The sequence below is a fragment of the Diuraphis noxia genome, unplaced genomic scaffold (assembly GCF_037042655.1).
Source record: "Diuraphis noxia isolate RWA-SAM2 unplaced genomic scaffold, SU_Dnox_SAM2 contig0009, whole genome shotgun sequence".
Lineage (NCBI taxonomy): Eukaryota > Metazoa > Arthropoda > Insecta > Hemiptera > Aphididae > Diuraphis > Diuraphis noxia.
The window spans coordinates 1,185,218-1,416,634 of record NW_028301719.1 but is presented as its reverse complement, the minus strand read 5'-3'; the positions used below and the strand labels follow the sequence as shown (position 1 = coordinate 1,416,634).

The 231,417-nt window shown below is 29.4% G+C and overlaps 8 protein-coding genes, 3 long non-coding RNA genes, 6 other non-coding genes and 2 pseudogenes across 27 annotated transcripts; 6 read left to right on the top strand and 13 right to left on the bottom strand.

Moving 5' to 3' along the window:
* Nucleotides 1-564: 564 nt before the first annotated feature.
* Nucleotides 565-9,259, bottom strand: LOC149054220 (MAPK regulated corepressor interacting protein 2-like). 2 transcript variants are annotated; one of them, XM_089230549.1, is made up of 5 exons: nt 9,113-9,259; nt 7,635-7,795; nt 6,339-6,389; nt 3,671-3,721; nt 565-1,505 (listed from the first exon to the last, which is right to left on the bottom strand). In XM_089230549.1, the coding sequence occupies exons 2-5, from the start codon at nt 7,774-7,776 to the stop codon at nt 1,435-1,437; spliced, it is 315 nt and encodes a 104-aa protein (XP_089086675.1). In that variant the 5' UTR covers nt 7,777-7,795; nt 9,113-9,259; the 3' UTR covers nt 565-1,434. The 2 variants fall into 2 exon arrangements, with proteins under 2 accessions (XP_089086675.1, XP_089086674.1); XM_089230548.1 differs by having other exon boundaries at nt 8,823-9,195.
* Nucleotides 9,260-14,166: 4,907 nt separating this feature from the next.
* On the bottom strand, nt 14,167-59,812 carry LOC149054212 (uncharacterized). Of its 6 annotated transcripts, none has more exons than XM_089230586.1 (15): nt 59,444-59,812; nt 42,791-42,932; nt 34,059-34,161; nt 27,517-27,693; nt 27,283-27,419; nt 27,105-27,217; nt 26,900-27,040; nt 22,386-22,679; nt 22,116-22,294; nt 21,771-22,034; nt 21,455-21,655; nt 20,780-20,987; nt 20,278-20,701; nt 19,801-19,967; nt 14,167-17,741 (listed from the first exon to the last, which is right to left on the bottom strand). In XM_089230586.1, exons 1-14 carry the CDS (start codon nt 59,684-59,686, stop codon nt 19,855-19,857), a joined length of 2,739 nt encoding a protein of 912 aa, XP_089086712.1. In that variant the 5' UTR covers nt 59,687-59,812; the 3' UTR covers nt 14,167-17,741; nt 19,801-19,854. The 6 variants fall into 6 exon arrangements, with proteins under 6 accessions (XP_089086712.1, XP_089086713.1, XP_089086711.1 ...); XM_089230587.1 differs by lacking the exon at nt 14,167-17,741 and adding an exon at nt 18,504-18,793 and having other exon boundaries at nt 22,116-22,288; XM_089230585.1 differs by lacking the exon at nt 14,167-17,741 and adding an exon at nt 18,504-18,793 and having other exon boundaries at nt 59,444-59,809.
* On the bottom strand, nt 23,795-23,871 carry LOC149054219 (small nucleolar RNA Z195/SNORD33/SNORD32 family). Its single transcript, XR_016192340.1, has one exon. It is a non-coding gene; the product is annotated as a small nucleolar RNA Z195/SNORD33/SNORD32 family (small nucleolar RNA).
* LOC149054218 (small nucleolar RNA Z195/SNORD33/SNORD32 family) lies at nt 24,081-24,157 on the bottom strand. Its single transcript, XR_016192337.1, has one exon. It is a non-coding gene; the product is annotated as a small nucleolar RNA Z195/SNORD33/SNORD32 family (small nucleolar RNA).
* Nucleotides 24,522-24,598, bottom strand: LOC149054217 (small nucleolar RNA Z195/SNORD33/SNORD32 family). The gene has a single exon (XR_016192336.1). It is a non-coding gene; the product is annotated as a small nucleolar RNA Z195/SNORD33/SNORD32 family (small nucleolar RNA).
* LOC149054216 (small nucleolar RNA Z195/SNORD33/SNORD32 family) lies at nt 24,676-24,752 on the bottom strand. Its single transcript, XR_016192339.1, has one exon. It is a non-coding gene; the product is annotated as a small nucleolar RNA Z195/SNORD33/SNORD32 family (small nucleolar RNA).
* LOC149054215 (small nucleolar RNA Z195/SNORD33/SNORD32 family) lies at nt 25,987-26,064 on the bottom strand. The gene has a single exon (XR_016192341.1). It is a non-coding gene; the product is annotated as a small nucleolar RNA Z195/SNORD33/SNORD32 family (small nucleolar RNA).
* LOC149054214 (small nucleolar RNA Z195/SNORD33/SNORD32 family) lies at nt 26,292-26,369 on the bottom strand. The gene has a single exon (XR_016192335.1). It is a non-coding gene; the product is annotated as a small nucleolar RNA Z195/SNORD33/SNORD32 family (small nucleolar RNA).
* Nucleotides 37,861-40,773, top strand: LOC149054213 (52 kDa repressor of the inhibitor of the protein kinase-like; annotated as a pseudogene).
* A 12,951-nt stretch (nt 59,813-72,763) lies between the features above and the next one.
* On the bottom strand, nt 72,764-75,580 carry LOC149054211 (eukaryotic translation initiation factor eIF1). 2 transcript variants are annotated; one of them, XM_089230584.1, is made up of 4 exons: nt 75,394-75,580; nt 75,057-75,336; nt 73,609-73,766; nt 72,764-73,044 (listed from the first exon to the last, which is right to left on the bottom strand). In XM_089230584.1, the coding sequence occupies exons 2-4, from the start codon at nt 75,082-75,084 to the stop codon at nt 72,898-72,900; spliced, it is 333 nt and encodes a 110-aa protein (XP_089086710.1). In that variant the 5' UTR covers nt 75,085-75,336; nt 75,394-75,580; the 3' UTR covers nt 72,764-72,897. The 2 variants fall into 2 exon arrangements, with proteins under 2 accessions (XP_089086710.1, XP_089086709.1); XM_089230583.1 differs by lacking the exons at nt 75,057-75,336; nt 75,394-75,580 and adding an exon at nt 74,113-74,147 and having other exon boundaries at nt 73,609-73,792.
* Nucleotides 75,581-82,044: 6,464 nt separating this feature from the next.
* Nucleotides 82,045-145,874, bottom strand: LOC107162612 (DNA-binding protein D-ETS-3-like). Of its 2 annotated transcripts, none has more exons than XM_089230562.1 (10): nt 145,732-145,874; nt 135,831-135,991; nt 135,378-135,598; nt 132,729-132,800; nt 130,147-130,224; nt 106,410-106,460; nt 97,601-97,648; nt 96,352-96,541; nt 94,540-94,763; nt 82,045-84,229 (listed from the first exon to the last, which is right to left on the bottom strand). In XM_089230562.1, exons 2-10 carry the CDS (start codon nt 135,980-135,982, stop codon nt 84,039-84,041), a joined length of 1,227 nt encoding a protein of 408 aa, XP_089086688.1. In that variant the 5' UTR covers nt 135,983-135,991; nt 145,732-145,874; the 3' UTR covers nt 82,045-84,038. The 2 variants fall into 2 exon arrangements, with proteins under 2 accessions (XP_089086688.1, XP_089086687.1); XM_089230561.1 differs by lacking the exon at nt 145,732-145,874 and adding an exon at nt 140,469-141,233.
* Nucleotides 103,582-104,198, top strand: LOC149054210 (uncharacterized; annotated as a pseudogene).
* A 785-nt stretch (nt 145,875-146,659) lies between the features above and the next one.
* LOC149054209 (uncharacterized) lies at nt 146,660-165,217 on the top strand. The gene is made up of 5 exons (XR_016192304.1): nt 146,660-146,892; nt 162,175-162,287; nt 162,365-162,422; nt 164,575-164,696; nt 164,867-165,217. It is a non-coding gene; the product is annotated as an uncharacterized LOC149054209 (long non-coding RNA).
* A 211-nt stretch (nt 165,218-165,428) lies between these two features.
* On the top strand, nt 165,429-182,598 carry LOC149054208 (protein SCAI-like). The gene is made up of 15 exons (XM_089230543.1): nt 165,429-166,428; nt 169,839-169,934; nt 171,079-171,165; nt 172,151-172,249; nt 173,117-173,213; nt 173,442-173,599; nt 174,727-174,820; nt 174,942-175,055; nt 175,232-175,379; nt 175,443-175,529; nt 176,230-176,320; nt 176,404-176,558; nt 177,622-177,798; nt 177,895-177,995; nt 180,949-182,598. The coding sequence occupies exons 1-15, from the start codon at nt 166,322-166,324 to the stop codon at nt 181,081-181,083; spliced, it is 1,746 nt and encodes a 581-aa protein (XP_089086669.1). The 5' UTR covers nt 165,429-166,321; the 3' UTR covers nt 181,084-182,598.
* A 985-nt stretch (nt 182,599-183,583) lies between these two features.
* Nucleotides 183,584-196,521, top strand: LOC107162626 (uncharacterized). 3 transcript variants are annotated; one of them, XM_015509612.2, is made up of 4 exons: nt 183,584-183,815; nt 184,933-185,254; nt 188,016-189,777; nt 191,894-196,521. In XM_015509612.2, exons 1-4 carry the CDS (start codon nt 183,803-183,805, stop codon nt 193,931-193,933), a joined length of 4,137 nt encoding a protein of 1,378 aa, XP_015365098.2. In that variant the 5' UTR covers nt 183,584-183,802; the 3' UTR covers nt 193,934-196,521. The 3 variants fall into 3 exon arrangements, with proteins under 3 accessions (XP_015365098.2, XP_089086616.1, XP_015365099.2); XM_089230490.1 differs by lacking the exon at nt 184,933-185,254; XM_015509613.2 differs by lacking the exons at nt 183,584-183,815; nt 184,933-185,254 and adding an exon at nt 187,129-187,270.
* On the bottom strand, nt 187,182-207,260 carry LOC149054207 (uncharacterized). Its single transcript, XR_016192302.1, has 3 exons — nt 207,124-207,260; nt 204,092-204,191; nt 187,182-187,310 (listed from the first exon to the last, which is right to left on the bottom strand). It is a non-coding gene; the product is annotated as an uncharacterized LOC149054207 (long non-coding RNA).
* Nucleotides 196,179-199,255, bottom strand: LOC107162628 (negative elongation factor E). Its single transcript, XM_015509614.2, has 6 exons — nt 198,960-199,255; nt 198,562-198,888; nt 198,291-198,493; nt 198,174-198,228; nt 197,986-198,088; nt 196,179-196,396 (listed from the first exon to the last, which is right to left on the bottom strand). Exons 1-6 carry the CDS (start codon nt 199,038-199,040, stop codon nt 196,326-196,328), a joined length of 840 nt encoding a protein of 279 aa, XP_015365100.1. The 5' UTR covers nt 199,041-199,255; the 3' UTR covers nt 196,179-196,325.
* Nucleotides 207,261-213,333: 6,073 nt separating the features above from the next.
* LOC149054205 (adenosine receptor A2b-like) lies at nt 213,334-226,324 on the bottom strand. Its single transcript, XM_089230558.1, has 3 exons — nt 225,952-226,324; nt 216,030-216,244; nt 213,334-214,288 (listed from the first exon to the last, which is right to left on the bottom strand). Exons 1-3 carry the CDS (start codon nt 226,322-226,324, stop codon nt 213,599-213,601), a joined length of 1,278 nt encoding a protein of 425 aa, XP_089086684.1. The 3' UTR covers nt 213,334-213,598.
* LOC149054206 (uncharacterized) lies at nt 214,163-225,957 on the top strand. Its single transcript, XR_016192311.1, has 3 exons — nt 214,163-214,298; nt 225,254-225,609; nt 225,677-225,957. It is a non-coding gene; the product is annotated as an uncharacterized LOC149054206 (long non-coding RNA).
* Nucleotides 226,325-231,417: the final 5,093 nt, after the last annotated feature.

Below are 231,417 nucleotides of genomic sequence, written 5' to 3'. Positions count from 1 at the left end.
TTTAAAGCAAATAAAGTATAAATAAATAACATTTAAGCTAAAATAATAAAAATATTTAAGGCATTACCAGAGTTGAAGGAAGCGTGAGTAGATATTTATAAGCTAGTGTTAGTTGTTGATATGCATAAACCAAGTCTTGAAAACATAGATAAAAACTGAGAAAACTATTCTATAAATAAGGAATTTGTTGTTTATCGTACACTCTTTCGGCCACTAATCGTACGAATGTACTAATAAAGTAATAAGTACCAAAATAAAATAATACTTTCATATTTAATTTTTCTTATTATATAAAAATATAATTTATTTTTGTAATTATATAGTAAATAAAATGGCCCTTATAAGAACCGGTCCATCGGGAAAATTCCCGATTTGCCCATCCGCCCCTGGTACTTATATCTCTTAACAAGATAACAATATTACATGAATGTAAAAATTGCGTAAATTGTTTTGAAAACCAAGTGAGGAAAAAAACTATTTTTCATCAATAATTCTAAAAATAATGCATATAATACTAAGTTTCAAAAATAAAACAAAATATTATGCAATAAGAAAAACACCAGATTAAATTTCAGTACAAAATAATATATTTTTTTAAATAGAAAAAAAGTGAGAACATTAAACACAATTCAATTTTTTAGAAGAATTTTGGTATACATTAACTATGTTAATGCTAAATTGTGTATAAAATATATAACTAATTATTTATATTGTTACAAGTACATAATATACTGATTTACTTAATGAATTATTACAATTTACTATGTTGAATTATTTACATTGGTTTGGTTAAATACTCAATAATAATGTAAATCATTATATTTTATAATTTATAAATAATAATCAATAATATAGCAATAATAAAGTTTTGTTAAATAGAACATTGAACATTTCTTAGTTTTACAATAATAATAATGAATAGATTAATAATAATCATTAAATTATTAGTATTTTATTGAAAAATATATAATAATTTAAAATAAAATACATTTAAGATTAAAAACATAATGTCATAACTATAATAAAAACAAAATATATAATAACGAATATACACGCTACTCTAAAGTATCCAATTACTTGGAATGTCAAATTTATTGAAAAAAAAATATATATATATATTTTAATCACTACTCTCTAAATCTATATATATAATTATATATTTTGGTTTTTAAAGAGTAAATTAAATTAAATAATACTTGTTAATTTTTTTTTTTTTGCCAATCAAGATAAAATTTTTAATTATAAAAATATTATGGCATGTCATTCTTTGTTAGAACATACCTACATGAGGCTGATAATTAATAACTGATAGCAGATTATAATGTATAACTTAATTGTCAGTATCAAGATATTAGGCATAGGCCATTTTATTTATTAAATAATTGGGAAAAAAATTAACTGAAAAATACAATACAGTATATTAGTATAATAACATTAGGAACGTTGTTGATATCTTTGGATGGTTTGTTTTCCCCACCAAGCTTCTAGGTCAAAAGGTTTAAATCCTGAAATAAATAAAACATAAACATATACTTAGTATACAAAATATTTTAGTAATTATCTTAAATTATTGTCATTAATTAATTAATATGTATTGAGCATAGTACTAATAATATAAACATTAAATTTATATTTTAACACATAAACCAAAAAATTAAATCATTACAGTTTACTACTATTAGATGTACATAAAACTAGCTCTAAAAATGTATATTATGCAATTTTCATTTTCAAAAATTAGTAATTTATGAAAATATTATTACCTATTCATATTTAATACTAAAATTGCATTTTTTAATGATTATCTCTTATATTTGAATTATTAATAAACATGTGTTGAAAGTGTGTAACTTAACTATGGTCATGTATATGAACATATGAGATAGATATTGAGAATGAATTAGAAAAATTTGATAAATAGTACCGTGTAAAAATTCATAAAATAATGCTTTAGTTTGTATTACATCAAATAAAATCAATATATTTCATAAAAATTTTATAAATTATTATCATAAGCATGCCATTAATTTGTTTAACACTTATAAGACAGAGACATGCGGATAATAATGTCCTCTTAATAATTTCAATAGAACCATTATGAATTAATATAGAAATCAAAAAGACCTCAGTTTGTAAAAACGTAAATACAAATTCAACTATTGCAATTATTATAGATATGCACTACTTTTATTTATACTATAAGCAACAACAATAAAAAAATGGTTTTGTTATTTTAGGAATTATGCCAATTTTATTTAAGAAAGGCTGTTATAAAATTTATAAATTTAAATTTGAAAGTGTCACTGTGCCAATACCAGAGCAGGCATTATTTCTCTGGCACATGTATGCTACTACAAAAGGTTAACAAATTATTAAAAATTTTGCCATACCACAATTTTTATTTATCATTTGAATGATTCAAATATCTTTCCAATCTAAATTAGATGTAGGCAGTTGTTACTAATAATACCTAAATAATAACATAAAACCTAACATGTATATTTCACTATTCTTATCAGTTAAATTTTTATTCATGAGCTAAAAAGTTCACTGTACTAATACACACTTACGAATATTTTACATTCCAATATTTCTTTCCTGTCTTGCATTCATGCAATATAGAAAATTCAAAAAAAATCTATATAATGATATTCTCTTTATTTAATGGAAAGAATATTATACGGAGTATATAAAAATTCTGTTTTTATAGGCTACTTAAGGTGTGTCCTGTAGTAATACAAACAATTGTTTTAAAATGATAACCCCTCATTATTACTTTGAATTATATAGTGAATATATGTATATATATTTTTAATTAATTGTTTAATATTAAGGATGGGTTTACAATAATATAAAATATATGTGATATCATATCATTTTTATTAATTAAAAATATTAATAGATTAATATAAATTACTAAAAATTGTAATTACCATACCAACTATACCAACTATACCATCTAAATCCATCACATTATAAACTTATAATACTCCTTAGAATACAAAGTTAAATAACTCGACAATTACTTGATCAAATTTTAATTTTTATACGTAAGAAAAATTATCAGCTAAATAATTTACTGTATAAAATAAGGACTGTCATTTGAAAAATAGATATTTAAATCTTCCTCAATAGTACAAAAAAATTCAAGTATTTGAAAAGGTCTAAAAATTTTCAGTTTTGAATGCTTTTTAATTTTTAGTTTGTAGTTTTTTTCTTTTCAACACGTCATACTAAAATAGCCATTAGATACTAAAAAAAAAAATTGTATATCATAATGAATTGTAATATCTTGAAATCGACTTCTTAATCAATTAACATTAGAGGTGAAATGACAAAATGTCTCATTGTAATACTGTAGTATAGTTGTGTAAGTGGAAGCCAGAAAGGTAGCCTACTTAAGTATTGGACTTACTACTAGGAGTATAAATATTATATAAAGCCTGATTGGGATTAATTAATACATAGGGTAATCAAATTTTTTAGTCACAAAAATTAAACAAATTCTACTGCCATATAACAAATATGTCAATATAAAAACTTTGATTTAATAAGTTATAAAAACAATAATTCTAAAAAATATCCATTATGTTATCAATAACTATAAACTTAATTTTATAAACAATATAAAAAAAACCAAATATAATTTAATAAAATTAAAGCATAATACCTTTTAATGTATCACTATTTCCTTCTTCATAGAACTGTATATGAAAACGACCTAAAATAATAAATTAAAATAAATGGCATATTTATTAATATAAATTGTCATTAACTAATAGTAAATAAAATAAATAAATGAAAATTTAATATAGAAGAAAATTAATATATACAGGGTGATTCTTTTATCAAACAATACTCATTATTTCAAAAACTATTGAATTTTTTCAAATTTTTTTTTTTTTAATTTTGGAACCATCTTGTTCTAGAACTATATATTTTTTAAATATTTTCACCCTTATATTTATCAGGTTAACCATTATCAACTTTTGATTTTCAAATGACAACCTATAATTAAAATTTGATAAACTAAAGAGGCTATTTTTTCAATGAATTTTCACGTTTAAAATTTCATTTTTCGTCAATTCGTTTACAAGATATAGTCTCCTAAAGTTGGGTGGTGTTTGTGTGTTATAGGTGTATGTTAGGTGGTATTTACACACAAACACCATATAAGTGTTGTTTGATAAAAGAATCACCCTGTATATATACACAGTAATCCTCTGATTATCCGAATGCCAATCATCCGGATGTCCAATTAACCAGACGAGAAAAAAAACGGCACGTGCCATTATTCATACACGTGAAAATGTGTACAGAATTGCACTTTGGAAAGGTAGGTTATGGAATAAGTTACTGAAGAAAGTTGAAGATACCCAAAATGTGGAATTAAATGTTGAAATAACTGAAATACAAGAGTGTATAAGACAAGTTCACATATTTGGGGATTGTGATGAAGACAATATAAATGAGAGATTGCTTATAGATACAAATAATCCTAGAAATCAGATACTTTCAGACGATGAAATTGTTCATAACGTATTTGAAGATGATACTGAAGAAGAGGAAAATGAAACTGACGATTTTATTGAAGGTGAAAATGGGAAATCTCATTCTGAAGCTTTTGATGCATTGGATTTGGTGTTTAAATGGTTTGAGAGGCAAGAAAAATCAAACACCGCTCAATTGTTGTATTTAAGAAGATTGAGAAAATGGAGGGGAATGAAAGAAATTGTTACATGATAAGCCGTAAGGGTAACCAAAAATAGATAAAATATATATCACTAATATGTAAGAAAATAAAGAGCCTTGGGGGGGGGGGGTCTATCCCCCATATCCCCCCCGCGAGAACGACCATGCACCCTTGGCATTAATTAGTCCGGATAATCAGTTCTATTTTATATACAGGGTGATTTTTTTATCATGAACCACTCATTATTTCAAAAAATATCAATGTTTTTGAAAATATTTTTTTACAAAGTTTCGTGTTGTTAAAAAAACAACATTTTTATTAAAAAATTATGTTTTTAAATATTTTTTATCCTTATAATTTTTTAAGTTTTTTACTTTTTTGAATGACAACCTAGAGTTTTAATTTCATATTCCAAAGCAGAATATTTTTCTAAGTATTTTGATACGTAAAAATCGAATTTTGGACGAGTAGTTTATGAGTTATAAGTATTTAAATTTTAGATTGGCGGAGTGGAGTGGTACGGGGTTAACCCGCAAAATGTTTGTCCACTACTCCGCTTGTCTAAACTTAAAATACTTATAACTCATAAACTACTCGTCCAAAATTCAATTTTTAAAATACTTAGAAAAATATTCTGCTTTGGAATATGAAATTAAAACTCTAAGTTATCATTCAAAAAAGTAAAAAAATTAAAAAAATATAAGGATAAAAAATATTAAAGACATAATTTTTTAATAAAAACGTTGTTTTTATAACAACATGAAACTTTGTAAAAAAATATTTTCAAAACCATTGATATTTTTGAAATAATGAGTGGTTCATGATAAAAAAAATCACCCTGTATATTAAAAAAATATTTAACTCTACCTTCAACACAAGCTATGCTTACGGAAGGTAGATAATTTTTATTCAATTTTATGTATTTTATTGTTATGCAAGTATTTTGAGAAAAAAAAATATTATTATTATTAAGAGTAAACAATTACTATAATTATTTATTTATCATTTTTGAGTATAAAATAATGTATAATTATAATTTATATCAAATTATAATGTATAAAAGAATTTCCATCTATTTAATGTATAATTGTACATAATATGTATTCATGATTTCATCAAATCTTTTACCAACAGGCAACAGAACATGAGAAAATATGTGTCCTACTCCTAGCTACACAGCAGTTGCTATTGAAGGTAAATACAGATTGAGCAGAGAACTTTTTTAGTAACAGCAGTAAATTGTAATAGGTTTTAAGGTGTAACTAATCACGTAGTACATTCTTACACGGTTGCACCAGCTGATGATATGTATTATTGTTCAACCATACTATGAGTGTATAACAATTTATAAATTAGCATAACCATGATTTGGAGAAAGCATTCCTTACTGGGCACTGGGTATTGTCTTATTATCTTAGTTATACAGTAAATTATATTTTATTAATTTTAAATAAATTAGTTGTGTTTGATTTATCATAGCATAAGCCATAAATGAAAAAATAAAAAATAAACTCATTACTAAGACACAATTTACTTGTTAATACAACTACAGTACAATTATACTTATCCTTAATAGGGATAAATAATGTATTAAATAACCTTATAATTAACTAATTCTTATCATTTATAAGAATAAGGAACTTACCATTAGGTCCTTGGCATCCATTTTGATATTCTTGAAAAATAACATTCCATGCTAAAACATTAGAAATAACAAATTATAAACTATCAAATTAGTAACTCTTCCTTGGCTTATTATAATATATAGCCATACAGAATTATTTTTATTTTTTTTTTTTTTTAGTTTAGAATTAATGTTTTGTATTTTTATGTTATACAATTTACATGAAATTATTAATTATAAAATATTTAGTGATTAAAATATAATTTAAAAGCTTGTAGGATTATTCTGTTTATGCTATATAAATTAAGCGTTTTAATAGGTAATTCTTAAAAATATATTTAAATAATATCTTAATTAACAAATTTACATTAATTTAAATATTATATTAAAAATGATTAGTATAAAAGATGATTTGGTTTTATTTTATACAGTATGTTATTGTATTTATCAAATGTTGCATCTTTAAGGACAAAAAAATCATATTTTACTAATACCTACATTTTTAAAAATCTACGCAACACCAAAAATTTAACATAGATGTTCTAGTAATATACAAGGGCGGACTGGATATTTTTAGCCGGGGTGCAAAATTAATTAAGGTCCCATACATTTTTTTCAAATCTACTAAGATTTATTATGAGTGATACATACAATGTTATATTATAAATATAATAATAACAGTATTGTCAATTTCTATTATAATTTATCTTTCTATTCTACATTACAATAAAAGTTAAATTAAAAAGGGCCTGACAGTGGTAATCGTGAGCCCGGATCATAAATAAGAATGGGTGCCCGGGGTGCTACTTAGTGTATAGCACCCTAGACCAGTCCGCCCCTGGTAATATAATATTTATTTGAAAATGAATAATACGACAGAAGGAATAATAGTATAACATAGATCAACGATAAAAAATATCAATAATTGTGTTGTTTAGTTGAGTAAATAGCCAATAAGTTATTACAAGTTTAATAGTAATAGCTTAAGAGGAATGGAAGCAGTGATTTTCTGCCTTTGGCTAACACGCATATTAAAAATCTGTGGAAGCTGATCTCAATATTAGACTTAACAACAAATTCAAATATGTTTTTATAATTCTTATTATTTCATTAGATCAATTGGTAAAATGGAATACAGACATTTTTAAATTCCTATGGTGCATGTCTGACGTCTGTTAGGCAAAGAAAAAAATTATCAATTCTGATTGCCTTAATATAATATTCAAGGCTAGATGAAAAAAAAAAATTTTATCATAAAGAAGTTTCAATTACTGAAAGGTTAAGTAGATATTATTTCAAACAAAATATAATACTTACAACCACCAACAAAATGAATAAGTTCATCATGTTGTGATAAATTGTTTCGATCATTTGTCGCAGGTGAATTATGTTGTGTTGATATTGGTAGGGGTTGTGCATCTCGAGTTCTCGCAGACGGTCCAGTTAAACGACGCCCCATGATAGATGTATTATTTACACTGTAATGTATTGAATTTAATCAAATAAATAATGCTGTTTTATTCAAAAATAATAATAAATTACAAGCACGTAATTTAGGGATGGTCGGTGGAAGCGATCACCCCCACCCAACACTGTATTATAGTACCTAATAATTAATAAAAAAATAAAATTCTCAGTTGATGATATAATCAAATGCTTTGCTTCTATGAAAAAAGGAATACTAATATAATATTATAATTTTTACTGTGTAATAATACATTTAATATTAACTAATATGTTATTATTTTTTATAATTCTTATTCTTAGTAAGCAAGATAAATTGTATGAAATCATTGTATTTATACCTGAAACTTGTGAGTATCACAATAATATTATATACCTATATATATAATTATATATTTTGAAACTTTGTTTAACAATAAAAATAAACCACCAACATTATAATAAATGATTATAAAGTATACAACATTGCAAATTTTTTAAGCCTACAGCATTCTGAAAAAGGTTAATCCCCCCCCCCCAAAAAAAAAAATAAAATAAAAAAATAAAAATAAGCAACTATTTACGTGCCTGAGAAATTATAAAGTAAACATTGACAATCCAAGAAAAAAAAAACAAGGGATCTTAGTTGAGCTTATTTATTATGTAGTTGTCTAAGAGAAAAATGCAGTGTAACTGTAGAGAGATGATGACCCCAGTGGGTGAGGAGCAAAGGAGACAACCAAATTGAGAAAAATAATAATCATTTTTAATAAGTGTTGGACTCAAATACGTCGTAGGTTCGTAAGTACGCCACGACCAACGAGAATTATATTTACTTAATGCCACGCGTACAGTTGACGAGTCTATGGAAGCCGAGTGGATTATTCACCTAAAAACGAAATTCGTCGTTTGGAACACGATCCATTCCAAGATGTTTCGTGTCGTATGCGACCGGTTACTTTCAGTCTATATAGTCAATGCAGTTGCATCGGTATTATTTATTACACCTTAATCGTCGTTAAACGATTAAAGGTAAATACCTTTTCCGGAAAGAAAACTTACCCAGTAATCTGTGTCATTGGCTTTTGAACGGCTTTTGTAAGTCTTGTGCGGGCTATATGAGAGTATGACTTACGATGATACAACAATGATAATATTATTAAGCGATGTAGTACAAAACAATATATAATATTATTGTGAAATAAATTTAACGAAAAACAAAAGAAAAGTTTACAAAACTGCAGTTTGCGAGAAAGACGCACTACGATAATGGTTGGGCACTATCACCGAGACACCGACCAAGGAATAATAATAAATAATAATTGGGAAACAAATGAAACAATGCAACTTACGCAGTCACGCCGTAGTACACTAGACATTAATTTAGTTGTTGTAAGTGAGTTGTGTCTAGTACTCTAGTACGCTAGTACCACGGAATGACGGAATAGCTGATTGCTAAACGCATTGTGATTTGTGGCGACACGGACAAAGTGATAATGAATTGTTGTTAAAATAACACCACTAGACCGCGGTATATAAGAGCGTTGTGGACCGCAACCTAACCGTTTTATTTATTTTTGAGATATCATGGAACAGAAATAAAATATATTAACGAGTATTTTAATAATTTATTATTGCTCGTAACGGTCGGCGGTCGTACCCACACGACGTGTACCCACGATTTAAGAATTAAGATATATTATCTTAAATTGTGCTCGTACCATAGATATTAAAAAATATGGATAGGCCCGGCATCATGGCTAATTAATAAACAGGGCGCGTGTTCTGCTGAATATTCTAGAATCACTATCTATGGGGCGATTGTAAACTCCACCGATTTACAGGTAGTCGATTTTAGGGTTGGATTTATAGCATGTAAATTCCACCGATGTCCGATACGTATTTTTGACCTGAAAGCGCGTAAATTCCATACATCAACTTTTCATGTTTCAAATTTTTTTGCAATAGAATTAATGTCTGTAAAGCCCGAAAACTCAAAATTAACACAATTCACAGATTATATTTTAGACACCCCCATTACAGAAGAAGCAATTTCCACCAAATATTTGGGCTCAATGTAGCGCTGAATTGAATTTAACTCCAACACACAACCAAATATACATCACTTTACAAAAGCTCTATTAGATATTCAATCATTCACTTACATTAAATTAAACAGTATTAAGAGGACGTTACACCCGCGTGTGCTGTTTCCGTCTTACAAGTGCGTAACATTGCGAAAAATTGTTTCGCGCGGGAAAGAACCGAGAAAACTACAGTCACAACTAATAAACGAAATTTTCACCACATAAAAAGGAGAATTCAGTCTGTGCAATATCGTTATTATTTTTTCGATATCACTTCTTATACAAAAAAAATTCTTATTGTTTCATTATACATTAATTTTGTGTTTTTTAATCATGAATAATTTTGTTTGTAGTTCTGATATCGAAAAAATAAAAACGTTATTGCACAGACGAAATTCTCCTTTTTATGTGGTGAAAATTTCGTTTCTTAGTTGTAACTGTAGCTTTCTCGGTTCTTTCGTATTGCGAATTTGCGTGCGTGTTTGGGTAAGGATGTTCCTTAGCCACCGCTGTGTAAAAATGGATTTGCCTAATAAATAACCCCGGAAAAAATATCCCCGGAAAAAATAACCCCGAAAAAAAAAACCCCGAAAAAATAACCACGCGAAAAAATAACCACGGAAAAAATAAACCTATAATAAAAATGATTTGTAAGTAATAAAGTATAAATTTGTAAAACAATGTCAATAATATATAAATAAAAAATTCTCATTATAAACGTGGAATACAATACAATTTGTCAATTTGTCAATTTATATAATATAATAATTTGGTTGTAAAGTATAAATTTGTAAAATAATGTCAATAATATATAAATAAAAAATTCTCATTATAAACGTGGAATACAATACAATTTGTCAATTTATATAATATAATAATTTGGTTTTAAATTACCGAATTATCACATTACATTAAATTTAAGATAAAGTTAGTACTGTTAGTAGTACCTTCCTTATCCGTTATAATATGTCACTGTACCTAGCTATTGTAGGTATATCTGATCGATATGACAGACAGACCGTGCTTTTAATCGTTTTTATCGTAGGTATACAATAATTTTTCATTAAATCCAAAATTAATATTATTTGTGGGAACATAACAATTGTACGTAGGTAATAGGTATGTTATACATTTAGATTTGAGATTAATTTGAAAACTTATATTAACTTATATTATGGGGTTATTTTTTCCGTGGTTATTTTTTCGCGTGGTTATTTTTTCGGGGGTTTTTTTTTCGGGGTCTAAATTTCCGGGGTTATTTTTTCCGTGGTTATTTTTTCGCGGTACCGTAAAAATGTATTAGCCTCTCCAAAAACAAAATCTTGGCCACGCCACTGAGCTCAATGGTAATTAGTCTAGGACTAAATAGGAATAATGCTCAAAAAATGTTATTATCAAAATTTTTTAATTTTTTTTTATGCTGGAAATTTATGTCTCGCTTTTAAAAAAATACCCTCAAATACGTACCTGATTCGCTTTCCGTGTAGCGTCCTTTCAGAGACATAATATATTATAAATATTTAATCGTGCATTCGTAGAAGGAAACTCTCTGGTAGTCTGGTTCAAAACTGTCGAACAATTTCTCATCAAAATGTCATAACAATATTATTATTTCCACCCGACTACCCGATATTGATACAATAGTTGCCTATTCTACTCCTTAAGATCAACATGAATCGTTATACTAATAAACTGTCATGTATATTATCTTATAGATCATAAAAATATTATGCAGTGTATGATCTAGGACATAACCTATCATGGACCTTTTAACTATTACAGTACAGAGGTTCTCAAAGTGTGGGGCGAACTCTTTATGAGTAGGAAGTAGGACTGAAAAAAATATTTGTGCAATTCGCATAATAATAATCACTAGGGCAGAGGACTTGTATCATGTAGCATTTGCATATTTTTTATTGGACAGTCACAAAAATAGCAGAGTGCGAAACAAATACGTTTCATGCTTCCACTAAGCTAGTTTTGAAATTTTAATGTGCATATAAATGCATATTTTAGGTTTTTTTGGTTTGTAGTAGGGCATATTTTACACTTTTATACGCTATTTTATATTTTTTGAGACATATTCTACTTGAATCGATTTTTTCCACAGTGACATTTTGATTTCAAACAATACAGTCAAAATGTTTGGATGAAAATGTATTTATTTTTAAATTTTATCGTTTAATAGGTATGGTTTTGGACTGTGCTCGGGCACACATTTTTTGTAGAAGCGATAACGATTTTAAATTTTTAACGTACAGTATACCTGCTACGACATCACCACCGTCCACCACAGATGCGTGTGTACACCATGTGGGCTTTTATTCGATTAGGATAGAAAAAAAAAAATGATAGGTAAGTGCATATTTTAATTGCATATTATGGGGTTTTATTAGTGCATAAGTGCTTGCATCTAATAGAGCTTTTTTTAGAGCTACAAGTCCTCTGCCCTAATAATCACCATTAAAGTCTTTGTTACGAGGGGGTTCACAAAACTTGGGGGGGGGGGGCTGCTGGCCTGAAAAGTTTGAGAACCTCTGCTATACCTATAGTAAGTAGTGCGGTAGTAGTATAATTTATTTATACATATTTTTATTCGTTTAAAATTGCATTGGTTATATGTACATTTTTAAAAAACAATTAACGTGATAATATATTATTGATAACAATAATAACATTAACTATTGCATGAAACTTTTTAGTAGGTAGGTACTTCGTTGATGGTCGGGTCTAAACAAAATTCTCTGAAAGTGTTTCCCATATAATTTTTTGTCAAATATTTTAACATGGTATTAATTATAATCTGTTAATAAAGACTTTTTTTTATCTTTAATACTTAAAAAAAAACTACAGATTATTCTGTATGCATTGTGCAGCAGTGCTGTTCTTGGGAATTACGTAATCATACCCGTACTGACGAAAAATAAATAAATAGGTACTCGTAAAATACCGCGAACAGCTCTAAAATGTGAAAATAAAAATTCAGGTTAATGCGGTCTCATAAAAAAAATAATAGTTTTGTATTAACTAAATAATTTAATAATAATCTCTGAAATCCCTCATAATAAAACATGTTTATAGAAAAAACTTATGATTTAACCTATTAACTATGGTAATAATATCTACAGATGTCTGTAAATTACTGTAACCCAAAAATAGTTAATATATTTTGTGCCTAAACATTATCGCGTAAACTTAAATAAAATATTAAAATACACTTTTACAAGAAGGTACTAGGTATCTTAGTATCTACGCATATTTGTTTTTGAATTACAACAAAATAAGATAATGTTTTCAGTGTTTTCACAAGAAATCGTTGCGAATGAATATCCAATGCTTTTTTTTTTAATTTTATGATATAGACAGAGATTGTATTTCATGTTCCACAATTATTCGTTCCAATAAACATTTGTCCCAAAAACTTTAGTCATATAAACATGTTTATATCTTTGACTTTAATTCACATCAATTACAATACACATTTTCAAATTAGAATAAATTCTAATAGTTCTATTTGGTTTTAGTCGTTTTATACAACTAGACCAGACTTATTGTAATGTTACCCTTCATAGCTGTACGTTCTATAAAATTGTTCACCTGAATAATAAATTGGCCTATGATCTTGCTACACAAACGACAAATCTATTTACATAACAACTCTGACAAATTATGTAGATAAAATGTAGATAAAAACAACATAATAACTACTCATTTTTATTTCTAAACAATGTGGACAAATTAAAATAGTACATCGATCCATCAATTTGAAAACAGTGTTGTTCAGTGTAGTATTTCATGAACACACGATTCAAAAATTAAAGTTATATAGAATTGAACATTCAGCTGGGTTCAAAATTTAAGATTAATCTGATTATGAATCAATACTCATCAATCAATACACTTATGACTAATGAGTAATTTGTTCTGAATTTTTATGTTTATATTTGTATTTAATTTTTTAACTGCCATAAAATTAATTTATTAGAATATTAATTTACATGTGAGATAAAATTTCATTTATAACCTAAATTAGGTATGGATCCATAATTGTGAAATTTATAAAAAGTTTACACAGGTATGTGTTAAACATTGTACCTACAATGCAGTGTAATTTCTACTTTTAAGAAATACTATAAAAAAATTTAATTTTTACTGCAGAAAAAAAAACAGTAAAAAACATCTAATTGTATAATTATTACAATTTAATGGTAAATACTAAATAGGTTCATAACTTTAGGCAAATTAGGATAGACTTTCAGGTGGTATTTACAAAAAATAGGAAATGATATTTTGGATAAAAAAAAAAATATTAAAACACATAATTGTACAGTTATCATATAATTGTTATACATATCTATGATAAAATACAATAAAACAAGGTTTGCTATTTGTTTTTTTATATATATATAATGTATGTATTTATAAGATTAATAATCAAATATCACAAAAATTCCAAATCAAACAAGACTCCATGAACATTAAACACATAAATTTGTACGTCATCCATTAGAATGAACTGCATGCCATTTAAAGAGGAGAAAACACAACTAAATAAATAAAGCTTCAATTATTAGTATATATATTTTTTTACATTTTTTTTTTTTCTTACTAGTTGGTCATGAAATCCAGTTTGAAAGAACATATTATTATTTACACCTTAACAATTACATAACCACTTTTATTCTTTTTTAAATATTCAAATTATTATAATTATCAGTATAATAATAGTTTTTACGAATTTTTAAAAAATATAAATATAAATAAGTTAAAATAGTTTTCGATTAAAACAGAAATAAATGGATCAGTCAACTGGTTTCAAACGTTAATGCGATTTGAAATTATAATTATTATAATAAATGTGTATCATCGTGTTACCGTTTGAATTCACATGTAACAATTTATTAATAATATATATAATATGATCAATAAACACTCAGTTTTTATAAGATAATTATTATTATATAATATTGTAACAAAAACAGTGGAATTAGGCACAACAGTACAGGTTGATGGAAATCTGGCAGAAGGGGAGTTAGTTATAATAACATTATGAGTAATATATACCTAACAATATGGAATACTAGGGGTTGGCTGTTAACTCTATATAATATTAAAACCTGAAGACCTACATAAATACTAAATAGGTAATGTCAATTATAATGATAATATAGTATGCTAAAACAAAAATGATATTCAATTAGAAAACAATTTTATGAAAGATACTAGGTTTATGATGTAGTATGCACCATAGGCTTAAATATTATTAATGAAGTAGTCTACCTTGGGAATTAATATTTTTGATTACCATAATATAATGATAACAAGAGTATACTTTTAAAAATATTTTATATTTATAAATAAATTGAATATATATTAGTAAATTTCACTTAAATTACAAAACAAAACATTTACAACAAATAATGGAACTAAATAATTTCAAAACAAGTCATCAAGGCAAGTAAAAGAAATACTAATTTAATACTATTGAGCTTCGATATTCAATTATTTTTGCAAATTATTCAATGACTATAAAAGAATATACATTTGATACCTAAAGAAAATAAAAATTCAACAAAACAAAAAACTATGATTTCACCGATGTAAAGTTTCTATCAATTAAAATTAAAAAAAAATATTATAAAGAAATTAAATCATATTTTTTTTTTTTATTTTATTTAAGTTTCCTTTGACTAGGAAGGAATATACATTAATACATATTTTGATATACAAATTGTGTCAGGGTACGGTCAACAAACATGAAAGCCATTAAGTTATAAATAATTTCTAATTTTCCAATCAAGCAAAACCTTCTGCCATAAATTTCAAAGTTTTTGAAGTAATATTATTTAAATTATGTGCGCTTGTATTAACATTTATTATTATTATTATTAATGGTAATGATAAAATTTCAAATGAATCATTGCAGTCATATTATGACCAATAAAAAAAAATTACCAAGGCAGTTATTTATACTTAATAAATTAAGATATCATTTTTAAAAGGTATAATACAATTATAGTAATGCAATAATTTAAACAAAATATGATATAATATAATATTATACATTTTGTATAAATTATATGTTACTAGGTATAGGTTAATTATAGGTTTGCAACAATATTCAATAATATCTTACATAATTGTTTTATTTAAGTAAATAAAAATAAGATAGTTAATGATTGGAAAATCAGTTAATAAATTAAACCATAAGCTAACTCACATTGTACAAACATGTATGTATAAATATATATTTATCAATATTAGCCTTCCATGACTAGTACTAAGGGAAATTATTTCCTAATTCCACTTAAATATTTATATATGTTAATTATTTAGCTATTTAGGTATTTAAAAAAAAAAATAACAAATATATACATAATTAATAAAAAAATATACATTTTGTCAAATGAAAAAATGTCATCCCAGTATCCTTCCAACTAATTACATATTAAAATGTTCTTGAAATGTAAAATTTTAATAATATTCAATATCGAGACATTCAAAATGAAGATTAAAAATAACACAATATAACCCAAAATAATTAAACAACTAAAAACAAAAAAGATAAAACAAACAAACAATACTTAATGGGGCTTCCATTATGAGCTCTTTTTTCTTATTTTGTTATTTTATATAATTTATTTAAGCCATATACCTACTCTATTTTAAAAACAATTAACAACAAACATAACACATATATGGCCATTACAATACACTGGCGAAATGTATCAACCACTATGTAACAATAAACAAAATAATAATAATAATAAAATAATAATAATAATAATAATAATAATAATAATGATAAAATAAAATATGTTATAAAATTGTTGGTTTTAGTTTTTTTTATCGAACAATGAAATTGAATTAGAATCTCCAGTGGCAATTAATTTAGAACATATTACATATAATGTTTAAATGTTAGCAAATTTAAATGACATACATTATGGTAACTAAAAGGCAAATTATACAACACAGGTTTTTGATTTGAAGAGATTTTCAGACCAATATATAGTTTTGAAATTAGTTGAAAACAAACTCAATGAATATCCCAAAAATATATGAAATAAATAAAGTAGGTATGGGGTTTGTTTAACATTTAACTTCAAAACAGATACTGGAGACGGAAATTTATTTGAAATTCATTAAAGATAGATGTTAGATTTAACTTTTACGTTAAATTTTTGTATAAATTGAGCAAAACCAACCAAGTAAAAATTAATATTAAGCTAATTTTGAATTATTACACATTTAAACATTAAGATACATTTTTTTGAGGCTATTTAACTCTGGATTAATTTTTAAACCTTTTGTTTTTAAGTAAGCAAAATATTGTGATAAGTTAAAATGATTTAAGTATAGTATAGAATAATAAGACAGAAAAACCCAAACAAATGACTCTCATCAAATAATTTACATTTAACTACATCATATTATATAAGTTAACTATATGCTATACATTTGAATTCAATTTATTAAATTGTATTGTTGGCCATTTGCTATCATGGCCTCAGTAAAAATTAAAAAAAAAATCTAGTCTACTAACTATAACTTAGTTTTTAATATTATTTTTTTTTCCATTTTAATTTGAAAACATTTTCAGAAGACATTTAAGCGTTATAAAATTATAAATTAAATTTTTCTTCCAAAAAAACTTGATATCTTCTTATTTATCATAAATATTGTAACATTGTTCTACTAGATTATATAACTAGACCTCTTTCATTTCTATTTCATATTTTTTTATATATCAATAAAAATAAAACTAAAAAACAAAAAGTTAAATAAGAATATAAAAAAAAAACAAAAAAATTTTTAAAAAAATTGGTCGATTAACGGATGCGGGTGACAAATGTATCGTATTGTTTCATGGGATAATTTAACACTTTTTCATCTAAAATAATTCAATCAATAAAAATTAATAAAATTTGGTATGAAATACAAATAATATTGCATACATTAAAATGTTTATAAAATTACTTGCATCGTAATGTAAAAATAAAAGACAAAACAAAACAACATTGCTTATAAATATAAATAATATAAATATACATGTTTATAAGCATTCTGTAATTTAAAGTCATCTGATCTAAACAATAAATGAAGTATATAACAACACTGTGATAAGCAAATATAAAGAAAAATCAAATCTCTTTGTAATAACATCAAGCTTTTAAATTTTGTTCAAATCCAATCAGTCAATACTCACAACATTTTCTATTATACATATAAAAAAATGTATAAGTACTTATAATAACATTTATTTAACAATGTCAAAAAATAAATATCAATGCAACTGAAAACTTGAGGTTAAGAATATTACAAGCTTACTAAAATGTAATAACATAATTGGAAATTATTGATAAATTAAGTTGAAACATAATAGTTACTTGTTAATATTCAAAGTAATTCATAATTATACTATGTCAATGCAAATTATGATTATAAATAATTCAAATTGATATATATATATATATATATATATATATATATATATATATATATATATATATATATATATATATATATATATATAAATACTTATATAAATATATGACATACAAATATAAACTAATGCTTGTTAATGTATAATTTTTATCACAGTTATGTTATTTAAATCTTTTAATATATACATAAACATAAGTATATATATAAATATAATATATCTATATAGGAGTTTAGTTTCAAAGTTGTTTTGTTTTATGCATTTTTTTCATAAAAGGAAACAATCATAAGATATTGAACTTATGTAAAAAAAAACTAACAATAAACATAATAATTTGGACAAATTGATTAGAATATAATGACAGTAGGACGGGGATATATTTATGTATCACTGTTGTTTTAAGCCTATCAATTCAGCATAAAACAATGTTACAATTTTTGTATCGATACTGTCCGGATCCTTCCACTTATCTGCCATACTTGAAGTGAATTGTTTTTATACTGAAAAATTTTTTTTTTTATTCTTTATTATTATATAAACAATCTGTACCTCATGGGTACAATAAGAGTATTAGCTGAGATAATAATATAATACATGAAAAGGCTTGATAAAAGCAGACACCCAGTGATGACAATTAAATATTGAGATTATACATTAATTTATATAATATGTATTTGAATTTATTTATTTGTTTTTTTTTTATATATATAAAATATTAAGTTAACATATCTCTACACCAGTTGCGTTTTAAATGCCTTGGAGAATTTCCCGGAATAGTATTTGCTGATAGAGCTTTAATCAAAGGATTGGGATGAGATGCAAGCCGATTATGGAATCTTTTATACTAAGTGACTGCTTCTTCTTTTACAGATTTGATTTTCAGGTCCGCGTGAAGGGTATGATTAGAAACATAAGTGGGGGAGTTTGTTAATTTTCTTAGTGCAATATTTTGAAAAGCCTGAATACGATTTGTATTTGATTTTTTTGCATTTCCCCAGAGTTGGAGACCATAGTCTAAATGGGTTTGATGAGGGATTTATACATTAGAAGTTTTATATTAAGGTTGGTGTTTTGTTATTGACTAGTAAAGATTTAAGCATACGAAGTCAGAGGTTTAGTTGAAGTCTTTGTTGAAATTTTAACCGTGTATGCTGGGCCCATACTGAAAAATGAACCATAAATGACCTCATGATTTTAAGCTAAATTTATTTTAATAAATTTACATACTATATAAAATTGGGTGTTTCAAAAATATAAAATAAAAATGTATTTAATTGAAATTGGAATAAACATATTTACATAACAATAAATTGATTTTATTTATGAATGTTTATCCTACATAATTTTTACAAAAGATGCAAGTGCTAAGAATTTGCCAATGTTTTGGATGATTGATTTAAAAAAAGAAACCTTCAACTGATAGAACAAAAGACTTTAATGTTAAAATGATGAAAAAATAATTTTCTTTAAGCTTAATTGAGATGGTAAAAATTATTTTAATACTTACAGAACGTTATTCATAAGTTGAGTCACAACTGATACTTAGGCCTTATCTAAATTTTTACTTAGGAGACTTAGTACGATTGAACTTTGATGATCCTTTCCTGGGTATTGTTCCTCGTTCACTATTAGATGTTTTGTGTCCTTTTCCAGACCGATTTGTTAGAAGACCCTCTGAAATGAGCACAATAAAATAACAATTACCTAATAAGACACACGTTGATTAATTATTACAGGAATTATAATGATTTAAATTTAAATATTAATTACTTATTAGTTAGGTTACAACTTAACTGTCTTGAAAACAGTTTCAAAAAGACCTTAGTAAATTGATGAATTCAATATGATAGATATTAAGCATTAAAAGAATAATTAGGATTAGTATACACATGATAGATGATTATAAATATAATAAGATTATATCACATTAGATTCAAATAACTTTATTTGAATAAAAATTATATTAAAAATGAGGTAACTATACCTGCTGTAAGGTTTGATTGTTTAGATTGGGGTATCATAGTAGATATAGTTTCATCTTTTTTTTCTTCTTCTACAATAGGAGTTTGCCCAAATGTGATAATTGTGGAAATGTGGCTCTCATTCCTTTCTTTGTGATGCTGTGCTACTTGTGCATAACTTAGTTTATGACCAATATTTGGAGAACCATTCCCATTAAGAACAGGATTATTGTTAGCCATATCTGCCGAAAATGTAGCAGGTGGTTGTGGTATGACACAAGCGCACTGTGATGGCAAAGGAGCCTTATGATTTGGTACAGTTGGCTTAATATTAAGAGATGTACCATTTGCTTTAGGCGTAGTAGGTGGCATGTCAGATTTTGCTGGCATTACAGTCTTATCTGTAGGATTTATTATAGAATTCGAAGTCGTAACAATATCCTGAACCTTACAACAAAACAATATAAAATCAATAATTTTAGTATATTTTAAAAACATTAATGCAGGATATGGATTAATAAATACCTTTGAGTGCAAATTAACAGAGCTCAAAGACATATTTGATACGTCATCAACAATTGCAGTCACAGGTACAGGCCCAACAGGAGGCACTGTTTGTAAACTATTTGGTAGGCTCTCTGAATTCACAGTTAGGTCCATATCATCATCAGTCTTAGATACAGAGGGTTCAGACAGAACTGTTGAAATACTCGAAGTTGAAATTACAGTAATCCTATGAATTAAAATAAGTCAATATATAAGTTAATGTAAAACCATAGGTATATATTATAAAAAAACATAAAAATCAAAATTCCACATAACAAAAAAAAATTGATTTAATAACCTAATGTGAGATCATATATAGTTTCCCTTAAACCTTAATAATATATTTGATTATTTTTGAAAATTGTCGCGTGTTGTAAATGGAAAACTATTGATATAAATTATTAATAAAGTTACTTAACTTTAAAAGGTTTCAAATCCTTAATACAACATAAAATAACATAAATTAATATTTGAAATGGTTCAGAAACAAAATTATGTTTTATCCTCGATTAAGTTTTGTTTAAATCAACTTAAAGTTTTTAGAGCTTTTAAAACAAAATAGTTATTTATTTTGAAAAAAATATACTAAAATAAATTAATTATAATACTTTGGTAACAATCTTTATATCTCTAACAATAATTTCTAATACTTACCTAGGATCAATGTTAACACGAGGTGACAACTGGTCATGGGGCAATGAAGTTGGCGACTGGTGTGATATAGATACAACTTGAGGTGGTAACGGAGGGAACGCATCAGCAGCCAAATCAAAACTTCCAGTTGGTGGCTGAGGTATAGTACCTGTGGTTACTACTTCTGGTCCTACTTCATCATCTTTCTTCCTTCGCCTATATCTATATAAAATAAAAAAATGAAGTAACTATTTAATATCAATTGATAAATATAACTCAAAATATTAGAATTTTCTATTTTTATGAATAAAATATCAATGTTAAAAATATAAATTACCTTGGTGGCAATGATGTAGGATCTTTAGGGATGTTGATTGTACCATTAGACTGTCTATCAATTACAGCTGAATCTTGATTGTCAACATAGTTTCTGGTTGCATTGGAAATATGCAAAGATCCACTACTACTAGATGACTTAGTCAGACTTCCATTTGATGTGTAACTACCAGGACGAGATGGTAAACCACTATCCGAAGCTGAACTTCGGTAATATTCACTACCACCAACAGAATTATGACGCATTTTTCCATTGGATCGACCACTATTTGAAATATGTTTGAATTTATATAAAAACATAATAATTTTATTGTTATTGTAGTAGAATAACTATGATACTACTTACGGTGCACGCGAAACATTATATCTTGAATTTTGAGGTTTAGTAAAAGCTCCTTGGGGTGCCAAGCCATTCACAGAAAATATGCCACTAAGATCAGTTGTGTAATAGGCCCCTGTTGCAGGATGAGCCCAATGTTGAATCATATTTGTAGGATAATATGGAGACTGTTGCTGCTGCTGTAACTTATTAAAACCATAAAACATAATTATTATTCAAACTAAATAACTAATCAAAAACATCCGTTTTTCAAGAATAATAATTTGATACACTTACATATACTTGCAGATTGGCAGCAGCATAATTGACTGGAGCATATTGAGCTGGTCCTCCATTTGTATAAAACAACCTGGCAGCTTGAGGATGCTGTGGGGGTGGTGCAGGAGGTCCAGATTGTGTGACACCTGGACCTTGATCTATATATGGATTGATAGGTTGAGCTTGCATTGGCGGAGTTCTAAAACCATTTACTGTTTTGATACCTGGAATTCCAGCAACAGCACCCGGTGATATTGGTGCAGCCATGCGATTCATTGGCTTTGCTTTAATACGAGCCATTATAGGTCGACCCTAAAGTAATTAAATTTAGAAATGAATCATTTATATTCAAAAACATAATTAAATTAAATATATTGACAGTTAATATAAACATACAGTTTATAAATACAGCTTAAATCTAGTTATCAAAAATTTTTAAATAAAAATTTCTGGTAGAAGTCATCATTAAATATCAAAACTTTATAAAGAATAAAATACTAAAATCATATACTACAATTCTATCCCGACAGTTTGAAATAAAATAAAAATGAAAATAACTACAAAATAATACTTCAGTTGGTAGTGCATGTAATAAATAATCACTAAAATTCATAATGTGTGAAAAATTATCATCATAAGCAATTTTTTTTTTCATTTTCAGAATATCAAAACCATCCTCACAATTTATTAGAACATATTTAATACTTCAGTTGGTAGTGCATGTAATAAACAATCACTGAACTTCATAATGTGTGAAAAATTATCATCATAAGCATTAAATTATTGTTCTCAAATAGAATCAATCTCAAAACTATCTTAACAATTCGCACGGATACGAAAAAAAATTCACAATAATACTTCAATTGGTAGAGCATGTAATAAATAATCACTAAAATTCATAATGTGTGAACTATTATCATCATAAGCAATTTTTTTTTTCATTTTCAAAACATCAAGACCATCCTCACAATTTATTAGAACATATTTAATACTTCAGTTGGTAGTGCATGTAATAAACAATCACTGAACTTCATAATGTGTGAAAAATTATCATCATAAGCATTAAATTATTGTTCTCAAATAGAATCAATCTCAAAACTATCTTAACAATTCGCACGGATACGAAAAAAAATTCACAATAATACTTCAATTGGTAGTGCATGTAATAAATAATCACTAAAATTCATAATGTGTGAACTATTATCATCATAAGCAATTTTTTTTTTCATTTTCAAAACATCAAGACCATCCTCACAATTTATTAGAACATATTTAATACTTCAGTTGGTAGTGCATGTAATAAACAATCACTGAACTTCATAATGTGTGAAAAATTATCATCATAAGCATTAAATTATTGTTCTCAAATAGAATCAATCTCAAAACTATCTTAACAATTTGCACGGATACAAAAAAAAATTCACAATAATACTTCAGTTGGTAGTGCATGTAATAAATAATCACTAAAATTCATAAAGTGTGAAAAATTATCATCATAAGCATTAAATAATTGTTCTCAAATAGAATCAATCTCAAAACTATCTTAACAGATCTCACGGATACAAAAAAAATTCACAATAATACTTCAGTTGGTAATGCATGTAATAAATAATCAGTAAAATTCATAATGTGTGAAATATTGTCATCATAAGCAATTTTTTTTTTCATTTTCAGAGCATCAAAACCATCCTCACAATTTATTTAAACATATTTAATACTTCAGTTGGTAGTGCATGTAATAAACAATCACTGAACTTCATAATGAGTGAAAAATTATCATCATAAGCATTAAATAATTGTTCTCAAATAGAATCAATCTCAAAACTATCTTAACAATTCGCACGGATACAAAAAAAAAATTCACAATAATACTTCAGTTGGTAATGCATGTAATAAATAATCACTAAAATTCATAATGTGTGAAATATTATCATCATAAGCAATTTTTTTTTTCATTTTCAGAACATCAAAACCATCCTCACAATTTATTTGAACATATTTAATACTTCAGTTGGTAGTGCATGTAATAAACAATCACTGAACTTCATAATGTGTGAAAAATTATCATCATAAGCATTAAATAATTGTTCTCAAATAGAATCAATCTCAAAACTATCTTAACAATTCGAACGGATACAAAAAAAAATTCACAATAATACTTCAGTTGGTAGTGCATGTAATAAACAATCACTGAACTTCATAATGAATGAAAAATTATCATCATAAGCATTAAATAATTGTTCTCAAATAGAATCAATCTCAAAACTATCTTAACAATTCGCACGGATACAAAAAAAAAATTCACGATAATACTTCAGTTGGTAGTGCATGTAATAAATAATCACTAAAATTCATAAAGTGTGAAAAATTATCATCATAAGCATTAAATAATTGTTCTCAAATAGAATCAATCTCAAAACTATCTTAACAATTCGCACGGATACAAAAAAAAAATTCACAATAATACTTCAGTTGGTAATGCATGTAATAAATAATCACTAAAATTCATAATGTGTGAAATATTGTCATCATAAGCAATTTTTTTTTTTCATTTTCAGAGCATCAAAACCATCCTCACAATTTATTTAAACATATTTAATACTTCAGTTGGTAGTGCATGTAATAAACAATCACTGAACTTCATAATGTGTGAAAAATTATCATCATAAGCATTAAATTATTGTTCTCAAATAGAATCAATCTCAAAACTATCTTAACAATTCGAACGGATACAAAAAAAAATTCACAATAATACTTCAGTTGGTAGTGCATGTAATAAACAATCACTGAACTTCATAATGTGTGAACTATTATCATCATAAGCAATTTTTTTTTTCATTTTCAAAACATCAAGACCATCCTCACAATTTATTAGAACATATTTAATACTTCAGTTGGTAGTGCATGTAATAAACAATCACTGAACTTCATAATGTGTGAAAAATTATCATCATAAGCATTAAATTATTGTTCTCAAATAGAATCAATCTCAAAACTATCTTAACAATTCGCACGGATACGAAAAAAAATTCACAATAATACTTCAGTTGGTAATGCATGTAATAAATAATCACTAAAATTCATAATGTGTGAAATATTGTCATCATAAGCAATTTTTTTTTTCATTTTCAGAGCATCAAAACCATCCTCACAATTTATTTGAACATATTTAATACTTCAGTTGGTAGTGCATGTAATAAACAATCACTGAACTTCATAATGTGTGAAAAATTATCATCATAAGCATTAAATAATTGTTCTCAAATAGAATCAATCTCAAAACTATCTTAACAATTCGAACGGATACAAAAAAAAATTCACAATAATACTTCAGTTGGTAGTGCATGTAAGAAACAATCACTAAAATGCATAATGTGTGAAATATTATTATCATAAGCAATACATTTTTTTTCCTAACAAGATATTTTTAAAAACAAAAAATTGAAATATAACTTTAAACAAAAATGGTGATACGTGTCACGTAAGATCAGATAATTGATTAATTTATTTTTTTCTTAAGCCAATTATAATCCCTCCATTTATGTAGAGTATAAAATGAAAACGGTATGTTTTAAAAATTCTATTTAATTAGTTTTAACTTATTTACATTTGTAAGGATAATGCTTCAGTTGGTAGTGCATGTAATAAGCAATCACTTAAATTCATGTAAGTGTGATAAATCATCATCATAAGCAATAATTGAATATATATATATATTGTACACTTCTCAACATTTTGATCATTTACAAAAACGCAAATAGTAAATAATTAAATAACACGTAATAATTAATATTTTAGATGATGCGCATCTATTGAATAAAATGTAACTTTTACAGAATGTTCATTTTATGTAAAATATTAACTGGTTTAGAAAATGTATCAGAAATACAATTGTATTGATTATAATTATTACTATTTAAGTATAATGCTTCAGTTGGTAGTGCATGTAATAAACAATCACTTAAATTCATAAAATAGTGAACAATTATCATCATAAGCATCAAATTATGTTTTTGAAAAAATTCAGTCCAAATATATAATTTTTGAAAATATTTTCGATTGCAATTTTTTCTAAAATAGAATCAATATCAAAATACAAGAATTAAAAAATACAAAATTGTTTTGCTACAATAAAAATTCAAAATTTTATAATACATTTTATTCAATATAAACAACAGTAATGTATATAATCATTTATGAATATAAAAATAAATGTCATAAATTACTATCATGAGTAATCAAATTATGAATCATTTATATTGATGTTGAATGTTAAAATAGCATTGAAAACATATGAGAATATTTTTTTTGTTGGTTATAATACAATGCATACAATAATTTTCAATAATTTACATACTATAATTCATTGGTTATTTTATTATTAAATAATTCGATAAAAAATATTCTTATTAACATAATATTTTGAAAGAATCTTCAATGCATGTAATGTATTATATCAATGGCAATAGCAAATATTAACATACTAAAAATAATAAAATAATCCTTATTTTTACATATTATTATTTACGAACCTGAAATTCTTTAACCTCTTCACGAAGATACAAAAATGCTCTTTGTGCATCTTCATCATTTTCAAAAGTAATGTACCATGAATTATTATGAGCAAACTCACATGATATCATTTTAGGACATGATTCTCCAGCAAATAATCCCTGTGATCAAAAATAATTAATATAAGATTGAGAAAAATAACAGATAAACATTCTAACTACAAACCTTAATGTCTTCAATTGGAGTAGTTTGAGGAATTTCTCGCAAGATAACAATACAACGTTTGTGATTTGGGCGGACTTTTAAACCTTCATCATCAACTTGCACATTTGGTGACTCTAATTGAGCATTAATATAAATTATTAATATAAAATTAAAAATACCTACTAAAAACAAAATTTACCTCTCAATACTTCAGTGATCAATTTAATGTCTTTAGTCAATTTTTTTACTTGATTAAAATTGGCAACAGTCCATATTGGAACATATTGGTCATTGTCCATTTGTGACAATAAGTATGCATCATTTGCCAAATTCTCTCTATTTAATACATTTTAAGTGATATTGATAATCTTAATTGTTTTAAAAAGTAAAAATAATAATATGGATTAACAAAAATTGTAGATTATAATTTTACCTTGAAAAATAATATTCTAACTGGTTTGATAAAAGTTGTTTGAGTTGTTCTACTGACTGCGATGGCATATTTTCAGTAGAAGTCTCAGCGTTCACCATTGTGCTATTTTTTCCAGTTAAAATTACTGTACCACTTCTACTATCCGATGCCGACACTTCATAACTTCCATTTATGGAACTAAAATTTAAAACAAATAATTTTATGTGTTATCAATATTATAATAATTCTCACATTATACTAATAATGCTACCAATACAAGTTACAACCAATCAGAATGTAAGAATGGCATCTTATATCGGTTAGTATATCAATTACAACTACCACTCTTATGTGGAATTACGTGGATATGCAATACACATAATTTATTGTGTAATTTTAATAATTTTTGATGATGACATCTTTATAAATTTCACAAATTATTAGTTTATTATTTTTTTATTAAGTTAAATAAGTAGAGGTTGGTATCCAAATCAATTATTTGAGTTTTGGGCATCCAGCATAAACACAATGGAATACAAATTTCAAACAATACAAACATTTATATTTTTACAACTATTATTATTCAGGTTAATATTGGGTTTATATATTTGTCAACTGGTCTATGTAAAATTTAAGCAGAGGCCCATATATCTATTTAATTCATAAGATTTGTATTATTATTACTATTCAACTATGTGACAAAACTATGATAATAAAATAATTATGTCTTTTTAGATTGTTACTTATACCTAGTTGAATAATCCAAATATAATTTATTCTACTTAAAAATCAATACATGTTGAATGCCAGTCAACAATTATTATTAAATTAACAACAAAATTAAATAAGCCACAGAAAACAAACACATAGCCACATAGGTATAAAAAGAAACCATTTTTAAGTAAAAAACTATGAGGGTTTTAAGTGTGCTAGAATCTTATAGAGTTTTAAAATTAGCTCATTTTTCTCCCATGGAATAAAAACATATAATGCTTTAATATATAGGAATTAGAAGTTGTGGTTGTGAATGGGTATTAGAATGCACAAGTACATGAGTAAAATATTTATTAAAGTCCATGTATTTAATACCTGTGCAAGTTTGTCTATTTATCATTACTCGTGTATATTGTATTTTAATTCAGAATTCACATATACATTTAACATAAATATTTTTAATAATATAATGTCATGTATATTCTATTTTTTATTTATAAATAATTATTAATTGGTTATTATTTTATTTATGAATAATACAAATTGTATAGCTATTAATTATCTAACTATCTTTTATTATTTAAGCATTTAGAGATACTATTCACATACATAAAAATACATAACAAAAATTACATGCACACATTTATTTACTTATTATAATTTACTAATATTATTAAAAAATGTGATCATAACATAAACTAGGAAGTAGTGAACACAATAAATGTATTTTGCCATGTTGAGTTCAAAAAGTGGAGCTATCGTAAGACACAATTATGAAGTAGTGAAATACGAGTATTATATTATATTATATTATATTATATATGAGTATTCAAGCTTATGGATATTTATATACACAGGTGTCCATGGTGTTCATAACACTGTGTAATCATAAATACTGATAAGATTTTCTAAATTATACAAAATAAATATTGAATTCTAAATAAGACTTTAAAATTTGAAATTCATAAATTGGGAAATAACTAAAATCATAGTTTGATAATGAATTATAAATAGAAAAAAATATTTAGTAACAATAATTAATAAAAATAATTTGTCACTTACACAAAGTATAAATAAATGTAATACAGATATTAATATAAATATTTTGTATAAGATTATCTAATACTTAAGCAACATTTCGACACCATAATGAAAAATTGTGATAAATCATTAGGTTCTAATAATGTACATTTAATTTATTAACAATGTCTATCCATATGAATATTTTTAAAAATGAACCAAAAATAAAGAATTAACAAAATAAATTCACACAAAAAATAAAAATTATAAAGATTTTTGATCTGTTACTTTCAAGTTAACCAGAATAGAGTAATATTGGATAAATTTAATAATTTTAAAGTATAACAAAAAATTATTGTGCATGAATAGAATGTTTGACCAGCATGTGTTGTCTCCATCTTACCACAGACACAACATATTATGTGGTTAAAATATCCTTTTAATATGCAGGAATGTTTAACATACAAAATAAATATTCAATTCAGAATAAGACTTTATACTTTGAGATTCATAATTCCTAACTATTATAATTTGCAGTTTTGATAGTAAATTATTAATACCAAAAATATCTATAACTAGTATTTAATAAAAGCAATGTCACTTACATAAGGTATAAACTTAAAAAAATATATTTATATAAGCACTTTGTACTTTGTAAGTATTTAATACTTTAGCAACACTTCGACACCATAATGAAAAATTATTATAAATCATTAGGTTCTAATAATGTGCATTTAATTCAAAATTAATTCTATCAATAGAAATATTTTTAGAAATTAACAACACAAATAAGCAGATAAAATAATTTTAACCCTATACAGGGTTTTTAGTAGAGCTGGGCCAATAACTTTCCAATATCCGATATAATAAGTATGAAACTTTGAAATATAAACCGATATACCATATTTCGGTAAAGATAATTAATACATTTTTATGATGATTAATATTCTACTTTAAAAAAATAAACAATGAAATTTCTTCTAAAGAATTAATAATAATAATAATATAATATAAATGTATTTATATTTTATAATAACAAAAAAGTCAAAAAAAAATCTCCATTTAACTTGGGTAAGTATACTTCTGTTTTACCAGATATCATTTTTTGTCTTTTAACATTTTATGTAGTTAAGCAAACCGAAAATTATGGTGAAATCAAAAATAAACAGTCTGACTTAGTTTTAAAGTTAGAGGTATTTGAAGTCTGAGACCCACCCAAGGAGGTTAGGTACATAAGAAGTTGAGGGATACTTTTAATTTTAATTGTCTGAACGAGCGAGTGACCACACCAGGCACCTATGAAAATACTATGAATTGCAAACAGCTAAAACTTTATAACAAGTTTGATGCTAAATTCTAACTTATCTAATGTTTTTAGCATACTTGACTACATATAATTAAACAAAAAAATTACCAAAAAATAGTGTCCACTAAAAAGAATTGTCATTTGGCTCTTTAATTTTTTAAGCTTAAAACTAAAAAATAATATTTAAAAAATGTATAGTAAAATTTATGATTTTATATTTATCTTATAATTAATCACAATTGATAATATTATTAATTAATGTTTATAACTTTATAACTATTGATACTATAATAATGAATAATTGTTGGGTTATTATCATTAAATAATACAATTATAACTATGATAAAATAAAACATAATTGTTTTACAAACACACAATTGTGGATACAACATAAAGCTGAACTTAAAAAAAGCGGGTAAGTCGTGGATGTCGCTCTGCTGTACTGTAGGTTACTGTAATGGATGGGATTAAATTTGAATGCAATGGTATCATTGTATACGAAAAACGATTCTGAATGGAGATGATTTGTCAGTCTAGGATATATTATATTTAAATATTGTCACATATTCTATTTTGAAACAAATATTTTATTTTTCAATTAAGACGCATTTTGCATATGGCATGGTTAATGAATTAGTGTAGTTATCATAATTCATAAAACCTTATATTATCATAGATATACGAATACCTAGTTTGAGGATAAATCGTTATCATTACGCGATTTCATAAAAATTTAAAACTCAAACGCTCAAAACATTTTTCCCATAATGACGCTTCAAATTTTCTCTATAGCTATTTGAAGCAAAACTTATGGAAAACTTGGTGTTAAATTTTATAACCTTAGATATAAATACAAACAATATTATGAATTTTGAACTACAAAATAATTTGCAAATATTCAAGGTTTTGACGAATTTTTGTCAATATTTGAAATTCAAATGGTAATAAAAATTTAATTTGAATTTCTGGTGGCCATTTTTTTTGTGATAAAGATTGATAAATTTGTAAGGAATCTTGTATTAAATTTTCAAAGCTTAGATTTAAAAAGAAAATTTTTTATGAATTTCTAGCTTATAATAATTTGCGAATTTTCGTAATTTTTATGTATTTAGTCAAAATTTGAACTGTAAATGCTTATAAAAAAATTTGTGACTATATATTTCTTTTATTTTTCAAATGCTATTGTAAAAATATTTTAGAAGCCTTGTATAAAATTTTCAAATCTTAGGTCTAAAAGGAAAAGTTTTTATAAATTTCTAGGATAAAATTATTTACGGAATTTTTGCGATTTTTACGTATGTTGTCAAAATTAAAATTTGAATACATGTAAAAAAAAAATTGTGGCTATACATTTATTTTATTTTTCAATTTCTATTGTAAAAATATATTATGAGCCTTGTATTAAATTCTCAAATCTTAGAATTAAAAAGAAAAACTTTTATGAATTTCGATCTAAGATAATTAAAAAATTGCCGTAATTTTTACGTATTAAGTCAATATTTGAACTTCAAATACTAATAAAAAAAAATTGTGCCTATGTATTCTTATAATTTTTTAATCTCTTTAAGAATAACTTATGACGAACTTTGTATTAAATTTTCAAGTATTTTGATAGGGCCAAAAAAATTTTATCGACACTTCAAAAAAAAAATTTCAGAAAAATTGAAAACTTCAGTTGTGTATAAATACCTCAAAAAAGTCAAAATATTTTGAAACGCAACATTTTTTATGATTTTTCAACTTCAAAATTACTTGCAAATGTTCGCGTTTTCGACAGATTTCGTAAAATTTTGAACTGTAAACGCTTATTAAAAAAAATTGTGACTCACGATTTTTAATTTTTTTTAGCTACAATAAGAACAACTCATAAGGAACCTTGTATTAAATTTTCAAGTTTTTTTGGTCGTCCAACATTTTTTTACCGACGCTTCAAAAAAAAATTCTCAAAAAAATCGAAAATTTCAGTGGTCTATAAATAACTCAAAAAAAGTCGAAATTTTTTGAAAATTAAACTGTATATAGATATCACTAACATTAACATTTGGTGAAAATTTCAAGTATTTACAGTGATTAGTTTTTGAATTACAACCATATAAAAATATTGATTTGGTCGAAAACTGGTTTTGCGTAAAAATTCCCATTTTTCTGTCATTTTTTTTTTGTTTTTCTCGATTTTTTTGAAAACTGTTGGAAAATGTTTACTTTTGATCTCTATAATGCACCAAGGATCTTCACTTTTACATCAGAAACCACCCCCAAAGTTTGAAATCGAAGCATTATTTCGACTAGTTATGCTGTACACAGACACAAAAACAAAAAAAACAAAAAAAAACACACATCATTGTAAAATCAATACATTCATCACTTTGTTCAGAATCTAAAATGTGATTGCGTTGTAGTGTTAACCAAATGATTTTAATAAATATTTAAAAGGAGCATCATCTTAACATATAAATTAAATCAATATATAACTTGCATTGTATCGGTTTGAAAATAAAATGTTGGTACCAATGTCTAATATCAGTTATCTGTAACGACACTAGTCCAAGTTTATACTGGTATTTCAGATAATTCAAATATAAAGCCTTAAAATTAAGTGAAATATTTTGTTCAATATTGAAAAATAAACCCTAATTTTGATCTAAAAAATAAATTCTTAAATAAATTGCTGTTTTTGTTTTGGAAATATTGTTATATACCAAACTCTATAAATAATTAAGAATTACAATTATAGGTGCTACAGCATCAATCTTATACCTTTATGAAAATTAGTTGATATCCTCAATTTACTTACCTATGAGTAGGTATTGTAACAAAATTCATTCAATGTTGATAATAGGGCAGTGAATTTAAAGAGCTAATAAAACATGAAATATGTAATTACTTTTGTAAAAAAAATACCAAAATATGGGAAACTAAGCAAAATTTCAAAAAATAGGAAACTTGATAAAATATGTGTCTCGGAAAATTATGCTTAAAGGTTACCTAATAAATAGAATGTGTAAAATCTTAAAATGTAATATAAACAAAGGTAAGCTATGATAAAAATATATAAATTAATAAATATACATAAGTTTTATGTACAAAAACCAATAGTTTTTCAGAAGAATTTTAATCCAAATACAATTTATTGAAATTGGTGTATCTGAGGGTATCAATGTTAGGCTGTCATTTCCCAAAAATATGCTATACAAATAAAAACAAATTCAGAATTTGGAATGGTTATATCAGTGATAATGTGTTGAATAAAATGTATATTATTCTCATTATTTATTCAAAATGAAATGCATTGATATACAAAATTTTTAAAACTATAGCTTAACAAGCTTAAGCTGATATAAAAAAAACTGTCACTTACACAATGTATAAATTTAAAATAAATATATTTACACAAGTATTTGTACAAGATTATTAAATACTTTAGCAACATTTCGACACCACAACGAATTAATAAATCATTAGGTTCTAATAATGTGCATTTCAATTATTACTTATATTATAAGCTGAAATATTTTATATTTACCTGTAAGAAGTGTTTGTGGCAGTAGAAACAGTCAGTGGTTCGGAGGGACTATAATGTGTCCCAATTGAAATTTTTCCTACGTCCCCATTCATGTACATATATCCTGAAAAAATGGTTTATTAACTAAATATCAAAATGTATAACATATAAAACAAATAAAAGTATATTTTTTACTTAAATTAAAATTTATTGATGTAAATAATAGTCCAATGGCCTATGTCATCGAGGGTTAGTTTTTGTTAAAAGAAAAAAAATTTAAATTAAGTAGTTCCGTGTAAAATTAAAAACAAAATTAATAAGCCAATACTTAAATTTCATACTTTGGCCACATAAAAAGCTAATTGAATACATCAACAAAATTAATATTTACAATAAATTTTATAATTATATTATTAATTTATGTACTTTTAACTCTAAAAATACCTAAATGATTTGAAACCAAAACTATTCTATTGAATTCTTCAATATCAAAATCACAAAAATACTTGTGCATCTATTCTAAAAAATAGTCATTGCTACCTACATCTAAGTTTGAACCTTAAATTAAGAAACAGAATTGTATTTCAAATTGTGGTATCATTAAAATTATATTTAGACTACACAGGAATATCCGAGGGAATATCAGATCATAAAAAAGCATCCTACAATGTCTGAGCTCTGGTTATCAACTAATAACGAAATAGGTATAATACTATATTTGGTATGTATCTTAATTTTGAATCATGTAAGTAATCCCTTGTTAGGTATTTATAACCGAATTTAAAAATCATATTGTTGCATAAAAGGGTACACAAAGGTAACATTAAATAGGTTTATTATATCAGAGGAGTTTGTGTATGTGAGGAAAATATGTTTGATGAATATACGTTTTTTCTAAATTAAACTTTTTACTTAAACACTTTATAGAAATAAAAAAAGTTTAAGAGGATGACACACCCACGTGTGTTGTCTCTGTCTTATACATGTACGATATACCAATTTTCTGTTCGTTAATTTCAATAAATTGCTGTTAGTATTTAATATTGGAGTGAATTGACCTATTATGAAATTTATAGGTAGTAACATTATCAATTCTATGTTCTCTTAATCTGTTTTTTACGATATTTTAATTATTAATTAACTTATGAGTAGATAAAGTATTACAGAAATTTGATATGTCGTACTTGTGTAAGACGGAGAAAAGGGTGCGACGTCCTCTTAATGATTCATGAAGGTGTAAATTTAATAAAAGTTAACAATAGTATTCTAATATTACTACAAATTATGTCATAAACTTTCAATTTAGTTGTAAATAATGCATTCTACCAATATATTTATAAACTGCAATCAAGTACTGATGTTAGAGCGATGATTACACCATTTTAAATTTTAATAATTAATAATAGATTTTCAAGTATACCTATATTTAAGTTAAAATTATAGGGTAAAATGTGCAACATCAGCATTTTCAAATAAGGCCATTTGGAACCGTGTTTAAAATATAATATTTTGATAAGTTGTCTTACAGTATAACTATTGGTGTTACGCATATTTTTATAACAGATTGGAGCCTTTTTATCACAACTCATTTACAATAGATTGTACAAATGTATACTAAAATTAATTTAATTTTATATATTTAAATAATCGATTACCTACTTAATATAGTATTGTCACAGTCGAGACATCTGATATAACAAGGAATAAAATTTAAATCCTTCCCCCCCCCCAAAAAAAAAAATTAACAACTATAGTTAGCAGACAGTTTCAGGCACAATATCAATATCTCAAATAACCCATTACTTCAGGAGTTTCACAACTTCTTGTCTAAACAAATTGTAAGACAAGAAACTTTTAAAAGTCAGTCATTGAAAAGTGTAACGAAACAAAAATACCCAAGACTTTGTAGGGCGTGGGCCAAGTGAAAAACAAAATAATTTGAATGATAACTAGGACAGTCAGAGATTTCATGAGGATAACTATAGTTGGTTTGTTGGTCGAACACCAAGAGAAAGAGAACAATTTACCAACTGATCTTGAAAATATAATCTTTTAGCAGACACAGAACAGACGAACTTACAAGAAATTAAAATAATAATTACTTAATAACATCAGATTGTCTACAATATATAAAAACGTCAGCAGTATGCAAGTATGGTGACAACAACAATAATAATAATTATGGTACTTCTACTACTACTAATAATAATAATAGTATGTACAATCTACCTACATGAAAATGGTAGACTACTTACACGATATTACACACTATTTAGTATGGAGGTAGCACAGTAAAGTTGTATAATTATATCATAATGATATTTATAAGCAAAGGTTTGTAATAATATTTGAGTGTAAAATACAGAAACCCGTGTGGTGTAAAGGGCGACCGACTGGAACCGACGGACGAGAGCAAAAATCGCAATCGAAAAAAAAAAACCTTCGGTGTGGTGCACACACACATATATATTTGTAGGTTATCACAGCCAGCCGAGTACGACTTCTCGACGGGTTAACCTATACACACGCCAGCAGTTACGCAGAGTACGCCTATCACACCGAACCTATCGAATGCCAATGGCGACCGATTTGATTATAAATACACATTACACACACTCACACTCATGACGATGGTGATATCGTACCGCGATTGTTGAGAAATTTAGAAAAATTACCGTTTGGACTCCCGTACGACGGTTCTCCCTTCTCCACCCCCCCCCCAACGACGAGAAGTGTCGCGCCACGAGAACGTACCTAAGCGCGCGCGACCGGGCACGACGCACGAGACGGACACGACCCCGAGAATACGATATTTAACCCCTTGAGGGGCTATGGTATTATTGTTGTTATTATTTTTACGGGTGCCATTACGACTACGGTATAGGACACTGCGGTCGCGGTCACCGGGCGCTTACCTGCTGTTTCGGCCGCTTCCTTGCGCAGGAACATTTAGAGCAGCAGAAGAAGAAAATAACAAACCGAAACTGTCGACGGACAGATGTTGACGAGACGATCGACAGAAACTCCCGAACACGAGAATTTTAACGCGAGATCGGCGCGCGCGTAGCGTTTGCGTGTCGGCCACGACAGCGAGGTGTATTATTTCTCAGCTGCGGATCGCGGTGCACACCATGTCTTTCAACCTTAGAGTGCAACTTTACTGCTGTGCGGTTCGGCGAAAATTTTGATTTTCAACTTGTCTTCCACACCGCCGTAGAAGCTTTACCATGTGCACGCACGCCAAATTCCACCGAGTAGCCTTATATGACTAGACAGTAGACGACGGCGGCGGTGGCACGAACGTACGTACACACACACACGCACACGCACTCACTTACGCGCGCGCGCTCACTCTCACACACGCACACGACCACTATCACGGGAGTCCAAACGTCCAAAAGTAGCTTTATATAATATATGTGTGTGTCGCTTGTTAAACCGCGCCGGACGGGAGGCGGATTCGATCGGTTCTCTCTCTCCGCCGTTTGCAAGTCGGCGATCCGAAAGACCGCTCGTGATGGGTACTAGTACTTACAGATCACCGTACGCCCGTGAAATGTGTGGCGTCCGTCGTCGTGGTCCGGTTAGATGTCCCGTTCACGACTCAGCTGCCGCCGGGAGTTGACGGTCGAAAATTCGCGTGCGGGGGGGAAAACGGGCGAACGAAGGACGCACACCGCCGCCGAACGGTGAAAAACCAGGACGGGACCGCGACGAGTTAAACAACAACAACAACAATCGGACGGCGAGTGTGGCAACGCAACGTATTTTAGTGGGATATCATTCGTGCGCGTTTGCGATAGAAAATTTATAGCCTTGCAAAATGGACGACAACACGAACACATGCCACAGAGTTCACGGCAGCCATGGAAGACAAAAATTGCGACGGTGGCGACATCTGTACGTCGCCCGTACTGTTCGGCGACGAGCCGTACGAGTAGACAAGTTGTGTAGTAGTAGTAGTAGTTGTATACGCGGCGGTGGCTGCTATCACCTATCGGCTATCACGACTCGGTATCAGACAATAATGATAGTATCCCTAAAGAAAAAAAAAATTATCACCATCCACTCTAGTACTCTACCGCAGTACCGCCGGAACGCAGTCGCAGCGAACGACGGAATGACGGAGCCGGAAGTGTCGGCATTGGAATGCAATATTTCACTGCAACTACAGTCAAGTCTGTAGCTAGGCCACGAGCAAGTCATGCGTTTTCTGAGGGCATAGGGCGGCATACAATTTTAAAGAAATCAAAGATGGAAAAACTAAAAAAATATCGGTGATAGAGAGTAGCATCAAAATGTTTGCTATTGGGCGAAAAACATCAAACGACGAGCCTGACTGCAGTAGATTACAGCAGTAGTCAATGGCATATTGGCATGAGAAAAAACATCACGGTGCGATAGCAAAGGTCCAGATTTAGTGGATTCTGCGCACACTGCACACATAATTTTCTTACCGGTATAATGTATTATCATACCGTCGCTTCTACATTATTATGTTAGATACGCTACGTCACGTGCCTACCCGAAATATCTGACCGTCAATAATTCCCGATCAGACCTTGGTGTGTCTGTATGATGCCATAGTGCAGAAGATGTGTGTGTGCCGCACGCGGAAAGGCGTTATTACTAGGGCTGAGGACTTGACACTTGTAGCTCTATAAAAACTCTAAATATACAAGCACTTATGTGTTATGTGCACTTTTATACGACGTTAGATCGTTATCGCTTCTACGAAAAATGTGTGGCCGTGGACAATCAAAAACCATATTATACGACAAAAATTAAAAATAAATACATTTTTATCCAAACATTTTGACTGTATTGTTTGAAATGAAAATGTTACAGTGGAAAAATCGATCTAAATTAAATATGTCCAAGACCGTCATTATGGGGGGGCGACCCCCCCCCCCCCCCCCCACTCACGAAATATTTCAAATTGGAAAAATGTTCGCATTGAGTAATTTTTATTACTCTATGCATTTTAGCAGCGAATATAATTAATTAACTATAAATTGCATTAAAGAATAATTATATATTTTCGATAAAGCAGTAATTTAAAATAAGAATTTATCATTTCATTTTATTTCAACGTCGTAATAAAGATAAGGTTAGCCGGTTAGGTACTAGATACAATAGAAAGTGATTGTCATAGATAATATTAACTTATATATGAAAGTCGGTCGCAGAAAACCCAAATTATTTAAGATTAAGAAATAAAAATTTAACAATATTGTGTATATTGTAGAACATTCATTTTACTGTTGTAGTGCTGTTCGTGCCCACGTAAACTTAATAAAATAAGTAAAAGAAGCCAAATTCAAAATTATTTTACAAAGCGTCAAAAGGTATGTTAAAAATTTACTATTTTGTTTGATTATTGTTATATAAAATGGTTATAATAGTATAATACAAATATATTATGTTTATTATGTGTATTAATAATTATTAATTACCATACTATAGACCAATTAAAAAGTACTACTTTATTTATTTTAGACTGATGATGTCCCCTCTGTCTAAACACAAGAAGATATTAAAAATAGAAATAACGTTAGTGTTAACTCTCCAGAAGAATATTTCCGTATAGCTATTGCTATTCCTTTTTATTCAACAACTAAAAGATAGATTTTCAAAACACAAAACAGTTTTGTCTTCTTTATATTTATTAATACCGAAAATGTGTCATAAAGCTGCATTATCAACTACAGATTTTAATTTATATTCTGACTATATAAATATTGATTTATTACCCACATAAATTCAACTATGGAATTGGAAATGAATCTCATATTCTCAAAACGATCGTCCTAGTACAGCCATTGAAACATTATACAATTGTAATTCTGATTTATTTCCGTGTACCCATATACTTTTTATTAAAAGTTTTAGCTACATTACCAGTTTCAACTGCAACACCCGAGAGAACGTTCTCAACGCTGAAACGGATGAAAATATTTTTGCGAAACGCTATTGGATAAAACCGTTTGAATGGCCTAGCATTATTAAGTGTTCATAAAAACATTAAAGTGGATTCCGAAGGCGTCCTAAAAAATTTGCAATTCAAAAAGATATAGAGCTGTTTTACTGATATAAAATAGTCAACATATTGCATGCTTATAGACTATAAATTAATCATTATTATATATATTTAATATTGAAAAAAATATCTTATGTTTTATATTTTTTTATTTGTACTTTTAAATAATGTAAATAATTCTATATGTATATAAATAATTAACTACATTATGTAAATTGAATATTATAATGACGACTTATGTTTTTAATAATGATAATAATCTTCTTTTTAATATTTTTAACGTAAAAATTAAGTGTTTAGTATCTACAATCTACATATTTAAAAAAAAATTGGATCCCCCTGGAATTTTTTTCCAGTTACGGCCTTGAATATATCGCAAAAGTATAAAAGTGTGAAACATGCCTTAAAAACCAAAAACACGCAAAATATGCATTTATATGCATAATAACATTTCAAAACTAGCTTTGTGAAAGTATGAAATGTATTTGTATCGTACTCTGCTATTTTTGTGAATGTAAAACAAATATGCAAATGTTTAAAGTCCTCTGCCATAGTTATTACTTATAATAAATTAGACACAGTGGTCACCGTATTGATTTCATATTTTCGTTTCGATCTATATCACGACCCAAAAGCAAACACCCGCGTAACGCGTAGTAGGACATGGTCGTCGATTCAAAAGTCCGGATTTGTGTGTAAAAGAATTAGATTTAAAGTACATTTTCATTTATGCGTCGAATAAACATATACCTACCTTGGATGATATAGGTATGCTTTTACGTTTTGTAAGAATTTATGTTCAAATATAATATGTCCCTATCCAAAATACAATGTTTTTTTGACAAACTTTAGATAAATTGAACGAAGATTTTTTTTTAATTTGCTTTTTATTAAAAAAATATAGCAAATACGAAGATTTAAAGAGATGAATATAATAAAAAAATACATTTATGTTCGTTTAGGCGCTCTTTTTTTATTCAAAACATTATTCAGTTAAAGTGTTGAATATTGATATTTTTCTATTCTAAATATACATGTAAAAAATCATAGGTGTGCACTTTGCACAGACTTATCGTTGGAAGGGTGTGCAAAATACAAAAATATTAGGGCCTTCCCTCAATAAAAAAAAGAAAGTAGTTAATACTACTGTAATATTTATATTACCTACCATTCAAATTTAAAATTTATTACCTACGTATAGTAACGTTTTATAAAAATATTTATTTAACAATCTCCTTTTCAATAGGACAAAGGTTGAGAGGTTGTGACTTGTCGATAGTATTACTTCTATAATTTCTACTATTTTTTTGAAAATAAAAATAAATATTTAATTGTACTGAGTTCTGAAAAAGCCCCTTCAAGGTCTCAAAGGGATATAACAAAAATGGGCTCATTCTCGAAGTAGCAGAGTATGCAAATGTATACCGAATGCTCTTGCTCATAAATCATGATTTACAATTTATTGTAAACCCCGTTTTGTTTAAAAAGGAGACGGGTTAGGTTGGTTAGATATATAAATCCTAGGGAGATAATATTATTATTACTAATGCTTTCTGCAAGTCTTTACTCCCTCTAATCTCTGTGATCGAGTTTTGGGTCCTCCTTTGCGCTCTGACGAAATATAAATTACGATAATAATGTTAGGTATTACTTTGGTTAATACTAAAATACATATAGTACCTATACACAGATATATATATAGTTTATGAAACGAGTAATATTATGTCATCGAATTTTTCTTCGATCGATATCGCTGTCAAGTCACCACTCACTACCTAATTTTCACTAACGTATGTGTACATTACTTGTTTTTTCAACATTAATAAAAGTATCTCATGAACTTGGTAACTTTGAACTTAGCCCTATATTCCTACCTATATAAAAATATAATAATATATTATGATCCTTTAGTTCTAATGTACACCTTATGTTGTATTGTTATTTGTTATGCACCCGAATAAAAAACAACCAATTGTAACCAATTTCCATATTATAATGTGTGTAAATGAGTTCACTTTATTAACATTTAGCCAGCGTTACTTTTTATAAGATTTCTTTATAGTATAAAACAATTAAACTGCTGTAATATTACTCGAATAACCATTTAGGTTCGTAATCGTGTACTAACCAATTACTATTTTTTTTTATATATCAAAAAACACTGCAGTTATAGTCACTGCTTATCGTATCATAGTTTTTGTTTCCTACCAGAACGTGGCGTCGCAATACATAGTCTCCCACGCATACGTAATTTGCTATATCACATATTTTAGGGTGAAAGTTTTCATCGAGATTATTTTTTCTAAAACATTGTGTTTGACCGGAATTTTTTGAATCAAATAATTTACGCGTTCGATAATGTCGATACTATTTTTCAGCTCGATATTACGTTCACTTCGAAAGTATATTATAGCGGCGGTGTGCAGCAATGAATCATTGTCAAACTTTTACATTTTCACAAACCACAAATGAAATATTTAAAATGTTAAATGCCACAAGAATCAAATATATTTTTATTTTTTTATACGGTTAGGTTAAATAATATAATTAATTATTATTCCCAAACAAAAGTACAATATTCAATATTATTATATTAACATAATACACATATAATATAGGTACATATTATAATTATAACACATAAATCCGGGAACAATACAGGATACGTGTAAGGATAAAATAATTATCGTTGTTTTTTAAAAGTTATATTTACCTTTATTCTTATTTCCGTTTTCCACATTTTTTTTATTTGGTTCGTCATCAGACTTTGATAGGTTTGCAGTCAATGACTTATACTTGAATTCGTGTGCTTCAGGATTTAATGTTCCGCTAGAATTACTAGGAGTAGATAACACCTAAAATAGTAACATTTTATTTTATTGAATTCTGTATTCTATATTTTAATATTATGTATTCAAGAGTTTAATTACTAATTAGTAATAACAGTGTAATATGTATTAGAATTTAGAAGTTTTTCGTAATTACTATATATACGAATGCAGAGTGTGTATACCTCTAATCTCGAGCATATTCATATACATCGAATATATATAATAATATATATTAGTATATTACACATTTATATTTCATACAGTTGATGATGAATACTAATCAATAATCATGTAAGCAAATATCAATATTCAATGGTTAGACATTATATAACATATATATTATAATTATTTAATTTGAATACGTAGCTATAATATGAATGTATAATAATATACCTACTATCCCTAGGTTAAAGCCTGTGTAAGTATATCGTGTATTCGTATTAAAAATAAAAATAACAAAAAGCTGGTAAGTCGTGGATGTCGCTCTGCTGTACAGTAGGTTACAAAAGTGGGTTACTGTAGTAATGGATGGAATTAAATTTGAATCCAATGATATTATATCATTGTATTATACAAAAAACGATTCTCAGCGCAGACTGTTCATATTTCTAGGATATATTAAAGATTATTAAAAATTTTCAAATCTTAGATTTAAAAATAAAATTTTTTATGAATTTTTGTCTAAGATAATTTGAACATTGCTGTAGTTTTTGCGTATTTAGTCAACATTTGAACTTTGAATGCTTATAAAAAAAAATCGTGCCTATGCGTTTTTATATTTTTCAACTCCTATTGTAACAATATGTTAGGTGTCTTCATAAATAAATTTTCAAGCTTTTCTACCCAACAAATACATTTTTATCGATATTTATAGAAAAAATAACTAAAAAAGTTGAAAAATTAAAATGTTAGTAAACAGCTCAAAACAAATCAAAATATTTTGAAAATTTTATCAAAATATAGAAAATGCCTATATAAACATTCAGCGAAAATTTCAAGTATTTGTGGTCATTTTTTTCAGAGTACACTAAAATAAGAAAATCGCTAAATGAGAAAACTAGTGAAAATCCAATGTTGTAAAAATTTTAATTTCAAAGGCTCATCAAAATTTAATTTAAATTTCTGATGGACATTTTTTTTGTGACATAGATTGATAATATTATAAGGAGTCTCGTGTTCCATTTTCATATCTTAGATTTAAAAAGAAAATTTTTTTTGAAATTCTAGCTCAAAATAATTTGCGAATTTTTGTGATTTTTACGTATTTTGTCAAAATTCAAACTTTGAATGCTTGTAAAAAAAAATTGTGACTACCTATATGTATTTCTAAAAATTCCCGTTTTTTCCTTAATTTTTAGTTTGTTTATCCTAATTATTAAGAATAATATTGGGAATGTTTTACTTTCGATCCACAAAGTACCAACTAGATTCACTTTCTGATCGAACGAGGTACTGAAGTCGAAAATCGAAGCACTTTTACTGTCCCAAAACATGATGACAGACACACAAAAAAAATACACATCATTGTAAAATCGGGTATAAGATTAATTATAACTTATAAATACCTACCAAAGTACAACAATAATAAATTAATCATTTACTTTAAGATATAATATATATATCTTTTAAGAGTATCTGTTTTATTATTATATATTTTATCAGAATTTCCAAAAATGATAATTACAATTTTCATAACCATATTATGTTACGTATTTTGATAAATCTATTAATAAATTGCATATATAATAATATAATTTAGAGGCGTTTGCCGTTAATAATTAATAATTATTGGTTTCGTGAAATTGTTAATGGCTATTGACAGACGATAGTCATGGTCTCATGGACTATTTATCTATATGACAAAAAACTAAAATATAAATGCATTAATATATTGATAAGTATACAATGTATGGCTGTATGCTTATATTATAATTTTACCACAAAGGAGGGTCAATTCCCTTAAATAACTTTAGGGAACTATACAGACCATCTGCAAATGCGCAATTCAACCAGTATATTATAATAAAAGTTATAACGTTACTATAACGAGTAATTATTTAGATTATTAATCAATTTCATTTAACTACAATTACTCGACGTACTATTAATTATTACAGTCATAAGTCATAACACTCATAACCTACTTTAGACAATAAACCACTCTAAGAATAAACTTACTATTTGTGTAAGTATATTATATTATATTAATGATTTTGGACAGAAAATGTTTGTAAGTTAATAATTATTAAAAAAACAACTGAACTAACATGACGTATATTATAATGATATGATATTTTAGAATCTAGCGTGACAGCAGAGGCTAAAACATCGGTGCATAATATACCTACCGCATGAAATAAGTTACGATAATTTGACATGATGATATTCCGTTGTTTTGAAATGTTTCAAAACCACCATGTATATTATCAAGGAGTTTATTCAAAATTAAAAGTTTCAATAGCACATGTTCGACATTAGATAAATAAAATCAAACGTATACTATTTTAATAAATAAATAATTATTTGCTATGATTGATACAATATACCTACATGACAAACGTACTCACAACCCATCGATTATAAAAGTTGCGCACTACAAACTTTAGTGAAACTGCAGCGCAATGTAATGACGTAAAGTGCAAATACTATGATGTGGTTAAATGGAAAATATCATTATTTTTCAATTTTATTAATCCAAAAAAAAAATTCGAGTCTAGACTCGACTATTTAATAGTAGACTATTTAATAGTATGAAAGTACAAAATTTTATTCAGTATCATAATAATATCGTATAACATATGACGTGCATTGTACATATTTTGTACAATATTGTCCAACTGCTCCATGTTGGCACAATTCAACAATTATGAGCGAAACAAACCAGTTTTCTGGGCATATATGTTGTATTGAATAATGACGGATTTCCTCAATAGTCTTTTGTATATTGTGTACAAAAGTATGTCGGTTTAGATTTTTATTTCAGTGCGTACCAGCTATCATTTGATTTGTATAGTAATATACACATATACCTACCTAAAGTTCGTGAATCGGAATAGCTTATAATGATGAAATGAAAAATACTCATCATAATTCATATTATTTATTGTTAAATTATCTCAAGGTTTTATACGTATGACGCTATGCCGCTATGGTATTCCACGCATATTCATATTATTGTATTTTTATTTTTACTATACGCTTTCGTGTATCATAATAATACAGTGTCATATGTTTACATAATAAACATGTGTTTAATGTATTTTTTTATGTATTATATTTATGTATACTCACAAGTCACAGCTCCGATCACTACTGAAGTTTGCTGAATTTTGATATTATAATAGACCGTAATATGTTTAATTACCCGCTTGGAATATTCCGTTTATTTCTACACGACTATAAACAACAAATGCAAATTTACTATAGTACGTACTACGTATCTATCATGGCAACTGTTGCATGTATAGGTACATGTTAATATTCGTCCGACTAGGTTTAGTGTGTCGCCAAGAACATATTACGGTTAAACCAACAAATAGAGAGAAAAACCTGTTTGAACAGTTGTTAAAATACCTTGAAATCATTTGAACAATAGACTTTTGAATTTTTGACACAAACATGTTCATTTTTACATTTACTTAATTGCACACTAAATCAAGATTTTATTTAGAAATCAATTTCAGATAAATGACTTCAGGAATTATCATCCCCTAGCATATATTTTGTCAATACGTTTAGTATGACTGTTAAAAATTGACAGAGTTTAACTATAGTGCCATCTATAATAATTGAGAATATTTTATTTCATTGACTCGGTATAACACAATATGTAAACATGAGTGAACTAAAAAAGCAAATAATCTTTGACAAATTTAATCGAAATTGAAAATATTTTCAGTAAATATTAGTGAATTGTTATGATAAATTATCAGAAGTAAATTTTTTTACATAGAATCGTAGAATACCTACCAAAGAAGTCTGCTGTATAGTAAGTTTGACTTTAGAGTGTACCACATTACCTCGTAATTTATTGTGTAAGTCGCTGTAATGGATGTGTTGAATATTAATTCAATGATAAATCATAAGCATGACTTCAAAAAACGACTTAACGGAGATCTATTTTCGCCTATACATATAACTATTAATTAAAGATATTTTAGTAAATAGTACACGTCATATATTCTTATAGCTTTAAGTAATTTATTTTTCTATTATCTATAGTAATACGGTAAAATTCAACTGTATATAGTGTATACAATTTAACCTTTAGGAACGATTTAAATATTAATTGAGCAGAGCAGCCGTCTATATTTATATATATATATTATACAAAATATATAAGTTGTCTTTGTTAAATTGAGAATCTATCAAGATGTGACTTTATGCATCAAAATATTAAATTATAATTTTATGAAGCAGACAGCTTTATATTATAAAACATATTATATTAAATACCCATCTATTAAATAATAATTACATTCCTATTTCCTATATATCATATTATTATGTTTGTGACGACTAACGATAAACTTTTTATGTTATATAAATATTACCTATATTATTTACTCTTGACTACAAAAGGTGGCAAAACTTCATAATATTATAACTATTTTTATAGAAAATACATTTTCGACATGTATATATTATAGTATATGTTATATAATAATTATATACACATAGAAAACATCTACCAAATTAAAAACATTTAAAACTATTGACAGCTGCTCTAACTTCTATAAGGTCCAATATACAGCTGATAATACAAAACTACAACTTCTAATTTCTGTTATGTTATATTTATATATAACACATTTAAATACCAATATATTCACGAGTGTTCTATATAGTATAATATTATACAAATACATATTATATAAGTACCTAGTGTCGGTGTGAATGTGTGATATTAATATTGGGGCTGAACAAAAATAAATTTGAATAAAAACACCACATACCTATACAGTTCAGCGTAGAATATTAAAATAGCTAGGTCATTATCATACCTATAATACCGATTGAATCGTTGTACAAATCAGTACATATTACTTAATTATAATAATTGTTTATTAACGCAATAACGTCGTACACACAAAGAGGTGTATCTATTATATGGTTCAAATTTTTCCACGGTCTTTAAAAAAAAAGTCATTTTATGAGATGTTTATTTATAAAAAGTAAAAAAAAATATGATTTTGTAGTTCTATTCACACAAAATGTTATTATTTCATAATAATTTTTAATATGCAAATTAACAATATACGAATCTATTTTAGTATTATATAGGCCCTACGAGTTTCCACTTAGTGAGGCTCAATAATAATCATTCTGATATCAAACAAATAAATAATATATCACATAATAATATAATTTATAAACAGAAACACTAGATCAGGAACAATATAATATAGATCTAAACGCAATGATCTCGACATCGCTGGTTAATCGGTGGATCTATACACTCTGATCGTGAACGCAATATTCATATTACTGCTGAAGTGCTGAATAATTAATGTAACAGACAAATTCACGAGTTGGCAAAAATAAAATAAAAATTCGTTTTATTCATAATTATTTAGGCATAACATTTTGAAATATACACGGTTATAGGATACAAAGGTTTTATATTATTATCTATCATAGGTAATTTAGGTAAACATAATTATAACGTCGAATTTTTTCAGGGTATAATATTTTCTAGTTATATTATATTATTATTATTATTATTATTTATTTGTTAAAATTCAATAAAAAAAAAACTTCATAACTCAGGAGAGGCATAGCTTATGCTTATACTGCTTATAGCCTTTTGGCATTGAATTAGGTAAGCTTGAATTTCACCTATATTATGTCATATAAAAATATATATATATATCTATAATATATATATAATATACTGAATATAGTTATGACAATTTGTTTTCTCTAGGAAATAATAAATATCTAATAAAACTCCGGTTATTTTTACATAAGTTTGGGTCTGTTTAACTGACTCCATCTTGAATTGAATATATAATTTAAAAAGGTCGTAAAGTGCTATAAAACAATCACAATACGTCAATATGTTTATCATGCGTCCGAGTATAGTAGTATAATACGTATTCGAACAAATTATTGTGAGTTGTGACGTATACAAAAAATGAATAGTAAAAAAGAGCTATAACATATTATGTATAATAATATAATATACATACGCGAGCGATGAAGTCGATGCACTTTCACTAAAATGGAGTGTCATCAGAGGCTTATACAATTATAACTGCTTTGGAGAAATACAGTGATAAACATAAAGTAAGTCATATTATACTCACACGACACACATACAAAAATATGTCGTGCACTATATTGTCGGTTTGTTCACATCTCTTGCACTATTACTCCCCCCTGGAAAAATTATACGAACTTGTAATTTAATAAATATTAGCATGATGTTGACATCATAAAATAAAAAGTTTGAGAATTTTGTTGGTTTACGTTTTACCCCCTCCCGAAAAGTTACCAATGGGCGCCCATCATGGGTACTATATATTTACTATTGAATAGGTAGCGATATTACAGGTATTCTAATCGTTACCACAACTACACTCGGCTACTGGGGAGATCATACATTATATATATATATATATATATTAGGTAACCCCCCTCCCCCCGTTCCCCTTTGATCTATTAGAAATATATCCCGAGGCACCTGTTGATATTTTTCTGACTGATTTACACCGCGTGTGTGCACCATATATATGTATATATTGTTGTGTACGTTCTTTTTGACGACGGACGATGTTTTCACGAACTCAAAGTTTATTACATTTTACTCGTTTAAAACGATTTCGAAGGTCAAGGACCGCCACGGCGGACATCCTCTTCACTCCCTCTTTTGTCCATAAAATAAGTGCGCTTTTACGCGCACTATTATACGCTATATACACATTATTACTTTTCCCCCTTCGAATTAATTATTGTTGTTAAACTTATCGTCAGACCGCGCCACTGTCTAAAGTCCGTTTTTACAATCACACACATATACATCTCAGAAATATATTTAATTAGGTATTCATGTTTTTAATTTTCAAGTAATTTATTAGTTGCATGTGATGCGACTCAGTCGATAGTCTCCTCGACGACTGCACGGAAAAAACCGACAAATTTTGCGCATCATCGCAATCCATATAATATATTGTGTATATATATACAGAGCGCACAAATAAATGTTTTATTTTTTTTGTACAAGCAGTGTTAGTAGTTTATTTTAAACATTTTTAGTCGCCTAACGATCGAACATGCTTATCTCCTATATTTGACAAAATAGGTTAGAAAAAAACTTACGATTTTCCCGAACGTTACTTAAACTATATGATTTATCATCGTCGGTATCGCGCGTATCATGACGTATATATAGGGATCATCGCTAAACAGTGTAACTACCTACAATAATATTATATTGAATTATTGCAGAACTGTATTGCATATAAAGCCTGGTTCACGCTGTACATTGTGTCGTGTAAAATAATTTTCTCTGATTTGTTGAATTATTTTGGTGGTTCCACTAAGCTGCATCACACCATACCATTATGGTATATCGACATTTTATCACACGATATTACCACAGCAACAAAACGATACCACACAGTTGAGTACGTCCATAACCTTTGACCGTGCGGTTAAATTTATGTCATGATTTAAGTTTATTTATAATAAATTAATAGATTAATATTATATCATCTTATAGCAGTGGCGTATCCATGGGGGGTAATATTATGATATATTATGATATATGTTATATTTTTACAATAAAATAAATATCCGATACCACGAAGTAAAGTGTGGTAAGTTTAAATTTGCTGAACCCCCCCCCCCCCCATAAAAAGTTCCTGGCTACGCCACTGTCTTATAGATTACCACGATGAATTATATGCGGAAAAGTGACAACTATAAACAAAATGATAAAATGTTATCATCAGGTACAAAATATTCATAATATCGGTATTGCGTTTTGGTAATTTGGTATAAACATTTTAAAATAAGACACGGCACGAAAGTCCATGTCGTCTCCATGACCATAAAAACGCACAACCGCTATATTATGCAGTGTGAACTCTACTTAGAGAATGTCAACGCACCGTTTGTGTGTGTCTCTCTTCGACCAATGCGCATTATATTATGATGGAAACACAATCGGTCAACCTTTAATCACAGACTATTAAAATAGATTAATCCGTTCTTTTGAAGAATTATGAATCTATTATCGAGCTTAAAATTAAGAACAATATCTGTGTTGATTTTTTTTTCCGTTATTTTAAATTTCCTATCAAATTTATGAACGTTTATAAATGGCAATTTATTGTTATGTAATCATCGAAACTTCGTGTAAAATTCATTTCGCTATAATATAATCACAATATAGTTACATAGATTATGTTCTTAACTTAAAAACGTATAACAGGTCAATTTAAAGCTACAATACAAGGTTGGTTGTGTTGTAGGTATGAAAAATTATTATGTTGCATTTCCTACAAATCTATTTAAAGCTCATTCAATATTATTATAACAAGTTCTTTATTCATATGAATCTTTTTTTTTTCCGTTATGAATCACCACATCGGAGCCGTACTGTTTTCACATTGCTTAGCCCCGATTTTCACATTGCTTAGCTCATTTTCACATTGCTTAGCCCCTTTTCACATTGCTTAATAGCCCCTATATTCATATGCATCTAGGTAATAATGATATACCATCATAAAACAAATTTCTGTTATTAGTTACCATTTATTTAATTAAAACTTTCATTAATGATGATCATAATTGTAAAGTATTTTAAAATTGTATATATATTGTTATACCGTATACTTCATGTTGTTTTTTAATTATCTCATAGGTAGATAAAGTTAATTGTGGTTGTGTTGATGGATATTTAACTGTTATCATAATGGTTATAATATTAATTATTGGATATTATAGTGTTGTATGACTGTTATTGTTGTATAATGTATATAGTAATGACTCAAGTTACAATTATTTTTCTGAGATAATATGAAATGAAAACATCTTTTTTAAGAATATGAAAGGTAAATTTTCCAAAAGTTGTTAATTTACCGGTAATAGTCAGATATCCACGGCGTTTCTCATGTTTTATAACACTACTAATATAAGTGTGATAATTCGCAATTTTTTCTCGAAACTAAAAAAAAATTAAAAATTAAAAATTAAAAAATTAACGAAAATTAAATTAAATATATTTTTTAAATTGTGTACCAACACATTAAAATAAATCAAAATTCAAAATATGAAATAATTTTAGTTCTTATCCTTGTGAGTCTTATTATAAAACCAGAATTTTGATATCTCCATTATTTCGGTAGACATCGCAATGGGTAAATACTTGCGTGATACCTACCTTTTATATAAATACCAAATTACTAAAATATATGATAACTTATGTGTAATTTATCATTACACCAAAGTCCAATAATAAGTTTAAGTTTTAACCGTCATTAATCCAAATATATTCAATAAATTGCTAAATTTGTTACTTTCCAATATTATAACTATAAATAATTTAAGAAATTATATATTTACCTAAAATCTGCATAAATTATGTACAATGTTCACATATATATTTTTACTATAGTATGATTTATTATTGTTTACAACATTTCTAGAAAATTACAGATAAATTCTCAAAAATAGCTCTGCTTGACTACTGACATTATAAAAAGTAAAATATAAACAAATATTACTGTTATCTATACAATCATGAAAATTGAATAGCAAAGTTTATCATGTCTCATCGCCCTTACAAAAAAAAAAAAAAAAACACTTATCAACTCAAATATGTGTACATCTAGTATCGATGCCATATAATTATCATAAATTTAATAATAATACATCTGCAATACTGCGATACATGGGCATCTAATAATATTTATGCGACAATAACTATACACTTAGTAAATTGACATCATCTTATTGTTTTTAAGTTATTGAACCAAAGTCTAAAACGATAAACCGATAACGATTAGGCCGTTTAGGGACGTTAATCTATGTGTGTCAAAAGCAGCATACTCTGCAATAAAATAGTCAATAAGGCATATAATATATAAATAATAATAAGAAACATAATAAATCGAACTTTGTTTATTGGTTCATAATAAAAGCAAATAGTGCATTGAAACGAAGACGTAAAATTTTTTAACAATTAAATTTTCAAATCTGTTGCATAAATGAATAATAATCTAAATTATTTAAGTCTGAGTTATTTATAGGTTCACAGAACACACATATTACATACCTAGCTGCTACATTATTTATACATGGGTATAATATAATATAGGTACCAAGTGTGTGTATATACTATATATATGTGTAATAATATTTATGTTAAGACAATTTAAACGTGTAGGTATTTGCTATAAACATTTATATTTCATTATTCAATTATACTTATTACAAAAAGCAAAAAACCAGTTTTATATCAGGGGTAGAGTATAATACTTTTTACGTTCTACTGAACCAGACTCATTGGACCGACCCATAAAATCATGTCTTAACACTCCGCTGCCAACATTAGATACCATATTTTATTTATTTATAATTTATAATTATATTGTATTAATCATTGATTATTTCGATTAAAAAAAATTGTTTTATTATTCTTTTTATCGTCAATATATTGGCTATTATACTAAGACATATCACATGTTATAGTATATTATATACATAATTTATGCGGATCGTACATGAGGTATATAAAATAACAAGTAATAAAAAACAGCTATTTCAATGGCGTGCCGACGCAACGTTTAATTCATATACCTTTGTTCTATTATAGGACATGGGTATTATATTTAGTAGTTATAAAATGTATATTCGAATTCGAATATTTCTATTGTAAATTATTCGAATATTAGTATTCGATGCTACAATACCTAATTTTTTTTATCCGTTTTTCCATGGCAAGCTTTTTATACTATTTATTATCAATAACTAATTCATATCTACACAACTAAAGATAATTTATGTCAATGATTAATCGACCTAAATAGGCTAAATACGAAAATAGTTTTTATCTTGCAGGTACATGATCGTATAGTTGCCATTTATTTATTTATTATTTTTTTGTTGTAACTTATACATTATTATTAATAATTTAATTATGATATTCAAGTATTTTGCACAATTTTTATTTTTGTATTTTAATAAATTGCTCCATCAAATAGTAAATATCGCTGATGTCTTCGAATCCACTTCTCGCAGGCCTTTATGCGTCATATAATATTATTAACGTTTTGTGTTGCGCGAAAAGTTAAACAAATAATTTTCGTTACGTATTGTATTGTAGCATCGAATACTGATATTCGAATTATTTACGATAGACCTATTCGAATTCGAATATTTGAATAATTCCCATCACTAATATTTAAAGTTAACTTACCAAACATTATTATTGGAATGATATATACGTATCACACAATCTATTGAACGCAAAAATGCACAAAAAATGTAGGTATATGATGAGAGCTATTATGTTGACTTTAATAGTTATATATTATAGAGAAAAAAGTTACATGTAATAGCTACACTTTCCAGGAATGCATAATAAATTTACAAGTAAAATTTTGAAAACTAAATTAATAATATGATAAATTTTTCGCCAAATAAATTTGCAACAGTGTTATCTGTTATTAATATAAATGTATCATATTTATAGCTAGGTATATGTAATATGTAGTTATAAAAATATGCAAACAATAATGAAAGCGTTTCCAAGTTTTTTGAACATCTTGTATAATGCATATATTCGTTTCCATCAAATTAAATGGTTTGATTGCAATAGTTGATCCAACAGTGATTCAAGAGGAAGGGATGAACAATTTTTTTTAAATATTGAAGCTACAAATATATAAAGTACAATGATGGACTGCCCACCATCAAAAAATAAAAGGTTAAATACTCAATAATACGATATCTTATAATATTTTATTTATTGCTAATATTACCTAATACAAAAATATTAACACAATACTAATACAAATAAACCAGGAATAAACCAGTCTTATAGATATATGCTAATTGTGCATTTGTAATTTGTATAGGTACTGACGTACCCATCAATTGATATTAGGATCAAAATTTCTGAAAACATACTTGAATTTGCAACAAGCTTATTATTTTGAAAACTACTTTTCTCATTAACTATTAATGTTAAGTCTCAAATTTCAACATTTTACTATTATACGATTTTGTTCATTAAAAATTATAAAATACTGTATAATATGTAATATATTATCACTTACCTACTACATTCACACGATACACATCGATTACTTAGAAAATTACTTGTATTTAAATCCTTAAAAATAGTTCCAACTCCTAAAAATTTAATATTATACATACGTAGTATAGCGCCTATTAGATTTAAAAAATATGTTGTCTAAAATTACAAAAAACCGTTTATTTTTCTTCTAAACTCGGCCCCAGGGGAGCGGGGTGAATGGATGACTGTCTCTTCTCATCATCCCACTTTGTATTCGCCACCAGCTTGATTATACACAAATGAATAATTATAAAAATGATATAGGTAGGTACCTACCAAACAACAAATAATTACAACACTAATGGCCAATAGACACTCTAAATATATTTTAAAATGTTTTATATAGACTGCAGTTTAGTAATATTATATCGATCTCTAAAACGCGGTCGGAAGCATGCAATGATTGATATAATATTGTATTATGAATACGCAATTTGGTAAATCGCGGTCAATTTCGTTGCTTTTCATCCGCGACTACCATTATTTATAAGTGATTAATTTTACTTTTCTTTGTGCGCGCGACAAACATGAACATAAAATCTCAAGACCCTACTGCGCATTCTAAGGCGTAGCCGCGCACGTAAACATAATATGTTTACTTCGCATTTGTACGTTTTACTTGTACAAATTAATATGTTTAAGTGTATCGATGTCATCTCTGTACAGTTACAGAAATATGATTTGCAGCTACAATAGTATGTACACGTCGCAAGTATAACGAATGAATATATAATTATATTATATTATTATACGATGACATGACTGAAAGGTTATATATGACGGGATTATGACTGCAGTGTAATATGTATAAAGTGCAGGTAGTACATAATAAAAGACTCGTATCAACGAGAAAAAGCAAAAATTTACAACCGTCAGTAATATTTTTTTTTAAACTAGTTATATTATTAATGACGTATTTAATAGTGTATGTCAGCTGCTGTATAATATATTACTTATTATATACATTTCGTTCGGTGCAACAATAACGTCACAACGCCTATAATATGAATCAGTCCGAGACGTGTAACCGTAGATAGGTGGGTAACATCCGTGTGGAAATGCAATTTTTCGCGACAAACTATATTATAAAATATTATATGAGGTTAATGACTAATGAGTGGCGTTTATCATAAACATTATGTATAGATACGACGGACTAAGCGGTGCATTGACTATATAATGTTTGAATATATACATACACATTTTATATATAGGTAAAACGAACCGTGACAATGCGGGTACATGTATATGTACCGAGAACTATATATAAAGAAAGAAGCTATGTGTTATATAGCGTGATCATACTCGTTCGCGCATAGTACACAATTTTTTACCTGGAAACTGACAACTCGTTGGCGTATACTTAGGAAAACGTGAAAACCCAGCTGATAGAAATTTTGACCCGAAAAATGACGTTTTGTTTGTGTACAACTATTAAATTAGACTTGATTGTAACTTGCAGTGCAAATTTCGAAAAGATACACGTGATCTCAGAAGTTTTTGGTCACAAACGTTTCATTTATGCAACAAATTAAATTAAATTAACAAAAAAATAAAAATATTAATCACGCCTGTAACGTATAAAGTGAGAAATACAATCTTAAACATTGTTTTTGTTAGTTCTATTGGGTTTTAGTATAGACTTTTGCTATAGTTTATGGGCTATAACACGATTCCGCAAATTTAATATATATATATGATTCCGCATAATTTTAAATGCAACGTTGCCATGCAAATGTTTGATCGCTATATAGGTTTGTGGTTATAAAGATTCATTAAATAAAAATAAAAATATTAGGTAATAATTAATTGTACAAAATAGTATATAGGTACCATATAGGAAAAAATTTAATTTATAAAAAATAACAAGAGAAAACAATTATATGGCAATGTTGCGTTTGAAATTATGCGGAATCGTTTATATCTCGTATATATATGTGAAATTTGCGGAATTGTGTATGTATATGTATATCAACGACTATTAAAATCTACACGATTCCGCAAGTTCTCCACCGAGTTTATGTATACGAAAACGAGAGTCTAACGTTTTGGGTCATTTATGACAGGTATTAAAAATTCGCGTGCACAATTGAGTCGTACATTTGTACGCAAGCGAGTCGCAAAAAATGTTAAATGTACGCAAACGGGTATCGCCCCTATGTAATAATATGATAAAATTTATGGACGCGCAGACAACTCGCAATTTAACCTATTCTGTGATTTAACTGCACGTCTGCACTCCTATCTCAGACTTGTTGAACGATTCCGAAAAAAGTTTCGGGTTTCCACAGAAAAATGAAAATATTATTATACCGATAGTGATTGTGCAGTAGGTATTATGAAATTTTCTGATAAAATATCATGTTTTTTTACATATTCTCGAACCGCTAAAAATTGTTTACTGCTGTAGATACATGCATCGGTGTGTCTGTATATTATACGACCAATAATTTCCTATCTACCTATAAAACGTATATTATACTATTAAATATTTTATTTAATGCATATTTTTATTTTCATTTCAAAAAATTTCAAAACTTAAAAAAACTTATTACCATGAACTAATATATTATTACATCATTAATATCATAAATTTAAATGATGTAAAGATTAAATTATAATCGTAAATATATTTGTAATAGCACCTGGTGTGCTGAAACATTTTTAAAGAATAGATAAAAAAAAAAATGTATTTTCACACTTTACGGTTTACATCGCCAATAAATATAATATACACACACACACACAAACATATTATATCTATAGGTAAAACATAATAATATAGATAGGTACATAATATAATAATATGTATAATATAGGTATGTATGTTATAGAAATACAGTCAAACATCGAGAAAATTGATTTTCCGCGAGAGTTGCCGAGAGCAACGGCCACTATGTATATATATATATGATACGTAAAAGCGGGGTGGGAATTGTTGGCGAGTGGTTGTGTGTGGCGGCGGTTCCTTCCGATCTGGGTGCGTCCGTTCTCATCCCGGCGAGACCTAGTCGGCGCGGCTATATATTACCTACCATATGTTAGCGACGAATACGCCAAATAATTACGACGACGACGTTGATTTACCGTCAACGCGGTATAATGTATACCGTTTACCAGTTTACAGTGTCTGATTAGCATAACAAAAATAGCAAATACATAATTATTATCATTTCAATTAGACATAATATTATTATTATTTTGAACGCACACGTCGCCGGTTCAGGTGCGCTGCAGCGATCGATGACGATCTATGTATAACATTTTGCACGTGCGCGTCTGACGATCGCCGAGAGCCGTTTGAAACGTTTGAATGCGATCTCCACGCGATGATCGAATTCGGGGGGGGGGGGGAGAGGAGAACTTATCTACCTCTTCTTTCATGCGTTTAAAAATATTTCATCGTTCCCCTCCCGCATAGGCCATATAATTATTATTGTATTATATTTGTATACCTAATTTCCCTATAATCGATAACACGCATAAAATAATATGTCATTTAAATCTTCGCGTACGCCCATTATTTTTTCATGCGTATTTTTGCTGCATTCCATTTTCAAATTTTATAAAATTTTTATTTCCCTGCAATACAATAATAAGCGCGTGCGAATATTCCATCGCGCGATAATACAACACACTGCGCTATATTATAATACTTATCGCATAAATATTGTTATTGGTTTATATGTCGCAAACTATACATATAGGATCCTATTGGACGGTGGCGTTTATTATTATCCACCGTCATCATCATCATTATCATAATATGTCTCCTCGAACCCGCAGCTCTCTCGATGACCGTTTGCGCGCGCGCTCGGAGAAAGGCGCGCGCCATATACAATACAGGTTCCTGTTTCCGCGAACACGCGCGCGGCGTGTACACGTGAGCGGCGGAGTTTCCTCTCACTTTACAGTATACTTGGCCCGCTCGCTCGCTCGCTCTCTCTCTCTCTGTCTCTCACTCTGATGCAGTCACTCTCGCTATAAATTCGCGTTCCGGGTTCACTGTGCGCGGAGTTCCGATGTCGTCGGCGGCACGCACGCGACATCACTGGGTATATACGCGTACACGTCGTAGATAATGATAATAATAATGATATTATATAACACGATTATAATATATATGGGTACTATTATTATAGGTATAGGTAGTGGGTATAATATATGTGATAACAATATAAAACGTAGGTTTAGATCTATACATCTTATACGCGTGCCGTCCGCTTACCTTGTGTTGTACGGCAAATCGCTGCGGATGACCGTAAGCTGCAGTACCGCCGCCACCGAACGCCACGGGCGGCGGTGGCTGGCGACGGTCGGACGGCGCGCCGGTCTTGTCATCGCCGCTGCCGTCCTCTTCGTCGTAACGATTCCGGTGCTGTCGGTGATTGTTGTTGGGATAGTGCGAGTCCTGTTGTCCCCGCTGTAGCTGTTGCTGCTGCTTGCTGAGGCCTTTGGTCCGGAACGTCATGGCCACCGGCACAGTGCGATCCGCTGAACCGTCCGCGGACGAGTACCGCGGCACCCGTCGCTCAACCGCGGGCCGGGAATCCGACGAGCGAGCCGTTTTTTGACGGGGCGCGCGATGCAGACGCGCACGCACCCACGCACGCGCGCCGAGCCGCTCTCTCGCTACTAGACGACTATTATATATAATATTATTATGTACGTGTATTATGTATGTGTGTACCGTGTGGATGTGCGGGTGAGTGTGTCCGGATGTGCGGGTGTGCGGATGTTCACGGAGCGCACGACGAGACACGCGCACTGCGCGGATTAGTTCCCGGGGAACGGAAGTGCGAAAAACAAAATTATATAGGTACGGATACGCGGCAATGGATAAACTACGATATTATATTGTGTCGGGCCGTTATACACGATATGACGCTGAATGTTTACGGCCGGGCGCCTTGATGACGGTTTGTCCGTCACGATGTGGCAAACCACTATAAATCTGCTGCGAGGCACACGGCGCACGGAGATATTATAACGCCGGACCTGTTGAGTGTGAGAACGGTACAGCTTTGACTCGCCGCCACCGCCGCCGCCGCCGCCGCCGTCAACCGACACGCTCCCCGTGACCGATCCCTTCCACGTCCGTCGCTGCACGCCGCCGCCGCCGCCACCGCCGCCCGCTATCGCCTTTGCCTTTGCCTTTGCCTATGTCGTGCTAAACGATTGTGAAGATTGCGTCGCCGTCGCATAAACTGACCGACATAACACATCACCAAAAACCATAATAACACTAGCAACAACAGTATCAGAACCGGCAAAAATGACGACGCCGTTGTCGACGACCACGAATACATAACGCGGCGTCGCCGATCCGTCAATGGATATCAAACATGCGCCTGCGGAGTCGGACCGTCTGTTTGCACAGCCGTATGGATTTTACGATATAGTGCAGTGCTTTGGGGACGTCTGCCAACCCCATCTCGTGACTACGGTCTGCCCCGCCGACCTCGCCGTATACAGTGTACGTAATATATTGTAAATTGAGGTTGGAGGTAGAAAACGATCGGTCCAGATTTACTGCATAAAATCCCACAGGCAGCCGCTGCAGTGTTGCTTTCGGTTCGATGAAAACCGTGCAGCTCTTCGCAGTGTGTATTATATAGTTATATATGGCAGTTTTTATATTGTATATTATATACTACTGCGCAGTACGATATATTAATCATTTATAATATGATACTATGATTTATATTATTTGATTTTTTTTGGTTTTTTTGTTTTTGGTACGTCGTATTATATATAGGTATAATATTAACGAATTTATTTTATACTTTAGATATAATGGCGTTTTTTCACAACTCAGATTTAATCGCCCTTTTTTTTCAAGTCCATTGATTTCATCCCTGCACACCGGGTGGGACAGTCACCGCAGTCACGCTACACCTCACTAAAAAAAATATAGACGGGTGGTCACGACAAAATGATTTGTATATCAAATTAAAGTGCCGTTTGGTGAGTAGGTATTGGGTATATATAGATATATAGGCGTAATTTCGCTAAAATTCAAGGGTGCAAAACTAATCAGGAAAGTTACAAACTTTCTACAAAATGTCAAAATCCCTCGTTTCACTTGCAAATTTATTTACAACTTATTACTCAATTTCAATTCCTCGATCAAAATTGTACGCACAATTTAATATTATCATTAATATGAAGCAAGTAAATTGTATTATACAAATTAAAATAATTGGTCAATACTGTAATTTATTACATTGATATAATAAATATTAATACATATTAATTAACAAAATTAAATTAAACTTAAGCGTCTACCATGTATACAATTTGCTGCTGCGTCGAACACGTCGATTACAATTTCGGAATCTATAACTCGATTCTTTTCAATTTGTAATATAGCTAAATCAGACAGTCTTTCTTGTTTCTTGTTCCATAGTTGATCTGAGGTAAGTTTTAAGCCTTCTTAAGCAGGAAAAACTTCGTTCACATGACGCAGTATTTGTAGGTATTGTCATAAATAGTTTTAAAATTTCAGATAATAAAGGAAACCCATCTTTAATTTCACCTTGTTTCATATAATCTAATTTGTTTTGAAATAAACTATTATTTGAGTTGATTTGTTTAGATTTGAACATTCTATTAAAGATTTTTAGTTCTATACTTGAAGTTCATGATTATCACACTTATAGGTCTTACAAACAATGTCCAATAACTTTTCAACCTAACATTATAAATAAAGAAAATTTAGGAGGTGCAAAACTATCATTTTGCACCCCCTCAAAAATTCCCGGGGATGCAAGTGCACCCCTTTGCACCCCCGGGATTACGCCTATGTATAGATGGTTGATTTTACCCTACCTGTTGTTTTCGAAATATTCAATATAGCCAATTTGTAAATTTGATTTTCAGAAATATTGATATGGTAAAAACACTTAAGTCAAAAGGCTTTTTACAATTTTTTTAAATATCAATATTTTTGTTAAGTAAATTACGATCTTGTTTATGTTAGAAACCTTGTAATTTCAAATAATATTAAAGTTTTTTAAAAATATTGTATAAGAACATTTTTAAATAAGTGCATGTTAAAATCTAATTATTTTTTTTTTATTGCATTTATTTTAATAATATGTGGATGTATAAACTATAAATTACTATAATTTTATTTACCTAACGAAAATATTGATATTTAAAAAAATTTTAAAAAATCAGCCATTTTACTTAAATAAGTGTGTTTACCATATACATTTTTCTAAAAATTAGATTTACAAATTGGTTATATTGAATATTTCGAAAAAAAATTTTATCAATTTTAAGTTTTTATCTTCAGTATTAAAAAATGAAAAATAAAAAATGTATTCTAAAACTGTATCGCAAGTGTCTATGAATTATATTTAAAAGAAATTTTTTAAAAATATTGATTGGAACAAAAGTTATTTCATTTGTCAGAATGTCAGATCTCTGTGGGACACCCTGTATTGTCGGCATTAAACGTTTTCTTATATCAGTTATAACCCTTCTATAAGTGCCTACACAGTTCACATATTATTATACTTTATTAGGTACTTCTCTTGTAAATGTAATAGTATGTAATTAGCGCGAGGGTGTCAGTTTTTTTTGTTTCATACTCACTACAAGTCTACAAAAGTACAAACTATACGTATGTTTTATAAAAGAACATAAGACCACAAGTAGATTAATTAATGTACAAATACGAATTCTGCACACTGTTAACTATCAAAAAAAAAATATATATATATGATATAATGTGATCAAACAAAATATGCTGCTGCCGGATTAGTTTACAAATCTACTTTAACCCCCTCCCCCCCTCAAAAAAAAAAAGAAAAAGAAAAGAAAAAAACTGTGATAATAATGGTACTTTTGTATTCAGTACCTACTTGATTAATGAAAAATATATGTTTAGAAAAGTCAAAATGTATCAATGTTATTGCCTATATTATGCTTTTTGGTAATTACTGCTGATAAATTGTTATGTATGTGGTATAGTTTTGTTAATTTATGTTACTGTTGACAAGCCACATGTTATGATGTGGGTCGTTATGTTGAATAAAATGTAATATATTTAAACATCTAGGAGAAAAAATGAATCAATAATTTTCGAATAATAATAAACTAATATGTGATGAAATATGAGTATTTATAGGCTGTATGAAATTTTTAATTTCATAACCATAAAAGAACACCTATTGAAATAAAACGGTTTAATATTATTTTATTAAGGGTTAAATAATAATTATGAATTATATGATAAACTGGAGAGTCGCTCTGCTATATGACTATAGGTGATGCCGAGTAAGTATGATTAATATAATTTACATAGATATAGTATAATACGTAATTTTTAAGTAAATTACTGTATTGACTATTGGAGATATTTTAAATTTGAATTCAATGGTACGAAAAAAAAATTCTGAGTGACCTTGTCTGTCAGCTTATAATTTGTGTATTAAGTTTATTATTAACATTATGTGTAGATCTATATTCAAAACCAATTTCACTATTATTAGAATACCTAACAATAATAATAACTATACAATAAATAATAATACAGTATGCCAGTATAGATTAAATTAATTGTTTATAACTACAAATCGTATACATTGTATATACTATATCTCTATATCTATAAAATATAAATACATATCATATTATTTCCTATAAAACATTAGATACCAGTTGCGAATAAACGGGCTACGGGGTGGGGAGGTAGACATAATGATATATGTAAACATTGTAAACCTACATTTAAAAAAAATTAAATCAAAACTTACTTTTCATATAACATTAAAAATGAATGTAATCAAATATATATATATACTTAACCCATTAACATCTCATCAAAAAAGAACCAGCACCCATATGTGATACTTGCAACGTAACTCTATCAATTGAACATATCGTAATCACTTGCTCCAAATACACTGAAGCACGCAAGATACTCCAAAATCCTGCATCATTCTATCAAGCCTTCAAAGATGAAAACACAGCTGCAATCAATACATTTTTCCATAATATAAACACTAAATACCCATTGTAAATAATAACTATAATAATGTAGTAAAATGTGTTCCAACATTTAATGTACAATATAATATATTTTCCTTTCTTTTTCTTGTATAAATTTTGATTAATGTAGGCTAAAAACCTGTGTTGTTAAAGCCTTAATAAACTCAACAAATATATATATATATAAACCTTTTTGTTATTATTTTTTATATTATTAGAGAATATTAGAGCGCGAGAATATTATGGTTATGGATAATTTTAAATTGTTCTAATTAGGTACCTATTTAAAAGTTAAAAGTCTGTGTTTTAAAATAAAACACCACTTAATTGTTGAGGTACTATATTATAGGTATTACTAATTACTGTATACAAATATACAATGCAAGTAATATGGACATTATAATCTATATTTCATTATTTAAATAATTTACATTCTGTTCCTAAGTGAACAAGTTAATTATTCGTTCTAGTCAGTATTTCTCTATATGCGTCATAAAATACTTTCAACATATATGTATATAATTATATATTTTATTAAAATATCCTAATTCCCAATTAAATGTTTAAATTACACCTTTTTTTTACTTATCTAGAGTTAACTATTTTAATATTTGAAATATTATATTTCTAATTATTAACAATAATAGGTTAGGTTCCATCGTTGTAAGGGTATGCTAAGTTTATTTGAAAACAAAAATGACAAATTTAAAAAAAATTAACTATAAGTTTTTAAATTCAAAGATATCATTTTTGCAGCCAATATTTATAAATAAAAAAAACTAGACATCTAAGCTATCGTAGTCAACATTTTTTATTTTCTTGCCTAATTTGTATCATCGTTTATTATAATATTATATCGTTGAAATACTGCATTGTGGCATACAAATAATTGATTTTTAACCTAATAAGTAGAGCGAGGATTTGTATGCATTTGCATATTTATTCTGGTTGATCGCATAATATGCTAAGTAAGCACAAAATTTGTTCCATGACATAACGATTTAAAAAATGAAACTTTGTTAGTGCATATTTTTGCAATATTTCGTCATTTTTCTATTTTAAGGGTTTATTTTACAATTTTAATTGCATATTTCATCTTTTCGTGCATATTTCGATGTTTTTTTGTTTTTTTTGGAAATTTTCTAAATTTATACTATTTTCAATTATACTCGTAATATAAGAAAAAAAAATTATATTTTTATAGTTTCGATTGTTTCGATTAATATCAAAATATAGGTAAATATCTACATTTAGTTTAGGACACATTTTTGATATAAATTGATTCTTAATAAAATAGTGAAAGTGGAAAAAATAAAGAAAAATGTTTTTAGTATTGCTCCATAATTTTTTTTATAATATATTGTATTAATTAAATGTTCCAAAAATGAATTTTTTTATGCATATTTTTCATTTCCCATGGATATTTTAACATTTTAATGCATATAAATCCGCTCTCTACTAATAAGTTATATATGACAGTGCCACTGCAGTGGTAAAGAATTTTGCAGTACAATAGATACTAACTATATATATATTTTATAGCAAGGATTGGTCATTGGTTGGAGAGTCATATCCATCACTTTTTTGTAATGTAAAATACATAATTTATTATCTATATCTAAATATAACGTGGTCTGAGAATTGTCAAAAATTTTATATACCCTATCCCAGTGGCGTAGGTACTCAAGATTTTTCAATAATATTTTATGGTTATTAAACAATGGTAAATCAAAATTTTATATCCATTAAGTATATAAATTTGAACAAAAAAAATATCAAATCATTAACATTGTACGATTAACCAAACGAAATATACCATTTTGAATATAAATTTATTATAAATACTAAAATAATACCATTTGCAGTAATTTAAACTTGTAACAGTTAAACAGATTAAGAAACTTTTTAATAAACAAATATTCAACGACCACATTAATTATTTATTTTATAAAGTTTATTCATTTTTTAAGTATACCCTTATTAGTCTATTATCATTATTCATCATTATTATTATTTTAAGTTTTTTTTTTTTGTTCGATTAAAAATTGTAAACGAAAAGGTCCATTTTATAAATCAATAAATCAAAGCTTTATTATTTTTGACCTACATGACTCCTAATCAAGGTGATCGCGACCCCCAGATTGAGAACGTTCTGCTATAGCTATATAATTTATAAAACGTGATAATAACCTGTACAAATACATTTTGATAATGCGCAAGTTATTTTTTTAAAACCACTCAAAAATATCATGGTTTGTACATTACTTTTTTTGTACAGAATATATATTTTATACCGTAACACGACTAATGGGGGACTGGAGTCCGCTTAGCCATCCCCTCCCTCCTCCGGAGTAAACCACTGACCTCACCATCCATTTAAAGGCGCGACTGTTATGTTCTAAATGAGCTAAATTGAACATTAGACGTATATAAAACGGTTTCGTTGTCGCGTGTGAAACGACTTTGCTCTTATTATTTAATAATTATATTATTAGATTTTTAGATGTGCACCTAATATTGTGAAGCGAATAAAAATAATTGCATAATAATATTTAGCAATGAATAGCCTACGAGTGTTCAAAATGTAAAACGTGAACGGGCATAATACGCCCCTAATATATTATATTTTATCTGTCGTTTAGTTTTAAAAAAAACGACACATTATAGCATGTCATTATAATATAATATGTAATAATAAAAACAAAAAAAAAAATTACGCGAGCGGTGCGCGTCCCGTATATACGACACGATGACGACAGATGATAACGCCATGGCGGACGGCGGAACGATATTATTAGCGAAACATAAAATGTTAAAAATTATAAGCTATTTGTTTATTTATATTTAAACACAAACACATAATTATAATACCATAATATTATATATTATATAAATCATAAAAATATGTAAGAAACCATATTATAATATAATATGTAATTTAAAAATAATTATAACGTTTTTTCGATAATTTTACTGTCGTAATATTTCGTAATATTCGTAATTATTAAATGTACGTATTTTAATAAAACATCTTGTGTTACCGACTATGCATAAATCATAAAAATTTAAATTTTTGCGCCCAACGGATAGGCCAATACGACGTGACGGTTGTGTTGTTTATTAATTTTTTTGTAGGTACCTATCGTGCTGGACGGTAATAATTATTATGTTTTGCTACCCGGCGAGCGATGTCAATGCATGACGGCATGGCAGAGGCCATGGGTGGGATGAGGATGACGAATGGAGCGAGTGCACGAAAATAATATAATACTGAAACGAGTTGAGCGAGTCGTCCACGATCGTCCGCGTGTAATTCAATACGGACTGTCGGTAAGTGTCGACGGACGTTGGGAACGCTGGTACGCACTATGACGTAATGATTACCGAATGTATAACAATAATAATAATAATAATAATAGTGATAATATGGATGTGTATTTAAGTCACAGCTGCAGGCAGCAGGTACACATAATAGTAATAATAATATATTGCCGTCACAGTGGATGTTTGCGTTTGTATAGGTTTTTTTTTTCTACCGCAGACTTGTACACTGTAGTATACGCATGATGATTGGTCTGTAAGACAAACATGTCCATCCAGTTTTTTAATGATAAAGCTGCAGTTGTTCAGTCTTTATTTTCGGAAATATTTAGATTGTTTTTGTCCCGTTGAAATATTCAAACAGGAATGTGGCGCGTGTCGTAGACTCGAACAAGCGGCACACACTTCTGTTAACCCCGTGTTTTACTTGAAATTATTCGGCGTATATATATTTTTTTTTTTGAGAATTTTTGAGAAATCGAATTCGAAATTCAAACCAGTAAGTTAGTTTCTGAATCCCAATGCTGCATACATTATGTACTTATAGGATGGTAGGTTTGGAAAATATGTGGGTCATGATGATCTGAAAATTATAACTGCATTAATACATCAACATTTTATAATTTTTAAAAATCATTCAAGTAGGTATAATAAAATAGGTACCTACTATGCCATACTATATGTCTAGATACAATACAATATTATAGTTATATATGTATTGATGAATGATATTCATGTAAGTTCATTATTATTATGGTCTACCCAGTGGCGCCCAGACAGATTAGCAAGGAATGCAACTGTATGTGTTCTCGTGGGGTGGGGGGGGGGGGTGTGCTATTGCAAGTTTCACAGGGAAATTAAAAAATGTATAACCTAAACTATAGTCTATACTAATTGATTTCTTTGAATTACAGTAAATATAATAAGTGAAAATATTTGTTATAAATAAAAAATTGCGTGGATGGGTGGCTAATTCTTTTTAACTGCATGTGCTCTTAAAATACCTCTGTGCGCCACTGGGTCTACCTATGGAATATTATCCGTGTGGTAGGTAAGTACCTACCTAATATGTGCATTAAAATTATCATTCTACGAATTTTGATTTAGATTTACATCCACATTTTCAAAAAAATATGTACAGAATAGTTTTAAGTAAAAAGGGGATTCTCGAAGCAATAGATACTTTCAGTGACGTATATGGGCTGCAACCCCTCCCGAAATTACAGTCTTAACTGTTAACTATATTGTTAGTCTCTATAGGTGCTATAGATAATTATTCTTAGTCGTTATATTATATTAGGTTATATAGCCCACCCCAAAAATTATTTCTATATACGCTACTGGATACTTTATACTAATATAATGGATATACCTATTTTATTATCGATTTTCAGCTTACTATAAATAGGCACCAAATTATATATAATATCTACCCTACCACCTGAACCACCCAACTATATTTATCGAGTCACACAAATCGAAAAATCTCTGCCTTGGTTGTACAGTTGTACATACTATACAGCACATGTCCACCCGTTTAACTATATATCATTAATAATTATTCATTGATATACCTATGCACATATTGAATGTATATATGTATGCATGTACGTGACACGCGCGTTACTCTTTTTACCTACCTTCGGGATGTCCAACGGCGCCCGCAGGGAGGGACCAAAGGTGTCATTGTCCCTGCTGGAAATTTTTAATACTATAATTAATTTAATGCCACGCATATTAATTACGACACAATTCTATTCAGATCCATTTATGAAGTTCTATGCAGGTAATACTATCTTAGAATGAAGACACTAAAAATATATTAAAATTTAAAATAACCTTTTTGATTTTACTTCTGATCTTGTGCTGGGTGGAATTTTATCCTACGGAGGTGCTTGAGGATGTCCAGCAAAGGTTATCGCTAATACTTATGATACTTCCTTAAGGCTCGCCGGAAGGCTAACTGTTGCTGGTCGATATTAGATGAAAATTATCGAACAATCGAACTTCTAAAACAAGTACTATTACTACTATTGCATTAAAGTAAATCAATAACTCGGCTAGCTAGTAGACCACTACAAATTTTAACACTATTAGAACACTAAAACCATACTTAACGTTTATACATTTTTCCCTAGTTGCGACTTGCGAGTAATAAACTCCATACAAAAACACATCGAAATATTAAGTTCAGACTATGTATATAGGATTTTAGTTTGAAAGTTGAAGGTGTGCTTGTAAGTTGTATTTGATTGATTTTAACTATAAGAAACTTAAATATCTGAAGAACGGTTTGAATAATAGGGTTTGTGGTGTAAATAGGTAACCATCCATATTTTATTTGAGTAACAGAAATTCAAAATAACAAAGAATTTCACTTTTTGTTTAAATTTTTAGTTTTGTCAAAATTTTGTTGAAATTCAAATATCGATATAACAAATTATTGGGCATATGTGCTTATGATATTTTTATTTTTATCTTGCTATTTCGAAATATTGGATGATTCGTTCATTTGGAATAACCCCGTGTAACAATATACTTTCGAATACTGTCATAATTTAAGTTTTTGATTAGGAGATAGGAAGTTTAGACAACCTACATTATTATTACTGAAAAAAAAAACACTCAATAATTATAGTAAATACCTACTATTAGATAGCTATTTTGAATACATTTATGCTTAGTAGTATACTTTCAGTTTCAAAATTATTGTATGATTATTGATTAATAGGCAGTGCAGCTTCAGGGCAAATTAAAATATGCCACTCTTCAGAAAATTATAATTATATATTTTTTATTCTGTTGATCCTCAACAATTTGCCACCACCCACCTTAAACGCGGCTCTGTTAATAGGAATAAATGAACAATTAAGATAGTTATTTTATGTGTTATCTATTAATGAACAATATCAAATATGAACTAAAATAAATTGTTACCATAATAATATGTTACTATGGTGTAGATATAGTATATTATTCAATCGCATTCATCATAGTACATCGTTCATAGAATTTTATGTCATCATGTGAATTATTTCTATTTGTTCATTGTTGATTAAAGAACAAAATTATTATTAATTAATCATTAAACAAGACCAGGTTAAATTTTGCTATCTTGGCCACAACTAGATATTCTGATAGATAGAAAAATATAATTAAGTATATCCAATTCAGTGATCATTATAAAAATTATAGAAATTTACCTAAACCATTCACTTTTTAGATAAGTTTTCATATTTTTCTATAATTAGTTTATGAACCTATTTATAATAAAATATAATAATCATTTTAAATATATTCAAGCTTAAATGATGTGGGAATAAGTATAATTATGGACTTAATGGTATTATAATGTAGATTTTATAGTTTATTAATTTTGTTATAAGGTATTTTGACTATTTTCTGACATTAAAAACTTAGTTGAAATAGTAAATCAATATAAAATGGTAATCACATGTTTTTACATTTAAGCATTGAGATAATTAAGAATTAAATATGTCAAGGAATGTTATGTTTAGCAAATAATGATTTAAATGTAAATGTATTAGAAAAAGTTGTTATAGATTTTTTTTGCCTTATTGGCAGTGCTTAGTTTGAGGGGGGAAAGGAGACAAGGAGTGCCTTTTCTTTTTTTTTTTTTGAATGTAGTACAGAGATCGCAATATTTACTAATAGTAATGCATTGTTAGTTTTTCTGATGCAAAATATAATTGTCACATTTTTACTTTGTACAAAAAAAAAAAAAAAAATGATGCTTAAGATATCTTATCTCTACAAAATCTTGTAATAATATATTGTAACATTATTAATATTTATGGATCTTATTTATTAAGTATTGATCAATTTTATGTTTTTAAAAATAATTGATGAATAAGTGTTATTTATTTTCTTTATATCCGTATCTATATCATTTATATTTGTTTCACAAATGTAATGTTTTGATGTGAATTCTAATGAGGTGGGGGGTGAAGTCCTTATGGTAATGTTAAGGTTAATTTTGTGTGAAATTATCTGTCATCCAAATCAAGCACTGCTTGTAGGGAAATAATCATGTTAATAACAAATGTAGTTTTGTCCAAGTCTTTCAAGATCATAAGATATCTGGATATATAACACATTTACATTTTTTTGTATTTTTAACAAGTATTAGATAATATAAATTACTGCACACATGAAATAATTAAGGAAAAATTCAAAACTATATTTAAAAATGTATTCTTTCATTTTGATATAAATTCATTACTTTAATAATTTAAGTGAGCAACATTTTCTACAATTCAGTTTTTTTTTAAATGTATATCATTAAATTTATGTATAAATGGAGGTATAATTAGATTTCACATATGTTATGTTTCATACAAATATATATATAGGACAATTTTAGTGAATAATATTCAGTTAATCCTTATTGGATAAAAAGTTGTTTCTGGGAAAAAATGAGGACTAAAATATTAAGTAATGAAAGCAAAACTGATGAAAGTTCAACTTAACAGTGTTATATTTATTTATGATTAAGGCTCAGAAGTTAATGCATATTGCATTTTTTTTTGGAACTTTTTAGACAATGCTCTTCTGGCCACAAATCTATTTCATTAGCATGTGAATCTGAACAACTAATTTTTATTTAACGTTTTATGGTGTTTATTTTTAAGTAATTTTTCTACATTTTAATTCATTTCTATTGATTTCACACTAGTTCAGCGCTTATTGTTTCTTGTCTTCCATTATGCCGATAACTTAAAACTTGGATAGTAAAATAGAGTAAAATATTAAAAAAAATAATATTTTTATTAATTTAAAACTAATATTTGTAATTTTTAAGGACATTTTTCTATGTTTTTAAGGTCATCAATTTCCTAGTCCTATTAATGATTGTTAAACTAGGACTTACTGCATTTGTTTGCAATGAGTACATATATCATTATATTTTTAATAAATTTTATTTAAGATGTGTTAAACAATCACAGTTTATAAATGCAAGAAAATATGTATACATTTATAAAAGAATTAATATTTTAAATTACCATTGGTATATATAATGATGTTTATATCACCCGCATTACATTAAATATGTGAAATTCAAGTATAATACAGAATTAATATTTATCATTTAACTATGGATATAATAAAAAAATTGTTCTCTAAATATGTCAGTAGCATTGATATACATAACACTAATGCTAATTCAAATCTGCATAGTTGAAAATTAAAAGATTTGAAAAATCACTAGGATTTAATATTACATTTATTAAAACATGTTATGAAATTGAGAATTATGAATTTTGAATTAATTAATATTTGTTTGACTGAGATGTTCCTGCATTAACAATTCAAAGTATTTTGTAGCATGTTTAAATTGTTTTAGAAACCATGGACTTTGAGTTGATCAGACTTGGCAAGACCACATTTAGTTAACCATTGGCAAATGTTTTCTCGTTGGTCCCCTTGTAATTGTAGCACCTCGCCGTACTCGGGATGTTCAACTACTGTACCGTTACAAGCAAACTCCTGAAATATTAGAATTATTTCATAATTTAAATTATATTTACATTTTTTTATTTTACATAAGCAATATATACAAATAAGCACAATAAGTTTATATAAGATTAATGTGTAACATTAAAATTATGATTAGAGTAGCCATCCATAAGTGATTTTTAGCTAGTGACTAAACTAATATATTAATAGGAAAATAACTACAATACATAAGTTTATATAATATGAACAATTTGTAAAATTACTTTGATTTTAAAGTTATTTTTTGTAGCATTGTGCATTAAACAATGTTTGGTAAAAATGTTGATTAAACGTAATAAAAATTATTTTATTTTTAAGGTTAGTTAAAATTATTTTTAGAAGAACAAACTTTTTTAAACTGTACTGATGGTTTAACATCAAGTTAAAAAACAGAAATAATCAATAGAATATTATATTTAGGTATCTATAAAAATAGTACCTATGTCTGTATTTCTTAACTTTTAGAAGTGTTACAGAAAACAAATTACGTTTAGAACAATGAAATAAATGCTAAGATTGGATAAAAAATATTTGATATGACTTATTAGTTATTACCTTTTTGCAGGCACGTACAATCTTCTTTAAGTCATATTCCGACGACAGACCTTGAACCGTTGTTAATGTTTTACGACCATTACGCTGTTGAATTCTTATGTGAACAAGCCCGTCTTGAACGTCATCGTCTGCACCCTTGATTGCATCAGCAAACGGGTCTAAAATATCAAATATCTTCAATAAGCTATTTAAACATTCAATAGTCAACTATCAACAAACCAATACAAAAAAAATCAAAATGAGATAATTTAATATTTTATTTTCATATTAAGATGAAATTACGAAAGTATAAACTAATACACACAGTAGTTATCTTAAGTTAAAATTTATCATTTAAAAAAATATAAATGATAATTATATTAATTTTTGGTACCTACTTAAATTTATAAAAAACAATAGACAATGAAGCTTAAAGCTTATATTAAATATTTGTAAATAAGAAACCATGGTTTTACATTTTCAAGTTTTTTTTTTTTTGGTGAAAAATATTATGACTTGACTTACTATGTTACTAGCCTTAGCATGTTTTAAATTTCATCATATGTTGTAACCTAACCTAATATTGCATGTACAATAATTATAGTTTATAATGGTAGTTATAATACCTAATATTATAAACAGATAGATTATGTAGTTTAAAAAAGTATTTAAATTATGAGTATCATATTAAGATGTACCTATGGTTAAACTAAATATAACGTTTTATGCATGTAATTGCAATCTACTATTGCATGAATACTAATTTTGATTTATGTACCTTAGGTATACAGATTTAATTGGGCTTAATTAATTTAAAACATGTATTTTTTTTTAAGTAATAAAATATATTAAAAAGGAAGTGTTTGTATTTTTTAAATAGTCGGTTAGTGTTTAGTGTTAAATTAAAAATTATATAATATGGTCTATAACTTTTAAAATAAAATAAAAATTTTTTATTTTTTTTATTTTACAATTTGAAATACACAATCTGTACAACATACCACAATAAGTATATATGATATTAACGCTGTCTAGAGTCTAGAACTTGGTTGTTTTATTTATTTTTTATTTAAATGAAGTATAAAAAAAAGTTTCATCAGAATGTAATTTTGATAGCTGTACTTGTATGTACATCAAAGTTTTCTTAGTCGTATTGCCAAAAAAATTAATGACGTCAACTGACACCCATAACGAGGATGCAACTGAACTTAATTCATTTATTCTTTTCGAAGGCCATGTAAGTCGTAAGATACTACCGGCCTTCACATACAGTGACGAGTGTCACCAAGAAACTGAAACGACGCCCGTGGCCCGTTTGTGTTTAACGGTAGATTGAAATTTGGAATATTTCGGAAAAAAAACTGAATTTCTGCATCGGAATCGAATGACTTGGTCTATTGTGGCACCACTTAAAAGATTTCGAGACACGATAGCGAGGTCACAATATTCTATTTTTTTTCGGTACTTACCGAATACGTTGAGATTCTGGATTGACATGCGTATGTTCGTATCTCCTGTGTTAACGACTGGTCTCTTAGAATTCCACTCAACTACACGACGAGATGTCCGCTTGCGATCTTGTGACGGATGCGGGTTTAAAGGCGAAAATCGGCAAACAAGGTAGGATTCGGAAATGGTATGCAGTTGAACAAAAGCGTTCAGACGACAAGGTCCGACGATATTGCGACGTCAACAAAAGAGAGCAGAGACTGGCGATTGGGCGAACTCGCGAACTTGAATAGTAAAAAACTGAAACAACGAACGCGGAATTAATAATAATTATAGCACAAGGACGTCACGACTCACAAGAATAAGATGATTGTGAATTACGGTGAAATTCCGCGGAGTTGGGGATACGGTATTTATCGTTGGTAGTACAGTGTGTACAAGAAGTGTACAAAAAAAATGACAAATAACAATAGTGGCGATCGACGATAGAAATAATTATTGGAAGGGTAAAAACGTCGTGGCCCGTTGGCTATTGCCTATTATAGACTATAGGTCTATAGAGTCTATTATAGACAGTCAGTGATGATCGGTCGCGAAGTCGTTTTTTCACGTTTTCTTACCCCTGAACAGGCTTACCACTACGCCGCCGGCTCATCGAGAAGTCCAAGGATGTTGCAAAGACGATATCGGTATGGCGCGGCGACATGACAACGTCGCAATCGCCAACTATGACGAACGCGCGCTCTCAGCATTTGTTTAAATCATATGTTATTTTTAAAATACGGATTATATAGTATTAGTATTTAAAGTCTTGGTTTGAACATTAAATCGTATTAAAAATGCTCGTTGTTAAGTTATTGTCCGGCAATAATATTATAATATTCGATGATCGATATTTCAGTTGTTTCCGAACAGTGTAATCAAATATTGAAATATATCATTATTACCATAGGCGTGCGCAGACTTTATTCACAGGTTATGCAATAAGACAAATAGGGGCCCTCAAAAAAAAAATCACCTAACCTATACTGTAACTAAGATACTCAACATAATTTTATTGGATTTAAAGAAAGAATAAATAATTTATTCTAAAAAACAAAACAACGATTCTGAGCCGTTAAACATTTTCTTTTACCACATATAGAACTTAATTTACAATCTAAGTTTTTTCAAATATAGGTACTACTTATACCTTCTTTGCTCTCTCAGAATTTAAAACCACACATAGTTTTACAGTAGAATATTAAACAATGCATAGTAGAAATAAGTAGTTTGAAATTTGAATTATATTTATTAAAAGAAAATCTATTATTTCTTAAATTTAACTATATATCCAGTGGCGTAGCCAGGGGGGGGTTTTGGGTGTTTAAACCCCCCCCATTGACTTTCAACATCTAATAAATTATTATATATTTCATTAATTCTAGTACCTACTATCTATGAAAATATATGACATAAAACGTTTCTGAATATTCAGAGAACTCGTCCAGAAACGACAGAAACCTGATTGATATTTGATAATAATAATAATATTATATTTTTAATATTATCTGCACGAGTTTTCAAAAACACTGTGGTTATGACCACGATTAAAGATATTATTTATGGTTATTATCTTTTTCCACATTAAAAAGATTGAAAACATATTTACGAAACACCACATGTGAAAATAGGTTGAATGGTTTAGCAATGATGAATATACATAATGATATAATAATAGACCCTGATGATGTTCTAAATAAATTAGCGACTAAAACAAGAAGAATACGGTTGATGTAAATATTGTAATGTGATTAAAATTTTGTTTGACATTAATAAATAAATGCTTTAATTGAAATTTGAAGTACAATACAATTTGAAATAATTTGTTTTATATATACCTAAACCGTAAACCCCCCCATTGAAAAATCCTGGCTACGCCACTGTATATATCATATGGAAAGTCTTTAAATAATTTTAACATATATTTATAAAGTTGTTACGTCTATAGTTTGGATTAATTTGCTGGTCACGAGAAAATTTAAAACTAAAAAACATTTTTTTAAATACTTTATAAGATATTATCAAAAATGCTTTGTTATGATAAACATGGGCCCTTCAAATGAAACTCGCAGACTATACAGTGGCATACCCTGCATACCCCGTGCGCACGCCTATGATTATTACGCTGACGATGAAGGACAACAGTTTCGTTTCCTTTAACAGTTTGACGATAAAAGAAATTAAATTTACAATAATATATTAATCAGATGAAGCTCTTTTAACGGGTTTTTTAAATCTCAACAACTGTTTTTACAATTAATATTTTATACAACCGTGTACGGTGTACCACAATAATCCTTATCGGTACGACGTTACGAGTTTACGACGTCACTAGATGGCGAACCGTGTATCCTTGTTCAAACGTATTTGGTGTAAAAATAACAAGTCTAAATAAAGCACCGGTGATCATGGTAAATCGCGGGTTTTGAAGAGTGAAGAACTGAAGACTAAAGCTGAAAGGTAGGTTTGTTCATGAGATTAATAAATAATAACTAATACCACAATACAAAATAGTTATTAAAATTTATAATATCAAAAAGTCATTATGATCAGACTGGCAAATCTGATGACAGCGAAATTACTAATTACGAGTGATAAATTGTAAAAAAATTTTAAAACATACTATTTTTAGAAAATTGTTATACCTATCTAAGGGTGGTCCTAACATATCAATTTAGGTCATACCCATGACAAATAAGATTATTTGTCATGGTCATACCTATATTTTAGTCAGCGGATTAGCCAGGATTTTTTTCGGGGGGGGGGGGGGGGGGCTGATCAATTTTTTACACAGTGGTGCATATAAATACGGCCGAAGCTATAGAAAACTAACAAAATAAAGATGACAATTTAAAAATTAGTAAAATACAATTTAAGACTTTTTGAGTGAATATTGTAGACCATTGAAATAATTTTTAAATTTTATTAACATTTCGGGGGGGGGGGAGCTGAAGCCCCCTCAGCCATCCCCCAGGCTACGCCACTGATTTTAGTTTAAATGAAAAATCATTTATACATTTTATGCATTGTAACAATACAATCTAGCTAGGTACTGTTAATAATATAGTATTACAGACACCACTATCAAGAAAAAGGTTAATAGGTACATTTCAATTAATTTTCAATAAAACTCGAAAGTTTACAAAATTAGTTTAATTCATGTTTCAAAAATAGTTTTGAAACTATTTGCTGTGTAGGTATTTGAAATTAATTATGGTTCGTAGTTAATTATGTCTTTTTCAAAACATTGCCCATTACCCCGTTAGTGTAAATTTTAACCTGCAGGAACTTTAAAATTGATATTTGATGTGTTATTATGTTACAAAAATATAGTTATTAACTATTTTTACTTAATATAATTCTAAAAAAAGGTTAAATTAGACATCGTCTAAATTTGAACCTCAAATGTCAATAAAAAATATTGTTTATGTATTTCTTTTTTTTTAGAATTTTTGGTATTAATATGAACTACCTATCTTTTCACATAACTTAATTTCCAATGAAATTAATTTTAAAATTGATGAATAAACTTTCATTATTTTACACCCCTAAATAGGTGTACCTATTAAATGGCATTATTTAATTTTGGAAAATGTCAATATTTGCTGTTCAATCAAATTATAAAAGTTTAAATGATACAATGTTATAAAATTAACAGTCTATAATTTTAAAAAGTATTAGATGTTTAGTATTTATTAATTAAATCTATACCTTAAAACATTATTGGAGTCTTTGTGATTTGTATCAATTTTTATAATATTTTATCAAATAGTTTATATAGGTACCTACCAAATGTTATTTTGAAACTTAATTTTATAGTTATTTATTGTTAAACATACATATATTGTACTAGCAATTATTATTTTTATCAAAGTATTGTAGTATTTAGTTACCTATATACAACTACAACTACGGCATGAAATAAATAAATAAATTAAACATTTAACAATTTAAGGTCTCTCTAATTGATTATTTTAGTTTTTAAAAAAATATAACAAATTAGATATTAAAATTTTTCTTACATAATTATATATTTTAGTATCTATACAAATTACATAATGTAGGTAATTAATTTTGACTAATGCAAATCACTCTATAATAAGAATGTACAATGATAAAATAAATTAGAGAAAACGGGAATTTTTACGACATTTCATTCCATTCTATTTACTATAATATTATTTAAATAATAAATAATAATAATAACGTAATAATTCGGAGAGTCCACTCGTATCGCTGTGTTGACGGGGAAAGTAGTAGGTACCACTTGACACAATATATCTATGGACGAGGAAATCCGATGCCGGCAAGTAGCCGTCTCCGGCATCTACCACAAACGGCGGTGCCGGTGCTCGTTATATTAAGCATAATCGATACCTACGCAGTTATTTCACGGTGTGTTGTGCGTGTGGGTGGTGATGCGACGTGGGTGGATTAGTAGGCCGGTGAGTATAAATTCAGGAGTAAGAGAGAGCGCAACGGTCGGACTGCCGCCAACGGGAGGGAGGATATAGAAAAAGCTTGCAGACGGCGGCGGGGTAGTGATGCTTTTGGCACGGGTAGGTGTGGTCCCACCGTTGTCTCCATCTTGTGCCAGGAAAGTTCCGGAAACGTCGGTTGGTTGCGCAGGTGGTCGATACCAACTTCCGGTTGGCCCTACCACCATTTCCATAACAAAAGCTTCCCGCTCCACCTCTTCCCAACCGCACACAACACACGTGCATTGCTACCGTCTTCTTACTCTACTACTGCACGTTCTATTACTTCTCTCTCTCCCCCCTCGTATATATATATATATATATATATATACATCTATATAGAATTTATACACACGCGATGGATATAACAGTATAGCTGTTAATCTTACACTCGTGAATTTTACGCCGAATCCCGCCTCACCTGGGACAACAAAGAGGGACAACCGTTGTATTCTTAATTCTTCAGTAGGTTCTTCAAAAACGCTTTAACGAAACTATATAATATAAGTTTTGTCAAACATAAATCGCAAGTGGTAAAATATATACCAAAACATTGAACAAAATTATAAAAATCAATCCATACGAACTTTTTTTATTGAGTTTTTAATAAATATTTTTGATTTCTATAAATAATATTATAACTTGTTTTTTAAGTTTAAAATTGAAAATATAGAATCACTTAATACGTATATATTTTGTATGTACTTATATAGAATTTAGGTTTATAAAATATATTCTTTTAGTTTATAGTTTACAATAAATTTCAATTAATTAAAAATAATTAACAATTTTTATCAAATTTGACGTGTTATTGTTAGGGGGCCCCCATCATCCCTCCTCCTATTTATTTTTTATGAATCAGCAATCAGATACAAATAAGTAATGTAACGTTTAATCGTATATTTTTAAGTTTAAACGTATATTCTGAATGAAGTACACGGCAGTACCTAACTTATGGTGGACCCCCATCCCCATAAAAAAATCTTATAATATGTATAATATGTATAACATATGTCATACATAAATTGGGTGCGATCGGCGCTACTGGTGGGAAAAAGAATCTAGTAAATGAGTTCGAAGGGCCGCATTCAAAGTTCTCAGTAGTTTTCAAAAGCGCCGAGAAAAAGAACCGACATATTTACGTAAGATCCGTGGTAAAATCGGTTTTTGATTAAATCGATATTGATTTTAGGCGTGACTCTAAAAAAACGTATGTACGTGAAATTTTCACTGAATTTTTATACTAGCATTTTTTATACACTATAAATTTTCAAAATATTTTGTCTCATGTTGAGGTATTTATAGGTATATGCAACTTTTGATTTTTATTAGCTTATTTTTAAATTCATAACGATAACATTTTTTCTTTGCTCTTTCAAAATACATGAAATGTAATACAAATTTCTTCACAAGTTGTAGGTGGAAATTAAAAAAAGTTGAAATTTAACCTACGATAATTGATTGGCGTATAATATAACAAGACCTAAAAACCCTTGGAGTTAAGATTGGAGAGAAACAGCTCAAGATAGAAATAGGTGGCGAAGGGTAGTATAATAGTGGCAAAAACTCTTAGTGAGTAGAAATTTCATAGGAAGAAGAAGAAGAATTTTTTATGGGCGTAGTAAAATACATATTATAGGCAGACGCGGGCGTCCGCTCGTCTTCAACCAGAATTGATTTCGTATACAATGATTCGTATCCATTACAGTGAATTCTTTAATTCATCAATACATTATTAAAATAAATGGTTTTTTGTATACTTTTGCAAAATATTTTTTTTTTTTTTTGAGGTGGGGAGTGATAAGATTTTGGTGTGACTGATTTCCCCAAGTCCACTATTTTCACATATGTAGGTCATATAGGTACCTATAAGTATTGTAAAATTATAATTTCATCAATGTCGATAAGAAATGCACATTATTAGTGAAATTATTTCCTGTCGTACACTTATGATTAATACAATGCCAAGTTTTGTAGGACTTTTTTTTATTGCTTCCGAGTGTAAAAATATCAAGTACTCTAGCTCATGCATATTCATTGTTACTCGGTTCTAAACTACCCATTTTAATGTTCATGCTCAACAAACGGAGAAAATCTGAACAATATATACGTCGTATTGTGGTGGCTCATGTCTTCAGTTTTTCCTTCGTTTCCGGCTTCCCACCTCTTCCGTTATTGTTCCACGTGGCGTTTGAAATTATTTTTGAGAACAACCCTCTGACGTTTGTATACAATAACACATACTATATAATATGCATACAGCACATATACGTCATATATTTATGCCCAATTTTAGCACGCTTCACACTGACTGCAGTCAGATGACTATAGGCTCTTCCAAATACATTTATTATTATTGCTCATTGTATTCAACATTTTAAATTGACTAATGAATTCAAATCTTTTATATTTTCATTAAAAATAATAATTTGCTATGATTATTAAAACATAAGTAAATAAAAAAGTAAGAAATAATTAACATTACAAATTAAAAACACAGTATAATAATGGTTTTATTTTGTTCTCCAATATGAAATTGTATATTTACAATGTTTAACAAAATCATTGTATTATTTTATTCCACTATTATAATTAATGTAATGATCATATTATGTATATAATAGCATATAAGACTAGTTTTGATGCCTTCTATTATTAGTGTAAGGCCTGTACACAGATTAATATTACATTCATAAAAATTAAATTTCTAACTAAATATTCTTAAATCTATAAACAAAAATGTATAATAATGTATATTGCACTTTACTTTTACTTTAGCACAAAGCTAAGTAATTTTAGATCCTTAATATAAAATATGTTATAATCTTATAATACATTGAAATTTAAGACTTTTTTTTATAAATAATCTAGCTATGATAGATTGTCATAACTCATACATAAGTATCTAACAAAACAAATGTTGCACTATACTTGTACAACCATTATGGATTAATATATATTATTTTTAATTAATAATAATAAACAATGTTGTTAATACTTTAAATTATACAAATTAAGGTTTGTTTATGAAGAAACGAGATCTGAATTGCCAGTTTTAATCACAAAATGACTAGAATAATTGTTATAAAGTGTCAAATAATATTGATATTCCAATTAGTGTTTTGTTAAATAGGTAATATCAATTGATAGTATATTAACATTTTGTACTTGTAAATGCTATTGGAATAATAATTTTGGTTTTAATTGATTTACGGCACATATCTTTTATACATATTGATATCGTTTGTTATCAAATAATATACCCGGGTGTTCACTTTATACAAGCATTTAAATTTGTTTTTATAAAATAAAATAGTAATATTTTTGTTTAAATTTTGTTTGTACTAGAAGTCTTTAAATATTTAATTTATAATTATTATTTCAGTACAATATATACTTTATTTTTCAATAAAAGTACGTTCATTACTGGTCGACTTCTCATATCGGAGAGTTATATATATAACATTTTATAATTAATATTGCTCAAGGCTGGAATAAAGATATTATATAAGTTTGTACTTGTTATAGAATTATCACGGGTTGTATAATACGTCACGTACAGTATAAAATTATTAATAAACTATACTCATTTTCTCAGTCAATTTTTGGTTAGGTTAGTAAAATTATAGTTACAGATATAAGTGTCTAATAAAAAAGGTTAAAAAATTATAAAGTTACAACAGTAATAAATAGTATAAATAGTTAACAATTAAGACTTTTGCTTAAAAAGTAAAAACTGAGTGTTAAGCTCACAGAATCAGCTATGAAATGTATTGTTTTTAAAATCCCAAAAACTGACCGTTAAAACTTAAAGTAGACTACAGCGTGGCCTATCATTGTATGTATGTACGTAGTTTTACATAGAAATAGAAATTAAAGTTACGGTGGTGATCGGTAATGGATATATTCAATATCAAAATTTTTAGTTAATATTTTTGTGTTGGTGTATGGTGATGACACGAGTTGATTGTCACGAGCTCATATAGCCTGTGTGTATGTGAATGTGTTGTGGGTATGTGTATATGTGTGACGGTGATTTGCGTTAGTTTTTTTTATGAAAACGTCTTTAATAGATACACTAAAACTAATCAACACTTAGTGGTTGCACAGACGAAAAGTATTTTTACAATTAAAATCTGTTCGCGTACAATGCAACTAACATGCGTTTTCGTTGGCCCTTTTCTTTATCCCAGGCGAATACAAACTGAGTGTCGGTTATATATAATAATTATATATTTATATCGTATCATTATTATTATTATTACAATCGTTATACCTACATGTAATACGATGTAATATGGTTTGAAAGTGGATTTACATTTACGCCCGTTTATTATAATGAATGAAAAACAATGTTGTGATAAATTAAGCACGTAAATGGTGACTTGGGGTTGTTCATTCGATGGGCTTGTATGGATGTGGTGGCGGCCGGACAGCGGTAGTGCTGGGCAGCGATCTGGCGGCCCAGTGCACTTCCGATGGTCATGGTGACGCGTAATGCGAGTAGTTGGCCAGATGTGGCGAGACTCCCGTATGGTGGCTGACTCCGGTGCTTGCACCTGGGTGGTGGTGATGGTGGCCCATCGAATGTGACGCGGATGCAGCGGCAATATTCGAATAAAGGTTGGCACCCGGGTTGGTCCAGTACGAAGACGCTGATGGAAATATGCTACCTGTAAATGCAAACAAATACCGCGGTGTTAAAAGACTTTAAACAATAGGTACTTTAATAGTTTAATGTGATATATGTATTATGTAGATACTATATTATGTATACAGCGGGTTCACGCTAAGAGGTACCACCAAATATTTTAGTTAGATTACCTTGTATTGAAATGGGGTTTTCGTTGAATGTCAGATAGTACTTAAATATAATATATTTTTAGATAAATTTAAAAATTTAAATACTTTCGATACGTGCATGTGCAATATAACTTACTTTTTTTTACATAATCGGATGGAGTATTTTTTTCTAAACTATTTATTTGAAAAAAGTTTTTTTCTAACTACAAAATTGGCATATGAAATTTAATATTTACGAGTAATTTGTTTTTGACGAAATTTAAGCTAAATTTAACTTACTGTTACTTATTAGTATCTAACATTGTTAAATACCTGTTGATACAAACATAAGATATAAATAAACACATTGTTATCGTAATGTACTCTAATATTTTTCATTCGTTCTTCTGAAATAAGATAGCTAATTGAATAATTTAGATTTCGTCAAAAACAAATTACTCATAAATATTAAATTTTGATATGTCTAATTTGTAATTAGAAAAAAACATTTTGTACATAAATTGTTCAGAAAAAATACTGTATCCGAATATGTAAAAAAGTTGGTGTTACAATATAAAAAAAGTACCTAAGTTGTATCGTGCATAATACGCGGATCTAAAAAAGTTAAAAATTTGAAATTTCTCTAAGAATATGTATTTAAGTACCTACTGTTTATCATTCAATGAAAACCCCATTTCAATACAAGATAATCGAACCGAAATATTTAATGGTACCTCTTAACGTGAACACACTGTATATTAAAATATTAACGTCCTACATAAAGAGACTATGAGTGAATCATCCCTTGGGTGGAGGTCCCACTTATAGTGCTATTCCACCAATATAAATTAATATAACATTTTTAATTCCACCTTTGCCGTTAGTTCAATTATAAACATATAAACATATACATACAAATAAATTACACATATAATGTCTTATATTATAGTTATATTTTATCTATAGGTATCTCGTAATAGTTTAAGATATCTATTTTCAATTTATTTATTTTTTTGGTATTTTTAGTAATAATTGTATACTATTGCTATATGTTCTGACATGTTAAATTGATTGTTATAATTGTAGGCAATGTAAATACCGAATTTTACCACGCAAATAATTTTTTTATTTGAATATTTTCTAGCCATTATTTGGATTGTGAGTGTTCGGATTGTATTTAGTAACTCAAAAAGCCACAATAGAAACCCAAGTATAAATAAATAAACTAGGTACTTAAAATATACTTTAGAATATTCTAATAACAAAAAACAATTATTTATTAAAATTCTTATAATTTTTTTATAAATAATAATATAGGTACATAAAACTAGTAAAACCTAACGCGTTAATAGTATATTAGGTATGGTTTTTTTTTGTTAAGTTAGCTTTTACGCATTCGACCATTAAACATAATTCCCGTAAGTAAAGTGTTTTATTTTAACTTTGACCTTTAATTAGCCACCGTGCTCAATGCCTAATATCTACTTTGCCGTTTTGACGTTACATATAATAATATATGCAAATTAAGTGTATTTTCGAACATAATCGTTATTCACCAAATTTAGCGGAATAGTTTAAAATAAATATTTTAAACAATATAATCAACTATGCTGAGATCTCATTATATCCACATATAGTATAGTTATAAATTTATAATACTATAGGTTAGGTTACTATAATATGTTACTATACATTAAAATTTTGAATTTTTAAGGAAAATGTTTAGAAAGTCATATTCTACATCTTACACACTTTTTAAACACATTTTCTAATTATTATAAAAAACCAATATATATATACATGTATATGTATATACTATTTACTCAACTATATTTATTGGTGTTGTTTTGAGTTATTTTGTTAAATGTGTAGATTACTTATTTAGTATATGTCGAGTTATTTCAAATAAATTCCTGAGCTGATGGTTACGTTACCAAAAACACATTTATCGAATAATAAATACGTTAAATTAATCGCTTCCTTTTTATTATCGTAATTGTATTTGCCTGGAAAAAGAATAGGAATCAATGTTGCAAAATATTAAGCACCGGAAAAACATATAAACCAAAACAGAAAACTTCGTTATTGCAGAAAATGTATTTTCCCATTGCCGACGGCAAGCGGTTTTAACCGAGGGGTTTCATTCCCAATATTTCACGGGTTATTGCAATGAACAAAACCCCTGTTTGGTGTTCGACCGAAACGAACATATTGACAAATGAAATTACAAACTAATGGATTTCTTGAAATTGATTTTGTTGTTCCTCATTTCGTCATAATTATATTTCAGCCAAACTACCAGTTCAACTAGACATTTTACTACAAATCTAGTTTTGTAATAAATAATAATGAAAAATATTTATTCATATATTATACTATTATATTAATTATGAAGTCATCTTGAAATTAAATAAAATATAAAAAAATCTTAAAAAAAGGTTTTGATATGTATTAATATCCTAAGTCGGAGCACAAAAATAAATTTTAAAAAGGAACAGCACTCGTATTTATTGTTGAATGATCTAATTAATTCATACATATTATTATTTATGAAGTATTTATTTAGTTTTTAATCGGCTGTTTATACAGAAAGTTATTCGACATGCATTGATAAAATATATTTAAACCACAATGTTCCACGTTTTATGCTGTGACTTTTAGAATTATCACATTTTTTCTTTACAAGCATAGAACATTTTTTTTTTTACATTAAAATCTAAATACATTTATACTATATGTTGAAAATACTTCAGGTTTTCATTTAATTATATTAACAATATTATACAGCTTATTCACTATTTATGACTCGTTATAAATTTATTTCGTCAAAAATAGTCATAATTTTTTTGATGTCTTGAATTTTTTTTTTTTTTTTTGTTAAGACATATCATTACATAAATAGTCATTGTGATACCAAACGATTTTACATATTTTTAACGTCCCGCATGACTTAATTAACTACAGAACTTGGCATACTTTGATACATATTTTTTATGGTACACGAGGTGAGCTGGCATCTAAAATATAGGTTATATATATACACATTACACGTACATTGTAAGTTTTTGGTATACGCGTGTGTGTGTATACTTATATACAGCAATATCGTAAAAAAATTGTTACCATGTGAATAAGAGTAAAAAACATATCGAATATATGTACATCCGTTGCACGTGTGGGTATAACGTGTGCAAGTTCGACGACTCGAAAGTTTTTTATGCGTCGCGCCCAGCACTTAATTGGGCGGCAACGTTCGTACAATATTATTATAATATGAGTATATACCTACGTCGTGATGTGGATCGTGTTTATGGTCGGGTGGCTGAAAGTTTCTAAGAGCCGCGTGACGACGCGACGACCCATATTTTTCAGCGTCGACCACGCGTCTCCGCGATTGGGTGTGTGCCGCTTCGGATCGATTATTATTTGTGGGTGATGTGTAAAGATTGTAGCGTAGACGGATGCTGTAGGTAGGTGGGTGGGTGAGTGGGTGGTTGTTGGTGAAACTGTCGCGTACACCGCGGAGACCCATCACCGAACAAGCGAGAGAATGAGCGCGCGCGCGTGTAAAGACGACGACGACGACGGTGACGGTCGCTATATTTTGTTTGGGTAACCCGCGTTCGTTGTCCGGGCATTGAGGAGTTTGCTTACAGCCGCCGCCGGGGCGTTTAATAAACGCTTTGCTCCCGGGGAACCCCTGTGTATATAGCCTCATCGGCGACGGCTGGCGGAGTGCTCGCTATCGGTTCGGCAGCGCCAAGCAATTTCCGGGAGTGACGAAAGCTCATCCGCGAACGCTTTTGTTGCTCTCCACCTCTCTATAGGTACATATACACGCACATATAAATATATTATATACATGAATCATCGTTCGCCGCGTTTCTCTCGTTTTACACGACCATGACGTTTAATATATATATATATATATATATATATATATATGCGTGGCCGAGACAACATGTTTTGCCGCAAGCATTGCGTTCGCATTCAATGAAAATTTTTTTCCTACCATCCACCCGTCGATGGAACATGTGTGATTCGATATTATATTGCGTTGTCTGCTGCAGTGGCAGCCAGAAAATTGTTTTGTATGAAATAACTATTTAAAATAAATATAAAATACCCAAAAATCGTTCCCGTGTTAATGTGAAGTGTTAATCCTCTACCCCTCCCCCACCCCATCAAATACAACTCACAAATGTACATAAAATATTGGTAAAAAAATAAACGAATCTATTATTATGCCGACCCACCTTCATAACGGTTGCTTCATAAAACAGCTATTCTCCCTCCACTGCAGGTTGTATTAAACACGTTGTGTTATGACTAGGGCTAAGATTTATATGCAATAAAAATTTGTAAAATATGCAAAAACAAATTTTGATTATTATTTATTATAATTCATAATTTATTATTATTACATTAAATATTAGTTTTATTAGACGTAACTTGGCACTTTCACTTTGGATTTTCGGCATACTGGACACTGTTATTAAAACCATTCAAATTATTAAGTATAAACGTACGCACATTTACGCAACACACGACGTACTAATACAATTTTTCTGAGCTACCTCACTGTATAACAATGTGTAAGTAATTCTACCGGTCGTCCGACCAACAATAAGGTAACAAACGGATATTATCTGACCTAAGGTAAATAGGTAGTATTTATGCTATATATTTACAAAAATTCAACGGATAAATCAAAAACTGTCGGTTTCGTGAAGTACCATTTAAAATTAACAATAACTTATAAAAATTAAAAAATGTTAGTTAAAAAAAATCGAATTTAAAAAAAAATGATGAATATGCAATTATATGCATTATATCCAAAATATGCAAAAAAAAATTGGTCCGATTTAAACGAGAATAAGCCAAATCGTGGACAAATCTGACAACCAATCAATTTGGACTAAAGGGAAAAAACATGCAAATGCATATAAATCCTAGCCCTAGTTATGACCGTAAATTTAAGTTTTGTAGACGCTTATGTCTTATGTGTATCGAGTATCGGTTTCGTGTGTTTGATAAATTTAAGTAAATAACTATAGGTACGAGTATATAGTAGTGTAGTACTATGAAAGTGAATATAACAAATTAAAAATCACCAAACGCTGATGTGTAAACGGTATGCAGTTTTGTAGTACATTCAATTAAACATTTTCCAATCATCATATTATACTGAATTACTAACTACATAGTTTTGAACCTTAAGTATTTTCTTATTTTAATATGCTAAATATAAGTGTTTATTTATTTATCATTTGAAAGCGACTAAATATATTAATTCGAGCAAATTCGTATCGTATATATTTTTGAGACGAATTGCCATCGTGTTCGTTTGCTGTAGCTATACTATATAGCTACATATAGCCGCAGCTGACTGACGTCATCGTATTCCTATTTCCTATACTTATCATCGCGTGAAACCGATGGCGGGCATTTTACATGATAAAATGATAATCCTTTTTCGATGACAGAAAATGTTTTAATATTTCATTGTTATTATGTTGTACGTCGTAATATTATCTACGATAGGACGCGACGTGACGTTTACCGGACGATTAATGCCGACGACGTCGGTGACGATGCGCGCGATCGAGTATAACAATATATCATAGATTTAGTATATTATTATATAGTAACGGTGTGCAACAGAGCGAAAAATCACTGGATACAATGTCTTCGGGAGCGGAGGGTGTCGTCAGTCGCTGTCGCTCGCGTAAAAGTATATAGCGCGTCGTATACAGCGCGCGCGCACACACACACATTGAAGGGTCCGCAGCGCTGCACAGCAGTCATTAAACGCGGCAAGGACCGAACGACTGCGGCGGCAGGGTCATTAAGGGCCCATTGTGGACGGCTAATGAGACAGACGATTCGTTTCGGCGTGTATAAATATCGTCGCTCGGTTTGCACTAAATCTCCGGCTCTCTTAATGTACGCGCGTGGGGTCCACCGTCTGCGACTTTATATATATTATATAATATTATACCATAATATACTACTATATGTGTACACACCAACACTATACTGTACTACACATTATATTATGATGCACGCGAACTCACTGAAATGTTCCCGAAGTGGGTCTAATGAATTCCACGACCGCGTCGGCTATGTAACATTATATACGCATCATCCTTATAATATATAAATCACGTTTAGACGATGATATTTTACCATTGTATATTATTATGACGCGCGCGTCGTATATCGGTGGTTACGTTTCTATGTATTATACTATAAATAGGAGGGGATGGGTTCTCGAACCCTCGAAACACTGGACTTTGAGAAATACGATCACTCGATAGTTCGTTAGAAATTAATACTCGAAATCGAATAATTCGATCATTAAATATATAGTTACATGCAGTGATGTTGCAAAATAATTGTTTTGAGACAAAAAAAATTCAAGTTTCTAAATTACGTTTTTAAGTAGGTATGACTTTTGCTATTAATCATAAGTCATAACCTATATTGATTGATTAGTGATAATATGAAAGGTTATTTAGTCGTAGTGAATTGCTTATTTTATAGTTAGTTTAAAACTAGTTTTAGATTTTTAGTATTTAGTATTTTAGTATTTTAGTATTTTTAATATTTGGTCGAATTTTTTTTAACCATCTCTTTTTTTGTATCAGAGAATCGAAGCTCTTTAGAAACAGAAGAGAGGGATTAAACATAAACAATAAATTTATAAATTTATAATATTAAACAATTAGCAACATCAAAAATATAAACTAAATTATACCATATTAGTTATGTATGAATAATAATGAGTAAAACAGATTGTATTAAATGGTTTGACGGATTAAAATTCAAAAAAATGTTTACTATAGGTCGTTCCATCACGGGTGTAATTTTAACAGGATAGGTACCTATATTATAACATAGTAGTAGGGTAGCGAGTCTTATATAATATGTAAATTGGGCTGAAATAAGAATAATTTACTCGATTCGATTAAGTTAATCCTCAGAATCGGCAGTCAAGACATGTAAACCAATATACTATGTTCGTTTGAATATATAAAACCAAAGTTTACCTCATTTGCATACCGTTAAATTAAAGGTCTTCCAGCTAACGTTTTCTCCGACAGTTAGTGGAAATTAATTTCGAAAGGGGCGAATAGTATATTATAGAAATCAATGTAAGGGGTCGAAACTTTGTTTTGTTCTTTTTTTTTTTTACAATGCCATGACGATACGTGTGATTACGATTTTTGATTTTCAATGTAGGTACGTGAGTTAAGAGATATGTAATATTGTGTTGTAAAAAATGTCTATATTTAGGTATATATACGATAAATACAAAGTAAAAATCACGTATAGTCATATATTATAACATACACATTACGCGCATCAACGCGTTTTCCACAACATATTTTAGGGTAGGTTTACCGAGTTTTGCATCATAAGCACCATTATTATTATTGTTGTTGTAGTTTTTTGTCGTACATTTTTGATGATTTAACCTATCTCAACGAATCGTTTCCAGAATCACGTCGAGTTCAAAGTACACATACGACTGTGCTTTTAGCGGAAATCGCACACACGCAAACGCTTGGTATATACGTGAATATATACTATAGAGGTGATGAAGGTGTAAAATTTATTGTAAAAAACTCGCCGTTTTTTCTTTTTTCTTCGGGATTTTTCCCACCTTTTTATAAGTAGGTGTACAAACACACACATACAAATACAAATGGGTCAATATAACCCGTCTGTAGTAGGATTTATATATACATATTTATTTATATATGTGTGTGTGTATTGTGTACATGCGCACCCTATATCGACTATGCCATTGCCACCTCTGAGCTCGATGTAAATTTCCACGGTCACGCCGCTGGTAAAAGGCATGCGGTTGACAAGTTTTGTTTGCTTTTTGCGCGCTCAATGTATATATATATATATTATAATATTATTGTGTATAGTGTCACCGGTTCCTGGTCGTGCGACTTTCACGCTTTAAAAGCACAATCGTCGTCGTCGTTTACATACGAATGATTTTCGCACGGGTTGTTTGCCTATATATATAGTTTACCCAGTACACTTTTCCCCCAACCAAACACACACAGAAACACATACACTGTTTGCATGCACGAACGACGCGACGAAGACGTTATATTATTATATTATAGTTCCCCTTCAACGCCGCCGGACTGGCTGTATTGTTATTATTATTATTATTACTATTATTAGGTATTATTTATTACTAATAGTAGTATTAGCATAATAGTAACAGTACGTATACACCTCTAGCGAGGGATATAATATTATATTGTAAAATGTCTTGTCGTCATTCCTAATCAAAAATAATAGATTATTGTAATCTCGTTAGTTTTGTTTCGCTTTTTCTGAGATCACAGTAACTGCAGGTATATTATTGTATTAACCATTCATCGCCGTTTTTCGCGTTTAATATACATCGCATAATATATATATATATGTACTATGCGTCGGCTGCATTCGATTCATCCGAGTTGGGCCTTGAATTAATTTTAGTCCTGTATATTAGTTGAGTGCCAAATTTTAGTTGGGATAGTCCTGGATTTTTGAAGCCTAAATAAAACAATCTGGGACCCAACTAGTATATATGTATATTGTATAGTGTATATACTATTATACTATATTACTATCAGTAATTATTCCTAATGTTTGGTCCAAATTTGATATCTACACAAAATTTATTAATGTACCTATAATAATTTGAAAAATATTTTTATAACGGTTTGATTAGAAATACGTATTATGAAAATAACTATAGGGTTATATTACGATCATAATCCAAATAATCAAGATTATGTCATATTTCTAACAACATTTTTGAAACATGAATTTCTGATCACCTAGGTCATTTCTAGGTCAAAATAGGGGAGTTTACCAATTGCGCTTAAAATTACCTTTTCATATACCAATTGCGCTCTAAACATTTAAGGGTCGATATACCAATTGCGCTCTAAAAATTTTAGGGTCGATAGACCAATTGCGCTCTAAAAATGTTAGGGTCGATAGACCAATTGCGCTCTATACATTTTTTACATGTATTATACAGTTTTACAAGGTTTATGCAGTTTAGTCAATGAAATCTAAAATAAAATAATATTAATAATAATCAGAGAATAGGTGGTTAAATCATAAAGTAATAAGATTTTGAGTTTATATGATGTTTACACGATATTTGTATTTTGCATGCTTTAATAATAATAATATTTTTTTTTAATTATAATTTGAACATGGCATTACAATTTAGAATAATATAATTTGGTTAGTTTACAGAATAATATATTTGTTCAATAATACATTTTTTCACTACGAGGAAAGGAGAATATAATCATCATAAGTATAAAAGAACAATTGCCTACATTAAGATATTAAAATAATTCATTTAGTCACCACGAGGTATAATAATAATATGCTAATTTAAAAAAATATATAATACAATTTTCGTACATCACTCAAATGCATACTTCCGTGATCAAAATATGTGCGTGATAATAATAATGTTTCATAAAATTCCCGATACTGGTATAAAATATATTAAAACCAGTCACTTTAGCTAGTAATCAATTGATCAATAAATATCAGGCAAATTTTAATACAAGCGCAATTGGTATATTGACCGTAAAATATAAGAAGCGCAATTGGTACACTGACCCAAAAATATATGCAGCGCAATTGGTACACTGACCCAAAAATATATGCAGCGCAATTGGTATATTGACCCTTAAATACAAATTTTGTTTTAGGCGCAATTGGTCCATAGCCCAAAATAGTACGAACATGTTCATTAGTTAATGAAATATTTTATTATATTCTGTCGTAGGTAATAGGTATTAAACGAATACCTCTATATAGTGAGGTTAACATAGAAATAAATTACTAAAATAACTGTTAAATAAGTAATAAATAAAAATAATTGAAGTTATTAAAATTAACTTAATCCGTTTTTAACCGTTGATATTATTATTATTATACGAATTATTTTAATTTCAAACATCCCTTTTAGTTTTATTTGTTGCAGTTAAAAAAAACAAAGTTAATGACTTTTTGTATTTAGATTAATATATTTTTGTTTTCTATGATTATAAAATATTATTTCTTTCTGACACGTAAAAGTTGGTTAGTATGGGAAATGAACGATAACTATTTTTATTCTGTTTATTTTATTGTAATAAAATATGAAGTTTACCTGCTGTAGATGTTATTCCAGGTGCATGAGGTGACATGAAGTTTAATTTCGGTGAATGATGGTGATGATGGTGGTAGGTTGTCATAAACAAATCTGATTGATATTTGTACGCAGACGGATCTGCAGCAGCTGGTTGAGTAGCTGCTGCCAACCCTTGAAAGTCGAACTTGTACGCATACCTTTTTCCGTGAACTTTCGTCATTATATTTTTGTCGTAATAATATCTGAAAATCAATAAAAATATTTAAAACATACTTTTAATGGCAACGTAGAAAATAAATAATATTATATCCAAAAATAAAGTATACTTTCTAGTTCAAATAATATATATGTAACGGTAAATCGACTAAATCTATGTAAATATTTAATATTTTAAATTAGTAACTACTAATAAAAAAATGGAAATCTATGTCTAAGTAATTAAATGTTTAAATTACATTTAAATATGTTTACGCATTTAAATGTTGTAGCTTACAATTTGTTTTTTAAATAATTTAATTTAAAATTCAATTCTGTATTATTATTATCATTTCAAAGTTCTATATGTAGGTCGATTAAATATCAGGTGTAGGTGGGAGTATAGTTCGTTAGGACTTAGGCTAATGGGAATGATTCGAGTCGTAATATAAGTACGTAGTTGACGGTGAAAAGGTTTCCAAACCCACGATTATCAATTTATATCCGGACCCCTTTTGAATCTCGTAGATTTAATTTAATTTCTAAACCAAAAACATCGAATGACTTTTACTACTGTGCGATTTACAATTATTTTACATCATTATTGGACCGCATATAGTGACGAGAAAAAATAATAAATCAAATCACTAAAAATAAATTAAAATTATTATTTGGTATTTGGTATTTGAATATTTGGCTTTCGTCACACAAGAAAATCGCTCAAAATAAAACCTTTATTGGTTTGAAACAAAATAAATGCTGCCATTCTACATTCTTCGGAAACGCGCTTGGAATCGTTTTTTTTTTCATCAAAACACGTATTAAAACGGTGAAGAAATCAAAAACGAAATGTCTGGATTAAGTGAGAATTCAGAGGCTTCAGCGCGCTTACAGAATTAATAAACGTTTTCTGTTGTATCGCATTTTCTCCGTGGAAGAAGGGCGTGGGTGATTAACGCACAATCAGTGGCAATCACCGACCAACAACCCCTCGCGTACAATTAGAGCGCCCAAAGCCAGTTTCACACCCCTTCGCTTCCATAGCACTGCTGCCGCCCTAACCATGTAATTAGGATATATTACACGTTAGTCCTTTGGTACCCATTGGATGAGCGAGTACGTGTCTGTCGGAGCAAAGGGCATTCTATAAATCCAATTACTGAGGTATGTTCGAGGTGAAATGTTATGAAAAGAACAAAAATCACTATGCATAAAGGTTAAATCGGCTGAATATAGTTATTTTGTTTAAAAGTGATCAAAATATTCCGACAAGCGTGGCAGTTAGATCCATATATAACACAAAACATAAGAATAGATAAACTGCATTATTAAACCTTCCCTAATAACGCACACATAATTTCATAAATCAACATATTTTTTTTACAATAGATTAAAAATATTGTTGTTTTTTGAATAGTGGTGACAGGAGGATTTATATTATAGTTCTTTTGTTTCCCTTTCACCATATACTCAGCATTTTGGAATACTAGTCCCTGCAAATACTTAAATTACTTGTATTGGTAAAAATAAATATTACGTTCAGTTTACTGGCTATTTTAATTTAACAACTTAAAATATTAATGTGTATATAGTGATAAATATATTATAAAACTCATGAAATACAAATTAATTCACCTTAATGCTCTGCTTAATTTATCGTAGTTCATGTTTGGCTTGGATTTCCTTTCACCCCATCTACGTGCTACTTCGTCAGGGTCGGTTAACTTAAATTCACCGTTCGTACCTTCCCACGTAATACATGCTGCATTACTGCTGTCAGACAACAATTCCAACAGAAATTGCCACAATTGTATTTGACCAGAACCTAAATAAATATATAAAAACATATACTGTTAAAATGATTTTAATGATTACGCTGTGTTTGGTTATTTATATCTGTATTATTTGATTTAATAAAACCAATAGTTATTAATTATTATAAATTTTGAACTAAATTATACAGTTTTTAAGCTTATTTTTACTAATAAGTAATAACTGATATCAGAAACTTAATATTTAGGTACTGTTAACTAAAATTTCTTTCTTAATAAAAAAATAAACTCCGTAATAATCATAATAACGTTTAGAGAATTGTGAAGGTTAAATTTAAATATATTTATTTGGAATACAATTTTATATTTAGTGTTAGTGTAGATAATACGTTAAATACCTACTGAAAATATAAAAAAATTAATAGACACGTATTGTCTTAATTATTATGGATATAGAATGACATAAAATAAAGGGGCAAATGAAACGCGTGTGTCTGGTTGTCAGATAGTACATAAAAATATAAGGGGCATCATAGACCGTGACGAATGGGCTGTAGCCAAGAGTGTGGCAAAAGTCGATTGAATACACGCGACCCAAACATAATTCAAACCAAAGCCGGGAAAATGTCAAGTATTGCGTGGGAATATTTTTTACACAATTAGACAGCTTTAGCAATAAACATGAATCACATTAGTTATTAACATATTTAAATATTTAAAAAAGTATCCAAACATTGGATATTTTAGTTTCTATTTTATAAGATTGGAAATATTATTTTTAATTAAAGGACAGTAACAGATTTGTAATGTTACAAGTCTTAACCATGAAAGTTATATTATAGTAGTGATTCTCTTAATAATATGTATTCCAAAAAAAAAACATTACTTTTTTAAACATTTTAAAAACAGCTTGTACTAAGTATTTTTAAATACTTAACAAAAACATATATTTGATATTTATTTGAAAATGAGATAAAAATTTAAAAACTTAAGTAATAATGAAATCAAATTTCAAGTAAAGTTAAATATACAAACAACAAGGATGGTTTTCACGTCCTACAAGAAAATTATAAGACTTATAAATCATAATATGATAATCTATTTTTACTTACCCGAGCTAGCCAATCGACTGCTGGTTGCTCCAAACATTTGATATGGATCTGAAATAATATGAAATATTCTCAGTTAATTATTAGTAATATTTTTTTAAACATATATTGTTCATTGAAAACGTATCATTATACATCTATTAACATTTGTAAACATGTTAATCAAATAATTAATAATAGATACACGATGGTTTAATATAAAAAATAATAGATGATGTCTTCTTAATTTATACTTTTTCTATTAAATTCAGTTTAAATAATAATTTTCAGTGAATTGATTTGTACAAAGGGGCTAAAAAAATATCCCGAGGGAACAATAAAATAGGGAGTATGTCGAATTGAATTGTTTGTGTACAGGGCGCGCAAACAAAACCACTACCAAAATGTCACTCTAGGCCCTAGGGTCTATAATGGGAGACAAGCTATTTAATGATTTTTCGTAAATAATGGACATGAAATGTACATTGTACACTTTATTCATATAATATGTCCACAGTAGTTAAATCACCTGAATCGTAATACTTTAAGTTGCAAATGCATATTAAGATTTAAGACTATTAATAATCCATAACACATAGAAACTAAACTCAATCTAAATACATATTAATATGTTATATATTTATATACGTATATGTTATATTTGAAATACCGAATATTAGTACATATGTGGTATGTATAAAAAGTGGGGAAGTCGGTCTGATGTGTAATAGGTTTCGAGCGTACCTCGTCAATCGTCACTGTAATAGATGTGTTCAATTTGAATTCAATAATAAAACAGTGCACACGAAAAATGATTCTGAACAACGTTGTATCAACCTTAAATCAGACACCTATTATTATAATTTTTAAATATTACTATTGTTGGTATAGTATACCAGTATGCGGTACCTAAGTTGATATATTTTTCCCCAAAATAAAACAGCTTATTATAGGTAATATTACTATTACGAACTTATTTTCATAAAATAATAATTTTTTTTTATAGTAGAATAAATTCCAATTATATTTTAAATGAAATAGCTACATGGGTATTTAAGAAAAATAATAACATATAAATCAGGTTGCATGTATACACGAATCGTATACAATAAAAGTTAAAGATAAAAAATTTAAATTAATGAATATAAGAAGAACAATCATTTACTGAAGTGTAAAATAAATCTACATTATTGTGTATTTACATTGAAGTTTGGCACTTTAACATAAATATTATTTAGAAAAAGTGGTACTTTTTTAATTTTTAATCAAATATAGATAAATTGTTTTAGTTAATCATTTCTAAATAAAGGTTATATATTTTAATGAACTGTATTGTTTTAAGGAAATAATTAACTCTTAATAATACTATGAAATTTAAATAAAATAATTATAACGTAAGTAATAAGAGATTTATAATTTCAAAAATTAATTAAACTTTTTTCTATTAAGAAAGAAAAAATTTAACTTTGTCTTTAATCATGCGATTCTTAGCAAAATAATAACTTCGTAAAAGTTATATTATTTTATGATATATATTTTGGCTCTCACTTCGCTGGGTTAATTATAAACTGCTGCTTCTGTAAAATGTTGACGTAGTGGCCGGAATTGTGTTTTTTCCCCGGGGTTTGTCTAATAACTTTGTCACGGAGGGAAGTGTAAAAAAAAAGGGTCAGTGAGTAAATAACTGTGACTTGTTATTCTTTCAGGTTGACTTGATAAGCGACGTTTAGGTTGCATTTTAAACGTGATACTTTTCGGCAGGGTCTGACATCTGAGTGCTTACAAAAACGCTTTAGCAGTTCCATTATCGGCACGTGGACTCGTGTACGGCCGTCTGAACTGATTGACAGCTTAAAGGGATCGCGGGGGATAAGGTACGTATAGCATAGGGGAAAAAGGACGATCGTTCTTCTCTTTCGGTCCATAACTTGTACGTCAAGTACCACCTCTCTATAACCGCAGCCAAAGTTCATTATTCTGCCCAACCCTTTTAAACATATTTTTTCCCTCTAACGGTTAAGAAATATTTTTTTTGAATGTTCGACCCTCACTGCATCTAGTTTAGTAGCGTCTCTACTGTATAAGCCGATTTCTGAAGTGGGAGGGGGTGAACTCATATCATATATGATGATTGTAATATAGTATACATAATTATTTTCTAATACGGGACGACAAAATATTCCGTCTTTATTCATCAATAATAATTAGTGGAATAGTTGAATCGTGAGAAGACTCAAACTTTGGTCGATATTATGACTTTAGTGTCTATATCAAGACAAATTTCAAATTAAAAAAAAAAAACCATAATTAAAATCATATTTTAAAACGTGAAAAAACAAGGCATATATACCCTGAAAAAAAAAAGATGGAATTCGTGTATTCCGCCGAGTTATGAACAGTGGTGGGATTAAAAAACGTCGCTCAGACTTTGGAAGTTATGGTCAATTGAAGTTTATATATCCTTTATCGCGGTAATCACATTTAGTCTGTGGTTGGGCGGGTTGCACATGCACATACATTTTATAACTATAGGACAACAGACATGAAGCCGAGTTCACAGCTGCGTCGTCTGCTGTGTGGTGCATCTTTTATCATTTACTGGTTGGTCATTGTAACTGTGGTATCATTAACTAACCACGGTATATACTGGGAAATTTGCTGAGTAAGGTCGATTTAAATTTTTTTGGACACGAAATGGCACATTACGACACAATGTTATCTGTGGACTCGGTTCCATACCGATACCACAAACATATTAACTACTATATTTGTTGCTATTTTTTACGTACCTACAAAAACCTACAAAAACCTACTAAAAAACCGTACGTTTTTTGCATAATATGTAGAGTTATATATAAGATCAAAACCACGCGGTACAGTCAGATCTTTCCATCAGTTGAATATGACTATCTATATTAATCGTTCTCTACGTCTATGCCGGATTCGGTTGCAAGACCCAAATGGCAATAACAACACGTGTGGCACGCGAGCCAAAAGTGGCACGTGAAAAAAAATAAAATTGTGAATACTTATTACGCTATTCAAAAAAGTCAAAGAAACAAATTATATGTATGCATTAAAAAAATTATCATATGTTCCTATAATGTAAAATTGGTTATGATGTTATTAATAAATTATCACTATATTTTTTATGTTCTATTTGTTAGTGTTTACAAACTTTGCAGGGCACGTGGAAAATTGTCAAACCCTTGATTGGAATATTTGGCTCTTAATCCAAAAAAGGTTCGGCACCCCTGTACGGCTATAAGTTCGAAATAAAGTTCTGAGTAACAGTACGAGTATATAGAAAAATAATATAATACCCAATGCTGCGTGTGCTGCAAGAGGGCTAGAAAACGAAACGAACAATATTAAAAAATCGTAATTTATTCCGTTTAGAGCTGTTGCGGGTGTGGAAATCGCGACAAAATCTGACCCCGACGACAAGTAGGTATAAAAGCGTCGCTTGTCGGCTGCATGTCTTTAAATCGGTGTAAAAAATCTGGAAGTCACCGCTGTCACGGTATATAAAAAACGATACAGAAACTTAATAAACCACGCGTATATATATATATCATATTATCAAAACAACGATATCATAATAATACGATCGGCGGCGAGGGCGACACGGTCGGTTGGACATGGCTGTCGTCGTCGTCGTCGTAATCCCACGGGATGGATTTCGGGTTCGAGTTAAACGCCGCGCCGCCTGTTGTGTGCGCGAGTATACCGGCCACTCTTGTTCACGGTCACTTGTTGGGGCGTTTGGCAGCCGCAGTTGTCAGCGGCGGCGGCGGTACACTAGCGAAATCCGCCCACCCAATATATATTATTATTATTATTAACTGCAGTACGAGAAAAAGCTGCCGCTTCGCCGTGTCTGCAGCGTTTGCGATTACGCACGGCCGGAGGAGTTTAATTTTAATTATAACCGCCGCCGCCCTCCATTATTGTTATAATCCCATGCACACTCCACTTGTTCGATTTATATCATAACAATAATATCGCCAACGACACTTTTAGTCGACTAGCACACTATAGTCGTCGCGCCAGCACGACTATGTATTGTTGTGCGCGCTGCACTAATGGAACCGAATAACGCGCGTAACACATTTCCAACGAGATTCCGACGATAACCGTTTTGTACAAAATATTATAACCAGCAGAGTGCTTTTTATTTTTCAATGTTTTTTTTAAACTTACAATTGTTCGTTACTATAATATTGTATAGATATACTTCTTTTATGAGCTTTTCAAGTCGAATACCTATATGTATATAATAATAATAACATGTAATGAACTGACCTGTGTAGGTCGTGTAACTATCATAATATACATTTTCCGAACAACATCAAGGTTGGTGGAGGAGGAATGGGGGGGGGGGGGGTGTTTCAAAATTGTACGATTAGGTTTTACGTTTTCGTATTTAAATGTGTTCAATGTTTTATCCGGTACATAATATTACATTTTCTTTATTATTTATAAATATATCTCACTCGCAGTACCTACTATATTCCTATATATTCACGTCCGCAGATATTAATAATAATAGAACGGTCACCGCAGAACGAACCTAATTTGGAGAGTTATTTTTGTAGTTTTTTATCTGGACTTAAATGGAATTTCGGATTTTAATAGATTTAAAACTTAAAATTTGAATGCTACGTTTATTTCCTATGTACTTAGTTTTTCCCAAAGTATATAGAAAGTATTGAATAACATCGTTCCTACCTACCTACTGATTTAAAGTTTTAATCTAGTAATTTTGTTTCTATGATTAATTTTATGTTATTTTTCCAAACTAACTTATTATACTTAAATATAGTTTAAGCATTAAGTGTTTAAATATTATGACATACTGTGTAGACTATAGACCATTCATATTATCGTACTTGTTATTATTTTTACATTTTAAATATAATTTTTTTCTCGAATCTTTGAACGATTATATTTGATGAAGTTAAACTGTTAAACTACACAGATTTTATCATTCTTTGTGTCGTATAATTATTTACCCAACATAAACGAAATATGCGCTGTTTGCACTGTCTGATTTGTTGGATATGAATGTGAAAATAAAATGTCATATTAAAATTGTCTTAAAAAAATGTATGAGCGTATTTTATCTTCATGTTTTGGTTGAATTTTCATAATATTATATGAAACGCACCAGTCTACCCCAGCCATTTACCAGCTTTTACAGTTGGACGCTTTTACAAAGGTGACGGGACAGCCTAGGGCGGTGTTAGTAATGCGGTCGGTGGTATATAACAAACAAGCCTTTGATGTGTCTAATCAAAACTCATTGAACCGTTGTGCCTGTGGCCTTTGACGGTGGTCGAATAACAAGAGATTATAATAGAATTAGATGTCCACGTTCGGTTTGTTTTATAACACACAAAAAACCACCCCGAGGTATTTATAGTTAATAGAGCTTCCATTTTATTTTTCGTCTGACAAGAGATGAAGATAATTATTATGTGATTCACTATGTCTGCGTAGAGACTTTTATTGATATGATGTCTATATGTATGCATAAAATATTTCATTATCAAACAGTATAATATTATTATTTACTAGGAATCATAGTATTTATAATAATTGATGGTCTACGGATATCTTGCAGTTTAGACATTTTCTTTTAGATTCTGAGCGGAGCGATAAATGTATTGATTTTACCATGATGTGTGTTTTTATTTTTTATTTTTTGTGTCTGTCATCACGTTTTGGGGCAGTAAAAATGCTTCGATTTTTACTTCAGTACCTCGTTCGATCAGAAAGTGAATCTAGTTGGTACTTTGGGGGGTCAAAAGTGAAAAATTCTTAATGCTTTTCTAAATAATCGAGAAAAACAAACTAAACATTTTGGTTTTTGATGTAACTTTAAAACGAATGACCATAGATACATGAAATTTTCACCAAATGTTTATATAAGTCGAATAGGGACAAATGGACGTAGCCGTTTGGACGTGGCTGTTTGGACGTGGAGACAATTGGACGTAAAAAAAAAATACCCTGACGCTGAAATTCACGGTTGTTTGTATCATTTGACAAAAAACTTTCATAAAAAAATGAACGAAATGGGTTTTGCTTCAAGATATAAGAATGATGCTGATTTTTCAATATTTATAAAAATGGTCGTAGCTCTTTCATTTGTCCCAATCGAAAACCTAGATGCTGCTATACAACAATTAGGAGATGACTTACCAGAATGCTTACAACCTTTACTTGATTGGTTTGAGGACAATTATGTTGCAAGGGTTAATAGAAACGGAAGAGGTCGTCGGACAGCATTATTCCCACCACACATTTGGAATTTACACCAACGAGTTTTGAATGGTCAAGATAGGACCAACAACCATGCCGAAGAAGCTAATAGACGACTAAATGTCGAAATGGGAGTTCAACATCCTAGTTTGTGGTCTTTCATCGACTGTTTACGAAAAGTACAAGTTGGGCGAGATGTATTTTATAACCAACTTGAAGCTGGTGAGAGTCCCCCCAAAAAACTAAAAAAATTTATTGACGCAGATAGACGTATTTTAAAAATTGTTCAAAGTTATAACAATAGAACTAAAATATCATTTTACGCGGAATCGCACAAAATATTTCATTACATTAAAATAAGATGATGACCACTTTTTAATATAACAACAGAATAAGATAGGTAGATAATATAATTAATATAAAAAACTATGTTTGACATTCAATAAATTTTTAGATATTATGAATTATTTGTATATTTAAATATTTTATATTCATTTTTGACGTATAAATATAAATAGCTTATTAATTTAATTAATTTAATAATGCAAATATGGTTTATATATATATTTTTTTTTGACGTCCAATTGTCCCCACGTCCAAACAGCCACGTCCAAATGGCCACGTCCAAATGGCTACGTCCATTTGTCCTAGATCGTATATAAGTATATTCTATCCACCACCATGCAATTTTCAAAAAATTTCGACTTAAGTTGAACTATTCATAGGCATTTGAAATTTTCGATCATTATTAGTTTTTTTAAAATTAATATCGATAAAAATGTATTTGTTAGGCAGAAAAGCTTGAAAATGTAATACAAGGCTCTTAACATATTGTTACAATAGCAGTTGAAAAATAAAAGAAATATATGTATAGTCACAATTTTTTTTTATTAGCATTCAAAATTTGAATTTTGACAACATACGTAAAAATCACGAAAATTCGTAAATTATTTTACGCTAGAAATTCATAAAAAATTTTCCTTTTATATCTAAGATTTGAAATTTTTTAATAATCTATAATATATCCTAGACAGATAAACCGTCTTCGCTCAGAATCGTTTTTCGTATACAATGATATAATATCATTGGATTCAGATTTAATTCCATCCTTACAGTAACCCGCTTGTAACCTACTGTACATAGCAGAGCGAAATCCACGACTTACCTGCCTCTTTTTTTCTGCATGTTTATATTTATTCAAATTTATCATTTATTGTAATGAATTAATATTATATTCAATATGTATCATAATAATCGCAAATATAAAATAATCAACTATTATAGCAAATTATTTTAATTACTAGGCAGCCATTAATAACTTACCCATGATTTATTAAATTGTATTATATATAAAATGTTTAATTTTTTAGAAATTTAGTAAGCTTAAAATTAAATTTCATCTTTCAACTTACACACGTGGTATTTTAAATTATACTTTAAATTTATAATGATTTGGTGTGGTTGCAATCAAAAATGATATGCCTATTATAAAGTATAAATATTAAAGTATATTAAACTTTTTTCAATTTTTCGTTGTATAGTTTTTTTTTTTTTTTAAACATACAAATGCTGTTTAAGTTCTTCGTGATAATCCTATTCAAAGAGGGAGAGGAAAACAGAGTAACAACAAAAAATCAATGGATAACATCTACTTTACATGCAAGAAGAATTGCTCATCCATGCGGATGTTATTTGATTGTCTGTCCGAAACGGCTCAGACGATAACATTTTGATAGTGTTCGCACGTGATCAAGCGCATTTGTTATACTAGACCTTTTCACCCCTAAAATTGTTGACTTGATTGGGACGTAAAAAAGCAGAGAATATAAGTTAGTCGACGATCAAAAGGTAAGGTCTCTTTTATGATTTTATTGATTTTACTGGACAACGTGACAATCATGCCATGTGTTTATTTAGGATAACCTTTTCCCCTTTTTAATGTTTTTAACAAAATGTTCTTTTCAAATATTCTACCATATTCATGTTATCATTTATATCGTTTAAAGAGACGTTCTTGAATTTGACTCTTATTTTGCACGATGATATTGATATTATTTAAATTATTAATAAATAATAATATATATATATATCTATTTCACACAATTGATTTATACCATTTTGTAATTGAATGAAATTAATTTTGCAAAATACTCGATTTTTGTGAAAAGTAATAAAATAAAAAAATAACTTCTTAATAAGTAACGTAATTTATTTATAAGTATAATTTAAACTAATTATATTGAACTCCGAGAAGAACCTACGCCTGTTTTAGGAATAATAAAAAAAACTTTTAATTTTAGTAATTTTTCTAGTATTTTTGATTAGTATTTGTTACCTTGGAATTATTTAAGCATATTTGAATACCTAATCAAATACTTTTGTTTTACATGTGAAACAACAAAAATACTTAGTTACAAAAATTTTAATAAATTGTATGCTAGAAAAATAGTGAATGGATTGTTTACTTTATTATTAATGTATAAGTAATTCAGTCGTAAAGTTATTTTTATCTGAAATCTGTATATAGCATTAAATTATTTTATAAAAAATAATTCTAAATACACACCTTGTGTTTGCCCTGATGAATGTGTACTCCATGATCCTTTATAATGAGTATCTAAAAAAAATTCAATTACATAAGTGTTAGAACAATAGATTATAATCAAATATTACAAATAATATAGTTATAATAATATATATAAAGTTAATTTATACTATTAATAATTTTAATAGTTTAAATTATTGTATTAAGAACTTTATATATATTTTAAATTCAAATTCAAAACTGATAAATACAATCTACAATCAAACACTGCATACTGACGGGGTTGGTAAATTGAGTCCCAAATGACCCTAACTCGGTAAATTGAGTCCCGGGGAAAAATAGGTAGTAGGTAAGTTGAATCCCAGAAAAAATAAAGTTGTAGGTAATTTGAGTCCCACGGAAAAACGATTTATATGCATTTAAAATTTAAAAATATGCACTATACAATTTTTATTTTTGATTTGTAGACATTCATTGACTGCATGTACCTATATGATTTTGAATATAGCAACATGCATTTTAATTGAATTTTTATTAATTATATAATTATTTTTTATGCAATAAAAATGCATGTTGCTATTTTCAAAATCATATACATGCAGTCAATGAATGTCCACAAATCACAAATAAAAATGTTATAGTGCACATTTTTAAATTTTAAATGCATATAGGTAAATCTTTTTTCCCTTGGGACTCAAATTACTTACTGCCTTATTTTTTCCGGGACTCAACTTACCTACTACCTATTTTTCCCCGGGACTCAATTTACCGCTTTCAAAATGTACCAAACTTATCTCGGACTCAATTTACCTAGCCCCAATACTGAATAGACATTAATCGTTTAGTATGAGGCAGTGACAATATTAAATATGCTTATTGTTACGTAGTTACTACATACATTTTTACAATTTCTGTAAATATTACTTTTTATCATTTTTTTAAAGGAAATAAGTAACTAAGTTTTTTATACATTATCTTTTTTATTTTTGTACTTATTATGTTTAATACCATTCGCATACTGTCTATGATATATTCATATGTACATAGAAAATAGCAATAATGTTAAGTTTTCATAAGTATAGGTACTATTTAAATTACTTAAAATACGGCGCGTTTGTTATTTTGTCTTTTATTATTGTAGTTTTGAAGTCGAATTTGCATAATTGATTAGTGAAAGTAATTATAATATTAACTAAAAATAAGTATTGTTTTTGCTAGTAAAATTCATATTAATTTTTAAATTATTAAAAATAGGCAGTTCCCCGACCTTTACCTCTTAAATTAGAATTTCAAAATAGAATTTAAGATTTAAATTATGAGTAGTCATGGCCCTAAAGTTATTGTGTTAGTGAACGATAACACCTATTATATTGGTAAGGATAATTTTAGAAAAGTCATAGTTACCACTTTTAAAATAATAATAAATAATATTTTAATTTTGGTCGGCGAAAGAGATATGCAATTTCGCTACATCCAAGTGTAGAAGATAATTCTTATGTGTTAAGATTAGACTACAATATTATAATGCTTTGTACTAATATAGGTACTCATAATATTTATTCTATAGATACGTCTATATATAGTTTCGCCTTGAACTACTTCAAAAAATTTAGTTATTTTGAAACTTATTTGATCAGTAATCAGTATAGCCAGTATAGGTATCATAATAATATATTATAAACTGTTAAGTTATTTAAAATTTCAGATAAATCTTAATACTATAGCCATAAGGTAGATTTATATACCTACATTATAAATAAATTCTGCCAATCTTAATTACTATGTTGCATTTTTTTTTTTTTTTAACATATTATTCTTATTTAATTCTATGATATTGAAAACAATTTACAAAGTGATATATTTATTAATGATTGGAAATATTAAAATTTTGTTCACGGTTTGTCTAAGGTTCTATGCTGACCTATGAGAGATAGATGAATTGTATGAATATGTATACATTTTCAAATTATTGGTCTGTGTGTGTGTTAACTTTCAGGAGCAGTAAAAATCTCAATCTTAAACTTTGGTAATGATTTTTGGTAGAAAATTTAATTTAGTTAGAATATAGTGTCAAAAAAAGTAAATTACAAATAATTCGGAAAAACTAAGAAAAGAAAAAATTATAGAAAAACGGAAATATTTACGCAACATATTTTTTCGACCAAATCGTTTTTTTTTTTTTTTGTGAAATGATAAAGTGTAGTTACTTGAAATTTATTCTAAATATTAATATTAATAATATGTTGGATAACTCTAATCTATATATTTATATGAATTTGAGTATATTTACAGACATTTGTCATTTTGACGTTTTCTTCTTTTTTAACTATAATATTTACTCAATATTTTTTACAGTAAAAAATTTTGAACCATATTATAAGGTTATATTAAGTTGTTCTCGTACAAATTTAAACTACAAAAAATATATGTAGGCACAGTAGGCACACAATGTTTTTAAATAGATTTTTAAACATGAAAATTCATTACGACATTGATTATTTAAAAACGGTTTTTTTTTCAATTTATAAAATACTATTCATATAGAGAAGGAGTGGAAAGTTTTGTTTCCTGTACTATTATTCGTTATTTGCAATTAAATTTTCAAAATTTTCAAAACATTCAAATTATTTTTAATAGCTACCTATTAAGAATTTAATGCGATGAACCTATTCACACTGTTATATTTATGTGGTAGGTACGTCGATATATATTTATTAGCTGATATTAAATACATAATAGTTAATACATATGATGTTATTAGTTATAACTAGGGAACGGATTTAATTGTAAATATATATTTTTATTAGAATGAGATATTTTAAATCTGATAAAAAATGTATACGATTTAGATCATTCTAATTAAAATAACCCCAAATTTATTTTAAATATTTTTACATATTTTGGTATAAATACATATTTTTACATATTTGGTAAACAAGTACATATTTTAGTGATTTTTAATTTTCGACGACTTTAAACATTATCTGCTTCGTCTAAATTAACAAGATTCGAGAAATCGAGAAATCGAGAATTCACAGATTTTTTAGAGAAATATACCGGACAACAAATTCCAGATGAAAGTGCCATCCGAAAGAATTATTGTTAGTATAATTTACGAGGAAACATTAAAATCAATTAGACAGTTTATTCGAACGGTCGTTTAGTTAATATAAGAGTATTCTCCGACCAAACAGTCGCAATTTTTCATTTGCAAACCTTCAACAATATGTTTTTCGCATTGTTATATTCCAGAATAATACTAGTTTTATATACCTACATCGTTTGTATTACTTTCATTTATAAAATATTTTTTTTTGTAATTTTCAATATCTACTACCTAATACGTTTTTTTGATATACTTTTTTAAATTTTTTAATATTTTTTTTATATATTTCGATAAAAATAATTACATATTTATATACATATTCTGATTTTTTTTATTACAATCAAGTTCGCTCCCTAGTTATAACAAATATTTTAATTTAATATAAAGGTAGGTTAGATTAGAGTAGAATTTGACCTACCGTATAACTTTTCAATAGAAAAATAAATTACCATTATTATAATATATTAGTGAATGATTATATCTTAAAATTAGAAGCGTACAAGATTTATCCTATTAGAATCGTTTTCCATATTTAACGATTTTATCACTGAATTAAAATTTTTACGTCCAAAACGATAACCCCGACCAAATAAAAGACGACGCACACTCGAAACTTACTATATACAGCATGTAGAAAGACTTGCTAGAGGTTTTCATTTATTATTTTCATGTTTATGTCATAATTTCTTACTGACTTTACATTATTAAAATATACTATAGATTAAGTAGATACTATATAGAGCGTTTAGACGGTTTGTAATCATTTATTTATATTGGCCACAGACTTATATCATAAAGAAATAAAGCTATTATAAGAAAGTTAATATTGAGAAATGAAACATATAGGCAGTCATATGGTATAGATAGTATGTGGTTGTGAGTTGAAGAGTTCAAAATATTTATTAGTATACCTATCATAGTATAATAATATGAACTAAAAAACATGCAATAAATGTAAATACCATGTATTTTGATGCAACATACAATACTAAATAACTGCATTAAGTAGGTTTCTAATAATAATAATAAGATTTTCAGTTTAAATATTATCGATTTGAAACGAATAAAGCTCGTACCTAGCTATAGGTATCACTGCATGTATATAGTTATTGATTTGAAATAAATTAAAGTAGTATAAAACATACAGTATGTGCTATATCCTGTCAGTAAAAATAAGAAATGCAAACACGTACCGGCAAAAATCATTGATAAGTTGGGGAACGTCCCATTTCTGCTGAGGTAATCCGACGTTTTGATGTCCAACATAATAATTATTCACGCGATAGATCGTTCACCCGATCGTTACGATTATTTCCGACACTGCCATACGTACAAATAGCGTATGCAAAAGGTCGATTTCGATTAAACCAAAACGGTGGACTTTTATATATGATCGAATCGTACACGTGTTCCACAATATATATACGGCGTTTGTGTGCATATGACTGTGTCAGTGTGTGTTTGTCTTAAGTGTGAAAAAGCTCGGCGGTGTGGTGATGTATACAATTCGGGAGAGAATGATATCAGACCAGACGCGACAGTACAACTGACCCGCTGGCGGAATCGAGGTACGCCAGAGCGCCGCGCGTAAAGGAGCCGCTCGCGCGACGACGGTGGACGCGCGTGGGGCGCGGCGTCGGAAAAATCGATGACGACCAATCGGGTACCGGCGCCCACGACAAATCACTCCCCTCGAGTACTTCCGGATTGGTCGGATAGGATATTGCGACGTGGAAACCGGCCGGTATATATATATATATTTAGGGGCAACTGATGTCGGCTCGAGAGTGGGGAGGGTAGCGAAGAAAACATACGTGCCGTGTTTGCTGCCGTTCCCGTCTATCCATCCAACATTTCACTATATATGCACTCCCCCGCTCTGAATTTTTTTCACCCCGTCATCATCCGTGTCGGCTAATAACTAAGTACGTTCAGGCATTCTTTCCTTCCTTCCTTCCTTCCTTCCTGCCTTCCTTCCTTCCTTCCTTCCTTCCTTCCGACGTTTATTCTTATCGTATTTTCCATTACCGTTTCCTTCTATACTTTAATTAGAAGCACATAGTATTTTTTCTCCATTGTTATTAGCGAGGATTTTTTTCTAGTCACGCCTAACAGGTTTCATTAGTATAAATATTTTTTCGGGCCGTTATTTTATTATTATTAACACGATATGTGCACATAGCGCGTTAAATTACAATCCATTATTTCCGATTTGTTATAACTAAAGGTTAGGTTACACATCACATTTCATAATATACAATGTTAGCACGTCATCGATGTTTTACGATGATTTTGATTACAAAACATTCGTTTTAACGTATAATAACACTCACTTAGGATAGTTTTAAATTTTAGTACATTTTGAAAATTATGACCATCAGAAATAGTATCGTTTCTTTTATTTATTTTTTATAATACTAAACCAGTCGTGGGTTGCAGTTAAAAATAAATCCAAAAAGTTTGGTGACGACTGACGGTGCAATGCAATACAGCAATAAGGTATTTAATTACACTAAGTTTAATAATATTTGTATAATATTATGTGAAATGAGTTGGTTTTGACTATTATAACACGGAAATCGTAAACAGTGCGGTTTGTCAAATCTTAGGACCATACATACAAAGATAATTTTTATATGATATTTGAACATTCTTTATATCATACTTGGCGCACAATTAGGTATAAACCTTTTCGTCTATTTCTATCTCACTTTCTCATATATTATACTGTTTATCATCTTGTTGGATATCACTGCATCGTTTCCACATAATATTATCATTTCAACAAACTGTTTTGGTTTTTGTAGTATAATAGGTACGCGTTTATTATTCATATACTATAATTTTTGTCTTATACCCCCCCCCCCCACCCCACACACACCGTGTTCAATGATAGAATAATATGACTTTGTTTTATACTCCACGGTTCGATAATTTGCATCACCGTTGCAACTAAGCGACCCTTGCGTACACTCATTATATGTATACATAATAAAGCACGGGCCACGGTCGCGGTCAGTTGAAGACTGCATATGATTTAAATAATTAAAAATTGTACCTACCGACAGCTTTTTATATTTAGTAACCAAATTTATTCATAAGTATGAGGTTTACCAAATAATGTTTTTTTTTTTTTTTTTGACAAAATTGATCGCCATTATATTTTCCTTTAAGGTACGCGTTCGTTGTAAACAAATCTTAAAATATCATGAATAAGACATTACTATTTCTAACCAAGCAAATATCGATCTACACATAGGTAATAAATGTAATATTAGGTACTGGCTGCATCTATCAAAATATTGAAACTAAAAACTGTATCGATTATTGATTGGTCACGACTAATGGAGAATTAGATAACACCTGTAATAGTTCTTGATTTATTGTCACCATAATTTACCCGGTTTCTCGCTAATGTAGCTGCGAACATGTCTTCATATTATAATATTTTTATTCCTGTATATAAGTGTAAATAAAAAACAAATATATTTTGTTCTTACTTTCTATGCAAAGTTAATGTAAACATAAATTGCATTTAAATTCAAATAACTCCACTGAATATGGACTTGGTAAATGTGATTCATTAGGTATAAGCATAATAAATATAATCGACTTAAGAATTTTCAGGAAAAATAACGGTTTTTATTGTGTAAAAAAAGTGTCAGTGTACAAGATATACTTCTTTAACTAAAAATCTATTCTTTTCAAATATATTTTAAAATTACAAATCAATATTCAAATAAATTCGGTATTATAAAAGAGAAAATGAGATAGATTATTATACTCGATAAATCATTCTTTATATTTAATGGTTTCAGAGCAATAATATAAAGGTCTCTCTCCTTTTTTAATAAAATAATAATATGTTAGTGGCTCGGTGAGGCGCAGACGTACGCTCAAACTGCGAAAACGCGCTGAGTGACGTACCAGCCGCAGTTGCTAGCTCCCGGATGGGTGACCACCCGAGATTTTTAGCAATATATCCTTACCAAACATACACAAGCACAAGTTTTATAATTCTATAAGCTTAAAAACCTACAAAAAATATACTAAAAGTTTAATAAATATTTAAGTCCCTATAGATTTAAATACAATTAAATATTTTATCATTATTATTGTATTATTAAAAAAATAAAAAATAAAAAATTGTTTAAAAAGCATATAGATTTTTGTAATAAATATGAATATATTTTTCATTTTATAACACTATGAATATCTGAATAAAAACATGCTGTTGTATAACATAATACCATATAACGTATAAAAAATTTGACAAATAATACAATTTGTCACGGGCTAGTAAACGCGTTTATCAAAAAAGAATATGTGGGCATTGCGCGAAATAAATATTTTGATGTGAAAAAAGTCTACTGATGCAAAAATTATGTTGTTCACTGGCGGCGACCCCTGGCAATAGCGACTGTCATGATGTAGGAAGGGAGGAAAAAATTATAGTGCCTTTTATTTTCGTGTATTGGGGTTCGCGATTACATTCCAAGCCATTTGATCCTTTAAAGAGCACTATATGCTCCTTCAGACATCACAACGCTAATTTTATATTCGTCTTTTGGTCCGGAATAAAAACTATTCTTAAAAGCTTCCGATTCCAAAAAGGTATATTTCTCCGTTTTCTTTTACGCGTGTGATTTAGATAAAATCCTGTAGAGAATAGAAATTGCAGCCTGAAATCGTAAGACTTGTAAATATAGGTAGGTAGTTACTACTATTCAGTCAGGTGAAACTAAAGTTAATTTTACCGTACATTTTTATTAGGGAACCAAATGGAATAATTCTTTATTATAACCACCCGAAATCGTTACCGCGTTATATTATAGTTTACGGTATTTACATATTTAACATTACACTTAATCAGTGAGATATCGGTAAAACGGGTGTAATGCGTTTCATTTGAAAAAAATATAAAATGTTCACTCATATGTTTATTTTTTCACGTTTTACATACAGAGTGATTCACTAAGCATGTTAACACCCCTTTTTCTTTATTAATGCAGATGTTCAAAATCTGATTTTAAGAATCTTTAAACATACCTACTCGAAGACCATATTTTCAAATTGTTGAGATTTCTTTGTACTGCTTAAGGTGTGTTCTGTGACGACACAGATTTTTGTTTTCAAATGAGAACCGCAATGTTTTACTTTCAATTATCAAGCGGATAATTTTTTTGAGAATTTCGACGTATTGAAATCAAAATTCTAATGAGCATAGTTTTGTTCTTAGGATAAAAGGTCTATATAGGCTTAGGTTTATACCATAGGTCTATGGTGGATTTAGAAATATTAGTCATTATTTCATTAATATTAATTTATCAACACGAATAATTCGTAAAAACGACTTAATATAGTTATCATATATACAAGTTCAAATAGTAGGTACGTGTAGGTATTTTATACTTTTGTAAAACGATTTTTAAGGACTATTATCATCAGTACAAAAATTTAAAAACTATGAAACTACTCATTCGAATTTTTTATTAGGTATATCAACATTAAAAAAAAAAAAAAAAAAAAACAATGATTTTCTAAATAATTTACAGTAAAAAGGGGGGTTCTTATTTGAAAAACAGAAGCTTGTATCGCCACAGGACACTCCTTATTTAAGTAGAATAAAATATCACAAGTACTTGAAAACTATGGTCTTTGAGTATATTTGAAAATTTCAAAAATTAAAATATGAACAATTTCATTAGTAAAGGAAAACAATGGGGGGTGAGCATGCTTGGCCAATCACCTTGTATATAGTTGGTTTATTTAAAAAATTACTTAAACATCACGCGTTGTTGTGTACTTACAACATATATCGCGCGGTCTCACGGTAGTTTTCATCGGGGTATAATATACAATCGTTTGTGTGTTAATAGTGTTCATCGGGTGTGCAATTTCGGTGCATTGAAAAAATAAAACATTTTCTTATGTTTTATATATTCTACTATGTTATATTGTACATTATTATTATCATTGCGTCCAATTATCTGCGCATTGTTGGTGCAGGCGATCCGCGAGAGTCAACTGCACCGGGGCAGCGCGCCGTCAAGGTTCACCGGCGTGCGAGGGGGAGCGCGCGAATACGGTGGAAACACGGGAAAAAAATCCACCACCCCGGCGCGGCGGGTAGTCGTGCCGCCACGGCGTCGTCGAGGAGGGGGAACGGCGGCGCGCGCGTACCGACACCGTGTGAAAATCGGTGAAACGGATACACTCGGTCGGTTAAGTGGCCAAGCACGTGATCCAGTAAATATATCGTTTATTATATTATACATATACACATAATATTATTATTGTTGTTGTTATTATTATTATTGTATATTATATTTACACACACGCGCGCCCGCTCGTGTATTGTCGATTTGCACAATATGTTTTCACCCGTCCACCACCCGCACCCCTTAGAGTAGGGCGCGTGCTTCTCTCGTAAAAACCGATTTTGTCACTATAATAGTATGGTCATGCGACGCGCGCGGGTGGTCGCCCATAAAATACGACGCGCTGCTCCGCTGCACCGCCTGCAAACGTCAAACATATTGCGCCCTATGCCCCGGTCAATGTGAACATCTTCTTCATGATATATATTTATAATAATAATTGTGTTCGCACGGAGGGTGTCGATTTTTTGTGCGAGCCCAGTGGCCAACGCGTCGAAACTGTGTGGCTTGGGGAGGGGGGGGATTGAGATCGGCAAAATAACTTTGAACCTTATCGAAAACTTACCTACATCTACCTACCCTAATTACACAATAACTGTAGAAGTTAAACGCTGCGGAACACACATCGTTAATATGCCCACACCGTTGTCGATTCGTACACGTATGATGCTAGCAGGACGTGTGTCGGTTGTACTCAGGGGTGTTGACCAGTTGCCCCCCCCCACGGCTGTTATCGGGATTTTTAAAATATACCAGTTGCCCTCGACCAAATGTACCAGTTGCCCTCAACAAAATGTACCTGCAGTTGCCCTCACATGTTAATATATACACGATTACAATATATATCCTGTAAAATAGGGAAGGTTATAAATATACAAATAATAAATATAATTATTTATAAAAATAATGTAAAATAATATAAAACGAAAGAAATAAAAAATGCATAATAAATAATATAGTTATAATGATAAGTGGCATATTAAATTTGATAATTTGTATCAGTGACGTAATCATGGAGGTTAGGTTAGGTTAGGTTAGGGGGATATGGGGATTTAAATAACCATAATTGAATTCCGACAGTCACTTGTAGGCTTTGAAAGATTTTAAAATTAGAATTCATGGACATCGTCGTAGTTGAGATGTATTTGTATTTTACTAGTTTAAAACTATATGATATCTCAACAACAACAACAACAATAATAATAATAATAATAATAATAAAAATACATGACAAGAAAATTATAAGGCTCATATAGTTAAAACATAACTTATTTAACACCATTATTTTACCATTTACCTCATTTAATTTATAAAAACAAATGTAGGTAATACAGTAACTATGGTATATGGAATTTAATGTTCGAGGGGTGTGTTCCCTAGGATGATAATATACGTAAACTTCTATCCCACCCAAGAACCAATTCCAAATTACGCCACTGCTTGGTTGTGATGAATTAATCATAAATAAAATAATATTAAATTAAGAAGCTCATTAACATTCGAATGGGCCACTTTCATCATATTTTTGGTGTAAATCCATAATAGTCTTTTAAACGGCAAAATCAGCGTGGAATTTTGAATAATAACCTACCGTTTTTTCATAGTCTGTTTCTCTGTTTCAAACATCAGTTATCCCGTGCATCGAAAGACAAATTATTTCTTTGATATATATATATATAGGTACAGGGTGTCCCGTGAGGATTTACCCATTGCGATATCTCCCGAAATAATGGTGATATCGAAATTCTGGTTTTGTAATAAGACTCACGGAGATAAGAACTACAATTATACCTATCATATTTTAATTTATTTTAACGTTTTGGTAAAAAAGTTAAAAAATATATTTTTTAATTTAATTATTTTAAAAAAAATTAAAGATAGCCATTTTGTTGAGTTTATTTTTCTAAAAATATTGACGTTTCAAAATTTTAATTCATTAATTTTCTGATTTTTAATATTTTTTTTAGTTTCGAGGAAAATTACGTATTATTTAACACCGTAATGTTATCAAACATATGACCCGCCGCGCCGCGCGCATTCTCATATGGCCGGCCGAATATTTTCCGTGTTCCTAATGGTTATACATTTATAATCATATTTTATTTCTTCAAAACTAGAAAAAATATTAAAAATCAGGAAATTAATGAAAATAAAATTTTGAAACGTCAATATTTTTAGAAAAATAAACTCTACAAAATGGTTATCTTTAATTTTTTTTTGGAAATATTTAAATAAAAAAATATATTTCTTAAATTTTTTACAAAAACATTAAAATAAATTTAAAAATGAAGTAAATGTAGTTCATATCCCTATGAATCTTATTATAAAACCAGAATTTTGATATCTCCATTATTTCGTAAGATATCGCAATGGGTAAATCCTCGCGGGACACTATGAATATACAGGTAGGAACATGTAAAAGTACGCGGAGTAACCAAACTTGATCGATATCTTATGAGTTATATACTGTTTCGCGTGGACGGCAAGCCGAGCAAAACAATAATAAAAAATAATTATTTCAGGTCCCCCGCAGGTAATTTGGAATAGTTCCAACGCCCGGACACAATCGATGCGTTGCCATGACGATCGAGGGTCGCCGAGGAGTTGCGATCGACCGTTTCTCTCTTAATAATATACAGCGGTCGACTAATTTTTATTTGAAATTTTAGAATAGGTTTTTCATAATATAAAGTCCCGGCTTGGGAACTATCAAACAAGCAAACTCATTATATATCATCTGAAAATTCTTATCGAATTACCTCAGCACTAACTGGACTAATCTGGCCTAACATCTATCCTAAACCCGTCGATGTGTGCTTGATCTTGGAAATCATAATCAAAATGTAACCAAAATGTTTCAAAAAAAAAAAAAAAAATCAACTCGCCTCGTATAATTTTAAATACATATCATCTGCGTAATATCATTCACTCTTATTGTGTACCATATTGGATGTAATATTTTGCATTAAAATGCATGTTTAAAATTATTAATGTTTTTATATTTGCAGAGATCGATAGCCGAAAACTTTTGCGTTGTGCAAAAAAATAATTCATAAAAACCAATTGGGTGTACAAGTTTACTGCCTCCTAGTGAGAAAATTAGTGTTGGTTATATATGACGTTCATATAACATAGAAAACAACGGTGGTGAATAGCGATCACAAAAGAACCTTTAGAAGTGGACCAAATAGTGCTGTAATTAAGTGTAATTACTTTCAAAATACGTTTAGAGTGCCTTGGTCGGGGAAGGCTTTAAAAATGGTCAGAAATAGTGTGTGGTAGTCGCTTGAAAGAAAAAACTCAACGTATACAAGCCAGCCCATTGTTTTCCACTGTGTAGTACTTAGCTCACATATTATACCCATTCAAACAATAAATACTTCACACTATTGTATCAACCCTTTGTCGTCGCCAGTTGCACACAATTTTTTTCGGCGTTAACGCATTTATATAATCCAATCCAATACATAATATTTTAAGTACGAAGCGATACCTTGTATTATAATTGCATATATACAATATAACTTAAAAATATATGGATCCACGCGGTGTATACATCGCATATTTTATCAGGCAAAATGTTTTATTTTTTTTTTAACGATGATTCGTAATGTTGATTCATATTGATCGTCTCAAAGTTCTGAATGTTAAATCTATAATGTAATATATTAAGTTGGATATTATAATATTTATATTATGTTTATTGTTTATTGAGTTTGCTAGTAAAAACTGAAGTGAATCTTCTGATCTCTAAATGACTAAATATATACTCTATTATTATTTACTATATCGTTAAAATCGATAGTCAAATTTGATGGTAACGTTTCCTAGTGTTAACTAGCTATATTTACTGTGTGTATAATATTATCAGGGGCCAAAGGCGGTTCTGACTGTAGAATAATGGCACAGAGAAATGGGCATTCAAGGCTCCACCACGATTTTTTGAAAAAAATAATCAACGGGCCCATATTTCAAATATTCGTCAATATGATTCTGATTCATCGATAGGAGTAAAATCGAGCTGTCTATGAAGACTAAAAGTAAAACCAAACACCCATTAAATAGGCCCCGCAATAACATTTTGGACAAATCCTTGACCTTGATATTTAAATTATAATACATAACAGTTGTAAATGGTAATTAATTTGGAAGTATTTAGTTTGATTAAATTTATATAAATAATAAACAATAATATTATAAATACAATCATTAAATATATTAAATAGTATATGTATATTTAATAAATATGGGCATTGCATAATATGCATTTAGTAAGATACAAATAATATATAATAATGTAATGGTAATGATAGTAACGATATTATAGTAAAAATATATTAGAATTCAATTGATTCTAATCTTAGTTTAGTTTGTTACAAATTAAAAATTTTAAATATCAATGTTTAGGCTACTACTCGTGAATATTATAACTTTAATGGGAGTTGTTTTAAACGGTGTGCGCGTGTAATGTGTATTACATTTTTGATACTTATGCGCTATTAAAATGAATGATTATTTATTTAACGTTCCCTCCCTTATCATACATACAAAATATGATAATAATTGTTTTTATAATTATTTTTTTATAAATAATAATAAATACGAGTAGGTATACCTTGAATACTTTTTTTCTTAATTTACTCAATATTTTATTATACAATCTATATTATTATTATTGAGTATTTACCACATAGTTTCAACTTTGCGAGTGCTGTATGTACGATAGTGCAGGGTAGTTGAAAAGAAAGTCTATTGAAGGCACTCCAACCCATAACACTGTTTTAAATAATGTATATCTATTTAAAGTATTTATATTTTATATTACTAATATAAGTTTACCTTTTTTGATAAATTAGAATAATATTTATTAGATAATGTGCACCTAGCTATTTATGTTTTGCAGTCATTTGTAGGTAGGCTGTATACAATATACAGATATGAGATTCATGTATCATATAATATAATATTATAGTTTTTTGTCGGATTATCTGTGAGTCATGTCTCAATTATTGTCAGCAAAGATACAGTATAGGGCCACAACTGGGGTGCACCAAAAAAACGTGTATTGATACGGTTGTCGTCCACGTGCAGTGTCGAGAACAGGAAACGATAAGGTAACATGGAGAACGCATATCGCGAACACGGGCAACACGCTTGTAACCACACGCTTATTTTTTATCTGATTTTGTAACATTCAACATGCCACTCAGAGGAGCATTATTAATTTTTTAAAGGGTCGCCGCCGCATGAAATAATATCTGTACTAATATAATGATACCTAGGCCGTGGTTTTTTTTTCGCCGAAAAGTTTAAGCTTATTGCCACCGTTACAAAATATTTTGAAAAATAATGGGTTTTTTTTTACCATTCAAATGAAAAAAAAAATGCAAAAACAATCGATTTAATAAAAAAAAAATTAAATGTTATGGTGTTTTTAACAAAATCGGTTTCACTCATTAAATCGAATTGAACACCTACTATAGTTTTTAAAATCATTATAGGTTCTTTTTGTGCGATTAAAAATCATTTTTCACATCCATAATTATGTTCTTACTGCAAATAAATAATTTATACTACTAAATTATATACAGGTAATAGGTACATATAATAATCACCCATCAGGAACATCATTTATAAAGTTTTGATTATTATAAATTACAAACTTATACATTTTTATATGCATAGAAATATGTAGACACCTATATAGACACCCATTTGCTTTCATTGAGTTTAATGTTGGTAAAATTAAATACGAAGGCGACTATAAAAATACATAGGTATACTATTTATCATTTCACACTTGTTTCAGAAATTCCAAATGGTAAAGACGGTAATTTTTAAGTAAGTTAATAGATTTCCACTCAATGGTAAGTAACATAGTGCCTAAGTAAAGAAACGTGAATTTACTTTTTATGTTGGATCTTACATTTTTTTTTAAGACAAATCAATAATATCTTCTAATCATTATTTTATCTGTTCGTGTTCATGAAATCATTCATAACATAATAAATGATAATAATAATAATAATATATGATATTGATATACATAATATAGGCACTTAGGATAAAAGCTACCTACAATAATTGTATAACTTAGTGATTTAAATTATTATTAAATTACAGTTTTTATGTCAATATTCGATAGATAACTATCTTAATTAATTTTATCAATTAACTACTATTAACTAATAATTTACAGATATGTTCATTACGAAAATAAACAATTTATAGTCTTTTTCAAGCCTTTTAGCAGACACATACCAAATTATGTTTTGTCGATATTTGTATATTATAATTTTATATATATATTTATTTGAACCATGCTTTGGCTTTAAATTGAATTTACGCTTAGAGTAGTTATCAATGTGCAATACCTATAAAATAATATTAATAATAGCACAGTGTTATACGAAAGGGTTGGAGGAAAGTGCGATTGTAAAATTACTGTAATGTTACTATTATGATGGGTATGGTCGAATTGCACTTGGGTTTAAAAAAGGTAATGGTCGAACTGCACTCGGGTAAAAAACAGGTAGTGGTCGAACTGCACTTGGGCTCAAAAGTATTTCAATAAAACTATCATGCATTTGAAGGGGTTAAACATTTAGTTAACACTCATTTTCCTATAATTATTATATTATATTACATTTTAAGCTCAAATATGAGCTTTCCACGCGAAGTTCAATAAATCATTTTCATCACCACATCGTCCAAATATACTTATTTGTTTTAACACAATTAAAAATCGACTCCTACATTTAATGCAGAATACTGACAAAAGACCATCAACAACTCGGTACCAGAAAAAAAAATATATTGAATTATTGACTTATATACTCAAAAGCGTATTACCAGGCTAGAATTTTTGAATACAGTTAGTCATTACTACAAAAAATGATCGAAATGACAAAAAATATATATATAATAATGACAATAATTAAATTTGACAATTAAAAAAAAAATGTTTGATAATAATAATAATAATATGTATAGTATAATATAATAATTATAATGTAAATATAAATAATTAACATAATGTGATGTTTAAAACAATCATTTTTAACCACCAACGATTAAAATCATTGTCAGTCCTAAGCCTGTAAGTGGGAAGAAAAATGAGTGTTAGCCCTAACCGCTTCAAATGCATGATCATTTTATTGAAATACTTTTTGAGCCAAAGTGCAGTTCGACCACTATCTGGTTTTTACCCGAGTGCAGTTCGACCATTACCTTTTTTAAACCCAAGTGCCAAATTCCCGTTTTTCCTTAATTTTTCATTTGTTTTTCACGGCGCTTTTGAAAACTACTGGGAAATTTTTAGTTTTGACCCCCCAAAGTACCATATAGGTTCACTTTCCTATCAGAAAAGATACTGTTGAAGAAAATCTAAAAATTTTTACTATCCTAAAACGTGGTGACAGACACAAAAAAATAAAAAAACACACATCATTGTAAAATCAATATGTACATTCATCGCTAATCTAAAAAAAGTATTTGAATACATATTCATATTATTACATTTATTCGAATACTTCACAATTTTACAAAATTGAACTGCAGTCTGTAAGCATAAAATGTTATTTTCTATTGGGAATAATAAAAATCTAGCCCGTCTGACTCTAGCAGCACTCGGCGGTTTTATTCTTGTAAATTTAATCAATTATTGATTAAAAAAAAAAAAATAATCATAATATTTTAAATAATAATCGTCAAATTACAACGAGTAAGGACTATAATTAATTGTGTGAATACAGTCTAGGGGGGGGGGGGGTTGATCCTCTTGACCCCCCCCCCCCCGTAAATATGCCACTGGTTTGTAGGTAATAAGTGAAATTCGACTATCGCGCTTATGATTAATATTTTTTATGATTTAAAGGATGTAAATGATTAGTCAAAAACTTGAGTCAAACTACCTAGTCATCCGAAAATTCTGGGATCCAATTATAGTGAACTGGTTTTAAAAAACCATTTCAACCAAAGCCTAATCCAAATATTACATAGCCGCTGCTTTGAATTAAAAGTATTAAAGTAGATATATCCAATCTTAATTATTATTATATGTTTGAAAAACTTAAACATAAGACTATTAATTTATTAGGTGTTTATAACGTTATATACGAGTTACATAAAGAATCACTTAAAATTTAATGAATCAATATTATTGTGAGATAATAATTGTCACTTAAATACAATTTAGAGGTTCATGATAGGTTAATTACATTTTAGTGAATCATTGGCTATTTTTATGCGACGTTGAATATGAATTCGTTCTAATAATGTTCAGTTTAAATAACTTCAAAAAAAGATTATTATAAAATATAATAGACAATCCAAGCTCTGATCAGAATTATATTTTAAAATACAATAATTATTATTACGATATATTTGCACTATGTAGCCCTGTTGATATATATTTAATGATAAAAAAAAATAATATTTTATTGTAGTTTACCAACAGTGATATTAATTTTCAGACAGAGTACTGCGCTCTATGAGACCAACGATATAATATCCTTTCCGTCTGTTACACCCCTTCAGAGTTCAGAATCATATCGATCCAAATGAAATTCAATATTCTAGCGCGCTCTGTTATCCTATATACTTTAAGTTTAGTCTTTCAAAAATAATTAAAATAAGAATACTAAAGAAGTGAAAAACAAAATTGAAGTTTGAAATGGATGCAATCTACTACAAGTCAGTATTCTAATACCTAATTATTAATCGGTAACTACCATACGACATTCGGTCAAACAATGATAAACAATAATTAACAATGAAACCTATAATATTATATTATTATTAATATTATGAGTATTAAACAAAAAAATGGGAAAGTGGATATCACTCTGCTGTACCATAGTGGGTTACTGTAATAGATTGAATTAAATTTGAATCGAATGATATTACATCATTGTATACGAACAACGATTTTGAATTAAAATATTTGATTTTCCGATGGACATTTTTTTTTCTGATAAAGGTAGACAAACTTTTAAGGAATCTTGAATTAAATTATCAAATCTTAGAATTAAAAATAAACATTTTTATGAATTTTTATCTAAGATAATTTGAACATTGCTGTCATTTTTGCGTATTAAGTCAAAATTTGAACTTTGAATGCTTATAAAAAAAATCGTGCCTATGTATTTTTAATATTTTTCAACTGCTATTAAAACTATGTGTTGGAAGCCTTATGTTAAATGTTGAAGAGTTTTTACTCAGCCAATACAATTTTATTGACATTAATAGAAAAAAAACTAAAAAAGGTTGAAAAATTAAAATGTCAGTTAATAGTTCAAAACTAATCAAAATATTTTGAAAATTTTACAAAATATAGAAAATGCCTATAAAAACATTCAGTGAAATTTTCAAGTATCTGCGGTTATTTGTTTTAGAGTTACACCAAAATAAGTAAATTGCTAGATGAGAAATCTAGTGAAAATCCAAAGTTGTAACAATTTAAATTTCAAACGCTCATAAAAATGTAATTTGAATTTCTGGTGGACATTTTTTTTGTGATAAAGATAAACAAATTTGTAAGAAATCTTGTATTAAATTTTCAAATGTTATATTCTATAAATAATTCAACTTAAGTCGAAATTTTTTGAAAATTGCATGGTGGATAGAATATCATATACTATTCATATATAAACATTCGGTGAAAATTGCATGTATATATGGTTATTTGTTTTAAAGTTACATCAAAAACCAAAATTTTGTCGAAAACTGATTATGTGTAAAATTTTCAGTTTTTCCTTTAATTTTTAGTTTGTTTATCCCAATTATTTAGAAAAATATTGAGAATTTTTTACTTTTGACCCCCCCCCCCCCCCCCCCAAAGTACTAACTAGATTCACTTTCTGATCTTACGAAGTACTGAAGTCGAAAATCGAAGCACTTTTACTACCCCAAAACGTGATGTTAGACACAAAATAAAAAAAACACACACACCATGGTAAAATCAATACATTCCCTGCTCCGCAGGGATCTTAATTGTGATTTTACATTACTTCATGTTTTTAAATATTTGTGTTATCTATTATTAATTAAGAATATGTTACTACAATCTATTTTCCACACATATACGCAATATTTAGCTTGATATTTGCGTTCAGTATAGAAATATAATGTAGTAAAAATAAATAGCCAGAAAACTAAAAATAAATATCAGAAGTAACATGAACATAGCAGTGTTGTTAGCTTTAATATTAGAGTGAATTTATCCAAAATCAAACTTAAAGTTAAGAATTTGTCATGTGTATGGGTCAGAGAGTAAATACAAATTAATGCCTAGTAGGTACGCCTACATCATCTTAATATTATCTACTGGTTTAAAAAAAAAGTATTGCTTTGAATTAAAATTTGAAAATAGTTCAATATTAATATATTATGTTCATTCAGATTTCTAACCGTCTTTATTTTCATAGAAATTCATGTATATAATAAATCGATAAAGTTAGTATATATATCTATGGTTATTGATTAATTATAGAATGAAACTATGAACCTAAACATTTTATTCAATTTCTATTTCTTTAATTTAATTAATACAACGCCGTGTTAGAATACATTCATTAGGTTAATAATCAGTCACCTTAAAGTGATGATTCGATACACTATGAGCCATGAGCCATGCCATAATGGGATTAAACAATGAACATAATATATAAATTGAAATTAGACTTATTAGGCCGTCAGATGTATATAGGCAGGTGATGGCCACAAAGCGGTGTACCTACAATATAATAATGAATTGATGTTAGGGGTGATTAGTACCCATAACGAACACTTTGGTTTATTATTAAATTCGACCATGTTACTTAGATTTAGGGGAAGCAATAGCTATAACGATTAATGAGTAACGACGCATAAATATCATTAAACTAATTTATAAAATCTATGCCAGGTGAAAACAATTTTAAATTAGGTAAAACACAAACACATGTTTCATAGCCAAGTCAAACATTTAGGTATTTATTTTTGACTGGGTATCTATACTTACCTAGAAGTAAATATCAATACACTGGTATATTTTTGATTAACTTAATTAATTATAGTTCTATACTAGTAGAATATAATACGTCCTATATCCTATACTCTATACTCAGTTTGCTCTATAATATTTGTTATTTTAATTGATAGTAAACAGTATTTATCAAAGTCGAATTTGTCAAAATTCATATTACAATAGGAGAATAAAATAATATGTCTTTCATAATTAATCACAATCTTACACTTTTCCGATACCTAAGTTGCATACATTATTAAATATTAAATAATAACGTTCAACATATTATTATACATTTAATATAAGTAGACAGGTAAATGTACCTATATTAAATCTATATACTTACTTTATTAGGACTCCAATTATTTGTGTGTTATAGTGCAAATTACCGAACATATTGATATTTTTTTTTTGTTAAAAACTTTTAAGATCGGTGCCTCTATTTACCAAAAAAGATAAAAATATAATATAATGGGAGTAAAAAGCGAATTTTAGTTGATAAAAATAAGTATAAAGTTTGTCATATTAATAATAATATTATTATAGTCACGGAGGTACATCGCCGTTGGTCGTCATAAAAATGAAAAATTATTGCAATGTCATGTGAGATGTTCCATATAAAAACGCTATTGTGTACATTAGTATTTTTTTATTATTATTATGCGCGTATTTTTTCTGGCCCGTTTGGTTTTAATCATAAACAAACAATGGTCGAGTTGTGGGACAGAGTGAAAGGGTCGCTCGTTAAAGGCGGTCGTCCACTGGTGAAATGGACCGAAAGGGCCTTTAATTGACAAAGGCCGCGACGCGTGTGGACTGAGGCTATTATTTCGGGCCGTGCGTACGGCAGGAAACCGTACGCCGCCGACTTTCCATTCCGAAACGGAAACCCATAGAGATTAGTCATGTTCGAAAACTCGTCGTCGTGGTGGTCGGCGAGTGGGTGCAGTATTTGGTATGGGGTGCCGAAGGAGTCGGGGCAGATAGTGGGCAAGAGTGAGCGTATCAAAGAGTCTATATAACATTGCTGAGTGTGGGTATGGTGGGTGGTGGCACTGGTGGCAGAGAAACGACATGTGATATGGTATCGACGACAGACAAAAGTAACCATACCATACGTACGCACTTCGATTTAATTCACTGGTAACAATTATAATTATTATTGTCATAAATTCTCTTTATTATGTAAAATAACGTTCTACTATTGAGGGGTGATATGTATATAAATATATATGTATACCTATATTGTGATTGGTGACAATGGAGCACTGCACGTGTTTCAAATAATAACTTTCCAAAGTGCTAGTCTCAATAGTTGTTTTAAATATATATTTCAAACTCCATTACTATTGTAATTACATAATATTTTTTTAAATATAGTTTACTATGTAATTAGAATAGTTATTAGTTGTTCTGTATAGTGTATGTGTATGTATAATATATATACAATTTCGTTTTTTTACATATATTTTTTCAATTCAATTGGTAAAAGCAAAAAAATTGTATTGGTTGAAGGGATTTTGTCGTTTCAATTGGTATAATTTATTAATATTACGTTTAAAATATTATACATGGATTGGGTGAAGAAATTGATTGATTATGAACATACGAGCGATGCATATTGAACGTGTAATATGAGTAAATAAACATTAAATATAACTATAAAAGTGCGAGTTCAATTCCCTGTCATACCCCATAGCTGTATCTGCCGATGCACTATTGGAAAAATAAATAAAACTACCATTATTTACTGGTTGGTGGGTTTTCTCGGGTTTGATTACATATCTTGAGTCAAATGTTTTATGGTGCCGAGGTTAACGTGCGCGTGGTGAAGGGTGAAGGGTGGTTACGAATGAAAGCTTCGAGACAAAGCGCTCTGGGTAAACAAAAAAAAATAAAAATGTATATAATATTTTATTTATTGCTAATAGGGATGGACTGCAGTCGTTTGGCGAGGGGGCTGGGGCCATTAATCATAACCGAGTTAACTGTGGCCCCCTCCCACCATAATATACAGACTCGCCTATGTGAAATTTTATATTGCATTGTTCGACTCGATGACTGTCACGAAGAGACACCTCGGCTTGTATCTACGGTTTATTGCAAAAAAGGGATGTCAGTCACGCTATAAATATACGTTCCACAGTCAACTGCCGCCAGCCCAACACCCGCGTGAGTATAGGTACCGAAGTAAACACGATATTCAATGTTTATTTTTTTTACCACTATTATATTATGCATACAGATACCTGCCTATATATTTCGATTACATTAATGTATATTCGGCCTGCTGTGGCTGTCGATGGAATAATAGGGGCAATTTTTTTCTTGCGTGTTACGATAAACCTACAATTTTAAGTAGGTATATACAAATGAGTAGGTAAATGCCACTCATAAATCATACATTAAACCAATCTAAAAAACCTGAGTGAATGATGGGTGAGGTGGATTCTACAGCAACCTATTTTCATAAAAATGTCATACATGCAAGTATATAGATTAATATATTTATCCCTTATTTATACACAGTTTGCATTACACTAATTATACACGCGTATTAAACAATTAAATATATTATAATAATAATTATGTTTGTGAACACATATTTTAATCTTTAAATGTTACTCTAATCAGCGACAGCAGTAAAAAAGGGTTCAATCTTCAAGTTTTGAGGCTAGTTTTTACTTAAAAAATGGGATCTAATGAGTACTACTTATGTAGTCCCAGTTTTTAAAAATAGTTGGAATGAAGAAAAATCAAGAAAAATCTAAGGAAATTATCGGAAATATTTATGCAACCATTGCCGTTTTTGACAAAATAGATTTTTTTTTATCTATATCATAATTCAGAAATGAATGACCGCAGAAACTTTAAATTCTTACTAAAATATAAAATATTTCCACTACTATTTTTTATGCGCGTTTACGAATGAATTTTTTGATTCTAAGTCGAAAAATTTTAAAATATAATTGGTAATAGTCAATAAGTTCTTTATAACTCATAAGTTATTGGTACAGCAATTTACAATTTTTGATATAGGCATAAAAATACGCACATTTTTTTATATCGACATTTCACGTTTGATAATTCAAACTTTGACAAAATCGTTTATTTAAACGAAAAATAATGGTTATGTTCCTAATAATTTCAGTTATTCTGTTGTAATTTAAAAAATATTAACTGTAGAGACTATATAATATTTAGACTTAATTATTATGTTGTATTTTTACTATAAATCTATAATCACATTTCACACCTTTGAATAATATGCAAATATTATATTATATTCATTGATAATATAATTGTTAATAATATTGTTTATAATAGTTCATTATTAAGGGAATATAAAAATAATAAATATCTGAGGTAGATAAATGTTTTAAATATTTTTCTATTTTAAAATGTGCCCAAATAAGTAGTCATTTCAGTAAATGTCTAATCACTGGTGAAATTAACGTTGATGCAAATAAATGAATAACATACCTGATTTCGATGACGATCTAAATGAATCTGATATGGAAGATGGCAAATATGACGATGATTTTCCAACAGAAGATAAACCTGTTGAAATTATTGAAAGAAATATTTAATTAAATATGTTTTTACTAAACAAATTAACTAGTGTACTGTATGCAATAACTAATAAGAGTGCTTATAAAATATAATATAATATAGGTATAAACATAGATTTTACGTCTAGACTGTAAAGGAGGTATGTATTTACTCGGGAAAAAAACGTTTTAAAGTTTTAATGAGAAATGACTTTTTAATGATAAATTATTTGTTTCAATTATTTAAATTAATACCTAGCAATTCTATAATATTATAGAATAGTATAATATTGTTATATAATTTTATACTGGTTTGTATTATGAAAAATTCGATATGTTTAAATTTAATGTAACTATTATTTGGTAGTTTTACAAGCGTTTATTTAAATTATAAATTAATAGCTGAGTGCAGATAGAATAGCTGCAATGTGATTATCAACAAGTTTTTTTTCTGATATTAAAAATACATAGCTTATTACTGGCCACGCAAATCAAATCGGTAATCATCCAAAAATATTTCAAACCAATGACTATTTTTTTTTTATGGTTTTTACATAAATTTTTTTAAACGTGTTTTAGTTTGTGAAGATTTTAGAGCTGATATATAATTTATTAAGAAGTACAAAATTTGTTACGTAAAAGCCATATATTATTAAATTAATTATTATTTAACTTTATTCGTTGTAATAATAAAATAGTAAAATATAGATAATATATAATTTTTGTCAACAATTATTGCTGTTAGTCATCCGTATTTTTTAAACTCTATAGGTATTTGTTGAATATTCATTTTTGGTAATAGCTTATTATTTACTTATTAATGTTTTCACAATATCATACGTTTTACCGCAAATAAAAGTGATATGTGAATTTCAAGATACTATTATATAGTAGCGAGCTATGGTTAAACTTTTGACTATGATGTTTATAGAAGTTTGAACAGTATTTTTGTTAAAAACGTGTGAAATCATCGAAAAAAATGTTACAAAGAACCTAACTACGTTTCTCGGCTTTGTACTCTAATTCAATGCCAAACGGGAAAAAAAATCTATTAGATGTGAAGAAAAACTCCCGAATAGGAATGATTGGCGAGGCGGTATAGGATGGCGGCCATTTGACTGACGACAGTATCCATGGTAACAGCATGTGACCCTCATACCGATGGGTTGACAGTTTTTCCCCCTTCCGTAAAACTGTAAAAGCGAACGGAGATAAACACACTATTGTCAATGTGGAGGGGGGCGCGTGGCTCCCCTTTTCACTCGCATCACAGCTATACATTTATAGTTTATACTAATTCAATATCATACCCATGAACAAAACATATTATATTATATACACGGGTGAAATATATTTTTCGTCTACGCCCACAGATTTATACGGATTATTATTTTTAATGTAATTTTTTCCTATAGAACGTACCTATACAAGATTATTCGATAATGACGAGGCTGTTTTCTGTTTATAACATATATATATATATGTTATATGTATAGGTAAATAATATATTATAAATAAAATATGTTTCACATCGTATTTATTTCAAATTATTTTTTATATATTAGTGATTTTAGTATATTTATATAAAATGTTTTTTAAGATTATATTTAAATAAATTCTTTTTTAATTTATCACTTGAAAAAAAATGTAGGTACATTGTTCAGTCACCTATATAACAATTTCGTTAATTTTCGTTCTTTAAGATAATTTAATATTGCTATTGAGATAGATTATGCGTATATATAATAGATTTATAAAAGAATTGAAATCTAAGTCCTATTATTTAAACTGTGAAAAAAATTATGATAAACATGTACTTTGTACAAATGAATAAATTTAGGTAGCAAGGTAGGTGGTATGCGGATTCTGAACTACGGAGTTTTCAATGTAAAACACAATCCGTGGGCTCTGATAATAAATTTATACGCGCAAAATGCAACCCACAACGAGAATCCTTTGCGTCTACATACCATAACACTAAATAGTTAATTGGTGTACACTACCGCAGAATGCAGATTGCATACTAATTATGAAACTAATTAAAATTAAATTAATATAACATATCAACGAAATTAATCTATACAACAAACACATTATTATGTGTAATTTGCAAACAGTATTACAGACTACAGTCAGGAAATGATATAATGTAGTCACAAGATATGCCATAGCTTTAATATATAACATCGTTATAGCTATTATTGGTGATGGATAATAAGTTGCATGTAACTATTCTATATTATATGTTATTACTTATTAGTTATTTTATACGTTCATTATGTATATTGATAAGAAATTTCGATAGTAGATAATAGAGTTAAATAAAATTGTATTCTAATCAAATCATAATTTAGTTTATAGTAGAGTTAAGTGTGTAAATATGGTATATTTTAATTAAAGTGAATTTTAGTACAAGAATTATATTCTATATTTGCGTTCATAAAATAACTATAATTTTCAAGAGTAGATATTTGTAAAATTACTGTAAGATGTAATAAATGACATATATTTTACCATTTGATGTAGACGAAGGTAAATGCATCAATCCTGAGCTTTTATCATATCTGCTATTTGATGAATCAATGTCTAGAAAAACAAAAAATTATAGTTTAAAATACATTTTTTTAAATAAATTTATAAATGTGTAGAAAGAAACATATTATAAATAAAATGACAGCGTAGTATTATGTAGATTATATATAATTATATACCAATAACATAAATACTTTACTATGATTAAAAAGTAATTATTCATCGCTGAGTATTAAATCAAAATAAACTAACTACTGTATATTGTTAAAAACATTAATAATATTGATGTCGAGGGAAATTAATACCCTAAAGTCCGAACCAAATAAAACACAATAACTAATAAATCAAACATGGATATTAACTGGAAAATGAAATAATATGTTATCTGTGCATTAGTTAATAATTTTAGAAAGAAAACATATTTTTCACTAATTATTCAAAAGTATAACATTTTACGATAAAACATGAGCGTCTGGAAAATGGTTTTAAATAGATATTTTAATTTTATTTTGTTAAATAACATTTCTTTTGTGTCAAATAAAATGCACCAGGAAAGCTAACCGGAACACCGGAAAAGGATACTATCGTTGCGGCTCGTCGCCTGGAATCGGTATAAATGTTTCGGAGGTTTTCTTTTTATCATGTCTATGTTTTTTTTTCTATATTTGTTTATAATGATAATTTTCTCTCTTTTTATGTAGGGTATACATTATTTTCCGTTTACATCAACAAAATAATTATCTAAAAAGGTGTTGAAAAAAAAACGACAAAAGCGTTAAAAAAAATAATAGAAGAAAAATAAAACATTTGAAAGAAAAAGGATTCCAATCCAATAATCGTAAATTCTTGCATTTATAACAAGAAATACGATTTGCTTCAAGACATTCTTATATTCTATTTAGTAATTGCTAAATAAATTCCAAAATTCTTTGATCAGAATATAATACTCAAAATAATTGATTTATTTTATATATAATGCATAAATGTTGTTTACAATTATAATTAATCAGCATTAAATAATATTAAAAACTCAATATTCAATACAACCTATTTAAAATGTTCACCAAACTTAGTTCATATTCTACTTCAACATTCGTAGGTATTGTCTTAAAAATGCATTCAAATTATTCAATGTATCATCTACGTGACTATTATAGCTCCATCAAAGTTTGATATAATTTATATTCTGAGCGAAGTTCTCCTTATACATACGGCTATTTTTATTTTGTTTACATAGTTAATAAATTATAGACTCGAAAAGTTGTATTGATTATCTCAATAACTTATAGGAATGTCAGAAGTTGACCATCGAATGCCGATTTCGAAATTTTATAGAAATGTGTTTTTGAGGTTCTATCAATTTGTCGATGGACATATATTCACTAATTGATAATTGATTTACCTAATTTACGAGATTCTGATACATTTTGGCAAAGGTGGGCATTATAACTTATCAAAAAGATAAAGATAAGTTAAAAATTTATTTAAACAATTTTTTTTTTTAGATATTTGTACTTAACTGGTTAGTTATTTTAGTTTTAAACTTTTAAGTTTATCTTTTAAAACTGTTATAGATGTAACTTAACTTTTTATAGTTAATTATCATTATCTTAGAGTTAAGTTAATTTTCTAATTTGCTTCTCGTATAATACGAGACAAACAGATATTATTGATTTGTTAATTTATTACTTTTTATTAATTACTTTCTCTTATAACTAAAATAATAATTTATCAATTTAGATTTATTATGTAATTATAAAAATTAATGTATTATTTTTTTTTTATATAAATTAAAAAAATAGAAAAAAACATTTAAGTATGTAATAAAAATAAATAATCTTTATAATAGAATTTTAAATAGTTTAGAAAATTATCTATTTACCTATTATTATATTTATGATTTCTAAAAATGTAAAAAAAAAATGATGAAGTACCTATGTAAAATAGATACTATATTATACCATGTATTTTCAAGGAAGGAAATGATAATCATAAAAGGATTATGTGCATGGTCTGATATGGTCGTCGGAAGTGGACTGCAATAATAAAAACCGATGTCCCTGGCATATCATTAAAAAGCATTTTCTTTTTTTTCTTTTTATTCGTTTTCACTTTTTATATTTTTGCTAAAAAGCCACAACGGATGTACTCAATTTTCATTCACTCTCCTCCCACACCCAGGCATCCCTTTACCATCTCTTTCCTATTCGTTTCCGAACGCCCGGTGAGAAAATATATTTAGGTATATAGTATATATTATATAATGTATTGTGTGTTTGAGCTCAGTGCAATTGTTCCAAAATACGCCATTTTTTCTCAAAGGGCCAAAAGCGCAAAACCACTGAAGGATGACGACCGAAAGTTGTTTCCATGGAAACTGTTTTCTTCTTTTTTAACTTTATTTTCTATGAAAACGACAATACTTTAGAATACGGTATACTGTTTGGAGATTTTCAAAGATATATATATATATTATTAAGTACCTACCTATAATAATTGTGTTATTTTTTAAGAAATTAATTTATATTGTTCATACAATATGATAGAATTTTTGTGTATTATTATATTTACATTTTGCATGTAAACTGATTTCTAGAGTATTTAAAATGAACTGTTGTAAAGCAAACTTACAATTGTTTCGTTTGTCAGTATTATTTTGCTCATCCTGAAATAAATCGAGTGAATTGGTAGTTGGATGAGTAGACACTGGCGTCCTAGATGACGGTGCTGCTGGACAAAAAGGAGATGTACCTAGGTCACACGATGATAAATAACTTCCACGATCCTGTAACGCGGCTTTTGCCTTTTCTACTGACTGTTTGAGTTGCTCAAACGTGGAATTACACGCAAACCTAACAATAAATTTAATTAATAATTAATAATGAATTATTATTACTGATATTATATTACTATTATTTATATAATTGAAACTTCAAGTATCTCAAAATACAAAATAATTTCTAAAATAAAGTTAATGTATTTACTAAGTTATTACGTTTCCTACCTTTAAAAACATTTGTTCATAATAATAGACGTTGCTATTACTTATTAATCGATATAAATAAATTAAAAGGTTTTGTTTACCTGTACGCACAACTAGCCACTCCTACCGATGGCCATTGCGGAGTAGCAGAAGGAAGACAGTCATTTTCTGTTTTTATACTTGGCGGTGATGACATTGCCACCCTTTTTAGGTCTAACGCACTTTGGTACGAACATGTGCTTTCGTACATCATTGAGTATAACTGAAACAAACATAGAACTGTAAGTATTAATATTATATCATAGTGTTGATTTAATTTTAACTAAACAATTCTATATTTATTTATATTGACTAGACCGCTTTAATAACCAAAATACTTGTCTAATAAGTCGATTAGACAGCGTTAAAAGCATTGTAGAGTTATTTATAGAAGAGATAATCAGTAGTAAAATGAGTAAGTTATCAAGTTAAACAAAAAAGTATCTAGTATCAGTGGTATCTAATATTGAAAATAAATAAGTCAAAAGATTTATGTTATATTTATTTGTTCAATACCTACATATTATGGTATTAATGTTTTCGTAAAATCTACTTTATTACATTTGATTATTTTAAATCTTAAATTTTTAATTAATAGGTAAGTATACCAGTTTTAACGTGAAATTTAGTAAGTTAGTTTTCTGATTAATTTTAAATCATATTCATTGTTATTAGTGTTTTTAGTAATACATTGTTATGATATGTATGTTTACTGTTTAGGCAGTTCGTATTACCTAATTTGATAATGAGACCATTATCAAATAAGTCATTCACTTTAGCTCAGCGATCATTTTAGTACAGACTATATAAACCTTTATCCAGATTTATCTATATATACATGTGAAAACTCTAAAGTAAATAGTATAAAATATTCTTTACACTTTGAAATTACAAAACATATAAAATATAAGACACTAAAAAATATGTATAAAGAACTGTAAAATGTAATGTACTAAGGTCAAAGATGATGATGAATAATTTAAATCTTAAATGCAGGTGGAAATATTTGGACCCACAATATAGTCATTCTATGTGGGACTTAAGTGTTAAAAATGAGTATTTTTTAAAACAAAAATAAGTAGTATAATAGCTTTTTAAACATTGATAAAGAATCTTAAATAGTTTTTAATTAGTATTTACGATGACTGTAGTAATAAACATGGCAAGCCATAAATAATAATGTCATTCGCTCTACTCCCCCTTTTTCACTAACTGCCTTATTTGTAATTACAACTGTTTTAATACTATTTATGATACAACTAAAGAATCAAAACACGTACGCTTTTTATACATGATAAAAAGGGTCAGTATATGCATATGTTTAGAGGGTTGTTTTGTCCTTACATGCCGTTATAATTTATTGGCTTGAGTTTTTGGAATAACTTTCCACACCATAACTTATTTTCCTGTGCGGTATATTTTAGTGTACCGTTTTTTGTTTTTTTTTCGGAATTGCTGGGTAAAAAACCATCCATATATATATATATATATATATATATATATTATTCAACTATAAATAATAAACGTGTGATTGCAGTTAAAGTAGCGCTAAATATTTTTTAACCCTATTTCCGACCTTTCGTCGCCACCGACAGAATTTAACCTGTTTCAACCACAACAACTTGGAGACACCCATTAGGAAAACCAAAAAATATTTATTTTTTTTGTTCTATTGTTGAATCAACATTTTTATAGGTAGTTACGTATAGGCGTAGTTGCCCAAAACTAAAATATCTGCAAGTTAAAATTATGAATGTATAGTTATACAAGACATATTTTATTTAGTTAAATTTATTAATAAAAAATGTAATTTGATTTAAAATAAAATATAATATTTAATCAGATGAAGATTCTTGTGACGTATTAGATATGTCTTAAATAAATATTTATTATTCTAATTTCAACAAAATATTTATTAATACAATAAATAATGTATTTATTTTTACGTTCAGTAAAATTAATAACTTCACACTTTGAATTATTTTTTTACTGTTGTAACTATAACCTAACTTAATGTTTTGAACCATTATAATATAAAATAATTATTTTGTTATCCGTTAATGAATGCGTCCCCTAAACCCCCCATTAAAATTGACGCCTAGTGTGTAGTAATGGTACACCCTCCGCACGTGCAGTGTTTTGTGAGTGGTGATATATAAGATGTGCTTTTAAACAAACCTAAAATATACAATAAGAGCTTATAATAATATAAATCATTTATTGTATTATTAATGTTAAAATGTCTGATACAATCAAAAGAAACCCGAAGAATAATTTCTAAAATTATTATAATTATATAATATATTATATAGTCTATAAGTATAGTCACACTCATTATTTCGAAAAGTTTTTAATATTATTTTATTTTTTGAAGTATGGCATTACAATACAATACAATATTTCACAAAAAGTTCTGATAAAATAGAGCATACCTATTTATTAATTTAAATTTAAAAATATGAAGCAAACATTTGTTTGCAAGTATTTTACGCTACTTATTGGACTCTGATACTAAATATGACTGCTGCAATACAAGTACATTGATATTTTGTTCAATGTATTATATGTAGAATCATTAGAATCTAAGTTCCTTTCTAATCTCACGATAAATGCAATCGATATTAAGTTCAATTATTAAACAGAGAATAAGAGATTTATAAAATTGAATGTGCCTATATACCTATACGGCTATACATACCTAATTTATTTTGGGAAATAAGTATGAGTAGTGTCGAGTGGCCCATGTGTGAATCCCGCCCCGTAAAGTGTATTGTTCCATAACATGACACATATAAACTTAAAATACTTGCAAGTAATAATTAATTAATTAATGGTTGGAAATTTTATTTTTATTTATTGGTAAATACAACGAAAAGTTATTCTATTTCGGAATATGAAATTAAATTATTAAAATAAAAATTTCATAATTATTTAAAGATAAAATAATCATAAATTATTTAAAATATATTATAAATTCTTTTTTAAAAAAGCTGGAATTTCCCGGAATAATCTGTGTAGACACTTAAATTATTCACATCAACTTATTCACCAAATAAGCATCTTGAATGCTCTTTTATAAGCAAATACTTTTCAGTAAGTGTTTCATAGAGTTGTTTAAATTTTCATTTGCATATAAAACGCGCGAGTAGATATAGGGTCTGAAGGTCATATGCCTATACACTTATATATATATATATTACATTAAATATTAGCATTTAGCACTTATCTACCAATATTATAAAATATACAATATGCAAATTATAAATTATAATTTATAATTATATAATTATATGGTTAATATAGTCTAATACATAATATATTAAACTATTAGAAGTTTTATTTATACTAAATTATATAATATCAAAAACACCTTTGGATCGATCTCATTTTGTATTAGAAGTACTTAAAAAGTAGAAACATAACATTATATGCAAATTTTTATACTATAAAACTATATATATGCATAACTTATTTTTTCTTTATAAATTGATTGTAAAGTCATTTGCAAATTATTTAGAAGGAATTTTCCATTTAAATTTCAGAAATTTACTAAAATACGCTAAACTATAACATACAGGTATCTACTTAAATATCATTTATAAATTATATTATGTGGTTTTGATTGATTGTAATTATTTATGATATTCATAGTAGGTACTTATACATAATATAATATTCCTAATATTCCTATATTCAACAATCTATAATATGTTTTTCACTTGTTTAGAAATATAAATTAATATTATATAAGCTCACGTTCAAACATTCTTGTATATAGTTATAAAAAATATACCACTGTGCTGTAATAATTATACTATAACGCTCATCAGAGCGTATAAGTATCAAATTTCTCACGTGAAATTGTGTGTTAGAAATGTTAATTTTCGTATCTATATTTTTCAATACATTTTTCGTTCAACGTGAATTTGTTTTTTTGTATTATTTCATGAATAAAACGTGTACATTAAAAAAAAAATCATATTATGTAGCACTGTATAATATACGAAAAAACAATATTTATTTGATAAATAATAAATAATCGATTTTACTGCCTGACGAAATCTATTTTTATATTATTATTGGAAACGATAATTGCTACTCAATATGTTCACATTGTTTTCTTCTCTCCCCTCAAAATTTTTTGTAATTCATTTTTATTATCACTAATTTATATCATTTTATCGGTCACTCATTCCGATTTATATATAGTGTAGTTGAAGTAGTTTTTGCCTTACAAATGTAGTATGCCGTAAAGTGCTGACCATTTTGAGTGGTATTCTAGTTACGAACAAAATTGTATGTCAAAGGTCTAAAACTGGTAGTTGCAGATCGTGAAGGAGTGATACGATTTTCCCCATAAAAATTTAACGAAAATTGTTTGTCCCTGTTTAAGTAAAATAAAATATGGCATATAGGTAACTACCATGCACGATACATAGGAGGTGTTACCTACAGGTATAACTATTAGTAAAAATATATTATTCGATTTACATCGTCAATTCACACTCTTTTATTTATACTTAATAAATACTATATAAATAGGTGTTTATAAAATAGTTAACCTGCAATACATTTTTTTTTTAAACTATAAATCTATAACCTATATGACTACAGAAAAGTTGTAGACGTAATATAATAATAATATCATACTAAAATACATTTCATGATCGTATTATAGGTACAATATTAGAGTTGTTTACCTGTGAAAAATCGTCCGAGAAACTGTGATTTTCCGTTCAAAGGTCAGTAATCGTCATGCAATCTGAGCGCGACCGTCAGTAAATGGATATAAAAACGACACGAGCAAAAAATCGCAAATTCGACATAATCGCCGAAAGTATCGTTAACGACCACGGTAGACTGTCGTACGCGATCCAAGGGAATCGGTTTAAACGATCGCGGTTGGTTACACGTGATAACGACAACAATAATTTTATATATTGTATGCGTATAGATGACACGATACTGTATAATAAAGTTATTGTTGTTGTTACGATGATGGCCACCGGACCATCGTTTTTCGCACCGGACACGCCGTTCGGAAGTCTATTTTCCGGCAGTTCCCGTCTCGTCGAAACCGCAAAAGCACTCGTTAGCTGCAGCGCTGCAACAGTCAGATATCGAGCGTCGATCGTATAAACGAATACTATCGTAGCGTAGCTGTATTTATTGACACAATAATAACGACCGCGGATTATACGGCGAACTCGTCGCAGGTGTATCTCGTGATGAACCGCGCGGATATCGCTGCGGTACCCTATAAGTAGTAACAGTCACACTAGCGGACGACAATCGCCCATATAATACTAAAACGTACAATAAAATATATTACCGCGGTTATGTAGGTATATACATAATATACCTATAAAATCTGTCGCGTGCCGTGTACGACGACGACGTATTAAGCGCGCGCGGTCACTGTAATACGAACACCCACACTGGCGGCGGTGGTCTGCGTACGCGGTATCGCACGAACTCGCGGGCCCGTACGACTATATAATGATCCGATAATTAAATTTAACTGGCGTCCCGGTTGCGCGCTCGGGGGGTGGTGAACGCCATCCGACAGCGATACGCCCGGCGGTTCCGATTGGTCGGAAACGGATGCGCGCACGCGCGTCGCGTCCTACGACGAGTTTTCCGCCGACCCCCACAGCCGCCGCCGCCGCCGGATGACATTGTCCTTCTTTTTCTGCCGCAGCTAGGGATTCTCCAGGCGGCGGCGGTGGTGACGCGCGCTACCCCCCTTTCGTTTGTCATGGAGTTTCCCACACCCCTCCCAAATCTATCTACCCAGCTCGACCCATCGTCACGTCTATCCTACGCCCCCTTTCCGCCCGTCCCTCACGCCACACACCGCCGAAATAGGATCATCCGTACAAATGGCGCTCGATAAAGGGCCACCGTTATGATATTATTATTATTAAATGTATATTTTATATTATTATTATCTATATATACACCCGCAACATCTCCAATAAGAGAAAATATCGTTTCGACGACTCGATATTCGTATATTATACTTGTACTTATACGTTTACGGAAAATGGTATTATTATATAATATTCATGCATATATCATTACATACGAGTATGAGGTATAGCTTATTAGTATTTATTATTATGTTATTGTCATTCATTAATGACGATATTGGTATATAACAGTCTCGCCATAAAATAATAGAATCTTTTAAAGTATTATACACTGTGGGTATAGTATTCGTGGATAGTTATTAAATCTATGTAAAAAAAGTGATAAATCTTTTATGTATATAGTTTTTAATATACATTACTAGGAAACATACTAAGTATGTGAGAAAACTTAGGACTCAATGGACTCATCCTTTTTTCATTTTACAAGCGTACTGAGTTAAAGAGGTGGTAGAATTGGTTGATACTTACATTTGTCGCCTTTTCGGTTATATTATTATAATAATACGAGTATTGGTATTGAAAAAATATCATTCAAGCAAGCAGCTAGGTCAGTATAATAGTAAAAAGCATGCAAACATTTGTAAAGAAAACCGGAAAGTCTTGAGAAGTATATATTATTATTATATTATATAGTAATCGTACGCTTTCAGCATAAATAATCACGATGGCGTTCGACATCAAACTATACTTAATATATATATAAATCTCAAAAGAAATAATAATTTTAATATCTATAATCAGGACCGACTCTAGGGCCAACGATCTCAGCATTCTCACCACAGTTGGACAGACGATAAAAATTTCGAGTTGATGAGTAAAAAAAAAAAAAATAATAAATAATAATATTTTAACCCTATCATTTTATACTCTTTTGATTATATCACATTGTAAATCGATGGATGTAATATTATACAATATACATGTACGATTTACATGATGGCATATTATATTATTCTTGCAATGCAGGTATAATATACGCACGCTATAGAGGAAGAATATTATTAATGTTGTATAGATGATTTATGCATAATGCATATTATACTGTAATTATAAACTTAACTATTATATATATGAATTGTTTTAATTTATGTATACCTACCTACCTGCGAAGTAAATAGTAATATAAATATATATAGGTATTATAAGTTAGAATAATTCATTATTCCCATTTCTGTCACATAAATGTTATCAAGGAGTATAAAATATTTTTTACCTGTATGTTTTCTTATATGGCCTGCAGCAGCCCAGCTCATCTTTCCAAATTTTTAAACAATATACTAAAATTCAACGCTCATAAGCCGAAAATGTGTGAATGCCGAGCTGCGACAAAATTGTAAATTAAAATATATACTTAAAATTAGATACGATATTTATTTATATTAAAATATGTTTTATTGATATAAACCGCATATTATGTTTACGCGAGGATTATGCTCCATCAATCTACGTAAATTAAAATACTATTGTAGTCGACTGGCATTCAAGTGTTTTCGCTTATGATGTGGATTAGACCTACATGCAAGGGACACCGCAATAAAAAAAAAACGCGCCACGTGTAATACATCATGATGTTTTAAACAACGTGGACGATGTGATTTTATGTCGTTTAATAAGCACAGGTGGTGTGAAAATTTACGCTATATACAGTCATGCTACATGAAGAACTTTCTGCAACTATCAAGTAATGTAGCTAAAACAAAAATTAATAAGATAAAAAAACCTGTGTATAATATAAGACCGAGGTACACACCAAAGAAATATACTTTAGGAGCGGTACAAATTACAGGTGACTTATTATTAAGTGCAAATTTCAGTGATTTGACCAACCATAAGTGCTCCATTTTGTAAGATACGTATGTAAAAATAAAAAGATAAATGATACCGATTTTAAAATGCATATTCAACAATCAATACACGAATGAATACTATTTTAGTTCCAATATTAAACTTTTGTAATACCATTTTTATAAAGACTATTGTCTTTAATATAAACATTTTAATAACGGAAAAACTATTCGATCGAGTTTTGAATTTAATGCATCAACATTATCAGAAAATAATCCATTAAAGTAGTTGTAGTAGGTATAAAAAGAAGTTAGCTTGTCGTGGAATGCCTGGCAGGTGTGAAAAATATAAAACATTTTGTATAGAAAATATGCATGAAAACTGCACGGCTGATATATGAAAATAAATAAACATGGGCGATAATTAGAAACAAAATATTTATAAATATAAAATTTCATGATTATTTTGAAAAAAATTATTTTTTATTATTTATAAAGGTGCAAATGCATCACCGCGCCTATACAGCTAATTCCCGTTGCTTTTCATATAAAAACACTTCAATAATTTTAAAATATGGTATCTATTAGTATGTACATTTAAAATTTTAATAATCAGATGCCGAAAAAAACTAAATTATTGATGTAAAAAGGGGTGAGCAATGAGCATGTTTTGTGAATTACCCTGTATGGCTGTATACTTGCTCTAGAAGATTTTATACCTGGTATTCTTATATATATGCTCTAATATATTATGCAGGCGATTTCGCTCGAATTTCAGTCTGTGTTAAATTATAATCGTGTATGACGTGTGGCCATAGGCGCCGACTCCGCGGGGGCAAAGGGGGCGATCGCCCCCGTACATTGATTTAACGGGGGCAAATGTATTATTTGCCCGTTGTGTACAATAATATTTATTTGGTTAAAATACCAGATTATAACATGAAAATATTCATTAGAACATCGACGATTGTATATTTGTATATAACCTAAATATGATCTATAAATACTATATAGATCGCTCGACGCTCACTACAATTTGGTTTTGTATTTTGTCTAAAAATACATCTGCCATTTCAATTTTTCCCGAAATATAGAGACGGAACTGATTTTATTACCATTATAGCATATAAACTAAAAATTTTCAATTCAAATAATATTATTTATAAATTATAAACAAATATATTTATAGCACCCTAGAGGAGTATTAAAATAGAGTTAAGGGACAATTTGGTAATTACTCCTCCCGGTAAGCAAACTACAGCATACTATAGAATTTTTTTTCACTTAATAGAAGTTTGCCCCCGTGCTAATATCTAAAAGTCGGCGCCTCTGCGTGTGGCTATATAATATATTAATATAAATAATAATTATTAAATATGAATATTGTTAATGACTGCAAAGATCTCCAGACTCCTCCAGTTTATACTGCGTATCATCGTAAGTTTTTCTTGATTTAATTATAGTAGTTAGATAATTATATTGAATATTTCATGGAAAGGATTGGAAGTGAGCTATTACACGTCGCGTCGACGAACGAAAAACGATTTCATGACAGAAAAAAATATTTACGCGTCATGCAAAGAGGTTATATTGTTATAATAATATGAACATAAGATGTAACCAAAAGTTTGTTTGTGAGAACTGTGGTATAGATACAGTGGCTGGTTTTGCAGGGAATACTTCCAGCCCTTTTGGAGATTTTCACTCTATTACCCGCCACTCTTTGGGATTTTCATTTTACCGCCTGTTAAGTGCTAGACAGATAAAGGTCGTTTTTCAGTTAACAAAGCTTCAACCGTAAACGAAAACTAAAATTTTGGCACAGGAGTGAAAAAATAAATTGAAATAAATTTTTTTCGCAGAAATATAATTTTCAATATGTTATAATTTTATTCCTTTTTTCGAAGTTTAAACATACAAGGATGTTAATAATTATTTGGATGTTCTATGGATTTTTATGATAGTTTATATAGTTAAAAATTTGTAGGTTACTATATATATATTATCCAGAAACGATAATCTGTTAAATAGGTATTTCATTATTGATCGTATACTTATAGGCTATAGCATACCATGTTTATTTTTATTATGACGTTATATCATTTGTTATTAAATATATTATATTATACAACACTTTATAGCCGCATTATTTAATGAGCACCACTACACAATAACTATTATTATTATTAGTAGTAGTAGTATTTTTGGAAAAAAGAGTATAAATCACATAATATTTTCATACTCACTGGTATTTCCTTTGCAGTATAAATAAACGTCTAAATGAAATGTTCATTTTATTACATTCATGAAGTCTTGCATTTTTCCTTAGTAGAACGTGTACTAAACCGGAACGTGTAATCCACGCTCGTAAAATAACAACAAGGTTTGGTCTTATAAATATAAAATAAGTTCTCGGTATTTACAAGTATACATCACTTTTTTAACAAAAAAGGTAAATAGGTGTTAATGTTGTTGGCGCGTTAATTGCCATCCCGTTACTACATCATAATGAAAACGGACGTAACGCACTCGTCAACCGTCGTATATAAATAGGTATACAATATACATTATAACTTTATATATTTTGTGTTCCATGAATTTTATGTATACTCGTATCGTAATTCGTAGAGCCTAAATTGTATACAATAAAGTGGAGGGTTACCGACGTTACCGTACACATACCGTATTACTATATTACTATATGTCTATATTTGTAAGTTGTGTAAAGAATTGAAGCTGATTAAAGTGACCATTTACAGGAAAATAAAATTATTTTTCATATTTGATTGGAGTCATATAGATACACTCATGTACACGTCAAGGTAGGACGTTATCACGTATTAACCGCCATATAAGCTCTTATATTATGATGAAAGCTCACAAAACTTTGTTTTGACGACCGCCACAGGTTTTCTTCTTCATACGTTTATTTAAATTACGATTAAAAAATATAAACACACACACATATTTACATATTTAATATCTTTAATATCACTTAAATACTGTTTTGACGATTTAAATAAATATTAATAAAAAAAAACTAACAATGGTATTTTCAAACGTTATAATACCTACTGGAGATGGCAACACTGTATATTTGAAATCCGACGAAACTAATAAAATTGACCATCGTTTTCAGTGAGATTTTAATCATGGAATATCGAGATCCAGGTTTAGTTATTTTTTTGAGATCCAGAGTGAAATCTCCTGGAAAATTTAAGTAAAGGTCGCCACACACTACAGCGGTGGCGGTAAAATTCTTTTGTCTTGGCGATGCCGACAAATTTTCATTTTGCCGTAACCGCCACCGCCAACGCAGTGTGTGGCGACCTTAACACAGTGAAAAACCTCTTGGCGGTCAACAGCAACATTTTAAGAACGGGCAGAGTAGACAACTGCAGAGTAAGGTATTTATGGACAACAACAAATAATGGTGAACATAATATCACAGATTATATAAAACTTATATATTACTATTACTACTTAGTAATGTATAATATAATAATATATACCTATAGGTAATGGTTTATAATTTTATATATATTACTCAGGCCCGAATACAGAGGGAGTTTTAGGGGTTCACCCCCACGGAAATTTTTAAAGTAGTTATATTATATTTATAATATAACAAAAACTAACTACACACGACTTTATGTATAAATGTATAATTATTGTACAACTATAGTTTATTTTAAGTATTTGCACATTTCCCTCTTGTCATTACACGTTATCTGTTTTAGAAAATGACAAACGTATACTTATTATGCCATCGCAATTTTGTCGGAAGACGGATTCACGGACTTAAAATATTTTTACCCCCCCTCCCCCCTCCCACCGAAAATTGATCTGGATACGTGCTTGATATTACTTAGTTTTATAAAACCTGTGATAATATATTATATTACATAGTGTGGTATATTTATATTTATATTTATATTTATATTTCCCATGAAACTAGGTAGTTGTCACCTTTCGGTTAGGATAATATTCGTCTCGATCTGTTCAATTTGTTATCGGCGTAGCTCGTAGGATAAAGTGACGGTAGTGTGCGTGTGTTCGCCGTGTTCTCTATATTATTATAATTAACCAGATTAATAGTGCATTATATTAAGATTATCGTATGAACTTAATATTATTATAATTTATATTTAAACTAATAGTAAATCGTTAAATTAAATAAAATGGCTTAGATCAGACATTGTGATAATATAATATTATTTAAATTTATTATCTGGTCATAAATAATATATTATTATTTTTCAAACCTACCTATAACCATAATAATTACAAATCGTATTAAATCAAACCCATAATATAAGAATAATTAGTCGTCATTTCTCATTTGTCATAATAATCTCAATTTAAATTTTAAATACCTTATAATACTTTTAAGCCAGCTGTAACAGTAACACCCAGCACTTTTAAAGTTTGTTTTGGATTTTTTAAATTATGGTTATTTTTATGCTTGTTGATTGATTAAGATGAAGCTACACCAGCATGCGTTGTCTCTGTCTTTTACAAGTGCGTAACAAAGCAAATTGTACGTTCAGCAAATTACGTTTAGCTTCGTTGGTTTAAGATTTAGATTGAATTGACCTCTTCATAATGATGTTACCTTTAATTTTTATTCCTAAATTTTAAACTAACGTAGCTAAACGTGATCTGCTGAACGTACAATTTGTTATGTTACGCACTTGTAAGATGGAGACAGCACATGCTGGTGTAGCATCCTCTTAAGTGTCATTTGACATTTTTATACCCGAACTATTAGCTCAGAATTAAAGACTCCTCGAAATCACATTATTATTATTATTATTATGTGTGTATACACAAAACGTAATAACCTTACCTCACATATTATATAGTCGATTTCGTCCTCAAAAGAACCCTCTGGGTTTTATTTTTACTTTCAACGGATTCCAAATCCAAATTATATTCGTGAAACAATGTCGACGTTAGATATGTGCATATAATATTATATTATTATGTATATATATGCAGAACGTCTTCATGTCGGTGGCATTAACGTAAACTACCGAGGTTTTGCAATAACCATGTATAATATAACAACAATATTAATCTTATTATTATGTACTGCACTGACGATTTACGGAGCACAGGGGAATGGTTAAAATTAATACGCCGTCGGTGTATACGCGTGACTATATATATGTATTAAGTGTATATGTGTGTGTGTATAACGGGAACGCTGATAGTTTTGGGGGTGTTTATGATTTGTAGCTTTCGGAGAAAGGGGTATATTGTAATTTTGGTATAATCGAGCGGGGGTGGTTTTGGGTCGTCGGGTGGCTGCAGTGGGTGGATGGTGTATGCGGAGGGGGGAGAGAATTCACCAAGATAAGACACGTGCAACGATCGTCGCTTTTACACGCTCCCACTGCTGCAGTGGTGTAGTGATGGTAGTGGTGGTGGTGGTGGTAGTGGTGGTGCGAGAAGAGGCACAACGCAACGGCTGCAGAAACAATCCCGTGAATACATAAATACACAATTAATCACTCTCTCGTTATAACAGCGAGCCCGCCGCATCGCTTTCTCTCTCTTTTCAGCGGGCAAACGGAAAAAGTACATACCGATCGCGCTCTTTGCATCTTTCCCACCTAATCGTTATACAAATACTACGTTGTCTGCAACAGTAGTTTTGATCGAAAGATTTTTGTTGAATTGTGAAGAAAAATAAAACCAGTTGTGAGGCGATGACGTTCTGTAGGTAATTGTAACTAAAACGCGATCTCACTTTTTTGAATTTGTTCCAAATAATAGAAAAATAACCAATATAGATGATACTGGTTAGGTTCACGCGTGGTTTTAAATTTAAGTGCAAGTTATATATGTAATTGATATAATATTTACAGATCCCTTTTGATATATTTTTTGAAAATAATATTTTGTTTGGCGTCGGTGTGCTGGGGCGCGGGATGTTTTATTTTTAATATGTTTCATTAATTATTATGATAAAATTTGTTATTGTTATATGAGATACGAACCACTATATTATATTATAAATATACAGTATACATGATGCCAATATCAACGCACCACCCACTGAAGATTATATTATAACTAACCCCTTCTACTACTGCCACCATCGTTTTTGCGAACCTGATAATTCATTGAATACCCTCGCAATCTGCAAGTTCTGCAATTTTCGAAAAGAAACTTTACTCAAAGTTTTTATCATCAACCGGACGCGGGTTTAATTAAAAATAAACTTTTGCAGATTGGACCCGACCGCCGGGCTGGCGCTTCACTCGGCTATAACTTGTATATAATATTATTATATAATATATCAGCGTTGAATCTGTATTATTTTCCGTAATCGCATGTATACAAGCGCAGAAAATCGTTGACGCCGGGTTCGGGAATACAATTTTATTACATATATAATATAAATACATATTGCGTACTATATATATTTTTTTTCCGAAAACTACATTTAAACTTTATCGTCGTGTAACCGAAATTTTGAAACAATAGTTAGCTTAATTACTGTTTAAAACTTTAGTGTAATTATATACGCACCACGTTCCTTCAGCTCTCCGACTTCACTTTGTAACGTTATTTAAATTTTATAATATATATTAGTTATATCGTGATTTCTTAATGTTTACAAATAAATGATTACGTCAAATAATATTGGCTGCTAGGCACTGTTATGGTTATCGACTTATCGTTCAAACCAAAACGTTTTTAGAAATGAAATGACACGATTAAACTGAGTATCGAGTGATGAGTTTGAAAAATTGAGACAAACTCTGTAGAATACTTTTATTAAAATTACAAGCATATTTTATGATCATATAAATTAATAATATCAACCCGTAATCAATAAATTAACGAATGCCGATTTTGGCCAAAATAATTTCACGGAGACACGGATGCGCGCGTGAAGCCCAAACGCATCCGTAAAATCAAACTCTAATAATTGAGTGTAAATTTAGAAACACAGTATGTTTTATTGTAATTAATAATTATCAATCTATTACAATATTTCTTAGTTTCGTATGTATTTCAGTATAAGTAATAAAATAAAATAAAATCGATAAAATTGCTACAACGCGCTAATGCACGATATACCGATGAGGCGTTGTGATGTGTTTTTATTTAATATAACGATCGGAAATCGAAAATACTATATGTTTGAATATTTATACCCTAACGAATAAAATTAGCATTTCAGATCGTCGAAATATCTTTTTTCAATATATAGTAAATAGTTTTGATTTTAGTGCTTTTAAATAGGCGTAGTATTAAAAAATATTAATTATGAACTGACGGAAAATGAGCAAACATTGAAAAACATATTTTTATGAAAATGTGTGTGTTTATTATCCTATTTTGGGACAATATAAGAGTAATTAATTATTCAGCTTTGAGGTTGATTTCTGCGGTAGCAAATTTTATCTAACTAGTGGGTTTATTCTATAACCTTTTTTAATAAACAGGAAGAACCACCAAAAAAACCTGTATTTCATAGGTTAGGTTAGGTACCGGTCGTGCGTGGCAGTCACCGATTAAAACGTTGGTGCGCCGTTTAATCCCGACATGGCGACGTACCTAATCGGGTAGTCACGTAGGTACTTGACTCCCTTATTGTATAGATGATACAATCATCCAATCATCACGTTTGTTTTCCGTTTTCAAGAGCGTGGTTTTTTTTCAATATTTTCGGACACCACGCAATGCCCTCCCTCGGTGCACCGCGATATCGTATCTCGTATACACAATACACATAATATCATACGACTTAAAATATACATATACAAGTTACTGGCACATAAAGATACATGTTCGCGTATACATATATATAGTGCTCATCCGGTCGCGGACGAGCACTTCGGCCGACGTCGCTGCGCAGTGCGCACGTGACCGGCGAACACGCGCGTATTATAATAATATAATATTATATATACGCGCGCGACCGTCGTCATACCGTACCACCGGCAGCGAGCGAGGGGTGCACCCGGCCACGTGGCGCCGGGCGTGCGGTGCCGTGAAAAAATTATCGACGAGCGGCGGCCGAACACCATAACAGTCGCCGGCGGTGGTCCTCGTGCAAACGGTAAATTAGCTAGTTTCGGCATATTGTCCGCGGTTAATGGTTCGCGATGTTTTCGCGATGGTCGTGAAACGTTTACCTCCCACGGTCCCGTCGCCGCCCATACACGCGAGCCGTATACGACGACTAAACGACTTTGGCGACGATGACGCTGAATACTCCGCGCGCGATGTAAAACAATATTTATTGAGAACCACTCGGCGATAATGGACTTAATGTACTGCGCACCACCGGTGGAATAGGGTGTATATGTTATATTATATATACATAAAGTTTATAAGTGCACTAAAATCATCGCCAATGAGACCTGCAGTGTACCTAAAACCTTATCGGAAAGTGAAAAAAAACAAGTCTTCATTATATGTTAAAAGTTATATATGTTTTTTTAGTTTTAGTAGTTTTTGTAGTTTTATCATGATACGAATGATCACACTAAAAGTCTAAAACATTACACAGATAAGATTTTTGAGTTTTTTGTTTTCTAGAATTTTAATATAATTTATGCGTTTAAAATTATAAAAAAAAATTAGGATAATTTTATTCATATATTTTACGATTTGCACAATATATTTCGATAATTTTTATTGCAACAAGTTCTGAACCCTATAGTTATAAATTATAACAATATCATATTATCTGCGTCGTGTGTGAGTATACTCGAGATGTGATAATTTGATTATTTACATTGTGCATAATTTTCCTCGGTTTTCATATTCAACTATCACCTCATCCAAACATCTAAATAACATATTTTCATAAAATTACGCTGGCACTTGAATAAAATCACCTATTTTTTGTTTTACTTATATAAAATTATAGTTAAATTTTTGATTAATTGGAAATTTTGTAGTGTAAATTTCAAATTCTACAACAGAGTTAAAAATATTATAGTATCGTCCATTATAATATTGTTTATACATACCTAAATAATGACGTATGATGATGATCCTTATACATATTATTGTCATGGATTAGCGTGTTGACAAGGATGCAGGGTGCAGTTACCCACTCGGAATCACACCCTTGTTTTTCGATCCTCTCGTGATAAGTATAAGCCTCAGTAATCCACTTGTGCTGCAATAATCTGTATTTGTACCACATTACTACATTACCGCAACATATTTTTTCTGGTTCACTCTTATTGTACAACCCTTTACTCTTTAGTCATTTAAATGTAACGGCCACGAGCCGTGTCGCTGAACATTATAATAACAAAATAAGGAAAATGAAAAATATTTGTTTATTATTAATTTTTTTGTAAGATTTTAGCTGCATTGCTACATAATATCTATACTTATATGAGTAAAAGAGAAACAGTAGTACCTAACTTGCATTTCAAATTATTTTTATATTATTACTTTTTCACCTTCCATGTGACGCAATTAGCAAATGGACCAACGTATACCGATTTTCGTATTAAACGGACTATATATAATATAGTTACGCCTTAATGTTAGGTAGTTCAAAATATCTATACGTTTTTTTTGTATCATCGTTGCTATTTTATTATTTCCATCTTCCACGTAAAATTTATTTATTTTAAGTATATATTAAGTTCTATAAGTTTCTAATATAAGTATAACAATATATGAAGTTACTCGTTAGACTTGTGTAAAATATTGAACATTAAATCATATTAAGTCCCACATTTACAATAATTAAGCAAACAGATCAATAGTTGGATCTTAGATGTAAATGGTAGTTTTTAATCGATTCCTGGTTTATAGTATATGACGTAATACTGTATATTTTTTTTTCATTTTATTTGAGTGCTTTTCCTAAAAGAGTGTCTTCCACCATAAATAATATATTTATTATATGCTATATATATAATATATATAGGTTGGTAGGTTGCTTCCAATTTTCTTAAATCTCGATAGGTACTATTTTATGAAATAGGTTAGGTTAAGTCTATGTATAGTCTTTAATATAAAAGGCCTTAGTTAAGTCGTATTTAAACAAATATTTTTATTTCTTATTTTACTTAACATTTTAAAACTATATAAAGTTATTTGCATAAAATAAAAATTCAGTGTAAATAATGGATGATTCTATTTGAATATTTATACTTAGTTAACAGTTGCATATAATTTGTAATGCTGTATTCATGTATACAATATTTGCATCGACTCATTTAGTTTTAAATTAATGCTATACTTTTTAATGACTTCATTTTAAGCTACAAGGGATCAAAATGGTCCCCTTCTTATAATAACTTCTTTATAGGTTGGGCGTGTCGTGATGAAAACACTTTTCATTGGTTAAGCTTGCATTTCTTTCTGTCAGCTAACTTTGCTAATTTACATTTCTATGCGGCTTCTGATTTATATATTTTAAAAAGTTTAACAGTAAACTTCTATTACTTTTCTTCCAGTACTAATCATATAAAAATCGATATTGAAATACACAATAATAATTATGTATATGTTTTATGGTAATAATTTATCATTATTTTTCGTTTCTAAATAATAAATGAGTTTAATATATATATTTAATTATAACACAAATGAAATGAAATGAAATAAAAACAACATATGTATATAAATCTATATAATATATTTTGTTTGTGTTATATAGATATAATGAATTGTTGCTTTTTTGTGAATCGAAAAAATGCCAAAAAAATATTGCAATTAATTTTAAATCAATTTTATTAAATGGCAAAAATTCTAAACAATTGGGAAAGTGTCCAATGTGGGCAAAGTCCAAGTATACCTATCAGTTTCCTTGGCTGGCCTTAAAATATAAAATTGAAGGTTCTTATGTACTTGTATGAGCAAATCACTTATTTAGAGCTGAAAACCCTATTTTATGTACAAACATATATGAACTAGACAAGACTAGAATGTATAGGACATAGGTAGGATAGGTACAATAATGGTAGGAGGTAGTGTAGAGAGGTAGAAATGTATATAGGTAAGAAGAATAATTAATTTTCACTTTGATCATATTGATGATAGTTTATATTTTTTGAATAATAATAAAACTAAAATAATATTTGTAAGCATCCGTTGGTATACAACGTTATTCGTATTTTGTATATAAACATCGTTCCTCAACAAACAACTTGAGTTATGAATGGTCCCAAAATCAGCGTGATTATAATATAGTGTTGGGAAACTCTCAAATCACGATATTTGTAGTCTACAATTTATCATTGTAAAGGCATTGTATTGATGTATTGATTTTACATTGACGAGCAGGGCTGTAGCTGGAACAAATTTTAGGGGTGGGGGGTTAAATCAAATAATATTTTCATATTAAGTAACAAAAAAAACCCTTATTTAAAAAAATCACATTTTACTATGTTAATGCATTATTATTATTTTAAAGTAAATTTATATTATATAGGTACAATATACAATAGTATAAAATAAATTTATTAGTTGTAAAATATTTCGACTCCCTGGGTTTGACCCCCCCCCCCCCCACCATATACGACCATATACACTATAGAAGTATTCGATTTTCAACTCCAGTATCTTTTCTGATGATGGTAAAATGATTCTATGTGGATTATGCATTTACATAATACCTAGATGATTTTTTTTACTGAATGTGCAGATTAGCATTTTATATACACAATAATACAGTTTTCTAAACATTTTTACTCTTTTGAGTTGTTTTGTAGGCTTAAGAATGTTTTTACTTTTATTTTTTTTAAATTATATCAATAAAATTATTTACTGTGTCGAGCAGTTTGAAAATTTAATAAAAGATACATAGCCACCATTTTTTTTCCACAAGCATTTAAAGTTCACATTTTAACAACTATTATCAACAATTTGCAAATTATTTTGTAGTTAAAAATGTTCAATTTTTACTGTTAAAGGTTGACAATTTTTAAGGCTTTCATAAGAAATTCATACTGTTACCATAACATTTAATATTATAGAAACACAATTTTTTAAATAGATATTTTAAGTTCAATGTTCGAATTTGGATAAAATTAGATTTTTAAACAGTGAATAACGGTTTTAGTTGTATTTTTGTTATTCAAAAAAATTATACGTGGATACTTCATGAAACTTCTAAAGTAGATAAGCATTTCAAATGAAATAGTTTTGGTAAAAAATAATTCAATCAACTGTTTGAGTTTTAGTAAAATAAACTACTTTAATAGAAATACCATAAAATATACCTTAATATTGTAATATAAGCCTACTGACCGTTTTCGCTAAGAATCGTTTTACGAATAAAAAATTTTTGTATCATTGAATTCTAATTTGCCCACTGGCCATCATCCATATGACACACAATATACAGCAAAGTGATACTCACCTTACCACCTTTTTATTCATTTTGTATGACACCCCCTCCTTCCAATTTTTCTGATGCCAGTCCTAGCTGTCCCGTAGGCATTTCAGGATTTACCCACTCACTGAAATTGAGCTTTCAGAGATTGTGCATGATAATAATATAATATCTCGATCTGTGATCTAACTCGATTGTCCACCTAAATACATTATACATTAGATATATAATATAATATGTATATATTTTGTATCACACATTCACACATAATATGTGATACAGCTGATCGAATCTGTGACGTGGTGGCGATCGTACTGTATATTTTTCATGTGCAGTATACATGTATACTGCATCAGCTTGCACCGTGAGAACTTTCCCTCGGTGATTTCTACGGTAGGTCGTTAAAACGCAAAGTAATATACTCTACCGGATATAATGTCGAGTTGGCAAGATTCGTTGCACTGGGTATTAAATTATATCATATAATATACTCACGGGGCGATTTCGCGGGAGAGAACGCAAGAGGAACACTGGCATGACGTCTATATTATATACATAATAATTGTTATGATATATTATAATTTGTGCGTATCAATACGGTATTGTTGTATTCGAATTAAGGCCCACGCGTATATAGAGTGCGTATATTATGTTCGCATTGTTATTTGATATACTGCACGGACGACTCAATTATTTCGACGCCGTGACGAATTTTCGCGGGTGCGCGTTTTAAGCGCCGCCGTCAATGCGGCTGTAGGGGGGATTATGTTATTATATATTATTAACAGGGATGTAGAAACTACAACGTAGTAATAGATTAAAATGTAATTTTCAACTTTTGCATGATTTTGAATAATAAACATAATTAGTTTGAAAAATACGAACGTCTAATGGCGATTTTGGCAAAATTATAATTATTTATAACAGGTATAGAGATTAATACATTGATGGAATACGACGTGTATTTACTCGATAGGGATAATAATTTATAGGCAACTGAAAAATAACGATTTATGTTCACGTTTCATTGTATTTTGAATAATGTTATAATATGATTGACTAAATATACTGCACCTTTTTTCTCATGAAGTACCTACTTGTGTTTTGCTTACATAGTTACAGTGTTACACCATACCTTTTTTAAAAGAATGTCAATCAGTAAATTTTTTTTTGTGTAATTATATGTACACATACTCACTTACTGAGAAGTTAAGAATGTTTTTGAATTGGTCTATAATTTAATGTTTATGAGTAAAGTGCAGTTTCTGAAAATTAGGATTTCTGTTGAATAATTATTGGTTGTTTAGTTATTTATAACGATGACGACGACCACGTTACCTACCTATTATTATAACAATATAATATATATATAAATATAGGTTTGTTTTGTATACATTTATTTTATTAATCAATTATTTTAACATACTATATATTTTACTAAGTTTATTGTTTCACATGAACCAAAGGACTTTAGTGATATTCTTAGAAATGTATTTTTTTAAATGTGTTATATGTTTTCGTTGTTTATGTTACATTGTAGCAGCCCATTCTGAGCAATCGCTAACAGCCCAGTTTGGAGTGGTCTTTTCATTATTATTTATAACAGTAAATAGTATTTCATCTGCAGGGACGAGGACTTGTGGTTTATTTTTTTATTGATGCGAATTTTCCAAATTACTTTTTCGTTTAGACTTGTGGATTCCTTATCACTAAGTAATTCTTTCTGTTTCACGTGGATTTATCTGGTTGTCAATTTGTATTCATTCATACTATAAGAGTTTGGATTCACGTTTTTTCTCTAGGTTTATATCTTCACTTTTGGTGCTGGGATTTATAGGGTGAGTTACCGTCTTGAGAACCATGCGTGAGGATAATTCTCGTCGGTTTAACATAGCATTATATTTTATATTGTTGTCATCAAGCGTGCAGTAGCGTGTGTGTTAGGCGCGCGAGCATATAACTATTACTATATTATGTGATTTTGAACTATAGGGCGGGTCGCGACTGGTGTGGGAAACGCGATGCGCGCACCGTGACGAAACGGTGCCGAGCTTTTACTCTCCCTGCCACCCGTCAGTTCATCGATGGGTGGACTGCTGTTACGGGGTATGCGGGGGTGGAGGGTAGTTTATCAATCGGTCGCCGCAGGGGTGCGACGGACCGACGACCGTCACCACCGCCGCCGCCGCCGGATCGTCCGTCACGGCCAGACGCGCGTGCTCGTCCCCACACGTCGCCCTGTACGTATATATAGTATATACATTGCTATAACGTTGTTATTATTATCATTATTATTATTATATCGTTCGCGATGTTGTCGGCGGACGAGTCGAATGATTTGACATATTTCGGCTGTGTCGGCGTCAGCCCGTAAAGTATAATAATATTATATACGCACAATCGTTACGCACCGTTGCGCGCCGTTGTATTTTATACAGGTCCCGTTACTGCTGCACGTGAGAATCGTTCCAATCAAAATTATTGGCGTGTCACGCGTGTGCATCGTTTTTTTCGGAGCTTGGGACGAGTTGAATGCGCCAAAATATTTTGATAAAATCATCAGAGTAATCAAATAAGTAAAATGCAATACTAACTATTGTGCCTATATAATACCTAATAAATAAAGATACTATAGGAATATTTATATTACCTAGTTGATGTATTTTAGATTCTGAGCGGAGCGATGAATGTATTGATTTTACCATGATTTGTGTTTTTATTTATTTTTTTGTGTCTGTTATCACGTTTTGGGGCAGTAAAATTGCTTCGATTTTCGACTTCAGTACCTCGTCCCATGAGAAAGTGAATCTAGTTATATATTTTTCTAAATAATCAGGATAAACAAACTAAAAATTAAGAGAAAAACAGGAAATTTTACGCACTGATAGAAATTCATAAAAGTTTTTCCTTTTATATCTAAGATTTGAAAATTTAATACAAGGCGCCTAAATATTTTTACAATAGCAGTTGAAAAATAAAAGAAATACTTACATAGTCACAATTTCTTTTTGCAAGCATTCAAATTTTAATTTTGAAAACATACTTAAAAATCACGAGAATTCGCAAATTATTTTAAGCTAGAAATTCATAAAAAATTTTCTTTTTAAAACTAAGGTTTGAAAATTTTAATAATCTATAATATATCCTAGACAGATAAACCGTTTTCGCTCAAAATCGTTTTTCGTATACAATGATATAATATCATTGGATTCAAATTTAATTCCATCCATTACAGTAACCCACTTGTAACCTATACTGTACAGCAAAGCGACATCCACGACTTACCCGATTTATATTATTAAAACGAGAGGTGATTTCTTATGACAGTTATATCTGAAGTTTTACTACAAGTCGATTTTCATGGTTTCTTTTTTTAACACAAGTACTCGGTGTGCAGATGAGCCATAAAAAGAGAAAAGTTCAAAAGTCCAAACAATTAATTACCTATATAATTAGTTATTAAAAGTATAAAGTTTGCTGTATTGTTACCTGCGTTGCTTACTGTGCGCACACACACATATTTACAATACTTTCTACTCCTACAGTCCACACCTGTAATACTGCTGTGTCGTCTATAGCGGCGATCGCGACGTGCTTTACTTGCCCCTACTCCTTATAGCGTATACATTTACATTGTGACATTGTGCAATAACAGTGAATTTTTATATAATACATTAATATTATTATTAAATTTAGTTTATATATATATACCTACATAATAATTATTCAATGATCTGATTTTATTTTACTTTAACCCGGCATCGACGGGTAATACTGCAGCTTATATCGTATAACCATTATATATATATATATATATATAATGTTTAATAATATACTGCAACTAGCATAACCATAGGAAACAAATATTTAACGCACATTTTGCGACTTATAAAAGGTAGGATTTTTAACGGGCTATGAAGTGCAAGGGTTCAGCTATAGTAGGTAATATAGTTCAAATTGAAGAAATAACTATGTGGTTTAGTGTGCCATTCTAAATACGCAGGACTGCATGGCTACATGTATGCGACATATTAAGAAGTGAATGTTTTACAGCAACATGGCGAGGCTATGAGGACTGCATAGTCCTGCCATCCATTTAATTATCATGTTTGCAACTCAAAAATAAATTTTAATTATTTAATTAAAAGATTAATTTGATTGGTATTTATTTAATAATTTAAGTTGAATTATAAAAAGTTTAATTTAAACATAACTTATTGTAGGCATACTATTATATGATCAACGAAAACAAAAATGTAGGTAATCAAATATAAAATAAAACAGAAATTATAACCACCTGTATATTTTTTTTGTTATTTGAGCATCTATTGAATTTCTTATATAAATCAAAACACAATTTCACAAATAATCAATAATAATATGATTAGTTATGAATTATAGGATTTAAAAGTTTAAATTAATATTAAATCGTCTCAATTACATATTATAAGTACGTATAAATGTAATACATCATTTTTTGTTTAAGTATTGTAGTTATGTTGTGTTGGTACAATGGTACCTATAATACATCGTTAATGGTAATGTTATTGTACGTTGGAGTAAAAATACATGAATTTAAAAAATAGTAATTTTATTCATATTGTATATAAAAAAAATATTTATAGAATGTATTTATTAGCAAAGAAAATAAAGTGCGGAACATAAAACAAAAAGCGAAGCAAAATAAAAATGAATAATAGCAACGAATATTTTGACAATTCGTCGCTTGCCTGCCATTCATTCTTTTGCACATATTATAAAGCACGTTAAAGTCCATGAAAAACTCTGTACAAATAGTTATGAATAAAAAAAATACAATTTATCAAATCACCCCTTCTCTTGTGCAGGTCGTTATATAAATATATATATATATATATATATACACGTAAATATATGACTGAAAGTCTACATGGTGATGGGGTAAAAATATACATTCATATCGTACAAAGTGTGCTAAAAAATCATTTATGAAATATATCATATTCATGTATGTAACATATAATATATATATATATATATTTTTTTTTTAATAACACTGAATTGGAAAAAAAATTGAATAACGGCATTTATGCTCTGAATTCACAGTTGTTATTGTTTTGAAATCTGAGAGAATAGGACCATTCAAATTCGACGTGTAATTTATATAGATTGTAAATCATCGTGAGAGTAAAGCGAGATCCACCCGCCCGGATATAGAGCTATTCTCCCTATTCCCATTCGTTGACATAATGTTAGTCATGTAACATTAAAATAAGTAACGAAGTGCAAGAAGCAGTTTTTATATTTCATTTATTTTTTATACCTTCTGGTTTATTTTTTTTTTTTTTGATATGGTTCTAATTAAAATTTGGAATTTAATCATAAATATAATATATTAATAATATTAATAGTTATACTCTAAGGTACCTACGTCAAATATCACATTATTGGAGTGATGTGAGATTTATTTTTAAAATAATATAACAATAGTTAGTAGTTACTACAGAGACCAAAATTAATACTCGAAACTTTTTCCTTTAATCAACATAGCGAATTAGTTATAGGACTTAGGATTATACAATTATTGTATGTTACCTATGTAATAATATGTTTATGACATATGTTTAATCGTAAGAAGATACGTTAACAGAAATATGATTTTAAAACCTCTGCTCAAAAATGCTTTTAAATGATTTTTTGACACGGCCTTGTATATCATTAATCAAAAATTTAAATTTTATGTTATAAAATTTTCAATTTTTTACTGTTAACTGTTAAACTATATCGATATTTGAATATGATATTGTCATCACTTCATCAGTCATCACTTATCAAACACATTTTCCGATATTGATGTTAATAATATGTACCATACTACCATAGTACCATAGATATTTTATACTTTTATCAGTTTTGACATGTAAATACGACAGAATTTATAAATTTTCTATACTTACATTTTGGTAGTTTTAATCGGATATTGCCAATTACTATATACTTATTACTATATATAAGTGGCCTAATATTATTTAATTTTTTTTTTTAGGGTTAATGCTTCGACAACTGAGGTCATTAGCCTGGGGAACTGTAGGGGAAGGAACCGTAGGTATTAACATATGGGTTTTTTGCAGAATTTTGAATGGGCACCCGTAGGTTTCTGCCATGCCCGGTTGGGGGGCGGCGGCCTCTCTCTCCAGACACCGCGAAATGCCCAAAGAGCGATGCCGCCCGTGACCGGGATTCGAACCGGCGACGGCGTGCGTCGCAAACGACGCCTTAGTCCGCTCAGACACTCCACCCCCTAAATATTATTTTTGTCATTTTATATTTATACTTTTTTATAATTTTAATTTAAACGATATTATTTTGTATCGTGTAGGTAAACATGTAAATAATGATAAGGAAATGCGTCTACAATGTTGCGATGTAATGTGAAGAAGTGGAAAAATCTAAAAAATATCGAATACATGAGATTCGTCTAAGATGAGAAGAGTATATTATGATGAATATTGTCATTTTTTTGTTGATATACTGAGTAATGAGGAATAGTTATTTTTTTTATGTTTTAGAATGTATGGTAAAAAATAATTTTTTGGACATGATCACCGGCTGACTCTTAACTCGTGAGTAAGTAAAATCAATAAAGTTCGATTTATTTACAATTCTTGTTAATTAATCATGCACATATGTTATAATTATCTAATAAATTAAGATATTAGAAATAATTTTGAATGAATTTTTTTTTGTGGCTATTAAATTATAACTCAAAATTACATATTATATTAAATCATCAGTAAATGAAAATTTTTTATAATTAATAAATTTATCTTATTTACAAGTTAGTGTAATTATCATTTGGAAATATTTCAATACTGTTGCAGTGAAGTTGATTTGTAGTAATATTTAGAGACCTTTGTTCTCTGTATGTTGATATTAATTGAGTGATATTATAAGTCTCTTTAGTAATATCTTGTTCTAAGCTTCTATTTCTAGGTTTCTTAATCCTTTAGGAATATTGATTTCTAAATTTCTTTCTCAGAAATATCGTCTAGTACGTAGTGTTTTTACTCTTTATAACGGTTCCTGATATACAAGCAGAGGCGGCAAATTTCAACAATTTTTTTTTACAAAATTAGAAAAATTATTTTTCATTTGATGAAATCAAACTCAACTAATTTTTGTTCGCTCAAAATTAATCATATATCTACATATATCTCAATGTATCTTTTTAATATAATATTATAATATAATAAATTGTATATTTAAATACGTTTTAAAAATAATTGTAGGAAGGATGAAGGGGGAGGAAGGCGGCGAATTGGAAAGTGCCTAGAGGTGGAAAAACCTTAAATACACCACTGTATACAGGGTGATTCTTTTATCAAACAACACTTATATGGTGTTTGTGTGTAAATACCGCCTAACATACACCTATAACACACAAACACCACCCAAAACCACCCAACTTTGGGAGGCTATATCTTGTAAACGGATCAACGAAAAATGAAAATTTAAATGTGAAAATTCATTGAAAAAATAGCTTTTTTAGTTTATGAAATTTTAAGTATAGGTTGTCATTTGAAAATCAAAAGTTGATAATGGTTTACCTGGTAAATATAAGGGTGAAAATATTTATTTTAAGGTCACTTTTCAGAGTGACATTTACTAATTACTTACAGAAACACAATTTTAATTTTTATCCAATCAACTTATGAAGACACTGATCATCACGTCTTATTTCTAATAATTTTCTATTAGATTCTGAACGGAGTGATGAATGTATTGATTTTACAATGATGTGTGTTTTTTTTTGTGTGTGTGTGTCTGTGTACAGCATAACTAGTCGAAGTAATGCTTCAATTTCAAACTTTGGGGGTGGTTTCCGATGGAAAAGTGAATATAAAGAAAAACGGGAATTTTTACGCAAAACCAGTTTTCGACCAAATCGATTATTTTATATGGTTGTAATTTAAAAACTAATCACTGTAAATACTTGAAATTTTCACCAAATGTTTATGTTAGTGTTATCTATAATATACAGTTTAATTTTCAAAAATTTTAGGATATCCTTTCATTCAATATAAATTAAAACTAATAAAACCTATGATTGACAAACAGTTGACTGCATAAACGTTTAACAAATAATAATAATTAAAATGTTTACAGTAACAGTTTACTTTATAATTCATGACTTTTAGTAGGCAGGAATCAGGTTCATTAATTATTAAATTATTATCTATAGATAACTATAGGTATAGTAGTTTCATCAACAATTATTATTTTTATATTTGATTTTAGATTATCGTAATGATCATTGACGTTCTCAATTTATTTTTTAGATGTTTATATGGATAGAAAATGATCTACAATTATCCCTTTATCGTACTAAATTAAACTCATAACATAATAAATTCAAAAATTAAATTTACTACAAAATTATAAAATTTCAAGATGACGGCCAACTGGCCTCTTTTTGTATAAATAATTTAGGACACCGGAAAAAGTTCCAATTGTTCTATGAGCCACTCTCTTAGTGTATGGAAGGTTTATTTTTCTAATAATAAAAAAGTTAGCATTTCTATCATTAATACTAAGCAGCTCAAGATCACTTTCGTATGATGATATTACTAAATCATGATTCATGAAGTACATTTGTAATTTTAAAGTAGAACATGCTCTCTAGATTTTTATTATGACTATCTTTAGTTTTGAAGCAGAACTACAGAAGCTTTATTAATTAACCATCAACATTGATGATAATTTCTTATACTGTCTGCAGTAAAAAACAGCCGTTTAAAACCGTATGCAACGCCAGTTTTTTAATAAAGAAAATTGTTTTTTCAATTGGAATATGTACATAAAGGATTTACATTTGAAATTTTCAACGAATACTTCGTAAAAGTAAGTGTATGAAATAATAATTAAAATATTTTGCATCTTATGAGATCTTAAAAGATATTTTAAATTCAATTTTTTCTTTAGTTTAAGTATAATATGTTAAAGATATTTTCAATTGTATAACTTGATTCAAATGTAACAAAAATCCATTATTTTCATGTAATATATTTCAGATGTATACCAGGCCTGCTTTTAATCTCTGATAATATCGTTATGAACCCGACGAGCGATGATAACAATAAATAATATAATATGCATATATTATTCAATATAGGTATGGTTGTGTTTTGTGTACAACTTTGAAAGAAAACCGTAACTGGTGTCGACATCTGTGCGCGCGGTAGACCAAAGCGCGCCATCTGTAAGTAGCGCTCGCTTCGTCGACATCGCTACCGGCGCGTCGTCCATCGTCGTCGGACCGTTCGGCAAAAAGTTCACGGCCATTCATCGTCTGTGGCGGCGGTGTATATAGGCACCCCGCGCCGGCCAGCTCCAACCGTTCTCATGACGCGCACGGCCTACGTCCGCGGGGGGGGGGGGGTGGCGGTACAATCAATAACGACGCAACCCCTATGCGTCGAGGCCGGCGCGGCGGATTCAGCCGACGAGACGCGTCGTCGTCGTGGTCGTTATCCGTACACCGCCTACGCCGCGCCGCACCGAAATTGAAACGACCGACGCGAGCGCCGCCGTCTCCAGTGCACCAGCGCAAACAACCTCCCCCCCACGCCACCACTACCACTGCTACCGCTCGCGGAAACCCGCAAAACGCGTGCCACCGCGCCCCGAGATTACGTATTTTTGTTATTTCGCCGGACGCGGATGAACGCCGACCGAGCGCGCGCCGCAGCCGTACATCGATCCGTACACGTGCGTGGGCGATACGGCGCTAAACACATCCCCTGCCGCCCACGAGACGCGTCTCTCAATCGGCGGTTGTTGTGCGATCGCCGTCGCTGCTCGCCACGCATCACACTCCCGACGACAGTGTACACATCACGATCGCCGCAGCATCGCTACCGGTCACTGGTTCGACAACCACCCTTACGGCGATACCGCGTGAGTAATACGAATATCGTGTACAATACCGCCGGCCTGCGCATCTAGTATTAAAATCGTGATAAACCGCGAGTGACAATCGCATACGACGATCGGTTTAGAAAACAATATCAATCCTGTCGCTCACCGCGGCGCGTAACAATAATATCGTCACAATATTACACTATATCGTATCGTATTATTAGTGTTGCGGGAGCAGGTGCAACGGTAGTCGTCTGGTCGGCGGTGACCGACATGGACCACCGTATCGAATCACCGACCACATCGTGCGCGACACGGCACTGCTACTGCTGCTGCCGCTGCTGTCCGTCAACGGGACGGAGTTGCCGGTCGTCCACACGCGCTGCGGCCGCACGGACTCGTCCCGTCGCTAGTACGTGAGATCGCTGCTGCTGCTGCAGGGCTCCGTCCGCGGCGGCGACGGTGACGACGACGACGACGACGACGACGTCGTTGACCACTGTGCAGCGAAGGTGCAGGCGGCGGATGCGGCGACGTGGTGATCGCCGGTGGTGGCTTGTACCGTCACATCAGCAGATCGTCTCTCGACACCAGTGTTCGTGATAATTATGGTCGTGGCCGCAACCATGGCCAGCATGGATGACCACGAGCGGAAGATTGTCGTCGAGTTCTGTCAACTGCTCGAACAGTCAAAGCAGCTATTCAACGGGCTCCGGTAAGTGGCGATGCTATTAAGTATGCAGTCGGCGACTGATTATAATATCAACCCGTCAGGCAATATAATCGACGTCATCCGATAGCGTCCGTCGTCACATCTATAATTTAATAACAATTAATTTAATTTTTATTATTTATGCTGCAACAATACCCTTTCGGCTACAGCTTTTAGCTTTTAAAAGGGCAACAAAAACTTTTTTCCTTTCTTATGAAATATACCTATGTAATTTTGTTGACTAATATGTTTATGGTTTTAAAGCAGTACAATACAATTAATTTAACAATAATAATATTATACTGCAATTTGTTATTGTATTAATTATTTTATATCAGCGTGTTACGATATTGTGATATTATTTTAACTAGAGAGAAAGAGAGAGGGAGTGAGAGAGAGAGAAAATACAATAATATTCTCTTATCGCTGACTCGCGTACTGCAGCTAAAATATATATATAACAGAGCGCGTACACGCGTATGAGTCATTTCGGTATACTACGGACCGGTGTTTTCGCGTTATGTTTCTCTCATTTTTTACCATAGTGAACCATCCAATATTCAACGTTACTATGGCACTGCTTTTTGAAAACTCACGTCGTCAAGGGCGGTTAAAAGTTTTTGAAAAGGGATGAGAGAGTTTTTTTCAGATAAATTATAAATTTAATTTCTATACATAACTTCAATACTAAACTGTATTTAATTTACATATATATAAAGTACATGCATGATGTCTTACAAGTCCAAAGGGGGTTAGCCTCTTGTCCTTTCCCATCGTATTAGATTCACTGACACATGTCATATAATTAATATTATTATGACAATGACGACTTATTATTTCAATGCGGTTCTCTCGTTAGTCTCTGTAGTAGGCTTAAGATCTAGAAATACATTTCAGAATATAACACCTATAGTATAGGTAGGTTAGGTTAGGGTAGGTTATATCTACAATATGATTATTTACCTACGCTTCATAATAATATTACATTGTGTGGCATTTATGCTTCTACGCAATACACTTATTGTGCTTGTGTTGACAAAAAACACACATTTCCGTTGAAATAGGGAGTAAAATACTAACGTTAGTACGTTACCTCCAAGCGACGCGTATACCCTGATTACATTGCTTCGTGAGCTTAGCATTTTTTTTTTTTAATTATGTCTTACGAGTATTATATTCAAACGTGGGACGTGATTTAGTCGTTTGAAAAAGTCTATGTTTTTGTATGTGTGGGTAGGGTTCCGAAAAATATGGTACGAAACCATCGAGTCACGTACCGGGTGTCTTATTATCCAGGAAGGTATACAAATATAATTTAATCGTATCGTATATCGTTATTAATAGGCCCGGATTCGATTTTGTTTGCATTTTTTTACAAATCCGAGAACGTTGGCGGTTGATATCGTTTTTGTTTTTCAGCGGGGAGCAAACATTTTAAATACATCAGTTTTATCTCTAAAGATATTATTTACTAAACGCTTAGATTTTAATAACGGGTTGGGGTCTTTTTTAAAAGAATACATGTATCTATTGTTAATATTACCTGATTTTTCCTATACATTAAAATATTTCAAATGTAAAATAAATAACAATTATAGTAACTATTGAATATTTAAACGATTGATATATACACGATTGTACTTAGTATAATTGTTATTATACCGCCATGCTAATTAGTAATTATACATAGTGATTACAAGGGCTCGGAAGTTATAGCACTAATATAGTAATTTTTTAGCGCTTTAATATGCACTTAAAAAACACCACATTAAGCGCTATAAATAGCACTTAAAATTGGAAAATATGCAAATTAAAATTTTATTAACAAAAATTTTTTTATAAACTAATTTTTAGACTTTTTTAAATTATACAAGTTTTATATAAAATATGATATAGTAAATATTAGAGAAGTAAGCACTTTTCCGGCTCTGGAACATTTTCAATCTAACCTTCGAACGAATTCGATAACTGCAGTACATTTGATCAAATTTGTAATTTTGTAATTTGTAATCACTGATTACATATTAGAGAATAGAAAATGAGAGAAAAGGAATAGTTTGACGATCTAAAATGACATTTCCAGTGATTAAACATTTTTCACCGTGCTCAGTACTGCAGCGCATGCATAATGAATATATTAATTTTAGGTACATATCACTTCGCTAAATAATAAAAAAAAATAAATAAATAAATAAATAAAAAAAAAAAAATAATAACCAGTTTGAAGTAGTGTCAATGGACGCTCCCTTCAGTCGAGCCTCCTAACCTTGTAAATAAAAAAAAAATCTCACATTTACTTATTGTTTTATTTTTATTACAGATTGTAAATTTATATTATATTAAATTAAAAAAAAAAAAAAGGTACATATTATTATGCTCCAATAAAAAAAAAAATTATCGTTTTGGTACCTATATTATGTTTAGTACTTAGTTTATAATTTCTGCAAGGCACATCATAATTTTACTAAACGTATATAAATTGTTCGACATACATTACGTTTATATTAGGTTAGTACGTTTCGTAGATCTCTGTATACTGCAAAACCTTTTAAGCTCAAATATTTCAATAAGAACCAAAATTAAATTATAAACTATAAACAAAAAATACACATGTCGTATACTTGTATAATATATTGATAGGTATTCGAGTATTCGGGATTGGGGTACAGCCAAAAATCTAATATTAACATCATCCAATCCATTCAGTTAATCAACCTACGCTTAATGACAGGTGTATAGTACCTACAACGTTAGTAGAAACAGTAACTTCACAACAACTTAAAAATACAAACACTTACTAAACTAGCTTTTGACTATTACACAATAAATTTCATGTCATTACACTATAAACCGTCTAAACCACACAAATCCATTTTTATCCAAGCGCTTACTAACGCTTCAGTAACTCTTCACTCTGTTCTTAAACACAACTCAAACAGTCAAGTTCTCTTCTAGTATTTTTTATCTTACGCTTCTCTAAACAACTAACAAATAATAATAAAATACAAATATATATCTAAGCGTATAAGTCCGTGAAGTTTTTGAAGAGGTTTCTCAGCAGAACATCCATTTCCTTTAAGCAAACGCGTCAACATAATTTGTAATTAAATCAACTTTACATATTCTAATATTCTATAGGTATTTGTATACGGGTTTTACTGATTTATATAAAAAAATAAAATATTTGGAAAAATACGTCATATTAATTGCCACCATACTATATTTGTAAAACACGCAGAAACATCCTGCTGTTATATTATACTTATAAAAAAAGGCCACGGATGGTATTTTCCTCTCCTATTCCTCCGACTACTGCGAAAAAAACATCCACGCACGTTTCAGTGATACGCAATGATTTTATACTGTTTTTACTCGGAGAGATTATAATTTTAAATTTTAAATCATATTTACAGAGACCTTCCACAATGCGGTCAGAAAATCTGGCAAGGGTATTTCGGCAAGACTTTCGACGTTTACACAAAACTTTGGAAGTTTCAACAGCAACATAGGTAATTCATAAATATACATATTTTATAATATTATGATATAATTTTTGCATTTAAGCAGCACAATTATTTAAATAATTGGTCGTATATATAAATACTGCTAGAGGTATGACCAAAAGGCGAGTCTGTCCGCCAAGTTGTTTTGTTCGGCCTACTGCACTATATAATACTGCTGGCTATCTATTCAATTTCAATACATATTTATATGAGAAGTCTAATATTAATATGAAGTTTATCGTGTACATTTTTATCTGTAACTATAATAAGTTACTAATTTGATATTGTGTTTAATACTGCATTTTACATAACAATAATACACGAATGAAAAAAAAACTAATTTTGTTCCTTGTCCACGAACGTTATAAAATGTATAACATTCATCTTGATTGTTATTTTTTCCTTTATTTTATTTAAATTAAACAAAATATTTATAAAGCTATATTGTAACAATCAAAATATATGACACGTATAATGGTATAATTTATGCGAATTTATATTATTATTATAATTTTGAATTCTTTTCACGTGTTCAGTTCAATGCTGAACAAAAAATTGTATAAAATTTAATCTTTGTTTTTTTTTCGATTTTACTTTTTTTATGGATGTCATACTCTCAAGTTTTATGAATAAAAGATAATATTTTGCACTGCGCAGCTTAAATTATTCTAACTTTTAATATACGTAGTATTATATTTATATATGTACACCTTAAAGTTATACTGTTCACCACTATTTAAATACTTTAAATGAAAAACTTAACTATGTTTTTTCTATTTGCTTAATTTTATTGATCGTTTTTAATATTAATTCGTTGTAGTTTTCACATAAATGAAACTTTATAACACATAATGTTTTGATGTATGAAACCTATTTATAATTTGGTTTTTATATTTTTATGTACAAATTATAGTACTCAACCAACTGGTAAAGTCGAGCTTATGTAACAAAATTACTATTTGTACAAATGTATATTAAATTGAATAATTAATGATGCAGGTACTTAAAATAATAATATACAATGTGATATTACCTAACAGAGTAACATAATCTTAAAAACTACAAAAATTGTTTTTGAAAAATACTTATTACTAAATTCTTAACATAAAAAATGTTCTGTATGATTTCATATTGAATTGTTTTGTTTCAGACAAGTGTTGGATACAAAATATGGCTTAAAGCGATGGCAAATAGGTGAAATAGCCTCAAAAATAGGTCAACTGTATTATCATTACTAGTGAGTATATTCATATTCTTCAGTCAGGCATAAAAATGCCACACTATCCGATGAGCCCATAACTATTGATCCTTTCTACATACTTAACGTGGTGTAAAGATAAAAAAAAATGGTACAAAAGCCAACGAACCAAGCGACGACAGCCCCTAAATGGCAAACTGACAAACTAAATTAATTTGGACTTCGACATTGCTGTGTTTTACTCGAAGTTTTAAGTGTTTTTTTGGGTTATCCTTATAAATTATTGGTCAAGGGTTTTAATGATATTATCCACTTGTGAACGTGATCTGGAGAAAAAACTACAATTTTACACTATTAGGCGTGTATACATATATAGGTACCCTATTATAATGTATGGCAGTCACTCCATTAAATAGCTTATTTTACATAATGCGTAAAATCGATGCGAACGCGGTCATACTTAGACTTGTCGGCTAATATGTACTGGGTGTAACAGAATTAACCGACAATCGTTGTTAATCAACTGTGTATAATAGATTTTGTTTTTATTAAAATAACTTATTTTTCTAATTTATTAATAACGATAGTCGTAGTATAATATTTAATTTATAAAAAACATTTAATACAAATTTAAAAAATAAAAGTTATTATATAGTTGGTTTACACCCTGTACATAGATTTTTTTTTAACTGGGGTTTTAAGGGATTGGGGGTATAGTTTCCAAGTATAAAACAATAGTTTCGTGGCATGTATTTCAAGCGTGACGGGCCTATTATTTTTTTTTTTACACAATTCACTTATCGATTAAAACTCTTTGGGCAGTGTATAAATATATAAATTTCCATTACACAAAAATCTACGTAAATTTGGATTTAATATAATATAAATTATACTATATAGTATATATATATATATATTTAAGTACGCACAAGATCCTCACATCATACACAACATTATCATAATATCTATTATTTCATTAGGCGTTTATCGCATAATTTAAATGAAATTAAATAATTCGTTTTAGCCTTAGAACCAGCGATACGAACAATTTGAACGAAGCGTATTCGTTCTATTCAGCAATAAGAGGAAGACAATACTATTCTCGAGTATCTCAGGAAGATAGGTAAGTTAAACAATTAAATTTTAATCATATAGATTAAAAAATTTATATTAAATATCTGATTGTAAAAATTACAAAACTATAGACTATAGTATAGGTATACCTATATAATAAATGCACTGACAAAAACGCACATAATAATTGATTATATTATGAGTAGGTATTAATCTTTAATTTTTTTGATTTACCTATTTAAAATACTTCCTGACGTTTAAAGTGGGTAGGCAATAAACTAATTACTAATAACTAATAATATTATGCACCACATATAATAATGATATGTAGCTAATTGTAATAAGCTAATATTATAATATTATTTATACATCATATAGTTGTATGAAAATACGTAGTTGTGTTTTTGCCTAAATGACAGAATTGTGATACATATTCCAAATAAAGTCTAATACATTTTATAATTTTAGTCATGTTTTAAATAAATTATAGTATAAATAATGATTTCCACTAATTATATGGCTAAAATTATGTTTTAAACTAAATATATAGTGTCGGTATTTATGTGAACATTTAAAAAAATGTATTTTCAAAAAAATTCAAAACTGTACTATTTAATGTGGTATTCTTTGTAGATAAAATGTTATTTTGTTTAGTGTAAATATTAAAATAAATAGCCATTTTAACACATAAAGAGGATAAATGAAAATGTATAGTTTTGCTAAATTAGCTGTTTGAGAAAACGAAAATACGGCTTTTGATTATCTATAATAAAGTTATAGTTAATGTCAATTTTACTATAAGAAAAATGGTTCATTTTCAATAGACAACAGTGTTTTAATGTTTTATTGATATAAAAAAGATACAACTAAAGTCATTTTTGCATCAGATATTAATTTATAAATTGTATGTTTTCAGATCTGATCTTATGGTAAAGAAACTGAGGTATTACGCTAGGTTTATCGTCGTGTGCCTGTTGCTAAGAAGAGTAGGAGCCATTCGCGAATTATTGGCTGTACGTATAATAGAGTGATAGTTTTTATTAATATCAAATATATTATTGTAATCAATCTGATTCAGTGCTCACTGTTTTTTTCCTCTTTGCGCCTACCTAATAATGAAGGGAAAAAATCGATGACATTTTAGTTTAATACAGCATCGTTTTGTTTTTATTTTTTACTTACACGCAATTTTTTTCATTTCTTATAAGTTTATCATTGTGTATACTTTTTTATGTACCTAGGAGCTCGACAAGCAAATCGTAGACTATACGAGTACGTACGAACCGGACGACCAATTGGAATGGTCTTTGGTGTTAGAAGAAATCAAAACATTCGTAAAAGCCGACAGCATAGTAAACGTTTTACACGCTGACCAGAGCAGTGTCATACTTTCACATAGGTAAATACTAAATATATATAATGTAATAATATAGGTACTTAAACAACATAGTACAACACACAAAGTAGGTGGAATTGGTGGTGGAGGGAGACTTCACGGTGGAACTTTGCCACCCCCCAAGAAAAAACTATTTGGAAGGAAAACTTATCATTTTTAATGGACTAGTAAATTGTGATAAATGTTATTCCTCAAACAATTAGAGCCAAGTGCTTCCTATGACACTTTACTATCGTATACTGTAATATAGTATACAATGTAATATACCTTAACTGTATAATATTTATTATACTAAAACATTTCGTATAATATATTTTTAACGCGTTAACCGTGATACTGCATAATATCCATTGAGTATTCGTACTTCATGTATTATGCAATACAATATACTTTCGACTTTTTACAGAGAACAGGGGTTTCTAGCTCGTCTATAATATAACCTATTTATTCTACGTTTCTAACCCAATTTTTAAAAACTGATGGTATAAAATTAAAACTTATGAACCTAAACTCTATAAGTAATCCAAATCGTACTTTGATTTAATATATGTAGGTATCGTATTGTAATCGTATTAGGTATGATTTACTTACATTTTTAACTTAACAAAAAGAACTATGTACCTAAGTACTTATATATCTACCAAAATTAAAATGATATTAAAACCTTGGTAAACTACTCCATGATAACAAATTTTAAAATAATATAAAACGATGGGACATAAAACTGTTTCAAAGACATTTTAAAATATGAGCTAATATCAAATTCTTTAAGAAAAAGAACCCTTCAGGCTTCAAGGGGATAAAATATAATGAGCTTTTCTTGGAGTTCTTGGAGAAAATATCCCATTCGCACGCCTATACATTGTAGGTATGTGAATATTGGCTACATTACGTGTCTATGGTCTTTTTTCTACCCGTTCAATTTCCCCTCTGTCAACAGCCAACATTCAATATATTTTCATGTTCGCTACACCGCAAATGATACCATACAAGCTACAACATACAAAAGCGTTAACGCATGATTCGTTTTCCTTATACTCGTTTGACACGCACATATGCAATAAAAAGAAACTTTTACATTGCTATAGATCATGTATAGGAATGTAACCTACCAATAATTATGTTCACAGGTTAACACCGTTGACTACGCCACCGGTGGAAAAATCCACGATGATGAATCTCTCGTTGCAAGAAATCATACTCATAGGAAACGCGTCGGAACAGGTGGGGGAAATTGAATAATTTACTCTATAAATACATCGACATAATGCATAATAAATAATAATGCTGCACTATGCTCTAATGCCATAATCAACAATTATAAAAATAAAACTGTCAATTGTAGGTCAAGTTCAGCGAAATGACAATAGACATGTTTCGAATGATGCAGACGTTAGAGAGAGAAAAAAACAGAGACGAAGTTAATCACGTATCCGATCCTCCTTCTAGGGCATCATTTGTGAGTCATCTTACTCAAGTGTAACATTAATTAAATTTGTTTTTAGTTTTAAATTAAAAACAATACATGATGATATATTCTGCAGTTCTGCACTGTATTCGTATACTATATTATTCATTTTTTTATAATGAGACATAGACATAAGTATGACTATTAACTAAATATATTTTTTATAGGAAAAAAGTTACTCGATAACTAGTAATAAAACCTTAGCATATCCTATGATGGCAAATCACGACGTGAATAGTTCTAGAAGAGAAAATCCTCACAAATATATACTTTATAAACCAACTATTACTCAAATTATGATGTTTTTAGCTACAGGTTCAAATACGCACATTTTATATTATTATTGTTTTTGTTTTAATTTAATATTTTTAATTTAAGGTTTTAAAGAACTCCCTGCAAACGGCGTGCTTCTCATGTACGTTTCGGCAGATGGATGCTTTCAAACCTCGAAACATGTAAATGATTGTAAGTAAAATATTAACAAATTAAATACATGTATATTAATATACGAGATTAGCTTGTTTTAAAATACATATCTTGAATATTTCGTGTATACCTTCAAACTTTATATAAATTATAAAACTAATAATTCCTCAAAACGTTTCGTTGAAAATAAAATAACTTTATTTGAATATAATATCTATTTACGACCGTGTAAAAATTCAATATCTTTTGATATTATATAGAACAAAAAATGATTTTATTTTAAAATTGGAAAACATTTACGATTAGGTAGGTACGTAAGATTCTAAATATGTTGCCATATAATAAAAATACTAATATTCACTATTGTAGATTTCTTATAAATAGTTATACAGTTCTACTTATTGTATGATAGACTGACTGTATTGAATCAACCACTATTTTTATTTTTTTGTTTTATTTAGTATAACTTTACCAATATGAAATTTAGTTTGACGATGATTTAATCGCTATGAACATAATACAACTTGTATTATGTAGGTAGGTAACAATATTGATTAAAGCATTGGCTATAAATTGTATATAATTCTTTTATATTCTCTTATACATTAGTCACTGTCCATTGCAAAATTATTGATTTCAATTTTTTAGGTACTTATATGGAAACACTTTTATGATTATCGTTGTATTTAATATATTTTTAATTTAGTTAGGTACGACCTAAAAAATAATTATTTTTCAGTGGGTTACGATTGTGGAGGAGTCATGGCAAGTAGCAAACGAGAAATGGAACTGACCAATAAAAAGGGTGTACATGTAAAAGAAATCCACTGGTAAGAATTCAAAAAATCTTGTAAACCAAAATATATTATTTCAGAATCTAAAAAATATATTCATTATTTTTATCATTTGATAGCTTATATCCAGGAGATCTTTACCCGTTCACTAGAAAACCATTGTTCGTTATTATTGATTCCGATAATAGCTTTGCCTTTCAATACATACCGAGGTATTTCGGCCATCCGTTCGTCGTGCTCATGTCTCCCCAGGAATTGCCGGATAAGCTTCACGGTTGGAAAAATTATATAATAATAAATCAAAACATAGTAATAATATAATAATATTTCTATAAAAATAGACATATCAATAAATATAATGAGTTTTAACCAATGAAATTCTAATTCATTATTTTGAACTGTCTGTAACCAAAACATATGATAAAAGTATTTTTATACACTAGGTAACACAAATTGTACAATATACAAATAGATAATAGTTATAAAAAGTTAAAAATTTTAAATGACAATAAATATAATAAAAAAAGCCAAAATATTTTGAAATTTATAACTTGTATAAAATAAAATATTTAAGTATCTACGTTATTTATTTTTTAATTTCAACATAAAAACAAGATTTTAAAAATTTGCATAAAATCTGGTTGCGCACAAACAATTTCAGTTTCCTAACATTTTTTTTTTATTATTCTTGGTTATCTTGAGAAGTAGCCTCTATCCCCATTAAAGTACCAAATAAATCCAATTTTTCGCTGAAATTCGCTATCGAAGTTAAAGAATTATATATTTTTACTACTACAAAGTGTGATTATTGACACTAATAAAAACATTTTTGATTCTAAAAACACGTCCCTTATAATCTGAAATACATTATTCATTCATACTTTTTACATTAAATATTTAAGAAAATAACAAATGAAAACAATTTTTAAATATATATTCAACGACACAATCCCCAATTCCGAGTTTATAGTTTTATCTATGAAATTTACTTTATTTGGTTCTTAGTTTTTGACTACACTATACCTTGGCTAAGATATTATGTAGAATCTTGTTGGTACAGATCTTGTTTAGATTTTCACTATTGTTTATGGCTGAAAATAGTTATGTCAGACAAAACAAAACATTCATAAAATACATATAAGTCAGTAATCGGTACACAATTGGTAGCCTCTAGGAATATATCAAATTGTAAACATCATCAATTCATATGACTTCAAGTTTAAATGCCTTATATCATAATTATACATATTATTATATTATTATGTTGTTTGATTTAAAAAATATATATACTATAGATATGTGGTTCTTATAACATTATGTGTTTTTTTATCCAACAGAACAACTACAGCACAACGGGAGTTTGTTCACGTTGTTCTTACATAGCCCTTTGACTGCATTCTGTCTCATATGTAACATTCTAACGGTTAAAATGCATTTATGGGAGAGGGCCAATTCGTACGTAGATAGGTTCATCACGGAAGCTAGCCGTCTGTTTACTAGCAAAGTAAAACCAGGTAAATAAAAAGAGTTAAAAATAATACAAGTTTCCAGAAACAGTTGTTTCGAATAACTTTTTAATAGATAAACATTATTTATTGTTGTTTTTTCAGATGTTTCTTATATACAGTTCTTTGGTGACGATTTTTTACGACTATTATTACTGCGGTACGTCTTTTGCCACGTTGTACTTCGTCATCATCGAGCATTTGTTGTGAGTTAACGATCATATTATTTTTATTTATCGTCATTCATCTTAATAATATATTAATATACTATATACTATTTTGAGTTAATTATTGTAGCGTAATATAATTTTTGTTTACTAAAAAAGTCATACATACCTAGTTAGATGTAAGATGTGCCTACAATTATTATTATATATTTTATATAATGTTAAAAATTACAATTAGAGTATAGTATATAGTTAAGAAATATACTACACATGGCACATGAATAAAACAAGTCGTACATTAAATATGATTTAATTTAGACATTGGCATAAAAAGTATCTACAAATACGCATTGTGGAAAGGTTTGCGATTGTGAGATGTGCTATTTTTGAATGTATCAAACACATAAATACATATTAACTTTTGCATACAGCGTAGGAATATGCGATATCCCACGGATTTCTGAAAATGTATAAATCGTTTTTAAATGTATTGGATGGTTTATTAAACAAATATTTCATTTCTCTGAAATCTTATTATATCGATATATTTTTTTTTACTCTTTTTATTTCACGATTTAATAATATATTTTAAAGTATTTACTATAATGATCAAAAATGTATTGGGTACCTAGTTCACGTCATATACTATTATGTAAATTCGTAAAACTATATTTGTATTCAAATTATTTATAAATTATAATTAAAATTATATTATGATTATGAATATATCTTCGCCAAGTTTGTTTTTGTTTGTGTTTGAATGATAATTTTACTATTTAAAGTGATATTCTGTGTTCATTGACTACCTATCCCTAGTTAAGCAACAACATCTAAAAATAATTTGTCTCCGGATGTAAAAGTATTCGCAAAAAAACAACAATCTACACATGTAGTTATAATAGTGCATATTATTATATAGTAATTTATTATTGTCAAATATGATTCATACATTTTTGACCATTCATATTGCAGTTACCACATTGCACAATTTGCACATGAACTTGATTTTAGCTTTTATGTCTTAGCATAGGGAAAACACTCGAACGCCATTAAATAAATTTGAAAGTTTTTTTTTTTTTAATCTATAGCCATGGTAATTATACTAGTAGATTATGTACTGTTATTTTTACCATCCCTAACATAAAAACATGTAATTACATATAATTATAATTTATAACTATTTATAACACTGGGTAATTTAAAAAAAAAAAAAGCGGGTAAGTCGTGTATGTCGCTGTGCTGTACAGTAGATTACAAGTGGGTTACTGTAATGGATGGAATTAAATTTGAATCCAATGATATTATATCATTGTATACGAAAAACGATTCTGAGCGAAGACGGTTTATCTGTCTAGGATATATTATAGATTATTAAAAATTTTCAAATATTAGTTTTAAAAAGAAAAATTTTTATGAATTTCTAGTTTGAAATAATTTGCGAATTTTCGTGATTTTTACATATGTTGTCAAAATTTGAACTTTAAATGCTTATAAAAAAAAATTGTGACTATATATTTCTTTTGTTTTTCAATTTTTATTGTAAAAATATATTATGAGCCTTGTATTAAATTTTCAAATCTTAGATATAAAAAGAAATTTTTTATGAATTTCTAGCTTAAAATAATTTGTGAATTTTCGTGATTTTTACGTATTTTGTCAAAATTCAAACTTTGAATGCTTATAAAAAAAAATTGTGACTATGAATTTATTTTATTTTTCAACTGCTATTGTAACAATATGTTAAGAGCCTTGTATTAAATTTTCAAGCTTTTCTGCCTAACAAGTAAATTTTTATCGATATTAATTTAAAAAAAACTAATAATGATCGAAAATTTGAAATGCCTATGAATAGTTCAACTTAAGTCGAAATTTTTTGAAAATTCCATGGTGGATAGAATATACTTATATAAACATTAGGTGAAAATTTCATGTATCTATGGTCATTTGTTTTAAAGTTACATCAAAAACCAAAATCGATTTTGTCGAAAACTGAGTGTGCGTAAAATTTCCCGTTTTTCCCTTAATTTTTAGTTTGTTTTTCTCAATTATTTAGAAAAGTATTAAGAATTTTTTTACTTTTGACCCCCCAAAGTACCAACTAGATTCACTTTTGTGTCCGTCATCGCGTTTTATTGGGGCAGTAAAAGTGCTTCGATTTTCGACTTCAGTGTACCTCGTTCGATCAGAACATGAATCTAGTTGGTACTTGGGGGGTCAAAAGTAAAATATTCTCAATATTTTTCTAAATAACCGTGGTAAACAAACTAAAAATTAAGGGAATAACAGGAAATTTTACGCATAATCAGTTTTCGACAAAATCGATTTTGGTTTTTGATGTAACTTTAAAACAAATGACCATAGATACATGCAAATTTCAAAAAATTACGACTTAAGTTGAACTATTTATAGGCATATGCAATTTTCTTTCATTATTAGTTTTGTTTTTTTTTTTAATTAATATCGATAAAAATGTATTTGTTGGGTAGAAAAACTTGAAAATTTAATACAATAAGGCTCCTAATATATTGCTAGAATAGCAGTTGAAAAAAATATTAAAAATACATAGGTAGGCACGGTTTTTTTTTATAAGCTTTCAAAGTTTAAATTTTGACAAAATACGTAAAAATCACAAAAATTCGCAAATTATTTACGTGTGTGAAGTGCCCCCCCCCCCCCATATCGACCGAAATTATTTTAACCTAAAAATTCTTATAAATTTTTCTTTTTAAATCTAAGATTTGAAAATGTTTATAATAATATAAAATATATATCTTAGACAGATAAACCGTCTCCACTCAGAATCGTTTTTCATATACAATGATATAATATCATTGGATTCAAATTTAATTCCATCCATTACAGTAACCCACTTGTAACCTACTGTACATCAGAGCGACATCCATGACTTACCCGCTTTTTTTTTACATTTATTAATTTATTACCTAAGATCGTTATAGGTTTTACTAACTAATAACACTTTTATCTGTTTTAGGGAGAACAGTATCTTCCGCGGTGTCAACCGCCATTGCCTTTGGCTAGCTTTTTAGACGAGATATCTCTGAAGAAGTACGTCAGAGAGTTAGCCAAACACTTGGACGTTTTGTCACATTTCGAAAACTTCGAATGATCCCCATTACCCACTATTATTATTATTATATTGCTCGGCGGTCAACTTCTTCCAGTATAAAAATAATAATTATTATGATTACTGTTGTTATTTGATTATATTACATATAGTATGTAGTTTACCATATTATATAATATTATGTTTCTATAAATATTGTACAAAGTCGTGAAATTCGTGTGTATGACCTATAATACCTGCATATTGTGTGAAAATTGTTCGGATATATGATGTAAGTCAACAATATTTAAATCTGTTTTAAATCTTGATTTCGACCAAACGTACGTAAAATGTGGCGATTCAATATTCGTCTAGTTTATAGATGTTTATCCCACATATATTAATTGTTTCGTTTCCAATAACTGGAGTTCGATATTTGTTCTACATGACTATAATATATTATATACGTTCAGTTAAATAGTAGTATTTAGATTAAATATAATATATATATATATGTTCATATATATAATGGGTGATTCGCCAAAGATACCCCCTCGACATTTTTCTTTAGTTTTTAAGTTATTTGAAGTCTGAATTTCGGAATTTTTGAATATACTTTAAAATATAATTAATACTATTAAAATATACATAATTTTGAGTACTTAATATTTTTTTGTACTATTTAAGAGTTGTTATATGGTGAAACAAATTCTGTTTTTAAAATGAGTACCATAGTTTTCTAAAGGTGTACCTTTATTTACTATAAATTATTTAACAATCATTTTTTGAGAATTTTGATGTGTCGAAATCAAAATTTGCTCGAGTTATTAAACAAGGTATTTAGGTACGTGATAGGTTCGTGATAATAAGTTTAAAAAGTATAGGGACTATGATGATTTTAAAATTATAGTGATTAATATTAATCTTCCAACATTTTTAAATTTTTAAAGGTTTAGTATAATACACACTAGTTTCAATATGATATCTATTTTGTATTTTTGTAAAACCATTTGTAAAGACTATTTTGTCTTTAAACTATCAATTTAAATAACTCCAAAACCATTCGTTTGAATTTTAATTTAGATGCCAACATCAAAATGATCGAAAAAAAAATGTTCTATTTAATAGTTTGATTTGAGAAAGTGGGTCTTTATTTGAAGAAAACAGAAGTTACAATGGATAACACACTTCTTAGTAAGTAGTGAAAATATGTGCATCAGGTATTATTAAAAATAAAGAGTGAGTGGGTTTGATTGGTGAATCACACTGTATATTATATTATGTTACATAAATAATAAATAATAAATAATAATTATTGTCTTTGTTTAGGCCCTAATGGCTTTTTTATTTGTTCATTTAATTTGTTAAAAACTATTTAACTCCATCGTAATATATTTGAAACTTAATAATGTGTTATGGTTTAATCAAAATACGTCGATCGAAAGTACAATAAACGTATATAATCGCTAAGGAGGCCTGTAATGTTTAATGTTTATATACATGAATAAAAGTACCAAACTACAATGTTATATTATTATATAAGTTATGAGTACCAATTAAATTTGAAAAAACCTGTAACACTTTTCTTTGTTTTTAATTCTAATTTCTAATAATAAATAGTTTAATGTTTTTCTAAATTAATTAATCAATTTCCAAATCTTCCATTTTATACTACGAAAAATCTCTTAAAATTGCATTATATACAAATTGTTAGCAAAATAAAGTACAGTATTTTTTATAAAATTCATTAATCTATTTATACTATAAAACTACTTGGTTTAAAAAAAAAAAAAAAACATTGCTGCTTAATAAAAACCAAGTACCCTGAATATTAGTTTTACTATATACATAAGTGTTTTATTATCATTATTATTATAAATTATTATTGTTTCTGGATATACTGTTTCTTGTAATCCCTGTATTTATCATTTTATTGTATTTCATGATGGGAGACGAGTATGATTTACGCATACCGTACCTGTATAGTGTAAGTACCTACGTCCTACATGCACGAGTTATATGAGTATGTATACTACTGACATCTATACATAAAAAAATATATAATTTTTTTCTTTATTAACAATATATAATATACAAAATCTGTACAAGATTGGCACAATCAGAGTATGAGGAAAATTGAAAATTTTGAATGAAGAAGCCAACCAACGATGACACTTTATTGATAATATATACTTATAATTTAGTGTTTTAAACGCTACATGCAATTTAAAAAGCTTGATAAATCAGCCGAAACTATTTACTTTTCAGAAATGTCCGTTATGTTTATAAAAAGTCAATATAGTGTTTTAGAACTTTGTTGGCGTAATAACTATGCTCGTGTTATTATTTTGAGGCGGGGCAGGGATAGACATCGATAAAGAAAACACTTCGATTTTCGTTTTCGATCATTACATAACGACTATGGGCAGAAAAAAAGTGAAAGATATGGGCCACTTCGCGATATGACAAATCCAAAGGGTCGAGTTTATTTATAATTGACGAAATTGGACGCGGCCCAAACATGTCCGAGCGCCGGGACCACGTCGTAAACGAGCTGCATGCACTCACACAAACGGTTTTCCGCCTCCGGTGCGCGAGAACCGACTCGTATGCGCGTCAATTTAATCGTCAAAGCCAAACTACAAGGTCTGTAAAAATAAAAAAATAAAACAATAAAATAAAAACCTAGATCGTTTGAAACGGATAAAACAAAAAAAGCTGAGCGAATGATACTCGTTCCTGGACCCGCCAACGCGTAAGTCTCGTCGCGTTGCGTGTGACGATGGAAGAACCAGGTGTGTACCTATTATAATACTACCTAACTACTTATATATATCAATATTATAATATGCACAACTACAGTGTATCCCAAATACCCCAAAGCGTTTTCGTGAATCCCTCATCCCTGGTAAATCAATGGCCTAGGCTTTACCTATAATATTTTTTGTTCAACAGTATAATAGAGTATAAGCTATATATAAAAAATGTATGCAAATCAGTTGTAATTTTCAATTGAAAAAACAGCATTTAAATTATACTATACTAATGTGCCACGGTCTCACAGAGATACTAAAGGTAATTGAGGAGGAAAATTTCTGGACTCATTGTATATATGCGCACATATCTGTATTTATTTGATTTAATTTCGTGAATACTGCAGGGTCCCACTGAAAAAAAAACTGGTGTGAGAGCATAATATATAGAAGTTCTAATTAAATTCAAATTATATAAATATACAAAACATGATTAAATATTAAATTACCTTACATTAACATTTATTACTATATTATTAACTCGTCTGAAAACTTTTTTAACCATTGCTAAATATATAAGTATATATTTTTAATTAATTAATTGGAAGATTTAGAATATAATTTCATTGCAAATCTACTAGAATTTGATTCCGATTATTTCTAATTATCTACCAAAAGTTGTTTTTTTCAAGAGATTGAGCCCCCCCCCCAAACCAGAGAAAGCGAAAGAAAACGGCTCGGTTGTCTCGGACGGAAAATGTTTATGGGCGTTACATTTTTAACGTGTCTTTTTCAATAGTTCTTTCTTTATTAAAATACTTTATAAAATTATTTTAAAAAACAAGATTCATGAAACTTAAAAAAAACTTTTTGTTATAAATTTAGATGATGTAATATCATCTATATTTTAGTTTTTAAATCCAATGCCTATATATGTAAATACACTTTTAACCGTTTGATTATTATTACTTCATGTTTTGGAATTATATAACAGTAATATAGGATGGCACCATATGATGAAATGTATAATGTACCTACCTATATTATAATACAATTCGCGGTTAAATGTATTGACATACTCTACGCCGTATTGCTTTGAATTTTGATGATCCACGACTCTTCACAAACAGCGTTTGCTTACGTTATGTTTATGTGTTAGATTCGCGTAAATCAGTGTCTTGCGGCAGGGAAGGGCCGTACTATTCGACGCTGAACCGACCCGGCAGGTCTCCGTCGACCAGGTCCACCCCGTGCAGGTCTACCTCGCGCAGATCTACCCCGGGCCGGTCCGCATCGGGCAGATCTACTTCGGTGTGCAGCAGATCTACCACGGACAGGTCGACGACCCCCGAAGCGCCGCCGGTGCCGCCGGCCACCTATCACTGGGAGGAAGTGAGAAGAAAACGGTCGGTGGGCGGATATCCGTGGACGCATCTCAACAAACCGCCGTTCGATGAAAACACCTGGGTGAAGTATGAAAGGCAAGTACACCGTCTGCAGGCGTCAATCACGCCGTCGACGACCCGTTAAAGTACGTTTCCACTGTTTGCCGCTATTATCTTATGGTTTTAATGGAAAACAAATAAAATAAAATCCATAAACCATGCAACTATACCGCTGCAGCTGTATAATTTATGTGTCGCACGCCATACGTGATGTCAAAATGTTTGCCAAAGCGTTCGTTGCAGCTATCGCCTGCGATGCTGTCGTAGGCGTTTCGTGAGAAAAACAATGCCAAATCGAAAATAAAATTCGATTTCCGATGAAATTGAAAGAAACCATATATAATTACATTTAACATTGCACGTTAGTATGTATGTCATAAATAAGTCTCTGCGGTGTGTAAGCCGCCGACAACTCGCCAAAATTATTTGGTGCTGGTCACAGGTCGAGTATAATATTAATGTGATGTGTATAAAAAAAAATGTCTTATCAATTGTTTGGTCATAATAATAATGACACGTCACAATAAGATTCGCGCTAAAGTGTTTATGACGAGATTTTATAGAAAAACATGATATTACCCATCACGATAATATTTATAATAATTACACAATTATAATTTCCATAAAAATTTCACTCGATCTCCTAATGCATTCGTATTTGCGCTTTAATACCTATAAATAAATATATAGATTTTAGATTGGTTTTACAATGATGTAACCTAACCTTTACAATGATGTTTATTTCTTTTTTATTCTATTTTTTTCCCTCTAAACTTTCTCAAAAGTATCAAGTGTAGCATCTTTTCTGAATGGCAATGTTCTTGAGCTAGTACTTTAAAAAGGTCATTTTTTGATTTTCGAAACGGTACTCGAAATAAAAGTGGTTAAAAGAGAAAATATGAACGATTTAATGATTTTATAATATTAAATAATTACGGACGTTTTTTTTTTTTTAAATTATAATAATATAATTAATACAGTATAACATATCCTAGACTGATAAACCGTCTCCACTCAGAATCGTTTTTTGTATACAATGATATTACATCATCGAATTCAAATTTAATACCATCCATTACGGTAACCCACTTGTAACCTACTGTACTGCAGAGCGGCATCCACTTATACTTACCCGCTTTTTATTCACTTATAAACTTGATATTGCTTACTATTATATGATAAAGCAAATTTATATTATATTTTTTATACCTACCTATTTAAAATTATTAAACACTATATTATATTCAAGATGCTATATAGATTATTATTCGAGTTTCCTGTCTTATTATAATGCACAATAATATACTACCTACTCTTATTATGTCACATATATAATATAGTGTTGTTTGTAGCTGACGTCTTCGCCGGATGTTTGTGACAATAATGTGTGATCTAATAACGATATTGTACAAGTATATACTATGAACTAAAGACAGTTTTATTTTTTCAAACGTTTTAATCGAATAAACTCGTCGATTTCATTTACAACATATTAAAATATGTAAGTTTAACGTAGGTATAAACTATTTCGATGAAGAAGATTTCGATTACGATATTTTAAACAATATAAGACCGAGTGCATTGACACTCACGCGGCTATTATGTATTATAAGATACTTACAGCAAATTACCGCGGTACATGTGTTACATTTGGCTATGTAAAATGACAAAAATCTCAACTATATTGGCCCAGAGATGATATTAGTTGGAGCTTGATGGTCAAAAAAAAAACGAACACTCTTTCGTCTGAATATTCGGGTTATGCCGGACGGCCAAAACATATTTGGCAACCGTTGTAGCAATTTCGATTTTTCTCTCCGTATAATCGAGCGCGATTGTGTAGCGCATGGCAGCGATGTTGAAACCGGGGAATGTAGCAGTCTTACGACGATTCAGTGTAGTCCGGAAGTCATTTGCGGTTGCTGGTATTCCGACACCATTGAACAACAACAGCTAAAATTTGCTCCAGAGATGACAGCCACACTGTTAAATTCGTAATTAATTTGAGAATTTTAACTGTATGATTTAATAAAAAACGCGTCCAGGCATGGGGTGAGTACACAACGCCAATAAATTGGTCTGCGATAGGTATCTAAGCAACAAAAATAGAAAAATATTTAAAGGCCATATTATGTATAATATACAATTATATGAAATGACTAAATTAATTAATATTTGGTCAAAAATGTTGTAGCTATTATATTTAAGTGTGTTAGTATAATTAATATTCGTAAATTTACAGCTATAAATCTAGCGTTTTTAGTACACATTTTTTTTTATAGCTATTCTGTATTCGTACGACATTCGTAGCGAACACATTATACACTTTGCGTATACTTCAATATCAATAAAACAATGCATTTAAATTATAATATGTATAGGTAGGTATATAATTTATGTTTTTACGTTGAACGTAATGTTATGTCGCATTGGTACGTTAATTTTAATTATTTTATCATCCATTAAATGAATAAATTAACAAACAAAAAATGTATGCTGTATAGTATATATTATATAGGTACACGACGGATCCTAACCACTCTACGTTTCTACGTCTACTTTTAGCTCCGGACCAACAGACACCTAAAAATAAGTTTTCGCTCTCTCACGAGAAGATTCTTGGCATGTTGAATCCTCTGTCTCTGTTATTGTCGCCAAATAATAAATAAATTTAACCCTCCTGTCGTTACGCCGGTTTTTCTCGGGCGTCCGTCCGTACGAGAATTAGCCATTATTTTCCGACTAAAATATTATATGTTTGTCGCGATCAATTTTTGATAAACGCTAATTTTTACAGGGATCACGTATACGAACCTGTCACGCCAGCAGCGAGCACTGACCGGATATCTCCGCCCGCTGTTAATCCAATAAAAGATGATAACCGTCATTTTCTACGTATACCATTGACAGAAGAACTCGTAATGGCCGACGACACGGGTTCGGAACCTGAAAATGAACAACAACATCAAGAACGAAGACTTAACAGAAAAGAAGAAGACAACGAAGACGATGAAGAAGACGACGACGAAGAGGATAATGACGATGACGACGGAAATGTCGACAAAAAAAACATAAGATCCGACGAATCGATTTATGAGGGTGAAAACGAAAACTCGTCTTTGGGTGATGTAGAATCCGGTAATACGCGTATGAAGGTGTTCCAACAAAAAGTCAAAGTCAAAGCAGACATACTACGCACCAAGTTGCAGGGGGTGACTAAAAGAAAGCCCAAGCAAAAAATAGTCGTTGACACGCCAAACGGCGAAAAGTCTCGCCGCAAGTTTGGCCAGTTCGCCACTCTGCCGAAAAAGTTCACATTCAATGCACCCAAAGTGAACTTCTCCACGGCCTTTGGGCACTTCTCCCGAAGATCCGTGGACCCAAATGAATCTAGTACTGATGAAACGAAGAGTATTCGGGACGAGACGAAGAATGGTCGGGAAGAGACGAAGATTGGTCGATTTTCGCTGCCACGTTTTGGATTATCCAGGACGTCGTCAGAATCTCCGAAACCGTCAAAATCCGCAAAAATCGGTGGCTCCCGGCTGTCTATACCGGGTTTCCGGGCGCGCACTTGGTCGGATGCGTCAAAAGTGTCAAAGCCGGAAAGTCCTAAACCTCGGATAATGGATTTCGGCACGTACCCGAGAATTTTTTCCAAACGTAGGAAAACCAACGCGGCGAACAAAGCAAAAACGCCGCCACCGTCGTCCGACGGAGGAGAACCAGAATCGAACAACTACAAGCGGAAGGACTCTTTCCATCGGCGTTTCTTTCGGTCACATAAAGAGTCAACACCGGCTCCGACGGAAGAACAGACTGCCACGCTGGCTGTGGAAGAAGAGCTGGACGAGCCACCACTGCAGGTATCCAAAGAATCACTGGCCGAATTCGGGGACAGCGATCTACAGGAAGTGATATCGCTAAGCGACGACTGCAGCAGATCAAAGGACACGAAGAGCTTGTACGAGCACCGATCGGGCGTGATCGAGGAGATTGATTCTGACGAATTTTTCCTGCGCGAAAAAGGTCTGAGTCGTGGTAATGTGCACATCAGCAATTATCTGTCGTCGGAGATCAGAGACGTGTTCCGGTCGAACCGGACACGGTCCGTGGAAGGCGTTAATGACAATGGCAACGGAGGAATCACCAGAAACAACCGCGACTCCAGTAGCGGTATCGCCACGCCCGTTAGACCGTCGCGGACCAATTCGTTGAGAAGACCTAACCGGCAAACTGCAACTGAAGCGAACACCGAGCGATCCTATGTCGCTGATCGGTTCAGCACGATGCCGAAATCGTTTGGCGGCACCAAGTCGTTAAAGAAACCGGAAGACGACATGCCCGAGAACATCATCACCAGTCAGACGTTTGAACCGTCGCAAAATCCAGTGCTCCCTTCCGGAGTGCCCTGGAGGACTTCCAGTAGGCAGACTGTCGCCGCCACCGTCACACACATGCCGCCTAAACCACCGACCAGACAACGTATGTCCAAGTTTTCCTCGTTTGACACGCGGTCGATGATTGATTTGTCCAGAAAGAGAAGCCAGTCACAAATCGTAAGTTATTCATTATGTGTATATATCGGTATATCACATACCACAAATAGATAACTTTTAAATTTGTATACACTGGACGCGCCCACGTTTTCTCGGTATAACACAACAGACTACACTATTTTCCGATTATATTTTATTTTAAGAGCTGTTATCTTAAACAAATGAGCTTTACTGATATTTTACAGAATAAACACTGTTTACATTAATCGTGGGTTGTGGTAAAATAGAGAAATTCAAAATACTATAACAACTAATTGATTTCCTATAGAAAAACCAAACAAATAAATAGATATCAAACGAATGTCTCGTAAATCACCAAAATGCTGCCATCAATTCTTATTTATTATGGTAAATGATATGTATATAGGATATTACCATACACATAACCGTATGTATATATAACCATATTTAGGTGTACGCCGTAAGTGTATCTATTATTAATTTAATTTGTTAACTTTATACGCGTTATCGCGAATTAGCGAGAGTATATATTATTTATAATAAGCAAAAACTCTATTGGAACATACGTTGGCCGTTAAATAGTATTATCTATAGTTATGTAATATTTTGTTTGATACGAAAAAGTGAAAAGCAAATAGTTGTTTTATTTTCTCGTTGAAATATTTATAATTTTAGATTCGGAGCAAGAAATAGTTACATTAGTTTTTCAATGTGTTTTGTTTTACCGGTATCGCGTTTTATATCAGGAGGCTTGTTCAGTTGTTCCAACTATTTGCATCGAGGGTGATGGTTACTGGTAGAACCTTTTTATTTAGTTGATCTTTGGACATTGGGTCAGACATACTCACATAGCACATAATAATTTCTCATGATTTTTATTAATAATTGTAAATTGAGGAAAACTAATAAATAACAGTTAGATAACGCAATATTACTTATATACATCGCCCGCGCCTGTTTGACAATTCAATATTTTTTTGTTTTCTAACAAATTCCTATACTTATACTTATATTGGCAATATTCAGGCACAATATAATTTTCAAGATATTTTAGCTTTTATTTAGATGTTAGACATTATACATTTTCGATTTATCTTTGTAAGCTTTGTGAAATTTAGAAACCTTTTAACGTTTAGACAATCAAGTTATATGTAAGTTTATCTTATACAGCAGTTCAACAATGTTTAAGACTCATTGTCAGTATGAAGTTAAAATTTGATAGTTTAACGAAAATCTACGGTTTGAAATTTTGTTGTATAGGTATTAAAAAAAATATATTAACTAAACTTAAACACTTATAAATTACTATTATTTTTTTTTTTTTTGTTTTATACACAATGACATTTTCAAAATCATCATTAGACTACTATATGCTATTTAGGCCATGCGAACCTAATCACAATATTTGGTGCTACTATAGCTATACTTTAAATACGTCTGACATAGGTATCGTAAATGATTGGTTTTACAAAAATTAGTTCAACCTGTATTTCGAATTAAGAAATCACAAATAATAATGATATAAACATACTATGGTATACATTTTATACTAAAAAAGATCCTGAGAAATAGAGGCTGATCCTTCTCCTTCGCTCAGTTCCCATCGTTTTTTTTTTTTTGTATACTACGTTAAACCGTTAAATTTAAATTTAACAACATAATAGTTATATATTACAATGAGTTATGACCTTCATTGCTACACAATAACGAGGTAATTTGAAAAGACATAGCCACCCCCCCCCCCACCAATTCAAAACTAATAAAGTATAGATACAAATCATAGGTACATAAGTACACTATTTCTCTTTTTTCACATTGTGTATTTCAATTGATAATTATCAACACCTACACATTAGCTTATTTGAACTAAAAAATTTGTATTAGATACAGAGTGATACACCAAGCATGCTCCAAAAATATTTAAAAATGTAACTCTAAAAAATCAGAATCTAAATTTAAAATAAAAATATGGCGGTGAGAATGATAGATGAATCATTTTGTATGTAAGGAAATATAAAAACAAGGTTTTAACCATTATACGTAATATAATAAACTTTTTAAAAATATGTTTTGAATTTTGGTTTCCTTAAAAAATATAAACTATGCGCACCCTTTAGACACGGTTAAATAGCTTAATTATTTTTTTCCGTCACAGGGATTCCAGCAGTCAATGAACTTTTCGGAGACCGTGCCAAAAGCACCGATGCGTCGGTCCAGGACTTCGTTGGCCGGTTCCGACCACGATATTTCGGTGGCGGTGGCCGATTGTGGCAGCCGGCCACTGTGGGCCGTCAACGGCAGTGGTGCAGGAGTGCCGACGCCGCCATTGCGCCGTTCGCGGATGTCGCTCTCGGCGGACGCGGACGTCGAGGAGCGGTCGGCGACGGCCGCCGCGGTAAATGGTAATATGTCCACGAGGTCCGCCGGCTCCACGCCTCCTCGGCCACCCCCGCCGCGGACGACGACGACGACGACGACAACGTCTTCCGCGGTCGCGGGTTACGCGACGGTGGACAAGTCGTCGCAATCATCCGCGACACTGCTGTTACCGCCACAGTCACCGATGCGGCACAGACGTAAAAAATCATACGACGTGATCAAAAGCCAAGAGTTTGGAGCGTTTTTCACCATACCGAGGTCGTACAGCTACAGCGATAGGAATGCGAGACCGTCAACGACTGCAGAAGATACCTCATCCATCACCGCTAAACTGCCGCCGCCATCGAGACCGGCGCGTGCCTACAACACTCTGGGACCGTCTCGACCACTCCGGCGCCGGTTACCGGTCAGCGAACACGAGTACGGCGACGTGGCCGAAAACGGCAGTGGCGGCCACCACAATGACGAGGACCGCGACCACGACAGAACCGACGGGACGGCCAAAGCGGCGGCGGCGTTGTGTTCGGGCGACGTGATCGAAAAGATGAAACTTCGGCCGTTGCCGTCGCCGCCACCACCGCCGCGCAAGTCCAGAGCGGCCGACGACACTGGCACGCCCGAACCCCAACGGCGCAGGAACACCGATTCGGCCCTGGTCCCTTTTTTAGATCGGCGAGAAACGTCTGCAACATCGTCTAACAACGATTTCTTTGCCGACGTTTCTCGTGCGCTCCTCGCGTCTGCCGCCAAAAACGCCGTTGTTACCCGCGCCGACGATGACGTGTCCGTGGCCGTCCAGACCGACCCGTCGCCAGCGGCTGCTAATGGTTACGCGTCGGACGGCCACCGCGACGATGGATCCTGCTGTTCGGCCGATTCGTACGACCGACCGTCAAAGTCTACTGCAGCAGCAGCAGCAGCAGCAGTCGGATCTGCAACGTGCCGAAATCTCACTCCGAACACCCTGACCGCCACTGACCGACCCAGGACTCGGTCGTCGTCTCAGGTCACCGAGTACGTCGACCGGCCGACGTCCAGCATGTCGGTAACCGCGGCAGACGACTGCAGCTGCAACGGTTACGCCATGGTGTCCGACGCGACCGCTACGGGCGGCGTCACTGCAGTGCGTGCGCAACGCATAACCGTCGAGGAACTGCAAGTGGGCAGGATGATCGTGGCCGACATACTCGGCCAGCGCATGGCCGTCGACGAAACGTCCGGATCGAGTCTGAAGGTCGCTCAATTCGCCGCGGCGGCTCAGCATCCGTCTCTGCTGCGGGACGCCGCTGCCGCCGTTCAAGCCGCGCCCGCAGATGCATCAGACGACCCGATGACAGCGCACGTGCCGCAGCTGCAGGACGACACCGCGTCGGTTCAATCTTCGCGCGTGTCGTCCATGTACCCGGAAGTGGATTCGGACGAGGATCGGGCCAGCGTGTTGGCCGCGCCCACGCCGCCGCGCCGACGCAGCAAGCCTCCGTGCTCGCCCCGTTCGGCCGCCGCCGCCGACCACCACGGCCAGGGCAAGAACGGCAGACCATCGGGAACCGTCGGCGCCGCCGACCTGTCCACCGCCGACCCGTCCATCACCGAACTCAGCTGTCAGCTGTTCCGGTTGTGTCACTCGAACGTGTGCAGCCTGTTCACCAAAGTCGTCCAGCAGGTGGTGCCGGAGGACACGGAGAAGCGGCGCGACCTGCAGGCCGCCCTGTGCTTCCTGAGCATCATACTCGCCGGCCTACTGATCCTGGGCTTCGGTAACGAGAAGACCATCCATCACCACCACTGGGACTTTCAATTTCCACCCAATCAGTAGCCAGTCTCGCCTCCCCGTCGGGAGTCGTTTTACGACGCAGCTGTTGTTATTATTTGTTATTGTTGCTAACCGGTCGTTGTTTCTCTTTAAGTTTTGCATTTCGATATTTTGGGCGTATGTAATTTGCGCCACTTTTTAAATTTGTAATTTGCGCCAAATAAAATTAAATAAAAAGGAATTATGTAATCTGTGCCCTAGAGTACCTACTAAAATTGTAATTTGCGCCACTTATATAATAATAATATAAATAACTCGATGTTTATTAAATATGTAAATTATCGTTAAGTAATAAAACATATTATTATAAAAATCAGTCATATTAAACTCGTAATTATTATAAATACATGTATATAAAAAATCAAACTCCATGCATGTTAAACATCTAAATTGTCGTTAATTAATAAAACATATAAAAATCAGTCATATAATTATAAATAATTCGACGATATTGAGACGATATGTGACACGCGTCGGACGCATCGGTACGTATTATTGTATATGTCCTATTATGCGATATCACTAAATTTATCTGCTGGTAAATTCCAACTGCTATTAAAGTTGAAAGTGTGACGCAAATTACATATTCCATTTTGTTTTCTTTAGTGGCGCAAAATACATGTTATATTTTTGCGCAAATTACAAGTAATAAAAGTGGCGCAAAATACCATCTCCCGATATTTTAATATTCAATAATTGTTGTATGGCGCGATTGTTATAAAAAAAAAAAAAATAATAATAATATCTTTACCCCGTACAAAAACAACAGTCGTTTTCGCCGTTGACCGGCTAATGAATGATAATTTTTAGAGCTTAAAACACTTAACTGCAATTGCAATTTTTGTTCGTACATGTACCTACCTAACTTTTTTCCTAACGGTTTCGTTTTACTCGACTTTTTTCTAAAATATTTTCGCGACAAATCGCAGTTGTTTCGTTTAAAAAAAATTGTCACTGGCGCAACCAAGGGGGGGGGGGTTAGGTGTTGGGTGTCTGGACACCCCCCTTGAACCGTATAATAGGAAATTTATATTTAATTAATATTCAACAACCATTGAAAAAAAATGTTCAATCTTTTTTCTAAATCTAAATCTAGTGTTATAATTTATAACTGATAAATGTTACTAATAAGTCTTTTGTTGCATAGTTTATCGACAATTACTAAAATCATGTGTAACTTTAATCTAAACATACGTGTCACTTACTCGCGCGTGATATGAATCGTTTTGTTAACAAAACGTTGGACGTCAGTAGTGTGTTCAGAAATAATTATGGTGGTGATTTGATTCAAATCGTTCGAATAAAATAATATAATAGGTAAATATTTTAATAGTAGTCGCGACGACTGTCACATGTACATAGTATGCTGACGAATTTGGAAATTAATTGGGGAAATACTGTATACGCTACTTGCGGACACCCCCCCCCCTCCCTTTGAAAAATCATAGTTGCGCCACTGAAAATTGTCGTTTTACTCGACAATGGCGATTAGAACACAAATATCAATACGTAGGTAGGCAGAGATGATTCTTCGAAATTCGTTTGAATGTTATTAAAAAAATGTTTATTAATTATTAATCAAAGATTTGAATGTTATTCCGCTACGAATTTAATAATACGCCCTCGACGTCGTTTATTGTATTAGAATAAATCTATTGCACAAAGTCAGGTTTAATCGGTCGAAAGGCTATAGAAATGCTGAAATCAATAATCATATTGAGATTTTTATTAGTTATATAAATGCCAATGCGATTAATTTAATGCGTCTCTACAATAGCGCGGGTACTGTTATAGTAGCGAGAAACCGCAAATTTCCGACTAAATACTATTAGTTTGTACGGAACCGAGTCGGTAGTCATAAACTCATAAACCCCTATACCAGCTGTGTAGGGGTACCAAGTTATAAAGATGAAGACGTCAAATACCAAATTTATATAATATTGATGATTAGGCATATATAATCGACACAGATTATATAATTTTATTCATCGAAGGTTTGTTTCTTCCACAATGGCTTTATAAGTAGATTATGAGCAAAGTTATGATTGTTATTTTTGATTTTTACGATTGTCTACAGATATTGATTAGATGAAACATTGCTGCATAAATAAATGAAATCTCAAAGCAATATTTTTTTAATATAAGCCATGTGTTTGTGTAACTATAATAGTAGGATTACAATTTAGTTATAAAACTTTTGTCGATGTCGTGGTTATTGAATTCATTTTTTAAAGTTATTAATAATAAATAAACGACAAAACTTTTTTTTTTTTAATAAAACAGTTTATAAAAATTACATCAATAAAATAGATTACACGACCACGTCTTGGTCTACGATAAAAAAAAAAAAAATATTACATTAATAAAATATAAAATAAATAAAAACAACTTTTTTTTATAATAAATCATCATATGACACCAGCGAACGATCATCTCGTTGATTTCCTTTTTGTGATTTATTGGTAGCTAGAATTCAAAAATTATACACATAAGTATTGACGATTAAAAGCTGTACATCTATATTGTGTATTTATGTTGTAACCATTTAATTTATTTGTTTATATTTTCTGAATAAAAGTATATTTTCATCATGGGTTTAATTTCAACTCATTTTTTGGTTGAATAGTTTAATTTTGAATCATATCTGATATTTAAAATTTTTTAAATAATATTATAGCTGTTGCATAAAAATATATGTATGTACAGATATCTGCATAATATCATAGATAATATCTATGCATAATATATTTACGTTAAATGTTACAAAATCTTAATCTGTTATTAATGAAATATTGCTATATAAAAATGTAATTGGTAGTAAGCTAGAAGAAATGTTCAGCAATTAAATCATCATTAAATTACCTTTCAGATAACTTTATGAATTTAATAAAAGTGAAAAAAAAACTATTCTGTGATATTTTTTAAAATCAAGAATAAATAAAATTATGCAGTATTCATCAAGTTTGCCAAGTGCTCATATTCATTTTAATTTTTATAATGAATTTATTAAAATTTTAATTTTAAGAATTTGTAAGGATACCTATGGATACCTATATTTTTATACCATTTAAGCAATATTTTATAGCAATACAAAGTTTTTTCTTTTAAATGAAAACCTATTTTTTTTTTTACAAATGTAATTTAAATTATACATTCTGAATACAAAATAGCATAGCGAAGATAAAAGAATCTGTGGTAGCAGTTGATAATAATAATTTGGCCATTTGAAAATTGAATGCGCAAGATATTAAGTGGAGCTCATCGCTCATAGAAATATTATTAATAAATGTTTTTTTACTTGACCATAGACATTATAAACTGTAAGAAAAAATCAACTTTATGTCTAACAAAGGCAGGCCACTCAAATAACAATTCAATACTGCTTAGTATAGTTTCATAGTCACCATCTTTTTAATAAGAAAATAAATTATGGGTAATATGCTGAAGGAAAACAATTAAACATAGGTTCAGCCACGGCACATTCAAAGCCGATTTAAGTCGTAACACCACTCAAAGTCTTGATTATAATTATCGCTCAGAAGTTGAAGAAGATGCATATTTTTCAAAAGGTATTAGAAAAAAATTTTATGCAATTATGACAAATTTTAAAATTTAAACTCAGGTAAATTTTCCATATTTTGTTAATTTAGAAGTACATACTTGTATTTAAATACATTTAAGAAAAAGTTAGTATCACTGCAGGATTTAAACATCCTTAATGTTAATTTAAATAAATATAAATATAGTTTACTAATATAATTCAGTGTTTAAATTTACAATCTAATTGAAAAACCAATCTCTACTATGAAAATGTATAAGTTCAATAGTTCAAACATAAATGGATATTTTCCTCCATTTTGACATTACAAAAATCATTATATAAACATTAGAAACCAAGAAAATAATTTTTTATATTACTAATAAACACTTTTAATTAATTATCACTTATTGTAACAAAATATAAATGTATTACATATATAAATGTATAATACAAATTAATGTAAAGTATTCAAAACATTGAATGAAAATTTTTAAATTATTAATAAAACTCTTACCAATTGCATTCCATGAATTAATTCCTTTATCGCCAAATTCAATTGGCTGATTTCGTGAAATAGAAACTTTTAATTTAATACCAGAGACTGTAGTTGTGTTCATCTATGTAAACATTAAAAATATTTATGAATAATAATAATAATAATAATAATAATAAATTTTCAGTTAGATATTTAGAATTATTTACTTGAGCTACTGCTTTTTCAGCAATATCTGGAGAGTTGAATGTGATGAATCCTCGACTGAAATATAATTTATTAATTTAATTAGATTTTGAAATAAGTAAAATATTAAAAAAACTCACTTTTTTTCTATTTCCATGGATATATTAATTATTGTACCAAATTTACTAAATGTAGATCTTAAAAATTCTTCAGTCATGGAACTACTTCCTCCAACAAATATAGTGATGTCCTTACGAGTAGGTTGTTCGGGAACGGGTTCTGGTGAACTCGAAGCAGGTGGAATGGTTTTGGAAGTGGAAGAAACAAAACTACTATACAAATTCTGCAAACATAAGGAATTTTAAATAAATAGGTAACTAAAAACTTCAGATTGTTTCAAGATAAACATACAGAGAATTTAGTAGTCGGAGTTGCTTTTGGAGTGCTATCGGGAATGACTTCAGTTTTGATGCCAGGTGAAGCTGCAGAAAAAGGTTGATAGCTACTTAAAGCCTGAGTAGTAACCAACAATTTGCGTTCCATTCCACAAGGTCTTTTAAATGATTCCTGGTCTGTACGATTGGGTACTTTTTTTATCGGTCCAATGGCACCAGACTTCAATAGCTTTTTCGCTATTTCCCTTGCGTCGCGAGCCGTTTCTTTGGGCCTTTTGGGATTGAGTACAGGTGAAGGCTCGGGTTCAGGTCGAGGTGTTTTTTGCACTAGCAATGCTTTTTTCTAGATAAAGTGAATACAAAAAGTTATACGCCAAGAGATATTAAATGACGTTTGTATCTGAACAAAGTTACCTTTTTTCTCAATTTTTGATACTTGTTTTGCAGCATGAGTTCTTCTTCTGTCAGATTCGTTGGAAAATGTAAGTACACCATCTCAACGCACGATTATTGGGATTTAAATGATGTGTAACTAACGACAAAACTAAAAGACGAGAAATGTCTTCCGTTTCAGTTTATAATTACTGCACTTGTGAGAAATAAGTAATAACACTAATAACTAATCAAAGTTTGAATTGCTTGAAAAATAAAAAAAATGTCCAATCGAATTGTTTGGTTTTGGTGTTTACCGACGGTGACAATAACACGATAACGGTAAGTAAACAAGAATGATACCATTATCAGCGCGCGGATCAAACACAATCATGAACCACTTCAATTACCGTAGAATAACCTGTTACCACAAATTAAGATAAAATCACTATCACTAATATATCATAATACCACGGTCTTAGATACTGTTCTATGATAATACCACAGAATAGATTAAATACTATGATAATTAAAAATGAATATAAATCTCAATAAAAAATATAAATGTATATGTTTATTGTTGATGAGTTGATGTTAGTCCATAATCCTTAGTTGGTGGTTACTGGTTAGTTAATAGGCCTAAAATGCACTATACCACGCACCTCACGAATTTCGATATATTTTTTTTAAAGACGTGTTTTTCAACGCTGATTTCGAAACTGTTTGAATTTTCGTGCGGAGACAATTATTTTGGAAGTTATAGCCCCTCAAATTTTGCGATTTTACGATTATAATCATGCGCGACATACTACTTTACTGCCGCGCAGAGCAACTCGAGTTTGGCTACCGGTGCCGGTAGGCTGAAGGTGGTCCCATGAGTTAGGTGACCGGAGCCGATAGACGACGGAAGCTATATTATACTTGTGTTACTATAACTAACAGGGTTAAGTTTACTTGTTAGGTCATCTGTCTGCCCGCTTTAACAATAAATGAGATTTAATTTTTTCAATCAATTATTTCATAACTTAATGATTACTTAAAATGGGTACCTATTAATTTTATAAAAAATTTTGTACACAATAAACCAATTATAATAAAATTATGAAAATAAAATGGGAAGGGGGAATTGGTACCTGCAAGCAAATGTTTTTCAAGAAGCAAAAAAAAAATTTGGAAAAAATTTAAATATTAGAATACATAATGGAGACTGCAGTATGTATTTCCAAAAAAATTAAATGAAAGAAACTATAAAGAATAATACAATCATGATAGAATTATGTTATTTAGTGGAACATGAATTTTTTAGTTGAAAAATTGTGTACACAATAAACCGATTATAATAAAATTATGAAAATAAAATGGGAAGGGGGGATTGGCATCCGCAGAATAATATTTTTCAAGAAGCAAAAAAAAAAAGTTGGAAAAAATTTATATGTAATTCAAAAGAAATAAATGGGATTTAATTTTTTAATCAATTATTTCATAATTTAATGATTACTTAAACTGGATATTAATTTGTGTACACAATAAACCATTTATAATAAAATTATGAAATAGAAATTGAAAGGGGGAACTGTTGCCCGCAGGCAATTGTTTTTCAAGATTCAAAAAATTAAATTTGAAAAAAATTATCATATAAGTATATATAATCAATTTGATCAGAGTATTCATTATTTACTGTTATTAACACTAGTTTATTGTTATGAAATACTGGTATAACACTAATATGGCTCTAAAATCGTGTTAAAAATTACGAAAATATTAATCATATGGTATAACTAATATTAAAAATTAAGTTTAAGTTTTAATTATAAATTCTTAATAAAAAGTATGTATTATTTATTATTATATTAAGTATGCTATTAATATTTTCCTCGTTAATTTTTAAATATTTTCTATCATTGTTATGTTAGCAATGTCGAATACCTTGTTAGTTAGTAGGAAAAAATCAATACAAAAGTCACGACCAGTGATGATAGTCTTCTATCATCAACTGAGCTTAACTTACCATGAGCTATAGGTATAGCTATAGGTACCTAACCTAAACAAACCTCCCTATGACTATTAACCATCTGCATGTCCGCGGGAAAGGCAGTGCCGTAGCCAGGATTAGGATTTAGGGAGGGAAAATGTGTATACAGTACTATACACCCAATACCCCTTGGGAAGGCTAACTACGACACTGGGTTTAAGGTGGTTCTAGTCAGTCATATTCTAAGGAATGTTGTATAGGCAATACATTAGACCCTTGCGATATGACTTGTTAGTGTGTGAAAAGTATGTGTATTTTTCGCCAGCTTATTGGTCTAAATGCATGAAAAATCCAATCTGACTAGAACCACCTTAATAAGTATCAATCTGAATGATCGTAGAAAAATAAATAGTATTTGTGTAACGCGTGACATACGGATGGTTAACTAGGACACTGAATAAAAAGATCCTTAGTTGGTCCCGATATAAGTGTTTTCTTATCAAGTTGTTCTATTGATTGTTAATCTCTTAGAAACACCTTTAATTATAAAGATATATGGGCCTCTTGAAATAGTTTTCGCCCTTCTAGATTTTTAGGACTTCGGTGCAACTTCCTCTTTGATAATACGTATATTATGAATAGAGTCATGCCCAACTTTTTAATGCATATAATTTTAAGCACATATTTATTAGACGAGTGTCTGCCGTGTCCGGTCGTAATGAGTGCATAAATACGTATACTTGAACTGTAATTAATATAGGCTCATCCATAGTACATCATTGTCTAATCGAAAAATATGATCTAAACTCGGAAGTATGATTGGACGTAAATTGTAGAAGTAATAACTAATAAGTATAGATTTATCTGTTTGTATTGTCTCCGACTTACAAAATTCCTGTTGAAGAGAATTTATAAATTAGGTATACCTAATATTACTATATAAAACTGATATGATCTTATTGATAACTGCTGAACATAATTTTTTTATGTTTTGCACTAGTAAGAATAACTGAATACTTGTACAAGTGTGACGTCCTCATTAAATCAAAACAACTTTTGTAATATATAATAGTATATAAATGGGTATATTATCAAAATTATGTCTCCTTCCAACACACTAAAATTATATAGGTATTATGCTTTTCTGGCCCCCAAAACGTTTTAATATGGCATCATGATAATTGTTTTATTTTTAGATGGTACCTTCCAAAAAACGACCCTCGATACTTGAAGTAGAATAATTACGATTTTGAATGCTTTTTAAATGAAACGATCTAAAAAAAATTTTACACAATTTTCTCTACAATAAATTATTATTATTAATTATCTCAACATAGCATTTTGCTGTGGATAGGTAATCTTTACATCGCAGTGTCTGTAATTTTTTATGTAATAAAGATCAAGTTAATGTTACAGATAGTCCTGAAGAAAATGTAATCATCTAAAATATCTTAAATTACATACTTATTGTTAAATTATTATTATTAAAAAATTATACTATGAACAAGTATATCTTATACAGACTTAAACAATGTACAATTGGATTCGTATTGTTTTTCTAATTACACAATACACTTTTTTTTTAACAAATCCGTCAACTATGGCCATATTACATGTGTTTGTATATAAACACGTGAGCATATATGGAGCAAGGATTCGTCACTAAGAACCCAGGTGGTCGCCCATCCAGGAGCTAGTGACGCCAGGCGATGTTTGACCACCGCGCCACACCAGGCCCCAAAATACATTTTTGTATATTCTAAATATAAATGTTATTTTTTGGTATTCTTACATTAGTATACGACTAGTGAGTGCATATATACCATGCCAGACGCAATTTATTTATCAAGGAATCAATCGCTGTTTATTAAAATACTGTTTGGTTTAAAACACATGTAAATAGGACGAGGATTCGTTACTAAGAACCTAGGTGGTCGCCCATCCAGCAGCTAGCGACGCCGGTCGATGCGTTGACCTCAGATCGAATGAGTGACTTCGGCCAACCACCGTACCACACCTGCACTCTTGCAGGCCCCAAAATTACTTTTTAAACATGTAGAAACCATAACCTTATCTATTATATGATATAATTAGTACTTGTGCGTCTATTTTTCATCAAGTAAAATCATGAAGGATGTTTTTTTGTTGATTTAGATAGTAATAACAACACGTATGTCACTTAAAATATTGAATAGGTAATGAAAAGGTGAATAGGTTAAAAACTATAATTTTTTTTAAAAATGTCTAAAATCTTAAATTTGAAAAGTCAATTAGACTAGTCAAAAAAGTAGGTAAATGATTAAACTTAGTATAGATTCCAGCACTCGATTAAAATAATAATTTAAAAATGATCGTATTTTTCAGAAAAATCAACACCTATCCCTGCAAGATCTATTATTTCTTTCCAGTATTAGAGATTTGAATTAATTTTAAAAAACTATTATAAGAAGTTGCTTTCAATATCGTAACGAAATTCTTATAATTGATAATCACCTTCAAAAGTTTTTTTTTTTTTTTATTCAAACTACGAACTATTATTTTACATTTTATGTCTATTATAGAGCAAGGAATTTTTATGCGATTTGTATAGTCGCTGAACACCCAAGATCAGCTTTATGTAAAAACTTCCGATTTTTTAAATGACACGAAAAATCTCGGGGGTGGCAATGGCCCCCCTCCAGATGTCTCTGGGGTTTTAAGTGTACCTACAGGGTTATAACTTTAAAAGTCCCTATGATATAAATAGTAGATGAATAATAAAGGTTATAAATAACTTTAAATGTCTATTATATACCTACCTAATTTATAACAATAAAATATATTTTATACTAAATTAATAGTTTCCTATGATTTCTAACGTTGGATTTGGAACAAAGTTACAAATTAAAATTACGTCCTATGAACCATGGAGTTATCATTTATAACGGATATTACTATTGAGTAATCAAAAATTGAAAAAAATGTCGATTTCAAATACATATACATAGGTTATAATTATAAAATTATAATTATTCTAGGTACGCCCAGAAACCTGGAAAACGACACAGCGCGTTTATATTATTCGATTTTGCGTATTTATTAATTTCGCGCTCAGAAAATATGCGTCAACTATACTTGGGTAGTATATTTTTCGTGACATTAATTATTTATTTTAGACCTAATATAAAATTCAACCCTCAAAAGAATATGAAAACAAACTTACCTCAAACATTGACTCTTTCGGGCCTTGGTGAAATTCGCGACGTGTAAGGTACCTAAGCTCCGATCCCGACATGAGAACGCATCGGATACGGAATTGAAGTCTGAAAATATTATTATTTATGAAATCAAAATTATATAGAGTACAAAATATTTTTAGTTCATGTCTGCTTTAGCGCTAATTGAAATTTTAATTTTAGAATATTTAATCGACTGCCTCTTCTGAAACGATTTTAGAGTTAAGACAATTTCCATGGATTACAACATTACATTATTATATTACGTCAATAAGATAAATCCAAAGACTTATAATATTTTAATAAAACTTTTCATACCAAAGAGGTTCATGTTTATGAATATTGTTCATTTAAATAAAATGTGATATTATAACAATAACCAAAAAAGTTAGTAATTTTAAATTTTAATTAGGTATAACGGTATAAGTTATACCTAATTGAAATTTAAACTAACCACGACAAGTTACCTACAACTGACTACTTAAACTCTGGTACTAGTTCATTTTTATTTTAATATTTTTTTATACAAACTTTAATTATTATTGCTTATTATAGCTTGTTTATTTATTTTATTTCAATAATTCATGAATATTATAATTATTATTATATATTATTTTTTGAAATATTGTTTAAATCCAAAGATATATAATATTTTAATAAAACTTTTCATTCCAAAGACGTTCATGTTTATGAATATTGTATTATTGTTCGTTTAATTAATTTAAAAGTTTGTATTTTTAAATTTAAATTATAACAATATAATTCATAATTTTTTTTGGTTTATTTGTTTAATTATTGATAAAGATGATGCTTTTTTATGCATTACAGATATTATAAAACTGAAATAACCTGTTTAATGTTTAATTTTTATATTTCCTCCCTAGTTATAATGTGTTAATTTATGTTTTAAATATTTTATTCAATACCTCATTAGTTTTATATGAATATAATATTTCTTCAACAGTTCACTAGCTACAACAAGTTAGTTATCTACTAGAACTTGGACACCTACCAGTTCATTTTTATTTTAATAATATAAAGATTAATTATAATTGCTTATTAATGTTTGTATTTATTTAATTTCAATAATTTCAAAATATTATTTCAATTTATTATTGATTAACTTTTGTTATATTTTGTGTAAGAAAATAAAATAAATAGTAAATGCAATCTCAATAAATTATAGAATTATCTTATCAACCATACATTTTAATTAATTCCGATATTGTTCTATATGACAATATTAACAGTTATTAAAAATATAGAAGTTAATATTACAAATAAAGTAATTGGATGGTTAAATGCTACACCTTCAGTGATACCTGAATATGAGAATAGTAAGTACTTAGTACCTAGTTGCTACACAGTTGCTATTTTTTCAAACTATACTATTATCATTTTTTTTTAGAAGAAGATTTATAATTGAATTGGAAACCACACATTCGAACAAATCAAGTGAAAGTTCACAACATTTCATTGAACTAGTAAGTAGGTACCAAATACCAATGGAAACATTGTGTGATAAAATAACTGACTCTAGTAGTAAATAATAATTTTATCTTGATCTCATGTTTTTAAAAACCTAATGTTACAACAGTTGGTATTTTTTTTACAGTTTCAGAAAATGAATATCTTGATCATAGTATTAAAGACAAGGACGAGAAGGGAGATGAAAGCTCAGAAGCATCATCAGAAAGGTCTAAATCAGAATGTGATGACATTTTAACCAGTGAGTATATTAATGAACAACGTATCATTGTAAAAATGTTGGTAACAACTTTAATAAAAACACTATGGGTCAAATGGTTTTATAGGGAGATATTAAAATTATTAAAGTTATAAAAGAATTCCCTGACAGATTAATTTATAGAACAACTTATGGGCAACAGATTTTTAAAAAAAATTATAGTTTTAAAGAAAACTAAAAATTCAAAAATAAAATCATCAAACATAAAGTTTAAAATTTGCATTTACTGAAGAAAAAAAAAAGATTTCATTTAAATGTGCAAAGTGAAACTTATTCCAAAATAATACTATTTTTATAAAAACTTAAAAGTATCTGAAATTAATAATACTAATACTTAACAAATATTTAGAATTATGATAATAATAAAAAAAAAAAACTATGAAGATAAAGATTAATTAATAAAATAAAATTATACTTATTTTTATTTTTAAAGCCATTGGCAGCATAATATTAATCATAAGGTCATGATAATTATAATAAGTAACTATTTTTTTTTTACTTTGTATTTCAAACAAGTATTACCTATATTATTAAAATAATATTAAATTATTCAAATTTACACATAATGTTAGTTTTGTTGTTCAAAAGCATTTGATAATTTTATAGTTATTACTTGTTAAGATTTTTTTTTGATTTGTCACATTATTTATTTAATTTTCTGTTAGTTTGATACATACAAATAAGCTTATTGACTTAAGACAAGTAGTCATTTTTTTTCATTTAGTGTTTTATAATACATTTTTTTTTAAGAAATTGATTACATAAACTATTAAATGATTAATTTTATTGCCATACCAATTACCTATACGATTATAATGCAACAATTTTAATCAAATTTTAAATAACTAACAGTTATTAATATTTTATTATTTATTAGTAATTTTAAGTTTAATACTCCCATAATTGGATATATGGCACAAAAATGAACATAGCTTAAATTCATACTGCCATATTTTAGTATGTTTGAAAATCAATTTATGTATGCTGCAATACAGCCACATCTCAAAATATGGTAGCCTTGCATTTACTTAAAAAAATTATAAAACATAAAAGGCAATAAGTCGTTTAATCGGGTTTAAGAGAGTATTTCATTATATTTGAAAAAGTAGGTATGTTTGCAAGTATTTAAATTTTTAGTTTCAAATGCATAAGTGAAGAACTTATTGCAAAAATCACCATTGTAAAAGTATACTAACGTAGTAACGTGTACTTCAATTTTTTATTACTTATATATATTAAGCCGCAAAGGAATAGGTATGAAAACAAACTTACCTTAAATATAAATTATTTCGGGCTTTATTGGAGTCCGTGACGAGTATGCACTCCGACGCTGTGAAAACGCATTAGATACTGCTGAATTGAAGTCTAAAAATAATGTGATTTATGAAAACAAAAAATTGTACGGAAAGCAGAATGTTTTTCGTTCATGTCTGCTTCGCTATCTAATTGAAATGTTAGAATTTTTAATCGACTGCGTCTTCCGCAACGACTTTGGCAATCGCCATAGATTATGTTATATTAAATCAATTAGATAAATCCACAGATGTATAAATTATTATACAAGTCGCCACTTTTATATCAACGATGTCCGTGTACATACAATTTGTTCATTGAAATAATGAAAAGTAATAATTATACCGAATACCGAAATAATGTATAACTATTTAAATTAAAATTAGGTATAACAATATACTTATAAAGTACCAGCCTAGGTATTATTTTAATTATGTTTTTTAAATTTATTTATTTGATCATCGATTAATATGGTGTTTAAATGTTAGAAGCACACGCATATTCTTACTAAAATATTTTTTTTATGAATTATTAGATAAAAATGTTGATTAAAATAAATGCATGTGTTTACTGTTTTTTAAAGTTAACGTAAGGTTATACAGTGTACACATTAAATTTCCGTACCGACCATGTCAGGCGCCAGCTAGTTTGTAAAATTCCAAGTCAAACATTTTCTCCGAAAACGAAATTAATAATCAATACTTCTATACTAAAATATACTTAAAAATCAAAAGGTCATGAATTAATGATAATTATAATAAGTAACTATTTTAGATTCTGATCGGAGCGATGAATGTATTGATTTTACAATGATGTGTGTTTTTTTTTGTGTGTGTGTCTATGTACACGATAAGTTGTCGAAATAATGATTCGATTTTCAACTTCAGGAGCTTTTCCGGTTGGAAATGAATCAAGTTGGTCAGTTGGTGCATTGGAGAGGTTTTAGTTTTTTTTCCGTTACACAAGCTACCTATAGTATAGTGTAATATTCATGAATATATACGATATCATGGACTAATATTATATGACTGTATGTAATGAACAAGATGTTTTGACTTGAGATGTGTTGTATAATATTATATATGTCACCAATACGTAATATTTTGAATTTCCGTATCGTGCGTGTTATATACATTAGGTACCTATATTTTTACTTGGCGTGTATGTGCCACAAACCTGCCTACAAAATATATACAATATTTTAAGTAAAAGTGTAGGTACCTACCTAATTCCTACTTAAACGGCTATACTGCTGTATTATTCTGTAGTTTGAAAGAAGTAGGTATCTACAATAAGCTCCTAAGTTGGAAGGTACAATGGTTGGTGCATCATTATTAAGGCAGGGAAAATATACTTCCCTAATATCAGACCTTTATATGTATAATATATTAATATGTATTATATTTTTCTTGTTATCCTTATTGCTTATTGTTTTTATTTTGCAAAAAGATTGAATATATTTAAATAGAAATATATACATATACATATATCAAACCAATGATTGAGCAGTCAAAACTATTTATATAAGCTTTCCTCTAATTGATTCCGAATTTAAACCTAATTTGATTGGCCTAACGTGAGGATTCCAAATAATAATATGCAATGTGTAAAACGTGCCAACATGCCCTCGAGTTATACAAAATAATGTTAAGAATAAATATTGTTTGAAATATTTAAATACATTTCGATGGAAGTTAAAACCCTATCCTCTCTCCCCCCCTCCCCGTTTATAAAATATGCGGATATATTATAAACGAAACCAATGATGTCCACGCATAATATACTTAGATACCAGGTATTCTTTAGACCTATCTTTCCTCTATACACGTTACTCATGTTATTTTAATAATAATTGTAAATATCAAATTTGCTTATTGTAATAATTGTATACAGATTGTAAATTTTCTTAGAAAAAAGGTATTCTTTAAGGTAGGTACCCTATACTCTATGGATCATCAAATATAAATCGATAATTTTCGATTTTTTGTTAAACGTTATAACTAATTAAACAATCAAATACTTCGGTAAAGGTAATATGATAATAATAATTAATAAGTATAAATAGTATTATCGATTACCCGTGGTTAATATTTTACTGTCTACTCATTGTTTCAGTGTATTTTGTGAATAAAACATTGTTTTGTTGTTCTTATATGGATTTATTGAATAGTTAATTTTGTAAAATATAATACAAATAGAATATACTTAGTTTAAAAAAAAGACTAATCATAATAAAAATAAAATAGACAATAACCATACATCTTTTAGGATAGTACAAAAATAAAAAAATAAAATGATAAAATCCTTACGCATTCACTGCAATCTTATAATGTGGAGTATACATTTTTAAATTACAAGTTATACAATTTTTTTTTTTTTGATCATTTACAACTTCGGCAACAGTAAATATAATTTTTATTCTTAAATAGGTAATATTTTATTGTATACAAAAATAAAATACTTAAATTAGGTTTTTTCTAATAGATACAGTTATCAACTTTATTACTTTTTTTTATATAATTACATAATTTATTTAAAATAAAATATCTACTTATAGCACTGTAACTAATTATAGTTAAAATAAAACGAATACCATTGTATCACTGATAAAAAAAAGGTGCTATTTAAACAATAGAGCTAAAATAAAGATTAATTCAGTGAATTTATTATATTCTTACTTATTTTTAGTATTATTGTTAAAACGAATTTTTAACTGTAGTACTTAATATCAAAAAGAACCTAATTTTTCTTGATCTATCTCTTAAAAAAAAACTTTTTTTCTAAATAGCATGTACAATGTACATAGGCCGTTTTTCTTATGAAAGTTTCAATTAATTATTTTAAGTCTGTTACACAAAGCACTTCATAATTATTCAAATATAATGCAATTGTAATTTATTCAATTTAATGTCATAATTTTATGCTATTATGTCAAGGTATACATATACGAAATAATTCTCAGTCATCCATAAAATATATTATTAACTTATGAAAATATTATATATGACTTTTATGTTATCATTACATTTAATAGTTTGGTTTATCTATAAATATGATGGGTAACTTATTCCTTGTTTAACCTAGTCATATTTTTTTTATTAAATTATCTATTATAAGACTATTAAGTATCTACTTAAGTTTTACTCAGAAATTATTTAACATAAAATGTTTGTAAAACAGTAGTTATGTACACTCAAAAGTATCTATATTCTACAATCTAAAAACCACAAATGTCATCAGGGCCGAATGCTTTTACGGTTATCAGATCAAGAGACCACAATTTATTTTTTATTGTCTTAAGACATTTAATGAAGTAATTTTTTTTTTTAAAAAGCTTAAAAATATAAATAAGTACCTATAGTATATTAGTATGTAGTTTACTAGTACCTATAGTATTTTATATATACATGATAATAAAGACCTAAATACCGATACCAGTGATACCATCATCACTTGTTAAGCAGATTCCCCTTAGTGTAGACAACACGATGATGGTAAAATAAAGCAATATAGCAATCATGAAAACTAATATTCGATATGATTCATGGTATATATATGATGCAACTTTGTAAACATATATATAACTGAGCATTATGATTTTGTGGCTTGAGTGGCACTTAAAATAATTATTCTTTAATGTTAATGATAATTTTTTAGGGAATTTTAAATACTTTACTATGTCTAATTTATGATAGACGCCCTTAGTGCTCCCCTTGATACAATTTATAGCATAGTCATATTTAAATACTTACATGAATTATTTTAAATATAGGTATGCATAATTTTATTATCTTAGTTATTATATCTAAGTTAATAAATAAAACATATGTTGAAAATTAGTAAAGATCCAGATGATTTGAAAAAATGTTCGAGGCCGAGAAAATTGTTAAAGAATAATATTATCAATTTTGTTTTTATTCATAAACAGTAGAAACTTACCCATATCTATCTATAGTCATACCTATATGTATTTAAATTTTGCAAAACCATAAGCTTCTAATATATTTATTTTATATTATAATTACTTGTATAGGTAATCAAAAATAATGAAATTATTTAAAACTGAATAGTTTAATGTTGTAACTACGAGTAAATACAACTAGGTATACCTATACTAGGAAACTATAATAAATAGGCTAATAATACCTAATAAATAATAATAAACAAATTTCCATATCTTTCTAATTATTTATATCAGTGAAAATTTAAAATTTAAAAATATTGAGGAACTCTATAATTGCATAATTAACATAAAATATATCTAGTATCTATACCTAAATATTAAATGGTTATTTTTAATAAAACCCACATATATCGATATCCAATCTGCTATTACGTAACTCGTTACAATTTAATAATATTATCTACATATTGTTTTACATATTTTCTCTCTACCTCAGTTTATAAATACAGGTATACAGTTTAATAGCTATATTATAATTTAATAATTACCAATTTTACAATATTATAGGACAAGTGTCAAGATTTAATAATATATATTTTAATATTAAAATCTCAATATAGATAAAAATAAGAAAAATGATTCACATATTATATAGTTTATTTATAAATACCTATAGGTACCTAATATGTTCTTTACTCGCAATTGTTACTTTTATATTAGTCAGCATCATTCAAAATCAGACTGGTTTAGAGAAAAAAATCCTTTCTTGACCATTTTTTGTTTTTTTTTATATGTCTACTTTATAATAACTATTTAAGATAGTATGATAAATGATATCTATTATTTTCAGATAACGAAATAAAATATGGTCTGATTATAAGGTTTATACATATAAGTACACAAATAACCAAAACCTGATACAAACTATACACAAACTTGACGTTGCAGTGATATTTATAGTTGGGTAAGTAATTAATATATCTTATTATAACGACAGAGATTAGGTATACATTATTGTTAGATATATGTTTCCAAACATTCAGTGGTTGAACTCTCCAAGTTAGTGAGGGACGAAGTATATAATAACACGGAAAACAAAGTAATATAGTATTTTTGATCTACACTGGTGGATTAATTTCATAATTTATAACATACATAAAACTCAATAATTGACAATAATACGTAGGTAGTTATCCAAACCATCATGAATGTATAGTGTTTCTAAGCAATTATATATTTAATGCTATACATAATTTTTTAATAGAAATATAAAAAATAGGTACCTAATACCTACTATTCGATACTAATAAGTTATAAATTGATCTTTGAGAATAAAAAGTGATTTTCCTAAAATTACAGTTAAGTCCAATATATATAGAACAAAAGAGAAGTTTCGGGAGTGCTTGACAAATTGAAATGTAATAAATTGCACAGAAATTTTTCATGTGCATTTTTTAATAGTTTATAATGACCTAAATAATACCTATGCAATTATTCAGAACTTTCAAAACGTATTGACCAATACAATTAAATAAAATTAGTACCTATCTATATATAGTATATGTATACAGCACTCTTCAGTCAGTTTTGTTTCAATCTTCAAAATATTTAAGTGCACATTTTTTTTTTTAATCAGTTTTTAAAGTAAAAACGTATTCATGTTTAAGCGCGAATACATGTATGTAACCTAACCTAACTGGTATGGCTGTTATAAACGTTAAAGTTTGACTAATTATATTATTCATGATAGCATCAGTATACAAATTATCTATTTTACGTACATTTTGTTTATATGAGTATATAATTTTGTACATACATACACCGTTGAGGTGACTTAAAGTAGGCACCTAAGATAATCTGGTAACCGGTAACTAAGTCATCGGAACGAATCAGCCGAAGAGCTGAACATCGCATAATTTATATGATATTATTGATATTATACGAATATGATAGCGATAAAAATGCCCGTGTCAGCCCGTCGAGTGCACATAATAATATTAAAACAACGATAATGATTATCATGTTACGAAAAAAATGGGTTTCAATGGGTCAACAAATTTTTTTTGTACATAATGCGTAGCCGCGTAGGACGTAGGTATGTTATATATATTTCATAGATATATCTTTACTTATGTGTGCATTTTATGCGATGCGTTCGGGCGATACCAAAACTAAGTATAAAAAAAGTTAAATTAATTGTATATTTTACATCAAGAATAAAATAATGGGTCTAATTTCAGATCACGGGCGGTCTCGTAATGAACCATAGATGTGTCGAGGGACACTTTTTACTTTTAAGAAAACCAATTTTTTTTTTTTTTATTGAGCGGTTTAAATAGGTCTTCAATAATGATATAATAATAAGGCTTGTTGTTCCCCGATTCGTTAAGTACGGTTAGAAAATATGTCCTATATCACTCTCCTTGATCCTTATTTATCTTCAACGAGATTCAATCATCGAATCATCGTCTCAACGATGGGCAACTGTTTCCTTATATTATAGTATTCGTCAGTGCGATATTATATTATTACACGCGAACGTCGAAGTGTTCACTCGACGAGCTGACGGACCGACAGCAACACGGGCGTAGAGCGGTCGATTGCGATGACGTTGTAACTGCCGCGGCGGTAGACAGAGTCGGCGGGCCACGCGACTATATCGTGGTGGGCCTGCTGTTCGACGGACGGCGATCGGGGGCGGTCGCCTGTAGCTGCACGCTCCGCGTTGGCCACAGTCCAAGCGTTCTTGGCGGGCCGGCGCCAACAGTCGACGACGGTCGACAGCGACGAACTGCCCGAACACGTCAGCGACGAGCTGATGGAACAGTCTGTGGTTCCATTGCCGCCGCATGTCACGGCTCCGGCGTTGGTGCCGCAGCCCGACCGCGACGGCGCGGGGTTCCGGTGCAGCACGCTCTTCTTGCACAGCAGCAGCGACCTGAAGGCGTTCCGGAAGTCCTTCAGGTGATACGCGTACAGCAGCGGATTGCCGGCGGAGTTGAGGTGAGACAGGACGATGCAGCCGTGCATGAAGGACGCGGGCACGGGACAGTCGTCGCAGAACGCCTGTACGCAGTTGATGGTGTACAGCGGCATCCAGCACACGGCGAAGAACGCGACGATTATTGACAGGTTCTGCGTGGCCTTCACCTCGCTTTTCCGGGCCGCGCCCAGCACACGCAGTTTCGTCGGACTGTTGCCGCCGCGTTGACCGCCATTCAACAGCGTCATTTGTTTGATCTGCGAAACGGTAAAACGAATTTGATTTGTTTTCTTTCTATATAATAGTATAGTATAACGTAGTCGCTTGCGGCACCAGCGATAACCAGACCGGGCACTTTTCCCCCTAGAATTTTAAATTTGTTTTCCAAAGCATTGTCTGTAACGCGCCAATTTAGTAAATATAGATTAGGTACTTTTAAATTGTAAACATTAAATGTATAAAAATAATCTTGGTTCATTTTTAAAATTAATTTACCCCCTCCCTTATACGCCCATGGCGTGCTGTATCACACTATCATGCATACTGTAATAATAATAACAATAATAATATGATACAGAGCGTTCCATAAAGCATTTCCCGGTTTCAGAACGATAAATTATTATGTTATACTGCACTTGTAAAATTGAGGAGCAAGTATATCAACCAACATTTTAGATCACCGAGTTTTACATTTTTTTTATCTCAAAAATGTTTGAATTATTTCAACACCTCTTCCCCCGCCTACGGTATTGAGGTCACAATAACGCGTGAAACGATACAACACCAAACTCATTCCCAAACCATGGCTAACACGCAACAGGTACACAATTGATCGACGGGCTCTTATGGATTCTTTTTCTCCGTTATTGAAGACAGTATTGTAGCCATCGGTGGAAATACTATATATAAAGACTCATTTTAAGGTTCATCCGACAAAAATTTTACTCACTGTTAATCACGCTACAATCAAAACTAATGGAGGTATGATTTTTTGAAACCAGGAAATTCTTTATGGAATATCACCCTGTATGTTAAATTTGCTTGACCAGTCTTGTGAAAAATTGCTCTTAACACGTTTACACCTTTAAGTCGCAGAAATATATCAGATTTTCTTTAAACAACCTCGTGTCACGGATCCTATACGTATAGAATTGGCAAAGTGTGTAATATTATTAATATTCATAATCGTATAATAGTTCCTATAATACAATAAATACATAATAGTTATACTTTGACAGATAGCCAGTAGATATTATGTTTCAGTGATTTATTCTAACATTTTTCTCGAAATCGACTAGATTGACTAATTCTTTTCGGTATGCAAAAACAGTAGATTGAGTTGTTTAGTGTTTAAAATTACGACTTTAAAATTTAAATTGATATAATTTATGGATTAATTCACTGTGGAAGAATCCTATGTATATTTTCCCATACTAAAAAAGTAAAGTAAAATTGATATCCGGTATTTAAAAACCAAACCTAGCTTTAAGATGTTGATACGTGTCGATTGTGACTTAAGTCTGAAAATCTAGAATCTATACAAACCTACTCTGCAATATACCCGAAAAACATGCTTATTAACATAATGTACGAAAAAATTCTCACATTTTGATTCTACTCGGCAGTTTGTTTCAAAACTAATGATACAAACAGTAACCAACAAATAAATACTTATTACAATTCTGAAGAAATTGAATTGGAATATATAAAATAACCCTATTTAATCGTGTATATATGTATATATCTTACTGTTCGAATTTGTTATTGTCCAATATATATAAATATATATATTAGAAGTTATAAAGTATGATCATAATTGATAATTTATGATACGATTCTTTATTTTCAATCAAATTATAACATAGTTTGGTTATTAATTTTGATAATGCATTTTATAGGATAGACAAGTTGACGATTTTATATCAGCTGTAAATACTATTAAATGTGCATTATAAATATATATATTTGCATCGAGTACATTACATTTTTAATACTTACTTGTTTTATTATGACTGTATAAATATGAGCATAGGAGGTGGCCATAAACAACGCGGGTAAAATAATAGTCGCTAAGTATAAAAACACCAAGTAGTTATAATCCATCACGCTACTGAACTCGCATGCGTCCAACGTTGGACCTTTGGCGGCTCTCCAGCCCATTAGTGGCAAAAAACCTATCACCAGACCCATTATCCAGCAGATACATATTATGCCTATAAAACAAACATAAAATTAAAAATACATAAAGACAGTTTTGATGGGGAATTATCGACTCCATCAAAATACTTTATATTATTATCACACCGAGTTCACTTATATTTTACCGTTGATTCTTTCATTAAAATAATTAGTTTATAACAATAGTCACAATGTTGAATCTGTCAGTGTTTATAATATTGTGTGATTAATATAATGAATAATTTATTTAATCGTCTGTACTTTATAGAATAATTTGGGCGAACATTATAGAAAATAAGGAAATATTTATACATGTAATAATATACTAGTTTTGTTGTATTTCATAGATGTACAGCAAAAAATTGGATGTATAATTTACAAAATATTTATTGTTTTTTTTTTTTGATATTTATAGGCGTTTAAATTTTTTTCTATGTTTACTTCTGACGATTTGATTGTATGTAAATATGATAAAAAATTAAATATAAGGTTATTTATAAGTAGTTCTTGTAGCAATTAAAAAATACCAATTTTAAAAGTTCTAATTTTTTTTATTAGTCTTTATAAAATCAACATTTTATGAAAAGTTGTCCAAACCACAAAAATTACTCATTATTTTCAACTTTTTTCCTAGTTAAAACAATTATTATTAAAATCCTTAAAAATTTAACACAGTCAGATTACTCATAAATTTTTAAAACAATTTTTTTTTTAATTTCCGAATGAATTAGTTTGTGAATATTTTATTATTTCATAATATTCTATAAAAAAAATATAAATGTGCATATGAATAATAATATTCATAGTGATAGACCAACTTATTATGTTGGTTAATTACATTTGATTGAGGAACTTCCTGTCGATGGATATCAATACATAAAAAACAATTTTAGTGTTATAGTATAGTTTATAAAAATATGAATTCTATTTTTACATAATTTAATATTATATTATTTTATCAGTAGAAACTGTTTTTGTCATAACTTTACCAGATAATAATTGTTCATTTGTCCTTTATTGTGAATACTTACGTTTTTATTAAATAATATGTATAAATATAGATAATAGGTATATAATTTATTATTTAAAATTTAATATTAATAATTTAATATATTTATATAAATTGTATTGATATAATATCCGATTGATAAAAATGCTTTATATTTTTTTTTAAACTAATTAAATAAAGTTTAAACTAACTGTCAAAGTGTAATATAATAAGATAAAATATAAAACAAGAGATTAATTGGTATTATACGTATGATATATTGTGCATATATACACAGTATAATTATAAAAGTAATTTGATTTGATAATATATATAGGTAATAGGTATTACAAATACTCATTCCTTTTAGTTTCAAATCTTAATTCATAACTTTTCATCGTTTATGCGACATAGGTATTAGGTAGTAGGTATAGACTATAAAGCATGGGAGTCGGGACAGCAAACATACAATTTATATTATAAAAGTTTAAACACCTGTAAGTAGTAGTAATTACTTATTAATTAATGCAGCAATCGCGCCACACTTGTATTATTATTATTATTACCATAGGTAGTTATACATATTATGATTTAATAACTAATTAATAATCACTAAAATCTGATCAGTTATGTACAATGTACATTGTCAATATACTAATGCCGTTTCTCAATTATTACTACTTAATAATAAAAATATCACTAAGAAGAATAACTATCAACGAACACTTTTATTGTTACAATAATATTTATGTATGTGTATCATAATTTATTAAATTCAAACATAGATACCTAACTACTGAATTTTTATACTTGAAATTGTATACAAAATAATGAAAGAAACATTTGATTATTATGTTAAGAACTTAATTTGTTAATCGTGCATTTACTATTTACCTAGTGCCTATTATAATAATATTATACAGATGGTTCAAGCTATATAAGCTGGCGGTGGTAATTGGATGGGTGAAATAATTTTGAGCAAAAAAATAGCAGTTTGTTTTAACAACTACCAACATTATCATACCGTTTGGAGGAGTGATAATATACACTTTTATGATGTGCGTTTCGTTTTATCAATTTTTGACTTAACATTGAGAGTACAATTTCACAATATTAGTTTTCAAATGTCTTTTTAAGTTATAGTTGTGTATTATATAAATATGTAAACTATAAGTGATTTTATATTATTATTCATTTTTTTTATTTTATTATAATCCTTTTTATAAATATCGGCATTACCTTTTATCAATATTAAAAAAAAACATATTTTAAAATAAAAATTAACCATGTTAAATTGTATAAGCATTTTTATATTATACAATAAGTAAATAGTATAAGTTAATTAATATAATCTCCATTACAATACTTACGTTATATATCAGTGATATCCTTGTTCCATATTTTAAGTAAGATATAATTAGGTATATCAATCGTACCAAAATATGTTCAATACTCCAATCACGTTTCAATAGCTATTCTTTAAATATTTCGTGACAATAGATATTAAATTCTTAGTAAATTATTATTAGTATGCAAAATTTGTAAGACAGTAATAATTAATACGCGTAACAATCGTAACATAATATATTAGCAAATGTCAGTATAAATGTCGCGAAACAGTCGAACGTGATTGTGTGGCGCCTACAAATACGTTATAATATAATCTATAGGACCTTATAATGGCATGGTCAGATTTTGCAGTACTGTATAATATATTTTAGATGTAAGATAATTAGTGTTGTATTAACGTGTAAATTTGAAATTTATATTCATAGCACACGTGTTAGTGTCTCTTTTTAATGAGACTTGTAATATTTTATGACATTATATTTCATCGTTGCGAAAATATATTAAGTACAGGTAACACTTTTATCCTAAGGTTATTTTAATTTTTACTAATGTATTTAAATATCAATAATATGTCACCTAATCACTTATAAATCGAGATTTCAGAGTGTTAATTAGTAAATCGTTTAACAAATCTGAAAATTTTAAACTTTAGTGGCACCGATTCCTGAATGTACCTATACATTTATGAATATTATATATTATATATTATAACTATACATACATAAAAGTTACCAGTAGGTATTGAATTTCGTTCATGTATTTATTTCTTAAAGTAGAATGAAATATTATTTTCATCTTAAACTGTTATTCACAGTACATATAGGTTTCAATTTGATTTCATGAAATAATGTAATAATAGCACAGTCTGTCAAAAATTATTTAGAGTATCTAGTACCCGATATCTAGGTTTAACGTTTGACAATCACCTTAGATGGAATCTTCATGTGAATAATATAGTCATGCGTCTACGAAGTTTAAATTACAGTTTTTATAAGTTACGTAAAATTATATCTGTTCATGTCATGCGAACTGTATACTTAGCTCTATATCAAGCAATATTTCAGTATGGACTGTTAATCTGGGGAGGGCTCTCGGATAACGCTCTAAAACCTCTACTGCTTCATCAACGACAGATAGTACGTGTATGTTTACAAAAAACAAACTATGTTGGTTCAACTGGTCTCAATTTTAAAGAGTTCAATGTATTACCAGTTGACTTTGTTTTCAAAAAAATGGCTATTATGTGGGTGGTTAAACACTTAGATCAATGGGTAGAGAAAAATGAAATTAGTAACAAAAGAGCTTTTCGATCTTTTGATGCTAAAACATCACTTTGTAAAAAATCAGTTGGTCAAAAATTTGTTGATTATCTTGGTCCTATATATTACAATTCTATGCCTTTCTCTATGAAAAAGAATGTTAATATTAATTACAAATATTATAACGCTAAAAAATTAATTAATGATTGGCTACTTGTATCTTTAAATGTAACTTAGGTTAACCTTATTGTATTATATTTTATTTATTTCTTTTTGTATTGTATAATTACGCAATAATAGTGTTTTAGTTTTTAAGCATAATATGTATCAATTTATAACTCTCTATCTTCGCCACAAGCCTAGCTTACAGAAGATAGATAATTCAAATGTACAATTAATGTAAAACTGTATATTATTTGAATTAAAAACAAAAAAAAAAAAAAAAAATGTAATGGGACCTCGAAATGTTTACCACAAATTTTGTCCTTTGAATAAATGTTTTTTGTTTCAAACATTTTTTTAAATTATACTAGATACCTATACATGATAATATATATTCGTTATAATAAATAGGTATGCATCGGTATATGTTGATTACTACCCTTTACTTGAGTATTTCTACTTTATAGTGTCAATTACATTTTTAATTACAAATTAGAATTATTATCATACAACTATTTTAATAGACAAATAATGTATAACACAATTTTTGAAAGTAATATATAGACTGTTATAAAATAACACACAGGTACTTAATTTAATTTGAATTAATCTAAAGGATTATATAAAATAATTTAATGTTATTTAATTACAATTTTGACAATTATAACTGAACGTGATACGTTTGTGATATGTCGTATGCTTGTAAAGGTAGCTATTATATATTAAATTGTACAATCACTTAACTTATAAATATAAATATCTGTACCTATATTTGATTTTAATTTAGAATTGAATTAATGAGAAATTTAATTTAAAATTACATTGAGAGTATATTGAACAAACATATTTTAAATTGCTAGTTTACTAAACGTTGCTTATTATTAGAATACAAAAAAATTGTTTGTGAAAAACCTCTAATTTGAATATTTTTTTCAACAGTAAATTGTTTGATAATAATTTTAATTAAGTACCTATAAGTCTATAACTATATCAAATAATTTAGTACAATTAATACTTTTGTATAATGCGTTATATATTATTATTAGGCATGCTTATGAGTATAATTACATATAATATTAAGCAATCAATTATTATATTTTTTGAAGATATTCTTATATATTGACATAAGTAAAAATAAAAATAAACATAAAATAACTCAAAATGTCAATAAAGTTGTTTAAAAATATTTTTTATATCAAAACATAAAACCGATAGGTAGGTAAATGTAATGCAATTAATTCATATTAACTATAATGAGTCTATTCTGCTATTAGAACCTATTTTACAGGAGGTATACAAGTAATTTATGTACAGAGTGATTTATGTTATTATGTGTCAAGGATTAAGGATAATATTATGTAGTACTTGCTATTAATTTTATAAAAAGGTAGCTATTATACGAACTAACATAATAATGGTTCTTATCAAATAAAACAAAATTGTTTAATACCGTTGTAATGTTATATTTGTGTATAATATAATATTTTATTTATTTACGATAAGCAATTTAAATTTTTTCTTTTATTCAGTATTTTAATTTTTTGAACTTAAATAATAAAAAATAACAAAGTAGCCTGGTGGGATATAGAAATTGCAAGACACTTATCATAAGTATAGCTTAACTCTTTTCAGCGCAGATACCTATTATATCGTAGTCATATTTTTATAAAATTTACCCAATAATGTAATATAATTATTATAAGTTTGAATGCAAAATATGTAATGATAAACTATCTCAATTTAACAAATCGGTATGAACGAATCCTCGTGATTAACTATACTTAGTACCTAATCTATGCTATATAGGAGTATATACCTACCTTAAAATTCATGTTTACATATTTTAAAGTTATATAGATAGGTACTCATAAAATAAATAAATGATAAAAACAGATAATTTAAAGTTTTAAAATTATCATTTCTGAATTAAAAATAAAACATAGTATATGAATATGTTATATGAAAGATAATCAAACAACTTTCAGTCAAGTGTCACTAATGGGTGGCTTGTTATTCCAAATTTCAATGCATTTTTGTTCTGTCATTAGATACACTAATTGTGCTAAATAGTACAGATTGTGCATATCTTAATTAAATATAAAATAATATAGAAAAATATAATCACAATATGTACTCGTATGCATTAAATGTCGTCATATTTTTATACGGTTGTTGGCATAGGTGTAGTTTTCGCCTACACTTTGGGAAATTGATAACGAATCAAACAGTTATAAGTGTCTACCAATAATACACTATATACGGTTTAAATGTCCATTCAATAGATTAGGTAACATGAAAGTAGTTTGAAAACCAACTGCTAATAAAAACAATACTAGACAATACCACAAAACTAACTAAATTAACTCACCATCTAATACAAAAAAAATGTATTTATTTATAGATATCCCTATCATAATTAAATATTACTATACAAAAAATCAAAAGAGTATTTGTGTTATTTTCAATTACATATCATTATTTAATGTTCATTATTATATATGGATACATTAAATATACATGTAAATATTTAATAATTTTATAGTTAGTTAAATACATAAGTAGTTATACTATTAGTAAAAAAATAATATTGTTGATACATTACATAAGCATGATTGTTAAAACGTTCAATTGATTAAAGCTACTAATTATTACCACAGCAAAAGAACTACTATAACTATAACTGCAACACTGTACCTATATATAGATCAGCAGTTCTCAACCATAGGGTCGTTATCCAATTTTGCAGAGTCACAAATAATTTGGAATAGGTCCCTAAAAAAATTACTCATGAAAAATATTATAAAATATGAGTGAAAATAAATAAATAAATAACAGTAACAGTTTCTTTTATTTATGGTAATTGAAAAAAATAAGGGGTCGGAGGGGCGGGTCGGTATCCCCACATTGAAAATTATATTACAATAGACCCATATACAGGGTCGTCAACACACAAAGGTTGAGAACCACTGATCTAGAATATAGATATCTAAGTCAAACAAATTAACTACACTACTAAAAGTATACGACTTGCAAGTTACAACTACCTTCTCTTATAGATTAAATATATATATATAGCACAAAATATTTTTTAGATTCTGAGCGGAGCGATGAATGTATTGATTTTACCATGATGTGTGTGTGTTTTTTTTTTTTTGTGTCTGTCATCACGTTTTGGGGCAGTAAAAATGCTTCGATTTTTGACTTCAGTACCTCGTTCGATCAGAAAATGAATCTAGTTGGTACTTTGGGGGGTCAAAATTTTTAATACTTTTCTAAATAATCGTGACAAACAAACTAAAAATTAAGGGAAAAACGGGAAATTTTACGCACACTCATTTTTCAACAAAATCGATTTTGGTTTTTGATGTAACATTAAAACAAATGACCATAGATACATGAAATTTTCACCGAATGTTTATATAAGTATATTCTATCCACCATTCAATTTTCAAAAAATTTCAACTTAAGTTGAACTATTCATAGGCATTTGAAATTTTCGATCATTATTAGTTTTTTTTAAATTAATATCGATAAAAATTTATTTGTTAAGCAGAAAAGCTTGAAAATTTAATACAAGGCTCTTAACATATTGTTACAATAGCAGTTGAAAAATAAAATAAATTCATAGTCACAATTTTTTTTTATAAGCATTCAAAGTTTGAATTTTGACAAAGTACGTAAAAATCACGAAAATTCACAAATTATTTTAAGGTAGAAATTCATAAAAAATTTTCTTTTTCAATCTAAGATTTGAAAATTTAATACAAGGCTCATTATATATTTTCACAATAGCAATTGAAAAATAATAGAAATATATAGTCACAATTTTTTTTTATAAGCATTTAAAGTTCAAATTTTGACTAAGTACGTACAAATTACGGCATTGTTCAAATTATCTTAGATAGAAATTCATAAAAGTTTTCCTTTTTAATTCTAAGATTTGAAAATTTAATACAAGGCGCCTAACATATTTTTACAATAGCAGTTGCAAAATAAAAGGAATACATAGTTACAATTTTAAGTAACCCACTTGTAACCTACAGTACAGCAGAGCGACATACACGACTTACCCGCTTTTTTAAGTTAATACTTTGATTTGTGAAAATTGTTTTGTTTTGTATTTTATAGGAACATGAAAAAACGGTAACTGCAGAGCTTACTAAAATTTTATATTATTAACCGAATTATTCACAAGATTATAGGTATACAACGAATACAAGTAATAGTACCCCCATAAGAGTAGTAATACAACTGGTAATCGTGAGTTTCTTTATCATATTACACGGTTGAGATTTGAAACATCGAGACTCGATTAGATAAATATAATAAATTTTACTTAGATATAACTAAGTAGGTATAAACTGTAAATCGTAAATCTTGAGATATATTGTCCAAAATGTATACCTTTTTGTTTTTTTTTTCCGTTCAAAAAATCTGGAACGAGTGCCAAAATGTATACCTATCCAATCTAGTATATTTTCATAATAAATTACCTATATCGTAATTCTCAATGGGCATACGTAAACTGCGCCCAAATGACCTTTTTTTTTGTAAACTGCGCCCGAATTTTTATCTATGTTGAAAAGGTATAGTGTAAATTGCGTCCGACTTATTAACTTATTAAAGTTTCTATGTTTTTCTATGTACTTTTTCAAGTATATCACAGACATTTTATTTTCGTCAAGAAATACCAACACGTTATTGAATATCTACATTGCAGTAATGCGATAATTGATGGTTATCACTACTTCCGGCATAGTTCTGTTAGTACGTATCGTATTCATTTTAATCAGTAAAGTTACGATGGCCAAACATAGAAAAATTTAAAGAAATTAAAATAGAAATATACATTAAACTAAATGGTATAAATGAACCGTTTAAATACCAAAACTAAAAAAAAAAAAAAAAAAAAAAAAACGTGAAAAGTTAGAAAATTTATTTAATAAATATAAATAGTAGTAAAATTCCAATTGATGAATATGTATCCGCCATATGTTATTGTTTATAATATTTATAATTATTTTAATTTTTTAAATTATATTTTTTTTAATTCCTAATATCTTATAACAATATGACGTTATTATTTGTAATATTTGTATTTATTTTGCTTTTTAAAATTATATTTTATTTTTAATTATTCATATTATATATGGCTGTAACGAATTAATTATTTTACCTGTAATTTTACCGGGGCGCAGTTTACATGTCAGTATGTCACCTTTTTATTCTTGATAAAAACTCGGGCGCAGTTTACATGTGTGATTTTGTGTTTACCTGTATTTTAGGCGCAGTTTACAATCGCCGTTCTCAATACATCAACCATGTGGAAAATAAATATTAATAATATCACAAGTACAATATGGATTATGTCGACGGCGATGTGACATTTGAATTTTATATACACAAATATAGCATCATAATATAGGTATATCAGTGATTAACAATAATGTTTTTGGAAAAAATAGTCGCAGAAATAAATCCCAACAAAATATAAAACTGTTGTCACTTAATCTTTATAGTAGGTATAGTGACTTAAAAGTATATAAGATTTATTAAAAAAAAAAAACTAAACTAATTAGATGTCGGACAAAATATTACCGATCGCTCCCATTTTGATCGTTGATCGGAGCTTAGTAAATAAGTAAGAGATTTACTCATAGAGATATCTAGGTACTTGATGATGCTATAAATAATTTTTACTGTTATAGAGTATATAGGTTGATTCAAATGATGGCAGTCAAGATGACAAGATGGTATAATAGACAGTCTTGAAAGTGATATAATTAAGTGATAACGAAATCACAACTATTTCGACTTCTTCTAGGTATACTTATTACACTCATAAGTTATAGCTTTCCCGTGTTGTTAAAAATATGTTCAAAGACTTATTCATAATCCGTAAAAAGATAGGTAGAACAAATACAATCTACGTGTATTTTGGAATGTTTTTTTTATTAAACGACGGCAGTATACTCGTACTTACTGATTGCGATTTTGGTGTTGGAGTTCGTGGAGTAGGCCATCGGGTAGAGTATGGCCCAGTACCTGTCGGCGGACACGGCCACCAGGCTGAGTATGGACACGGTGCACAGGACGATCAGTAGCGACATGGAGAACATGCACAGGTGCAGGTGACGAGGCAGCCCGACGCTGGACAGCACGGCGCACGGTATGCCCACCAGACCGACCAACAGGTCGGCGACCGCCAGCGACACGATGTAGTAGTTGGTGCGCCGGCGGAGTCGCCGTTCCCTGTGAAAGGCCACAATCACCAGCCCGTTGCCGATGGTCGCCCCGACGGCCACCAGGCCCTCGAGAACGGCGTAGGTCACGTTCAGCCCTCCGTCCACGGTCATCGCCCGGAGTGCCCGATGCAGTACGGCCGCTCGCCGGTGATCCGTCGCTTTGACGACGACGACGACGACGGTCTGCAGAGACGACTGTTGTAGCGAAGATGGTGACGGTACGACGACTGAGGTGGTGGTGTTGGTGGTGGTGGTGGTGCGAAGACGTCCGCCGTGCACGCGTTCATAACGCCAAACCGTGACTGACCTCAACGGCGGCCGTGGCGGCGTCTCGGGCTTTCCGCGCACCTCCCTCGCCCCCACCAAGTATGTATTGTTTTACACCGATTAGATGTATTATACACTGTTGGCTGATGATAATATTATATAATATAAAAATATTATTAGCACAAAATATATTATATATACAGGGCGATCCCCGTGCATAGCGTGCAGCTTACCCCCATTTTATATGTATACCTATTATTCTTGCCTATACCTTTTTTTTTAAAAATATATATATATATATTATCTACTGATGAATTTGTTCCGATGATTGTTCTAATCGTTATTGTCTTTTTTAACCTACCTGTACAGGTTGATATTTTTGAGCACGCTCAACCCCGTCATTTTTTCCTTTAATTTATTCAAATTCTAATTTTTAGAATTTTTAGGTAGACTTATAGAGACTACCATATTTTCGAATTTCTGGTATTTTTTTTGTACCATTTGAGGATTATCCTGGTTAGGTTAAACCACGGTCTAACCTTTTAGAATGTGTTCGTGCAGCTCTTAATGCACTGCTGTGTACAGTTTGGGAACCATTGATTCAAAGGATAATTATATGTCTTGCAGTGGCGCAGTACAAACTTCATTTTTGTTAACAAACATTTTTTACTGTAAATTATCAAGCAGATGGATAAAATGTTTTCGAAAACTTTTCGGGGCATCTGTTCAAATAAAAATCGGAACGATTAGTTTCTGATATCCTCTAAATAGTTTTAAGAAAATGGTTTTGTAAAAATATCAAATTTATTATGTAATACAATCGGATCTAGTATACCTAGTTTATTATACTCATCAGACAATTTATATATAAACCACCATAGTCGAGGATAGAATGGGGGTTAGAGTGGACGGTGGAGTTACCGAAGCATGGCCGTTTTCAACCAAAAAATATGTTATTATAAATTTATAATACATATTATTAAATAATATTATGTAAAAAAATAAAATAATAATATACATTATTTGTCAATCATGTGTATAATTATAATATTTTTTAAATAAATAAACTAAAAGGTATTTAATTATTGTAAAATAATGGCAAATATTAGTAATAATAATAAATTAATGTTATATACTTTTCGTTATCTATTATTTAAAATCAATAAAATCTAAAAATACCTATTTATTAACATTGTTTTTATGTTAATATGTTACAAACCTACTCATATGGCTTAAATTTATGTATAAATTATAAAAAACAAAAAAATGATTTAAATAATATAAATAATAATGATAAATATAATATAAATTATACACATGTTTTAATAATTATAACTAATATAATAGATATGTATAATTTAAAATACAATATTATGCTAAACTTTTTGTATCATGTAATTTTCAAAATTACCTTTTTTATTTCAATATAATACTTTATAATTAGTGACAAAAATTGTGTGTCATTATTTTATTATTTAAATTTTTGTTCTGGTCGAAAAGTGAATCGGCCGAAAAGGGAAGGGTACGGTTTTGGTCGAAAACGGACTCACCCAGTTAATGCATAACGTGTGTGTGTGGGTGTGTGCGATAAATGACAGCTTATACTGTTGTAATGGTGGTCAACCGTGACTGATGTGCAGTTATTACTTATTACTATTATTAAATATTAGTTTGGCACATATAATAACATAACAGGTAGGCAGGTGCGAAAATTAATAATATTAATATGTCGTTGACGTCGATGTTGACATATAACGATACGATATGTATAGTAATATTGTTTGCGGCCGTTAAATTATTGCAGTCCAATCAGGTCGACCGACGTGAGATTATATTTTATTACCTTGGCAGTGGCCAGTGAGCTGCTCAGTTGGAACCTAAAACGAGCGCATTTTTTGTATATACTCTCTGTGATTATGTAACTTATATTACTTACCTATACTATATTATATAATAATAAGCGTAAAATACAAGCTACCCAAGTCGATTTTCCCGTTATCGGATCGCGTATAGTTGGGCGTGATCAAATATTGTTTTTCATTTTTTTTTTTTTTTTTTTTTTTTTTTTTAAGGGTGGCAGGTAAACAAAGTATAAGAGTATTAACCTTGCCGACACGAACTGTATATACTATATATTATTTTTGCAGGTACCTATTTATAGAAATTAATATCACTTTACTCAATACAGTATACGCGATAGTTTGACGCTATACATAAATATAGTGATAATCTGAGGTACGTAATCTATTCGTTTTAGATTCTGATGGAACGATATTGATGTCACAACGATGCGGGTGTTTTTTTTAAGACACATTTTAGTAGATAGCTAGGTAGGTATTAAAAATCACTTCAAGTTTTTTTATGAGTATTTAAAGCATTTCTTTTTTTTGTGTGTTAGATCTGAAAGCTTGAAACTGCAAAACAAAGTTTCACAATGGTAGGTAGTTCTTAAACTAAGATTAAAAAAAATTTCTGAACATATGAATATTGACGAATCTCTGGATATTCAAACGAAAAATAAGCTATACAAATAAAGCTAGGTATACGTCATAACAACTAAATTCTATTTGAAATGAGAAATAGCTGCATAAAAAATGTTAAATTTACAGATATAATAAATTATCATTACTCCACAAAATAAATGTGGGTGGCTCCTGGTAATCAGCTAACCCTCTCTCCCCACGATAAATCCGTCACTTATACTGCAACCCGTGTGCCGTAGATTACAAAAATTCATTATAATATTATGGGAAAATAAAATAATGAACAATGAGAAATTATGAATATTTTAGCAATACGTGTTATTAATTAACGTTAAAATGTTTAACTGTGACGCTGCTATGGTTGATAGTTTCATTAGTTCAAAGCGTAAAACATTTAAACGTCACTGTATAAAATAAATGTGAATGATGTAGGTAGTGTTTAATTATAATAATGAATAGGTAACATAATAATTGAAATTTCATTATCTGTAGTGCACTTGACGTTTGAACGAATTTTAATAATATGGCAATATATAATATTTTCTTCGTATCAATATTTGGCTTACAATAATAATAATAATAATAATAATTGATGCGTTCTGGGATGCTCAAACTACTTGAAGTTACCTTCTATAATAATATATAGTTACGTATATTATTAGTAGGTACCTACAATTTTTTTTTTTCTAGCATTATAAATTATGAAAAATAAATAATTTTTTTACGTACCTATTATCATAATAATTTACTATACGTTTAGTAGGTATTAATAGACAATTGAGTACACGCACGTGTGACTATCTACACATTTTTTTCTCGATAACGGCACTTAGCCCATAGGATTATATCTGCGAATCTCGATCCTAGGGGTGTTTTGATCAAAAGAATTTATCAGACAATCAGACAATGTATAGTTTTTCTCGAGTTTACCTTTTTGGTAGCAAAACAGCTTCTATTTTTGTTCACATTGGAAGCCAATGAGGTTTCAAGTGATGTTCTTATAGAACATAAATATTTTGTTAATTAATACCTTAATACCGAAGCTAGACACGGCCACTATAGACTCCCGGCGGCCAGTGCCTTGAGTCGCAAAAAAACATTAATACTATAAGATTGATTAATTAATTAATTAATTTGTAAAACACAATCAAAAGGCTGAGCTATTAATTTACCTTCTATATTTTATCCCCAAATAACAACTTTTTAGGAATACCCTGATATACGAGGTCCATTTCTCCAGCCCCTTACAGAGTCATTTAAAATTTTCGTTTATTTCATTCGTTTGTAAAGAATTCATTTTGGCAAAAAATAAATAAAACCAGCGGGGGGCTAGGAAAATGTCCCAAATTTTCGAATTTCAAGTTATCCCATTCGTTTGTAAAAGTTTGTAAAGATATTTTTCTCTTCTAAGTTTGGTACCAAGGCCCAACACCGGGCCGTACTGACCAATATTACAGGTAAGTTATAATTTATTAAATAATTCAAAAAATTGTATATATTTATCCTCTGTTTATTTTTCCATGTCATTAATGATTTAATACATACTTAAATACGATATTTATCATAAATAGCCTAACTATTTAAATATTAAATAAGTATATAGCAACAAAAACCTTTAGGTGTAGGTATGTAAATATTTTTTTAAATAAATGAGTACCTATATGAACCTGCTTTCCTTTTGCTTAAATCATAATTGTATTTTGCCATTTTGGTAAGTACTTTGTTAACTTAAGAATTGTAATAAAATGCATTATTATTCAATACTTTTGCTTCCTGACACTTAAATTTCAAATTTTGCTTAGGTGTATCCTAAAACTAAACAAGGAACTCCAAACAGAAGTTTTAGTGATTCATGGTATGATCACTTTTCATGGATTGAGTACTGTATCGAGAGTAATGCAATTTATTGTTATGTGTGCCATATATTTGGTAATGAGACTTCAGACGATACATTTTTGTCAAAATAGGATTCAACAATTGGAAAAAAGTAAATTTTAAATTGTTTTTAACTAAGTGTATTAGTTTTGAAATGTGTAAAAGATTACATCTGGTTCTTGTGACTATATTGACAGTGAAGAGATTTTAAACAATTTTTCAAATGCTAACAATAGAAAAATACCATTAATATAGGTATTAAAATGTTACCTACTATAATAAACTTGACTTGTTTTCTTTTTCCTTACTCTCATATTACAGGTAAACAAATTTAGTTATAATAGTAATACATTTTTAAGGAACTAGTAAGATACTAATTACTAGAGGTCGCTGTATAAAATGTTGATTAGAGTATACCATTTTTATAATTGGCTTACATTGCTCACGATAGTATCAAATGCATAAAAAACAAATTGTTGTAAAGCCAATATTATGTTCTTCTCTTGGTTCAGCATCTAAAATTTGTTTTGATTGTATGTAGGGGGTGTGGGATGGCCTCCTATGGGATATTTTAAGTTC

Excerpts from the sequence above, each read along its gene's own strand:
- LOC149054220 (XM_089230548.1), bottom strand. Across the intron at positions 6,390-7,634 it reads TATTCATTTTGTTGGTGGTT|CATGGAATGTTATTTTTCAA; the intron begins GTAAGTATTATA and ends CTAATGTTTTAG. Across the intron at positions 1,506-3,670 it reads AAATAGTGATACATTAAAAG|GATTTAAACCTTTTGACCTA; the intron begins GTATTATGCTTT and ends TATTTATTTCAG.
- LOC149054212 (XM_089230586.1), bottom strand. The coding sequence starts at position 59,686 with ATGACGTTCCGGACCAAAGGCCTCAGCAAGCAGCAGCAACAGCTACAG. Across the intron at positions 34,162-42,790 it reads AAACGGAAATAAGAATAAAG|GATATATGTACATGAATGGG; the intron begins GTAAATATAACT and ends CCATTTTTTCAG. Across the intron at positions 27,420-27,516 it reads TTAGAATATTATTTTTCAAG|AGAGAATTTGGCAAATGATG; the intron begins GTAAAATTATAA and ends TGTATTAAATAG.
- LOC149054211 (XM_089230583.1), bottom strand. The coding sequence starts at position 74,132 with ATGCTAAGGCTAGTAACATA. Across the intron at positions 73,793-74,112 it reads ATGCTAAGGCTAGTAACATA|CTTATTGAAGATATTTGATA; the intron begins GTAAGTCAAGTC and ends ATGTTTAAATAG. Across the intron at positions 73,045-73,608 it reads TTGTACGTGCCTGCAAAAAG|GAGTTTGCTTGTAACGGTAC; the intron begins GTAATAACTAAT and ends CTAATATTTCAG.
- LOC107162612 (XM_089230562.1), bottom strand. The coding sequence starts at position 135,982 with ATGATGTACGAAAGCACATGTTCGTACCAAAGTGCGTTAGACCTAAAA. Across the intron at positions 97,649-106,409 it reads TTCATCAGGGCAAACACAAG|ATCCATATCAAATGTTTGGA; the intron begins GTGTGTATTTAG and ends ATATTATTTCAG. Across the intron at positions 84,230-94,539 it reads TGGAATAACATCTACAGCAG|GTAGCATATTTCCATCAGCG; the intron begins GTAAACTTCATA and ends TTGCATTTACAG.
- LOC149054208 (XM_089230543.1), top strand. The coding sequence starts at position 166,322 with ATGGTCGTGGCCGCAACCATGGCCAGCATGGATGACCACGAGCGGAAG. Across the intron at positions 175,056-175,231 it reads CTCCTTCTAGGGCATCATTT|GAAAAAAGTTACTCGATAAC; the intron begins GTGAGTCATCTT and ends TATTTTTTATAG. Across the intron at positions 176,321-176,403 it reads CATGTAAAAGAAATCCACTG|CTTATATCCAGGAGATCTTT; the intron begins GTAAGAATTCAA and ends ATCATTTGATAG.
- LOC107162626 (XM_015509612.2), top strand. Across the intron at positions 185,255-188,015 it reads ACCTGGGTGAAGTATGAAAG|GGATCACGTATACGAACCTG; the intron begins GCAAGTACACCG and ends TAATTTTTACAG. Across the intron at positions 189,778-191,893 it reads AGAGAAGCCAGTCACAAATC|GGATTCCAGCAGTCAATGAA; the intron begins GTAAGTTATTCA and ends TTTCCGTCACAG.
- LOC107162628 (XM_015509614.2), bottom strand. The coding sequence starts at position 199,040 with ATGGTGTACTTACATTTTCCAACGAATCTGACAGAAGAAGAACTCATG. Across the intron at positions 198,494-198,561 it reads CTCCGACTACTAAATTCTCT|AATTTGTATAGTAGTTTTGT; the intron begins GTATGTTTATCT and ends TTATGTTTGCAG. Across the intron at positions 196,397-197,985 it reads TAATTCATGGAATGCAATTG|CTACCAATAAATCACAAAAA; the intron begins GTAAGAGTTTTA and ends TTTGAATTCTAG.
- LOC149054205 (XM_089230558.1), bottom strand. The coding sequence starts at position 226,324 with ATGACCGTGGACGGAGGGCTGAACGTGACCTACGCCGTTCTCGAGGGC. Across the intron at positions 216,245-225,951 it reads CAACACCAAAATCGCAATCA|GCATAATATGTATCTGCTGG; the intron begins GTAAGTACGAGT and ends TTTGTTTTATAG. Across the intron at positions 214,289-216,029 it reads ATACAGTCATAATAAAACAA|ATCAAACAAATGACGCTGTT; the intron begins GTAAGTATTAAA and ends ACCGTTTCGCAG.